Raw genomic sequence first — 219,038 nt, forward strand, 5'->3', positions numbered from 1 at the left:
AAGTGATCTGCCAGAGATGTTGTATCCCCTCTTTACCATCATTCTATAATGGATCTGCCAGAAATGTTGTCTCCCCAGTTTACCATCATTCTATAAATGATCTACCAGAGATGTTGTCTCCCCTGTTTACCATCATTCTATAAATGATCTGCCAGAGATGTTGTCTCCCCTGTTTACCATCATTCTATAAATGATCTGCCAGAGATGTTGTCTCTCCTGTTTACCATCATTCTATAAATGATCTGCCTGAGATGTTGTCTCCCCTGTTTACCATCATTCTATAAATGATCTACCAGATATGTTGTCTCCCCGGTTTACCATCATTCTATAAATGATCTGCCAGAGATGTTGTCTCCCCTGTTTACCATCATTCTATAAATGATCTACCAGAGATGTTGTCTCTCCTGTTTACCATCATTCTATAAATGATCTACCAGAGATGTTGTCTCTCCTGTTTACTATCATTCTATAAATGATCTGCCAGAGATGTTGTCTCCCCTGTTTACCATCATTCTAAAAATGATCTGCCAGAGATGTTGTCTCCCCTGTTTACCATCATTCTATAAATGATCTACCATAGATGTTGTCTCCCCTGTTTACCATCATTCTATAAAATGATCTGCCAGAGATGTGGTCTCCCCTGTTTACTACCATTCTATAAATGATCTACCAGAGATGTCTCTCCTGTTTACTATCATTCTATAAATGATCTGCCAGGAATGTTGTATCCCCTGTTTACCATCATTCTATAAATGATCTGCCAGAGATGTTGTCTCCCCGGTTTACCATCATTCTATAAATGATCTAACAGAGATGTTGTCTTCCCAGTTTACCATCATTCTATAAAGGATCTGCCAGAGCCGTTGTCTCCCCTGTTTACTATGATTCTATAAATGATCTGCCAGAGATGTTGTCTCTCCTGTTTACCATCATTCTATAAGTGATCTGCCAGAGATGTTGTCTCCCCTCTTTACCATCATTCTATAAATGATCTACCAGAAATGTTGTCTCCCCTCTTTACCATCATTCTATAAATAATCTACCAGATATGTTGTCTCTCCAGTTTACCATCATTCTATAAATGATCTACCAGAGATGTTGTCTCCCCTGTTTACCATCATTCTATAAATGATCTGCCAGAGATGTTGTCTCCCCTGTTTACCATCATTCTATAAATGATCTGCCAGAGATGTTGTATCTCCTGTTTACCATCATTCTATAAATGATCTGCCTGAGATGTTGTCTCCCCTGTTTACCATCATTCTATAAATGATCTACCAGAGATGTTGTCTCTCCTGTTTACTATCATTCTATAAATGATCTGCCAGAGATGTTGTCTCCCCTGTTTACCATCATTCTAAAAATGATCTGCCAGAGATGTTGTCTCCCTGTTTACCATCATTCTATAAATGATCTACCAGAGATGTTGTCTCCCCTGTTTACCATCATTCTATAAAATGATCTGCCAGAGATGTGGTCTCCCCTGTTTACTACCATTCTATAAATGATCTACCAGAGATGTTGTCTCTCCTGTTTACTATCATTCTATAAATGATCTGCCAGGAATGTTGTATCCCCTGTTTACCATCATTCTATAAATGATCTGCCAGAGATGTTGTCTCCCCGGTTTACCATCATTCTATAAATGATCTAACAGAGATGTTGTCTTCCCAGTTTACCATCATTCTATAAAGGATCTGCCAGAGACGTTGTCTCCCCTGTTTACTATGATTCTATAAATGATCTGCCAGAGATGTTGTCTCTCCTGTTTACCATCATTCTATAAGTGATCTGCCAGAGATGTTGTATCCCCTCTTTACCATCATTCTATAATGGATCTGCCAGAAATGTTGTCTCCCCAGTTTACCATCATTCTATAAATGATCTACCAGAGATGTTGTCTCCCCTGTTTACCATCATTCTATAAATGATCTGCCAGAGATGTTGTCTCCCCTGTTTACCATCATTCTATAAATGATCTGCCAGAGATGTTGTCTCTCCTGTTTACCATCATTCTATAAATGATCTGCCTGAGATGTTGTCTCCCCTGTTTACCATCATTCTATAAATGATCTACCAGATATGTTGTCTCCCCGGTTTACCATCATTCTATAAATGATCTGCCAGAGATGTTGTCTCCCCTGTTTACCATCATTCTATAAATGATCTACCAGAGATGTTGTCTCTCCTGTTTACCATCATTCTATAAATGATCTGCCAGAGATGTTGTCTCCCCTCTTTACCATCATTCTATAAATGATCTACCAGAGATGTTGTCTCTCCTGTTTACTATCATTCTATAAATGATCTGCCAGAGATGTTGTCTCCCCTGTTTACCATCATTCTATAAATGATCTGCCAGAGATGTTGTCTCCCCGGTTTACCATCATTCTATAAATGATCTACCAGAGATGTTGTCTTCCCAGTTTACCATCATTCTATAAAGGATCTGCCAGAGACGTTGTCTCCCCTGTTTACTATGATTCTATAAATGATCTGCCAGAGATGTTGTCTCTCCTGTTTACCATCATTCTATAAGTGATCTACCAGAGATGTTGTCTCCCCTGTTTACCATCATTCTATAAAAGGTCTGCCAGAGATGTTGTCTCCCCTGTTTACTATCATTCTATAAATGATCTACCAGAGATGTTGTCTCTCCTGTTTACTATCATTCTATAAATGATCTGCCAGAGATGTTGTCTCCCCTGTTTACCATCATTCTATAAATGATCTGCCAGAGATGTTGTCTCCCCTGTTTACTATCATTCTATAAATGATCTGCCAGAGATGTTGTCTCCCCTGTTTACCATCATTCTATAAAAGGTCTGCCAGAGATGTTGTCTCCCCTGTTTACTGCCATTCTATAAATGATCTGCCAGAGATGTTGTCTCCCCTGTTTACCATCATTCTAAAAATGATCTGCCAGATATGTTGCCTACCCTGTTTACCCTCACTCTATAAATGATCTGCCAGAGATGTTGTCTCACTTGTTTACTATCATTCTATAAATGATCTACCATAGATGTTGTCTCCCCTGTTTACTATTATTCTATAAATGATCTACCAGAGATGTTGTCTCCCTTGTTTACTATCATTCTATAAATGATCTGCCAGAGAAGTTGTCTCCCTTGTTTACTATCATTCTATAAATGATCTCCCAGAGATGTTCTCGCCCCTGTTTACTATCATTCTATAAACGATCTGCCAGAGATGTTGTCTCGCCGGTTTACCATCATTCTATAAAAGGTCTGTCAGAGATGTTCTCTCCCCTGTTTACTACCATTCTATAAATGATCTGCCAGAGATGTTGTCTCCCCTGTTTACCATCATTCTATAAATGATCTACCAGAGATGTTGTCCTCCCCTGTTTACCATCATTCTATAAAAGGTCTGTTAGAGATGTTCTCTCCCCTGTTTACTACGATTCTATAAATGATCTGCCAGAGATGTTGTCTCCCCTGTTTATCATCATTCTATAAATGATCTACCAGAGATGTTGTCTCCCCTGTTTACTATCATTCTATAAACGATATGCCAGAGATGTTGTCTCCCCGGTTTACCATCATTCTATAAAAGGTTTGCCATAGATGTTCTCTCCCCTGTTTACTATCATTCTATAAATGATCTGCCAGAGATGTTGTCTCCCCTGTTTACTACCATTTTATAAATGATCTGCCAGAGATGTTGTCCTCCTCTGTTTGCCATCATTCTATAAAAGGTCTGCCAGAGATGTTCTCTTCCCTGTTTAATACCATTCTATAAATGATCTGCCAAAGATGTTGTCTCCCCTGTTTACCATCATTCTATAAATGATCTACCAGAGATGTTCTCGCCCCTGTTTACTATCATTCTATAAAGGATCTGCCAGAGATGTTGTCTCCCCGGTTTACCATCATTCTATAAAAGGTCTGCCAGAGATGTTCTCTCCCCTGTTTACTATCATTCTATAAATCATCTGCCAGAGATGTTGTCTCCCCTCTTTACCATCATTCTATAAATGATCTACCAGAGATGTTGTCTCTCCTGTTTACTATCATTCTATAAATGATCTGCCAGAGATGTTGTCTCCCCTGTTTACCATCATTCTATAAATGATCTGCCAGAGATGTTGTCTCCCCGGTTTACCATCATTCTATAAATGATCTACCAGAGATGTTGTCTTCCCAGTTTACCATCATTCTATAAAGGATCTGCCAGAGACGTTGTCTCCCCTGTTTACTATGATTCTATAAATGATCTGCCAGAGATGTTGTCTCTCCTGTTTACCATCATTCTATAAGTGATCTACCAGAGATGTTGTCTTCCCTGTTTACTATCATTCTATAAATGATCTACCAGAGATGTTGTCTCTCCTGTTTACTATCATTCTATAAATGATCTGCCAGAGATGTTGTCTCCCCTGTTTACCATCATTCTAAAAATGATCTGCCAGATATGTTGTCTACCCTGTTTACCATCACTCTATAAATGATCTGCTAGAGATGTTGTCTCCCCTGTTTACCATCATTCTATAAAAGGTCTGCCAGAGATGTTGTCTCCCCTGTTTACTATCATTCTATAAATGATCTACCAGAGATGTTGTCTCTCCTGTTTACCATCATTCTATAAGTGATCTACCAGAGATGTTGTCTCCCCTGTTTACCATCATTCTATAAATGATCTACCAGAGATGTGGTCTCCCCTGTTTGCCATCATTCTATAAATGATCTGCCAGAGATGTTGCCTCCCCTGTTTACCATCATTCTATAAATGATCTGCCAGAGATTTTGTCTCCCCTGTTTACCATCATTCTATAAATGAACTGCCAAAGATGTTGTCTCCCCTGTTTACTATCATTCTATAAATGATCTACCAGAGATGTTGTCCTCCCCTGTTTACCATCATTCTATAAATGATCTGCCAGAGATGTTGTCCTCCCCTGTTTACCATCATTCTATAAATGATCTGCCAGAGATGTTGTCTCCCATGTTTACCATCATTCTATTAAAACTACCAAAGAAATGTTTACCATCATTCTATAAATGATCTACCAGAGAGATGTTGTCTTCCCTGTTTACCATCATTCTATAAATGATTTGCCAGAGATGTTGTCTTCTCTGTTTACCATCATTCTATGAAAACTACCAAAGAAATGTTCACCATCGTTCTATAAATGATCTGCCAGAGATGTTGTCTTCCCAGTTTACCATCATTTTATAAATGATCTACCAGAGATGTTGTCTCCCCTGTTTACTATCATTCTATAAACGATATGCCAGAGATGTTGTCTCCCCGGTTTACCATCATTCTATAAAAGGTTTGCCATAGATGTTCTCTCCCCTGTTTACTATCATTCTATAAATGATCTGCCAGAGATGTTGTCTCCCCTGTTTACTACCATTTTATAAATGATCTGCCAGAGATGTTGTCCTCCTCTGTTTGCCATCATTCTATAAAAGGTCTGCCAGAGATGTTCTCTCCCCTGTTTAATACCATTTTATAAATGATCTGCCAAAGATGTTGTCTCCCCTGTTTACCATCATTCTATAAATGATCTACCAGAGATGTTCTCGCCCCTGTTTACTATCATTCTATAAATGATCTGCCAGAGATGTTGTCTCCCCGGTTTACCATCATTCTATAAAAGGTCTGCCAGAGATGTTCTCTCCCCTGTTTACTATCATTCTATAAATGGTCTGCCAGAGATGTTGTCTCCCCTGTTTACTACCATTCTATAAATGATCTGCCAGAGATGTTGTCTCTCCTGTTTACCATCATTCTATAAATGATCTGCCATAGATGTTGTCTCCCCTGTTTACTACCATTCTATAAATGATCTGCCAGAGATGTTGTCCTCCCCTGTTTACCATCATTCTATAAATGATCTGCCAGAGATGTTGTCTCCCATGTTTACAATCATTCTATTAAAACTACCAAAGAAATGTTTACCATCATTCTATAAATGATCTGCCAGAGATGTTGTTTCCCCTGTTTACCATCATTCTATAAATGATCTGCCTGAGATGTTGTCTCCCCTGTTTACCATCATTCTATAAATGATCTACCAGAGATGTTCTCGCCCCTATTTACTATCATTCTATAAACGATCTGCCAGAGATGTTGTCTCCCCGGTTTACCATCATTCTATAAAAGGTCTGCCAGAGATGTTCTCTCCCCTGTTTACTATCATTCTATAAATGATCTACCAGAGATGTTGTCTCTCCTGTTTACTATCATTCTATAAATGATCTGCCAGAGATGTTGTCTCCCCTGTTTACCATCATTCTATAAATGATCTGCCAGAGATGTTGTCTCCCCTGTTTACTATCATTCTATAAATGATCTGCCAGAGATGTTGTCTCCCCTGTTTACCATCATTCTATAAAAGGTCTGCCAGAGATGTTGTCTCCCCTGTTTACTGCCATTCTATAAATGATCTGCCAGAGATGTTGTCTCCCCTGTTTACCATCATTCTAAAAATGATCTGCCAGATATGTTGCCTACCCTGTTTACCCTCACTCTATAAATGATCTGCCAGAGATGTTGTCTCACTTGTTTACTATCATTCTATAAATGATCTACCATAGATGTTGTCTCCCCTGTTTACTATTATTCTATAAATGATCTACCAGAGATGTTGTCTCCCTTGTTTACTATCATTCTATAAATGATCTGCCAGAGAAGTTGTCTCCCTTGTTTACTATCATTCTATAAATGATCTCCCAGAGATGTTCTCGCCCCTGTTTACTATCATTCTATAAACGATCTGCCAGAGATGTTGTCTCGCCGGTTTACCATCATTCTATAAAAGGTCTGTCAGAGATGTTCTCTCCCCTGTTTACTACCATTCTATAAATGATCTGCCAGAGATGTTGTCTCCCCTGTTTACCATCATTCTATAAATGATCTACCAGAGATGTTGTCCTCCCCTGTTTACCATCATTCTATAAAAGGTCTGTTAGAGATGTTCTCTCCCCTGTTTACTACGATTCTAAAAATGATCTGCCAGAGATGTTGTCTCCCCTGTTTATCATCATTCTATAAATGATCTACCAGAGATGTTGTCTCCCCTGTTTACTATCATTCTATAAACGATATGCCAGAGATGTTGTCTCCCCGGTTTACCATCATTCTATAAAAGGTTTGCCATAGATGTTCTCTCCCCTGTTTACTATCATTCTATAAATGATCTGCCAGAGATGTTGTCTCCCCTGTTTACTACCATTTTATAAATGATCTGCCAGAGATGTTGTCCTCCTCTGTTTGCCATCATTCTATAAAAGGTCTGCCAGAGATGTTCTCTTCCCTGTTTAATACCATTCTATAAATGATCTGCCAAAGATGTTGTCTCCCCTGTTTACCATCATTCTATAAATGATCTACCAGAGATGTTCTCGCCCCTGTTTACTATCATTCTATAAAGGATCTGCCAGAGATGTTGTCTCCCCGGTTTACCATCATTCTATAAAAGGTCTGCCAGAGATGTTCTCTCCCCTGTTTACTATCATTCTATAAATCATCTGCCAGAGATGTTGTCTCCCCTCTTTACCATCATTCTATAAATGATCTACCAGAGATGTTGTCTCTCCTGTTTACTATCATTCTATAAATGATCTGCCAGAGATGTTGTCTCCCCTGTTTACCATCATTCTATAAATGATCTGCCAGAGATGTTGTCTCCCCGGTTTACCATCATTCTATAAATGATCTACCAGAGATGTTGTCTTCCCAGTTTACCATCATTCTATAAAGGATCTGCCAGAGACGTTGTCTCCCCTGTTTACTATGATTCTATAAATGATCTGCCAGAGATGTTGTCTCCCCTGTTTACCATCATTCTATAAATGATCTGCCAGAGATGTTGTCTCCCCGGTTTACCATCATTCTATAAATGATCTACCAGAGATGTTGTCTTCCCAGTTTACCATCATTCTATAAAGGATCTGCCAGAGACGTTGTCTCCCCTGTTTACTATCATTCTATAAATGATCTGCCAGAGACGTTGTCTCCCCTGTTTACCATCATTCTATAAATGATCTGCCAGAGATGTTGTCTTCCCTGTTTACTATCATTCTATAAATGATCTACCAGAGATGTTGTCTCTCCTGTTTACTATCATTCTATAAATGATCTGCCAGAGATGTTGTCTCCCCTGTTTACCATCATTCTAAAAATGATCTGCCAGATATGTTGTCTACCCTGTTTACCATCACTCTATAAATGATCTGCTAGAGATGTTGTCTCCCCTGTTTACCATCATTCTATAAAAGGTCTGCCAGAGATGTTGTCTCCCCTGTTTACTATCATTCTATAAATGATCTACCAGAGATGTTGTCTCTCCTGTTTACCATCATTCTATAAGTGATCTACCAGAGATGTTGTCTCCCCTGTTTACCATCATTCTATAAATGATCTACCAGAGATGTGGTCTCCCCTGTTTGCCATCATTCTATAAATGATCTGCCAGAGATGTTGCCTCCCCTGTTTACCATCATTCTATAAATGATCTGCCAGAGATGTTGTCTCCCCTGTTTACTATCATTCTATAAATGATCTGCCAGAGATGTTGCCTCCTCTGTTTACTATCATTCTATAAATGATCTACCAGAGATGTTGTCTCCCCTGTTTACTATCATTCTATAAATGATCTGCCAGAGATGTTGTCCTCCCCTGTTTACCATCATTCTATAAATGATCTGCCAGAGATGTTGTCTCCCATGTTTACAATCATTCTATTAAAACTACCAAAGAAATGTTTACCATCATTCTATAAATGATCTACCAGAGAGATGTTGTCTTCCCTGTTTACCATCATTCTATAAATGATTTGCCAGAGATGTTGTCTTCTCTGTTTAACATCATTCTATGAAAACTACCAAAGAAATGTTCACCATCGTTCTATAAATGATCTGCCAGAGATGTTGTCTTCCCAGTTTACCATCATTTTATAAATGATCTACCAGAGATGTTGTCTCCCCTGTTTACTATCATTCTATAAACGATATGCCAGAGATGTTGTCTCCCCGGTTTACCATCATTCTATAAAAGGTTTGCCATAGATGTTCTCTCTCCTGTTTACTATCATTCTATAAATGATCTGCCAGAGATGTTGTCTCCCCTGTTTACTACCATTTTATAAATGATCTGCCAGAGATGTTGTCCTCCTCTGTTTGCCATCATTCTATAAAAGGTCTGCCAGAGATGTTCTCTCCCCTGTTTAATACCATTTTATAAATGATCTGCCAAAGATGTTGTCTCCCCTGTTTACCATCATTCTATAAATGATCTACCAGAGATGTTCTCGCCCCTGTTTACTATCATTCTATAAACGATCTGCCAGAGATGTTGTCTCCCCGGTTTACCATCATTCTATAAAAGGTCTGCCAGAGATGTTCTCTCCCCTGTTTACTATCATTCTATAAATGGTCTGCCAGAGATGTTGTCTCCCCTGTTTACTACCATTCTATAAATGATCTGCCAGAGATGTTGTCTCTCCTGTTTACCATCATTCTATAAATGATCTGCCATAGATGTTGTCTCCCCTGTTTACTACCATTCTATAAATGATCTGCCAGAGATGTTGTCCTCCCCTGTTTACCATCATTCTATAAATGATCTGCCAGAGATGTTGTCTCCCATGTTTACAATCATTCTATTAAAACTACCAAAGAAATGTTTACCATCATTCTATAAATGATCTGCCAGAGATGTTGTTTCCCCTGTTTACCATCATTCTATAAATGATCTGCCTGAGATGTTGTCTCCCCTGTTTACCATCATTCTATAAATGATCTACCAGAGATGTTCTCGCCCCTATTTACTATCATTCTATAAACGATCTGCCAGAGATGTTGTCTCCCCGGTTTACCATCATTCTATAAAAGGTCTGCCAGAGATGTTCTCTCCCCTGTTTACTATCATTCTATAAATGATCTGCCTTAGATGTTGTCTCCCCTGTTTACTACCATTCTATAAATGATCTGCCAGAGATGTTGTCCTCCCCTGTTTACCATCATTCTATAAATGATCTGCCAGAGATGTTGTCTCCCATGTTTACAATCATTCTATTAAAACTACCAAAGAAATGTTTACCATCATTCTATAAATGATCTGCCAGAGATGTTGTCTCCCCTGTTTACCATCATTCTATAAATGATCTGCCTGAGATGTTGTCTCCCCTGTTTACCATCATTCTATAAATGATCTGCCAGAGATGTTGTCTTCCCTGTTTACTATCATTCTATAAATGATCTGCCTGAGATGTTGTCTCCCCTGTTTACTATCATTCTATAAATGATCTGCCAGAGATGTTGTCTCCCCTGTTTACTATCATTCTATAAATGATCTGCCAGAGATGTTGCCTCCTCTGTTTACTATCATTCTATAAATGATCTACCAGAGATGTTGTCTCCCCTGTTTACTATCATTCTATAAATGATCTGCCAGAGATGTTGTCTCCCCTGTTTACTATCATTCTATAAATGATCTACCAGAGATGTTGTCCTCCCCTGTTTACCATCATTCTATAAATGATCTGCCAGAGATGTTGTCCTCCCCTGTTTACCATCATTCTATAAATGATCTGCCAGAGATGTTGTCTCCCATGTTTACCATCATTCTATTAAAACTACCAAAGAAATGTTTACCATCATTCTATAAATGATCTACCAGAGAGATGTTGTCTTCCCTGTTTACCATCATTCTATAAATGATTTGCCAGAGATGTTGTCTTCTCTGTTTACCATCATTCTATGAAAACTACCAAAGAAATGTTCACCATCGTTCTATAAATGATCTGCCAGAGATGTTGTCTTCCCAGTTTACCATCATTTTATAAATGATCTGCCAAAGATGTTGTCTCCCGTTTACCAGTATTCTATAAATAACTACCAATGAAATGTTGTTTCTCCTGTGTACCATCATTCTATAAATAACTTCTAAATAATGTTTTCTGCTTCTATAAAAGACCAAATTTCACAATGAGGTTGTCTACATTATCTGACCAGTTACCAGTTTCACAGACAGCTTGGTTGCCCGTTGTTCAATTATTTCTAAAATTTTCCCTTCCCAGATGTTGTATCATTTGTCTGCCATATTCCTTCAGTTAAAATTACAGTTCTTACTTTCTTTCCTCTAAACAATTTCCAGTTCTTTTAAACAGGAAGATACTATTGTCTGCCTCCTTCATAAAACTGACAGTACGGAAGAGGAATTTTCTCTTGTCTAGAAATTACAGGTTTACAAAAAAAGGATGTCTTCATTATGTCTTTCTCCCAAAAATAGTCAGTCTTCTCTAAGCATGTCACGTCTTTGCCTGTCATCTTTCTGTGCCAGACTAATGTCTAAATAGCTGATCCGAATTGTTTTCAGTTCATCTCAAGGCATTGTTTGCCACCCGTCGAAAAAATACACAGTTCCTTTTTATGACAGTGTCTTCATCGTCTGCTATTCTTCTAAAAAATGATCAATTCACCAAAGAGGATGTTTCTATTGTCTGCCATCCTTCTAAAAATAACCATTTTCATTATGAGCGTGTCTTTATTGTCTGGTTTCCGTCTGTAATATTCCGTCTGTCTCCATTGTCTACTGTCATTCTATACCGGTCAGCGCTTCACAAATTTACGCATGCGTGACCAGTTTCATAAATGATCTCTAAAGTTTCTGTAGACTCATCGATTGGCATTGTCCTCCGAGTTTCTGTCATGATTTTAAATCTGATGCAAGAATATTCTGGTATTATTATTTAAAAAATCAAAACAAAACTTACACAAATAAATAAAGACATATTATTAATATAGATATTTGTCATTGTGACATCAAACTTTGTATGTGATTGTGTATGTGGTTATAAACGTTGTTAAAAAGATGTGGTTATTTGTGGAGAATTAACATCAGTCTTATGTTGGATCATGGAGGTAATAAGAAATTTACCTCCATGGTTGGATATACTTCGGTTTTGCGTGATTCATTCCGAGTGAAAATTGACATCAAGCTCGGCTGCCCGATTCCCCTGTGTATATCAACATCTACCGTTGTGGGATGTAAAACTAACAGGAACGGCAACTGTATACGCGCGGACATCAGGGACATACACTGAAAATCAAGTCTTCATGAAACATTGACGGCATATCATATATGGTCAACAATAACAACGACAAAACAAGGTGCACTGGTAACAAAACATTGGGGGTCGTCACCTGCGCATGCGGCAAACGGCCTAAGCGTGTCGTTGTTTACAAACAAGCGTCTACCCATGAGCCTTTACATTTTTAGCGTCCCACACTTGCGCAGGTGACGACCCTTCCTTTTTAAACTTTGTACTAGTAGAAGTTTGTTGTATTTTAAAGCGGTAGAGTCGTCACCTGCGCACGCGCAAGAGTTGAGTTCCAAGCAATGATAACAACACACGCTAAAAACGCAAAGGCTCATGGGTAGACGTTTGTTTGTAAACAATGACACGCTATGGCCATCTGACACATGCGCAGGTGACGACTCCCCGCTTTAAAATGTCATCGAACAATTATTTTTTGCAGACTATTATATTATCAATGAATCCGTCATTGAAAGTCATTATTTTTCAAACGTTTCTTTGATTTTTTTTTTATATTAAATATTCATAAATTCCAATGACAGTTGAATCTAACCAGTTATTCCATCATCCATTTAGTTCATCAAAAATGTTTTCTTGTGTCCAGTTATTGCCAAGACAATGTGATGTTAACGTGTCATCAGAACAATTCACGTGTGACGTATGTAAGATATATTCAGTGTACACAGCTCCCGCGAGGAAGACATGCATGCTAATTACCTTCGTATGGCTTGTACTATTCAATAGGGTGCGTCTCTGGTTATTCAAAGATACCCATCTAAAAAGTACAGATAACAATGCCGGCGAAATGTTAAATGGGAATGACTTTTATTTAACCCCATGTTTATCTTGTTTTTCATTTGTACACGTTGACCCTTAAAACGTGCGGCTGGCGCCCTTATAACAACGATCTATGTGTTGTAGCCACCTGTTGTATTCTCTTCCCTAATTGATTTTGATTTATTTTTTAAATAAAGTAAACAGCGATTTTTCGTCGCTTTAATCATGCAGTATGTAAATCCCTGGCAATTCAATTTTCTCATGATATGTTTTGTCAAACGAGACGACTCTTCGGAAATGACGTCACTTGTTCGCCACACATGCGTAGATACTGACCTCGAAGGTATGTGCTCCGTGTGTGTGTATATGTGAGGCGCACCCGGCGATAAAACTAGTAAACTAATAAGACCAATGATGGTGGCTGTGGTAGTGAGACATATTTGAATAATGTTGTTTGGGTTCGGTTATCTGGACCTGAATACTCATGAAACTATAGTAACCATGGTAACGGTCAACAAACAAATATTGACATGTCAAGTGCACACACGGACACGAATTACTTTGCACAAAACGCTGCGAATTTTTGCATACACACTTTGACAATTAAAACACCAGACCACACAAGTTGCGATAAAAAGGCTTCATGTGGGCAAGTGAAAAAACCGTAACCAGATATTACGTGGATGTACACTCCATGTTCGTCTTTGTCCTTTGCATGCAAAAACAGAGAATCATGGGACACGCTTGTTTACGTTGTTTAGAATGTTTGATTTATTTTGGTAATGTAAATATAATACTGTAGATAAAATTACTGTGATATTAGGCTTATTGGAGGTGCCCCTATTGAGTGCGTAACGGTCGTCACGTCGCGCGTCGTGTTCGATGTGGGTCCCGTGCGACCTATACAACGAGTGTAAAACAATATTGTTTACATAATACTTTTACGCGCGTTGTGCACGGCGACTGTGTCACTTTGCCGGTATATCTGGATGTTTACGTATCATCTTTAATTATGAGATTATCAAAGATAGTGTTGTTATTGTTATGTCGTTAGGTGGAGCATGTACCGTACGGTAGTCGGTCCTTCTACGTTCCATGGGTGGAGCGTCCTATCAAATAACGCGCAAACAAAATGAGAACAATGTATATTACAGCGATGCGGGCCATAAAGGCGCCGATCAATTGTGAAATCATGTGAATGTCACTTTGAATCATCGCAACTCGATTGTTTTTGACAATATACACATATTATAGCAGAATTGGGCGTGATACGTACAGTTATTTATAAAATAATGATACATAGTTTCTGTTAACATCGCATTCCTAGATTGGTGTACAAACAGGGCAACCTTATTCTCAATATACGATATGTTGAAATAATATATTATAAATAACATAAATAAAGTAACATTAAATTCATCGTAATTCGACTCATAAATATTTCTCTCTTATATTTATCTGTATCGTTGTTATATGCGTTGTTACATATATATTTTTGTATACCCGAGATGAGAGTGGCTGGCTCTTGGTGCAACATAAATAAATTGACGTGAATTTAAGACTACTTCAAAATAACCAATCTAAAAATAGGTTTCTTTGGTTATAGTGACGCCATCGACTCAGCTGATCGCACAACCCGTGGCTGCAAAAGTAAATAGAACACAAAATGCTCACATGATGGAACGATTCGTTTACTTTCTGTCGTCAATTCATGCTAAAATACTATTGTGGTCAGTGATCGGTTCTTTAGTTCACGCAGTTGTGTACGTTTGTGGTCGAACCAAATATTTTATAACGTCACTGCCCCCCCCCCCCTGTGTCGTAATTCAAATAATGTGACTTTGATTGATTCTCTGTTTATATGTGCCTCCTACTTACTACAACATACCGTACATGACATAGCATTTTATTGTAGACACTGTAACATTCAAAGCGTTCGACGTGACTTCATAGTTTGGTAACTAACTGCTTTCCATAATTACTAGCCAGTGTTAAGTAATTGGGGCAGTGCTGACTCATATACATTAAATTTATTTCATTTGAAAAATAATAATTTCGTTTTCTATATCTAACTTTTTCGAACAATTATCTGAGTCGAGAATACAATTTGTTCCCTTAATGATAATGCAGAACGTTACAAAACAATACATTATATTAAATAATGACGTCGTTTTTGTAGTTTACTAAGACGATTATAATAATACATACAACAATTAATTATTACGAAGCGGAAATTGGGATTACAATAAGTTACGGACTATCCACATTGCAAACAGCTCATCTAGGGAGTTGCTAGGCAATGGGTTACTATTTAATTGCGTGAGCGAGGTAAGATGGCACGCTAGAACAAACGCGTAATGTTCGACATCTGGTTTAGGCAGGTGTACTCAGACATTCCAATGTATCGACGAGTTATATACACACGTGGTAAACGTTATATATCGTGTTCACATCTGTTTTGTGTTCCTTCACGCCGACGTTATTTCAACATTTAACATGGTTCAAAAGTGTTAACAATTATAGCTAGATTTAAAAAGTACACAAAATACACATATATATGGTCAACTGAAACATTGTCTATGTATGAGTCAGCGCATGCATTATCCAGTGGTCGCCATACTTACTCCTCTCGAGAAGATTATCAAGCGCAACTTACGCCGACGTAAATTTTTCTAGGGCGAACACGGTTATAGTGATAAAAGAAATATATGCTTCGCAGCCCCCGGTATGTACTGAGAATTTATTGAATAGATAGGATATCGGAAATGACATAATTCCTTATATATGGTCGATACACAAACAAAAACACGTTGAAATACTATATAGGAATAAACACCGGTTTGCAGTTTCAACAGCAGCTGCGTTGCTGTGCTGTGTTTATTTGTGGCAAATCACAAGGAAGTTTATTATCTGGACAAAGAAATTATTTCAACGCCACAGCAGTTATAAATACGCCTGTCAATATTTAAGTTTTTGTGTTTACGTGTTTATTTCTTCGAATCAATCGTCTTCGTGAAAAAAATCACATTAACATTATGCTTATTAGGGTCATGTGAAGCAAACACTGGACCAAATATGGTGACATTTATGTGACACCTAAAATACTGATAATTAAGATGTGTAGGCGAACAGATGACGTCACGGCGATGGAATCGAAATGCTTCTAACACATGTTGTGATAATTATACAGTACTTGAAGCATAATAGTCTAATTTTAGGCTATTACAAAACGGTCATAAGTGTCTGAAAACAATTAAAGCGTAACCAACGCCCCGTAGTATGTCTGAAGTGGTTTCAAAATGAGTCTCCCCACGATGGTATGTAAACCAAGCCCCAAAAAATGTTAAACCTACGCAATTAAAAAAAAATAACGCCTAAAACTAAACCATACCATAACCCAAACCACTACTATTTATATTAAGTAATTAATTAATTAATTAATTAATCATGACCGTTTAATTATGACCGTTTTGTAATTAATTAATTAATTAATTAATTAATTAATTAATTAATTAATTAATTTATTTATTTATTTATTTATTTATTTATTTATTTATTAATTAATTAATTAATTAATTAATTAATTAATTAATTTATTTATTTATTTATTTATTTATTTATTTATTTATTTATTTATTTATTTATTTGTTTGTTTGTTTGTTTATTTGTTTATTAGTTTGATTGGTTGGTTATTTATTTGTTTGTTTGTTTATTTATTTTATTCATTCTGGTTTCCGAACGATCTCAGAAAAATATAAAAGTTACATATTGTGAAAACGTGCCCATGTCAATCATCGTCATTATAAGTAGCGTTTGTTTGTTGTCTTTCCACACATCAGGTTTATTAGTTCTTTACAGGCGGCCTCATCTACAGTGTCGTATTATTGTAGGAGTACAAATGTTGAATCGGTTATTTGATTAAGCAATCAATCACTCGACGCAGTATAAACTGTTCTGAAATAAGTGAAACGGCTATTTTTCTTAAGCTTGAGAAAGATAAACAAAGTATGCGTGTGGTAAACATACCAATTGCCTTTTACGAACCGAATGCACACATTGTGACGAAGCCAGTAGTCTGTGTTCGCAGAAAACATCAGAGGGTCACAATCTTCTTTTGCCACAAGAGTAAGAGCATTGACCAAAATACCGACCGTGACGGCAACAACGTGCTCAAAAATAATCGCTGTCCTTTTCAGGGTTGGAACCTGTCCATACTAAACAGTTCAATGATCGCATAAGCCACGGGGGATAGCGAGTGCGTAAAGTCATCCACACTTAGATCCACTGATCTACCTTTGCTCAGTTTTTCCTCTCGCCCCTCTTTCTTGAGAGTTGGTGAAAATTATGAAAGCGGGTGGCAGACTTTCACGTATTCATTAGTTACGTGAATTGTTAGTAAATAACACTGTAACTTAACGCATCAATTGCGTCTGGGCGGTACGTAATTGTTACCGCATACAATGCAAAACGGTCTGTGGTGAACGTATGTAAAGAAGTCCTTGGAGGCGCTCCTTGTAATCTGCGTAGTATAGATGTGTAATTGGAACGTGAACAGCGAAACTGCCGCTATGTTTAGTTATGAAAACGTATTATATTACAATGTACGATACTTGTATAACAATGTAGACCATGATGGAATATAACTTGCAGACCGTTGTGTATTTCCCTTTATTCATCATTTGAGTAATATCACATCGTGTAATTACGAGTTTCATTTCGGTAATGTTACATGGTGTTACAACTGTCATCTGTAATGATTTCTTTGTTCGTTTTGACATATTATATTATGTAATGACTTCAGCTGTTAGAGATATTACATAAGTATATCCAAATTGTAATAACTATTTTTGCCCGGAGAACTTACCATTATCTTTATTGAATTTGTTTTCCTGTCTGTCTGTCTTTATTTATTCTTGATTATATTGATGTTTATTTTCAGCTTATCGAAAGAAGAAATCAACTATTATAAGTGTTGCGAATAAGCCCAAGAAATTCCCTCATGCAATAAACAAAACAAAAACTCAACTTCATTTTTTTTCTGTGATGCTGGACGCCGTATTCAATGTATGACATATTGGTTAACTCAAGAAGATACGTATGTCCTCTCAAGTATTCCGTCAATTGTGTGGACTTAACACACCCTCATCCAAGTTATAAGTAGTATCTTCTGCGACTAAAAACATCTCGCTGAAAAAAATATACCTCCGCCATTTATATGGAATTTGTTCTTTTAAAAAAAAAAACTTGTAGCTCCAGTGGCTGTAATTAAAACAGGTGATTGTAATACAGATTGTGTTTTATGATGTTGTCCACGCAAAATACGGGCCAAACATTGTCGGAAAAAAGTTATTTATTTATTATTTGTTTCTGTAATGATAAAAACTTTTTGTAAATAGTGCAAAGAAGTTCTTTTATCATTCTTGTTCTCCCGACAAATATTATTTCGTATTAGAAATATTTCGTATTAGATTAAAATAAACAAAAAAATGGTGCCATGTCACAAAATAAATGATTTATGACACTTCTGACACAAAATCTTATTTACAAGATTTTCGCCCTAGCAAAATTGACAAAATTGAGCATTAAATTTACAGAAACTCCTGGATTCACTATTTCACCAAATCTGTACCTACAGGCATCGAGGCATTATTACGCAGTGTAGCATAAATCTTTATATGGCATCCAATAGTGCGTAATTCATTGATCGATGTCAATGTAAAAGTCATTGTAGTTCAGTGAGCGAGTTCACCATGACCCTATGTTGTAATAAACTAAGCGTTTGTGATATAAACACTATTGTATTAATGATGGCGCTTGTTGTTGTTGTTGTTGCTGCTGTTGTCGCCACGTTTATGTTCCTTGTGAACACTTGTGGCTCAAATCTGACGTTCACTACAGTGTGTGTGGCAAATAAAGATTTTTTTCTTTCACTCGTTCTGTTTTTCCTTCTTTCTTCGCTTTTCACACTTTTCGTCGACGTATTCCTCCATTCCTATTTAGAATTTTAGTTAAAAACAGGGGTTTGCAGGTACGCATGACTCCATAGCCGGTGATAGGTTTGTCACGTCGTTTGTATTTGCATTACCGAATTTACGAAGATTACGGATCGGTTCATAGGAGATGGAATCCTGGTTAAAGATGCAAATGATAAGCGAATATCGATTCGGATGCAGGTCAGTCACCGTACAAAACTACATACACTACATCATTGTGTTCAAAACGTATTTGTCGCAGTTGAAAAGTAAAACATTCGTTTTAAGCGGAGTCAAGTTTCAGGCGCAATATTTGCGTTTTGTATTTACCACGCTCTGATTTCAATGTATGCAGCATTCAAAGGGATACTAGAAAAAACCGGTCCGTGGTGACTCAAACTGTTTTTTAACTTCAGAGAAAAAAATGAACATACCATTTTACTTAGAAGGTGATGCAAATTGGGGGAAGGGTTGCACCATTATCACGAAAAGTATTAGAAGTGACAGGAGAATCACGCTCAATTAATACATCCATACTTAATAAATAGAATATGTTTAATATTATTTGTTACTATTTACCCACAAATCCCCGTGTCGCTAAAGTATTCTCTCGCAGCATACGGGACAGTAGATAATTGAATGTTCACTCGACAAGACCGCGAAGAATATGCGCATGTTTGCCAATAACATTATCGATTTATTGATCAGTTAACTTATTTGCGAAACAATGATGTGTGACGTTTTACGGCATTCGGGGTGTTACCAGTGATATGGCATCGCATCAAGGTGACAACCTTGAATAAAAGGTTTCATTTTAAAAAACACCGACACGTATCGAATTTCATAACTCTTTATAGAGTTTTAGTTCCATGGTGATTTTTTTTATTTAAATATATAATCATAAAAAATTTCTCTAACTAGCTATATTATTTTTTTCTTTTTCCTTCCATCATTCATTTTCCCACATTCTGGGAGGTGTGTCAATGCAATTATTAATAGATTTCGTAATTGACTATTCGATTGATTGAACAAACTCAACAAACTACAAGATCCAACGAACAGAAACATTTGTAAAAATGTTCCAAATATATTATATTTACTTGCGCCTGTACTATAACAACCCTTAGAAACATAATATACTTATTTCTAAAGTTAATCCGGCGCTGTTTACTGGAAAATTTGCTTATCAGTACACGTAGCCGCGTTTTTAGTTAGTGTCCATGATGACATGGCCAATGACAGATTAATCGTGGATCGTTTAAATAGAAAATCATTGGCAATTCGTGTGCTACTGTATTTCAGCTTCACTTTGACCACAGTCTCTCTGTGCCTCGGCCTAGTAACTTTAACCATGCACCACTATCGAGAACACTGACACGTAATAACACCTTAGTCGATGTCCAATTTATAAACCCATTAGACATAAATGTGTGATAGCAATGAATGGAATCGATACATTGTTTGATCAAAGACAATAGAAAGGCATATATTGTCTTAAGTTTGTTGACACCATTGAACTGCAGCTCAGCACTAGCACGCGTTGTCGGCGGCTAGTCGTTATCTCTTTGATGACAAATCAAAGTTATACTGCATGCCGGTGGTATTTGGATATATGGCTTGATTTATAATCCTTTTATAGTTAACGTTATCGATGATTATATGGTGGATAAGTCAAATGTGTTCTAACCAAATACATAATGAGTCAAAAAATCACAGAATATTCCTATAATCTGCGACATCTCCGCTAAGATTTGGCACGCAGCCCTGGCAAGAAGGGAAGTACATGTAATAACATATTGTTGAAGTGAAAGTTAAACAACCAATGTTTTTAGAACTTTGTATAACTGTTTTTTTTCATGCTACCTATGCACCAGCACGTTTCAAACAAATGCAAAATAATTTATATATTTAACGCATGTTAGTACTGAAAAGGGAATGTTTTCTTGTTTTCGAGCTAGTGAAAGTTCGTCTTCAACTGATGCATGTCGGGATATAGACACCTTCGGTTTGATTGGATAAATTAAAAAATGACGTCATTCAGTTTCACGACACCCCACAATTAGGGGCAATTCACACATAATAAAAATTAATCGTGAGAAAATGTTTGATGGACACCATACATTCGTGGTCAATAGTAATTTGGGCTGAAATTCTAATATTATTAACTTTTTCTATCAATAATTTATTCGGCGGCTTCGGGGGCCTTGAAACCGTACCATCGACTACTTAGTTCACATGTTGCACAGACTTTAGTTTCGGTAAAGTCATTGATACGTTGAGACCACAGTTGACACGGTTGCAGTTGTTGCTACCTCGATATCCACGCGATTTAGAAACTTTAATGATTGTAGTATACGTATAGGAGACGTTAAGACCAAGCCAAGAAAACGGCTGGATTTCCACATAATTTTGAAGACATATTCGCGGCAAAGCCGTTAACTGTGTTGTTTGAGTTCTATTTCAAACAGTCGACTCCGGATTGCAGTTGTCGATAATATTCATCTGTGCTGTGTTTATATTTGGGATTTAATACATTTCTCGCGGTTGTCGAAAGAAGACAGCCTTGATGCCCTTATCAGAGAAAAAGATGAACTCCCCGACAGGGTTGCTGTTGGATGGAGTTGAAAGGCGGAAGATCAAGTCTGGCAATTTTCATGAGCTGTACACAGTTGGTTGTGAACTCGGCAGGTAAGATAGTCTTCCTCGTTTCACCTTTTAACGATCTCGTTTATACCAATTTCAAAACTGGACACCTCAATGGTATGGTGTAATGTGGCGGCTCACTCAAAGCCACTTTGCCCTTGTAGTATTCGCATAGTTTGGCCGGGAAACACTGGTGACATGCGACGTAAAATGAGTATTGAGTTTGTTGTCAAAACTTTGTGTTGGAATGTGCGTGTGTGTCGATCTGATCCACTGCCATGACTCAGGGTTTCGTTTCTAATTCTCGACATTTCTGCTTTAGTTATTTCACAACGAACAGTTGACTAGGACACTCACTTGTTAACATCCCGGACTTACGAAATTTCAACCAAGAAAATAACGCACGCATTTTAGAGCCACTTTGTTTTCTGTGAGAAGCCATACCCGCGGAGTGCTAAACAAAACTTCTTCTTTTGTGTAAGACCGTGTGTTGGGTGACGATACACAAAAACACCGTTGGTTGGTTTCAAAGGTATCCTCACTCCACCACTGTTTTCACGAACTCGTGTTACGGAGTTCCCAGCTTATTTGATTTCACAATTCAATATCAAATTCCAAATCTTTTGTTTTGCTGCAATATTTTTCCACGGTTCTCAGTACTGATTACCCTCTGACTGCCACTATGAAATTCCCTTTCCCACAACCTTTTGCGTACCGTACTTCAACTTTAAGTATTCTCCCTATCTGTGTTTGGTTACCCCAACCAGATCAAACCAAACACATTTGTATTACAACTTTGTCGAGACAGTTATCTCAAAGTCTCAAAAACGAAGGTACACGCAATAACAAAACACAGAGGCTCTTTTTTTTATCTTATAAAACAGTTATAAAACCCATATTGAATGAACTACAACATTTACTTCCTTCTATTTGAAGACATTATAAGAAAATTACACGATTTTGGTTTGCATAGATGTACTTCCCTTGTATTGTTTAATTCCATTGTATACCTAATTATTCCTGTTTTTTCTCTTTAAATAACCCATCCCTTTCCGTCAGTCTGATTGTTTACCCCGTAAATCGCAAGAATGGGAAGGTATCGTTCCGTGGCGAAACCAGGTGACATCATCTCGCTGCTTTTCCTGCTTCTAAGAATCCTTGCTGTGCGGGGCAAGGTTGGCGTTCTGTGGGACAAACATTGAACCATGGTTACCACTTTTTAGTATACCAGAGTTTTAGGGAACCAAATTATGAAAACATAGTTTTTCAAAAGAAACTGCTCAGGGGGTCTACTGCTCCTAGTAAAACTGTGAATAGCGAAAAGCTTGTGCTATAGTAGGAACCATAATTATGTTGTATTGTAAGTTGTGGACAGCGGCCGCTATCAAATTGCATAGGTACAATGGTGGGGGTGGATAGTGCAGCTACGTTGTTGCTGGCACTTTATGATTTCCAGTCCTGGCACTTGAGGTACTTTCTGTTGCCTAACAAAAAATGTAGCCCTTTCAAGTATATTCAGTAAAACATTTTCTTCTCTCTTTTTTTTGGTGAAAAATGATGCACAGAATTGTCTTTCCTGAAAAAAAGCAACCATTTCTTTAAAAATGGCCCCCATATTTTTTTAACTGACACTGAATACGAAGAAATTAACTGCTAGTTTAGGATATGCTAGCTTAGAAACTAAGTAACAGCATTTTGGTCTGATTTTGTGGCTAAATAATAAAATTTGTTTTGTTTTTAAAAACTAAAAGTTCATTACTTTCAACACACCTCCTTATTTTTTGAGTATTTCAGATGATTCTAACAGGAACCCAGATTTACTTTGTCTTGTTAAAAACTAAACAACCTATGTGGCTGTCAGAAAGAAGTGGTCAAAAAAAAATTATTTTGAACTCTACCACTATTTAGCTCAAGAAAAGACTAATCCTTATTAGTTATTGTTTTATAGATTAATTCATTCCTTTATTTTTATGGCTTGCCACCTATGCCCTCGTTCTGTTTCACATTTCCTTCTACTCCGATAATGTGAATGACAACAGGTTCACAGTGAGCAATTTTGTTTTATTTGTCTAGCTCACAGAGTACAATATATCTAAATCCTACGTAATCTTTGAAATTCTATAAAATCTTCAATTACTGGTGTATATAAATGTCCCAGGAATTCAGAATATTTTATCCAATTACCAGCTGACTTCAGTTTAATTGGTAATGTTAAAACACAACCAAAATATGAGAAGTATGCCTATATTTGTCCTTGTTGTACTTTGTAACTGATACTTGCCCTTATAGTTGTATTCATGTGTTTTTCATAATAGACTAATATAAGGAATAATTAAATGCTAAATTGCCAAGTGCCTGTCGGGTATCGGAGGGCTAATACAGCTGTATTTAATAGTGATTCATAAAATTTGATATTATAATAATAAATGGCCAGCATTTGTGTCACCTATTCAGACAGAGCTTAAAATTGGAATTTGTTCTTTCCATCATAGTGCCTATTTGTGTTATATAGAAAGTAATTACATGGTTAGTTAAGGCCAAGCTGATGAAAGAAGAGGACAAGTCCCACGGGTACACTTTGCCTCATAAGTTGCTAGTATACCAATCTGTCATGGCTATTTAACCTATTTTTTTTTTTTGGGACAGTGAACAATTGAAATATAATACTATAATTATACCATGTTTTCTTTTTATTATTTTATCTACAGGGGCAAATACTCAGTTGTCAAGAAATGCACAGAAAATTTTACAGGAAAAGAATTTGCAGCGAAATTTCTTAAATTGAGGAAGAGAGGGAAGGACTGTCGGAATGAAATCTTACATGAAATTGCCATCTTAGAAATCTCAAAAAACAATCCTCGTCTTATATCGCTACATGAAGTTTATGAAACAAGACACGAACTGATTTTAGTTCTGGAATTGTAAGTATCTGTTTTATCGCATTTATAAACATTGAATGTTTCCTACATACGTGTTCCGCTAAGACTACATTTCCTTCGTACGTGCGCCTCTATCCTTCATGACTTTGTTTCCCACGTACGTGCACCTCTACCCTTCGTGACGTTGTTTCTCACAGTCTTGGGCCTCTATCCTTCGTGATTGTGTACTTTGTTCAATTTCCATCTTTATCAGCTTTGATTTCTTTTTAATCTGGTCAACCTGACCTGATGACTTTTTTTCTATTGGCCTTTTCTTCATTAAAATGGCTTTCAGTACAACTAGAGAATAGACCTCCCCCCCTAACTAGGGCTTTGTTCTTTATGTTTTTATGTCTACCCACAATACTACTAAAGCACTTCTGCTGTCCCTGGGTAAATCCATGGATAATATAATAGTTCTAACAAATGTCTTGTTGTTCATATATCGGGCTACGTGCACATTATTTATCCTGTTCTTTGAATAATGAAATTGCTTGATTAGATGTGTGTGAATTTGCATAAATGTTACGTGCACCCATAGTTATCTTGCTTGACTGGCAAAAAGACAAAATAAAACTTTAACCTCCAAGGCAACTGTCAAAGATTTTTTTTTCTACAGTGAGCACACAATAGATGGATTGGGTTGTTTACCGTATTACAGTAATATTCACCCCAGCAACTACAAGAAACTACTCTGTAATAGACCAACTATGTGGTTGCTTTGTTTACTACTGACTGCATAGTAATTAACATTGTAATTCCATTGGCTAATGCTTCTTAGCGTCTCCATGATGAAACACTGCTGCTATGTAGTTGAACCATGGTGCGCGGCAAGAACTCCTTGCTTAAAGTAAAAATGAAGTTTAAAAGAAATATGAACAATACCGTTGTGTGTGTGTATATGTGTGTGTGTGTGGGACTACAAATAAGTCACTGCTTAGGTATTGTTTGTCATTTCTAAAACCACTGCTGTGAAAGGGCACCTTGTGCGTCAAAGTGTTTGCATGTAAATGGCCTGTCCTCATTCCATCTTTTAATCTGACTGTATTTAAGCTCAAAAACAGAATAGTCTCTTGAACTTACCAAGTAAACAACTCTTAAAACACATTTTCTGTTCTGCATTGGAAGATAAGAAAAAACTTCATCCTGTTGCTAATATAAATAGAACTATGAAATTCAATAAGTCTAAGTAACTATGCTGTCACAAGATAAGGGTCTGTCTTACCAATTGACATTTAAAAGGGTAAATACAAGTTTGGAACATGACATTTTAACAAGATTGTACAGTAGCTCTGTGGGTAAAGGCATTGTGTTCAGTATGAATTCCTGAGAGATGAGGTAATGCAAGCCTTGTTACTACCGAGTCTTTGTTAGAATTCGTAGTCCTAGTGCACATACTTGTATCTATTGTAAGCTTTATTTTTTTCATATCGTTCATCTTTATTCTGTTCCTCAGTCTGACATAAATCATGTTGTATCTGGCTTTTGTTTTTGTTTAAACTGAACTCAACTTCCATTCTATCCATCCATCCATAATTTGTTTTGTTTAGATGAGTACTGCAGCAGTGTATGTTGGTTTTCAAGCTTTTAAAAACAAATCGTATTTGTTTTATATACCCTATGTATACATAAACATGTCTATCATCACTTTGAATAAAGTAATACACCCCATCAAAATGTTTGGTTGTCATGGTGATTATTTTCTGGTTTTTTTTTTTTTATCTGCAGAGCGGCCGGCGGTGAATTACATCGTCACTGTGTTTGTGAAAAAGAAGAAACAAGTTTTACAGAACGTGACGTAGTGCGGTTACTCAAACAAATCCTGGAAGCAGTGCAGTACCTTCATGAAAGAAATGTAGTACATCTAGATATCAAGGTGAGCACCCTCTAAGCCACTTAGCCACCCCCACATTACAAAATGGATGAGTCTCAATCTGGTCTGCAACTGGGGAGTCAACTGTTAAGTGTCATGCAGTGGGGTTTGTGTCTCCAACTGTTTTGTCGACAGTCAAACTAAAATTGGCATATTCGTTAGATAGTGTGGAGACCAGCAAGATATTTGCGTCTTTGCAAAACCAAATTTGGTACATTGGGCATGGTTGAACGCAGTACCTAACCCCATTCCATCATAGAATTTATTCAAATGTAGGTTTATTACTATTGATTTGTAGATGTCAATATAAAAATTATTGAGATGAATAGCTTCTTGAGTTGTGTAACAACCTGTGGGGTCGAGGCCGCTGCCTACATGGTCCAGACATGGCCTGCAGCAAACTAGCCAAACACTAAAATTGACTTTCTTTTCACTGACGAATTGTCTGTTGATGCGTATAACGGATTAAAAATAGTGTTAAGAAATATAATACCTGCTGCTAATTAAGCCTTTGACCTATCTCTCATCCATTGCAATCCATTCACGTCATGTTGTCACAGTTCACACAAATTGTTCACATTTTAATTTTTACATAGAGATCAAAATAGAAATTGCAGAAACAAAATCTGATGTAGTCTCGTATTTCATTCATTTATTTTCATCATATCATAATGAATTTGATATGCAGAATGCAGGTGCATGGTAAAAATGTCGTTAGTGTGTTAGCAGTGAGCTTAAGTAATTAATTTATTGCTCCCTGTGGCCATGTCCATACCCAGGCAACTTCTTCGCTTAGTGTGTGCGCGACAAATTTATTTGTGGCAATACCTTGCCAGGTTTTTTTGTACAAAAGAATTTCTCTTACACAGAAATATTTGTAGTGATATATTGTTTGTAATGTCACACCTGATCGTAGGAATGTCCAGGCCATTTAATGCCTATGCTTCCCTGCAATTCAGATATTCACGACCAACAGTTGGTCTGTGCTCCATCACAATCCTTTGGGTCTTGATGGACAGCAGTGGTCTCCAGGCTTTTCATTAGTATCTGTACAATGTTCAGTGTGCGTTTGTTTGACTACTTTAAAAAAAACAACAACAACAAAAACCACTACACTAAGTCATATTTTCCCCATACAGTAAGAATATGTCTACCTTCTCAAAATATCACTGTAAAAACTCTGATCTGATCAGTCTGATTAATGCTGCCAAACACCCCAGTGACAACTTCAATACAGATTTAAAGTTGATAGCATTGAATTGTCACTTGCTGCCCTAACCCACTTCTATTCTGCAAGTTTGCTGCAAACATAGCTGTACCTAGGGAAAGATGCATTTATCATTTGTGCCGGTTGTGTTGTGTATGTTTACTGATAACATAGACAATACGCCTACAACAACCTTTGTACCTTTTGAGTTGACGTGTGCCGTGGTTTCATAGTGATAGTCAAGAACTCAATGATGTGGTATACGTGTCATCATCAATATGTGGTCAAGTAATTAGAAGAAAAATTTTTTCAATGAATTACATTTTTATAAGTGTGAGTGAAAAAAGTCTGTTACATTTCAATCTTGAGTTATTTCTAAATTCTGATGTGCGCATTTCTTGTTTCGAGAACTCTTGGGAGACGAACAGAATATTGAATAGGATATTTTTGACGTTAATACGGAAGCTGCTGATATTTAATACATAGGGCTGTCATCCAGCAGATGATGCCAGCTACCACATCATGCAGAATAAAGAAGTGATTGAACAGTTCATTTGTTGCGTTCAGGTCATCACATGACATAATGCAGTTGCATCCCTCCCTATGACGTCTGACAAGAAACTATCGTGTGTCTGCGCAGTGGGCAAGCTTCCGGAAACTTGTAGTGATCTATTTTGGGGATATTATTTTGAAGGAATTTTTTAATTTACAACAATTGATTTGACAGAGAAAAAAATGGTGAAATGGATTTCAAAGAATCTGACTTTGTTTTTCTCCTCTACTTTGGCTAGCTCAGGTGGGATCAGTTTGACTAACTCAGTTAAGTGAAGGAGTCAGATGAAACAGAAAGATGATGTAATTGTGTCTGAGAATTTCAGCTTTTATTTTTCTCTTCTCTCCACAATCTTTGCCCACAAATTATGCGCAGTTTCCAGGCAATCTTTTATAGAGGTATTTATTGTATTTGGCGTCTGTTCAGAATTTTCCCCAGTCAGAGGTTAAATATTGCGATTCAAGCAGGTAATGTCACAGGAATGTTTATCATGCACAAGTATTGATTTTGGTTATCTTTATGAATAATAATAGGCTCTTATTTTAAATAGACTGTTTCATATTGTAATTGATTTCTCTGCTACATTTTATGTGAGCCTTTACATTTCTGTGCACACAAGTTGTTTTGAGTAAAAATGCTAATTTATTATGGAATTTATTTTCAATATTTTTGCTTGCGAAAGTAAAGTCAGAAAATAAAATCAACTTGAAAAATACTTTTTGCTAGTTTACCTGGACTTTATTACAAATGAGTGAAATTTCAAAGTTGTGCCCCTTCAACTGTCAAACTGATGTGTGCGATGACTAGCAACCTGAATATTTATCTCAGAGTCGCATAGATCTCATGCTAAATTCGTAATTGCAGAGTAATGAAAAAACTATTTACCATTAAAATGACTTGCCAATTACCATACATACCTACCATAACCAAAATATTACATTCTGCGGGATACTCTGCATGTCTTTGAAGGTTTATCTATAGAAATTCCTCGTCTTTCATTTCGTGTACATTTTTCCTCCACTTCTAAATATGTCCATTTAGTGAGTTAGTAAACTATGTCAAAATGTCAATTCGTTTACAGTTATTATTCATTGCACTGAGTGAGTAAGGAATTAGAGGTGATGACAAGGTGCCATCCCAGTTTATATCTGCCAATAGTTTGTCACTTAGCCAGTCAGTCAGCACCATGCTGTGAGACCTTGCTGCCAGACCTCAATCTGCCAATCACTTTAGAAATACGCCTGAAAGGAGCTAGTGTGCATTTCGTCTTTGCAAGTTTAGGCTTGTAATGGGAATTGCTGTTAACGTACAAGGAGTTTGTGTTACAGAAGTCCTGCTTCTTGCAGCACTCTGGGGGGAAGAAATGAAAGTAGGGAATGACAGAAAAACATAGCTATAGTTTTGTAGTTGGTGGACTGGATGCGGATTAGCTAGCACTTTAAACATTAGTTCAGTAGTGTTCTCATGAAGTAGTTGAAACTGGTTATTTGTGTCGTGAGTCACGCTGCCAAAGTGGACAAATATTGTCCATATAATAGGCGTAATCAAATTTCAACTTGACCAAACACTATATGACTTTGCAAATATCAAGGGAAACAACGTTGTCAAAGACATTGCTTTGTGGCCTTTATGCAGTTGTGCTGGCATGCGTTGCATTTGCTGGATTATATCTCTCACATAATGCTTATAATGTAGACATTTTGCTGTGGTCAGCTGCAAGCTTTTTTTTTTTACTCTTGTTCAAATTCCGCTTTTTTTTTCTTCACAAATATTTTGAGCCATTTCAACATTGCTTTCATAGTGGGAATATCTCAACCATGGAGCAAATGTAAATTTACTCAAGAGTTTCAATTCTCACATAGTTTTGGAGTTAAGGCAACAATGTTTTGTTAATGAAGCAGGAACAGGGACCCTGGATTGTGGGTATACACTTCCACTCTCCAGGTTCTTTTTTGAAATTGAAGCTGGGCTTAAAAAGATCACCTTTATCCTTCAAAAACCTTTATTTCAACTCCTACCCAGTAACTATGTGTTTGGTGCAGGCCAACTAAAATATGTTGTTACAGCACTATGTGAATAATTTGAACCAAAATGTCACAAATTTGAACCAAAATAATACTTCTGGATATATTTTGAGTTGTAATGTACGTAACATTGATTGTAATCTCTTTCAATATAGAGCCTGATAGATATATATAGGAGACATTTTATCTACAACTTAGAGGCAGGCAGTTGTGCTCGTTAATTATTTAATGAGTAATTTATTTAAATCTTGCCAAATATGCAGATATAGCCTTTGGGTCTAAAGGAAATCATTTTGTTCTTGTATGCTTGAGAGTTTTAGTTGAATTTCTGACTTTTACACAACTGCAATTAAATTCAAATTGTTTCTTCACTAAATATAGCGTATGCTCGTCTTTGGCGATAACTTTGAATGTTCAGGATATTGACACCGGTTTTATGATGGCATAAAATTATTCGACTTTGACGGAGACAGCGAGTGAACTCAGAGAGAACACCTACAAGTTTGAATTTACGAGTTTCATCGATTTAAGTTACAAAAATTATTAGGCCATTAAACGAAGAAAAAGCCAACTGTTTTGTTTTCACATATGTGCTGTTGAAGGTCCTTCGATCATGTTAAAAAAAAAATCACTTGTAAATTCTGAAAACTTACAGCGTGGAAAACCTCTCCAATCTGTGAACAGTATTGAGGAAGACATAAAATGGACAGTAAATAAAATGGATAATTGAAGATAGTAACAAATCTTTTTGCATGACAAAACTTGCATAATATGCAAATAAGCATAAAAGCATGCAATGCATGAAAACAAAGAAACCTGGGAGGTTTCTGAAGAATTTTGTTATGGACTTGTTTTCCTAACTCTCTTTTCCAAATTAGCTTTGTTAATGACTTTGTTTTGAAACTAGAAGTATTTGTTGCTGATAGTAAAACAAGATTGTTTTGGATGTTAATTTCTTGTTTACTATAAAAGATCTACAGGGTTGTTGCTAAGCAACTTACATAGACATTGGTGATGAAAGCTGCCACCTTCCTGTTTTCATATTTTGTGGTATTTTATTTAGATCTGTAGTTTTCATGTCTATTGAGCAATTTGAAGCTGTTTTTTTTGACTGGGTCAGAGTCACTTGACAGTATAGGTGAACTTATTTATGTTTTGTTCAACAGGAGCTAGCGTATTTTTAAATTCATAATGGTTTTCACAAATGTCCTCAATAATTCAAAAAAAGAACGAGGAAGTTGATCACACAAAATATGATAGGATCAGAGTCTGGGGGAAGGTTTTCAGTCTTATTTAAGGTTCCGAACAAACACATATCCTACTGTTAGGAATGTTCGTTTTTTTTTCTTTGGCTTGGGGGATGGCTACATATATAGTTTGTATTGGGGTGTTGAGTACGTGGTGTAAGTTGCCTGTCTGCTGGTCATTGCCCCGGAGATGTTTATTGTAACTAAGCATGGGATTTCTAAATGTTCTTATTGTGTTTCTGTTACATCATGGGACAAGGTTGATTTTTAGGCATCATTTAACAAATTCAATTGTATTTTGTTACCATTCTTGCCTTCACTGTGCTAATCTAAAGGACCTTGGCTAAAGTTGAACAAAGCTGGGATGCTGGGTCCTTCTTGTTCCAAACCAAACCCACATTTTATCAATATACAATGCTTTGAAGGTCGGAAATCTAAAAAAAAAAATGAATTCACACTTTCAGGATCTTTCTACTTATAGGAAGTGGATCTGAATACACAATGTATTTAAACAATTTGATCGGATGAGCAATTGTCACTCTAAATAAGCTTGCGTTACCGTATACTTCGTTATTGCAGAGAGCTTTAACAATTACAGTACGTGGCGGTGGCTAAAGGGGTGTACTAACAACGACATAGATTGATGTCCAGCTGTTAGACTGCTCCATGCAGGGTCACATATTATGAACTCAAAATAATCTGCTGTGTCAAGCATGGCTAAGTGAAAACTTGCATGGTCTATACATTGTTTGACTGCAAACTAGAACCACCTGGGCTGGTCACATGACTCTCAGGGTCAGTTGAAAGGTCTAGGTATGAGATGCTATGCTTTGATTTGTTAGTATATAACACTTCAATTAGCTCTATAGCTACCGTATATATCAACTTATTTTAGACAATAACCGCTTTGTTCTCATCTTACCACGAATAAATAACATACGTATAAATCAATTTGTCCTCCACTTAATAGTCTCTCGATAACCGGATAAATTTCCAGTTTTAGATTTACTCTCGGCTGTTTATAAAAAAAGTTATGTTCATATCCTTTAAACACGCACCGACCTAATGAAATTAAATGTGGAAGTTGCGGTTGTTTGTGGCGCAACTATTTCATAGTAATTTGAGTTTCCTCTGTGATACTATCTGGGCTTCTGTTCGTGAAACGGCACACTGCGATGACGACATGGTTTCGTTACACAATGCACTTTAATAGTTCTACACGCAAGACTGTATGCCAGGATCAACAAGTGTTTAGTTACATCCACTGTTGAAATTATTTATTTTAAACCACATTTCAGATTCAAGATAAGAAATTGGAGACAGTGAAATGAAACAAACAATAGGTCTAAAAGTAGATCATCATCATCATCACCATCATCAGTGTACTCCCATGTGCTAAGTTCAATTTCTGAATGTTTTACTACTTGTAGAATTTTTTTTTTTAAATGTATTGTTGCATCGTTTTTAACTTTTTAATCAGAGAGACAAGGGAGTATGAGTGTCTCCTCCCCTGCTGCTTCTTTCCTTTGGGCATTTATCGTTAGCAGGAGAAAAATGTGCTTCGTCATGTTCAGACTTTGAACAATTTATTTGGCTTGAGGTAACTAATAGTGGAGGTAGATCTGATATAATGTTTTAAATAAGAATAAATTCCACACATAGCTGATAACACCTAACCTATGTGAAGTAGATTATTGCATATTCCACTCCACGCAATTTATATCGTGTCCTGAATTCAAGGCACTCTGTACAACAGGTTTTTGACCTCTTTAATAGTTTTACTTTATCAGTATATTCGTGATTTTCTAAACGTTATGTAATGTTCTGTCACTCAGTAACAGCATAACATATGAAATGGAGACATTAGTACCTCTGCCTATTTGGGTAAAAATATCTCTTTACCACAACAACAAGTTTTAGAAATGAAGTTGCTGCAAGACTGTAAAATAACACCGATAAACATACCCGGGATTAGAAAGAGTTGCCATGGTATCATACGTACATCTCCCAAATCCTACTCTTGTTTGCTGACTGTGCTAAAGTTACTGGCGAGTAAATGTGTACAAAATGGTTTCGCCTACGATCAAGAGGATCGTGTCACCGAACACGACACTTACCAAATACTAAGTAGAAATTGAACTTCAGCTAGACTACAACAAAAGGTCTATATGTAAAAAAAAAAAAAATTGACAATTTAATTTCGAGCTTCGGTCAGTTTTGAAAGTAATTTTGTAGCTATTTTACTTGTTTGATATCATTTTATTGATTCATCATGTCCCCCATCTGTAAGTTTAATATACTGGTGAGTAATCACTCAGGCGCTACAACAAAGCTCCTATAGTTCTGGTTGTTATGCACCAAGCAACAAAAACAAACAATTTATTCACCCTAGGTTTGGCTGTTTTGGTATTTTCTACCTCCATTTGTTATAGAACACTATCAGTTTGGAGTCTTTCCTGTTTAAATTGAAATTAAGTCTTATTATGGGTTATTCAAGTTACTGCTTGACAAAGTGCTAAGAGTAAAGCAGGTGTTATCGTCTACTTTTACTTGACGTTTTCAAATCGCAATGACAAGCTTCTTTGTAACCTTCTGTACTCATTACAAGTATTGTAGTTCCAATCGTGTCCTCATTTTCTGTGATCTCATTTTAAGAATCAAATTAAAACTAAGATTGCTGAATAAACTTGAGCAATGATTCCGCCATGCCAACTATTCAAAACTGCTTCATAAAATGTTGTTAATACCACGGCAACTAAATCCTGGTTACTGGGGTGCATGTAACTTGCCAGGAGCTGATGATCAGGCTCGTGAATATATGATTTGAACAACACTGTCTTATTTTGCTCAGTTCCGCCACTACTTGCAGTGAAGTCAGCAACCCTGAGACCTGTCACTTAAAAATTGTGGTTTCATTTAAAGCAGAACTAATTGAATCTTGGCACAAACAGTGTTTTTGTAGCTTTGCTTGGCCAGTTTTCTGCTTGGATATATGCTCTGTGTTCTTTGCGTAGTCATATTTACTCATTTCTGGGGCTAAAAAAGAAAGGCTTGTCCTCTTTCAATCCCTGGTGAATTTCCAAACCACATCCTCTACTTCTTATTATGTGTATGCATGTTCTTTTCACCTTATTTATTCTAAACTTGTGTTTACTCAACGACGGTTGTGTACTAAGTGGTTGCTTGCAGAATGCCACTTCTGTATTGCTTGAAGGGATATTCGTCCTTGCGTGATGCAAAAGAGCATATCCTCAAAGGGATCAGAAATTTGAGAGTTTGGATTTGGCAAAGCAGGTGAAAGCCATTAACTGTAGTTTTTGTCTTCGTCATGGACAAAAAGTTTTTAATGACTGACTCCATATTTCATCTCAACAATGACATTGCTATCATCACTGATTGAAGCATTAGATTACCGACTTACTTTCAATTCATTCTCATTGACCGGATATTATATTAACCAAAGTGCCATGATGGTGGCTAAGATTTCCATCTCCGAATGTCAATTCTCAAAATTCATTTCCAGTTTGAAAAGATATACACATGATTACACAAGTCACATGACATATTAGCACATAACATAAATAACACATGAAGTGGATTCACTGGCTAAATCCTTCAGCTCAATGGTAAATCTACCAAAACAAAGTGATGATACCTATAGTTGCCATGGCGCCCGATGTAAGGTTACCATGTAATGCTCCTGGGATCTCATTCCATGTTGTATTGTGTTTTAACAAATGGCTTGTAGCTTTCAACAAAGTGCACTTTTCATTTGTGGAAAAAGGCACTGTTGACATGGTGCAGAATTATTTTCTTATTTCTGTCACGCATGCAAGCTTACACTAAAGCTACCCAGGGGGTCTCTGCCTCTTGTTTGATTTGTGTGGTCGGTCTTTTGATGTATAATAGAATGTGATGATGTAGCCATGCACTGACTGAAAATAATGACATGTTGCCCTGTTAGTGTTGATTTACACAAAGATGTCTACTACAGAGTTGCATCAATTAGGAATTTTTGTACATGAAATTAAATAATAAACCTACATATTTCAAGTCGATGGGGCATGACCTTATAATTCTGACCTTATTTGGACCTTACAAACAAGTAGCTTTAATGGTTCATCCGTTTTTAAATATGCCAGCTGTGTCAGATAAATTATGTGAATATTAAATTTTGTTTCTTTCTTTCTTGTAGCCTTCAAATATTCTGCTAACACATAGTCAACCAGCGTTTGGAGACGTGAAGCTTGTAGACTTTGGCCTTGCAAGGCTAGTAAATGCCAACGAAGAGATTCGGGAAATTTTAGGCACCCTTGATTATGTTGGTAAGTTGATAATGCAATTCCCAGTTTACTTTGATGCTTTTATATCACAATAAACATCCAATTTCTGTAAAGAGTATAAATTTATCCAAGCCCTGTTTGTGCTTGTAGATCATGTTTTTGCTTGGAATTCAATAAGTTCCCGATCAATTTTTAGCTTTACAATAGTTGTAATTAGATTGACGCTGAGCATGACTTATTGTGTTCTCTTTTAGCACCTGAAATACTAAGTTACGAACCGATCACCCTAGCCACTGATATGTGGAGTATTGGAGTACTCACCTATGTCATGTTGACGGGCATTTCACCATTTGCAGCCGACGACAAACAGGAAACGTTTCTTAACATCTCACAATGTAAAGCAGATTTCTCTAGCGATCTCTGGAAAGACATCTCGCCCCTCGCAGTTGACTTTATCAAGAGGCTACTTGTTGTACAACCGACGTGAGTATTTAAATGTTCTTATAAGTTATTGATAATTAGATTAATTATCTGTTTGTATTAATTAATTAATTAATTAATTAATTTATTAATTTATTTATTTATTTATTTATTTATTTATTTATTTATTTATTTATTTATTTATTTATTTATTTATTTATTTATTTATTTATTTACAGAAAAAGATATAAAATGAAAGACTGTTTGGAACATCCATGGATAAAGTCATCAAACGAAAACAACAATGCACAAGAACTGGGAACGAAATCACCGTGTGGAGTCAGAAGAACGCTATCAACAGGAAGCGACAAGGAGAATGGGGTGTCCGTTATTGATGGTGCTGAGCCGAAAAGGTTTAAAATGGAGGAAGTGCACAACGAAGAAGAATCATGCTGAGAAAAACTTTCCAAAATGTTTCAAACATTAATAAAGTATGTGGAATATTGACATGGTTTTCACGCCAGGAAAGTCTGAGAAACTTTGACGTGGTTTTCACGCTAGGAAAGTACGAGGAACTTTGACAAGGTTTTTTCATCAATTTAGAAACTCAAAAACCGAACGAACTGACAAAGATAGTTGGAATGTTTAAAAGCAACAGATTTTTCACTTGAAGTTAAAGGCCGCTTTTTTTTCTCGCCCGGACTACGTGGTGCCGATACTCAACTAAACAAAGCCGATACAGTGTAACTTATAGTGACATTTCCTGCATGCTGATTTGATTCTTTCAAAGCTGCAGATTATTTTTTTTGTTTTTTGAAAATTTGATTTTCTGACAACTGTGATATATAACAGGCTGATTGGTTGAGCAAATGAAAAAATCAGTGTAAACTAGCCAATCAGAATAGAGAATGTAAAATGTAACCGGTATAACTGCAACAAGTGTCCATTGGTGGGTCATACCATAATCCACACAAGGTAGGGCCATTTGCAGTTACATCGTACATTTTAGTATGAGTCACGACTTTGGCATTCTGTGTGCCTTTGAGCTAATTTATAGTACCCCTAAGTTAGTCTTGTATATAACACCCCCTAGTCTACTAAAATATTGCATCCTTTGCCACCATCTTTAATAGCAGACACGACAACTCTCATTTGAGATGTACTGCATATTATTACCAACTACCAACTGAATGTTTGGTGGCACAAGATTTCTATGTATGTAGATAGCTTTCCAATATACTGTTTAACATCAGTGAGAACTGTCAGTTCTTGTTTACCTCATTTGTGAGTGTAGACGTAGCCCTCTCAGTTACAACACACTGAATGAGGGTGCCGCAACAAAAACAGGTGATTTTCTCACCCCCCAAATACAATCAGCGGTGTGTATTAAGTGTTGGAGATGTACTTGCATCAATTTTATTCTAACCGTTTCATTCAAATTGTCTTATTTCCAGAGCTCATGGATTTGAAAGAAAAGCCAGCTATAGTAACAATGTCATTTAGTGTAGCTATTGAAACGACAATGTCGATTACGCGACTACCATTTTTTCTTTCCAAACCATGGATTCTTGAAGTAAAGACACAGCAACGTTCTTGCCCAGCTGCGTTTGCAATTACACAACTAACCCCCTCTCCCAATCCTATTCAAAATTTAGTAACCCCCTCCTCCCTGGACAAGTTTGTGTGTTTTAATTCAAACTGGTAAAAAAGATGTTACATCATCAAAATTAAATTCCAAAAAGTAACAGAAATCAAAGAGTTTCTGTTTTGACCTTTTTGATGTAAGAAGAGTATTGCTATAACAGTAAATACCGTACAATGGCCGTTCGGCTTGCAAGAGAATCCTCATGAACTTCCTCCTCTAATCGTTGTGTTATTTCAAATTCATAGGGTATGGAATGTTGCTGTTGCTAACAAATAATAAAATATTTAGTTCCCATTATATTATGTGCGGTGGTGTTGGGGGAGGGGTTAGCCTCCTCTGCTCCCCTTAATTGTATTTAACTTCATTTCAAAATGCAAAATGTCATCTGGTTGAAAACATGGCTGGTTAACTGTACTGTATATAGCGTGATATTGTTAGTATAGCTGTACATAAGCAAAATACTACATACAACCCTGTATAATTTTATGCCACAACTCAGGAAAAGAAACACAAACAGCTTTTTTTTTCTCCACTATATTTTGTACACTACTGCTAAAAGTATCAGTAGAAAAGAACAATAGCTTTTAGATTTTCAATGAAAGCCATGTTTTTTGCCAGTATCATATTGCGTTTAATATAATACAATTTTAATATACACGTTTACTTATAATTGTATTTATTACTTACCAACATACCATCTATGCAATGTGTAAGATTGTTTCAATCACTTTATTATTATTTTAGTCATTCAAAAACTTACAAAAGTGTTTACAGAATGATTTGTTAAGTGTTTATTAATTTAGCCAAGTGTTATTATTAATAATTTGATATGCTGCATATGAACCCAGTAAAAATAATAATCATGTCATCAACTCCATTATTAATAATATATATATAAAATATCTAGAAAACATGAACTTGGTGCATTCATTTGTTTTTTGTGCAAGTGTGTATGAATAAATGATTGTGTTTGAAAAATTTCCTGATAAAATATGAAATCATAAAAAGTGGAAAAACAGGCTACCTTTTATACCAAGATTTCTTCCTTCAATGGTTCACAATGAAGTGCTATATGTATATGTACCGCCAAAAAGGGTCCCAAATTCACCATTTCTCTCTGAAAAGGAGTATGTTATTTTACCCTGTCTGTCTGAAAAGGGGTATCTTTTTTCATTATTCCTGCCTAAAAAGGGGTTCATATTTTCCAAAGACTCTCTCTAGAGCTTAAGGTATCCAACAATCAGGAGAATGAAGCCGATTTTTCTTTCATGTAACTTCATTTCGATCGTCAAAGTCCATCTCCGAGAGTTCACCTGCTTTCCCCCCCCCGAGTACCATTTATGCTTACTGTCTGGAAAGGGGTGTCAAATATCCACAGCTTGTCTGGAAAGGGGAAGGCAATTTGAGTTTATTTGTCTGAAAAGGGGTTAGGGGTTTCAAACAACCAGCTACACACTCCATTTTGAAAAATGGATGTACTTTGTTCATTGAAGAGCACCCTCATCAATAAAGTTGTTTGAGAATGGCAATAGCTCAGAGGTTTGAAAAGGGGATGTACTTCGTTCAATGAAGAGCGCCCTCATCAATAAAGTTGTTTGAGAATGGCAATGTTATAATTTAGTCATGGTCTGATAGAATTGAGTACAGTTCTATTGGGCAAATTGTAAGTGGCGCCCTCTATTGATGATTTCAGGTAATAGTTTATGAACACTGAGGGCGGTGTAACTATTTCATTAAGGGCTCATACCACTAATTGAATTTCCATAGACGACAATGTTAACATATGACGAGATTGCTATATGAAAATGACGAAGAAAGTTGAAAATATGGCTCAAAAATGGGAAATCATCATGCCAGTAATCAACCATATGAAAAAAAACTAACATGTTGGCCAGCTCAAACTCTTGCAAATCTCAGGTAAATAAGACACACCTACTGTATTTGGATTGCACCAAGAGAAATCACTGGAAAAACACCAAGATTAGAACATCCATTAACACACAGAATAAACCCACAGGTACACAGCCGCTAAGTAGTAAACAAAAGACCACATGTTGGTCTCACCTCTGACCCAGGTGATTACGCCCTCAAACAGGGAGCACCTGAGAAAAATAATATTTAAAAAATTTCATTGGTTCTTGCTGGGCAGCCATTGGTTAATTAGTGGCATGAGACCTTAATACTGAGAACAAGACCCCGGTACACAATTTTGGGCCTTGTAATTCCAGGTCTGTTCAAATTTTTTAATTTATTAAATACAGCACGTTTCAAAACATGTGCCACAGCTTTGTTTAGGGTTTTGTTCAATTAAAAATCTAAATAAAAGTAAATTTGAAATGAACCATGTGCTCATAACAATTAGACCAGAATTGTCTGATCCTTAGCATAGATAAATAGAGATAAATCTACCATATTGTCCAGATTACTCAGTGTTTATAAGATAAATAGAGATAAATCTACCATATTGTCCAGATTACTCAGTGTTTATAAGATAAATAGAGATAAATCTACCATATTGTCCAGATTACTCAGTGTTTATAAGATAAATAGAAATAAATCTACCATATTGTCCAGATTACTCAGTGTTTATAAGATAAATAGAGATAAATCTACCATATTGTCCAGATTACTCAGTGTTTATAAGATAAATAGAGATAAATCTACCATATTGTCCAGATTACTCAGTGTTTATAAGATAGAGATAAATCTACCATATTGTCCAGATTACTCAGTGTTTATAAGATAGAGATAAATCTACCATATTGTCCAGATTACTCAGTGTTTATAAGATAAATAGAGATAAATCTACCATATTGTCCAGATTACTCAGTGTTTATAAGATAAATAGAGATAAATCTACCATATTGTCCAGATTACTCAGTGTTTATAAGATAAATAGAGATAAGTCTACCATATTGTCCAGATTACTCAGTGTTTATAAGATAAATAGAGATAAATCTACCATATTGTCCAGATTACTCAGTGTTTATAAGATAAATAGAGATAAATCTACCATATTGTCCAGATTACTCAGTGTTTATAAAATAAATAGAGATAAATCTACCATATTGTCCAGATTACTCAGTGTTTATAAGATAAATAGAGATAAATCTACCATATTGTCCAGATTACTCAGTGTTTATAAAATAAATAGAGATAAATCTACCATATTGTCCAGATTACTCAGTGTTTATAAGATAAATAGAGATAAATCTACCATATTGTCCAGATTACTCAGTGTTTATAAAATAGAGATAAATCTACCATATTGTCCAGATTACTCAGTGTTTATAAGAATGGTAAATCCTGGATTGCATATTTCTCATTCAAAGGTTTAAAAGGAGTAGTCCTCTCATTAAGTTTGTAGTTTATTTGTAAGATTTCACAGTGTAACAATGTGATATATCATGATTCATATTTTGGCTTAATGGTGGTTGCCATGACATCTACTGATAAAGGTTAAATGATGAGGCCAGATGACAGGACTGGTTGAGATCAGTCGACAAATTCTCATGAGCTTGCGATTTCAAGCTTATGCGGTGCCTTGGTCGTAGTCCAGAACTCATGATGTATATTAATGTCAACTGTGGAATGTTATTGCAAGACCATTAGCGCCCATAAATATAAACTGACGTTGACTTATGATAGTGATTTTCCTAATATAGTGACGATTAATCAATTGTATTATGATGTGTAAAACTTTCGTGTGATTGGCTGTTTGTTTAGAGGCAACGCCTCAAAGTCTCTTATACTCTATTGTAATTGGCTAATGGTTGACAAGTTAATAAAGTGATTTGAAGCTGTCTCGAGTGGAGAGCACGAGTCAGTGAGAGAATCGAAGGTGACACGAATTGAGCTTCTGTGTGTTTTTTGTGAGTCCAGTGTGGAGAACAATCGAATCCCGGTTACCTAAGTGAAAGGTTTTGAAACATCAAAGAAACCTATCACAGATAAAACGTTTTTCATAAAGCAATACAGTTTTTAACGTACTTCGTACCAAATTTTGTGGATATCTTGTATTTTCCAATCATTGAGAAATGGAAAACGCTACTGCAAATCCAGGGCATGTATGAAATTCAGGTTTTCAAATGTGTATCAGACTGTGCAACAACTCTCCATGAGTTGGCATTGAAACCCAGTCTAGTATTCCCATGGAATTTGGGCGATACATCACCAATTATATTTTTACAAGATAAATGATTTACTTCATTGAATGCTGAACAATGCATATTCCCACTGGGATCAGTCAATTAGTGATTAATCAAGGAGAAACAGTTGAAATATTTTATCAGATTATCTAAACTTTTGGATGATATTTTCACACGAGACATCTGTCGTACATACATCCATACTAAGGGAAGATTCATACAGATGAACTAGGTGACCAAGTTTGCTAAAGTTTGGAATAGAATTAATAAAGTTATTGTGCACACATTAACAATTATTAATGACGATGATGACAAACATTTTTTTCTTGATATACCTTTCCCTTCCATCTTTGATGATATTGGCAAGGTAAAAATCAGTGAAATCAAAATTAAACCAAAACACCTCAAAAATAGTTTTGACAGTATTTCAATATTAAACCCAGTATACAAAAAAAGCAGTTTGGGATTGAGGGGTGTTTCTAATGAAGACGTACTTGTAATAGCACAAATACAGAAATTCTACTTCAATAAAACGCATGTAACAAAGTTTTTACTTCACCTTTTTTACAAAATGACTTATCTCTATGGGCACAATACACTTGTGTTGATATTTGGGTTAAGATTTGCTATTATTGGGATTGTTTTAAGAATGTTTCCATTACTGTTTTGCTCTATTAACATCACATTTTTATAAGTACACATAAACTGTATACTAAAGCATTAATTTATCTTTTTTTGATCACCTGTCATTCACATAAGCACATATGCTACTATCGGTAATCATACAATAAATACAACGGATGTACCGACAGAAAAGAATGATCAACTAGCCATGTTAAATCTGCCCAATTCCTCAATGTCAAAGTGTAATGGAAGTATACAAAAAGTAAACACGTTATTATAATAATATTTTTATTTGTGATTTATTGTGAAATATGCACCGGTAAACATGACACAATGACTCATCTTGAAAATTATACATCAACCAATCAGCATGTGGCATTCTTATTACAAACTATTAAAATGTGCTTTCTACGAACAGCTGATGTCACCACCAGACATTTTGAAATCTTGCGTTTCACATTCTTTGTAATAACCAAATCCTGAAAATTATGTGATTTTATATTGGGTTGTAATATCTTTAGCTATTAAAATGATACTAAAATGAAATAGGTATGATGTCACAACTTTTTTTGCAGCTAGTGTGACATCACAATATACTGAGCAGAAAAAGTGACATCACAATTTACTGAGCATTAAGAGTGACATCACAATTTACTGACAGTGAAAGAGTGACATCACAATTTACTGAGCATTAAGAGTGACATCACAATTTACTGACAGTGAAAGAGTGACATCACAATTTACTGAGCATTAAGAGTGACATCACAATTTATTGAGCAGAAAGAGTGACATCACAATTTACTGAGCAGAAAGAGTGACATTACAATTTACTGAAAGCGAAGGAGTGACATCACAATTTACTGAGAAGCAAGTGTGACATCACAATTTACTGAGAAATAATGATATCACAATTTGTTTGCCAGGAAGAGGCATCAGAACTTGCTGCATAGAACAAGTGAAATTACGATAGTACATGTAGTGACAAAAGTATACACTTAACACACACATATTGAAAACTAATGTTTAAAATGCTTCTCTTCATCAATTTTGTGATTTTTTGCTGACCCAATAATTGATTTATACCAGCAAAGATTTAAAAAGATAATAATTTAAAATTCGAAATGACATTAGTAAATAAATATCACTTAACAAATACTGGTTAATTACCAAAATCTCATCATATAATCTTACACAATACCACCATGTTTAATTATTGTAAACTGTCAAATTTTTCTGTTGAAACAAATTTTTGCGATTTAATGATTTTACGGCATTCGTGAAGACAACATTTCGCGAAAGTCATTGAACTTAAGAGAAATTTTGCAACAAAATTTTGTTACTTTCACAAACTTGCAAAAATTTGTCTCCGGTGAAATTAAAACAGTTTACAGTGCAAGCATTATTATTTATAGTGCATTATAAATTCAATGATTGATAAAAAAGGATGATGCAGAAACTTGAACACAAAAATAGATTTGAGAATATTACATTCTGCAGCAACACAAAATTACCATTCAAGATTTTTAAAAATAAAGGGAGGGGGGGGGGGGTTTACATAAAACTTTCAAACAAATCACTCTGATTTGGTGACAATATCTTTCAGAAGAGACATACTCCTGTATTGTGAAGTGTTCGTTAGCTGATACAAGGCACTATTTAGGACATGTTCTGATAAGTATACAGCCACATCAATGTCCCCAGAATGTAAATCACAAAATGACAGAATGAAAGGAATAGTGTTTGACATTGAGGGACAAGCTACCCTCCTGTTGACAAAAACTATTTACAACAATAAAACAAACAATAATAATAACAAAAGGAAAAAATGTTGGTGCAACTGTATCCATAATAATAGGATTAATAAAAGTCAGATATTCTGAGATTTGTAAGTAAAATTTACATCAATTTATGTAAAGTTAAAAAACTATCTGAACACGCACACATACTTATACATTCATCAGACACTGTTAGACAGACAGACATGTATATAGTTTTTTACTTCATATTAAACTCTAGACACGCAACGTTGATATTTTTTTTTGTCATTCTTAATTTTCAGGTATGAAATGTCAATACACAACATTCAATCTTGAATTACTTGTACAGTCTCACATTTGACAGCCAAAAAATGACAATGTTAATTATTATGTTTGGAAACCAATGAAAACACACAGTACATAATAGCCTTTGAGTTCACATGGTGCATTTAAGTCTTAATGTTATTAACAACAAATAACACCTCCTGTATGAATGGACACGTGCAAGTTACATCAGGATCTGTCATAGCATTGCTATATCATTTATTAACCCCCCAAAAATTAAGATATTCTGAAGTGAAATTTTAAGACTGCAAAAAAAAAAATCGATATATGGCAGTCTAATTCTTCTGCGTACAATTTTGTAAATAATTATGCTAAAAAGTTATTTCTATTAATTAATATGTTATGATAAACTTTAGCGATGATTATGGCTATTCGATTAAAGGGCGGCAGTCGCCGTGCCGCGTCCTGTTCGATATGGGTCTCATAGCGATGTATACAACACATGTAAAATACATTGTTTATTTACATGAAATTAGAACACATGTTGCGCGACGACCACCACGCTTTAAGCAATCAGAACACTGTCCAACATATCTGCAAACAATATCACTAAAAGACACTAAAATGGTATTAAAATATTAGATTTTATAGTTTTATACTAGAACTTACAACTACTAAGTTGTTTTAAAAAATCACGATAGATTGGCAGTGCAAAGAATATAAACTACAAATGAAAAGCTCTTACAGACAGAACAGAATGGTCCAGCCAAATAAGCCTGTATTTGAACATGATTCTACAACAAACTATACTCCTTAGATCAAAATTATTTGTGTATGCTTAAAGTTTAACACCAAGGACAGACATTGAAATATACACAGTAATAATGGCACTTAATGGTCTTGGCTCATATTTCATAGAAAATATACCCCCTACATCGAATGGCATAACCGGGTTACCCAACTAAACAAAGTAATGAGTTCATACCAAATCTAAGTCATGAAAAGGTAAACACAGATTTTGTCTGACGAAATGGTCATTAAAATTAGAATACTGCCCTCATTAGAGGAAAGAATAAAGTGTATTCTGTGCAATATCACAAGCTTTCTCCATACAAGTGAGTGATACAATACCGCCCTCTATAGGAGATAATAGTAAGTTCCATATGATGTACAATACTGCCCTCATTGGGGACATAGAGAACAACATTTTCTATACAACACATAGATCAGGTGTACACATGGTTATGATAGTTAGCCCAATTTCCTTTTCCGCTTTAGAAGCACAGTTGAGCAGAACAGACATTTGCCATCGTATTCAGCAAAGATGAACTCCGGCAATCAAATGCACCCAATACCAGTTATTTCAAAAAAGAGCTCAATTTAAAATCAGATTTTTGGAAAATTTGGCTCACTGCAGTTGTCCTAACACTTCACTGTAGGACTATATATTAAACCAAAGTCATCGCTTGGCAAGTGCTGTATCCGATTGTTATCTAAATAAAATATATCCTCCAATTATCTAATACAACACACACCAGGCAAGATGACTTTGTAGTTCCAATTACTTAAAAAAGTGTTAAAAATATCTTCACATTTATGTTAAAAAACCTCATTACACAATCACCATGACTTAAAAAATATACATAGGATCAAAAGAAGTTACCTAGGTAACAACCTTAGTAAAACTGGCTGTTATTATCTGTTAGCAAAAAAAGTTAATGAATTAGCATGTCTCACTATCCTGATTAAAATTTTAGCTTATATTATTTAATATCTGAGATTATTGATTATCTTAGTTAGCATCACAGATTATCTCAATTAGCCTCTCAGATTATAGTCTCAATTTTAGCATTCAAGATAGTCTCAATTAGTCTCTCAGATTATCGATTATTTTAATTAGCATCCCAGATTATCTCAATTAGCCTCTCAGATTATTGATTATCTTAATTAGCATCACAGATTATCTCAATTAACCTCTCAGATTATAGTCTCAATTTTAGCATCCCAGATTATCTCAATTAGCATCCCAGATCATCTTAATTAGCATCTAAGATAGTCTCAATTAGCATCTAAGATAGTCTCAATTAGCATCTAAGATAGTCTCAATTAGCATCTAAGATAATCTCAATTAGCATCCAAGATAATCTCAATTAGCATCCATGATAATCTCAATTAGCATCCCAGACAATATCAAATAGCATTCCAAATAAGGTCCATAACAGCTAAGCGACAGTCTTCAGAGCTCTGTGGTCATGAGTCTCTTTTTATCATTGTTCTCTTCTGGTGCTGACGTAACATGCCATGGTGACAAAACTGCACTGCCCGTTGACACTGGTCTGTTTGTTCCACCTCCATTGTACTGTCCAGGAAGGCTAGCAGATTTCTCTGATTTGGGCTTTGATTCCAATCTCTGAAGGAAAACAAGATCCCAATTTTAATAGTACAAAATAAAGCATAAAAAAAAACCATTAGCATAATTCATGCACATTCTGCAGTAGAATAGTTAACATTAGTAACACAAGTTGCTTCCTTAAATAAAATACTATATATTCTTAGGAGAAACACAGACGGTTAGTAATCACATGCATTTGTAGCGTCACTTGTATCTTAAGGAGTTTGGTGAAAAGGACAGTTTATGTGCCTTCTCCAGTCAACTCCTCAAAAGTACAACTTTGTAAAATAAAAGGCGGTAGTCATCGCGCCACGCATTCACAAGATATATGGGTCTCATATAAACAAAGATGGCGACTTTGACTGTTGCTCAGATCAACGAGTACGAACTGAGATGTACCAAAGCTTTAATTGAGTATTTTTTAGGTGATTGAAAAGGTAACCGGCGGTAATTAGATCAAGTCGCACGCAGGTCAAAACTCATACTTCAGATTCCCATTAGAAGAGTACATTGGATTGTGGAAAAATCAATGTTTATCAACACAAATGTCACACATGCGCAGCGCGACGACTGCCACATTTTAATTCAAAATGCAAACATGCAAACATTTTGGCATCTAACTTGGCCATGTTAATAAAATATTTGTTATAACACAAAAACGTGGCATATAAATGGATTGTAGTGTTATTGGCTGTTTATTTGTTAACAACATTGATAATCAAGCTAAGAAATAAACAAACACAAATAAAGTTTCAGTGATCTATTCATGTATTATTGCCAACTGCAAGAATATTTACAAACAGTGGCAGTAAAAACCACGCAATATTTCAATATAATTTTCTCCATTTGATCATGAAAACAGAATTTTACGTCGCAAGACTTAATAATCAAAAGAAAACACATTACTTTGAGTGTAATTCATTTATGCGTGAAATGTTACACCAGTTGACAATAATCATATACATGTACAAAGCAAAGAATACCACATGACGCTAGATTCAAACAAACACATTATTGTCATTGATTCAAACAACAAAATAAAACACAGTTGTGAAATTTACATTTTATCTTGTTGCTTTTTAGTTAGTTCATCGACAGCTGATTTCAATCAGTCTCTGTCAGACATTTATCCAGTCGTGGCTTCCAAACTGTGAATTGTAATGGTTTTAAACATTCCACAGTAGTTAAGGTAGAAGCCTACTCATAGTTTTTCAGAAAGTTGGTCATAAATCGCAAGACAATGTTTATTATGTACAATCGTGGAGTTCCATGGTAACATGAAATAACATTCTGTTATGTGTTACAGTTACTAAAAATTCATATAAATATTATTCAAGACTTGTTATTGTTCAGTTCATTTTTCAAAAAGCATATTAAAATGTTAGCAGATTTTAAAACTGTGAATTGTAATGGTTTTAAACATTCCACAGTACTTAAGGTAGAAGCCTACTCATAGTTTTTCAGAAAGTTGGTCATAAATCGCAAGACAATGTTTATTATGTACAATCGTGGAGTTCCATGGTAACATCAAATAACATTCTGTTATGTGTTACAGTTACTAAAAATTCATATAAATATTATTCAAGACTTGTTATTGTTCAGTTCATTTTTCAAAAAGCATATTAAAATGTTAGCAGATTTTAAAACCATAATTTTTTAAACAATTCAAGATCTCAAAAAGTACCCCCATTAGACCTAAAACAGACCTACAATCTGCAATAAAGAATATTCCCACTATAGAAGCCAATGGTAAAAATAGTATAATGGCGTTATTTATAAACCATCATTTTTTTGAAAAATAGACTTTCTGACAGTTGACATTCACATATTGCCTGGAAAGTGAAATTTATAGATAAATTCTTGGTATTTTTTTTATTTATGAGTAGGCTTCCAAATACTAAACTACCATACTATGTATTTATACTATGTTATTTGATGACAGAGAATAATTGAGTGTGGCAGTAGGAAAGGGGCTGCAAGACAACTGCAATAACATGCATTGCAGACATACTTGTAATTTAACATTCGGACTGTGTGGACTATCTGGGCTAGTTGGAGATAACAGGGGCATCTGTAAACATAAACAAACACTGCAACCGTTAGAAATAAACAATGCGGTGATCAATTACTTAGTAACCCCCCAACCACTAACTATACATGTATATGTGGTTTCAGAGAAGAACCCAGACAGACAGAAAGATGGTTGGACGGCAGACAGACATAGCTTTGACATATTCCAGTAACAGAGGATCACATAATTGTGCATTCAGAATATAATTCACTAAAATAATTGTAGCTGTAGACTAGGGTAAGACAATCATGAGCAATGGATGATCCCATTCCTAATGATACTCATAAGAGTACACTTAAGATCTTGTTAATTAGATGCAGTCATGAAAGAGAGTACACCCTAACTCTATGCTAATGAGCATCTATTCCATTAAAATGGACACTCCCCCATACCTACAATTAATACTTTATTATTATTATTATTATTATTATTATTAGAAGTTAAGCCAAAACAGCTAGCATTGTTGCCTGAAGCTACACACCAAAAAGGCGACACTATCGTTGTGTTTCTACTGTGTGTTAATGTCATGCAGTGATGCCAACATGACAGAAGTTATAATTTGCATCCTGGGTAGAGGCTAAGATGCCCACCTGGTTAGGGGTTGGCTATGATTGCCATCCGGCTAGAGGATATTAATTGGCATCCTGGTTAGAGATTGTGATTGTCCTCCTGTACAGGGCTATAAATTGGCATCTCGGGTAGGGGGTTCTACTGTAATTACCCTCCTGGCCAGGGGATATTTTTTGCCATCCTGGCTTGGGGCTGTAATTGCTATCCCTAGGACAAAACTGGATCTGTAAATCATGTAACAAGCAGTTAGTATATAAAGATGACATAGCCATCACAAATATATATACAGTGGTTAGGGTTCAGCCATGCAAGTGTTTTCATACCATCTCCCATGGATCTTGTCTGGAGTTTTCCATTGATTGACGCCTACGACGAACCATCAAAGAGTTACTCTGAAGATGTGAGGAAGAAAAATAAGCACACAAAGAAAAGACCCTGCCAAGCGATAGAGTAATTGTGCACAAGATGATATACAGGGACATATTTTCAAAATTTAATTTATAAATTCTGAATCATTTTGCAGTGTTCATCAAAATAAAATCTCAAAGCTGTTATTGTTTTTCCATACGATCACCTCTATATATATTAATCAAATAAAGCATAGAAAGAACTCCTGTGTGCTGAGAATATTTAGATAATGGTGTCACACAGGAGTCAAAAATAAAATCATTTGTGCACAAACACTAGGAGATAAGATTCACCATATAAAAGATTTGTTTCTGATCAGTGTAAGCATCAGTTTGAATGTGGTGTAAAAGTGAAACAAATCTTTCGGGGGAAAGTGGCTAAGCTAATAACTTGAGAAATGTGCAGCAGCAGCAAAGATTGTAAAGATGGTATAAAGTTTCAAGTTTGGCTTTTAAAGCCAGGAAACTTATAGTTCACATAAATCCGGTGAGAAATAGTATATTTTAAATGTTGAAATGTCACCTGCTCACATGCAGAAATTGAGTTCCAATTGACAATGACAACACACATTTAAAAATGCAAAGGCTCATGGGTAGATGTTTGTTTGTAAACGCATGTGCAGGTGATGACTCCTCCAATATGATGTAATGCAATTCACACATCTAACACATATCGTTACCATTGAGTACCATATAGGGTTTGGTATGAATAATTTGTAATATGCTAATAATCAACATTGTCAAATTTTGTATACATACCTGTAGTTTGGACGTGGGGGATGTGACTAGTATCGGTGATATTGGACCCTCTGTGGCTGCAGCTACTGTACTAGCAGTACCACCTACACCCGGTAGACTACTTGGTTTTGTAGTTACAGTGCCGTTCACCTTCAGCACAGTCTGGTTCGTTCTCACAGTCTTTGATATCGGACTTGTGTGGCTGGGGAGATTCCGCAGGGTAAATTTTGCGGTGGTTTGTGGTTGCGGCGAAGTGTTTGATGTGGAGGAATTCATGGAACCACTGTAACAAAAAACGAGCAATATTTAATATTATTTATTAACAGTTATGAATATAATAGTAAATTGTCCAAATGAACATTGAATACAATGCTAAGCATTCACGCACACTTTGTTAGCCCGTGCTAAGGGTCTGGACCGGGTCTTAAAAACAGGCCAGATTTAATCTGTAGCATTTCCTAGCCTGTGCTTAGTGCTCACCCATGTTTACTTAGCACATGCTAAGGAGCTGTGCATGAACGCTACTAATGATTATTGGTACTTGTGTTTTCATGGACTGGTCCTGTAAAATACTTTATTTTAGCTGGAATGAAATTTCTCTCAGAAGAATTTTTGGTTGATTTGTATGGAATTTATTTTCACTGATTTTTGATGAGTTCAATGTTAAATATAGGGAAAACATATTCGTTGAACTTTATTTTCACTTCAATTCAGTGCAAATAATGTATTTTACAATATTATCATTATTAATTTTAGCATAGAATCTGTTTTCACTATTCAAACTTACACATTCTGCATACTGCTATAGTTCTTCATACTTTTATTAAATGTGAGCTGATCACTGCTTTGAGAAGGCAAAGAGTTGGTACGTCTGCAACAGAATAAAAATTTGCCAATTATACTGCCACATATTGTTTCCACCCAGGTAAATTCTCACAATCAGTGTAACCCTGAAGAAGACCTGGACAACTGATATCCCATTTTTGAATTCAGCACAATCATATTATTACTGGGTGGCATGCTAGCTTACATGCAGTTATAACTGTCAAAATAATCAAACGATCACAAATAACACTAAAAATGCGTTGATTTATAAACGAGTGCTTCAGGGTCAGTAGATTGAGTGTCTATCACACCTAGAGACCACTGCTCTAGGATTTTTCATTGTGATTACAGTGATACAACAATAAAGCACATGCTTAGTAAAGTACAGGTGCCACCATGCAAATGTGCAGTACAGCCACAAATCTAACAACCCCACCCTAATATATCTCCACAGTGGTAAAATCTACATATCCAATACTGCAGAAACTGGGGGATATATTTGGGCGAGTTTACTAATAAAGACACAACGTGGACTATTTTATACTACAATATGCCATTTGAGTCAAATTAGTTGCATTTCTACTGTTATTACTGTAATGTGTCACAATGTGACAGCGCCCTCTAAAGGCAAACTTTTTCTATCAAAGCATATACATCACAACAAAGCACACAGTCAACGACAGCCCACATAATATTAAATAAGCTACAGTTAGAGAAAAACAAGACCACAAGACATAATTTTACTACAATACCATCTAGCATTTAGTTGTACATAGAAATAAAAAGTGAGTTAATGAGCATGCAACAAATACAGGATTTAAGAACAAAGAATAGATGTAACCCTCTCACCCTCATTAGCATATTAATGGTACAACCCATAATTTGAATAATCGGCTCATACCATATATGGTCACAAGGGGTGAAAAGATTAAAAGGAAATGAATGGATCCATTTCTCACTGAGTTTTCATCTTGATATTTCACATATCTAATGTCATTGGCAAAGACATGGACTTATGAGAAGGAATGAAGTTTTCCCAGTATTTGCCAATTCATTGAATTTTGGAATAGTAGTATTGACTGTCCTAATAAAATCTTGTGTTACACCTGCCAGAATACAAAATTTCTTAATTGCACTTCAAATTTTCCAATAGTTGTGACAATACTAAATGAAAGGAAAGGAATGCTATGGCCATCTGTATTGCTACATAATAAATTTTTTTTAGCTGATTGAAATATTGTAACTCTAACTGATTATTATAACCATTGTAAATTAAAATTAACTTAGACTGGGGTAGTTTGGGGGTTATAAATATATTTTTTTTAATGCAAATACTGACAAAAATAACTTATTGGAAACAGTATACCAAAGGTGACATATGTAGTATGACTGGAATGTAATAATAATTCTTGTATTATTCATAATGTCAAGATTGCTAAGTGAAATACATGAAATCCTCAACTAAAAATATTCAGAAAATGTAATTGGTTGTTTCTTTAGTCGCAAGAGTTGGTATACCCGTGCTAGGCAACCCAAGTCTATACTAAGACTGGAGTGTCGTGGAGGTTAGCATTTTGTGATGATAAAAGTGGCAGCAGTGATGCAATAAAGTCTGTAAAAACATTTATAGCGGCTGTGTTGATAGATCAATATTAGAATTGTCGTAACTAATAAATGTCAACATTTTAACTGCAAGTGTTCAGATTGAGAAAATGTTGTACCCTGGAGTCAACAGAACGAGTCACTGCAGCCGTCATTTGCACTGCCATATTTGTGTTTTTGATTTCAATTGCTTGAATAACTAACCAACATGATTAATCATTTGTGATTATCATAATGTTGCTGAATACAGTTTTAAAATTAGCATGCTATTGGGAATGTGTGTGCGTTTTGTGTATAGATTAAACGTAGATGTAGACAGAAGACAAATAGTAAGGCATTTCTCACATGCCTTAACAAGTGGGCTCTATTCTGGTAGACTTGTACATTTTGAAAGGTGACATGTAAGATGGTACACCAAGACACATCAAACAGGCAGTGAGAATGAAACCACACCAAGTTTACACATTGAATTACGAGATTAACATCTATGATATAAGTATACATACCATTGTGTTAGATGTGGTAGCACATTACACACACACACAGGGGTCGAATTAATTTCCAAGAAAAAATGCAACGGCATTTGGAGAAGAAAAAAAAGTGGAACATGATAGAGAAAAATGTATTACTTTATATAGTCGTCATCGAGATGAGTAAAAAATGACATAAAACAATACAGTTTGTTTGATGAGTGGGAAGAATGATAACTAATGGGGCGGGGAGGGGGGGGGGTCTGAACATAGTTAAACTATGGGTGATTTGCCCAATGCCAATGAATGGTTCCAGGGAGTTGGATTTTATATTTATTGCGAAATCAATGAGATCCCAGGAAGGAAATATTTTTTTTCTTTTCACTCTCAATGACCTTGTAGTCATGGTTACACTGCATCAATGTTTAAATCTGTACTGACATGTTAAACCTTGAACACAATGAATATTAGTTTAAACTAATGAAATGCAACAATCAAGACAAGTCAATGTTAAAAACAAAATTAGTTAAATACAGTGACAGCACACAAGTTTAATACTGAGAACGTCAATACCGTCCAGCGATAAAATAACTAAACTGATTATCAGCATATGTACATTTCATATGTGGAAGAAATGTATTACTTACTCCATGCTTTGAAGAATTAATTTAGCAGGTGAAGCGTGAAATTTGAAGTGTCAAGCTTTTGTGGTGCGACTAGAACTATCGCCATAGAGATGTATACAATACAAACATAAACTGACCAAATGATGATTATGACGTAAACACAATCTAACATTTAAACAAATATCTACCCACCAAAACACAATTTATGTGTGAACACATGTTATTATAATTGTTTAATTATTTGATGGGAACTAGAATATTCTAATGAACATGTGTTGTGAAATGTCATGTGTCATATTTTGTTTTTGCTGGAATTTACTTATGTTTACATACTGTATTAGTTCATTGCAAGTACACAATATGAAGAACATTTATAGAAGCCATATATTTTTAATTTTCATTAGAACAATTTAGGTAAATATAAATAAATTCCATCTTCAACAAATGACTGCATGTTATGATGTACTGTTGCTTCATATTTTTCATTGAAAAACACAAAAGTTACAAAATAAAATGTGCAAAGTTTACACTGTGCAACTCACATCAAGGTTGGTGATGTTTCCCCGTCTTCTTGTGGCAGTGAAACTACAAGTTTATCTTTTCTTACTTTGTCAGTGTCATACATGCCCATAGACAAATTCTTTTCCTTATCAACTTTTGCTTTCAAAATGTTACATTTCATGTTGTCGGGTGTGAGCGTGTTTACAGCGCCAGCCAGCTTATCTATGGGCTGCTGGTTGTTGGGTAAAGTGTTTATGTCCTTAGGTGACAGCGTTGTTGTTGTTGTTGATGTTGTTGTTGTTGATGCATGTGTGGTGGGCGATTCAAGACCTTTCAGTTTGGCTGCGGCAGATTCTTCCGGACCTATATATTACAAACAAACAAACAAGAGCAATGACTTGACTTTCGCACAGGCAGCAAGACGTGATGGATGTATGGATGGATAACTTGCTTTGTGTATGTGACATGTTTTCATGTGGATGTAAAGTCAAAAGTGAGGCTTACATGCTGGACCACCGTATGAATGTACGAGCAAAGCAACATCACGACAAAACCGCATGCAACATAGACATGCTGAAAATAAATGGCACTGAGATGCAGTATGAAAAAATAACTTTTTATTCTCATGATCGAGATTCTAAAGCATGAGAAGTTAAAAACATGATTACTTAGGGTATGAATAAAACAAAAAATAAAAATAGATGACTCACTCACTAATTCCAATTATGATATAAAATAGAAATGAAACGCTAAACTAAAGGGGGCTAAAAATACACCATAATAGGACATTCGTTTACAGATTCCATACTCACGGACATGCAGCTTCATAAAGGAAAGAAAACAATACCGAATATTGGGAGAAAGACGACTCTGCTTCGAGCAGGGTTTCGGCATGCATTATAAACACAGCTCAGCTGGAATGTCCACCGTCACAGGGCTATATATATACAGGTACTAGTAGAATTTAAAATGCATTATATACATATAGAACTGATAAAATACCACATACAGGGTAGGAGGGGGAGGGAGGACCTAAAATGTAAGTGTTTGAGTATCTGTTAAAAATAATTATATACACAATCATTTTTTTTTTCTCTAGATTAGATTGCTTGGTTAAACCAGCGTTTTTAGTTGGATCAGTCCTGGGTATCAAAGGAAACCAGAGTACATACTCAGCGTTTTGACATCAGAGTTGATACATGGAATTGTGGATTCAATATTCTCCTTTGACTTGTCTGTTTCTGTAGTTGCCACCGAGCTTGTTTGCTCTGTTTCTGTGGTGGAATTATCATCAATTTCAGAGCTTGTAATATCGTGTGCATCAGGTTGAGGAGATTCACCTTTATTTTGGTCGGTTTCATCATGGATTTCCATCGTGAGGTTATCAATGTCTGTTTCATTGATACCTACTACTCCTGTTGTTGTTATGGAATTTGCAGTGGGAGTGGTAATGGTTGTTGTAATAGCCATAGGTGTTGTATCATTCAATGTCACTAGTGTGTCCACAGCTGGGCTGGAGTTTGCCAATGCTGTTCCATTTGCTGCCGTCACTTCACCATTCGATGTACTACAATATAAGGAAATGCAAGCATAAACATATGTATATATTGTCAAGAGTTTGCATAATTTATACGTAGGATTCTTCAAATCAGAGAAAGGTAAGGATAAATAATTACCTTTGCAGTGATGTGTTTTGTTGAGCATTCAAATACCTCTGTGCTGCTAGCCTTTCTTGCGCTATAAAAATGAAAACATAGAAATTAATATCATAAATGATATCATTAACCTTTTCACTACCAGTTTCCTTTTTTTCATCACAAATTCACAACATAGTCCTATTTATAGTCTACACTTTTCTTCAGATGATTGGGACAGAAACAGAAACATTTTTGAGAAAAAACTGAAAATCGACTCAAACTTTGTCTGTTGGCTCCAAAATTAGGGTTCATTTCAAGAAATATTAACGTAAATAAGAAAAAATGTGCAGAAAAATTTGGGCGACAAAGTCTGATGGAGAAAAGGTTAAAGATGGTGATGGTACATGGTCTCGCTAGATGCAATTGACATGATCGATGTAAATTAATATAGGTTAAGACCAAAAACGAAATAAACAAACAAGTGGTGCGTCGTCATCCTCCCTTTTTTCTTCGTTTCAAATCAAAAACAAATGACATTATCATTCTTCGTTTATAATCTGGCTCTTAAAGTCTAAAAGGTCAAGGGTCAAGCTAGAGCGACACGAGGGAAGTGAGACAAATACTCTACCTTTCATGGCTTCTCTTTTGGCATGTGACGGCCTTCTTGAAAACCTCTGACTTGGCCTTCTTTCGAACTGAATCGATTTTCTGCTTTTATTCTGTTTGGCAGTCTGGTACTCTGTCCTACCACTGGTCAGGAAAAAACAACATTTACATATATTTGCACCATTACTAGTGCACATTCCTTGCCACACACTCATTTGGAACTTTAAACTGATCATCAACGAAGAATAAGTAAAAACGATTCATCACATAAAGTTCTAGTTCATCTCAAGATTTCTTAGTGAGTACAAACAGCAACATTTTAATATTTTTTTCCCTTATTGACATGTGATCAAAATCCAAATGAGGATACATGTTCAATATCGATAATTATTATCAACATTATTCGTGACCGTGCTTACGTTACCAATTCCACAATGTCATCTCGCTACTTTCAATCAAGCATTCGCTTAGTACAATGCATGTAGGGAGAGACATCAGAGTCACTCGCAGACAATCTACACAGTATTGAACAGTATTAACAACAAATAGATTGTAATAAAATCTGTTATGATGGGAGGGGTTACCTGTATCGAAACCTCGACCCCATTCGTAGGAATCCTTGCTTGTCATTAACGCCCTTGACGGGAGCTCTGAGTCGAAAGAAGGTGTGATGTTCTACGGCACATTTCCACAAGTGTTTACACGCTCTCATATTATGCAGCACGAACACAAAAGTGTGTTCTTGTTCGTTACCCTGCAGATAAAACACAAATTGAATCAGACATCATTTAAGTTTATCAATGTGTGTCAGAACTTGCCAAAAAATGGAAGGTAATGTTTTTTAGGATCAGAGGGGTAAGTCATGTACTGGTATGTACGTTGCGAACTCACATTTTTCAATAAACAAGAAACTGCTGTTTTTTGAATGACGTTTTTGTTAAAAACTCAAAGCTCAATATAAACCGGGATTGGGATACGTTCCTAAAGCCTGATCAGATGCATGTAACATTACAAAAAAAGTTGTAATGGCAACATAAACAAGCTTTCGCATTGAGAGACTGTGGGGTATAATAGCGTTGCATGATGCATGATGATGCTAACTTAACAGTAAATGTGGGAAGCTTGATAGTTACTATCATGAAGGACTGTCAGAGGGGAGGCAATTGGTATCAATAATTTACCTGGTCGTCATCCTCCACCACCACCAATGTTAATTTCTTTTTACTGAAATCTAACTTTGTAACTTTTGGCCAGAAAAATAGTCCAATTTTTGTCTCTCCTTCAAACACTAAAATTCCAGTCGGCGTAAGACCCAACTTATATTCATTACCATCTTTCCCCTGGAAAAAAACAAATGTTAAATTATTCACATCTGCTCATTTGCATACAATATATGGTGAAGACATTGGTTAATGTTGATCATGTGATATAGTTCTAGTCATTTGCATATACTTTCTATTACAAAGATCAAAGTGCCATTGGCTAATGCACATCATGTGATATAATTCTCATACAAACACATTTCCTAGCATGAAAAGAAATAGAAAGGGAACTTTAAAATTTAATATTAATATTTTAATATTAATGGACATGTAGACGTTTAAAAACATTCTATACAATATTCTAACCACAATAATAATATCATATTGAGTTTGCATGAGATTAGCCAAGCCTTGGCCAGAAAAATAAGCAAGATCAGAACCGAAACTGACACGTGCTGGCTGGAAGCTATACTGCAACAAACATTCAACACATGTCCATTTCTACTTACCAGTACCATATGCATATCCACACCATACATTTCTAACCACTTAGCTTTATTTAAATAATTCATTTCCGCATCGGCTGGTGTCTGACCTCTGACAAACAAAACACATACATTATTACTGACTGCATATTTTTTATTTTACAACAGTAATCAATGCTTTCAAATGATTGTTAATTTTATTCATTTATTTAAAAAAATGCCACCAGATAAAAACCATGCGAGTCAATGTTAAATTAGTTATTAAATATTAACTAAATAACTTCCTGTGCAAATGGTATCCAAATATTTGCTCATTTGTTTCAATATGTACAAAAGATAAACATATCGAAAGAACTGTTGTTGTTGTGAACACCTACAGTATGATGGCGCCCTCTAGTGGTGGAAAATCCCCCTAATTCAATAACATGATGGCCTCTACTTACTTGTATTCTTTGAATATTTCAGTGATGTCTATTTCCATTTGTTCCGTCTGATTAGGAACAAATCGGAATTCAGACACCACGCCTGGTGTGTGGATTTCTGCATCAAAGTCACCAAGTTCAGCTAGTAATAGAAGAATGGGAATCGTATTAGCCAGGCAAAATATATGTTTTTTATACTGTCAATCAACATTATAGATATTTAATTCTTCTAAGGTACAATGCGACTATTCGTATCAGCGCTGTTCATTTGACTTTCAAACTTGCAGGGATATAACATCTGGTGTTTCACTGCAACACAAAATGTACCAACAATTGCTGGTAAATACTTACGAAAATAATACAGGAATAATAATAATCAGCAATACTGTAAAGTGACTAATTTTCACTGGGTTTAAATTTCACTGATTTACCATTTCAGGCATATTCAGTGGGTTTTAAATTCACGGTTTTATCATTTAGATAACTTGTTCTATGCTCAATTTTACATATTCACTGGGTTTTAATTTAGCGCATTTTTCATTCAGCGAAATAAGCTAAATTAAAACCCAGTGAATAATTAACCCCTTTACAGTAATACAAAATGTTTTGCTGTCAGTTTGGAAACTGAACTCTGAATATGCATGACTTTTATTCCATGTTATTAGTAGTTTGGTCCATGTCTCCTGCATAGATTTTTTCACATAAATCAGTTACGTCAAATGTTAAAAAGTTCCAGAATCACATGTATTTGTATTAGAGATACCGAGAATAAAATATCGAACGAAACTTGAAATGAAACCTTGCGGATGTTGTTTTTTCTATAAAACAGTACCATATTATTAAGTGCAAATAAACCAAAAAATGCATTTTTTTATACTCTGAATCATTAAAATCACTACTTATTTCGTTCTTTGAAACACCTGTACATAAGTGTAATTCGGTATGTGTCAATGTAGAAAGAGTTATAAATAGCATAATACTCATAGATGAGGCTGTGAAATTAAAGTGAAACATTGAATAGTTATGACTCACATTGTAAAACATAAGCTGATAACTCTACGGCCGTTTCATACGGAGGTTCAAGTCTTCCACTTAGTATGTCTTGTTTCAGTTGTAAAAAGAATAAATACCTAATAAATAGAAACAAATTGTATGAAAGTAACTACACAGAATGCAAAATCTTAGTGGTGTGATACATTACAATTATAAGAGAGATGGTATACTTGGGTTGCTGCTCGGTTGAAGTTAAATTCCCCCTCTTTATGATTTGCAAAATCCTCACTCAAAACTCTCACAAAAACTTGCTTTTACCCAGACATCTCATCAGCGGTTCTCGTCGCCTCATTTTGAAAACTATAATGAACATGTTCAACCACTTGTAAGACAGATAATGAGGTACCATGCGGGATAACAAGGAAAGTGCACAACAATTCAATACAAAATGGAACAGATAGATTGTAAACATAAATATTAAATTCTTACCTAGTTATTTCTTCCCTTAAGTTGTTTGGTTCTGAGGAATAAAACTTGACCTTGAGTCTAAGAGTATACGGAGGTCCAACTGCACAAACAAACATACATAAGTTAGAATATACACCAAATACATGTATGACTAAGTTTAAAGAATTCACCCTCGTCAGGAAAAAAGAAATTCCAAGTGACAATAAAGCATTCTACAGTAGTGTAGTACAATTATGATGTCTTTAAACTATCATGGAGTTGTAACCAATAATATACACCCTATAGGTGAAAGGTCAAGCCATGAATTTCCAAAAAATAAGAGCCCAGTAGAAACAGACAACAAGACTTTTCAATTACCGATTTGATAACTATTAAATGTATTTAAAAGTGATTTCAAACTGGGCAGTGTGGTATTAAAAACATGACTAGAGGGGAGAATAATCACGTATGATGAGTTGTCGTAATAAAAGCACCGATTACTGGTAACTTTATATGCTGTTACAATGAATCAGTTTGAACACTGGAATGGAAATGTATATATCCCGCAATGAATTTATGTCTCCATGGCAACACACATGCTATGATAATACACCAAAATATGCATAAATAATACTTGAATGAATATCTATAAGTACTACTATGTGCCACAGCTTTGATAACAATTTGGAATGAGACAAGAAATATTAATTGGCCAATTTAACAAATTTCATAGAATCAGTCTTAAAACTGAATGCTGTTTTTATTGTGCACTGAGAATATCGCGATTTGCATAATTTTATATTTAGTGTATATTTAAAATGACTATAAAATTATTGAAACCAAATGTGCAACAGTTGGATGTGTCAGAACAACTGTGGTGTACATGTAGATTAAACAATTATTAAAATTATATGCAATTATTATAAATTATACAATGTGTCTAATTTATGTATGTTCTTCTTGAGTTTCAGATCTATTAAATATTCAGGATTCAATGGTATCCTGATGTCTATAAATAAGTTACTGTGTCAAAAACTTGTACCATTACACATTTAATATAATGATGAAAAAGTTTTTAATTTTATAGATGTGAGTATTTTCGCATCTGTTCCTGTAAAAGCGCATCTCTGTTAAAAGCGCACATAAATTTGTTATCATAGATCTCAATTGTTTTAGGATCTGTGGTAAATCCTTTAAACATGCATTGTCATAATGTCACATGAATGCAACCGTTGTCCGAGAAGAACACAGCACATGATATGACGCAAAAACACTGTGTACCCCGTATGTATTGATGACATCAAATGTCCACACCTTGATAAAATATGTACATAGTGATTGACGTAATGCTGCATATTACAATAAGTGTGGGATGGATATTATAGAATAATTTCATCATTAAATTATGTATAAAACACAAATGAATATGGAAATTACATATACTGATCTGTGACTGGATTTTTTTACATTTATGAAAAGCACAATTTAAAAATATACATTTAATGCTAGGTGTGCAGATTTAAAGCAAGAAAATAGACAAATTATAGACATTTTCCCCACAAAAAATATTCAAGAATTTATATATCATTTGTATTTTAAAAGCTCAACGGTACAGAAGTTGGATATGTAATATGGATGACACCAACAGCGTGTTGTCATATGTCTATTGGTCTCTCTAATATATCTGATTTATTCAACTTATCAAAAATGGTTATGGGCTGAATCAAAGAGAATATTACAGAATTGACAGCCTGGTGCAGACTGATGTCAGTTAGTTTAATAATCCGGTAATTTTTTTCACCAATATTTCTTCACCTGATACTAACTCAATTGTATTATTCTTCATCTACATTTAATTGTATCTTCTCTGCTCATTAAAAATTCAAATTTGACGTTGCATATTCATCATAAAATATGAATTATTTTTTCTGCTTGAATTTTCCAGAAATAAAAACAAGTTTTCAACAGAAAACTAATTTTTAAAACAATTTACTAGGTGCCCAGATTAGAAAGTTCAATTAGACATCACACACACACACTGCTCGGTAGTACACAATATGACTTGTGATCAAGTGCCTCCATCTTAAATACGAAACAAACACTGATTTATATAACAGTGGGGAAATGTCTATTACCAGCAATAATATGAGTTGTCACATGTATGGTAATAACAGCGGCAATGTTGTAATCTAACAACTTACCAATCGCCACTATCCATGTTAAAACATGGAGAGAGTTACAGCAACAAAGATTGGAAAACAGAAGAAAATAAACATTAAAAATTAAAACTTCTAAATAAGTTTGTAACTTATTATTATAGAAAGTATAAAAGTTTAGGAGGCTTTGAACAATGCTAAAAAGAGATGCAGATAGTACCGTATTTTCACGGTCATGAAAGCTTCCAATAGCAGCATTATATTTTCTGGAATCCATGTCAATTTTAAAGGTAACACACTGGCAGCCAGTGTTACTTCTATATTTGGATGTGTAATTTATTTGCATATACTATTACACCAGTTGTTGTGCATGTACCCTCAAAATAGATGTGTTTGTAAAAATGTCTCTTTTTCAGCATAATACCAATTCATACCACCAATGATACATCTGCCAGTGTAAGTTACAGCATGCCATATTTTTATAAACATCAACACCAGTGATGCAATATTCCAAGATTGCGAATGAGTTTCAAAATAAATTACAGAGAGAAAGTTTTTTGCGCAGTCTAGGGCTTTTTACACCAAGGTGTACGAGTAAGATATATATTTTTACGGTTACCATGAGGATACTGCAAAGCATATGCACACTAGAAGGACGCTTTCGCATCGATCGAAACTCCCAATAGCATATGGTATATACTTTGCAATATCCTCTCATTATACTAACAGCATACTATTACATAGACACACAGAGCATGTACATTACACATTGAAACAATCAAAACAAGTCAGACATGCAGATGTCAAATAAAAATAAAATAACTAATAAGCAATTAATGGACACTTACTTTTTACTTGTTTTTTAATATTTTTCGTGGGGTCCAGCCAATGCTGTAAAAATAAGAATGATATTGTATTTATAGCCTCTTGTGGATTATGTTTACAAAATTTAATGTACTAAAAAATCAAGATTTTTTCTGATGGAATGACAGTACCTCTATCGCCATGGTTACAGTAAAAGCAGACCTGCCAGTAAATACAATGCTGTTCAGGCACAATTTACAACATACAGTTCGGGCTATAATTTGGTGATAATGGCAAATGTTGTTCAATTCATAACCAATCATTATTAACAAGTAGTTTTAATTATCAATACTAATTATTATTATTCATAATTAATAATGCACATAATTACGATGAATTGTAGTGGCTGCGAAACAGATTGCTGTACAGACAGACAGACAGACAGACAGACAGACAGACAGTCGAAAGACAGAAAACAGAACAGATGACAATTACAGTGATTTATGTTAGATGAGGCTGTTGTAGACTGTTAAACACTTTATACCATCTGTTTAATTCCACTGCACACTGTATGGCAGGTGCAATGTCTGGGGTTAAGATCACCGAAATAAATTAAATTCATGTCCAACATTGTTATGTGCTAATTTATAAATCTACGAGGCTACACAAAATAGTGCTGTTGAAACTCAATATATTACTGCATATTGTTTATTTTAACATGTAACTTATTATGGCTACTGTAAATTTCCTTGATTGGTAAATTAGCAAAGATAAAATGTCTTGAGTTGCTCCTATATTTTGCCACTTAACACAAAAGTATGCCAATATCGAGACACAGTAGGACTGCCTAATAGTACAGATGGGTGGGACAACAAAACAGGCAAGAATGGAAAGTTCAACCAAGGTCAAAGTTAATATTTATACTATGGATGGGTATGGTGCCTGGTATCGATAACCTATATAGATTAGGACCTTTGAAGGAAATGATTGTTAGCTGTCTTGAATTGAGCTAACAAAGTCCATTTTAGCAATTTATAAAGCTTCAGGCCAAAAAAAAAAATTGTTTTTTTGCCCTCAGCAACCGACCGTAAAATATGAAACATCGGGTCGCGTGTTTTTTTTTTGTGTTTTTTTTAATAGGGCCCAAATATCAAAAACTGATCACTCAAAACTCATTTTAAGCAGTAAAAAAGTGTTTTTTAATTTTTCGACTTGAGGGCAACATAAGTTTTTTTTTTTCTTGGCCTTATTAAACAGCGCATAAACAATATTTGGCTATAACTGACAAGTTTACTGGTATTTAAAACATTCAATTTTGCAAGAGGCAAATGTTCGCAGATTTCGCATCAATCAAGGAAAAGTTTGTAAACATATTTCCTTTTTAAGAAAGTGAATCACAGCGACTTTCACAAAATGTCGTCCATACCAATGCCCTCAAATTGGCAAATTGAAAATATGGATAGTAGCGAAAAGTTTACTGTTAGTAGTGAGTTGAGATAACTAGTGACATTGAAATGGTGCAGTTAACAAACTGTAGGATTAAGACCTTAGGATTAAAGACATTGTGAAGAATCTAAGAGTCATGACCTCAACTCTCTAACTGGACCATTTATAAGCTCTCAATGAAGTTCTACTTGTTTTGAAGGTGAAATAACAAGTATACAGGGCCATGTCGTGTTCTCGAACCACCTTCTTGTATTTGTATAGATACTAAATAGTGACATTACTAACACAGAATACAATGCACAGACCTCTTTCACAGAAAATGTTTGTACTTATTTATGGCAATGAATAGTTAAATTCAAATTGTGCACTCCTGAGCATGTTACTGCACATATATGCAATGCATTATGGGAGATAACCTCTCATTGTATATAATGGAAAGTGAAACTGGAAATTATAAACGTTATCAATATAATAAATTACTTTTTCATCCCATGTCTCCAGGTAAATTATTTTTTGATGTGATGGAGTCCACAATGAAACCAGTGTATAAACGCCAATTTTGAATATTTTCCCATGACATTTCAACTTTTTTGTTTTGAAAAAAAGTTCATTTTCGGTATCTAGATAGCAAGAAAGTATATGACATAGAAATTTAACTCTAACAACCTTAACTGATTCTCAGTCCAAAATGACAACACTATAAAAACTCAGATCAATTTGATTTCACAAAACCAAGGTTTCTATGTACACATATTATAGGCTGGATTTAAATGACCAATGTTACCAAACCATGCTTGCAACTGAGACTTAAACATCTACGTTGGTGCACGACTGGCTATAGAGATTAAATTAACCACCCTGACCACTGAGACCACTATGACGACTGACCAATGAGCCTTAGCCACTATGACGACTGACCAATGAGCCTTAATAGCCACTATGGCCACTGACCAATGAGCCTTAGCCACTATGACCACTGACCAATGAGCCTTAGCCACTATGGCCACTGACCAATGAGCCTTAGCCACTATGACCAATGAGCTATAGCCACTATGACGACTGACCAATGAGCCTTAGCCACTATGGCCACTGACCAATGAGCCTGAAATACCCTAACCACTATGACGACTGACCAATGAGCCTTAGCCACCATGACGACTGACCAATAAGCTATAGCCACTATGATGACTGACCAATGAGCCCTAGCCACTATGGCCACTGACCAATGAGCCTTAGCCACTATGACCACTGACCAATGAGCCTTAGCCACTATGGCCACTGACCAATGAGCCTGAAATACCCTAACCACTATGACGACTGACCAATGAGCCTTAGCCACCATGACGACTGACCAATAAGCTATAGCCACTATGATGACTGAGCAATGAGCCCTAGCCACTATGGCCACTGACCAATGAGCCTTAGCCACTATGACCACTGACCAATGAGCCTTAGCCACTATAACCAATGACCAATGAGCCTTAGCCACTATGGCCACTGACCAATGAGCCCTAGCCACTATGACTACTGACCAATGAGCCTTAGCCACTATGACCACTGACAAATGAGCCTTAGCCACTATGACCACTGACAAATGAGCCTTAAACACTATGGCCACTGACCAATGAGCCTTGGCCACTATGACCACTGACCCTTAGCCACTATGACCACTGACCAATGCATCCATTCCAACCAACGGACTGACTGACTGACCAACCAATGAGACGAAATCACATTCATTCTTTCCAGATTACATTGCTTTTTACTGAAAACATTCATTTAAAATATTCTCTCTCAGTCTCTGTATTTATATGAAAGTCTACCACACCCAAGATCTGTGCACTTTATAACATATGAACTCTCACTATGGTAACCCAATATATATTTAAAATGAGATAAAGAATGTGACACGCCAACACATTAAACATAATTCAATAGTGCTTCTAACACACATGTGCAGTATTATTCATAAATCAGAGTTTGCCAGTATTATTAGCATATTCCATTTAATTTAATCCTAATTAATTAATTATATTATAAAAATGAACATAAGACAAATTAATTAATCACTGAATAATTTTCATATCTACAGTTGTGGAATTATCATAACTTTCAACAGTTTACTTTTAATACAGCTGTTGTCATAAAAGTGAAATCCTTGGCAAACTAACAAGCCATCGTATCACATTGCACATTCACCCATAAAACATGTATCATTGTAAAGCACTCAGCAGCTAGTTGCAACTGATAAAACATTTTGATGTCACAACTATAGATACAACAAATTTTTTTTTTTTCAGTACTAGAAAAAATAGGTACTTTTGTACTGTTTAATGTTATCTCAAATAAAATAGGCTCCATTTTGTAGTGTCATAATTCTACAAGTGATGATGACTCCAATATTGATGGTATAATATGACAATTAAATGTAATTTTTTAACTTTCGTACTACCAGACTTTCTCACCCAAATTTCTTTGCACTTTTTTCTTATATTCTTTAATATTTCTGGAAATGAACACTAATTTTGGGGCCAACAGTTTTTACTAAAAAAAATTGGCTAATTTTGTCACAATTTTCTGAAAGAAAGTGCAGACTATATGTAGACGAGACCATTTCGTGAATTTGTGATGAAAAGCGGGAACTTGTGGTGAAAAAGTTAAACGAGGAAGGGACAAATTAATAAGTGGGACTTAAGCCAACTTTAAAAATATGATACTCATAGTAAACCCTCTCCTAAACATGCTTTAGGCTGTAAAGAATGCGAAAATTGATATCTTTGAAATCAAAGATGCCACTGGGTATTATTAGTGAAACAATTACTATAGAATTATGTTATTATAGGGGGGTTGGGCAAAATTGCCCAGCCATTGTTTACTAATAGACTCAAGACTAAAAAAATAAATACCAGGTAGCATGTCTCTATATTTCTATGTGTTGAATTAAAATAGTCACTGTACCATGAAATGCTGGTATTATTTACACACAAGTATTGAATGTTCACACCTATAATAAATACACAGATGTATACCATAACAGGCTTTACTAAGAATGTACTGTATTTATAAGTCCACCAGTGATACCTTGCAGGAATTCCACATATAGAAGTTCTTGTTGAATCAAAATAAATTGAATGAAAACCAGATTCATTACACATCTTGAGTGAACAAATAGTATTTTGAAGAGACTTGCCTGTATCTGGTTGGCATCTGTAAAACTAAGACCAAAGTAATCTTTTTCTACGAGGTCAAGGGTATAGAATACTTGATCATAAAGTTCTTGTCCGAGAGCTTTTTTCTGAAATAAATAAAAAAATTAATTAATTATATAGACTTCATTTAACGAGGTCTTAAAATTGTTTTTTTTTTCACATACAAAAAGTGATTGAAATCTTGTCAAAACTAAACGGGTATACTGTAACATACTTTATTTTCGCCTGGAATTAATTTTCGCTATTTTCGCTGAAGGAATGATTCAGTAAAAATAAAATCAAGCGAATATTCTTTTTTTCCTATATTTTACATTTAACTCGTCAAAAATCAGTGAAAATAAAATCCATACAAAACACCCAAAACGTCTTTTCAGCGAAAATTAATTCCAGCTAAAATAAAGTATTTCACAGTATATTCTTACGGAGCTTTGCATATCAAAATGTACTGAGTCAAATCTAAGAATAGAACAAATAGTGAAAAAGAAAAACCCACTGTTGAAGACCATTATCAGCTGTCATTTTAATTTGAAGAAATGTGTTAACCATGTGATTTGAATCAGGGGAACGCGATTGTCACATGATCTTAGTACTGTTCATAATGACCTCTGACACAGAGTATGACGTAAATATGACTTATTTATGAGCTGGTTGGAAAAAAATACATGTGTTTGCCTGGTAAAGCCATCACTTCTTTCAAAACTAATAGTATAAATTTGACTTTTCCTGACATTTTTCAATGTTCAATACAGTTTTTGTACTAAGTCTATCAACACAGGCCTGACCACTTCTGAGAAACAGAGAGCCACATCATTTTATTTTTTTTCCCCCTTGCAGAATATTAAAAACGTTTTAACAATCGTGAAGAACTTGACAAATATAGGGCCAGTCTTAAATTAATTGTTATCGTTGTTTTCACTGAAAACATGGCTATGTACATGTATAACACTGCTCAACACTGGATATTCAGCAAGTTCTATTAAAAGATTTAAAAAAAGAAATGACATATGGAAATAAGCAAAAATGAGTTTGAGTCAGTTGTTGCCTCTTTAAACAATGGTAATGCAAGCTGTAATTCAAAATTATGAACCTACCGGTAATCATAATTGTACATATAATTTTTTTTTTATTCTTTTTAATTTTGTTACTTCCTCAGTTTTTTGACTTTATTGTAATTTTCATTTTTCTGAGTCAATATCCAAATAAGGATACGATTATGCAATAATGATTATTCTTATTATTAGAATACATTTCTGATGAATGATATATTTTAAAATGGACATAACACATTGACCACCACGTTATACACAGCCCATAACATATAGGTAATAATAGTTGTCTCCTTTGAAAATAACAACATTCATCAAAGTTACTATTCCAGTCTTCCATCACACAAACACACCTTCACCAGGGATATTGTCCAAGGCCAAAGCAACATCCAATTATGTGGGGCTAAGATGTCCTGATATTGAAACAAGCATGTATTTACAAGGACGAGAATCAATATTAATTAAGTACAATTTAAATGGTGATTGTCAACGTAGATAACCATGTTCAAATTTAGTGTAAACAAACAATGTATATTTTAGCGTTGAACATGTCGCTATGGGACCCATACCAAACACGGAGAACAGCTGAAGTACTGTTAAACTCAAATTCTTTTACAACAGATCATTACAAACTACAATTCAATAAATAAAACGAGTTGTTTATTCATGACCCTCCTTGGCAACACATTTTACAACCCTACTGTACACTAAAAACACCCTAAGGTCAAAGTTCAGGCACCGCATGCAGAGGTGAAGACCTGCTCAATTTTTTTTCATACATTGCGCACTCATAGACATGTGCAGTACATTACAAACATAGCATTCCTGACCCCATCACATGGATTTCATTTTTGTAATCATACAGCTTAATTATTTGGGTAATATTTGAATTACAGCGCAACATTTCTAACCAATCATAATGTCCTGAGCAACAATCAATCAAAATATGTTAACAGGGTCTTTTTTTATACAAACAGCTATTTTAAGTGTTGCGTATTAAAGTTTCTTTATTCTGTTAAAGTTGTATTGTCTCTTATTTTAATTTGAAGGCCTTTGAAAATGTGTCAATTTGTGACTATAAATCCCATGATGCAATGCTGTTTAGTGTACTGCTTCAGGTGAGTGCGCAGTCACGCGAACCTAGGGAGTACAACATTTTGCTGTCAGCCATTGTATTGTGCATGTCTTGCAGGAAAATATAATCTGATTCGAAGTTCGCGTACAACTGTAATTATGAAGAGAGGCAGACCACCAGTTAATTTTGTTTATACCGGATCATTGAAATATGGCATTTTGATCATAGACACACTCAAGTCAATCTAAGTTACACATGACACATGTAAAACCTTTCTGTAACGTGCCACCGAACACAAAATGATATTACCGTATGTAGAGATTTAATAAGCATATCCATAGAAAAAGCATTGAATACAAGTTAAATGTACATGTATTAATAAACCTGTTTTTAATATTATTACTGGTATTATAAATAATTTAGAGAAAAAATACAAAACAGTTTTGCATCCCTGATTGGGAAGAGAAATGCATGGTAAAAGTAGCTGACCCAGTCTGTATGATTACGTACTTCAAAGTCTGCATAAATTGCAATGGATATAATTTCATGATATACCTGTCCTTGCCTGACAGACTCAAATGACCTCAACTGGTTGGTGAAACCATATCCAATTTTAGATCAGTAAAAGACAAGTCACTCCATGCACACTAACAGCTGTTCTGTCATAACACGACACCATCTATAAACACATAACAATTTCATGGCTATTGAACATGAATATACACATACTTTATAAATAATACACACTGAAAGTTAACACTTTTAAGAAGAAATACTCTAATCCACCAAATTATGCAGCTTTTATTTTCTGTATAGGTTTTTGGGTAAATAATTGTTGGAATCCATAGACATACATGGACATTAATAGTTTTGATCAGAAATATTTGGAGTTTGTGTATAATGTCAGAGGTGCGTGGTATGATTAATTAGACTTCATTTAAAGGTTTATTCCAGCAAAACAGTTTTGTATTGAAAATATTTACATTAATAATAATAAGAAAATCACAAAACAAACTAAAAAATATTTGACTTGAATGTGGGAAAGAATGTATAAAATGGATGGATTGTGAGGTGGGGTTGAAATTACATAATAACAATACTGAGTGATCAGTTTGACACATACTTTAATTAATACTTTTAATCAACCTTGCGACATATTTCTTTGTACACTATTTATCACAGATCAATCAAACCTTTTCATAACATTGGAACGGGCTTCCTGTAGAAATTATACACCACGTTTGCAATCATGCATTCTTACCCTTTCCACCACCAGGCTCTTGCTCAAATTTGCACTTTTTTTCTTATATTCTTCAATATTTTTGGAAATGAATTTTAATTTTGGAGCCAACAGACAAAATTTGAGTCAATTAAACGTTTTTAGTCAAACAAATATTTGTGATGTTTGTCCCAATCAGACTATAAACGGGACTATTTTGTGAATTTGTGATGAAAAGAGATGACTGGTGGTGAAAAGGTTAATAATCTATACAAGAATAGTTTTTCAAACTAGATTTTATATAGATATTACCGTTCTTTAGCTTTAAGTCACAAACATTTTTTTTTCACCATGATATTTTTGTTACCGCCAGTTAGTGTTCTGATAATCACTAGGATGAAGAAAGATTATACAGACATAAATATGGAAAACAGGACAGTCAGAAAAAATTGTACACTAACAATACAACCCAATCACTCATTTTACACAATTATTACACAGTCTTCTATTCCTGTTTATTTTTATCTTGACTTTTTTTTACCACACACTAACACAGCCATTGAAACATTGAGGGCTGATGCATTCACTCAACATAAGATAATAAAATAAAATAGAAACAAGGACACGAGTCTGTCATCATCCCAGAACCACTCAGAAAAAGAATGCCTGAATGATATTCTCATTAGTTATTGTGGGGGCAGTGACCACACTATGATTGAACTGTACCATCTGTGCCCATCTTTTCCAGACTATTCTCACTTTCAAATATGACATGACAACATGTACAGAATGTGCTGTATCTCTGTCATGACATGACCCCAATAGAAGACTCCCTCCTTGCTCACGCTGAGATTAACATGTGTTTTATGTTAGCCATACAACTGTATGAATCATAGTAACTTGATTGAAAAGTTCTTATGCTGAAAGAAACATGTCCCCAATCTATTACATTTTCGTGTCGGAATGAGATTCAGGAGTTACAATATGCAACAGCATACATTACACCCATCTTCAACACCAACTCTGGGTTATCTGAGTTTAAACCAAGATGGCTGTAGCGTAAGAAATGTTCTTTAACAAATTTGAATTACCCTTGGATGTTATTGTTTGTTGGGATTCATACATGTAGATTGAAATTACTTATTGCAGTGCTCTCTTTTGTACTTATTGGATGAAGTTTAAAGTCATTTGGAAATTACATTTATTCTCGCCAGCAATGTCAAAGTGACAGTTGATGTAATTAGTCAAATGGTTTTCAACTGCCATTTTGAGTTTCTAAATGCTATTTAAATATTAACCATAAACCACATTCATGGGTAATTAAAAATGGGTGTATAATTATATATTAAAGCAAATATTTACAAAAATGTAATGATAATAATATGACTCATACCACTCCTAGTCATGTGACCTATTGTTCTAGTTGTGTGGTAATTTCTGTAACTGCAAACTATATGAAAACAGCCAGAGATTTTGTCATATGCAGATTAGTAATACACCATGGTTTGTTTCACATGCATGTTTAGTGATGACCACATCTTCGGTTCATTCACATGTATCGGTAATTTGTACACTTGTTAGTGTCAGGTATTTCTTAACATCGACCTTGGCCAGGTGTCTGTTTAGAATTTTGGAGGTGAATGGTGAGTCCTTTCCAAACTATTGAAATTTATTCTTCTACTGATGACAATGGAAGCAGTTTGGACATTTCTTTCAATAGAAACATAAATAAAACATAAACCATGTTTGTTGCATACTGAACCTTTAAAGAATTACTTACTTTGATCATAGAAATACCTCTGTAGTTTACATAAGCGCATGTGTTACTAATAGAGCAAATACGGTGAGACGTGCGTTTCAAGTTAGATTTCCCTTCAACTAAGTGGTAGTTACAGACAGACAGACAGAAAATGCTTTCTTATATTGAAATAAAATGCAATAAATGATATATCACTTTTTATCAAGACAGACCATATGGAAATGCATTTCCATTTTTTTGTTATCTTTTCCAATTTGTGGCAATGCCAAATATAACCTTTGTTATCTTAGTCTGAAAAAAAAACATGTTATAACTGCATGCAGCAATGGGCGCACTAATTAGTGATTTTATCTCACCATGCAAGTTTATTCTAGTGATATCGTTAATTACATACAGTGTTCAGACAAACTGGGACCCGACAGGATATTATTCTACAAATCATTTATCCTAATATACAAACCCAACACAGTGTTGCTAATTGATTTCCACACAAAAGATAGCAAAGCACAGGAACATAATGACTGGTATCAACTAATAGTGTCTGACCAGCGTTCAGGGTCTGTTACTAAATCTACATACTGTAAATTATAATTTACATTCATAACATAAGATCTAATCAGCTTGTGTATGGCTAAGCTTGAAATTCATAGAAACATCGTAGGCATCAAATGCATTTGCCGCAATGCCCAAAGAGTTTGTCTTGCTATAATTGGCGCCCTTCAATATTACCAAAGAGTTTGTCTTGGCACGCTTCAATATTCCCAATGTTATTCTAATATGCTAAGGCCATATTATAAATTTTGGTTGCACTATCAGCTTCAAAGTTCAAGCCATGGTATGCAATTATTTCACTGTCTCAATGATTAAGCGCATTGCGCATGTGGGCACTGTGCATATGTGACTTCAAAGCATTATGATCAATGTGTCCACTAGCCGTCTTTTTTTGTGATGAACTGTACTTCACATCAAAATAATACAACTTTCAGAATAAGCACATTATTACAATCAAATATGCACAATTCTATATCATTTTTCATTAAATGTACTTTCCCAACATTGTGGAATACAGACGGAATGCCATAACGTCATTTATTTTATATTTTTACCAACCAGAATAGACATTTCTACAGCAAAACATTTTGCATAGATGAACACTAGCTAACAATCTGCTGTGAAAATGTTGCCCATACAATTGTTTTGTTAAGTATATATGTACAAGTATATTTTTTAAAAAAATCAGTAGCGAACAAAGATATTATTTTATTTTTGTGGATGAAATTGCCAACCAGTCACTGTGCACACATGCTCAAAATGTGCCCAAGGCAATTTCAATCATTTACCAATATGCCAAGTAACATTCATGCCATATATGAAACTAAGCCAAAGTTCATCATAAAACACCAACAACCTGAATGTATTTGTATAGTTATAACAAGGAACAGAGAATTTTATTGTCCACTTGAAAGTGAGCTGGCAACAATGACCTCCTGGTCAGTCTATAATAACCCAATTTATCAAGGCAATGTACTAGACTGGTATGCATTCAATTTTTGCCCCACTACACAATACACAAGTGGTACTATCACAGGGGGTCTCGCAATAGGTCACTATAGTAATATTGTAGAAAAACTGATAGATAGAAATACAGCTGAAAGGAGCACCATGTGGAGATGGAGATTATTGAAATGGTCTTTCAATTGTAGTCGTTGTAGAACCAAACTTGAGTGTTCACGATCAATAATGGTCATGATAGACTTCAATGATAAATCCTTTTTTTGTTTGCGCCTAGCGACAACAACTTCTATGTGGTAAAAGTAGGCTCTTGACTTGAAATTGATGATTTTTTCACATAAGGCAAATCAGTGTACATGTGTCTGATAGTAGCCTCTCTGAGTGTTTTGAGCTGATGTCTTAAATTACCTTATTACAGATTATCTCAGGTCTTTAAAACATTTACACCCATATAAAACACAACACAAAGATTTATTTAATATTTAAATACTAGTTACATACTTTTTATAATATTTTTACATGTTATTATTTTAAAACTCATTTTTTTGCTGTACTTATCCTATGTAAATCTTTTTACACGGAGTCAATAAAGTTATTATTATTATTATAAAATGCTCCAACTTTATTTAAACAATAATGAATGACTTGCCAACCCATAACGGACGAAAGCTCACTTTGTGTGACATATGTGCAAGGCGCGAGTCGAGTACATATATGAAGCACAAAGTGTGCTTGAGTTCATTATGGGTTGGTGGGGAGCTCATTGTTGATATCATTTTGTTGTAGTTGTACCAGTAGATTTGCTGCCACTAAAAAGCGGAAAATTTTGAGAAAAATCTACAGTGAATGGAACATCCCACAAGTGTTTTCAAACCCATCTAGGTAGATGTTATTGGCAACTGTCCTGTCTATGTAATAGTTATTTTTAAATTCTACGGGAGACCGGTGATGGAAGCTAAACGAAAATTAGAGGCGTAGGGAGCAACGAAACAAACATGGCTGGAAAGCTAGTGGCCGTTAGCCATCATAGAAGGAAAACCAACCGTGATTTTAATCTTGCTGTATAAATAAAAAAACACACCTGAGAACAGGGATACCAGTACTTTCATTTGTTTATGCAAACTGTGCTCCATTTTGTGACATTTACAGGGAAATCAACGCTGAGAAAATACAAGTCACGTCGTTCTTTCGTCAATCTCGTTTTGCAAATCTAGTACAATACTACTCACTACAAAAACAGAACAAATGTACTCGCACTCTGTAGACATACCCCACTTCACATTTCCTTGGATAAATCACCCCTGGTTAACCTTAGTTCATCGATTGATGAAGCATCAGCATCAGTCACGAAAATTTAGAAACGAGAGTAGTATATGGAACGCTTCGCCCAAGTGCGTTTTAGCAAACAGAGCAGACGACGATGCCCTCACAAAATTGTCTGATTTTGATTTTGAAATTTGCTGTTATTGGCAATCAATTATTTTATTTGATGTCGATTTTAGTATTAAATACTTGTTATCTAACTAATTTCTTTTCTTTTTAAACAGTTTCCCCTTTATTCAGGGACGGGGCCTTTATGCTCAATAATGGGATCCATTATCACGAATAATCTGCTGCAATGACATCATAAAATCCACTGGTATTGATAAAGCTATATTGATAGTGCAATTGATGAACTCAAATTGTAGTTAGAATGAGCTAAGTTTTGTAGGCTGTGATTCAATGTTTTTATTCGAGCAGCTATTCACACTTTTTATGATCTGTTGCAGTGCAAGTTTGTATACGCTAAATCTCGCGAACGGTACATGGCTACGAATTTACGTCTTTTATTTGTTTGAATTACATTATAACAAATAAAAACATTGGATCACAGCCTACAAAAATATCCCCTCTGTACTGTACACGAGATTTACTGTCGTGTGTACCGTACACAAGATTTACCGTATACAAACTTGCACTGCAACAGAAAACAGAGACGTTACGATACTCTTAGGATACCAATTTCACTAGTGTACGTAACATTGTCACCCCCATGGACCGAATGGTATTGTCATATGTAAACGCTAACCACCATTAGTAAACAACATGGAGGACTCGATTCGCCGGAATGCCTGGTGTGGATAGCTGCTCGAATTCACCACTCTGTTTCAAATTTTGAGCATAGACGAATATTATACAGTACAAGGATTGCTGCCGTTGCCCCGTGCGTTAGGTATTTCCCCCGTTTGCCCCTGCATGAGCCCGGACAGTCCCTCGCGTCTAGGACCGGAATAGAAAATACTAATGTTAAAGGAAAACAGTTTTGAACATATTCTTTATTACTGTGGAATACTTTATTTTCGCTGCAATTAATTTTCGCTGAAAAGGCTTTTTGGGCATTCTTTATGGAATTTACTTTCATTAACTTTTGATGAGTTGAATATGAAATATAGGAAAAAAAGTATATTCGCTGGATTTTATTTTCACGGAATCATCCCTTCAGCAAAAATAGCGAAAATAAATTCCAAGTGAAAATAAAGTATTCTACAGTATTTCTATCATATGAACCTTTCAAAGTGGATGTTGACACAAAGGCAGAATACGTTCTCACAAGGGTTAAACTATTAAATCGATAATATCTTTAAAAATGTTGTAACCCACTATTTTTATTTTTAGACAAAGTTGTTATCATATAATAAAACAGACAACAAAAAATATATCTCATTTCACCAGACTAGCCAAAATAAGAGTAATGTGATAGTACTATATGTGCACCAAACCAAACCACTTTTGGCAAATGATGACTGAAAAAAACACACCTAGACATACAAGTACTTGGTGTAATCTTAGCTTTATGGCCATCCTAAATGCATAATAGGTACATGCAACAAGGGACAAGGCAATGCTTCAGTGAAAAAAACGTTTGATACGGTCTAGTGATATTTACTGTAAAGATACCAAAAAAATACTAGTTATCTTTTTAATTTGTGTTAAAACATTAAAATATTCGCTGGCTAGACAGTCTTATCTATCCACCCAGGCTCCACAGCACACAGTAGCAACAAAGTAAAACGGAAATACAAAGTGTTTTTTTTTATTCTACCACAGTTATTGAGGTGAAAAGGTTTTTCTAACAGAGCTCTGTTTTCAATTATAACAAACTGCTACTAAATTTTAACGCACAAATTATCTGGTGTTTTTTGGAAGATGTTTTTACATGTATATTCAACTAATAAAAATTAACCAGAGTTCAAAGGTGAATGGGACGTTGTCCACGCCATTATCTATAGGGGAGGGGCATAAACAAACACCACACATGTTTATGAATTTGAGTTGACCTGTTTGATCACAAATAAAAATTCTATATTTCATTATCTATTTAAAATAACATGTTTTGTATGACGTCTATTTTTGTAAATTTATGTACTAGTATTGTATGACATGTATTTTTTAATTATTTTGAAAACTTATGTATTGTATGGCATATATTTTTTTTTATTTGTATGGTATGTATTTTGTAATTTGTTCAACTACCGCCACATTACATCTATATTATTTTGTTTTAGGTTAACTACCGCCACATATCGTGATTTAAAAAAATAAATGTATTGCTTATTAGCAGCACATGCAATAACGTAAATTCCAGAGGTATTTCTACGATTAAAAGTTAGACTTTAACCCCAGTCAACTTTTCACACCAGTCTGCTTCTCACATGAATTGCTGATAAAAATTGACAAACTTTTTGGTCAAAAACTAAAAACAATATCTGAAACTGTATGTATGTACTAAAATAATGATAAAATTTAGAGACAATTTCACAAAATGTGAAAATATTTGAACTGAATTTTGGCGGGAAAAATATCAATAGGTTAATAATTTCTGGTTTTATACATGCTTGCAATTGGATAAATGCTACTAACCGAATAAATACCATATTTTCTCTATTAGAAGCACAAGCACTTTAACAGGTACATTAAAGATGTGTTTGTATGGGGAAAATAAGTCATATTTTAATAATTCAATCTACAATACATTTAATTTTGTTTTATATACACTTCTATTGGATATGAGCTACTCTATAATAGAGCAAATACAGCATGTGATAACAATTAAAAAACTTTGATATTAAAGTATTATTAAAATCAGAGTGGTGTGTTATCATTCCATGTTATATTTACAGTTGTTATAAGTTTAAATTTTCATAATATGAACTGAAACTGAATAATGTGTTTAATAAATTGTAGGAGAATATCATGACATAGCTATATGTAATTTATTATGTTGAATAGATTTACACATACATTTACAGTTACATGCTGTAACTACCAAATTGATTTGAAAATCGCATATTAGAAATTACACAAGGGGTCGATTCCAGAGCTCAGAATGCCACAGTGTTGGTTGCTTTGCCGTATGGTACAGCAAAACATAGGGTTTTTCAATACAGAGATGAATTAAGTGGACCGTGAATAGATCTAGACAAAATACAATATGCACTACACCTCTATGCATTGGGTGCCATGTTTGCGATTTGCTTTAAAATTAGTCATTGACCAGTCACACTTTACTGAGCAGTTTAATTATGAAACTAATGACAACAAATTATGAGTTGTATTTTTTTAAGTCATAAAAAACCTGTGTATATCAATCAAACAATTTGTGCATGATGCAACACTAAGATGTGTGATCTACGCTTCTACACTAAACAGGAATTAATCACTACAGTCAAACTGTCTTCAGAGATGCCATATGTACCATTTATAGTAAATGCAAAAGATGCAGTGATGAGCTGTTGTCATGGAAACACCCAACATCCGTGAAATATGTCTAAAATGAACAGATGGATACATCAGATATTTTGCTTAATAATATAACACAGTTGGAGAGCGTGTTATTGGATGTATTCTCATTAGTGTTGCTTGAGTCAATGACACCAGGGATGACGATGACGATGACGATGATGTTGATCAATTTCACTAAATGGAAATGAATTATACCACTGCAGATATTGTTGTGAGATTGTTGCAAAAATATGACAAGCATGAAAAAAGAGCTAAAGTACACTTGTACAATTAAATAATCCTGTTGCAATAAGTAATAACCTTATTTAATTATTAAACATAAAAAGGTCACTACTGCTAGGATATACTTGTTAGTTGTATTGAATGGTACATGTGCACTGCATGTAATATGGACATACAAACATTCAAATGCATAGCAGAAATATTATACACACATCTGATTTTTTAAAGTTTCAAAAACAAGAAAATAAATACCAATTTTTGCATGCTTTAGACAATCATATAAATATGTATTCATCTTTTATGTGTTAAACTTGAACTCTGACATCATTTCTAAAGTCTCAGGCTATTATGTGAAATATTTATTGGTAATATATGTAAATTGCTAGAATTTTTTTTTTTTTTGATTCCATAGATTCTCTAGTATTCCTAATCCCTGTGGGAATTTCAAAACAGAAATAAATTCTTGGAAATCAAGTGTTGGAACAATATTTTGAAGTGTTAGCAAATAAAAGTTGTACAAACCAACATCTAGGAAGCCAACATTCAGACATGCGGAAAATAACTGAATATTAAACTTTCCCACAAGTTGCACAAATTCAGACCGTATTTTATTCTACATAATTGTTTAAAGATCACAATGAAATGATTTCAAAGTGAAGAACAAACTGTAGTACTATTACTAAAGTGAATTGACAATTAGAATACTATTTTAGTAATAAGCAGTAATTCCACCTCATTTAATCACAATTAGACCTGACAATTTTAAACAAGAATGGCTCTTTAAAAACAGGTTGTTACGATATTTTGATAAAATAGAATGCATATCCTTGGGTGGAAAATTAACAGCCCAAGAATTCTAACAGACTTCAAATATTTACTTAGTTGGATATTTTGGATATGCATACATAAAAATATAGATACAGTATTAGTAATGTCAACATGTTTTTCCTCGCTTTGTAAAATATTTTTTCAAATAAACATTCACCATGGCCATGTACATTCTTTGAGAATGACGTAAGGAGTAGATTGTAGTATCGGGTTTATTGTATATTATCAATCACTCATTCACTAAATTGCAAGCTAAATGAAAAAATTGGTGTTCAGTGAACTACATACCGGTAAACCCTTATCTTAGTTTATGCATTTTTTTAATTGGCCATGTGTAGTTTTGATGCATGCAATTGGCCAAAACACTCAAAATAATAATACAACTTTAATTAATAAAGAATTAACACAATTTTTATGATAAAATACCAAAATATTTTTTTGTAAGATTTAAAGAGTTTAAACTGATATGGCATGGTGATAACAGGGTGTGGTCAATAACAATCCTTTAAAGGCAAGACATTCCAGTCTAAAACACTCTTCAGGAGTCTTCCTCAATAAAAACTGTTTCTTAAAAAGTTTTTTTTAAAGTTATTTGTGTATGTTTCTTGTTAATTAATTTACATGATCAAATATTTAAATATTATGCTTCAAAAATTTAAAATTCATAGTCATAATTATTAGTTTAGTTATACTAACTAGTAGTTTTTATATATTATCAAATACTACTTATACCAAGATCTCAACTTGGATGCGATTCAAATCAAGTTTTCTTTACTGTACTGATAGAATACATACTAGCTACTTCGTGTACATAACAGTGTACATAACAAGCGGGGCCAAAATAACCTACACAGTGTTACCCCATTATCCTGAACACATAAAAAAAATCAAGGCTTTGTCGCACCATCTATCAGCAACATTGCCTTCACAAAAAATAAACAAAGTCTGGACTATGACAATTAAAAAATAAATTGACAATTTGACAGATAATATTTACTGTGTTGGTGTCAGGCAATGCTTTGCACTGTGTAGACTTTTCAGACTGTGTCTTGACATGACTGTAAGCATCCTACAGTATTATTTGTGTTGTAACACTATATCAGTTACAGTTGCGTAATAAAGTTATTAGTACATTTTGTTTATCTTGCTAAAGGGTTAGCTATTAGAAACTCAGTGGGATTGCGCATTCAAAAGGAAAAAAAATTTTTACAGAAAACATTACAGGGGAAAAAATATTCATTAAAATAAATAAAATACACACTTGAAAGCAAGAACCTAGTCATATACTTGCTTATAGACCTTGGAGAAAATATTACTAACGTCTACGATTTTCTGGACATTGACAATATGGCAGGTTAGCCACATGAAATTAAATTATCATAACACCATTAACTCTTCAATTTATGCTGCTAGTGACTGATTGATAAAGTGGTGTTCGTGAGATATGAATGAATCTGAACTAAAGTCATCACTCTTAGGAAATTTAACAGTTTTCAATGACTTGTGAAAATCACGTACAAATTGTCTCTAGAAATTAAAAGCGATTTATATCAGTACAGTACAGTAACAGGAGACTGAGACCAATTTCCTGTTTCGTTTGATTTGAATCATTAACACCAGAGTTCATCATGGTGGTAAAACAAATTAGATAGATCAGACATCTTGGAAAAACCATACAGCCGTACTTTGTTATCATTGTGCCAAGTTTGAATAAAATCAGCCAGCCAACACACACACACACACACACACACACACATGCATGCAGCACAAACAAATATGTAGCCACACATGCACGAACAGTACCCAATCATTTTAGACTGACTTGGTGTTTCAACTTGAATGTCAAAACGATGAACTTTGGTTTTATTTACACATTGGGTCTAATCTTAACAATCTCAGATAGAAGTGACTCAATACTCTGAGGATAGAATAAGGTCATGTCTTTTTGTTTTCACACTATGTACATACTTTCATGAGCTCTCAATGAAATTGTTTTGTTAAAAAGAATGTTGTGTAACAATATAGTATGGTGATAGACAAATGTCAATTAACTGCTACTCACTTATTTTCCATCAATTGACTCACAACATTGGTGGTTTAAAAAAGGTATTTACCACAAAGTAACAGAAAGGGAAAGACCAAGGTCATGAGGGAGACTAGTTGCCATATTGATGCGACTTTGATCAGCCTCTTTACCAATGTGGTTGTCAGATGACTACCAAATCATGCAGCTATTTTCTTTCATAGCTCCATGACCAGACCATCGCAATCAGACAAATGAATGGTGTATGATTTCCAATGACAAAAAGGTGTCAAACTGTATTTGGCACTGAGAACATGATATATTTTCATCCACATATCTATTAAGAAACAACCCACTATGTGAAAATTTTATTGAATTGCAAACTAAGCCAATTATACTCCGTACTAAACTCTAGAACACAATAATTTATTGTTGTACTCCATGTGTGGTATACAATTTTCATATTTTATCCGAATTAAAAATGAAAGTCATACTTAATTTATAATAATTATGCTGATAATGTTATGTTTTTTTTACAGTGCTCTCTAGGTAGAAATTCAATCGACCAATTTACATGTGAACATACTTGTTGAATTTACAGTTTTCCACTATACATTTAGAAACACCGCGGTAAATTTATTACAACAAAAAAATTACACTAAAACTCGCCAACGAGCAACAGGAATCGAGTAAACGTCATAGCAATTGCATTATTATGGAAAGTCTCCTGCTGGTCGGGTCGCGCTTATACTATCTGTACACTCAGCGGGAAAGGCACATTTGACACCGAACACAGAACAGTACTGATACAGAACAAACCGAGTTACTGTGCCATAGTGTAACGCAGAAGTAGGGACGTTTATCAAGTACAAAACACAGTGAAAAGTCTGGCGTCTGTCATGTTTTCCAGCCCAGTTTCTACTGAATAAACAACCCAACTTCTCAAATTGTTAATCGGGAAAAGAAGAAGATAAAGGCGGAACTTACGTGTATTTCAAACGTTTGGTCTGTTTCGTCTAAAAGTATAACTCGGCATATCAAATGATTCTTTTTTGGCTTGATGGGGGGAACCCGAACTTCGCTCGTCCCTTGTTCTGCTTTCCTGCGGTTGCGGGACGGCCGTCTTCGAAAAGAATTCCTCAGAAAACGCAACATCTCCAGCGATCGGCGACTGTAATTATCACATTAAGACAAATATTAACACTCGTGGATAAGTGCAGTATTGTCTATTTACAGCCGATGTCTGAAAAATCGACCGAAAATTGGGTAGATTTCAAGAGAGAATGAATGATTCCAACAAACACCGCCACCCTCCAACACTACTCTAACGCATGCGCCGAAGAGAAGCCCTACAAATGTATGACGTCATAGGGTGACCCTCAGTGTTTTCAAAGATGGATGGCCGGTGCACTGATACCCTTTGAAACACGTTACTATAACACAAAACTCACTATTCAAAGCTTGGTGCAGGTAACTGTTGTTTTAAAGTATTTCTACGCGTCGAAAGTATAAATAGGGAATGTAACACTGTCCTACATCAACATCTGTTGTGCTGGCACAGACCTGTGATGCTTGTCACGTGTTCTGTCTGTCAGGTCATTTTCCTCCATGGCCAGGTTTCGAGTACATTACAGACAGTACTTGAATCATCATGTATTGATGCCTGACATTATACAGGAATTGTGCAGGTCACTCGTCTGCATGTTTTCCTTCGTCCTGATGGACATAACGTGATTTGATAATAACAGTATATCCGACTGCGTTCTCGACAGCAAATCAATGGTTTGATAACATTGATAGCAGAAATTCAGGAAGCGGCTTCTGTGCAGGAATTCAATTCACACCATTATATTTACCATATACAGTTAAATCTTATCATACGAGCAGCTGTTGAAAACAAAATACCAGAAATGTCGAACGTATAAAACTAGTGCAATGTATGACTGGGTATATTTCATTTTTGTGTATGCATACAAGTTATATTGTCCATTGTAACAATGTTGGAATCCTTAATCTGTGAACAAAAAAGCAGCCCAGCTAGCAGCATTGCAATGTAGCTCACAATTTACAAACAAAATAGCAGTATTGATATTTGAAATGTAATAGTTTTTAATGTTATAAAGCTGTTATCAATATTGCTACAGTGAGCTATATTATACAATGCAACTGGTTGGTTTGCTTTTTTCTTCACAGTAATATTTGAAGTAAATTTAGTTTTGAACTTAATTCAGTGGTGTTCATGAGTCATTCAAGCTGAATCCCAATTCCTAGTGTCGCTCAGTGACAGAATCATTTTAATCTGGAACTACTCTAGGAAGTAGTGTGATGTTTGTGTGTTCAATCTTAGACACATTAGCAACAAGAGTTAAAGAGTCATCCAATAAATTCAGAAGGTAGGAATCTATTAAATGGGTGTACAGGAAACAAACCAAAAATCTGGTGTGCCTCTTAATGGATATAATTGCTTTAAGTTGAATTGATTTTGTGATTGGTTCATCAATCAGAGGATTCCACATGCAATTTGATGATTGCCCCAAGTTGTTTGAAAACTTAATCACTAAAGAATCTTTGATCAGCGAGAAATCTTGAAAAGATGCTTCTGATCTGGAAAACTGTTTGCTATATATACACAGCTACTATATTTTTTTTTTTGACAGACAGGCAACATTTTATTTTAATTTTTCTTTCATTTTTAGAGACTTTTGGCAAATCAAGCCCAGAATCAAGCTTTTAACATATTTTTGACAAGCACTTATCATTTCTGACTAATGCCCTGTATATCAGTATGCATTTACCGGCATATGAATGACTTAGGTGTTTCCTGTAAACATTCTGTCTCTAATATCTAATTCAGTTATAAATTATATTAATTATACCATTATTGGTTATGTTACCCTTTTGTTTATTTCTGTAGCTCCATACGTTGTCTTCATGCCATTTTTGAAGTAGCCAGTTTATTTTCTTCATATGTTAGTTATAATAGTAACACGACTCTTTTTTCCCTCGTGCTAAAAACACCACAAGGTAGCATAGGTTTCCAGATGTAAACCTTGAGTTTTGGTCTGAATCAACTAAATTGCACGAGGACAGTGTTATTTAAATGATGACCATTAGTGAGGTAGTTACACTGAAACTCTACAACTACCAACAGGTGTTTTATTCCCCACACACAGACACTCGCATAATTGTAGTCGTGTGTTCTAGCCTCCCCATGAAATGTTTGTTTTCCAGTGTTTAACATAGAATTTCTTTCACAGTGAATACATTGGGATTTAAGAACTTACTGGAACAGTATCTTTTACAACATGTTACGATCAAGAAATGCACGTCATATTCTAGTGGGTTTAGCGGCCGGTGGAATGTGTTTTTTCAATGGAATACCGCTAATATTCCCGCAGCAAACTGTAAAGCGAGTATATCAAAGCTACAAAGATGGGGAAGAGAGACAATTATCGATGAAATCTGGACATGAATTTGATCAAGTGTGCTATGATCTGAGCATCAAGGACAGAGAAAAATATCACTTATTTGCGTCTTACGGCACCAATATCTGTACATCTGGGACAAGATGGCTACCAAATGGATTGTATATTGGAATCCCAGACGTATTTAGCATGCAACGACCAAGCGAAGTGGTTGCAAGTAACATGCAAATTGGCAGGGAAAGAATTGATTGGGAGTCGGAGTGTGGAAAATCACTCGCAGATTCGTTGATTCTGAGCGAAAATGCCAGAAAATTTTACATTGCTAGAGAACTAATAGAAGCTAACAGTATTCAAAATCTTATTCCTACTTTTGTTGCCCCAGTGTTTATTGTTGCGTCGTACGTCGTTGGTGAAGCTATGAAATACTTAGTACATTTCATACCAGGATTCGCAACGGTAGGATGCGCATGTGTTGGACTTGTATGTTATTTCGGCATTTCAGGAGTTGTACAAAACAGAACAAAGACACTAAGCGACAGAAAAGTTGCAATGCTCGGCCCTGAATATAAGGAAGGTGGATTAGAGTTCTACCAAAACCTTCTAACTCGAAATAAAAACTTGAGGTCAATTCTTGGCAAAAAAGGCATTAAAAGGTACTCGTATTATGGAAATGAACATCTAAGTGTTTTCAATTTTTCTCCAGTTTTAACAGAAAGACTGAAGACTATCTCGCAAGTTAAAGTTAACCAGCAAATACAATCTGAAGACGTTTGATTTAGTTCCAACACACATAATCAAGATTATCGTATCTTTACTGCAGAACACCAATTAACGAACACAAATACATGTTTTGTTTGTATCAAAACATACTCATTAAATAACAAGGTCGTTAAAATGTGTAAGCTGCCACATCCTTACCAAATAAGTAGTGTTGAGATTGTAGATTGGTATTGAGCAATTCAGCTGCAGAATATGAAGGGTGGCGGCAGTCGTCACATGTATGACATTTGTGTTGGTAACATCGATTTTCCCACAATCCTATGGTCGTTAGCCGCATACGCAGATGAAGACTCCCCCGCTTTAAGACTTGTATCGTTGAAAGACTCACCCATCCAGTATTCAAATAAATGAACAATGTATTTTACATTCATTGTACATTTCACATGGGATTCATGTGACGTGGTGTGAAGACTGGTATTTTATTGGATCTGATCTGTAACCTTATTCTGAGTAGAAGAAATAAATACGATACCCGTTTGTTGGTTTTATTGAAAAAGAAATTGGCTTTTATTTTTGAGAAGCATTTTTTATACAGATTGACAGACTAAAAGTCTTCAGATACAAACACCAAGTATTAAAAATAGTATCCATTTGGGTTTGAACAGGAGTATAAATACAATGTAACATGGCAGTTAATTGGTGCACTGTCAGAGCTGATTATTCATTTCACCAATCATAACACTTTTATACATCCAATCAAATTTGATCTTTCAAAATAATTGTGATCACTGTGCAGTAAACCAGCCGTCTATCCTATTGTAGTTGGTGACAACATAAAGATGAGGAAAATTAATATCTCCCTTGTAAGTCGTTAGAACATGGAGACATGATTAACGCACACAAAAATCAGCACCGACAGACGATTGGCAAATTAATAACAAATTTGTTACGAAACAAATTATTAAATACAAAAATACGCCTGATGGGAGATTTTACAGTGAGAATGAAAGATAAAACAAGTCACTAATCAGTTTAATTTATTAAATATCTCTGAATCAATTTTAAACTAGCAACCAATTCCTAAATACATAAATTACCTATATACAAACATAAACGTAAATTTTTTTTTTATACATTCAACATACTTTTTTTATATATCAATTTGATAAGATACACGTTTACACTATTAATGTGTAGCTTTGTTCTTATGTCTGTCCAAGTTATTTCTTGATGAAAGTGCAATTTATAAAATGAGGGGATTGCAAGTGATATGCGGAGTAGATTACAAAATCATACATTTTCATAAATTCTAATGTAAATAAACTGAAAGAACTGATTAGTGTGTTCATCTTGGACTTTTTTTGATAGTATCCTCAACGTTTTTTTTTTGTTTTTTTTAAATACACTTATTTTTGTATATGCAATCAAACTTTTTGAAGCGCCTACTGCATTCAATTATGCTAATGCATTCAAATGATGCATCTGTGGAGTGGGATCTTCATCACTCACAAAGCAGAAGAGTTTGTTTCACCCAAATATTCAATATACTAGTATGTCGCAGTACATGGTTACAAAAGTTGTATACTCTTGTCTTATAAATCTTGTTGGTGTTCAGAAATAAAATGTAGGCAATGCATCAAAAGGTCTGTCTGAGTGATTGGTCTACTAGGGTAAAAAGGTTGGTATCTAGAAATGATAGTCAAAGTGATGCTATCTTGGGATGGGCCCTTGTGAATGAAAGGGTTACTATTTTAGGATTGGGCCTGAGCTGTATGTCCATAGTAATCAAAGAAATTTTGAGTGCAGAAATCTGAAATTTTTTCAGGCAAAGTATCAACATGAATTTACACAAATGCGCATCTGACATTTTCAAAATTATGTTATATTGAACAGGACTATGAATTCATGCAATGATAACTGCAACGTAAGAAACTGAAACATGAAGTAAGTTTACAGTTATAACACTAGATACCGGTAAATAAATGGCAGTGATCATCTACTTTGATTATAAAACTATTGCATGAATTTATTAAAACATATCTTGGTGGGAATGCGGCAGATGTCACTAGATTACCCCCTCCCTCCCTCCCTCCCTCCCCCTCCCCATCTTTCATTCTTTAAATCAAACATTCTGTACAAAACAGCATATTATTTTATAAGCTTTGTAACATTTGAATAAAAGCTTTCAGCATGTTCTGATAAAAAAAAAATGTAATAAATGCTATACACTTCTCAACAATGTTTAAAAACTATAAACAGCACAAAAAAAAACTTAAATGAATTTCAAAGAAATTGTTTGACTTATTTTAAAAAATTAAAGTATATAAATATGTCTTATTTTTCATAAATTCAATATAGTGCAAGAAAAGTATACGTATCATAGCAAATAAGCACATAAAAATCAAAATTGCCACAAGACTATAATAACAATTAAATTTTATTTTAAGGTAGAAGCCTACTCACAACTTTTTGAGAAAGTTGGTCATAAATTTCATAACAATGTTCATTACTTCATTTTGTTAAATTGTGGAGCTATTGTCTTATGGCACCATGAAATAGCATTAATTTGTGTGTTACAGTGATGTTTTTTAAGAAACTCGTCTTGCTATTTTTAGAACAATTCTATAGAACACAATGTTAAAAAAAAAATGCATTTTTAAACCAAGATTTTTGAAATAATTCAGAACAACAAACAGTACCCTTTCATCAACAATATATGATTTTTTTTTCAGCCTATGTCACCAGCCTACAATTTGAGATACATGTATATCATAATATTTCTATAAAAGCGTAATAATACTGACAAAATGGTCTCTATCCACTAAAATACAACCATCAATTTTCTCGAAAATAAGGCTGGTGACCTCAAACTCAAAGTCAATATCCTTGGAGTACAATTTATCGCAAAATGAATAAATTCTGGGTATTTGCATTTATGAGTAGGTTTCTACCTTAATACAACAGCCAGGGCCATGTTTGTTATTATTGACACTGTCAGGCATACAGCCTAAACCAGAGTGTGTTTCATACGACATGACAAACGTGATGTGTAGCAAGGTGATCCCTAGTAGGTCAGTGTAATAGAAAAGTAACCAAACAAACAAACATGAATAATTACCAATTATACAAACATATTTTGGATATTTCAGTTCATTTTGATATCGAAATAATTTACAGTACATGAAGATTTATCACAACTTGCACCACTTCATTCAAGATTTACCTTTGCACTCCTTTCAGTTTGACTCGCAGCGGATAGTTGCGCATTGCAGCAACTGCCGTTCCACGAACAAAGCAGCGTGAATGCAAATACTGACATTGAGGCTACACTGCTTTCATGAATAGAGAATGAACAGAAATAGATCAGCATCCCATAATATGAGTTTAGTAATGTATCTCCTCTATTTTTAGATGATGCAACTTCTCGAAATAATTTAAGGTGACATTAATATAGTTTGGGTCAGTGCTTAAACTCATCCAGTGGTCTGATGATTCCATCTGAAAAAAATCAAAAAAAAAGAAACAATGATTCTGTTACTGTTGCATTGTTCACCTCTGCATTCGTTTTTTTAGCTCCGCTGTCGACTTTGTCGAGCGGAGCTTATCATATGAGTGATTGTTCGTCGTCGTCGTCCGTGTCAATGTTTTACTTTTTCGACTTCTTCTTGAAAACTACAAGCCTGAATGCTTTGATACTTGGTGTATATGTACCTTGGGTAGACCTCTCTTAGGTTTGTTCATTTCATGTTGATAACTTCAATTCTCTAATTTTGGTGAATATTTTTGTCATTTTTGGTAAAAAGTGATATTTTCGACTTCCTGTTAAAAACCGCAAGTCCGATTGCTTTGATATTACATATATAGGTACTACACGTGGACCTTTCTCAGATTTGTTCATTTTGTGATGATATCTTCAATTCTCTAATTAATTTATTTTGGTGAATATTTTTGTAATTTTTGGTAAAAAGTGATATTTTCGACTTCTTGTTAAAAACTGTAAGTCCGATTGCTTTGATACTATTCATATTGTTCATTTTCTAATGATGTCTTCAGTTCTTTAATTGAAATGTGCATTGCTAACAGCGGAGCTATCTCAGCCGATAGGCTGCTTGTTTAGCATATTTCAATAATTTGTTCTAAAATATGATTCTAACAAGTATTTCGAAATGTATAGTCTCTGTACATAATGTTAAAGGGTGGTGGTCGTCTTGCTGCACAAATGCATCATTTGTGTTGATAAACATTGATTTTCCCACAATTCAAAGTGAGTTTTGTACCGTTGATGTCTACTTCGATACAATTACCTAGCTTGCTAATGTCTCAGTTTGTACTCGTTGGTCTGCGCAACAGTCAAAATCGCCATCTTTTTTTGTATGAAGTTTTGATGTCAGAATACCCAATTTTAGTGTTTTTTTTAACAACTAAAAATGTCAACAGTTGGTCATCTTGATCAAATGACAAATTTATTGGACGTTTAATGATGTACTGTTCATGTATAAAATTTGAAATGAGTTGCTCAAAGCATGTAGAATATACATGCCTAAAAAATAGAATTCGTCAAAAACAAAATGGCTGACTGTCGGCCATTTTGGGTCAAATTTACAAATCAAAGTGACATGCATCAATTACCAATAATGGTTAATCATTCCACCAAATTTGAAGTATATGGGCCACCACATACCAAAGATCTGATTCAGAACATGTCAAAATACTTGATTTGAATGTATTTTTACAACAAATATGGTTACCAGTTAAACATCTTTGACCGAATCACTAAATCACCACATGTGAATATGTATCAAATAAGATATTGAAGTTTGAAGAAACTTTGTCCAGAAGTGACCGAGATACAGCTTTGATTGCACGGACAGATGCATGCACGGCAACTAAACTACAAATCCCTGTTTCTGACTTTGTCCGAACAGAACTAATTAAAATATTCAGCATGTGATAATGTATATCATTCTACAAACACTAACCTTCATATACCCTCACAATGGCTTCACATACAAACTTATACTGTGCTGGTGTCTGTATTAACATGGCTCTTTGTTCACGCATTGATCGTACAATATCTAAAGGATAAACTGGTTCATTGCTTTCTATAAGACACATAGCTGTTTCCATGGTGATTAAAACACCAGTCCTACCAATGCCAGCACTAGAGGGAGAAAAAACAAGCAAACAGACATTAGACGAGAAATCAATCAAATTTGAATATTAAATTTTGAGCAATCTATAGCATAACCTGCCTCATTGTCATTTGAGATAATAAAATACTAATATTGACCATGACTGAAGTCATATCAAGAATGACTATTATTGGTTTATGGTAAGTCCAATGGTTGGATAGCGTTGACAACATGGTAAATTCTTTTCTAATCTTATCCTCACCTACAATGAACAAGAGTTGGCATCGTCATTCCCTCACGACTTTTACGAACTCTTGTCACAAATTCTAAGAAGTCTGTTGAATCATCTGGCACTCCGTGATCTGGCCATGCTATGTATTGCATTTGTAAAACTTGTCTTGTCTCTCGAGTCTAAAAAAAATAAACACAATTAGAAATATAGCTGCATAGCAGCGATGACGGGTTTCGAGCCTGCATGGCTCATGACAAATTGCACTTGCTCGATGTGATTATTTGACGAACGTTTCATGTCTAGAATGCAAGATAGCAGACAAACTACACAACATATGGATTTGATTTCACAGAAATATGATAAACTTAAACAAGGACAAATAGTTCATGAGTTATAGAACTTTTTCTCTTTTACTAAATCCAAGATGGCTGCCAAAGGAAGCCATTTTTAAAAATCTACTTCAGTAACTTTGTAGAGCTATCAACAGAGATACTATATGCTAAATTGCTTTTCAAACAAGCAAGCAGTTTTTAACAAGATATTTCTTTGAGGTTTTTTGAATTTTTGTGATAAATTCAACATGGCCGCCAAAACCACTTGAATCATGGGAAATATTTCCATGAACACATAATCATCTCATTGAGCGGATGTTGTATGCCAAGTTTTGTTTAAATCTGGCAAATCGTGCATAAGTTATAGCGTGCTTTCACTTTTTACTTAATCCAAGATGGCTGCCAAAGGAAGCCATTTTTCGAAAATCTGCTTTAGTAACTTTGTAGAGCTATCGACAGAGATACTATATTCTGAATTGCTTTTCAAACAAGGAAGTAGTTTTTAACAAGATAATTTTTTGAGGTTTTTTGAATTTTTGTGATAAATTCAACATGGCCGCCAAAACCACTTGAATCATGGGAAATATTTCCATGAACACATAATCATCTCATTGAGCGGATGTTGTATGCCAAGGTTTGTTTAAATCTGGCAAATCGTTCATAAGTTATACTGTACTTTCACTTTTTACTAAATCCAAGATGGCTGCCAAAAGAAGCCATTTTTCGAAAATCTGCTACAGGAACTTTGTAGAGCTATCAACAGAGATACTATATGCTAAATTGATTGTCAAACAAACAAGCAGTTTTTAAGAAGATAATTTTTTGAGGTTTTTTGCAATTTTTTGATAAATTCAATATGGCCGCCAAAACCACTTGAATCATGGGAAATATTTTTATGAACACATAATCATCTTATTGAAGGGATGTTGTATGCCAACTTTGGTTTAAATCTGGCAAATTGTTCATGAGTTATAGCGTACTTTCACTTTTGACTAAATCCAAGATGGCTGCCAAAGGAAGCCATTTTTCAAAAATCTGCTTCAGTCACTTTGTGAAGCTATCAACAGAGATACTATATGCCGAATTGTTTTTCAAACAAGCAAGCAGTTTTTAAGAAGATAATTTTTTGAGTTTTTTGGCATTTTTGTGATAAATTCAACATGGCCGCCAAAACCACTTGAATCATGGGAAATATTTTCATGAACACATAATCATCTTATTGAACGGATGTTGTATGCCAAGTTTTGTTTAAATCTGGCAAATTGTACATAAGTTATAGCATAATTTCACTTTTCACTAAATCCAAGATGGCTGCCAAAGAAAGCCATTTTTCAAAAATCTGCTTCAGTAACTTTGTAGAGCTATCAACAGAGATACTATATGCTAAATTGATTGTCAAACAAACAAGCAGTTTTTAAGAAGATAATTTTTTGAGGTTTTTTGCAATTTTTTGATAAATTCAATATGGCCGCCAAAACCACTTGAATCATGGGAAATATTTTTATGAACACATAATCATCTTATTGAAGGGATGTTGTATGCCAACTTTGGTTTAAATCTGGCAAATTGTTCATGAGTTATAGCGTACTTTCACTTTTTATTAAATCCAAGATGGCTGCCAAAGGAAGCCATTTTTCAAAAATCTGCTTCAGTCACTTTGTAGAGCTATGACCATAGGTGCTGCAAAGCAAATGTATAATCACATGAATGAGCCATTTTTGAGAAGAAGATTTTAAAAGTTTTTTGTCAATTTTCGGAAAATCCAATATGGCGGCCAAGGTCACATGACCGCTAATGATTTTATTGCTGATATTTGCTAGACATGAGCTAATGATGCCACACAAAAAAACCGGAAGTTCCTAGACCCTCAGAAAGTGGTGCAATTGAGCACTTCCGGTTTGTGTTCTACCCAAGATGGCGGCCAGGTCTTGTGACCTACATAGCTGGTTTTGGGGTATGAACCACAACTCATGGCCCTTTATCAGCATGCAAAATAGCAAATCAATCGCAGCATTATTTTTCAAGTTACAGTGGTTACAAAAAACGGCGGAAAAATAATAATAAGCAAAGCAATTACAATAGGGTTTCGACCCATAGGGCTCGAAACCCTAATGAGTATTTGAAACAACAGTGGTTCACAAGGGTTGTAAAAGCTACCCCAATCAAAGAAACAATGTAACCTTTTCACCACGAGTTTCCTCTTTTCATCACAAATTTACAAAATAGTCCTGTTTATAGTCTGTAGTTCACTTTTAGAAGACTGGAACAAAATAGCCAAAAAATTTTGAGTAAAAACTGAAAATTGACTCAAATTATTTCTGTTGGCTCCAAAATTATTTCCAAAAATATTAAAGAATATGAGAAAAAAAAATGTTGAAATATGGTTGAGAAAGTCTGGTGGTGAAAAGGTTAATGATGAAGCAGAAGGTGTGTGGGCTAATTTGAACTTTTGTTGGTGTTGATGTATTCTATATAACTTACTGGTAGTAGTCAAAGTTAAAATGACTTATAAGATTGCGCCTGATTGGATACATAACCTTAACACCTAACAATAAAGCCAATCAGAAAGCAGCTTGTTTCTTGATAGGTTCTTTCAACAAATCAAATCATGTCTTGTATAAATGCTTTGTCTCAACTGAATGAGTATGCAGACCAGTGCAGTAATAAATGCAAATCATGCTGAAATGGTTAAATTATCAAAATAATATTAAAATCATAAAACATCATCTGTTTATTTTCCAATTTGATTGTATATATGCCTAATTGTATTGGCCTATAGAGTTTTTAAGAATTTGAAACAATTGGGAGTAATGGAGATACATTACAAAATTGTCTATATTGCTCCAACGCTCACCACCATGTATTTCAATGGACTCTGTGAAGCTGCTATGGAATTCTGGTCAAAGACGTGGTGGTGAAAAACAACTACTGTAAAATACTTTATTCTAGCTGGAATAAATTTTTGTTGAAAAGAAATTTTGGAGGTTCTATATAGAATTTATTTTCACTGATTTTTGACGAGTTGAATGTAAAATATAGGAAAAAAGGTATATTCGCTGGATTTTATTTTCACTGAAACATTCCTTCAGCGAAAATAGTGAAAATAAAGTATTTTAGAGTAATACTTAATATGCATGGACAACTTTGAGGTAATCCTGAACAAACAAATTTATATATTTTGGCAACCATCACTGGTTTATATACATGCAGAAGTAGTCATGTTACTCTTCAGGAGAGTTTCAACAGTCATCCCAAAGTACAGTTTCCGAGGGTTTTCGGTCTTCACCAGTGATGGTTGTCAAGTGGTGAATCTGCCTGGATGTTTGCCCCCAAGAATAGTGTATATGCTATGAATGATAAGCATATTGCGTAAACCTCACACTACCATTATTATGATATTTAATTACATTTTTTCTTGATACTTACATGTGTGTTGGTAATGGTAAATTCTCGGTTTGCAAAGATGTCCGTTTCTTCACAGAGATTACATGTAACATTTAAATTATTCCCAAATAAAATTTGATTGCCAAAATCAGGCCAGTACTGATGACATTTCACCTGTATGGACAAACAAAGCACACATTTACAAGACATATTTTTGATTGTACATGTCATAACACTGAAGTTAAGAACAACAAGCCATGCATGGCACAGCCCCCGTTAGTTATCAAATTTAAGATATATAGTTTTGTTTATAGTAATATAGCTGGAATATAACCATGTCAGGAACATGATTTTTTAACATTAAAATGAGTGACATTTGTATCTGATCGTCAAACAAGTACTTGTCCATATTGAGAGATATTGCTCTGGAACAGCATTCAAAACCAGCCATTTTGAATACATGTATATATATAACATGATGTATAACGAATATATAAAATTAAAATTTGAATATAATCAGTCAAAGCATTTAAGAGATATGGCTCTAGAAGCCCAATCATTAAAACAAAATGGCCGCCAGTCAGCCATTTTAAATCCAATCTGCAAAATAAAATGACGTGCATTAGGAACCTGTAATGTCTAATGTATGTATCAAGTTTGAACGAAATCCATCCATAAATGCCAGAAATGCTTGATATTTGATGATTTTTTAGCACAATAATGACCACCATTCGACCATTTTGAATAGGATCGTCAAACCAATATATCTGTTTATCTATGACATGATGTATAATGAATCTTTAAAATTTGAATATAATCAGTCAAAACAAGTCGGACATATATCTCTAGAAGCCCAATCATTAAAACAAAATGGTCGCCAGTCAGCCATTTTAAATCCATTCTGAAAAATAAATCATGTGCATCAGGAACCTGTAATGTCTAATATATGTACCAAGTTTGAACGAAATCCATCTGTAAACAGCTGAGAAATGCTTGATATTTGATGATTTCTTAGCACAAAAATGGCCACTATTTGGCCATTTTGAATAGGATCGTCAAACCAATATATCTGTTTATCTATGACATGATGTATAATTAATATTTAAAATTTGAACATAATCAGTGAAAGCAAGTCAGAGATATGGCACGAGAACCACATTCATTAAAATAAAATGGCCACCAGTCAGCCATTTTGAATCTTATCTGAAAAACAATACCCCAGACCATTCGTCCCGGTGTTATCGCTATCGCCACACGAGACTCCAGCTTGTCTCCTATACAATTTGACTGCGCACATCCAGAAAGTAGATGTAGCTGTGATTGGTGGAATACTAATGAGTTGAGTGTCAATCAAACGCCCACGCTATCTTTAGTAAACAAAGTCACGTGACACGCGCCATTTTAGTTTTGGCAGGCGATTTCAAGGCAGCACGCTTAACCCTTTCGTTCACAGGTTGGGAGATATTAGAATGACTGACAATTTCACGCCACTGTTTTACATTATTGGCGGATTTTTCTGCGCTATCAATCTTTCTCTTACAAACTAGACATAGATGAGACGACAGAGTCGCTCCTTTCACAACGTCACACTGGATCAAATTGGAAAGACGATTTCCATAAGTTATCCCTCCTGCTTTTCCTGGCTTGAATAAATTCACACACGACTTTAACTGTCCACAAACTCGAAGACTACACGAACACAGTCTACAATAGTCGTCCGCAACAATATGTATGTATTTCTTCGGTGTACTGATGAACGAATGCACCGTGACACGATGTTTCTCGGGTGTCGCCATCGCTGAGAATGCCGCCGGCGCAATTTTTCACCCAACTCGCGATTCTGTTTTGCAACATTTTATCAATATTCCCTTTGACAAAATCGCCGACAAAAGCACCGCTTTGCTGATCTTTTGTTCTATAATTCTTAATGCAAACACCGACCCTAGTAGTAATTAGTAACGTCGCCTAGTACATATGAACGGTCGTCATTGCAAATCGAACATCCTTTTGAAATTTGGACGTCGGGCAGGCGATTTCAAGGCACCGCACTTAAATATTAGCAACATATTTTTCTGAGCGGTTGTTTATTCTCTTTCAAACGAGACATAAATGTGACGACATAGTCGATCCCTTATCCACCGCTAAGAATGCCGCAATGTTTCGTTCGTTTTGCAACATGCCACAAATCGTCGAAAAAAACACCACTACGACGGAAGCTTGCGTAATAAGGGGGTTAAAACAAGAAAACAAATGCCATGTTTAATACATATCGACCTGTTTTACTTGCGAAAGATAACGGAACATGAACTCGTTTCGTGCAACTTCGGAACCCGAAGGAACACACCAACAACGTTGAATTTACCCGCTATCTTCCAAATATGGTATATTAATTTATTCAGTTGTTTATTTAGAGTGACGTCCGTGGTCGAATGCGATTGGCTATCGATGTCAGTGCAAAGGTCATATGAATATTAAAATTAAGTGGGCGGAAGGAAAATTGTATAGGAGACAAGCTGGAGTCTCATGTGGCGATAGCGATAACACCGGGACGAATGGTCTGGGGTAGAAAAACAAAATTATTTGCATCAAGGTCCCATAATGTTTAATGTATATACCAAGTTTGAACAAAATCCATCTGTAAACAGCCGAGAAATGCTTGATTTTTAAGATTGTTTAGCACAAAAATGACCGCCATTCGGCCATCTTGAATCAGATCGTAAAACAAAATGATATGCATCAAGGTCGTATAATGTTTAATGTATATACCGAGTTTGAATAAAATCCATCTGTAAACAGCCGAGAAATGCTTGATTTTGGTGATTTTTAGCACAAAAATGGCCGCCATTCGGCCATCTTGAATCAGATCGTGAAACAAATTGACGTGCATATGTATAATATCATGTATGATGTATATGTGAAGTTTGATTGTGATTGGTCCAGGCATTTCTAAGATACAGGTCCGGATGCATGCACAGACACACGCACGCACAGACGCATGCACGGACACACAGAGATCAAAACATAAGTCCCCGTGTTCGGACTACGTCCGAACGGGGACTAAAAAGTTAAAGGGCGTCTTCTATTGAAAACATTTACAAAAAGAAAATGCTAAGAAAAGGGAAAAAAATAACATAAAAATAAAAGAAAAACAAAACAAGTTTTCTATGATTTGATCACTTGATCTTCCACTTGCAAAGGAAAGGTTAACAACTATACTGTAAAGTTTCCCAATATAAACATATAAACATAAAAAACATACATAGGCCTACTATACCTACAGATTAACCAATAAATAAGTTTGATAGCGATCAACTGAATACTATTTGAGTATCTGCACCCACAAGAATAGTTTACGACGACGACGACAATGGCCGACAGACCACTACTAAGACCTTCCCTTCACTTCATCACTTCAAAACTGCATGAATTGTATACAAAAATGTACTTGAGCATTCAAATATTACCTATTTTTACCATGCTATTGCTAATCTAAAATTATATAAGATTTCAATAAGACAGGAGTAGAGAATAGAACATTTTTTCAAGAGCAAGTTTAATCCAGCCACATAAATCTGGGTTCAAGTAATGCTCTGGAGAGAGCCCTGAGAAAAACCAAGACAATTCTACAGAGACATGTAAGATTTTCTTACCCTGCCCCTCTCAACGTTTGTTGTTAACATAACAACTAATGAGCACTGTTCCTGCCATATCATCCTCCAGAAATCGTCACATGTCGTAGGTAAAGGTCCCTGTGCTGCTATGTACCTATTAAGAATGCCCGATTTATGAATTTCCATCTGAAATAAACAAGCCACAAGAAATTGACATTAGCAATAAGAAGCATACATTCTGTGTTGTTGATGACTCCATCCTGAATCATGAATAATTTATTGGTACAAAATGAAAACTTACATTTACAATATTGGCATTTATGTAATCCCCGGCGTCTCCTTGTAAAAGAACTCGTGTTGAGTCGTCTGGAAAACAAAAATACGATACAAACAAGTCAGCATCACATTTAAGTTGTTAAAGTTTACTTTATATTGTAGCGAGACAGTGTTAAATATGTGTTCTTTGTTACGGATACAAAAGTGCAAAAATTCAAATGTGCACACCGCAAGAATGACTGATACTTCAAACATATTGAATAAACTGGAGTACAAAGCAGTACGAGTATCGTATTTCAGGACCACAACTTTTCAGATTTAAAAACAAATAAATAAAGTGCTAATATTTACTTACAAGGAGACACATCTCTATATCGATTTTTTCCAATATTTTCCGGTTTCCGACACGCATGCATCGTCATGCCAGGCTTTTTCCTAAATAATTGCTGTGAAGAAAAGAACCAAAGTCACCATGATGAGTAAGAGTAACTGACCACTTGATGGCGCTCTTCATATTCAAGTCAACTATTAGCCATTAAAATAAATATCAGAATGTGACAATCTCAATACATACATTGGTAAAGCAAAAATAATATTGCTCCCTAATCAAAACTATCCCGTGAAGTGGTGGCATTCATCTGTTTCCACTAACATGCAAATGAAAGAGGTTGTAAGACCGAAAATATCATGTTTTTTTTAGTAAAAATGTTCAATTAGTTTTGTTCTACGCAATACAGGATTCTATTTTTGTCTAAAAGAAATATTTAGAAAACAGGGTGCTAACGACAACGACAATGTCCCATTTGAGCAAAACAGCTTGTGGAGGACAAACTAAATTCCCGCTTACCCATCAAAAATACATTATAAAATTTTACAACCATCAATTGGACTTATACATGTATTATTTATTTACTTTAACTGATTTGTTATGAAAGTTATTTTTTTTTTTAAAAACTTTAACCTTTGACAGCGTTAGAACTAAATAATATTTACATCAAACTGTGCTAAAGCTGCTCCACTACAAAGACATTCTTTTAATAAGAGTATGGACTCCCTGAGTAGATCCGATTCAGGCACTCTATCAGTTATAGTTGGTGTATCTGGGATATACTGGAATGCGGGCTCCTCCTCTTCATCACCGACATAAACTAACAACAAAACACAAGATAGGGAGTCAAACATGTCACCAAGCAATCCAACCCCTTAACTCTTTCACAAGCAGACAAATTTTCTTGCACTTTTCAATATTTTTTAATATTTCTGAAAATGAATCCTAATTTGGGAACCAAAAGACAAAATTTGAGTCAATTTTCAGTTTTTACTCTGATAATTTGGCTATTGTTGTCCCAATCTTCTGAAGGACAGTGCAGAATATAAACAGGACAATTTAATGAATTTGTGATGAAAAGTAGGAACTGGTGGTGAAATAGTTAAGGTGGTTGTCGCTAGAGGGTCTTGCACATCTTGGAGTAGAGCAAGTCGAACACCCAAGTAAGAACTACTGGATGTTGTTCAACCTTCTTCTGAGAAAGACTTTATATTTATAGCACACAAACAAAGCTGAATCCGACAATATATTTACTAAGTCAAGACTTACCATTTGGTCTAACCGTAAGCACCAATTCGCCTGTCATAGCTTCTCTCATGGATCGGATGTAATTGACGACTTGTTCATGTGTAAATTGAGAAATATCACGACCGTTTAATAATAGCACCTGATCTCCTTCATTTAGCCTCGGTATGCATAAATCTGCCTGATAACACATAAATAAAACATTCTTACAAATTAATTTCTTCTGGAATACATAATTAAAGACATATACATTGTAAAATCAGTTCTTATTCTATTATTTATGAATACATACTGGTGTATTAGGAGCAACTCTAGAAACAATAACTGGCATCTTTTGATCCGCGCCGCCTTTCACGTTGAAACCAAACCGACCATGCTCATCTGGTTTCATTCGTATTAGAACAAGGTTGTCTGTCGGTGACGATACACCATTTGGCTGATTAAAAAAAATATAGGAAAACTAAATTACTAAAGTACATGCAAATATTGATTTTGATTAATGTCACAATCTCAAACAACATTTTTGACAGTTTAGCACCGTATATGTAAAACCACAGATAATTAAAAATTAAAAAAAAAACTGGAAAAACAGTGATCTTTAATAATCTGATGAAAATTTTCTCTTTATATTGCAACTTGGTCACCTCCTAAAATAATTCACAACAATTGAATTCTGCTAGATTCTGTTGACAGTGTTTTTTTGGTCCAACAGAAAAAGACAAAAACATATGTAAATGTTTCACACCTGTAATTAAAGCTGTATCCTTACGCGTCTACAAATTTCGGACCAAATTTTCTTTGCGAAATTTATTTCTGAGAGAGCAATGACTTATATTTTTTCTTTGTGGGCCAAAATAAATAGAGGGAATAACCAAAGTTAAAATTTTCGAAGCAACAATGAGTTGTAACATGGTAGTTTTTTTAGGCCTAGTGTTTTTGGATTCACTTGTTTTGGGTAAAATTGACATCTCTGATCGTCATTCTGTTGGGTCACTAAAATGCTAAAATCTCTCAAAAAACCAGTTTCATTTTTAGCATTTATTTCTTGCAATTTAAATGCTCTTCAATGGGAGGTATTAATCTTTTCACCACACTTTCCCTCTTTCATCACAAATTCACAAAATAGACCTGCTTGTATAGTCTGCACTCTCTTTCAGAAGAATGAGACAAAAATAGCCAAATTCTTTAAGTAAAAACTGAAAATTGTCTCAAATTTTGTCTGTTGGCTCCAAAACTTGGGTTCATTTCCAGAAATATTGAAGAATATAAGGAAAAAGTAAAGAAAGATTTGGGCGAGAAAGTCTGGTGGTGAAAAGGTTCATACAGAAATGTGACCTTAGGCATTGCATCAACATTATGGCAGGAAAACTGATGACATTTAAGGGATTAAAAATTCACACATTCAACTTACAAGGGTATCATATGCTGGTAATTCATACGACTTTTCGGTAAAACTATAACTGCTGCCACCTTCATCCATGTATAAAATTTTGGCAGGGACGGCCGGTGTAAATACTTCATCACCATTTTTAGGAAACCCATTCTCCCTGCAATGCAAAACACATCTGAATCAAATGTCTGTGTGTCCCCAAGTTTTGAATAGGCGTCACAAATCTGCCTTTATTCAAAGTAGTTTCTAAGTTTAACAAGATTCGCACATCAAATCATCAGTCAATTTCAGTTATCAAGCTCAAAACCAAAGTACCGTATTTGCTTTTTTAGAAGCATATCTCCAATGAAGTGCACATAAAACCAAAATTGCACTTTTGTATTCTGGATCTTATTTTAATAATATGTACGTCATTTATCGAGCGCATACATTACAAATAGAGCAAATAAAGTAGTATGGTTAAGAATTGACAATGAAATGAACGCTTATAAAATTGCTTTTCACAAAATATCAAATTTTTAAAAAACAGACCCCATCAGAAATCAACTTTTGTACACAGGCTGAATTGTGACATTTTACAGCATATTCGGAACACACTTGATGCTGGGAAATAATTATTCAAGTACTAGAAAGACGAAGACATTTACTGGAGCTAGCATTTTCAATGAACTCTCATGAATTCTAGAATTCAACCAAAAGTAATCAATTTGAAAACGAAAAAAATGATAACTTGGATTTTGGAGTACAACTTATTGCTGTATGTTTTCTGAATCAAGTCAAATTCTAAACAGGTAGAATGGCCAAAGATAAACAAATACAGCAATAAGTACCGGTATTTCAAAAAATGACTCATATTCATAAAAGTCAAAGATGAGCAAAATATGAACGTAGTGTTCTTAATGACTGAAGTCCTAGTGGCCAGTGTTGAGAACTAGATTTTATAGCATCATGATATCATGGGAAAAAATGGCAAATATGACGCGATTTGGAATCTCTTTTCGGTAGCATAATACTAGAATGTTGCAATAACTGAGTGTGTGTCAAGTAATCACAAACACATTGGTGCAATTCATTTTGATTGAACTACAGGCAAGTAGTGTGATGCGTGTGATAAGTGTTATTTAGAACGACAGACAACATGCTGCTAGCTGTGTATAATACTAGTGTATTGATATAAAAGATGGGAAAGGAAGTGACAAGTACAGCAAGGAGTAGTTTTACAATAGTCTGAGAAGGGTGTAAAAAGTCCTTGATCATAAAAAGTATGGCATGCAAGCAAATGCAAACTGTCATGCTTTGAAAAAAGCAAAAAAAACATCAGCGGATGCGAACATCAACAATTGCGAGGACAGATCAATATGAACACAGAGACTCACGATGCTCTAGTACGTGTCTCTTGTACATACCTGCAAGCGGCCGTTTTGTTTAAACCAAGACAAAGTTGACTGCATTAGTAATGACCAACGAAATGAACAAGATGGTTAAAAAAAAAAAACGAGTTAAAAAAAAAGGATGTTACTAATGATATAAAATGGTTAATTTACATGAATAATAAACTTCCTATCAAACCTTGTATCTCGTCCATTTCAAATTCTGTTGTAAACACTTAGTGTGACGCCATGTAACAATAGTATACAAACATTCAAAAATATTTTTTTTTTTATAAAAAAATAAACTTTCTGAAATGAAACTGAAATGTATGATTGGGAAGGCATTCTTAGTTTTATTAATGCTGCAACAATGACATGTCAAATCAAGCTTTTTTGGCAAATAATAATAATTGCAGCCAGTGTTTACAAACAAGGCATTATAAATCGCAATATGATACATGACGCAACAATACAACACTAGTTATACTCACTCGTCAGATCGGTGACCATCTGACCTGAAAAGTGAAAACAGAAACATATGTGAGAGATGAACTCCTTATATAGAGTATATAACAATCTAAGTACTATTTACTGTGTTTAAAAGAACCAACCATCTTCACATGTAAAGTAAACAGCATTACATCTACGAGATACATTAAATTTTGTTTTGTTTTGGTGATAAATTCGCTGGGGTTCCGACAACGAATGCTGTAATTCAGCAAAATGCAACAATTTCTAGCAAAAAAAATTAAATGGTTAACAATAAATTAGCCTCTTCGCTAGCCAAGGTCTAAGTTTATTCGTCAAAGCCTCTAAACATACGTTGGCAGAACGACCATCAAATATGAGTATTCTAACAGCGCCCCCAGTAGTCAGTTGTGGCTAATCATTGTCCAATCAGTTTGCGTGTTACAAATCCCTCTTTGGTGTTTCATTTTAAACAAAATGGCCGCGCCCATGAATTGTGATATTTGTGATGATGAAATTGGGAAAGTTTTTGGTGTTGGTGCCCCCAAGCCTCATCAGGTACAGGCAATCAACGCAGTTTTGTGTGGGAAGGATGTCTTCATAACGACAAAAACAGTAAATGGAATTTTGTTTTATAATTTGGTACGTCCAAGCTGATTGGGCGCCTTGTTTCGAGGCACGCCCAATCAGATCTCACTGCAATCATTTGGTTTCACACATTTCTTTACTGTATATTTTAACTGGAATTAATTTTCACTGAAAAGACTTTTTGGGTGTTTTGTATGGAGTTTATTTTCCCTGATTTTTGATGAGTTGAATGTGAAATATAAGAACAAAGGTATATTCACTAGATTCTATTTTCAGTGATCCATTCCTCTCAGCAAAAATAATAAGACAGCGAAAAGAAGTATTTTACAGGATTTTAATTGATTCATCATGAAGTTCAAAGAAACGGTAGGAAATGAAGAATATTCACTGAATATCACTGAAAGCAGAAATCAATTCAAAGAAGAAATAATTAAACAGTATAACTAATTTAGTTCTTTCAGCAGCCAACAAAATAGTGCATAATTAAACTGCTTTATTAGAAGCACACCTCTAATAGAAGCGCAAATAAACCAAAAATTGTATTGCATGTATACTGAATCATTAAAGTACTCTGATAAAAGAAACAGCTCTGTAATTTACCTATTAAGCCCGTGTGATACTAATAGAGCAGTATGTATAATAAAATTTATCTTACCATGCTCGTTTGGGTGACGTTGCCGATGGAATCCTACCATCAAAACTGCTGTACATGCTTTTACTAGAAAATAAAACACAATACATTACGACATGTTTTGCAGCACACTGTGAATTCAGTGGACTTCATTAATAAAGCACTTAAGGGAGCGACAGGGGGTAAAACATTTGTTAAAAATTGAACTGTGATTCAGACATTCAGGCATGCTACTATAACAACCTATATATTATCTGAAAGCTTAGATATACCGGTAGGTGAATTTGATAGTGCATACGTTGTACCAATGTTTGTTTATGGAATAACTTGATGGCCAATTATGCTTTTTTTTTACTGTTAATTAACTCTTAATGAAAACATTGTTTTTAATACTTTTAGTTAAACAAATGACCTGAAAATTGCACAGAACGTTTGTAACGCAGTAGACTAGATAATCATGTCCCAATATTTTTTTATTTGTCAAATTATGATCAAATAACTACTGTTACTGTTGGCAATGGATTGTCGACATCCTGTTTTTTAAAGTAGTGTAGAAATCTTACTGGTTTTGTAAAGGTTTTAGATATGATGTTCGGAAGGCTTGTCCATTATTTTCTTCCCGGGGAATGTCATGGACTGATGCTATCGTACGCCGAGCAAACCGTTTGCTCGGTGACCTAGAAAAATCTCTATCCCTATTGGCTAGTCTTCGTTTGCTTTCTTCCACTGTCTGGAATTCAGTTCTACCGCTAAAATGTAATTAGAATAAAGGTCAATACAGTGACGGTGATAGGTAGAGAAGTGCAACACGGCATTAAGCAATACACCACACAGCAAATACACCACACATAATGTAATTCCTTATAGTGCATATAATATACACCCTCATTACCTCACACAGCACAAGATGTAGTATTTCATAATTATACTATATACAATATACACTACCTCATTACAGTGCACATAATATATTACGTAACTATACTGTATACACTACCTTATTGATTAATAAATAAAGTATATTTCATTACTTAACAACATGTAACTCATTCCAGGAAATACATGTAGAAGTTAATACACTACACTGTTCAGAATATTATTCCCAGTTTATATAATGAAATACAGCACATATATCACAGTATCTTTGGTATTAAAATAACATTCACAATGATGTAAAATAATGCTTGCCGAATTTTCAGACATACACATTGCATACAATACAATATATATTCAAATACACTCTAGACAAGAAAACCATATTTGTTTTACATCACATGTATACACCACAGTATTTGATACACTCCATTATGGTAACTATGAGTAAATGAATAGATGAAGCCTAAATTTTACCAAATTTGACATAAGCTTGCAATAGGAACCACTATGCATCTCAATCGTGCATGCAATCACACAAAACCAACCTCTATAGCGGCGCAGCACGTCAAATGTTTCTTGGCATGATTAGCTTTGTTCAGCCGATATAAAGCCCACTCTTTACTGCTAACATGCCAACAGTCAACCTACCTATACCTAAATTTAGATCCTAACTGAAAGAGCATTCTTCGTTTGTTTGTTGGTTTGGGTTCCGTCATCCGAAAGAACGTGTGATGTTCGACGCAAGATTTCCAAAGGTTTTTACACGATCTGTAACTTGCCATGTTGAAACCAATGACATGTTCTCTTGTATCAGTCTGCTGGTAATGGATATGGTGATAGTTAAGCACTGCTGGTATATTGGACAGTTACAAAGTATAGATTGAGTTGTATTACACTGATGTACATATATAGTACTACACTATAAGGACAGAGTGTTGTATTTATAATCAAAGGCTCATACTGTGGTATATAAAGCCAAATAATCACATAAAATCATTCAACTCTAAAACGTACATCACAGATTTTGTACATTGTTTCACATACTGTAAAATGACTAAATTTCACTGGGTTTAAATCTCACTGATTTACCATTTCAGGCATATTCAGTTGGTTTTTAAATTCATGTTTTTATCATTTAGATAATTTGTTCTATGCTAAATTTTAAAAATTCACTGGGTTTCAATTTAGCGCATTTTTCAGTCAGCGAAATAAGCAAAATTAGTGAAACCCAGTGAATAATTAACCCCTTTACAGTAATTTGTGACTACTAACCAATAATGTCATGTCTCAGCACTGTGAAAGTCAACTTATCATAAATCAACAAATGGGATCAATTCAGCCTTGTGACACTTATAAACTCCTGACTATTGCTGTCAGTAATACATTAACCTGCATCGTGTTAACTTGTACATCATAGTTTGCAAGTTTCCCAACATATCATGCATCTTACAACCTTTGTATCGTATAATACTGCGGAATCAGATTTCTGTTTACCACAAACAAGTCTTGAGGGGCAAAAATAAATGTGAAAAATTTGGTACATGCCAGTGGTTAATTTGTTGCTTTGATTTGCATTTTGCATAAACTCTGTGGTAACCAAGCATGCAGATGGAAGTACACTGACCGAACCCTTCCAGTGTCATGCATTGCTTCAATGAACAGCTGTTTTTTTTTTCTGGTTTCAAAACAAACCCACTCATTAATAAAACTGCTCATAATTTTTGAAATTTCACGATACTTGTAGCAGTAATATTAAACATAGTGCATCCGATAACAGCTAAATGTATTAAAACACACCTGAAGCATTTCCTGCATCTGAGAGAAGAAACCACAGACCACCATGCAGTGTTGTCATGGTGACCCAGCACCATTGGATGCAGAGATGAAGAGGCAACAGTGGTGAGAAGTGATGAGAAGTTGCACATGATGTGTAGTGATTTGAAATTTGGATTTTACGTAAATACACATGAAAGATAAAAAAAAAGCAGAGAAAGAACAAGATCAAATTGTGCATTGTTAATGTCCATGCTTCATTTAAAATGCTTTCACTGTCATGCAAGTTAGAATGCGGTTAGTCAGCAAGAATTATCTACAGACTTTATCCATTACATGTTTTTAATTATTGCTGCAGACACACACATATAGAAAGTATTTTATTTTATGATTTTTTTAAATGTTTTTTTTTTTTTTTGCAGTTTCACAACAGAAAATATTAACACATAAAAATATTAACACTGTACTGCTATGTAACTAGTTTTAATACTATGTTAATATTACTATGATTCTCTGTGATTTGAATCAGGGCAACCCGCAATAATTCAGAAGAGAAGTGAACCTTCGTAAATTTTCAAAATGGTGGGCACACGAGACTCACTGGCTCATGGGTAAAAGGGTTCACATTATCATGGAGACTTCAATTGCAGTGTCTATCTCTAGTATCCATGACATAAAGTACTTATGGTCAATTACGAACAGTATTAGTCAATACTACACTATAAGCCAGGAAACATAATGGGATAAGTTAAATAATTCACAGCACACAAATACATGTATAACTTTCTTGAGTGATGAATTGAATCATGTTTAATTTAAAACAAGTTTTATTCGTTATTAAAGCTGTATTGTGGCCTAGAGGAATAAGCGACATATAATAAATACAAACATTATAGTATTTGGAAGATATCTGGGTCAGAAGTTTTTTGCCAATGGTCGAAAATTCCCAAGCGTTTTCATAAATGCCCTTGTGACTAAGGCATGTGTACTTTAAAAGATAAGCATATCTAAATATATTAGATGTGAAACATTTCCTATTCAGACTGGTCTTTAATGGACATTAGACATTTTATTTGTTTTCTGTATAACCCTTCTCAATTTATAGGAATGACACACTTGCATCTATCTGGCCACTGCATCTGAATATTGTAAATTACGTATTTCTTGAGTTATGTTTGGCGAGCATTCGAAACAGCAATGGTAATTGATGCCAGGATTTATTGTAGCGAAGACATAAAATTTCATAAAATTATGAAATACATTCTGAACAAACAAAAAACAAGGATTTTTTTTTTTAAATAAATAGACCAGCTGAGGTGTATACGCAAAAAACAAAATGGCACTTACCAATTCCCGCCGAAGTTGAATAAAAAACTGTCTCCTCTTGAATGAAATCTTAACTATCTTTGCCCATGAGAAGGTGTTGATTTTCATACTGTTCTGAAAGACGACGAGACCCGCCGACGTAACACCAAGCTGAATCTCAATGTTGCTTTGGTCCTAAATTGTCGCAATTCAAATGAGACAAGACGTTATTATATTATATACAGTAGCCTGATGAATGTAATATGAAATATATGATGGAATGTAATCAGTATGATGTATTTTTATGGTAGTGTATATGATTTACATTATAGATCATGGTGTTCATAGTATGATGTATTGGTATCAGTGTGTATGGAAAAATACATACATTAATTTACATCATAATTACACAGGGTGTAATCAGTAATGATGTATTGGTACATGTACAAATGTGTATGGGAGAGTATATGATTTACCGATACACTATAATTACAAAGGATGTAATTAGTAGGATGTATCAGTATGAATGTATGTGAAAGAGTATATTATTAATACCAAAACTACACATCCTGTGGCATCAGTATGATGTATTGGTATGAATGTGTATAAGAGTGTATATGAGTTACACCACAACTGCACATTATAGTATAATCAGTAGGATGTATTAGTATGAATGTGTATAAGAGTGTATATGAGTTACACCACAACTGCACATTATAGTATAATTAGTATGATGTATTGGTATGAATGTGTATAAGAGTGTATATTAGTTACACCACAACAGCACATCATAGTATAATCAGTATGATGTATTGGTATGAATGTGTATAAGAGTGTATATGAGTTACATCACAACTGCACATCATAGTATAATCAGTATGATGTATTGGTATGAATGCGTATAAGAGTGTATATGAGTTATACCACAACAGCACATTATAGTATAATCAGTATGATGTATTGGTATGAATGTGTAATAGAGTGTATATGAGTTATACCACAACAGCACATCATAGTATAATCAGTATGATGTATTGGTATGAATGTGTATAAGAGTGTATATGAGTTACATCACAACTGCACATCATAGTATAATCAGTATGATGTATTGGTATGAATGTGTATAATAGTGTATATGAGTTACACCACAACTGCACATCATAGTATAATCAGTATGATGTATTGGTATGAATGTGTATAAGAGTGTATATGAGTTACACCACAACAGCACATCATAGTATAATCAGTAGGATGTATTGGTATGAATGTGTATAAGAGTGTATATGAGTTACACCACAACAGCACATCATAGTATAATCAGTAGGATGTATTGGTATGAATGTGTATAAGAGTGTAAATGAGTTACACCATAACTGCACATTATAGTATAATCAGTATGATGTATTGGTATGAATGTGTATAATAGTGTATATGAGTTACACCACAACAGCACATCATAGTATAATCAGTAGGATGTATTGGTATGAATGTGTATAAGAGTGTATATGAGTTACACCACAACTGCACATTATAGTATAATCAGTATGATGTATTGGTATGAATGTATACAAAAGTGTATATTTTATTAATACCACAACTACAAATACTGTTGCAATCAATCAGTATGATGTAGTATGAATGTATCACACATGGGCTAATCAGTTTCTCAGTCTGGTATAAACCTTGTCACTACCAGACTTTCTCGTCCAAATTATTCTGCACTTTTTTCTTGTATTCTTCAATATTTCTGGAAATGAACCATAATTTTGAAGCCAACAAACAAAATTTTAATAAATTTCCAGTTTTACTCGAAAAATTTGGCTATTTTTGTCCCAATCTTCTGAAGGAATCTGCAGACTATAAACAGGATTATTTTGAGAATTTGTGACGAAAAGAGGCAACAGGTGGTGAAAAGGTTAAACTGAACCAACTGAATTGTACTGTTCAATGGAGTACTGTCAATATGACGTGTGGAGGTGTTCTTTTACATGCCTGAATAGTTTATGATACACTATATAAACATATTGATGTATTAAGTGCAGAATGTATAAGGTTTAAAACTTAAGTATACACATAGTGTAATCAGTATATGATGTATAAATGACAGAATTATAAATGATTGTACATAGTTACATCACAGTGAAATACCATGTATCAGCCCACATTTTCAATGGCTGACAATGCTACATGTCATCTTGAGTCAAAAGCACAAGTACAAATGTAATTTTGTTTGTTTTTCAAAATTAACTTCGCTTCATAATTCTTCCGTGTTCTTCACAAAGTATTGTCTGTCCAGCTCTTTTTTTATCCAAGAAAAAAAAGCAGCGTGTATTCAGTACTAGTTAATAGTAATGTAATGGCATTGTGTCAATGTATGCTGCGTAGTTTGCAATAGAGTGGAATTATTTGTCTCTCAATAGCGCGACATGATTTTAGCAAGGCTATGTGGGCTGATACACTATATTTCATAAGGCATGTTGTTAACGATAGAATACGATGTTTTTAATCACAAAAATTATAACATTTATTAAGATAATATCATCTGCATCTATTTGCATAATTTTAACAAATCTTACTAAGTTACAGAACCTCACTACAATCAATGAAACTCTATGATGGCAGAAATCATTCTGAGTTTGACCCTTTGACCTATGAACACCAAAATTCAACTTTTGTCATCTTCCACAAAATAAACCTAAATAATTTGGTTTGTATTTTTTTTCTAAACACAGACAATGGAAAATAATGTCTATTTGGTTCAAAATTAATAAAGATACTACAAAAAATAATTTAAAATGTGCAAACTACTGTTGGAAAAAAATATGATGTTCAAAAAGCAAAGGATTCACCCTCATGAATAAAACTAAATAAATATATGCAAATAAGAACAGGTGAGATATATGAAGATAACTCATTGAGTCTGAATGAATGAACAAAGTGATTAATAAAACAAAAACAAAAATCTTATATATTTGGTCTGAAAAACCCTCTTTTTAGGTGTATAAAGACTGAATTCAGTTCAATTTTCTGACGTGAAATGACAGGTAATTGCAATTTGAGAAATGATTTGATGACAATAGCAATGTGAGAAATGATTTTATGATAATTGCAATTTGAGAAATGATTTTATAAAAATACTAATGTGAGAAATGATCTGATGAGTGATAGCGAAGTGAGAAATGATTTTATGACAAGTAATAGTGATTTGTGAAATGATTTGATGACAAGTAATAGTGAGGTGAGAAATGATTTTAAGACTAGTGATTTGAGAAATGATTCGATGACAAGTAATAACAATGTGAGAAATGATCTGATGATGAGTAATAGCGATGTGAGAAATGATCTGATGAGAGATAGCGACTTTGAGGAATGATCTGATGATGAATAATAGCGATGTGAAAAATGATGAGAAATGATTCATTAATGAGAGATGGTGATGTGAAAAACAAAGTTTTTGGTGATAATGTGTAAAGCAGCCATAAAATATAGAAGAATTAAAAAAAATATCCCGGACTGTTCAGACCATAAATCATTTTTTCATGTTTTTTTTTGGTGTTTAATAATTTGTGAAACACAGTAAAATCAACAAAGAAAGGACAAGACAGGACAATCAGACATGAAATCAAGAGACACTGCAAGCCAACACAAGAGGGCGGCATTCTGCATTCAAACATGAGATGAAATGACACTGCTGACACTGAGGGCAGCATTCAAACATCACACCACTGACACTGAGGGCAGCATTCAAGTTACTCAACATAAACTGAGAAACAATCACTGAGATTTGTTCCCAGTAACTGTTGATATATATATTAACCCATCATGCATTGGGTTTAGGCCCATATATAATCTAAAGTGCTTTGCTGAAAACGCGGAAATTGGGTTAGAAAAGGGAAAAATCAGGACTATTGTCACACGTGCATCAAAGATACCTCAATTAAAGCAGTTCCATTGCTAATGTTTAGATTATGCAAATTATATCTAAAGTTGAACACTTTTCAGATGCTTATCAACTAGATATTATTAATATAAACATGCTTGTTATAACTAACCCCCATGCCAAGTTCACTGCTAACTAAGGTCAACCATTGTATCCTCAACAAACAAAAAATTAATTTATTTTTATAAGCAGTAAATTAAAATGCATACTTAAAATTCAAACTAAAACAAGCGAAAGCAGCCAAAAAAAAAAAACATAAAGAAACAGAAGAAAAACATTGAATAATACAAATTTTAATCACTGTAAAAATGTGGCATTTTTACAGCAAATAATCCAAAATAAAAAATAACTAAAAATAACTAAATAAATATAAAAATAAAATAAGATTAAATTAAAATAAAATAGCAATAACATTATCTAAAATATTTAATTAATTTATAATAAGTTATCAACAACCACTATTAACTGGAAATAATCAGCTTTAACTAGCACTAACTGACCCAACTAACTAACCCTAACTAGGATAATTTACAAAAATAAGGAAGGTTAGTGGAAGCGTTACGTTACCAGCAGTGCACGGCTACTTAGGCCTAGGATATCTAGCAGCTCATCCATTTCACTGCTTAGTCTTACCCTTGCGTAATGTAAGTCAACACCGTACATCTCAAGGCGTTTCGCTTTGTCTAAGTAATTGTACTCGGCATCTGCTGGCGTTTGACCACTAGAAAGAGAAGAAAACAACAACTGAGCAGTGCTTATATAACATGATACTATGACAGAATTTATTTTCAAATATATTACAAGAGGGTCTGCAAACGGCTTTACAAAAATACATTGCCAAGCATGTGAGCGCCCTCTAGAGAGAATTTTAGGATAGGCTTACAAGCTAAACCACAAAGTACAATTATTATTCGTACATTTAAAGGTTATAGAATGAATGTTTTAAAGATTTACGTCAAAGTTATGTATATTGTATAGGGCACTTGTACGGCAACCGAGGTGGCTCACGACATGGCGTTTTATAAAACCATTTTTACAATTCATTTACATTTTGAAAACTCATTTATATTTTATAATCCTTTTTTAAACAGCATTTTCGGTTCTGGAATCGATTTTTAAACCCACTTTCGTTTCTGGGTTCTGTTTTTATTTTAAAAACCAATTGTTTAAATTCATTTTCATTTTTGAAACCAGTTTTCATTTTTAAAATTCATTTTAGTTTTTAAAATCTGTTTTTTATTTTTAAAATCTATTTTCGTTTTCATATTGCATTTTCATTTTTAAAATTCGTTTTCATTTTTAAAATTTATTTTTGTTTTAAAATTCCATATTCTTTCTTAAAATCCATTTTTGTTTTATAATCTGTTTTCATTTTTAAAATGCATTTTTGTTTTCAAATTCCATTTTCATTTTAAAAATCCATTTTCATTTTAAAAATCCATTTCCGTTTTCAAGATCCATTTTCATTTTCACTTTTGACCTGTGACCTCGTCCTCTGACCTTATACCACATGACTAGGAATTGTAACTCTGATTCTGGCAGTTTTTTATTTCCACCAGTGACGTTTTCATGATAAGGCTTATTTACGTAATTTCTTCTTCAGACTATAACCTATTTGGCCATGGTTCTACGGCGATTTTGTATGCATAGAGGGTTCTTAGCTTCATCTGGCTGCTTACGCTGTGGCGTGGAATGCCTGTACATACACAGATGGTGCTGCCTTGTATACCTGCAGTACCTTATCCGGTACAATAACACAGCAGACCCACAGCTATAACTTGTTCTAATCTAAGTATCAACGTTACAGCTGATAAAATGAGAGCTCCAAGATTGATTAGAATAAGTTATAGCCAAGGTTTTGCTGCGTTTTGGTACCGGGTAGGGTATTATTGGTAAACAAGGCAACGTTGTCGGTGGACAAGCCTGACCACAAATGCATTTGATGCCAAAGTGTAAGCCGATCGAATTAGCCAAGAACACTTTATGGACCAAAATTGCTGTGGAACCACGGCTAAAGTGATAGCCTGAAGAATAACTTACGTAAAGAAGTCTTACCATGGAAACATCACTGGTGAAAATAAAAAAAAAAACTATCAGGTCAAGTTGAAATGATATACAAAACCGGGATACAAAACACAAATCGAAAATCGAATCGAAATGAGAATCTTTGTAAAAACAATTACCGTAAAAACGGTTAAAGTAATGCGATAGGCGGGAAACAACAGCGATTTTTATGTAAATTCTTATGGAAAATTTGCTTCAACGTGAAAAATACGTATACTTCAAATGTCAACAAAAATGTGAAAATAGATTTTAAAAACAAAAAAGGATAAAAGAAAATGGATTTTAAAAGCAATAATGGATTTTGAAATCAAAAATTGATTTTGAAAATGAGAACTGATTTAAAAAAAAATGATTTTGAAAACGAAAATGGATTTAAAAAAACAAAAATGGATTTTGAAAATGAAAACGGATTTTGAAAATGAAAACGGATTTTAAAAAAGAAAATGGATTTTAAAAATGAAAATGAATTTTAAAAATGAAAACAAATTTTAAAAATGGATTTAAAAAACCAAAATGGATTTAAACAATTGTTTTTTTAAATGAAAACAAATATCAGAAACAAAAATCGATTTCACAACCGAAAATGGTTATTAAAAATGAATTATAAAATAAAAATGAATTGTAAAAATGGTTTTATAAAATGCCATGTTGTGAGCCACCTCGGTTGCCGTACACTTGTCATTTTATAACTTCTGTTATGTTTTTTTTCAAGAAATGCTTGTCAATATTATGTGTAATTCTCTATTGACTAGGCCACTATTATTTTCATTAACAGTGAAGCTGATTCTGATAGTGGAATTAACATATAAACAACACTACTTCGCTACAAATAAAATAATGGAATACAGTTCATGCATGCAAATGTCCGATCCAAAAATTCTGATCTGTACGTTGTTAAGCATAAGCATCCTATAATCTAATTGGTGTAAATGGTGTAAACATCTCAAAATAAGTCTCATTATGAAATGAATAAAGAATGATATTTCACACATTGGCAAAAAATCGCCTATTATAACACTAGAATTACAAATTCCATAAAAAAAAAAACAATCATTTTGGTCAAATCCTACGATGTACAAAAAACATAAACTACATCACATATCTTAAACACGTCTTGATGACCTTTAACCCTTTCACCACCGGTTCCCTCATTTCATCACAAATTCATATTCATAAAATAGTCCCGTTTATAGTCTGCACTTTCCTTCAGAAGATTGTGACAAAAATAGCCAAATTTTTTTGAGTAAAAACTAAAAATATTGTCTGTTGGCTCCAAAATTAAGGTTCATTTCTAGACTGAGATAAAAAAAGTGTGAAACAAAAATTGGGATTCTGGTAACAATACAATCACTGCATAGAAGAAAATAAATCATACTGTGGAATACTTTATTTTCACTGGAATTAATTTTCGCTGAAAAGGCTTTTTGGGCGTTCTTTATGGAATTTATTTTCACTGATTTTTGATGAGTTTAATGGGAAATATAGGGAAAAAAGTATATTCGCTGGATTTTATTTTCACGGAATCATCCCTTCAGCGAAAATAGCGAAAATAAATTCCAAGCGTAAATAAAGTATTCTACAGTAATTTACAACATTGGTGGATTGACCAAAGCTAATATTGCATAGTATTAAATAATTATGGGCTAATTCGCATGAAATTCTTATTCTGCAGAATTAATTTTATTTGGTAAGCAAGCCAACAATGGAAGGTTTTGCATAAATAATGTTTTCAATCTGGACGGTAACAGATGTGAAAAACATTTACATTCTCTACAATTATAGTAGAGACTACGGGGAGTTCAACATATCTGCCAATATCACGTTAAATTAAGTTTTATAATTAGACAGGATTAGATATTTATGTTTGTTGCTGACATTGTAAAGGTTGAAATAAGTCAGAGAATATCTTAACTCTCATGACTTTATTAGACATGGAAGTAATGTTTACCGAAGGCAAATACTTACACATGTGTTTTATGAAGTTCTTCTACTTCTTTGTCAAAGTCATTATTCTGATTAGGAATGAATCGTAATTCATTGAGATATCCTTGTTTATGTTCAGCGGGGTCATAGTCACCCATTTCAGCTATAAAACAATAAACAGTAAATTATACACCAGAAGTGATATCACAAAATAATGTGTAATAATTTTCAGCTAGAAAAACAGCCACAAATGTATTGATATGTAATTAAGAGGAATCACAGATAATTGTACTAACCACTTGTAAACTTACACCTTGGTTAACCTGAGACTGCCAAGCTTTAGTCAAAGTGCAACGTTGGGTTGGTTTGAATCCACAACAACAAACAAACACAGTGGGTAAAAACTGACTGAGCTATTGTGAATTCTGATTTATGTTCTCGAGAAATAGATGCATTAGAATGGTCATTTCAATGTCATGTAGTATGCACTGAGTTATCCACAAACAAATGACAAGCTGCTCAGTGCTGTGCATGGGAGCAATGCAGCTGCTTGTTGAATCTTTCAATTTTATGGTTTTTCACTGAGCAAGTCCAAAAAAATAGCACCTAATAATGAGTACGAGGAGGTTTACAAACATATGGTTTTTTGTTAAATTCCTGAGAGCTGGGAGGAATTACCCAATACTATATGCTTATGTCCATAAATATCAACAATGAGGTTTGTTGTACCACGAATTTGAGTTTTTAGGATTTTACAATGAACTACGAATTTACTACGAATTATGATTGCTCTCCATAGGCAGATGATGTCATAGGCTTAGAAGAACGTGACACACCTGATACATGCATTTATTACGTAATGGGTCACATGGCTTATCTGAAGAAACTAAGTCCCCCCCCCCCCCCTCTACTAGAAAAATTATCTCAAGTGAGGATGAAGTTGTACTCTCACTTTCATCGCAGGTGAATGACCTCAGCCAGGAACTGTCTGATTTGCTTGTAAACCTGGACAGATTTCCAACAAATAAACTGGCCGATTCTCAGGAAAAGTATCGGGTACCAGAAAAGGAAAGCCTTGTTAGACAACAGAGATGAGGCAAAGAGTGGTATTACTCGTACATTCACTGACCAAAACCATGGGTTTATAACTGTCAACTTAGACTCTTGTGGTGTTTTCAATGCATGTTGCTTACCTTGTACGGAGTATGAAGCTAATAATGCACCAGTATGATATGAACAGATTAACCTGAAAATAAATAAATAGGTCATTGTCAATGATGTCAAACATTTAATGTCTATGTCTAATGCATCATGTTGAGTAGAAGGAAGGGTCACCACTGTACTATGTTGAGTACATTGAGGGGTTCTTATTCAGTGGAGGAAAAAAGGTCTATGTTGAGTACATTGAGGGATTCATATTCAGTAGAGGAAGGGTCTACGTTGAGTACATTGAGGGGTTCATATTGAGTAGAGGTAGGGTCTATGTCGAGTACATTGAGGGGGTTCATATTCAGTAGAGGAAGGTTCTACGTTGAGTACATTGAGGGGTTCATATTTAGTAGAGGTAGGGTCTATGTCAAGTACATTGAGGGGGGTTCATATTCAGAAGAGGAAGGTTCTACGTTGAGTACATTGAGGGGTTCATATTTAGTAGAGGTAGGGTCTATGTCGAGTACATTGAGGAGGTTCATATTCAGTAGAGGAAGGTTCTACGTTGAGTACATTGAGGGGTTCATATTTAGTAGAGGTAGGGTCTATGTCGAGTACATTGAGGGGGTTCATATTCAGTAGAGGAATGGGTGTATGTTGAGTTCAATTGGAAGGGTTCATATTTAATAGAAGGTCTTCACATAGTGTGCATTAAAAAACAAACTATGTGTTTTACATGCATTGTAAACGTGGTTTGGGACCTACCAAATCAAATACTTTACAGCCTGACGACTGTGGCATTTCAAACATTAGGTAACGAAAAGGTTTGAGTTATCATACAAGATTACTTCATACCTTCCTTCCAAGATATCTTTCTTTAGCTGTAAAACATACTGATACCTCGTGTATTCTTCTTGGAGTTTACTTGGATCAGACACAAAAAATTTGACATGGAAATAAAAATAATAAGGTGCATCTGTACAGAAGAAGAAATGAAACATGGCTTACAAAGTTGAAATCATAAAACACATTATTATTTAGCATGAGTGTATTAAGTGAATCATTACGACAGTTGGAGTTGAATTTAAATTTTGTACAACTGAGTATGTGTACTGCACATACAATAAATGCAATGCATTATGGGAGAAAACTTTCCATTGTAAATAATAAGAAACTATTATAACTGACTGACTTAAATTCTAAAAGTTCTAACAATATTAGGATTCATATCAATAATAAAATTGGACTTTTTCATCCCATGTGATCGATCCAAATTTTAAGATAGGAATAAATAATTTATGTAACCATAGAAACCAGTGAAAAAATGCAAAATTTGACCATCTTTGTTTATTATTTCTCAAAATATGGCATCAACCTATCTTCAGTTCGGCCAAAACTTTCATTAAGAATGTTCGTTACAGTTTCACTATTGCAATGTGCACAGAATTCCAAAATTTTCAATCATAGGGTTGTAGAAAAAGTGAGCACAATGTCCAATATGGAAAAACTCTAATAATATATGACAAACATGTTTTAATTTGGGGGATTTATTTTCCTATCATATACATAGAGTGCAACTTGATGAATCGCTCGCAATAATACAAATTCGGATAAATCATTTGCTGATGTGTTTCCTCACAATTTGAGCACATGTCAACATACATGTGACACAATAGTCCCAAAACACCAACAAATCTAAAAGGTATCAAATCAGAGTGCAACTCTTAACACGTTGACCTGCTGGAAGTCTCTAAGGGTAGATGGGATAAAAAAAAATGCATAAGCAGGTGACGTGCTAACGGGAAATTTCAATTGACCCTAATAATCTATATGCATGAAGCACTCTATTCAGCTGTGATTGCTTCAAAGTTTGTTGAACTCAATTCAACTCTGTTTATAAAATATGTATAACAACGGATATATATACAGAACAACATCTGACTACTGTCAAGCATCTACTGGAAAACATAAATAATATTTTACATGAACGGACAATGATATATTTATTTTTCACTAACAATTCACCAATTTTTTTTCCAATATTATTGCTTGACTCTGTGTGCTGATAAAATTTTTTTGTGTATGTGTGATTTGATTTACTGTAAAACCATTTATTTTTACTGACATTTAATTTCACTGTTTTGATGTTTTGAGCAAATTCACTAGGTTTTAATTTCCCGAACTTGGAAAGGAAATAGTCCTAATGCAATACTCCAAGTTCACATGGGTTCTAATTTTAAATAGCAAATTTCCCTTTAAATAGCGAAATTAAAAAAAAACAGCCAACAATTAATGCATTCACGGTAATGACATTCGTGATAACAGAATTTTGTTGTAGTCGTTTTTTGAATCCAAGTGAAATTTTCCCTGTTATAAAATTATATAATTTTCACTAATTTGTAAAAATTTGTGATAATTTGTCGTTCAAGAAATCAAAGTGGTGTAATAAAGCTCTCTTTGAAATCAATAAAAATCAATTCATCAGGACTTACTTTTAACTTGTTTCCGAACAGACTTCAGAGGATCTAGCCACCTCAAATTATCAGGGTCTGTGTCATTTTCGACAAATTTCAAACCAAAATAATCTCTTTCGAGCAAATCAAGAAACTTGTAGACTTCGTCAAGAAGTACTTCTCCCTTGGCTCGCCGCTGTCATTAAAAGTGAAAAAAAAAGGTAAAACTGTAAATTGGGTTATTATCGTAGTTTCTGATATTCAGAATAATTCATGAATTAAACACATTTAACAAATTTTACAATACAAAGTTCAATGTGAAGACTATTTTTTGCTGTAACACACTGGTCAAAATCCCTGTACGTTCCCAGGGGATGGAACAAGTCACAATGACCACAGGCAGAGAGGAATGCAAAAAGGTTATTATAAAGGTGACAAATTGGAATAAGCAGAGGCTTTGTATTCGGCTACATTATCCCGAATTAAAACCGCATTGCGCCATGAATTCTGAGCAACCTTTATGATGGCATTCCTATGACAGCTTGACATACACATGTACGTATTTATTCTAAGCATAGTCCCAGGGTTTATCAGGCCAGGGTACTTGGTTGTACATATCTAAATTTCTAGCGTATATTTTACCAGTGAAAAGATACTCTGCAATGGGCATCTTTCATGGATAGCGATACTGTATTCACAAAAATTTTTCGTTTTTATTCTATTGACTTTGACTAAACTGGCTTGGTAATTCCAACCACAGCATTTCGGCTCATTTTTAATAAATCCAAAATCACCCTGGATAATTTACTTTGCATGTGTACTATATTTTCATTTGATGTTTTGATAATTATAATAGGTGAACTATAAATTAGTACATATGTGTGCACAAATATACCCATAAAATATTTAAAAAATGTATTATGTAATGTAATCTTGACAAGAGAACACAGAATTTTCCCTTGCTATTACTATGCATTTTTTTTATCTCTGTCACTTTATGTGGGAATCCTAATAAATCCTGGCATTTTTACAATATTAGAGGTTGTCCATGGGAACTGCAGGATTTTTTTTACAAATACTGTATTCACTGACATTAATTTTGTATTCACATTTTTATGTACACCATCTTTCTCTTACTGACTTGACTACAATGTTTTTTGTTTTAAATTCCCCTATATGACTTTTGTACAATGATACCGGTACTGTGTTCTCAAGCATAAATGACAGATTCTTTGAAAGCAGAAGATTGCAAGATTTATGCTGTATATTCTAGGCCTACACGCACCTGTGATTCTCAAGTCTAGGCCATTTACCTACTTGTCAGTGTCTGACTGGTATAAACAAAATGCAACCAAGAAAATGTCAGATTTGTTTTTAAGAAAAGAAAACAAAAATTTGAGCCAAGAAAGCCACAGAACCACAATAACCGGCCGTCGCCATCCACAACAGCTACAGTATATGATTTCGCACACAGAAATTTACATTGAAATGAACACTAAATACAGCTATCCCGGCCAGCAATCGAATTATCGATCTTCACGAGTTATATAATTGGTGTTTCCATCTATTTGCTTCAATTCTCACTGTCCCCAAACGATCAAATGAATTTTTTCGTATTTGTGAATGTGTGAATTTACATACAGTGACCTAAATTCTACAATAAAAAAACATGCTGAACAGGAGGTCCAATCTGGGCTAGTACCATTGTTTAAATTTTGAAGAAATTATTTATACAGGCGACATTCCAATAAGAAACTTTTCGATTAGCATATCAACATTTTTTATGGAACAGAACATGTTCTACATGTAAATTCACCAAAAACAATGCTTCAAGACACTCAACAAACTTGAAACCAAAGAAATCATTGGATCCAAGCGACCTGCATCGTTGAAATCAAGTTAGTTATTAGAGACGCCTGTGAACCAAAATTAAGGATGTGAATAACTCCAGCATGAAAAACCAGCGGTAATGACCAAATAATAACTACAATTACTTGTCTACACATTACGAAACGATATCAACATCTCTTCCCATAAATATTACATAACAGACTTTAGGTCATATCGAAGAGTAATCGTAAAAGCTGGGAGCGCTGCTACATGTACACCAGGTATGTAAAACTACACCATTAACTGAGTTCTGATACCACTTTTACAGAGTTGATATATCAAATTTCAATCAATACAAGATGTCTGTGGATGCAAAGTGGCATCTCGTGAAAGGGTTCGCGCCATTATATTGACACTAAGCGTTTATCTCATTTTGATTTGGGATTCAACGTTTTTCATTTGGGAATCAGAAAATTATTTGAATCACTCTAATTATCAATTGCCAACCATATTTTTGTTTTTTTACTTCACTTAGTGTGGTCAAGTACAAACCATTTTTTTTCCATACCTAATGTATGTGGTTTTTGCACAAGTTTTCTTCAAAATATTCTCTCTGCAGATTTTTTTATTAAATCTACCCCCCCCCCCTCCCAAGTTGTTAATGGTCAATCCCTTATACAGTTGTACGAACTGGATTACTATCCTGTAATAGTTAAAATACAGCTGTTTGAAATCCCCATGTATCAAAGCGTAGATAAATACATGCAACTGACACTAATGAAATGAATGTTGTTGAAAATAAGGCATTTTATGGATGCAAACCAAACATAGAATAAATCATTCGTAGCTTATAAGATTCCAGGTGTGAAACATACAATAAATCATTCGTATTTTTTTTTTGTGTGTGTTTGTTGTCAGAAACTACTATAGTCAGATTATTGACATATTCCCTGTTGCATATTTCGCAAAATGACATCCATGTAGAAACTTCAAAAAACAAATATATAGCCAATATATATTCAATCAGATCACTACATGAAATTATATTTTTATTATTCAAATGGGTCAAAACATTTTTTTGGTTCTGGTTATCTTCAAAAATATGATTTATTATCCAAAAAATAGCCCTGGGTGATCTTTCAGATAAATACTGTTATACAATAGTTAGGACATTGGAAGGGATACATGTATATTGCAGTTTCTTAAAGAGAACACTGTTCCATAAATATAGATGAAGTTAGCGGGACATTCTTTGACAGAGTTTCTTAAAGGGAACAATGCTCTATAAATATACATGAAGTTAGCAGGACATATTTGACAGGGATTCTTAAAGGAAACAAAAAAATATGCTTTGCATTGTGGGTAAATTGTGGGTAGGTGTTCAAAAATACGCAAATTTTACTGATCCAGAAATAATAACAGGATAAATACACTATAAAGCAGGGGTTATGTCATGGACCAGTTTGAACCATGACTATGGATTTTAGTCAAGGCAAAATAAATGCAAGAATATGGGAATAAGGTCCCGTCTTAGTTGTACTTTGTATTCAATACACGCTACTGTAAGCAGACATTCAATGACAAGAGTCTCTATTACGAGAACACTGCTCTATATAAATAGAAATGTACATGTAGTCGGGTTTGTCACGTGGGATAATTTGATGATTTAAAGACAGATGATTGATCATTTAATTTAAAAAATACAGGAAAAAAAAGAAAGAATGTTACAATGCAGCACATTGTACGAGTATGTCATGTATACAGCATATTTGAAATAGCCATTGTAGTTATTGACAGTATTTAAACACACTGTATTGTCCTTGCAAACAGTTGAAATATTAATTGTCATTTCGGGTCACATGAAAGGAATGGAAAACATGTTTATCAGCATTCAATTCTTGACTAAAAGGTTATCTTTCTATAATAAAACTGAAACTGAAATTAATAAGTAATTGCAATTACTGCCCTTCAACATAATTTTGTTCACACAAGGAAATGCTGACAACTTTTTTTGGAACGCTAGTTGAATGAAGACCTTTCACTCAGACAGATGCCTGAATTAATATTTCTGATATCTTGCAATCTTTGTCATGACTACTGTATTTGCGCTTTAATGGTTTGAAATAATGATCATACAAAAATGTGCTAAAGAATTGCCGTGAGCAATGTTTTTGAGCCAGTATGTATGAAATGTAAAAAAAGATGGGTAAGCCAACCATTCATGATGGGTTGCATAGACCTTTGAAGGTTCTGTCAAGAAGGACAGGTAAGCCAACCACTTATGATGGGTTGTATAGACCTTTGAAGGTTCTGTCAAGAAGGACAGGTAAGCCAACCATTCATGATGGGTTGTATAAACCATTGAAGGTTCTGTCAAGAAGGACAGGAAAGCCAACCATTCATGATGGATTATACATGTATACACCTTTGAAGGCTCTGTCAAGAAGGACAAGGAAGCCAATCACTTATGATGGATTGTATAGACCTTTGAAGGTTCTGTCAAGAAAGACAGGGAAGCCAACCACTTATGATGGGTTGTATAGACCTTTGAAGGTTATGTCAAGAAGGACAGGTAAGCCAACTATTCATGATGGGTTGTATAGACCTTTGAAGGTTATGTCAAGAAGGACAGGTAAGCCAACCATTCATGATGGGTTGTATAAACCATTGAAGGTTATGTCAAGAAGGACAGGTAAGCCAACTATTCATGATGGGTTGTATAAACCATTGAAGGTTCTGTCAAGAAGGACAGGTAAGCCAACCATTCATGATGGGTTGTATAAACCATTGAAGGTTCTGTCAAGAAGGACAGGTAAGCCAACCATTCATGATGGGTTGTATAGACCTTTGAAGGTTCTGTCAAGAAGGACAGGTAAGCCAACCATTCATGATGGGTTGTATAAACCATTGAAGGTTCTGTCAAGAAGGACAGGTAAGCCAACTATTCATGATGGGTTGTATAGACCTTTGAAGGTTCTGTCAAGAAGGACAGGTAAGCCAACTATTCATGATGGGTTGTATAGACCTTTGAAGGTTATGTCAAGAAGGACAGGTAAGCCAACCATTCATGATGGGTTGTATAAACCATTGAAGGTTATGTCAAGAAGGACAGGTAAGCCAACTATTCATGATGGGTTGTATAAACCATTGAAGGTTCTGTCAAGAAGGACAGGTAAGCCAACCATTCATGATGGGTTGTATAAACCATTGAAGGTTCTGTCAAGAAGGACAGGTAAGCCAACCATTCATGATGGGTTGTATAGACCTTTGAAGGTTCTGTCAAGAAGGACAGGTAAGCCAACCATTCATGATGGGTTGTATAAACCTTTGAAGGTTCTGTCAAGAAGGACAGGAAAGCCAACCATTCATGATGGGTTGTATAAACCATTGAAGGTTCTGTCAAGAAGGACAGGTAAGCCAACCATTCATGATGGGTTGTATAGACCTTTGAAGGTTCTGTCAAGAAGGACAGGTAAGCCAACTATTCATGATGGGTTGTATAAACCTTTGAAGGTTCTGTCAAGAAGGACAGGTAAGCCAACCATTCATGATGGGTTGTATAAACCATTGAAGGTTCTGTCAAGAAGGACAGATAAGCCAACCATTCATGATGGGTTGTATAAACCATTGAAGGTTCTGTCAAGAAGGACAGGTAAGCCAACCATTCATGATGGGTTGTATAAACCATTGAAGGTTCTGTCAAGAAGGACAGGTAAGCCAACCATTCATGATGGGTTGTATAGACCTTTGAAGGTTCTGTGAAGAAAGTCAGATAAGCCAACCATTCATGATGGGTCGCAGAGACCTTTAAAGGTTCTGCCAAGCAAGATACAATGTAGGTGAGCCAACCATTCATGACAGGATTGCAGACACTATTAAGTGACAAGGGTAGGCTAAATGCTCATAATGAGATGCAAAGATGAGATGCTAAACATTGATTTTTTTTGTGGCAGGCAGAGGACCATCCTGCGATAATATATTTTGTAAAAACTTGGCTCTCAACTACAAATGGCACTATTGAGAGGAGGATTACAAAGGTAAGTAGTTTAACAGCTTTCATCGGTGAGTGAACCACTTCAGTATTTTGCCTTTAGCAAACAAATTTCAAGTTGTTACCAACATGTGGTTTAAACATGTTATCAACTGTGATATTTGACATTGCATTGGAATTCCAGCCCAGGTCAACAAGCACTAACAGGAAATGACCCTAAACAAATCTACTCAGAGCAGACTAAATAAATCAGACTGTATAGTTAGAAGTAAGAAAGGAGAATCAGCTAATATTAAAAGTGTTAGAAACCAAAATATCTAATGAAATCTACACATGACACACCCACCTACTCTGCAAGCAAGACATCAATCAAGACATTCTTGGCTTAAAATACATGCATGTGTAGTTAGCAACGAATATAATAAATCAGAAAATTTCTTTGACGATATGGAAAAATTTATAAAAAAATTGCGTGGTTAAATATGGTGATCCTATGTACCTCAAATAATTCGGATCTTATAGAAAGGTCAATCAGCAGCAGAATCATCTGTATTTTACCTCACAGCACACCATAGATCATGAAACCACATATCATATACATTACTACATGACGAGTCCCAAAGTGGCAAGTCAAAATACAAAGATCACAAGTAAAATGGCTTGATATCATGGAGTTTAATAACTTCTATATAATATGTTTTTTTTTCACAAACTGTGGTGTCCTGTCGGTGAAATACAGATTATTTTGCAGCAGATTATGTTATATCTTCTGGAGCTTGATGTCCCGTTTCATGCGTGTACTGTCCTATGTATGACACGTAAACATGTGGCTCTTGTTCAAAGCTTGTGGAACACGCCATTGTTGATAGGGTTTATATCGCTATATTGCATATGCTCAATTTAAAACTGATCATGCAACTTTTGTTGATCATGACTACTTGTGACATTCAGTAAATTATTTTTGTTATGATTTTAGAAAAAGTTTAATTGTCAGAAATGAACTAACCCCGTCAATTGCAGCTTGGATATACCTGTGTGATTGATGAATCGATAGAGTGAAAGTGGATACAAAATTGTAACATTACATTGTGATGCGGTAGTTTGAACTGTTCAATTTCTGAAGTCTGTTGTTCGATTACCCACTCTCAGTCACCTGTGGAACCCCAGCCAGAACATGACACAAAATATACAGTTTTCGATCAGTAGTCGTAAACAGTTGTTACACTGAAATACGCTGTGGTTAAATTGTTAACATATATCTAATAATTACAAATAAACAGTTCAAGCCACACAGTAAAAATATTTTGCGTATTCAACGAGTCGTCAAATTTGGAATAAAATTTTACTGTAGTAACAAAGAGATCACATATTCCATACATGTATAAGATAATATTAAATAAGCTTTTCTCTAAAAATAATATTTTATACTAGGTTAAAAAAAAACATCAAATGTTGATGATTGAGTGTCATAATGAAAAATTACTTTTTAAACAAAATGTCTTTGGAGGAGCTTTACGTTGAACAAATTTGTTTGTAAACAAACATGTTTTAGTGATTTCTACAATTTCCTAGTATTAGCCCAACATGTTATTGGATTAAATAAAAAATAACATACATGTATTTTTAATAATCAGGTACAAATGCCTCATAAATGAATAAATACTTTTCATAGAAGTGCTTATTCATTTTGCCATGGAAGCTTGATATTTTTTACAATCAGAAACAAAATGTTATGAAATTTCATGAAATCAACACTTCATAATGATGATAAGCTTATGTGTGCAGGTTACGGCACCCAAAAAATATACTTGAATTGAAAAGTAAAGCCCTTCTATGACTTGAATAGAATTGCCTGTTGTCGCTATGGTTTTTGTCGTGCATTTATGAAAATAATGTGTTCAGATGTACTGTTGTATCTTCAGAACACAAAACAAATATGGCTATATGACACATCACAGCAACATACAGAGGTGAAGTAGTTATTCATCTTTTTATAAATTGTGCAAAAGATTGAATTCAAAATGTGAATAAGGTAGTTCTCACATTTGTCAGCAGGAGAAGTTTGTTTTTAAACAAGTGAAATGACAACAACAAATTACCGATTGAATTACTGAATTGGGCCACCTGTTATATTCCCATATTATGAAGGTCTATAACCGCCATTAGCATTTTGAATATTTCACAGAAAATAGTATTCTACAATATATGAACATACATTAATTTGGATATTGCTGTCTCGTTCTTTAACCTTTTTGCCACCAAACTTTCTCACCCAAATTTTACTTATATTCATTAATATTTCTAGAAATTAAGTCTAATTTTGGAGTCGGCAGACAAAATTTGAGTTAATTTTTAGTTTTTACTCAAAATATTTGGCTATTTTTATCCCAATCTTCTGAAGGAAAGTGCAGACAATAAACAGGACTATTTTGTGAATTTGTGATGAAAAGAGGGAACTTGTGGTGAAAAGGTTAACGGTTAAAGATCTCTGTCTACAATCACCATTATTAGCGTTCACTATTTCGTAAGGTATAGTAATACTCAATACATGAACTCTGTTCATACAAACATGATTTATATTAGAACCTCTCCATATATATATATAATTACAACTATTGTTTCCAAAAAGATGAACAAATTAGATAGTGGCAAATATTTCCTGAAAAATCTCCCTTCCATGATACTGGAAATTAGGGAATTGCTGAGTAAACAAATATATATGGGCAAAGAAACATGCGCACCCTTCTACAGCGGCACAGAAACAGGCCCACCCATCTACAGCGGCACAGAAACAGGCCCACCCATCTACAGCGGCACAGAAACAGACCCACCCATCTACAGCGGCACAGAAACAGGTCCACCAATTTACATCGGCAAAGAAACAGGCCCACTCATCTACAGCGGCACAGAAACAGGTCCACCCATCTACAGCGGCACAGAAATGGGCCCACCCATCTACAGCGGCACAGAAACAGGTCCACCAATTTACATCGGCACAGAAACAGGCCAACCCATCTACAATGGCACAGAAACAGGCCCACCCATCTACAATGGCACAGAAACAGGTCCACCCATGTACATGTACAGTGGCATAGAAACATGCCCACACATTGCAAAGGCACGGAAACAAGCCCACCCATCTACAGCGGCACGGAAACAAGCCCACCCATCTACAGCGGCACAGAAACAGGCCCACCCATCTACAGCGGCACAGAAACAGGCCCACTCATCTACAGCGGCACAGGAACAGGCCCACCCATCTAAAGCGGCACAGAAACAGGCCCACCCATCTACAGCGGCACAGAAACAGGCCCACCCATTTACAGCGACACAGGAGCAGGCCCACCCATCTACAGCGGCACAGAAACAGGCCCACCAATTTACAGCGGCACAGAAACAGGCCCACCAATTTACATCAGCACAGAAACAGGCCCACCAATTTACATAGGCACAGAAACAGGCCCACCCTTATACAGCGACACAGGAGCAGGCCCACCAATTTACAGCGGCACAGAAACAGGCCCACACATTGCAAAGGCACGCAAACAAGCCCACCCATCTACAGTGGCAAGGAAAACCTGCCCACTCATCTACAGTGACCCGAAAACACATGTCCACCCATCTACAACTAAATAAGAAAGAAAGAAACCATGCTGAAAATAATTCATCGTGATGACATGCATCAATAGAGAAGCCAGAAAAACTCCTGACAAATGATGCATCTTCCATCAATGCTTCATATGCACAAGGTAACAGTGTTAACAAAAGACTGATGTCTACTCAGACAACCTCTATGTCATGACCTCAATGTCAGGGGACCTACACATCTACTACTATAAACGGCAAGTCAGAATGCAAGAAGAGGAAGCTAATATACCCAAGCCAGACATTTATTTTGGAAACAAACGATCATATTACTGTAAAATAGTTTATTTTTGATGAATGGGTGATTCAGTAAAGAAAAATCCAGTGAATATACCTTTTTTTCCAATATTTTACTTATAATAATATAATAATATAGTCAGTAAAAATAAATTCCATACAAAACACTAAAAAATTACGTATTTTATAGAAATTGGTGATGATTTTTCATCATGTCTAATTAACAGTAAATCACAAATTTTGTTTAAATCTGCCAACTTGCTAGAATGAAATAATAATGACGACAAATTGAAATAGACAAGCACAGGTAAAAAAAAAACTCAAATGGACAAAGTCATCTTGAGTTTTGAGACTTCTACATGTATGTGAAATATTTACTGATCTGAATATATGTTGATACAACTGGACTTGCTCGTGTTGGAAAAAACATTGTTAGCAATTGACGATAAAACTATCAAATTATGTTCAGACAGGCTGAAAATCAAAACATTTGAATATTTCGAAAAATTACATAAATTTCCCACTATTGACATAAATTCAAATCAGTAAACATTTAACAAGCCACAATACAGCTTTAGAAAAGATGTCAAAGTGAGACCATTAAATATTTCACATAATAGTACAAAGACCCCAATACAGATTGCATAAATATATAGTGGGATGGACATTCACAGTAATTTGCAGTATATATGGCCTTCATACTTCAATTAATAAGAAGGGATAACTTCCAACATGGCATACATACCCTTCTTTAAAATAACAACTACCGGAAATCATACTGTTTTAAAAAAACACAACATGAGAGTATTTACTGTGATTGACAGGATGGGATAACAAAATAAACATTATGACCAGCTTATAGAAAAAATCAACAATGATTTAAATATATTTAAGCATACTTTCAACATTTCAATTGTATTATAGTTTTATTCTAGTAAAGTGATCTCTCATTGGGAAGTACAGCCGTAATTGTATGATTAATCTGGAATTGCATACATCTACAATGTACAATATCAGTTATTAACACATGGTACAAATCATCTCGTTTGAAATTGTTTTTCAAATTTTACAGATTTGTTTCAAATTATATTATTAAAAATGTGCTATGTACAAATAAAAATTCATATGAATGTGATGATTCAATTGAATAAAATAACAAGTCATAATCGGACTACATCAACACAGATTAACGTAAATACAATGTATACAATGATACATCTATATTCAACATGCGGTATGCATTATAAATCACAGCTACGTAACATGAAAGCATTATTAACGGGACAACTTAGCAACTCAAATTAGGGCGCATAATTAAAATGGGAAAACAGCTATTACAAGAAATGAACAATCTGTGATGTGAATGAAATCTTACCTCAATTTCAAAAGTCTGCTCAGAGTCGTCTAAAAAAATAACCTGACATCGGATTTTTTTCTCTTGCTTGTCCCGCGCCAGTTCAGTAGCACGAACATTATACGTCCCACTAGAAGCCCGAAAACGACGTGACATGACGACGGCAGTATCAGTCCTGCAAAATAAATATAAATAAAAACAATATCACAATTTAGTTCACAAAAAAAAAAAAGTTCAGAAATTTCAAGTCAGCTGCGTAAGAGAGAAAACGGATGATGAAACTCACTCATTCTCCGAAGAATATACCTCATCTTCAGACCCAGCAGCCATTTTAGTTGAAGACGTTACACACAAAATGAGCAATTTACCACAGTCAACCGAACGGGAACATGAAACTAACGACCGTCTTTTGTACAATAAACAACGATAAATATTTTCACAAAGAATCGCCAAACACAGCTTCCTTAGAATAAAGCACATCTGATATATGTATATTATTCACGGGATCAGACATTCTAATTGAGACAGTCATAATTTCACTCTGACATCATGATTTCCTGGTGAAAACCTCCTAGATTCCTAAGCATGTTGACAGTATCACATAGAACCGAATTAAGAATTAGTTAATGGCTCATGTACACCAGTGGGTCAGAGTAGCTGCCAATAACCAACACAAGTAGGTGGCTTTAAATACCCAACCCTGCCTGAAAGTTATACATCTTCTCTCCCACTTAACATATTCTAACCCATTGGGATCATCCACTATTGGCAGGGGGTAGACAGGTCACAATTGAGGGAACACATACTAATGATATGTGCTAATGATGCATCAGCGATGGAATTGGTTAACACTTAACGACAATGCAGGACTCCCCATGACAATAATCTAATTTACCCAGACTGATTAAAGTGAGCATAAATAATTAACAATTTACAAAATAATGAAACCATTCCTTAGTACATGTACATACTGAAACTACAGAGGGCATAGTTACACAAAGTACATCACAAACAAATTTCATATAGGTTTCACACCATGAATTTTTTGTACAGTGTCATGGCGTCTAATTCTTGAAATGTCTATCAATATACATAATCAACAGCTGATTATAATTACTGATGTCACGGTGATGATTTTCACAAGAATGTCAATAATGGATATACATAATTTTATTTACTATTTTGCTACCTGCAAGTACCTGTGAGAATGATGAGGCCTTGCCTTTGAAAATGGATAAAGAGTAAAATACAGCTCACCTAAGCGCACTGAGGCAAGTTATGAAAGTGATTTAAATGTATTGGGAAATAAAACTGAAAGGAAAAAATGTTTTTCACTCCCCTGTTTGCTAAAGGTCTGAGTGATAATTTGCTAAAGGTCTGACTGATACTGTTGCTATCAACAGGCACTTGATGAAGGACATACATGTATGTCCATTCTTGTTACTATTTTATGACCAGAAAACAATGATTTCTCATACCAGTGTACAAGGTTATGCACAATTACTGTCTCAATGTGTTGTCTCAATGTGCTGTCTGAATGTGCTGTCTCAATGTGGACTCAATGTGGACTCAATGTGTGGACTCAATGTGTTGACTCAATGTGTTGACTCAATGTGTTGACTCAATGTGTTGACTTAATGTGTTGACGCAATGTGTTGATGCAATGTGTTGACGCAATGTGTTGACTCAATGTGTTGACTCAATGTGTTGACGCAATGTGTTGACGCAATGTGTTGACGCAATGTGTTGATGCAATGTGTTGACGCAATGTGTTGACTCAATGTGTTGACTCAATGTGTTGACTCAATGTGTTGACTCAATGTGTTGACTCAATAAAATAAACTTGAGCTCTTAATAACTTTTTACTACACTCATTTCGAAACTACTCACTTAAAGCGAACCTAAATGCGGCCTTAATTTATAGTTGTGTATATTCTAAACTGTATTCAAAATAATATTGCAGTGGTTTAATGGATAGGCATTTGAAGTGCTTGCCATGGAGGCCATTCATGGAGGGGAATAATTAACGAACATATTTAACATCCGGGTACTTTTCAAAGCTATGACGTTTTAGTATCTGATCGCATTCGTATACGTATACGCCATTGTACATAGCCGTTCATGCTGCCAAGCACTGTGTACTATTAGTATAAACTCAACTTTTATGTGCACAATGTGCTTTTTAAAACTTGGGTTAGAGCCTTATGCGTTTGAATCACAGTATTCTGAGAGTGAAAGCCCAATTGCGTTAAAGTACCGTGCTTCCCCGATCGTAAGCCCCTCCCGAGTATGAAGCCCATCCCTATGTTTTTACTTGGTATTTATCGAGTTGAGGGCATTCACGATTATAAGCCCAGAGTGTTTTTACTGGGCGTCGACGATATTCTTTAAAATATGCGTGTAAAAGGTGTGTTTCATTTCATAATAATCGTGATTGGCATGTTAGTTTGGTTCATGCTTTTAGTTTTATGAGAAAACTCGCATTAATTTCAAGTTCAGAGTTCATGGCGAACGTACACAACGTGATTCGCATCGTTTCTATTCTGTCATTTACAAAGGATGAACATCGATGTTGCAATTCTGGAGTAATCCATATTTCTTTGAGTAGTAGCCTTCGAAAAGCCAAAAATGTGATCGTCAAGGCGTGTACCTGGCTATTGGGCATGGTTTGCTTTGAGACTATCATGAAAGGCCTCGGGTTTGAACGATGAGACATGTTGGCGGCTAAAAAAGGTGTTTAAATTCTTCCTCCACACGGTTACTATTAACCGTCGTTTATATTTCGGAAATTGCGAATCGCCTGTTTTTAGGGGAAAAAAAACATCGTTTTTTCGTTGCAATCAGTGCTATAGATCGCATTTTAACATTGCGGTAATTCACTTCCGCATTGTGCTAAAAAATCATCGTCAATAATCGGAAAATTTCATCATTACGACACATCATTTTGATTGGTTAATGAAAGACATGATCTGTTATGTCAAAGGAAGTTGTTCCAGGTCAAATCGTGCTGAAAAACCTCATGGTGGAAAATTGTTTTGCGTCGAGAGTTTGCGTACGATCGAAAACATACCAAAACGAAGATAATGATAAATGCCTTCGTCCACTGTTTCCTCACAGACCCTACCCATTATTTCACCGTAAATTCAGACGGTATGTATATCGTATTGTAATAAAATGTGTGTGTTTTTTATGAACATGTTTGTTTCTTCATTGTAAGTATCGTTCAAATCAATGACGCATTTTTTTTTTCAAAAATAAGTATTATTTTCCCGAGCCCGGCGTGGTGAACGAATATTTTTTTTGGATAATTTTTCGTTGTTTGCAAGATGGTTACAGTGTTTAACCCCAAAACAAAATCATTTTTTCTGAGTTGGTCCTCGAGTACAAGCTCATCCCTTACTTTTCCTTTACGTGTTCATGCCTCCGGGCTTATGATCAGGGAAGTACGGTATACTGTGACGATTCAGATCAATCCAGTGTGAGTAATGAGAGTATATCGTCAACGATGCCCCTTGTTCGGATGAAAGTTTTATTTCAAATTACACGGAAGTCTGTGAACAATCTGCTTGGTGTTCCTGTGACACTTGTCCCATGATTTGCCAGTGCAGCCCCGTGAATACATGGACGAAAATGTTTCCACCACCACCCTATGAACTCAAGATTGCATACTCCAGCATCCATACTTTGAATAATTTGCATACCGCACAGTGCAGTACTGGAAACAACATTTATTAGACAGTTAGACAAAAAACAAAACAAAATGCCTGTCTCAATCAATCGCACATCCATAATGTTTGTATGTTGATATGCTTGTAAAAGTCGAAACAACCTAGACTAGAAGTCAATTCACCAGTCCAGCCAGCTATGGCTCCCTAAGTTGCTTATATTTAATCAGATACTATTTCGTCATCATGCTTTGTTACCTTACCTGTTTATACCTCATGAGGGTGTTTTTTTATGGCAAGATGGCGCAAACGGAAGTCCTTCGCAGGTTTATGGTTTCTCATATTTAAATCATCATAACTCTGAAGATAATCATTTTTTTTTTTTTTTTTTTCAAATTTATAATCAATATACATAACTTGATAAATACAAACACCAAAATAGGCTCTATTTAGTTCCCCTTTAACACTTAATCTTTTCACCACCAGACTTTCTCACCCAAATTTGTCTGCACTTTTTTTCTAATGTTCTTCAATATTTCTCGAAATGAACCGTAATTCTGGAGCCAACAGTAAAAATTTGAGTTAATTACATTGGCTATTTTTGACTCAATCTTCTGAAGGAAAGTGCAGACTATAAATAGGACTACATACATGTATGTATTTTGCGAATTTGTGATAAAAACAGATGACTGGAGGTGAAAAGGTTTTAAGTAAAAGGTGTATTATACATTGTGTACATGTAAGAATAATGCCAGAAAACAAACATGAAAGTGCTTTTGTTTGTGTAATTATGTCTAAATTAGATTTCACGCAACATACATGTATCATTTCCTTCTGTGTATGTACAAATGTAGTACGTTATAGATAGGGTATATATATATACCGTAATTTTCTACAATTTGTACAGATACCATAGCACTAAGTTTCTGTCATGTGCTGACTTTATTGAAAAAATTGAAAACAAGGATATGACATACAATCTCACAAGGGAGATGTACTATAATATCATATCACCAAGCATGACTTCCTGAATATCATTAATATTTTCAATAATAAATTAACCCCTAAAATAGATAAATATGATCAGGAGTGCACCTGCATGATCATGAAGATAGGAGACCACCTGTCAAATAAATAATTCATTTTGAACTTTTGTGAGTATTCATCTTAATCATATGCACAGGAAACTGCTAGGTTTATATTCTAATTGTACTGTAGTGTGAAGTTTACAGCCAAGGTCAGAATTTGATGTGCAGCCCAGGCCACAGTTTGATGGGCAGCCCAGGCCACAGTTTGATGTGCAGCCCAGCCCGCAGTTTGATGTGCAGCCCAGCCCACAGTTTAATGTGCAGCCCAGCCCACAGTTTGATCTGTAGCCCAAGTCACAGTTTGATGTGCAGCCCAGGTCACAGTTTGATGTGCAGCCCAGGCCACAGTTTGATGTGCAGCCCAGCCCACAGTTTGATCTGTAGCCCAGGTCACAGTTTGATGTGCAGCCCAGGTCACAGTTTGATGTGCAACCCAGGCCACAGTTTGATGTGCAGCCAAGCCCACAGTTTGATGTGCAGCCCAGCCCACAGTTTGATCTGTAGCCCAGGTCACAGTTTGATGTTCAGCCCAGGTCACAGTTTGATGTGCAGCCCAGCCCACAGTTTGATCTGTAGCCCAGGTCACAGTTTGATGTTCAGCTCAGGCCACAGTTTGATGTGCAGCCCAGGCCACAGTTGATGTGCAGCCAAGGCTACAGTTTGATGTGCAGCTCAGGCCACAGTTTGATGTGCAGCTCAGGCCACAGTTTGATGTGCAGCCCAGGCCACAGTTTGATGTACAGCCCAGCCCACAGTTTGATGTGCAGCCCAGCCCACAGTTTGATGTGCAGCCCATCCCACAGTTTGATGTGCAGCCCAGGCCACAGTTTGATGTGCAGCCAAGGCCACAGTTTGATGTGCAGCCCAGGCCACAGTTTGATGTGCAGCCCAGGCCACAGTTTGATGTGCAGCCCAGATCACAGTTTGATGTGCAGCCCAGGCCACAGTTTGATGTGCAGCTCAGGCCACAGTTTGATGTGCAGCCCAGGTCACAGTTTGATGTGCAGCCCAGATCACAGTTTGATGTGCAGCCCAGGCCACAGTTTGATGTGCAGCCCAGGTCACAGTTTGATGTGCAGCCCAGATCACAGTTTGATGTGCAGCTCAGGCCACAGTTTGATGTGCAGCCCAGGTCACAGTTTGATGTGCAGCCCAGGCCACAGTTTGATGTGCAGCTCAGGCCACAGTTTGATGTGCAGCCCAGGTCACAGTTTGATGTGCAGCCCAGATCACAGTTTGATGTGCAGCCCAGATCACAGTTTGATGTGCAGCCCAGGCCACAGTTTGATCTGTAGCCCAAGTCACAGTTTGATGTGCAGCCCAGGCCACAGTTTGATGTGCAGCCCAGGCCACAGTTTGATGTGCAGCCAAGGCCACAGTTTGATGTGCAGCTCAGGCCACAGTTTGATGTGCAGCCCAGGCCACAGTTCGATGTGCAGCCCAGGCCACAGTTTGATGTGCAGCCAAGGTCACAGTTTGATGTGCAGCCCAGGCCACAGTTTGATGTGCAGCCAAGGCCACAGTTTGATGTGCAGCCCAGGCCACAGTTGATGTGCAGCTAAGGCCACAGTTTGATGTGCAGCCTAGGCCACAGTTTGATGTGCAGCCTAGGCCACAGTTTGATGTACAGCCCAGCCCACAGTTTGATGTGCAGATCAGGCCACAGTTTGATGTGCAGCTCAGGCCACAGTTTGATGTGCAGCCCAGGCCACAGTTTGATGTGCAGCCCATCCCACAGTTTCATGTGCAGCCACCCCACAGTTTCATGTGCAGCCCAGGCCACAGTTGATGTGCAGCTAAGGCCACAGTTGATGTGCAGCTAAGGCCACAGTTTGATGTGCAGCCTAGACCACAGTTTGATGTGCAGCCTAGGCCACAGTTTGATGTGCAGCCCAGCCCACAGTTCGATGTGCAGCCCAGCCCACAGTTTGATGTGCAGCCCAGGTTAGAGTTTGATGTGCAGCCCAGGTCACAGTTCGATGTGCAGCCCAGGTCACAGTTTGATGTGCAGCTCAGGCCACAGTTTGATGTGCAGCTCAGGCCACAGTTGATGTACAGCCCAGGCCACAGTTTGATGTGCAGCTTAGGCCACAGTTTGATGTGCAGCTCAGGCCACAGTTTGATGTGCAGCTCAGGCCACAGTTTGGTGTGCAGCTCAGGCCAGTTTGATGTGCAGCCCAGGCCATAGTTGATGTGCAGCCCAGGCCACAGTTTGATGTGCAGCTCAGGCCACAGTTGATGTGCAGCCCAGCCCACATTTTGATGTGCAGCTCAGGCCACAGTTTGATGTGCAGCTCAGGCCACAGTTTGGTGTGCAGCTCAGGCCACAGTTTGATGTGCAGTCCAGGTCAGAGTTTGATGTGCAGCCCAGGCCACAGTGGATGTGCAGCCAAGGCCACAGTTTGATGTGCAGCTCAGGCCACAGTTTGATGTGCAGCCCAGGTCACAGTTTGATGTGCAGCCCAGGCCACAGTTTGATGTGCAGCCCAGACCACAGTTTAATGTGCAGCTCAGGCCACAGTTTGATGTGCAGCTCAGGCCACAGTTTGATGTGCAGCTCAGGCCACAGTTTGATGTGCAGCCCAGGCCACAGTTTGGTGTGCAGCCCAGGTCACAGTTTGATATGTCCCTCGCCTTTTGTCACCTCCTAACTTCCACTATATAGGTCCCTGCTTGTCACATGTCACTACTCAAAACAGTGTCCTCTGTATAGGTTACTGCAGCTTCCTACAATATCTTATTTCTTTTAGGTAAATTTATTATATAATGTTTACCCATTTTTAAAGAATTCTAAAACATGGTTGGGTATTAGGACAAAGATAGCAGTAACACAACCCCTCCAAGCCCCCTGCTTCATCAGATGAAAGTTGGGCAGAGGCAAACTAGATCACAGAGGACAACCTAATGATTCCAGACAACGTAAATTATAGGCAGCATCTGTCACATTTATAATCCTTCATAATTATTCATATGCGGGTATAAGCAGCTAAACAGTGGGGTATTAAGATTATATTATTATTATAATACACAATATTGAAATGAACAGACGTGAAACCAATGATACCGCAATGATACATGTATAAACATATTCCTAGAATAATTTATATGTAATGTATACAAACTGTAAAATACTTTATTTTCGCTGGAATTAATTTTTGCTGAAAAAGTTGTTTTGTGTGGAATTTATTTTCACTGATTTTTGATGAGTTGAATGTAAAATACAGGAAAAAGAATTTTTGGATTTTATTTTCACTGAATCATTCCTTCAGCGAAAATGGCAAAAATTAATTCCAAGCAAAAATAAAGTATTTCACAGTAATTGCCATCCACAAATACATCCACAAACAAAACGTACCCCAGCATTTAGGCACACTAAACCAATCTGCATAGTATGATACATATGAAAAGCATTTATTTACAGATATAACGTATACTGTAAACTGTTTTCTTCACTGCTACCAATGTTTTGAAGATTTAATGGCCTTTGTAAGGACAAAATTTCATAAAAGTGACCCTGTGTTTTTAAATTAAAGTATTCAACAATTTTCCCTCACAAAATTAACATTACTATTTAACAGCGATAAGTGAACAGAATAATTGTTTGAAATGAAGTTTTGACCTTTGCCCCAGTTCACCCTGCCCACAAAGGGAAATAAGGGAGGCCACATGTTTACCCAAATTTTAGGCTTGTCTAAATTTTGTGTGTGAACATGAAGATAAACATTTACTACAGTCGAAATAAGTAACATATCGGAAGGGGTGCCAAGGCCAGTCCTAATTTAATTCCTAGTTAAGCCTGCCTAACTACAGCACGAATAAGCGTCAGATAGTTGATAACAATCGTAGTGGCCAAAAGAGAAAATTTTCAGTTTTGTTTCTATTTCCCTGAAATTATCGTACAATTCTAGTGTCAAGTCTCGTTGATATTGCCTAGTTTCAAAACAAAACATATTTCAAATCAAATTGAACTGTTTGGTTATGCCCACTCTCCACTCTCGCCATCTACGACTCAAAATTGGGAGAACTCCAAGATGATTAAGACGCCATTCTGATGATGCCAATTACATCTTGTTATGTAAATACAGAAAAACCCTGAGAAAAAACACTACGGTGAGGTCCGCCATGTTGAACACTTTTGACGTAACAAATCTAGATTCCAATGAGAAGAGGGCGCTTTAGGCCGGCATAAAGAATGAAATTTTGACTGTATGAAAGCGAACAAAAAATTAGGGCTGGCCTAAAGAAAGTTAAATGTAAAACAGGCTAAAGTCTTTCTTTTTTGAGATCTACGCAGTCTTCTCATCAACACAAAACACACACTATTGAACCCCTGTATCCCAGGTAATCAATCACTTAGATTGCTGCTAGTACGTTTGATTGATGACAATGATAACACAAAGATAGCATACAAGTTCAACATTAAAATGGTACTGTACCACATTTAAAGTCAAAGGTTTCAGTGTACTGTAAAATACTTTATTTTAGCTAGATTTAATTTTTCTTAAAAAGACATTTTGCCTGTTTTATATGGAGTTTATTTTCACTTATTTTTGATGAGTTGAATGTAAAATACAGAAAAACAAGCAGCCTTTTGGCTGAGATAGCTCCACTGTTAGCAATGCACATTTCAATTGAGAATTGAAGATATCATCACAAAATGAACAAATCTGAGAGAGATCCACCTGTAGTACAAATGTACCTATATGTATAATATCAAAGCAATTGGACTTGCGGTTTTAACAAGAAGTTGAAAATATCACTTTTTACCAAAAATGACAAATATTCATCAAAATTAGAGAATTAAATATATCACCATGAAATGAACAAAACTGAGAGATCTCCCCATGCTACATATACAATGTACTTGTACACCAAGTATTATAGCAATCTGACTTGTAGTTTTCAAGAAGCAGTTGAAAAAGTTGAAAGTTGACGATGACAGATAATCTGTAAATATAATACTGTAAGCTTCGCTCGACTACGGTAAGCAGAGCTAAAAAGTATATTCACTGGATTTTATTTTCATTGAAACATTTCATCAGCAAAAAATAGCGAAAATAATCTTCAACTAATAATTTCAACTGAATATTATATAAACCATAATTTTCACTGCTGGAAATATTTATGCCTTTAGGACTTTATACCATAGCACATCAGAGAAATTTTCACTGAATCGCAAAATTCTTTTGTGAAATCCTAATTTAATCTCAAAGTTGTACATGTAGAAACATAAATGCCATGCCTATGTGTTTATGTATTAGTATGCTCCTGTTAAACAAAAAAAAAAAAAAAAACCTTACAACAAACCAGATGATGTGACAGGTTATTCACAACATATCAAAATCTGCGACTCAACTACACTTTTTCACTTTCATAGTGTGTAGCAAAAACATAAACAACAATCAGTCACGGATCTTGACAAAGTGTTGAGTGAGTAAAGGCAGATAGTTTGAAAATAAGTGGAAAAGTCTTTGTAAGCCCTCAAGAAGGTCCTATGATAGAACACTCAACAGCAAAGATTCCTAAGCCTGGATTCTATTCATAGAAACATAACATACATTGTGCTGTATTCAAAATTGTAATTCCTTACACGTACTGGTCCTTCAGTAACCTAGTTACAAAGCACCAAAGTAAATTTACTTTAGAACAAATTAACATTAAAACTATTTCAATAAACCAACAGCTTTTCTTTGATTGTGTATTGAACATAATTTATCAATCAAAATACACAATATATTGCAATGGTTTTAAAATATGCATATTGTGCTTATGGTTAAGTCTATTACATTACAATTGTGATTGTTACCATGGAGATAAAGAAAAGACTAATTTTATTTTGCTTCATTTAACTTTCACCTTGAAATTAATGAAAAATCAAGTTGTCTGCTTCTGGAGACCCACTCATCTGGTAACCTGAGTTAACAACCACAAATGTGAGACGACAAATAACAAATTGATGATACACTCAAGTCCTGGCTTTCTGAACATTACAAAAGCATCTACTCTGTTATGGAAGATGCAAGACCCTATATAAATATTTATAATAAGGCACAACATATCCAAAGTTTTTTTCAAGCTTGGTGTAAATATCCAATTCTCAATACCTTGAATACAGAGCAGTCTGTTTGATTTGACATGCGACTTTCGAACTTCCGGGGTTGACATAGTTTCAACATTTTGCGCAGAATGGCAAAAAAAAAATGCAATGAACCGTCAGTTCAGCCAACATAGAAGTGGAGTCATTTCATTCATTCACTCAATATGTCATATTACCGGTATACAAATGCAGTTTTCAACGTCTTTTTGATGTTAAAATTTGTCATCTTTATTGAAATTTATGTTGTCTATTTTTTTTACTTTACTAGAACACATCAATTTATTTATCGTATATTGGTTGATCAATATATGAAACCTCAAAACATACCAGTGATGTTAGAAATACAATTCTTATTACCCTTATTCAACCAAGAATCTTAAATGGGAATAATTTGCTAATATAAGGAACAGTTCCTTTTTTTAATGTCAGTATGGGACTAAGTTCAAATTATGCCCATTTATTTTTCTGTCCACTTGCAACCCACATACATAATATGTAATTCATTGATACTGCAATGAGCTTATTTTTGTTTCATGTTTTTTTATCGGTAAAATAATAATAATATAATAAGATTAACATGTGCACATACTCAAGTTTGATACCTGATAAAACACACCCAGAAAGTCAATCAATCTTCGATTGAGTCATGTAAAGGTCTACGATCAGATGTCGACCTTTTCCCATGATGCAATGCATGAAACACAGTGAAAGCGTTCCAGAAAACGCACAAGATACTATATTCAAGGTACTGTTCAAGCAAAGTCGCCAGCAAATGTTTTCACAATACCCTGCCCAACCATCAACATAAACACTCTTCATACCAGTAATTGTAGTAAATTTATTATTTTTTTTTTTAAATTTACTAAAAATCTGAAGACGATTTGGTAATATATGGACAATGTTCAGCATTTCTTGTTTTTCTGATGTATCAAAAATATGGTCTTAAAATTGAAGGAAAAATATTGATACCCGATAGTAATTAATTTATGGTAATACCTTGCATGAATATTCATTAGCTCTAGTAATATAAAGCAAATGTTTCTCGAGATACATGTACGTCTTTTTTTTAGAGACAATATGAATTTCATGGTAATACATCATATTTGTATTGATTGATGACAGTGACTTTTAACATTTGATATGAATATATTTTTAATATTGTTTAATGAGGATTGGATGTGCACATAATATGCGGATAATACATGTTCCCGATACAATTGAAATTCAATACCATAAACTAGAAAACACATTTTTACAACTTTTAATGCAATAAATAAATTTCTTTGATTTTTTCAGCAAAAAATATTTATGTTTCATCATTCACATGTGACTGACTCCATACTCAACAACAAGCAGCCTATCCGCTGAGATAGCACCGCTGTTAGCAATGCACATTAAAGAATTGAAGAAAATATCACTTTTACCAAAAATAACAAAAAATACATCAAAATTATAAAATCGTCATGAAATAAACAAATCTGAGTTATCTATATGTACATGTATATATGTATTATCAAAGCAATTGCACTTGCGGTTTTTAACAAGAAGTCGAAAATACCACTTTTTACCAAAAATGACAAAAATATTCACAAAAATTAGAGAATTAAAGATATCATCACAAAATGAACAAATCTGAGAGAGGTCTACCCAATATACATCATATACATCAAGTATCAAAGCATTCAGGCTTGTAGTTTTCAAGAAGAAGTCGAAAAAGTAAAATATTGACATGGACGACGATGGCGGCGGACAATCACTCATATGATAAGCTCCGCTCGACAAAGTCGACAGCGAAGCTAAAAACTGATTTTTGGATAGCTTCGCGCCAAATGTATCTCCTCCTACAAATTTAGGATAAAAAACTTCAGACATAGCTCATTCTACTCAGCTTGAGTGTGGGCACAAAGTTCCTATTTGAATTTTTGATATCTTTTTTCATTACCGAGAAATTTAACCCCAAAGTTGGGGTAACTTTTCACCAGCAACGGCTTTTAACTTCTCTGTGATTTTTTCGGCTCAGCTGATTTTGTTCATACTTCACAGGTAGGTCATACAGTCACTAATTGGAAAAAAATCCTGGCCCACCACTGCCATTGCAACATCTCAAAACTGATTTTTGAATACTTTCGCCCCAAATGTATTACCTCCTACCAGTTTTGTAATAGCAGTGTTCAAATTACCATGCTTTTTATTTTGGCTAGGTTGCGAACTGGTAAGATATCACCGGCGCTGAAATTGTTACACTGTATCAACGTAATCCCAACGCAACTTTGAACTTTGAATGAACTGTGAATGCTGACTTCATTCTAGAAAATAATATCGCAAAACGGTTGGAAATAATAAATGTAATAGCAGAATACGTTCTAGTAATAGACTAAGTGACTTCTAAAGACTGAATGGTTTTTACGAACTTCGTATACGGGCCCATTTAGTTATAAACCGTCTTTAGCTTCACGTTTATGTCACACCCAGGGAAACAGCCAAAAACATATACATTGGTAGCTTGTTTTTGAGCGAATCGCCAACCAGCCTACCGGCTTGTATTGATGTATATCATTAATATGTTGCCAGGGGAACATATTTGCATCAATATTTATGATATGAAATCAATATACTGTAATGGGATTTCAGAAAAAGGAAATGGATATTTACAATTTAAATTGAGTACAAGTACTTGTTTTGAATAGCTGTAAGCCAGAAATGTTTTAAATTTAATAATTTTATGACATTCATGGGGCCTAAACCCGTCATGAAAGATACTCTGTGATTTCTTGTAAAGGAAACCCAATTCATACTACTACAACATGTCATGAAAGTTACTCTGTATGCTGCTACATTTTTGTCACAGAAACCAAGCACTCCCAAAAATATGCAAATTAGATCAATGCAGTTATTTGCTGCTATCTCTACCACCACCGTGTCGATTTTATTCATATTTGATATGCTAACACCTTGGCACAAGTAGATGTGCTTTTGGCAATAATGACCACACCCTCCCAAAAATATGCAAATTTTTGTGACTGGCTGGCTAAACTTGAAAAACCTAAAATAGTATTTTAGTTATCAACATGAAATATGTATATTTTTATCCATTTTTTTCATATAGGGAAACCGCAATAATATTATTTCCATGGAAACAAGTGTGGGCAGCCCCCATCCCCAATTGTTCATTTGCTTTTTTTATTTATTAGAACCTTTCCTTCACCAAATATCATTGAAAAAATTCCACATTTTTTCACTAGTAACCCATATTTTTAAAGCGGTATACAGCATCGATGTGATAAAGGAAGGAATGTAATGAATTTATTTCATTGGTCAGTTTTCACATTAAGCTTCAGTGCCAATTTTAGTGTAGCCTCCCCAACTACGAAATGTATGAAACTATCGAAATAGTGTTCATCGCAAACCATTCAAAGTGAAAACTAGGACATGTGGAGTTTGCAGAGGTGACCAGGTCAGTGCATGCAGCCAGCCACAAAGGGACACTAGAGATGTCTACCCATCTACATCTATACACTGTTAACAATTGGACATATGGTGTGGGAAAGATGACCAGGTGAGTGCATGCAATTAAGCCACAAAGAGACACGAGTGTAGTCTACCCATCTATACACTGTTGACAATCACACATGTGGAGTTGCAGTGGCAACCAGGTAAAGCATGCAGCCACAAAAGAGCATGAGTGATGTCCACCAATCCATACACTGTTGACATAATAATGACTTCTTGTACAATTGTAAACACTTCCTACTTTGTTACGCAGATAAACCTACTTTTAAACTGCTAATAGATGGGACCTTGTAAACTGGACACTGTCTATTTTTAGCAAAGGTGTGCTCTGCTTGAAATTCGGACAGGCTCCAGCGGGAGAAGGATTTTTAATTAAAATAACATCCTTTCATCAAAAACATGAATAACCCTAACACAGTGCAAGAGGTATTGTATAGCTCCAGACAGCGCTGTCACGCAGATCAATTATACCCATAATGCATCAGTCGCTGAACAAGCAGGTCAGGTCAGGTTATTACCGCATGGATAATGCAAAGACTATTCCCAATCTTCTTATTTTTAGTCTAAGCATGAATGCCCATTTACCTACATTCACATAACGACAACGCTCCAAATCTGTGGCCATTAGTGAATGTGAAAATAACTAAGGAAATCATTTAAATTTGAATGAGCTGACTTTATTCATACAAAATATGCTGAACTGACTTCTTGCTAAATGAATATTATTAATTAGTATAATTTGTCCCTGTGCTCTGGATCTATACATGTTATAAACTCCAATCATCATTTCAGGCAACTAAATTTGTGAAATTCAGCTTACAATGTACACTTTGCGTATGCAAAACCTTTCAAACAACACTTGCACAATTGCGATCAGTTGTCACCGTAAATCAGTTGACTGAAAAAATGTAATCATCATAAACAGTGTCACATTGTTTAGAGAGCTTCCAACATGCATCATTTAAACTAGCCAATGAATGGAAAGTATTGTGCTTTCTTTTGAATAAATTTGCATGGTTGATAACTGATCCTCGTTCCTAGACATTATTTGAGAGGTTTTGCAGAGCTGGAAAGCATAAAGCTTCAAGACTGAAACCACCTTGTAACTACCTTCTATAATTTCTCTCTTGCATTTCGTCATGGCCAATCTTTGAAGAAATTGGCACATAAAATCACCAGAGCGAGGATGGCAGAGAGAGAATTAGCATCTCAAGCTGGTGACATATTTGATTTTTCGACCAAGGCCCTGGTAAGTTGTCATCCTGGACGCCATCTTTTTTCACTTGCAAGTGATTTAATGTACAATGTTGGTATAAACTATATGCTTTCCCTGATTGTCAGTACAAACTGGCACTAATGACATAAGTAATGTTTTATTAAAAATAAAAATCATGGAAAAAAAGATTAATAGTCAACAAAAATTTTATATCTGACATATGGCCCATTCATTCTATATCTATAATCAATACATTCTGGGGCTGACAATATCAAGTTACCAGAGGGTACATGTACACATGGCAGGCATAGCTGAGGTGTAAATAGAATAGAAAAGTAACCCGATTCCAATTAGCCATATGTCACAACAAGCCAATGAACTAAGCAGCTGGAAACCCACAACTAAAACATCTGACCCAGTCTGATATAATAAATCACTGAACCGTAAGTAATTTGAGCCATTACTGGAATTCGGTAATTGCTAAGAAATGAATTATTACCAAACGATTTAATTCAAATACATGTGTATAACCATTGCTAATATCTAGACATTTATGGATTCCTACATCTTTGCCTCAAGCAATGCACTGAATCATTTATTTCAGATGACTGATGTAATATCACGAGTTTGGCAAGATTACAAAATTGTTAAGCATTTCTCTGGGCTTCTTTAATCCATTAAAGTTGACTTTTGTCGCCTTCCACGAAATAAACATTCATATTTTTATTTTTATTTTAAATATTTTGATCAAGGCTTTTGACCAATGAAAGATTCTGTCTATTTAGTCCAAAATTAACAAAGAAATGATAAAAAAAATTACAAAATGAGTAAAATTCATATGAGAAAAAAATACCGTATCGCTTGTGAACACAAAATCAACAATTACAAGGTTTATAATATATGTACACAGCAGAGGTTTTGACAGACAGGGGAACAGGGGCGCAGCGCCCTCATACCCTGGGCTTGCGCCCTCTTATCAAACCTGGAACAGTCAATAGATTATGATCAGTTCATTACTGCCCGCCCATAAGCCCGGCACGGGTAACTAATCAGTCGGGCTGACGAAAATTTCAAGTTACTAGCCCTGTGGTCGGGTCGATTTTTTTTGAGAAAATAATATTACTCATCACAAAATGTCTACAGATGTATGATTGTTGTCAAATTTATGTACGCGGTATGTACCTAGGGGTCTGATATGGCCGTTTTGACACATGGAACATGTAAAACACGTATGAACAACAATCCACGTACAATGCGTGATTTAGAAAACACTCACACTATGCCTGATTTCAGTGAACTCTCACACTATGTGTTATTTCAGTGAACTCTCACACTATGCGTGATTTCAGTGAACTCTCACAATATGTGAGAGTTCAAAGTTGATTATGAATCAGATTTTTCTTACTTGAATTAAAGTCACTGCAGTGACACTGATTGAATGAAATATAGTAAAACGATTGAAAGTAAAATAAAATATTGAAAACGTAAACAGGGCTAGTAAATTTTTAGTAGGGCTGGCAAGATTTTAAAGTCACCTGTCCTGTTGTCTGGTAAACCATTTTGACAAATTTTAAACACTGATCAGTTTTAACAAATACAGAGTATCACCAATGGTAACAAAAAGTTTTTTTTCTATACAAACCCCGGCATAGTGTTCAGAAAAAAATGCTGACTTCAATGAAGAACCAATAATGAAACATGAAATAGGATTTTTATAAAAAATAAAGAAATCAGCAGTGACCGGTGCTTGATATCTAAGGCTAAGAGAGAGAACTGTACGTGTGGAATGGAAGGAATTCACAGCTAGTTACATGTGAATGTCTAATATTTTATGAATGTGTTGATTTCATTAAAGTCAATCGTTTGTCTCTTCTCATTACATGCTTTTAAAAATGTTATAACACAGACTGTATAGTCTGTGGTTGTATGAACTATTTGTATCATACAGCAAATGCAAGTAATTGTATTTCTTAAATATCTATGTCAGAATTCTCTTGCAAATAATTGAAATTTATTGAGTATTTCCACAGATATGTTTGCAATTGTTCACGTGAAAAGTTCTGAGGCATGATGTGTTACGACAATAGAGTTGAGAAGCCATATTTTGACGAAGAATTGTTCAGTGTGATATATTGTAATGTGATATCAATAAATCAATCAATCAATCAAAAATACTTATAGCAGTATCAGTAACACCATGACACTCAAAGATGCAGTTATCTATGTCGATATGTGACGAAGTTAAGTTGTAGAGCCATCTGTGGAGGAGAGATTGTTTTCATATGTAGCAACATGACGTGTTGAAAGTACCACAATGTTGAGAAGAGATTTTACTATGTTGAGATACTGACATGATGATGTTGAGGTATCATTTGTTGAGGACATTTGTATGACATGTTTAGATCATTTACTGATTGTAAATAAACTGTTTTGAAAACACAATAAAGGTCATTCTCTGATAGAAATGATAAATGGAATAAACACCTGATTGACAGATGAGCTTAAGTCTGTAGGGATTGTAACACCCTCAACTACAAGTAGGTAAATAAAATATAAAACCACCAAAACATTCACTGTAAAATACTTTATTTTCGCTTGGAATTAATTTTTGTTATTTTCGCTGAAGGAATGATTCAGCGAATATATCTTTTTTTCTATATTTTAGATTCAACTCATCAAAAATCAGTGAAAATAAAATCCATACAAAGCACCCAAAAAGACTTTTCAGCAAAAATTAATTTCAGCTAAAATAAAGTATTTTACAGTACACACATATTTTTACCATTTATTATCTTTTAACTTTTAAGCGCCAAATTTAGTTCCCACTTAATTTTGGGTACAGGGGATAGTAAATTTAATCCTAATTTTGGACTAAATAAATGAAACTATTTTGTGATGGTGCCTGAAGTTGACTTCCACCCTCAAGAGTTAACAAACCATATGATACATGACCTCCAAAAGGTCACACATTCTGGTACATGTATTTTTGGGAGTGAAAATTCACCATTAAATATGCCCTATTAGTAGCACCATGCATTGATATACATTTAAAAAGACAAAGGTTTGTGAAAGGTCAAAATAAATTATATTTTTAATAATGATCCAGTATACACAATACATGCAGCTACAGATAAGTTTCTTATAGATATGTGCTTCTATTTGGAGATGCACTTCTAATGAAGTAAATATGGTACATGTATATATAAATTTCTATTACAGATAAGCTTCAATTGGAAATGAACTTCTAATACAGATGCACTCCTGCAGTATAGAACAAGTACGGTATCAATGAGAATTTCATAATTATTTTCTTTTATCATGGAGTCCCGAAACAGTTAAGGTCAAAAATAACTTATAATATTGGAAATTATTGCCAATATAGGATAACAATACCCTCAGAAAGTACCAGGATGTGTGACCTTTAGGGGTCACATGTAAGGCGTATTAAAATACAATTGTACTTTGTTAGTTGCACAGAACGACAGTAGTCACTTTGTCCAAATGTACATGATATAGTAATAAATAGGAAATGAGACATTACTTCAATGTACAGTACTGGTATAAGGACAAGTTAAAGTATCGGTATGAACTATCATTTGTTCTTATCACGACTCTTATAATGCCGCAGTCGTTTTATTTCACGCATCCATTACGATATGCAGCTACTTGGTATCACAAAGCATTAGATCAAATGAACCAAACCACGTTGCTATGCCAACAAACTGCACACATGTTCTGACAGACGTAACTAATTCAAATACATTTACAATTAATTGTATTTATTTGTTTTACTCCTAGCAAGAAAACTCTGCATTATTGACTGAATGCTCAGTCTGTGGACTCCGTTGACAGTCAAGTCAACCATGACGACTTAATTCATCAAGACGCATTACAATATCATTACTCTGATAACGCCTGAGCAGTTAAAATTACCCATAAATAGAAACCGTTTCTCAGTGTCTAACCTCCGCCTACTTGGATGTAAAGATTAATACCAGATGGTCCTTCAGCCTACTTTAATCACTTGTCCACCATCACTTCATTTTTGCTGGAATTTATTTTGTTGTAAACCACAAATTAGTTTGACACATGAAATTTATTTTTACCGGTTTGTCACAAGTGAACCACAGAGAAAAAAAGTATTTCCACAAGATTTATTATATTACATTTACATATTCATTTTTATGAATAATTTTATAGTTCAACTTGTCAGACTTTTGTTGAGATTTATTTTCAGCCAACACAGCACTGTATTTGTTTTATTAGAAACACATCTCCAATACATACACATACACATGTAAATCAACAGTTGCATCACTTGCATGGAATTATATTCAGGATCTTTAAAAATACAACATCAATATATAGTTTTGTAAAAAATAAAGTTTTTTTTAATTTTAGTAAAATGGTAGTGTCGGCATTCTGCTTTCATCAAAACCAAAGTTAATGGCGAATTATATTGAGCAAGATTGATAACCAGCTGCCCAAATACTTTTGAGACTTGTTAACCGCTTAATTTTCGCTACTAGAAATTTTTGCATTTTGATAATATTATGGTTTTCGTGACGACAAAATTTCGCGAATGTCACCGACACCCAAGGAAATTTTCACTGATTCACAAACTATTAGCAGTTTGCAGTACGAATACATGTACAGCGTCATCATTGTCAACTAGTTGAATTGTTAAATCTATAGTTGTCATGGTAACTGCTAAAATTGTAAAATAATCATAATAGCATAAAAGTGCAAACAAACTAGAAAGGCCTGGAAAGCTGAATTACTGATAACTTAAAAATAACCAGTATGATATTATATATAGTACATGTATATTTAACTGGTTGACTCGCACCAAATCAGATCAATTTACCAAGCTGTACTGTAATATTTAGGACTTTAATAATAACATATTCAGGGACGACTGCTGGAAAGTTGTATTCAATATATCTGACATCGTACATGCCCAAAGAAAATCTTCCATGGAAGTTAAGTCTGCTAAGAAACACTTTCCAGCAATAAATTGAACACATAATCAAAATATTATAATATTATAATATTATTTGAAATAAATGATAGGCCAACGGAGGACTGTATATTGTTTTGTTTCAATACTCTTATTATTTTTCATTTTTTATTTTAAAGAAATGCAGCCATATTTGATTTAACAAGAATTTTCAAAGAACCAATAGGATGCTGCAGGAGCTTTATAATAATATAAATATATTATTCAAAAGTTGTGATATAAGTAGCCAAGAATGCTGGTAGACAGTATATTGACTTCTATATAGGAAGACAGTCATGCAATGTTACACTCTTTGCTACTACAAGTAGACAAGCAGACACATGAAACCACTGTTGTAGTTTCAAATGTAAGAGCAATTATTTTTCAAATGTATACAACCCCCCCAAGGAAATATTTGTTGTCAGCGATGAGACAAGATATGCCGTAATTGATTGTATCCACTGGCACTGATGATTTAATATGAACTCTAAGCCTTCTTTCAGTGATTAGTTATTGTATTAAAAATTGCAATTTTTTTTCAAAATTTACTAAATTTCTCAAAGAAGAATTAATAAAAATTATTATGAGAAATGTTTGTTATTTATTGTTTTATGTTCTTAATTATCACTTTTATTAACACTTAAAAAAAATGAACATCCAGATGGTGTAAATGTAATTACCGGTAATCTCAATTACTCTCAACACCATGGATACTGTATAAATATGAATTTTCATTTTCGCCAATTTTTTGTTCAATCATAATCTATTTTAATTTTCAATAAATTTTTCTACAAAACAGTAAGTCATATTGTAATTTTACATGTTCACATTGTGGATTTAATTTATTGGATTTTACTGATTAGTAAATAATACCCAGTGAATATTTAATGAGGCGACAGTAATGTTTTAGTACACATGTTTTCAACAGATTACTTTGGATTTGTTTTTTAATTAGATATGTGTATATTAGAAATTAAAAGATTTATCAATCCTTATTTTAAAGACAAATATTTTGAAGTAAACATGAATTTATTTTTAGATCAATGACAATAAAATCTGTTGAATAATTAATGAGGCGACAGTAATGATAGTACACATGTGCATGCATATGCAGGGTTTGCTTTGGACAGATTATCGGTATTTCTGTGTGATTTTTGTTTTTAGGTATTTTGAAACGAACATGAACTCATTTTCAGATCATTAGAACTGCGAATCTGTATCTGTAAAATCTGTATCTTCTATTAAAATAGTACAATGCAACAGAGGGGATGCGGTTTCTAGAGCAACCACACATACATTGATGACAAATTGTGTTTTTTTGTTTCTCAATTTTTCAAAACGAATGAGTGCAGCTTTTAATACATATTTTACAGTACTTTATAGATCTACGCCTCAACAATGTGTGTACAAGTAATGATGATTTATATCAATAGATCAATCAGCAAGACGGAATTGTATCACAGATGAATTACAATAATCCAAACCCTAACATTGAGTTAAAAATTGCTTGGATAATTGACAGGCCGGAAATTGATTCCATAACATTTGGTGGAATTCCTGAACATAACCATTTTTTAAGAACAGGAAAAGTAATTTGGATAATCAAAAATTAAGGTTTGACTGTAGTAGTTAATTTTTGGGGAGAAATCAAATATATCACAGCGGAAGGAAAGCTGTATAATAAATTTCCTGGTTGGACAAGTGCATTAATGAGTAGTAGCCCCGAACAAATAGTTACAGTACCGTTCCACTGGCGACATGTTGCTAACAAGGCTTTCTCAACGCTTTGCGCGCCAAAGTCAACTTCAGACTACATGTATATCCGGAAAATAGTTTCATTTATAGTCTGCTCTTTTCTACATAAAATATTTTGAAAATTTCAATTTTTTTGATCAAAAGCTGGAAGTAATGTCTCATTTTGCCTGTTTGGTTCAAAATTAGGATTGAACTCAGTGAAAAAAACAAAAACTGAACAAATTTATGCAAATTTGAATGGGAAACCAAATTTGGCGCTCAAAGAGTGAAAATGTTGTGATTAATTAACTAACAAATTGTATGGACTTTAGTCATGATATAACTTTCAACAACAACAACAACAACAAAATAATAATACAGTATTGCAAAAAAACTTTAATTTTGACAGCCAGGAAGAATAGTGATTTTACCGAGATGTGAAATTATTAAACTTATGGAAACAACTCTCAAGTGATTGAATCGTAAAAATGGTCAGTTTTGCCAATTTTACAGCATTACAAGCAGTTACAGCCCAAACAACTAAATACTTGAGGGTTTATGTCGTCGCAAACCAGATTTTATATTAAACAGAAAGTAGCTACACATTGTCAAATGATTACTTTTGTGTTAATCTTACAGATTTATGTTGGACTTTGTTTGGCATGTTACATACACATATGTCAGATTTTCATGACAGAGACATTTGTGTATTTCACAAAGGTGACAGATCGTGGTTTCTAAAAATAGAAAAATCTGTAATAGGAGGAGAAGCAACTCGGGAGGTCAAAGTTCTTTTGGATTTTGTGTAAATTACACCGTATGCCTGCCAAAAAAACAAATACCGAAAAGCAACATGAAAAGGTACATTAAGGTCATACATTCTGGTAGTTTACGAATTCTAATAATATTCCTTTTTATTCGAGGAAAGACTAAAAGAATGGCAACTTAATTTGCATATTACATATAGAAATTCACCAAGATACCGGGTCTGTGTAGAGCTAAAAATTGTACAGTAGCATGGAATGGACGTTGTATTCTGGTACGTATCATGCTATAATTAGAAACTGACACTATTACATGCTGTCATATTTACACAAATACAACACAAGTTTCAAAATAGGAACATCTGGGATATTTTGCTTTGAAGATTGCACGAACCATTATATTTCCACGGTGTTTTGATTTAAGAGTGTAAACATAGACAAAGTTGTATTCATTTTATGTCTTGAGGATTCCAGTGAAATGTTCACTGCGATGAAACTGCACAGTTTTTCCTACCTCATGAAATTTAAAAAAATTTATCTTTCATCAAATTTGTAAGAGCTGCATCCACCCACCCTCTTTGTATTTTGCTTTGTCGCCACACCTGTTAGCAATAAGCACTCACACTTTGCCACTTTCAGTTATCAACAACTGCTACCACTTTTATATACCAGATTTTGGGAGGTACCGGTAGTTGATGTGTTTTGCCATGCACTAATTAATTAAGAGAAGTACAAGGGAATCATCAAAATAACTTGGAAATATTCTACTGCAAAACTTAGTAAAACTTGAAAATACAGATTTCTGACATGATATTACAAATACAGTAGAACCTCACACAATCTGTGGTGTAAAAACAGAACCCCGGAAAATCGGCACCTCTCGTCAGCTTTGCATCACTGCATCACTCAGTAAATAACCCACCCACTTGTAAATATTCATGCATTCTTTTGATGAGCAAAAAACAAATAAATGATCAATTGTTATGCTAATTATAGACAAGTTTTACCACCGATACAAAATTTCTAGAGAACATTGACTATTTAACTGGTAATTTAAACTTCTTTATTAATTTTAATATATATATTTATAGTGATTAATAATTTTAAAATGTTGAAATAACCCTTAAATTCATTTTCTAAATATGGAACAAATAGATTTAAAATGCGATAAAAAAAAATGAAAAAAAAAAACGATGAAAAGCCAACAAGACACTACTGTAAAAGCTGTATGTGGATCAGTCGTAACAATGATGAATGTTTAAGCCAACTGACATTCAGTTTTATCAATTTTCATATCAACAATAATTTTCTAAAACTCAATTAGACAGAATACAAAACGTACATACACACACATGTACTCAGTAAGTAAAATGAAATTATCAAAATTAAACAAAATCCTGTCATGTTTTTGTTATTATTTGATATACATGTACTACATTCATGTACTGAGAGCGACATCACAATATTAACATAACAATAGGATGGTATCACATAAAACAGAAATATTTTAGAAAAGTCACTCACTGCTAGAGTGAGAATACAACCAGGAGATGATATAACAACTGAAATAAACAATGAACTTTTCAAGAGTTACAGCATGGGAACTACATGGATATATCAGGGTGTTTCAGTAACACCATTATGATATATTCATGTACTGATGATGTAGCCAAAAAGTCAAAGGATATCACTCAACCCAATTAAATTTGGAGACGAGTGAAGTACGTCATCAACCCACACACTCACCTGTTTCTATACACCCCCCCCCCCCCCGCCGCCGCCGCCATAGAACAATGACGTAACTATCCTAATTTCGTGTTCTCTAAACTTATTCTGTGTCTATGCTATGCGTACAGAATTTGATATCCATTGGGCGGCCTTCGGAGCATAATTCACCAACAAGCCCTTGAACGTTCACCGCTGACAGAAGTGATTACCAACTGTTTAAGGTTACGTGAACTGACAACCGTGAATAAATTGTAGTATTTTCACAGCCCATTCATGACGTTTCCAGAGTGGTAGGGCATGTCTGGAAATGGGACAACAGACAGCATCGTGCTATACATTAATCACGTTAAATAGTAAATGAATTGGGTACGATTCCTATTATATGTGGTATAACAGTTCATGATCGATCATATTAAAAATTGAGGTTTAGAACAATAACAACATGCAGTTTAAAGGGGGAGACGTAAACAAGAGGAGCAATACACTGCAGAAAACGACCGACCATCTGAAACAGGGTAACCCAAATAAAGGACTCACATTCCGTTTTCACCGAAACGATCATTTGCACTGGTTTACTAACACAACAGTGAGCCGTTGAGTGGAAGAGAGAGAGAGTGGTGGTGGTCTTCAAACGGGGAGCGACGTCAGGAACGTCGTTCATTCAAAACGGCTAATCATATGAAAATTATCTACTTACACGATATGTCGACGTTCTTCAATGGGTGTGCCAAGTCCCCATCAAGGCCAGCGGCCAGTGATCGCGACAATGGCGAAGAAAACCGATGATTATCACAACCTACTATATCCAACGTGATAGCTGCTTCCCAACTCAATATGGCGACCTTCCTAAACACAATGGTCACGTGACGTGGGCAAGAAATGACTTCATCGTTGTCCCCGCACGCTGATACCGGAACTCCTTGTGACACTGACCAACCATGATTTATACGTTCTCAGACTATTACTAGTCTCAGATAAGTTATTGACAAAGTGACGCACTCGAATGAAACGTAAGAAGGAAAAATAAAAGAATAAGTAAAACGATAATAAAGCACATAATTCATAGTAATTTTCATATGTGATTATTTATTGATATGTATTATTGATATTATATGTAACTAAATCTTTGTTATGCGATGTATTTTTTTATATTATTATTATTATTCGAAATTTGAAAATGCAATAATTAAGAAAGATGCACCGACAAATAGTAAAAATTAGATTGGTATAAGCCATTAGTATTCGATGTGGGAATTGTGTATATCGATACATAATTTATTATTACTAGTAAATCACCAATTACTATATGAGCACGGTACATTAAATACTACAAATACTACGTGATTTAAGGTTGTTTACTCCGTGTACGATCACTCACGGTAGCGCCGGAATATCAAGTTGCGCGTTCTGTTGCCAGTTCCATATATGATCTTTCTAAGGTCACAACAAATATTCATGCCTTTTAGGATTTGACATGTGTGACATGATTGAAATTAGTTGAACTTTTCGCGTACACAGCAACACACAAAATAAATAAAAAATAATAAAAAAAAACGTGTGTGTTGAGAGTGCATGACCCCGTAATATGACCTCCACTCCCAAAGTCGCTTCACAAGAAATTGAATGAATCGAACAGAGTAGTTTTGTTAGTGAGCAGTGAAGTGAATAACTTTGGAGAACGTCCAACAAAAGCTACGTAAGTGCAGAAATTACGCGAGTTGCAGTGCGTTACGATTGTAAACACATAGTGTACCGCAACCATCGCGATACATTAGTAAATGTTACTGTTTGTTTTACTGCAGATCGGAAGTACACACCTTCGTCATAAATTAATTAACACGTGACTGCATACTCATTTACAATTAATAATAAACACTCTTACATCACTTTGAACACTTTGAGGAAGCCGCTATATTGCACATTTATTTATTCGCCAAAATGGGGTCGATAATTATTGCTGTTCAGAATTTAACAGATAATTGTCAATTTTTTAGATCGATATAAGATAGGTTGGGCCACAGTCAATATTTGTGAGGTTGGGAATTCTCTAATAATTCTCTGATAATTATCAATATTAGATCGATATTAGTCAGGTCGGGCCATAGTCCAGATTACTGAAATTGGAATTCTCTGATAATCACCCGATAGTGAATATATATATATATATAATCCCGCCTTCATGCCCACTTTGTCCGATTAGTTAGTGTATTGTGATGGTGGGAACTACCCCTCCATTTGGGAGAATTGTGTAATATTTATGTAAGTATTTTCTCTCAGTTCGTGACACAAAGTGCATTCAAGAGAAACTTAATACTCGCCTTCTGTTGCATACATATTGAATAACGGACATATTGCATTTACATGTGACTATCAGTTTAATTCATTAGTCTGTGTACAGATACTAGAGATACTAGATTCTAGAGTCAAAGAAACACTCTAAACCTACGCAATGTAACTTGAATGGTTGTAAAGTCAATATAAAGAAGGAAATCCAATGCATAAGAAACTTTTGTATTTAAAATTGTACAGAAATTACCCGTAGGTGGGGTCTTAGATATACGTAACAAATAAAAAACACCAGTACGCGTGTTCACGGACTGCTATCATCTGTTGTCGATGTTATATACGTGTTACTAGTATTTTAATTACGCAATCACCTATTTTGATGTCACTGTGCAGCCAGTCCCTCTATCACCTGTCTAGAAACACCAATTAATTGTATCAATCAGTTCAATTTTGCGGGCATGGCTTCATAAACGTGTTCCCGTTAAGAGTTAATTAATTGCATATAAATGAATTAAATAAGATGGAACTAGTATTCACCGGAGACTAGACTCGGATTCAGTCAGGGTGATTAGTTTGTTTAACTATAATTAAGTAAAACATTCTTTTTAAAAAAAAATCGATGACTTGATTACGATATTGCGAAATCCACCACCACTATGTAATTACATCATCAATCATCTTAGAACTTAATTCATCGTAAAATAAATACGAAATTTCGACTTGAGCCGGTTTACATATTCATTAAAAAGTAGATATACCAATATAATCCCGAAATGTTGTGTTGTGTCATGAAACAAATGATTATTATGAGTCAGTAAAATCATGGAACTATAAACTTTATAGTTCCATGGTAAAATGTAGCGATAATAAAGTTCTTGGGAAAACCAAGTCCCGGAACCAAGTGAAGACGGATTTCTCTGAATGATCGTCATAGGCTGTTTTCGTTATCTTTCGTTTCAGTCCTGCACTTGAATCCATTTTACGTTCTAGTCGATTTATAATTGACAACTTTGCGTCCAAATCAAGCACACAGCGTTTGCATTTCACTGGGGGTAGCCACGCCAACGCTAGATAAAAGACGCTGATAAAGTAAACAGGTGAAAGGTCGCTTCGTATTCGCTGTGTATAGATCGGCTAGCGGCTCGATGTTACCAGATTGCTCTGGGATTTTCGAATGGTAAACTGCTACAAGATGTCCCGATTTTATTGGATTCAGCAAAGTTTTTAACACCTAGAACGATTGACATAATAAATTGTTGTAAAAATCCAGGTTGGCTACTGTGATCATCGGACGTAAACACTTCGACGCTGTGAACCATCAAACGGCCCGCCGACTGTGGTCATTGGTTGCCGTTGTCTGCTGATAAACCATCAAAGAGGCACACCAAGGGGTTGTCGTTTCGCCTCTCTTTTTCACTGCACTATTAAACTGGCGTCGCTTCTGTGGCAAGACATCCCAGAAGTTATTTTCTTTCTTTTTTTATTCCGAAGAGGATGTGACTTCTCATACTGGACATTAAAATTAAAAATCGGAAAAAAACATGGGATCGGCTCATGGCCGCGTTTCTTTGACGGCAGTGGAACACCGTACAATTTTCCCGGGAAACGTATCCGAACTGCGGTGACTTACAACTTGGTAAAGTTAAGGATCTGACTGTAAACAGTGGAGAAGACATTTGATGAAGTTTGTGTTTTTAGGACATTTTTTTATTTACAGTGGAACACTGGTGTGGCGTAATAGGCTTGTCTGAATCACAATGAGTTGTGGGGTTAAGGTATATTTGGGTATCTGCTGTTTCGTTATATTCGGTGAAATATCTTTGTTTACATTTCTATTTTATTTTTATATTGTCAGACGAGAACGTGCAGCTGTTGAAGCCATACAAGCTCTTAACAACCATGCCTCGTAAGAAGAACAGTTTTCGGAGGCCCAAGAGTTACTACAAGCAATTTGAAAAAAAAGTCCAGTGAATGTGATGACTTTTCACAATCGCATGTTACCATTGCTAATGATGCTACAATGCAACAGATAAGAATTAAATGTGGAAGTTATTATATTCTCAAAGTGCTGGAAATGCTATGTGTCTTAGTAAACAAACGGTTGATGAATTGAAAATGACCGGTGAGTTGAGTCGCACTTATTTTTATTTTATGTGAAATTGTTATTCACTGTAAAGTTTTCCAGAAATTGGTAATATGCTAGTAATTTAAAATTTATCTTACGAGTTATTTTTGTTTTGTTTTTCCCAGTGCATTCTTTTGTAGAAGTATCTAAATACCTACTAAACCATGGAGTGGATTTTATATTGAGTGAGAGGTTCCGTCAAGACCCACTACAAGCCCACTTCAGTAAGCATCGGCACAGAGGAGGAGGAGCAAATAACCACCCAACAGTTATGGCTTTTGGGTATCAAGAGAATGTCATCAGACTTCAAAAATCTTATCACATGCAGTGCATCACAGGCAATACAGGGAGACACAAGAGAAGGCCCTTACAGCATATAGTAGATGATACTCCTCCTCTTCTCTTCCCAAACAGAAGTGTTAGTATTTCTGTTTTTGAAAACAATGTAAAATAGTAAAAAAACAAGATATACTAATATATTGCTGTTTTTTGTATTTATTGTTAGATGTAAATAAGTTATAAATAAATAAATACAAATTTTAATTAATTTTGCTTTTGTGCTTTCATTGCCATTTTCTTTAAGTTGTAGGGAATGTAATCAGCAAAATATCTGAGTGCCTGCTCTTCCTCAATACTTAGTTCACTTGTGCTTGCTGCTTCAACTGTTTCAGACTGGTAGTCCATGGTGTCCGTTCGGGTTCTTGCCAACACTGCAAAGTTAAAAATGCATGTTCTGAACAGTTGATCTATATCTGTGTCACTGGGCCGAAAATCCATAAATACATTAATTATGTCATCTGTGGTTTTTCTGTCTATCCACATATTAAAAAAAGCATGCCAAACCATCTTGTGGTGTAAGGCCTTTGCAACAACAATTTGTTATACACTGCTGGGTCTGGTAAAACCTGAAACGGAAAAACTTAATTATTGCACATGGTAATTGCATTTTTTAAATTACTATATTTTTATTTTAGGATATTACAATGCTCTTCCTTCATGGATACTAGATGGCTAGTAATAATTCATATTCAGTACATTTGAGTTGAAAAAAATACTTATTAAGCTTATCTAAAAAAAATAATCAGGCCCACAAAAAAATTCTTTGAGCCTATCTTAAAAAAAATTATAACGTGGCTCTATGGAGATTAAACCTGTAATAAAAAAATGTCTACCTGATCTGCTGTGTTCTTCACTGGACCTTCTTTTCACAGATTGAATATTGCCAGTTTGCTAGTGTTCAGGAACTGAAAACAATGTAATATAACCATGAAGTATACAGATTACCATAGATAGAAACTAAAACTTATAAATAAATATATTCATAATAAATCATTCATATTTTCATATTCGTCAAGACATCGTGAGGATTTTCGGTCAACAATACTCATTCACACTTTCACAAGAGGCAAGTTGGTAGTGATGTCGACTTCTTGTTATCGTATCTGCCCAGTTTGATTCATACACGGCGAGTCTGCCGACCCAAATAAAAAGCAATAGGCTCTTTTTCGTATAATTATTGTACTCAAATTTATTGCCTCCTCCTTGCCCAAGATATTGTCACGGGAGCGCCGTGAAACGGAAGTACATGCAATCTCAGACAACTAATAATCGTTGGAGATGCAACCAGCTGCCTGATGCAACTGTGCTAAAAATATGAAAAAAAATTCGAACAACATTTAGACCAAACATTTACTAATTCTCCTCGATCATACAGCAATAGTAACGGACATACCTTTGACGTTTGTATCATGAACATTTTTCATGTGCCCCTTGAAGCCACTTAAACTTTTGTACTGCTTGTCGCAAGTCGGGCAGACGTAGACGAAATTTCTCCGTTTAGCAGATTCGCGTACATGTACCTTCATATCGTCTGGAACATCGGCAGCATTAGAGGGGAAAAAGTCTTCCTGTCCCATCACAAAATCCCATTCGATATCTTCGTCCTCGAAGCCAACAAAATCATTTCCGTACTTCCACGACATGCTGCTCAAAAATCGACTTCCAATGTTTTGATTCTGGTTCTGAAAACTTCTGCGCAACCGCACAATTTTTTTTCGCAAAGCATGTCGGGTAAATCATGATATGCGGGTCAACTTGAAGATGACCCCTGACAAGTTGCGTCAACTGCGGATTACGTATAGGTGTCAATGGTTTATTTACCCGCTACGCGCAATAGGACAATAGGACAGCGGCCGTTTCGAGACCGGTGGTAGAGGGACTGTGTCTGAATTTAGGAAATTATTGGATACTGTAATTCGTTTCATTGTTTGCGCAGACACTGTAAACAATGAACGTACACGTGAAAGACGTCAGATTACATGTTGATAACAGCTTTATTGAAAGTGTTGCACCAGGAAATCACACAAGGCGACTGTAGTATTTATTGTTCACAGTTGACTTTTGTATTACTATACGGAACACAGCCAGACCTGCATACAAACTTTGGGGGACACACAGTAGGTTCGGATAACCGAACATTTCGGATAATCGACGTTCGGATAATCGATGTTCTACTGTACTAGTGTAACGTGCAGATAGACACACATAGAGACACGCATGTATGTCATTCACTGCGTTCTTTTATTCCAAGTTCATACTATGGTTAAGATAACATAAAACAAAAACAAAACAAACAAAAAAAAGAAACCCTGACTAGAACAACTTTAAATTGAGTGAGATACAGTGCTCTCCTCAGCTTCAGGTTGCCATTCACACAGCTCGAGCTCAGAAAATCAAGAAATGGTTTTCAAACTTCTAGAGACTGATAAAGATTGAAACTGGGTGAAATTGCAGACAGCAAACGAAAAGTGTTTGCAAACAGAAGTTTACAAGATGGAGTCTGTCATGTCACATGACCTCGGCAAAAGAAGTGTTTTCTCAAAATTACAAAATACATTGAAATAATACATTACATATCCTCTACAGAAATTAATAATAAAAATAAAGAATTTACAATACATCTCAAAGGTAGAAATATGAATATTTAAAGAAAATATAAATAACACTCAAGGATGAACAGCGCCCTCACACACTCAAGAAGGGTAAACAGCACTCTCACACACTTCCCTGCTTGAAGGTTGGTGCCCTCAACAACCAAACAATGAATAGAAATTACAGAACAGAAGTTTTGTAATAATCAAAAAGATTCATGATGACATCATGACCAGTTAACAACTAAACCAACATGAACTGGATCCACAAAGACGCGCTAAGAATACGACGCGCATCAAATAGAACAAATACAGTGGCTCCAAATGCAGGTTGCGTTACGCTGTTGTGAAAGGGTCATTATCATATTAACACTTAAACGTGTTCATTGAACACAAAGAAGAAATTACAAAGTACAAAGTTCAAATAGCAAATAACCCAATACAAATTACATTTGCGTTACATTACTGTGAAAGTTAAACATGGTTTATCCCAGATAACATCTGCATCATCAGCATATTGGACTGGGCCAAATTAGCATGGCTTTGAACCATATTTGCTAACATTTTAGGATCATATTTTATACACACAGAAGTTTCTTCGATGACTGATTTTGGTAAATTATGTGGGTTGGAATGTTGTCCAGCTGTAACACGAGTTGATCTTCGAGGTTCACTTATTACGTTTTCTGAACTAGTCAACTTTTCCGCTGATCTATCATGAGGAGTTTTATTAGCAATGGTTTCTGTTTTAAGGCAAATACTTGGTTGCTCAACCACTTTATCAGGAGGTATCAGAGGCTTTGTAGGTATGCTTGGATTAGACCTTTCATTGTTATCCACATTAACTTCAGCAGAAGGAGGAATAGTACGCAATTCACACCTGGTCTCACTATCAATACGAAAGTCACACTCTTCATCTTCAGAGTCACTGTCAGATATTTTTTCAGACTTAACATCTTCTTCTGTGGCACTGCCAACTTCCATGTCTTTGACAAGACTTCTGGAATCTAGCAGCTCAGTTCGATGTACAGTCTTGCGCGGTAGCCCACCAGTGACAGGTTCCACTACATAAGTATTTCCACCAGTGTCAAGTCTTTCAATGACCATATATGGTTCAGGATTCCATTTATCTTGGATCTTATTGCGCCCTATCACTCTATTCTTTAAGAACACACGAGCACCAAGCTCCAAATCAGTTTTGTCAGCTTTACTATCATTCCTGACTCTTCTTCTTAGAGCTTCTTTCTCAGTCTTCCGTGAGGCCATTTCAAATGCATTTGTTAATCTTCTGTGATGATCGGCTATCCATCCATCTACCGAGCAATCATCCTTGCACACATCAATGCCAAGTAGATGATCGACAGGAAGTACAGGTTCTCTGCCAAAAAACAAATAGTGAGGAGAGTAGCCAGTAGATGAGTGTAGAGTACAGTTGTATGCATACACTAGCTCGGGTAAGTGCTCAGACCACTTTGACTTCTTCTTCGGAGGGAGTGTGCGCAAACGATCATGGAGAGTGCGATTAAATCGCTCACACTGTCCGTTGCCCTCTGGATGGTATGGAGTTGTGCGACTCTTTGTGATATTGTAGATGTTACAAAGTTCTCGAATAATTTTGCTTTCAAAATTACGGCCTTGATCGCTATGAATTCTACGAGGTACTCCAAATCGAACAAACCAGTCACGAACTAAGATACGAGCTACTGTTGTCGCTTTCTGATCTCTGGTTGGTATTGCTTGAGTGAACTTGGTGAACACATCTGTGAGCACAAGAACATTCTCAACACCATTCGAGCTGGGTTCTAGTACAGTGTAGTCCATAGCAAGTATCTCCAATGGCTTTGAAGCAGTCAGGGATCCCATGGTGGGATGGAGCCTCTTCCCTGCTTTGGCCAAAGTACAACGTTGACATCTATTACAGTACTCAGCAATCTCTCCAACCATTCCTGGCCAGTAACATCTTTCTCTCACCAATGCTGTTGTCTTCTCAGCTGCCTGATGCCCAACCTGATCATGCACTGCATTCAACACTTGGTTCTTGATCTGTTCTGGGAGCACTAGTTGTTTCACTTCTCTACCAGTGTCATGGACAATTCGATACAGCACACCTTCATCTTCCATGATCCGTTTCCAACACCGGAGCAACTTACGTGCTTGTTTGGTTTCCCTCATTAGCTGACGCTTAGTAGGAGGGTGCCTAGTTTTCCAGTAGAACCAAAGTCTGCTGATATTTTCATCTAGCATCTGCATACGTGATAAGTCAGTCTTAGAGATAGACGGCAAAGTAGAAATTGTCTTTGGCTCTGTGTTTTGAGTTCTAACGCGAACTTCTCTAAGCAACACTTCAGTAGACATCCTTTCAGAACATGCACGAATGGAGTCTTCAAGAACAGTGGAAACAGGAGTATCAAGAGCGTTTTCAGCAAAATGTTCACTTCTGATTTCCTCCAATGTAACAGATAAACAATCATCCCCATGACTAGTTTTTCTACTAAGAGCATCTGCATTTCCATTGCTCTTGCCGGACCTATATTTTACTGTGAAATTGAACTGTGCAAGGTCAGCTGCCCATCTAGTTTCGGTGGCACCTAGTTTCGCTGTTGTCAGGAAATAGCTTAATGGATTGTTATCAGTATAGACTACAAATTCAGCTCCAATAAGAAGATCTCTGTATTTTTCAGTGATTGCCCACTTTAATGCAAGCAACTCTAATTTCATACTGGAGTAGTTCTGCATATTGCGTTCATTAGGTTTTAAACTTCTACTAGAATACCCAAGTACAACAGTTTTATCACCTTGTTTCTGTGACAAAACAGCGCCCAACCCTAAAAAACTAGCATCAGTTTCTAAGATAAAGGGCTGTTTGAAATTAGGATAGCCCAAGACTGGAGGGGATGTCAGTGCATTTTTCAGTGCCATAAATGATTCTTCACAAGACTGGTTCCAACATTCATTGACATCACATGACCACCCCTTATTGGTAGTAACTCTTTTCTTCCTCCCTTTCTTTGACTTCCCTATGACATCATCAGGCTTCTTTAGTAAGCTGTGGAGTGGGGCAGCCACTTTAGCATATTCTGGAATAAACCTCCTGTAATACCCAGACAATCCAAGAAACCCACGTAGTTCACGTTCTGATTTTGGCCGAGGCCACTCTTGAACTGCACGCACTTTCTCCGGATCTGGGGAAACACCATTACCAGACACCACATGACCCAGATAGCGTACTTTAGTGTGAAATAAATGACACTTTTCAGGCTTTACCTTGAGATTGAGCTTAGTCAAACGAGAAAGTACTATATCGAGTCTCGATAGAGTTTCTTCAAAAGTAGAACCAAAAACTAAAATGTCATCAAGATACACAAGAAGAGTCTGAAAATTGATATCACCAAATACTTTGTCCATCAACCTCATAAAGGTGGCAGGAGCATTACATAGACCAAATGGCATTTTGGTATACTCAAAAAGACCTCCTGTACCTGTACGGAATGCAGTCTTCTCAATGTCCTCCTCAGCAACCGGAAGTTGATTAAAACCATGTGCCAAATCCAGGCTACAGAAATATTTGGCGCCTCCAAGTACTTCTAAAGCTTCCTCTATCCTAGGTAAAGGATACGCATCTTTGTGAGTCTTCATATTCAAGGAGCGATAATCCACGCATAACCTCAGCTTACCATCCTTCTTTTTTACTAAAACTATTGGTGATGCATAAGGGCTAGACGACTCTCTAATAACATCTCTCTCTAAAGATTTCTGTAAGTACTCCCTCACCTCATCCCAGTGATGTGGTGGGACTCTACGATGTGGTACTTTAACAAGCTTATCATCAGTGGTAATTATTCGATGCTGTACTAAATCACAAAATCCAATATCATCCTCATCCTTACTAAATGTGTTCTGATATTTATCAATCAGCATATTTAACTTGTTCTTCTGGACTTGACTAACATCACCAACATTCATTCTTGAGATAAGGTCTTGTACTTCAGGAGCTGTGACATCACTGCTTGGTGCTTCTGTCACTTGTACTTCATTTACATTCACAGCATGAAACCTAATAGTTGGCTCTAAAGAAACAGACTTAGCCACTCCCACTGGGGTGCGAGGGGTTAAATAAACATCACGATCACTGAAATTTGCAATTTGCATAGGCACCCTACCAGTATCAGTCACAGTCACATATGTTGCACCAATGGCCACTCCACTCTGCAACTCTGCAACATGAACTTCATTTCGCTCCAACAACACATTGTATGTCTGTCCAATGGGAGCAGGTCTGAGAGATCCATCAATTACACGTATAGAACGAGCAGGAATCAATACAGGTTTCTTCCCAGCAATTCTCACAGGTCTGTTCTCCACTGAAATTGCAAACACTTCTTCATTGTTTACAAACGTTGGCTTGTAAGCTTCTAGTATATAAAGAAAGTTAATCTCATTCACACTAAGCCCAGTTTGTATTTTCTCTCTAAAGTTATCACCATACTGCCCTACCAATTCATTTCTTATATCCCTAAAAACATTGGACCCTATAACACCAGGTACTCTTTTCTTTCGTGACTCAACAGGAGTATTGGTTGGGTCACGCACAACTAAGAAACCCAAATTATTAAATGTATGATTACAAATAGTAATAGACAGCTCCACATAACCAAGGTAGGGTATATCAAGGCCCTGAGAACCAGTTAACTTAATAAATGATGCAACATCTATTAACTCTGCTTTAACAAGATATTCTCTAAAAAACTGCTCCGTTACTGTTGAGACCTGGGCACCGGTGTCAAGTACACACACACCATCTGTACCTCCCAACTTTAGAACAGCTTCTGGACAATCTCCCACCACGCTATGTATAAATGAGCCTCCATCAATCCTAGTCTCACCTACCACACGGCTCTCTGCAGCAGGCTGGTTTAGTTTAAATCTTGGGGTTTAGGCTTTGGTTTGGACTTTCTCTTAGGGCAGTCTCGGTTTAGATGATCTGGTGAGTTACATGTCCAACATCGAGGTTTATTGTCAGTTGACACAGGTGAACGATTCTCAGGTTTCACAAATTTCTGTACCATTGATGTGAGGGTATCAACTTGTTTTGAAAGCATAGACACCTGTTGAGCCAGTGCTGCAACTTCTCCATCACTTTTAGATTGGTCGCTTAATACCTCACGAACAGCAGCTTCACGTTTTGCTTTCAAAGATTTGCCCCTTTGACCCATCAATTTGATAACCTGGTCACGAGCATCGAAAAAACTAAGTTCTGGCTGATCTGCATTCAGTCTTCGTAACTCCATTCGCAAACTGTCATCTCGAACAGCTTCAGCTAAACGACTTTTTAACTGACTTTCTCTACCTGGTTTGAATGACGAATCTAGTTGTACGATTCTGTCATACAAACAAACTAACTGCAAGGAACATGAAATGATGTCTTCTCCATCAGACTGTGTATATGCAAAGAACTGTTGCTGTAGCTGGGGTAAACTATCACCGTCACCAAACACTCTTATAAGTATTGCAAATATCTTACTTGGATCACTTTTGACGGCATCTCCACGACCAAGTATCTCACGTCTGGCCTTACCAACAAGATGTTCAATGAGAAATGCAGCCTGTTCACTCACATCTAGTCTTCTGGAGGATATAACTGCTTGGGCATCTTCAATCCAGTCCTCTACTGACAGATCACTGGCTTTTTCAGGCTTGTCATGAAACCTGTCAAGTTTCCTACTCGGAGACATGTACACCACCTTTCCCATACCAGTACTAGAGTCTGCACTGACCTTAGATGTCTCTCGTTCCAAAGCAATCAGACGCTTTACCTCCATACTAGATGCTTCAGCATCTGCCCATGCTGCAGCCACTTCCTCATCTTTTTGTGTAACAGCCAACTCCAATGCTTTAATTCTCTGCAACATCCCTTGGACATCAGCCTCAGTAGCAGCTTGCTCTGTATCAGACATGATAGTAGGATATACAGCAAAAAGAAATTGTGAACCAGCAGTACACAAATAGCATTAAACTAAAATAATCTACACTCAAGTACTAAATACATACAGTGTGACCTTAATAACAGATTATCACACAGTAAGGGATCCTATACTACTACATTCACACAATAACAGCTTCAAGTAAAATTTTACAGTGCACCACGTGTAAAAACATACACTGCAGCGATCTACTAAAAACAAACACTGTGAAAATTCTGTGAAATACACAAGTACAAAATAAACATTCAAACAATTATTGTCAAACAAACTTCAATAAAAGAGTCTATTTGAAAGAGTTCACACAAACTTGTCTTTTCATCCTTGATGATGTGTCATCCGCCCAGGTTGAACATCAGTGTCTTCTATGAGAACACAGTAGCACAGTTCAGGTGAAATGTAGCACACCACCCAGGAAACACACTTTCAACTTGGCCTTAATTCTCTCTTCAAGTCAGGGTTTAAACCATGTAGAAGTCGCACTTGGATCCTGCCGACTACGCCAAAATGTAACGTGCAGATAGACACACATAGAGACACGCATGTATGTCATTCACTGCGTTCTTTTATTCCAAGTTCATACTATGGTTAAGATAACATAAAACAAAAACAAAACAAACAAAAAAAAGAAACCCTGACTAGAACAACTTTAAATTGAGTGAGATACAGTGCTCTCCTCAGCTTCAGGTTGCCATTCACACAGCTCGAGCTCAGAAAATCATGAAATGGTTTTCAAACTTCTAGAGACTGATAAAGATTGAAACTGGGTGAAATTGCAGACAGCAAACGAAAAGTGTTTGCAAACAGAAGTTTACAAGATGGAGTCTGTCATGTCACATGACCTCGGCAAAAGAAGTGTTTTCTCAAAATTACAAAATACATTGAAATAATACATTACATATCCTCTACAGAAATTAATAATAAAAATAAAGAATTTACAATACATCTCAAAGGTAGAAATATGAATATTTAAAGAAAATATAAATAACACTCAAGGATGAACAGCGCCCTCACACACTCAAGAAGGGTAAACAGCACTCTCACACTAGTATACGCTGCGCATTTGTTTTATCCTTCTATCGTTGATGGCGCTATGTCTTATACATTGAACAAAAAATAAAATACCTGTGTCGATAACTTGAAGTGAATGACCCACTATATATGTTTTTTAATCAATGTTAAGCATCGTGTCAAATCGAATCCTAAATAACTTCATAGTGCGTCAAAACTTATTCCAATTCAAAATATTTTTTTTTCATTACACAGGTTCCGCCATAATTACTTGTATTTATATATTTTTGAGTGTGTTTTTATTTATTAATACATCTCGAGATCTTTCGTGATAGCCGAACACGTTACAAGTGGTCGATAGGTGGCGCACTTTACAGAATCTTATAAATAGAATGCAGAATACACCTATTACAAAACAATAAATTGAAATGTACAGCGGTTTGATATCACTAAAGTTTACTTCTGCCAAGCCTACTATATATATTCTCTATATACTGTTTGAAACCCTTGACAAACGCATATGTCGATATGCTAATAGCCAAAACCCCAAACAACGCTGAGCATTTCCGCCGTCATGGTTGCGGTGGAGTTTTTTGCCATCTTAGAGCGTCGTCGAGTCATCATTTCTTTGTCTCTTAGCGGAAAATAGGGCCAACATCTCTCATCCTCCATGCTTTTCTGTCTTGAGCCGCTACTTCTGCCCAAGTCTTGTGTCCCAATTGATTTCTTTCCTTTTCCGAGTATTAACTGAATCTAAATTATACGCGGGAACTCCGACGATCGAATTGAGCAGATCTCAAAATCAAAATTAAATTTGAAACATTTGATTTGTATCATCTACCAGACCAATTTGTTCAAAAATATTTACATTTATTCTATACATAAAGCCTAGCGTGACGATCTTTACAATAACGGTTTGCTAATTTGCATATGTGCGTTAACATATACTGTGTAAAATGCTTAATTTTCGCTTGGAATTTAATTTCGCTATTGTCGCTAAAGGGGTAATTCAGTACTGATACATGTACAGTTTTGTAACAGTCACAGTTTTACTAGATTATCCAATCTAACTGAGTAAGTACTTCAACAATGAACCCTCTGTTACTGGACTTTTTGCATGTCGATCACAACCCCGGGACCACGCCACGGGTTTCTATCAAAATGTGTGTTATCAGCGATACCAAGCTCCAACTGACTTGTACTTCGAAATAAGAACAAACAAATTAATGGAATATACCCGTGATATGCCTCATCCAAGCTGACCTATTTACACACTGACGTGGTGGAAACTTGAAAACAGTTTCCAACACTGACTTTGATTTGTAGGCCGATAAAATGTTTAATCTTTCGTCCATAGTGAAATGGGCAAATAGAAGTATGTTGACGGGGATTACCCTGCCATGTGTGCAGTGATAAATTGTTTTTATCCTATTTCTAATTTGAGTACTCGTATTTTTTAGTTATTAATTGTGTAATTTATAAATGCTTATTGACAGTGATTTAAACATGTTGTATTAACTTTTAAAAATTTTATATTCATTATATTTTAATGCCTCTAATTTATTTGAAGTGTGGAATTTTAGTAATATCAGAGGTACATTACTTGGGGTTTGCAACTACGGTGACATGATACCAAGATCCCGTTCCAATCTCGCTCTCGCATAAGCGTTCCAACTTAGAAAAATTCGAATGCGCATGCCCGAGGTAACTAGGTTACTGGGATGTCCAGGTGGATCAAAATAGCTGCTCACGATATGACGGATTACGATAACTATATTTTCTGTACATTTTTTATGTATTACATTTTTTCACTATGAATGTGGTAACACATGTGGTATATTGTTTTATTACAAACCGTCTTTGTCATGTCAGAAGGTCGTAGCATCAGTCTCGCTATCTACGAGATGAGACTTGAATGGGATCTTGACATGATGTCACCATACAGTACTATGCGCGTTGCAAACCCCAAGTAATGTACCTCTGGTAATACAGTATATATATTAATGTTAGTATTTCTTTTGTTATCTTATCTTCGTTAATATTATTATTATTACTACTATTTTCCTCCAGGTTTCTATATTGTATTGAATTTAGTTTAAACTTCTTTTTATGTTTTTTCTTCTTTACTATGCATATGTATGTATTATTTTTTTACTTCCATCCTTCGTATGCATTAAACTCGTAAAGGGACTTATGCAAGTGTGGCTTTTGTTTTTATTTGGCAAGTCGGGTCATAACCTTACAACTGTCCATCCTACGATTGGCAGAGAAAACTCAAATCGGCTCGCCTCAATGCTCACTTTTCGTCGGGTTCCTGTCTTATTACCCACAAATAAAGTTCTTGTCAAACGTCGCCACCACAAACCGTTCCTGACGATGACTTCGTTTTCTCACGCACACGTTGCGCAGTTTCCTATTGCGCATCCATTATGGCGGGTTATTTGGATGATTATTTTGTATGAACTTCTCCACCGAGCATTCGCGATCTTGTGACATTGTACAACTATGGAAGACGAAACTAATCGCTGGGAACAAACAAAGAAAGCATTGGGCGTTTTAGAGAGCACACTTGAATGCCCTTTATGGTATGTTATCGGAGTGAAACTGTTGTCATAGCGGGAATGCAGTTTTATTTACAATTACACACACATTCTGATCTAGCCCTGAGTACAGAGGGAGGAGGCTAACCTATAGGTCTGTACGCGGGGCTAATTCTATTAGTTGGTTCTGATCAACACAGTGCTGTACGACGAGTGTGAAGACAGCGTTCGGTTCTGATCAACACAGTGCTTTACGACGAGTGTGAAGACAGCGTTTGGTTCGATTCCCGTACGATTGATGTACGATTTGCGTTTGATTGACGTGCACATTGAAATATCTATAATTTACACAAAAGTTTATATATATCATATTTTGAATCGAACGTGAATCATTCTTCCATGGATAATTAAGTTTTTCAAGTTGTTTTGCTAATTTGCATTCAAATTTATGCACCAGTCCATGGCCTTCACAAATCCCTGATGAACAGTCTCCCTTCTCTTTCTCTTACATGTATATGCCAGTCAATTCAAACCGCCACCGCCCCCACCTCTGAATATTAGAGAACAAGGACAATTTCGATATTCTTCCTGTTCCTGAAACATCCGCGAACATCCGCGAGTCGAGGCGCTGTCCTGACTTGTTTCCTTGTTTCTTTAACGGAATTATTCTGATTCTCTGGGACTGCTGTGAGTATCATTGTCCCAAGATTGGTCCTTACGCTATACTTGCCTCAGGGAGGGAGAAGCTCAGTTTTATATTGACTGGTGCATTATTTACTTTGTACATACACAGACCCTAGGGTACATGTATGTGATACATTGAATAACTAATTTGTATATCAATGCCATGATGTTTGCTTTAAGATCTATAATTTAATTTCACGATCAGATTTATCAGTCGTAAACCTCAAAGTCTGATGTCTGGTCTCATTTTTTGAAAATATTGGACATGGACAATTTCATCAGATAAATCTGGCTCTGTAAACACCTATTTTGTCATCTGATTAATCAGAGGCAGTTTTGAAAACCGACCTTCACACATTCACATTCCATTGTGTTCTTTTGCGGCATTTGAATAAAATGATAACACTGTGTTTGATTTTATCCAAATAGATATTTATTGTCCACGATTATGTGAAAATAATGATATATTCAATATCTTCTTGACTTGACATCTTTAGTGTATACCATTTTGCATTCACTCATGGTGAGGAACATCGTCTCCAACAAACCAATCAATAGAGTTTATCAGGATTCAATTATTTTAGTTAATTCATTTTCATGTTTATTTTCTTCAGCCATAGTATTTTAAAAGATCCGTCGACTCTTGGGAACTGTGATCATTCATTCTGCAGGTGAGACATCAATGCTTTCACGTAGCTGTATATAGTAGTTTCAATTGCATCTGATCACAATGATATCTAATGATTTCAACTGTTTGGCTGTCTATCTAATGATTTCAATTGTGTCTGATCATGATCATATCTAATGATTTTGATTTTCTGATCAAGACATCTAGTGATTTCAATCGTGTGATCATGACATCTTGTGATTTCAATTGTGTCTGATCATGACATCTGGTGATTTCAATTGTGTCTCATTACATCTAGTGACTTAAATTGTCTGATCATTACATCATCTTTCTAAATTGTCTCCGATTATTCTTATCGTTTGGTGCATGCTTCAGGGATTGGTTGTTTAGCTATAGCACGATGTAAAACATCAGTTATGAAAGCCGGTAAAAATGTTATAGGAATCAGTAGGAAATTAGCATCAAATCCAACAATATACCGAGTACGTGGCCACCATGATGTGAGCGCGTGTTCAAACGCATTGATGACCTTATCAGTCCGTGGTGACACCAATCTTGTAACGGTATCCTTTGTTGATGATCTAACTGAAACGAAAATAGAAAATGATGTAAATTGACGCATGATTTGAGCTGACTTGGAATGGAGTTAACAAACAGAATTAAACACAGCAATACAGTGGTCAAGAAGGATTGCTTTGAAAACAACTTATAATGCTAATATTAAATATTAATAAACGAAAACTTTTATTTTTAATTACTTACATTCTTCCACATAATTGTCTCCATACTCTTTCTTGATTTCCTTGGGTAATTTATTCCATATACGAGTGATATGTCCAAGTAATTTATCTTCATCGAGTATATTTGTAGCAAAGAACCCAGGCTCTATGATGTGGACACGTACACCAAATGGATGAAGCATTATTCTATAAGACATATACATGTATTAGCATTCTTAGGCTAAAATTACTGACTTTAGTACTCATGCTTGACTAAGTGCCCACCCCCACACTTTGGGGGTATTTCTATTTTTGTGGGAACATTTGGCTAAAATCAAGCCAGTTTTTCGCTGAAGTCAATTGCAACAGATAGTACCGGTACTTTTAGTACAGATAGCCCATAATTCACTTCTGCATTGTGTTACCAGAATGCCTGCCGTAATTTCCAGAAAATCACCTTTGTAAAGCACAGTATTCTGAATGGTCAATAACAGACTTGCCTTATGATATCATGCAAGAATAAATCATGGTATAAATTTCTTTGCATTAAGAGTTCGCACATGATTGAACACATTCGATATTGAAGATAATGATGACAATTTTGATTTTGACTGTGTTCCCACAGACCCTAATAATTTTAACATCGTAAATTCTGGTCATACAATGTACGTGAATTAATATATATAATAAAATTTGTTGTAACCACTCCTGTTTGATTTGATGAAGAAATTTTGCAATTTAATTTTCCCCAAACAGATGCAATAAATTATATTCCCCTTGAGAATTAAAATTGTCATTTGCATTTTTCAAGGGAGGTACTCGGCTCACCGACCTGAAACATATAATTTTTGGAGCTGAGAACCCTGGCTGATAAGTTGGACAAGTATGCTGTCCTGCTGAGCTGATGACTGTGTTCACTAAGATTTACCTATGATGCCAAATTATTTAACTATTATTGTACTTTACAACTACTGCTTCTTTTTTTTTTTCAACAGTTTAATTTAGGTTCAGAACAACTCAGTACCATAGTTATAGAATACGGTACTCACAGATCCAAAACACTTTGATAATATATGTCATGGCTTTAACCTTTTATGTTTTTATATTACCAGTAATGAGAATAATTTTCTTGAACATTTTTAAGTAATAGTCATGGGCAGGGTGTTATCCAGCCACCAGTCCACTCGTCAAACGGACTGGCAACTTTTTCCCATTTTTCTGTTTTTTCCTATTGTTCTTTGATAATTTTACCAAAATATATCCAAAACCATCTACATTCTCATGAAGTTTAATTGTTTTGGACTGGCAGTTGCAAATTCCTGGCTAATAATAGCCTGGTCATGGGAAACCAAAACCTTTGTGTTGAACATACCAGACTGTTTTGAAGTCTCAAAATTCATTTAGGACATTTTGTCCATATTTCACTATTGCATCATGGAACATTTCTAATTATTTACCATATTTTGGGTGGAAAACATTGAATTTTAATGGGAAATAATTTTTGCCTGAAAATGAGTGAACAAAATTAGGACATTTTGAAAAAAACAAAAACAAGCAAATTGCTGATGTTTGGTAAATATCTGAATCAGTGTAATAAGGCAAACGGGTTTATCGTACATTCAAAAACATAAAATTTTATTGGGGATACCAACCTTAGTCCATCACAGAAGGCTTCAGCACCAAATTTCGAGATAGAGTAGCAACCGCCTGGCACAACATATCTACCACAGGAACTAGTGATATTGACAATTCTCCCTTTGGTTTTCTTGACTAATGGTAGAAATATTGTCGTGACATCTATCATGCCAAGTAAATTCACATTGATCACTTGTTGGTAGTCTTCTTTCTGTAGCCATTCATATGGACAGGATATCCCTGAGATACCAGCATTGTTAACAAGCCCCCATAATCCTACAAAAAAAAGAATTTTTTAGTGATTTGCTCCTTTTTGACTCCCGTGTGCGAAGCACAAAAGGGAGTCTTTGCAGTTACCCTGTCTGTATGTATGTATGTATGTATGTATGTCACTTTTTTTGTTCCACTGTTATCTCAAGAACCACTAATCAAATTTTGGTGAAACTTGGTACATAGATACTCTGGGATAATGCGCAGAGTTGATTAGGTTTTGGTAAAAATCTATGAATATTAATTACCTAATTTGCATGATAATTAGCTGATTTTTAGCTGTTCCATGACTGTTCCACTGATATCTGAAGAACCACTCATTGGGTTTTGATGAAACTTGGCACATGGATGCTCTGAACTAGTGTGCAGATTTGATTAGTTTTAGGTAAAAATCTATGAATATTAATTACCTAATTTGAATGATAATTAACTGATTTCAAGCTGTTCCATGACTGTTCCACTGATTTTTGAAGAACCACTTATTGGATTTCAATGAAACTTGGCACATGGATGCTCTGAACTAATGCGCAGATTTGATTAGTTTTGGGTAAAAATCTGTGCAATATTAATTATCTAATTTACATAATGATTATTCAATTTTCTGCTTTTCCACTGATATCTCAAGTACTAATTATAACATTTCAATAAAACTTGGTACATAGATGTCATATGACACTGCACAGACCTGATAGTTTTTAGGGTAATATCAGTTATTAATTACCTAATTTGCATAATTAATTATTTTTTAGCTTTTGATATTTCGAGTAGTAATGATCACGTTTCAATGAAACTTGGTACATAGTTACTTGAGGACTGTGCAGACCCCTGATTAGTTTTTGGGTAAATATGTGTGCATATTAATTACCTTATTAGCATAATTAGTTAATTTTCAGCTTTTCACCTGATATCCCAAGTACTAATCATCACATTTCAATGAGACTTGCGACATAGATATTCTAGGACTATGCAGAGACCTGATTAATTTTGGGATAAATAATTGTGCCTACATGTATTAATTACCTAATTTGCATAATTAGTTAATTTTTTGCTGTTCTATGGCTATTGCACTGATGTCTAAAAACCACTCATTGGATTTCAATGAAACTTTTAAAGAGTACCCATCACATTTCAATGAACCTAAGACTATGCACCATATTAGTTTTTGGTAAATATTTATGCTTCTTACATGTAATCATCTAATTAACATAATTAATTAATACTGATATCTCAAGTATTGATCATCACATTTGAATAAAACTTGGTACATACATGTAAATGCTTTAGGACAATAGACAGCCTTATTAATTTTGGGTTAAAATCTGTTCATATTAATTCTCTAATTAGTATAATAATTAATATTTTTTTGGTTCTAATCACATTTCAATGAAACTTGGTACATTGTGCAGACCTTATTAGTTTTACACCTAAATCTGTTCATATTAGTTACCTTATTTGCATAATTAGTTTTCAGCTATTCCATCAATATCTCAAGTATAAGTAATTTTGAATTAATTTTTAATGTGTCTCCAAAACTCTCAGCACACGGGAGTTCTTTCTAAGCTTTCTTTGATTTTTTTTTTTTTTTTTGATGAAATTTTTGTAAAATGTAAATATTTAGTTAAGTTTGCTTCCAAAGTGCACAGCTCCAAAACTATGCAAATCTTTAAAACCATCTTCTCAATGAAATTACTTTACAGTCCGACAATACACAACTAGAACTTTGTTTGAAAACATGACGTTGACACCTGATGTTAACACAGGGCTGTATGGAAAATATACACCCCCCTCTCCAGCACCCTCCGTGGTTCAGTTGTCAACACATAATTCTTTGAAAAATCCAATATGGTTGAAACACATTTCTATACACAGGTTTGACAGGTTAGAATTTGTGTTATGTGTTGCTGTTACTCTAACACTAACTCACATCTGTGTTCATGAAATTAGCATGTTTAACATGGTGTCAATCAACATGCATGCATATTAAAATTGTTAATTGTAATGAAACAAACATGATTGATTTTTTTAAATTGTAAAGGTGATCCAGATTGTGATTTCAGCTTCGGCCGGTGAGTTTAACCTCACTAAAAGATAGTTTGGGTGCATTGGCATGAATGCAGCTACATCTGTGCCATTGCAAACTGTGACATTTACACAGACCAAATTGATAAAGACACATCTCTTTGGATGTTTGCATGCATGTTAAAACCACTGCGTTCTCTTTAAAGTGGGTCACATGAGTTTGTTATAAAATAGCACAAACCCATTTCTTGGGATTTTATCACGTCTAGTTATAAAATAGACATGCTCGTGAGTATACCACATGAAAATATTAAAAGCATATGCTCCTCTAATTTATTTAAACATTTGCCTATTGCCTTTTGTTGTACATGTACAACGGTCTTGTAAATTCAAATCCATTCTGTTGGGTGTTGTTTTAGGACGCAAAAGTGGATTGCACAAATGGTAGATGTTTCCACAAATAAATAGTGATCTAAGTAGAGACCCCAAACCTTCAAACTTGATTGTCCAAATTATAAAAAATTTTTTTTTAACCCTGGTTATCTATTCCAGTCTCAAAATTAAATGTCGGTTAAGCATGGAAAGTACATACCTTTATTTGGTGGTATTAGTTTGCTAACACGTTCGTACGCTTGTCTGATACTCTGTGTATTTGTAACATCCATTTGCAGTGTAGTTACACGACTTGATGTAGATTGCTTCAATGATCGGCATCCATCCTGGGTGAGACAAGCAGCGTACACATGAAATCCCGTCTTGTCAAGTCGTTTTGTTAACATGTTGCCAAAGCCAGTATCACAACCGGTGATAAAAACATACTTGTCAGGGATGCCTGAGATCGTGGGTTTTCTCACAACCCATTGTAATATTTGGTAGAATACTACAAAAGCTATAAAGTAAAGAACGTACAGCAACATTTTTAGTGACCTTGTGAATTGACTGCAACCATGATTTTGTCTGAATAGGGTCAAAAGTGCAGGTTAACAAACTTTTGAGGGTGAGTGCCCTCTGTGTTAAACTTTAGGAATACTTTTGTTTCCACTTGAATCTGGTTTGTGAACTCGTAGAAAACTGATTGACAGATTGATAAACAGTGTCAGTATCCACTGATGACGCCATTAGTTCTGCTGTCATCATGGATGACAGAACAGGACTGTTCATTCAGGGCTCATACCACTAATTGAATTTCCATAGACGACAATGTTAACATATGACGAGATTGCTATATGAAAATGACGAAGAAAGTTGAAAATATGGCTCAAAAATGGGAAATCAACATGCCAGTAATCAACCATATGAAAAAAACTAACATGTTGGCCAGCTCAAACTCTTGCAAATCTCAGGTAAACAAGACACACCTACTGTATTTGGATTGCACCAAGAGAAATCACTGGAAAAACACCAAGATTAGAACATCCATTAACACACAGAATAAACCCACAGGTACACAGCCGCTAAGTAGTAAACAAAAGACCACATGTTGGTCTCACCTCTGACCCAGGTGATTACGCCCTCAAACAGGGAGCACCTGAGAAAAATAATATTTAAAAAATTTCATTGGTTCTTGCTGGGCATTTAAATTGAGGGCTACGAGCAGCCATTGGTTAATTAGTGGCATGAGACCTTCAGAGAAATAAGAAGGTTTAATAAAGTTCTTGTTGATCTTATATATGATGGAATATCATTAGACGAGTAATTTCCCATGCAAAAAAAATCCCCAAAATTTAAACCCTGGGAGTTATTTATCAAAATCTACCACTTGGTGGCGCCCTATACCCAGACAATTAGTTGTAGAAAGTGGCAACATACACACTCAGCATAACACCAAAATAGATGGTAGGCAATGAATATAAGCCTGATTATTAGATGCAGTACTGTAAAATATAATGTTCTCATTCACCACAAACAAGTACAGACCAACGTTTGGCATGATTAGTAATTTTAATTAATTTCTAGAAATAATACATAGAATAATGACAATTAAAAGTAGTTTATCACTATAATTTAAAAAAAAAAAAAAATTCTACTGAATCAAAAGTCTCAATTCATTAGCTCATTATTTCTCCAATTAATTAAAAACAAAAAAACAATTCCACGGTATCTGCATTTAGGCCGGAGACCTGTGACGGGCAACCTTGGATATACCAAAACACAACAGTGGTTTGATTTACCATGGCCACACATAGAATTTGCTCAACATAAAATACTTAATCAAATCTTATGTGAAAAAAAGTAGTTCAACGAAACAATTTTATGATTTAAAAAGAAATAAAAATAAAAATATACAAACAAGAAAAGGATCTAAATATAAAATACTTGTATTACACATCCCTGATCAAATTAAATTCAAATCAACAGGATTTCTGATTAATTGGGGGGGGGGGTACATGCACTGTTCAATAATAAACTCAAGATGGGATTAATTAGCTAACTATTCACAAAAATTCTGAGAAAAGAGCAATAATTGTGAAATTGAAAGAGTTGTACTACTTGGCTAATATACTGACAGTATGCAAATATCTTGTCAGTGACAAGATACACAACACAATTTTGAGAATTTATTTAAATATTTGGGATTTTGACCTCATTAAACTTTGAATACGGTACATTAGAAATGACCACACTACAAATTGTTAAGTTTGTCTGCCATAATATGAAAATAAGACAAAAAACCCATAAAATGGGGTTAAGCATTTTTCTCAGAATTCCTAGAGCCATTGAAATTAGTGGTGACATGAATAATTCATTGATGAATGAATAAAATTTTTGGACCAGTTTAATAAAAACATTTATATTTACAGACCACAGCCCAACCACAGCCAATTAATAAGATTAGGGCAAAAAATATACCGAATTACAAATTTTCAAAATCTTCAACCAAGATATAAGAGATTGACAGAAATGGGTGAAACGCATAGCAAAATATAACATTTCTGGATAAAAAATTACTCCATTGTGTCTAAATAGTTGAATACAAAGCAAGAAAAGTGGTAAAATAAAAATAAAAAAGATTCCCAGTTACTTTGCACTATACCTGCCAAATCAATGGAGCTGATCTCATGAAATGTGTGCTTGAACACACAACCTCATAATTATCAGATCTATGCAAGGTCAGGAGAGGTCAAAAATTATAATAATTAGGTCAAAGTAAACTTTGGTTATGTAAGATGAGATCTGCCAAAAATGACTAAATTCCAGTGAATAGAGCCATAATTATGGTTAAAACAACAACCTCAGGTGGTCCTAGGCAAACTGTTACTTCAGGGCTCATACCACTAATTGAATTTCCATAGACGACAATGTTAACATATGACGAGATTGCTATATGAAAATGACGAAGAAAGTTGAAAATATGGCTCAAAAATGGGAAATCAACATGCCAGTAATCAACCATATGAAAAAAACTAACATGTTGGCCAGCTCAAACTCTTGCAAATCTCAGGTAAACAAGACACACCTACTGTATTTGGATTGCACCAAGAGAAATCACTGGAAAAACACCAAGATTAGAACATCCATTAACACACAGAATAAACCCACAGGTACACAGCCGCTAAGTAGTAAACAAAAGACCACATGTTGGTCTCACCTCTGACCCAGGTGATTACGCCCTCAAACAGGGAGCACCTGAGAAAAATAATATTTAAAAAATTTCATTGGTTCTTGCTGGGCATTTAAATTGAGGGCTACGAGCAGCCATTGGTTAATTAGTGGCATGAGACCTTCAGATGATGTCCATCTGTTGTCCTTCAACAATTACATTTTCATTTTCTTGAAAACTACTAGCTCAATTACTTTGATACTTGGTATGTAGGTACCTCTGTCAGATTTGTTCATTTTGTGAAGATACATGCATCTTCAATTCTCTGTTTTTAGCAAATTTTTTTTTCAATGGACCTCTATGAGAATTGTAACAAGACCATAACAATTGTAATTGCCATGGTAACAACAATGGTTTGTCTTTCAATCTGATTAATTAGTTCCTGTTCGAACAAAGTTTGCAATAGGGGCTTATAATTCTGGCTCCATCCATCCGTCCGTCCATCCGTCCGTCCGTCCGTCTGTCTTTCTGTCTGGAGTCATATTTCAGAATCCCCTTGATTTATAAACTGTTCATTCTTTGCATATTCCTAAGTACTTTATGTCATGTTTGACTTATCCTTCGTTCTCAATAAATTGTAAAATGCTTTAATTTCCTGTCATGAAAACATTAAAAAGAAAGTCTTCGAGTAACACCATAATAAATAAGCTGGCACGCGCTAACAATACTGGAGACGGGCATTTTATTTTGGATAAAAAGAATACATAAATATGAGTAATTGCAAATACAAATATTAAGTTTATGACCATATATTAGATGTATATGTAAATTTAGAAGTCATTTAATGAATCTGATTATTGTTGATACTAGATCACCGGTACTCTCAATTCACTCTCAATAACTGACCATACACTACAAATTCATTCAGAAACAATTTACCTGGTCACATGACCAATGATTTGCATTATTCAATATGATGTATTCTGCAACAGACTTGCAGCCATCTTGGTTTTTGGCCATATTACATTATCTATCATGAATAACCTTATTCTTAATTGAGTAGTTGTACTTGACATCTTTTCCAATTTTGTCTTCTCAAGTGTCAGTTTCATAAAATATAAAAGTACTAAGACTGTGTCGTTAACTGACTTTTTGATTGAAATTTTAGATCCTGTGTTGGCAGCCATCTTGGCAATAGTTGCCCTGTGTGCAGCGCCCCCGCATGGGTTAAAGACTTGCAGACAAACAGACAACTTACAAATGTTGTACACCTTTGTATGAAACTACAGAAGATTGTGAAAGGAAATTATATCAAAAAAAAAGGTAAGTAATCTATTATTAAATAGTTAAAAAATTGGAACTCCATGTTAAGAAATTAAACTAGAACTCCATGTTGAGAAATTAAACTGGAACTCTTATGTTGCGAAATTAAACTGGAACTCCATGTTGAGAAATTAAACTGGAACTCTTATGTTGAGAAATTAAACTGGAACTCCATGTTGAGAAATTAAACTGGAACTCCATGTTGAGAAATTAAACTGGAACTCTTATGTTGAGAAATTAAACTGGAACTCCATGTTGAGAAATTAAACTGGAACTCTTATGTTGAGAAATTAAACTGGAACTCCATGTCAAGAAATTAAACTGGAACTCCATGTTGAGAAATTAAACTGGAACTCTTATGTTGAGAAATTAAACTGGAACTCCATGTTGAGAAATTAAACTGGAACTCCATGTTGAGAAATTAAACTGGAACTCCATGTTGAGAAGTTAAACTAGAACTCCATGTTGAGAAATTAAACTAGAACTCCATGTTGAGAAATTAAACTGGAACTCCATGTCAAGAAATTAAATGGAACTCCATGTCAAGAAATTAAACTGGAACTCCATGTTGAGAAATTAAACTGGAACTCCATGTTAAGAAATTAAACTAGAACTCCATGTTGAGAAATTAAACTGGAACTCTTATGTTGAGAAATTAAACTGGAACTCCATGTTGAGAAATTAAACTGGAACTCCATGTTGAGAAGTGAAACTGGAACTCCATGTTGAGAAATTAAACTGGAACTCCATGTTGAGAAATTAAACTGGAACTCCATGTTAAGAAATTAAACTGGAACTCCATGTTGAGAAGTTAAACTGGAACTCCATGTCAAGAAATTAAACTGGAACTCCATGTTGAGAAATTAAACTGGAACTCCATGTTAAGAAATTAAACTGGAACTCCATGTTGAGAAATTAAACTGAAACTCCATGTTAAGAAATTAAACTGGAACTGCATGTTGAGAAGTTAAACTGGAACTCCATGTCAAGAAATTAAACTGGAACTCCATGTTGAGAAATTAAACTGGAACTCCATGTTGAGAAATTAAACTGGAACTCCATGTTAAGAAATTAAACTGGAACTCCATGTTGAGAAATTAAATTGAAACTCCATGTTAAGAAATTAAACTGGAACTCCATGTTGAGAAATTAAAATGGAACTCCATGTTGAGAAATAAACATTATACTCCATGTTGAGCAATCAAACTAGTATTCCATCAGGTTGCTTGTCTTTAAAAGTCTGTATGATATTTATACCATTGCAGAAGAGAGATCTGATGAAGATCATGTTTCCGTGGAAACTTGTGATGATGCAGATCTGAATGAACACATTGAAAACGAGAACACATCTGATAAAACTGTAAGAAACACTTCAAATAATGACTTGAAAGATAACACTGAAAGTGATTCTGATGTTCACGATGACAGTTGCCATAGTGATGATACAGAGGATGAGTTAGAAGAGGAATATTCTCCAGATAATGATGATAAAGATGATGAAGATTTTGAACCTGCATCAAACAGGAGGAGAAAACGGAACGTTGCTAAGAAACTAGATATAAAGGAAAAGAACTCACTGGTTCTGAGCCAAAAGAGCAAAACAATGATTGAGACCAAGTTTTCTTCTAAACACAGTATTATGAGATATACGGTTAATCTGAGAGCAAGAGAAAGTAAGGTACCTGAAGTACAAAATGTGAAAAACAATCTACCGAGAAAAAAAGTTGTTGATGCAAACAATAGTGATGTATTTGACTTCATAGCATCTCCAACTAAACCTAAGCCTCTAGTTGGTCGAATAGCCAGAGCAGTTAAAAAGCAAACTATAGAATCCTATAATAAACAATGGAGTCTAAGAAACAGAAATTGTACAAGGCGTACTGCTGATAAAGATGGTGACGCTGGTGAAAATGAAAAAAGAGTATCCTTCAGGGAAGTGGATGAAAGTGTATCCAGGCAACAAGATGATAAGTATGATGGCAGTCTTCAGGTTGAAAAAGAGAATACAGAGAATAAGGAAGAATTAGGTGCATCTGATCAATCAGTGAGAAGGAACGTCTCTGGTGAAAACATCAATAAGCAGCATATACTTAGAAAGAGGTTGAGTGAAGAAAATGCTGATGATATAACCGCAGAGAAGTTATTAAAACCAGGTGTAGAGATCACAGGTCATTCAAAAAGACCCCAAAGGAAAGGGAGAAGAAGCCACGAGAATACCCCTGCAACTGGAACACGTAAATCAGTATCTCCAAAATCTAGTTTATCATCACCAGTTGGTAGGGATATTAACACTCCTGTGAGAAGAACACGTAGATCAACTTCCCCTGGTTCCAGTCTGTCTTCACCACCAGGTATATGCAGTAAATCCCCTGGTAATAAAATAAAGAGAAATGCTAAGGGGGAAACAGCTTTACATATTGCCTCAATTAAGGTAGGTAACTTTTATTATAACTTTACATATCTTTGTTACGAGACCTAAAAACTTTTATAAAGCATGAAAGATTGTCGTGAGCTAAATTACCTTCAACGACTAATAGCATGTACAGATTGGATGTGTAATACATGTAATCATGACTGCTTACATTCTGTAGGGTGACGCGAAAACAGTGAAAGAATTATTGGAATCTGGTTTTGAGCCTAATCTTAAAGACAATGCTGGTTGGACACCTTTGGTAAGAAAAACAAAACAATGACGGGTGTTTTATGTTCTGACATGATTTGCATCCTTGCATTAACAAATCCTAGACACATATATTTCTAGTTGTTAATTTAATTAGTACATTGTGTTGAGTAACTGGGCCATGTGTTCTTGTGTAAAAAAGAGTCATGTAAAATGCCATATGCCATTGAGTGATCTGGATTTACTGGTAACTGTCAAACCATGGAGGCTAAATTGGCTGTGGCTTTATATCTCAAACTCAATGTTGAAGAAAAATATTCCGGTAATCTATTTTGACTAACACTAGAAACATTACTACTTTCACTCCAAATTCTGAAGACATTTTCAAAACACCATCTTTTCCTCTTTGATGCAGCATGAAGCTTGTAACCATGGTTACATAGAGATTGTGACTTCGCTCCTGGATCATGGGGCCTTCATCAACACTCCAGGTTATGAGAATGATTCGCCATTACACGACGCTTTGTACAACAGACAGCTCGATATTGTCAAGTTATTGGTTCAGCGGGGAGCATCTTTGGATGTCAGGTAGCGTATATTGAATAAGAGTATCTCTTGAAGTTAAGAAAGATTTTATTATATTATATAGAAGCATTTCTATATGTTCTATAGGATTTCTATATATATATATATATAGGAGTATTTCTATATGTTCTATAGGATTTCTATATATATATAGGAGTATTTCTATATGTTCTATAGGATTTCTATATATATATAGGAGTAGTTCTATATGTTCTATAGGATTTCTATATATATATAGGAATATTTTTATATGTTCTATAGGATTTCTATATATATATATAGGAGTATTTCTATATGTTCTATAGGATTTCTATATATATATATAGGAGTATTTCTATATGTTCTATAGGATTTCTATATATATATATATAGGCGTATTTCTATATGTTCCATAGTGTATATTCCACTAATACTTGTTACTGATACATAGGAAAAATTAACGATAATAATCTTTGTTTATTTATTTTTAGAAATATTCATGGATTGACACCCTGGGACGTTGCCAAAAATGATGATTTGAGAAAAGCACTGAACACTGTGCCTGTGTCTATCACACCACAGATGTCCTCGCCAAAGGTAAAATAAGCTCACACTAATCTGAGATGAATGGCACTGTGACTGGTAGCAATTTTTAAATTATTTGTTTAATCAGTGGCCATTTTGGAATCAGTTGTTATAATTGTGAACACTTTGGAATCACTTGTTCAATTGATGGACATTTGCCAAAGAGTAGTAGAGAAAATGGTGATGTCTACGATAGTTAACCCAATTATTTTTATTTCAGTTTGAAACCATGTGTCGATCTAAAATGGTAGATATTGTCATAGTTGGTACTGGTCTAAAGAGAGAGCAGAAAGCAAAGTTGGATCACTGTGCTAAATTACTGAAGGGCAAGGTGTTGGATGAGTTTGATGACTCAGTCAGTCACGTTGTAACTAGTTGTAATGAAGATGGGCAGTGTCCCAGAACTATGAAATATTTACAGGCAATCCTTCATGGAAAATGGATTGTTAGTTTTGATTGTAAGTAAAGACCAACATCATACTGGTAGCAAATATGTGCATTGGGTGAAATTATGTTAAATGCAATTCCTCTTTTTTACTATTGAATAAACATAATTAATATTTTAATTTAAATACACATAGTGCCTATTTGCATCTTGTAGAAGTAATTTGCATATACATAGTGTTCATTTGCATACAATTGCTCGTAATTTGCATACACATTTGCATATAGTTGGTATTACTTTGCATATACATAGTAATATACCTGCACATTGAGCAAAATTATCTGATCATTTTCATCAAAATTATCGGTAGCTGTCAATTACAATGTGTCAATGCTCACTAGGGGTTACAACCTGTCTAAAGAAGCAACAACTGGTGGAAGAACAGTACTTTGAAGTGACCGGCACCGTAACTCATCCTTTTAGTCTCGGACCACGTAAAGCAAGATTGAACCATGAACAACAGGTGAGTCTCTTTCTTGATCGTTTAAATTGTCTCGTTCTAAAGTACTGTAAATTCCTAACAATTTGTTTGTAGCTCTTACTCTTCAAGCTTCTAGCAGAGACAGGAAAAACTGCTCTGAGTTGTCTCAGATGTGACGTCACATATGCAATGTAACTGTTGATACATAACCTATAACAGTAGCTAGGGGAGACAACACAAACCTATTCCAGGTGTGCCTAACTTTCAAAATGTTCTTTGCCCATATTGGTTTGAAGAAAAAATAGAAATGCTCAGCATAAAACACCGGACCCAATGGACTTGACATTTGGTTTGTTAATATCGATGGACCAAGTGCATTTTTAGAATTGGTCACAAGGTTTGGCTGCCATTTTGAATTGAACTGTTTTCCCATTTACTTCAGATCAACTTAGAGATACAGAAATTCATTATCAAAAATCATCTAGGATAGATTGAGCTACCGTAAAAACTCTAAAATTTCGACCCCTCTAAAAATTTGTTCGGGTGATTATTTGGCAGTTTTGGTATTTTATTGGCCTCCAAATTTTTGCCTTCACTTAAAATTGCCGCCTTATTCTTATTCGAAAATTTCAACCAGTTTTAGTTTTTCGCCTAACGAAAAAAAAATCTAGCATCCAAACAGGACTTTCCCCGAAGGTTTGTATTTTGACCTACTGTCAAACCACGTTATTACGAATAACATCGACCCAAGTCAATCAGTGTGTTCCAACCATTTGCCACAAGAGGGTGCTATCATACTGTCAATCAAAAATTGTTCCCCATCATTGACCCCCCCCCTCCCAATACGCACACTGAATTATTACTAAATAAACGCTAAAATATATAGTGTAAAAAAAAACATATTGCAGTGAGTAAATAATTGACATGAGAGAGATTGAAATGACTAAACAAGACACATAATGGGTGTTGAAAAACTGCAAAGGATAAAATAGACATTACAAATTATCATTAATAAATGTACAATCATACTGAGTAGTATTCAAATTGCACACATTCTGCTCATGTTAGTTCATAATTTTATTTATTTATTGAATATTACGGTATCCCTATTTCACACTTTTTACTTGTAAATAATGACAATAAAAACCTAGGAATAATCATGCACTTAAGTTTGGCTAGACATTCTGAACTCAGTAAACAATTCCCACTGAGTGGTGTGAACGGTTTTTATTTTACCCTGTCGTGTTCGAATCTGCCCTTGGTGGGGAAACTGGCCCAGCCATGGCAATTTTATATATTTTCTTTCGTGGCCCGATGCGAAATTACCACGACTGGTCGATTCTGCAGCATATCCATTGCTGTTACTTATTCATGATATGCAGTGACGTTATGGAACCCGGGAGTAGAACACTTCCAAAAGAGGAAAGTTGGCGTGCACTCGGACAAAGGATTCTATGCGTCAGGCCACATGTGCGATATACTTGTTTAGAACGGATCAAACCAAAAGCAGCTTTTCTCATTGGTTGGCAGCTTACAAGTGATGCTACTCATTAGCATATTTGTCACCACAAAAACGTCGTGACAACTATAGAGGGCAGAATAGACGTTGTGGTAATTTTGCATCAATGCGGAAGATTCTATAAACTTGTTAATTATCATATAAAACAATAAAATTGACACGACTGGGCCAGTCTATTCTGAGCGGAACCAAGGCAGTTGCGACTGGTGGTTTATTTTATGACATGCCAGCTATGGTGGTGGTTGACGTATAAGCTGAATATACATTGTTCACCTCTGAAAAGCTGTTTGTTCAAACAAGCTTTAAACAATTTTCTTGAAAACGCTTTTTTTGCTATTTACCGTAAGTGTCATTTTTAGATTTATGAAAATAATGTAAAAAAAAGTGTGTATTTCGCTTATGAAATTATCAGATTAGCATATAATCTGGCTTGTAATGCTCTAATGCTCTAGATGTTTATTTTCCAGTATCCTGGACTTTTCAACGGCTGTCATTTCTACTTCCATGGCAAATTTAATTCACCTACGCCAGTGAAAGAAGACTTGAACCAGTTAGTAAAGTCTGGAGATGGTAAAATATTACTACGTGAACCAAAGATGGATGACTGTAACAGCAGCCAGGAAGTACCGTACCATGCTACACCAAACTCTGATCTATCGGAGTGCACACACTATATTATACATGATCATGATGTGCAAAAGCCACCAAGCAAAATACGGTCAAAAAAGTTACGATCAGCATCAGTAAAGTGGCTGATGGATTCTATCTCTCAGTTTACATTGCTGGATATCACAGACTAGGTACATAAATGTATCAAGCATCATTCATACTGGATTGGTCCATTATATAAACTCATCCTGGATTGGTGCATTATATATACTCATCCTGGATTGGTTCATTGTATATACTCATCCTGGATTGGTTCATTGTATATACTCATCCTGGATTGGTGCATTATATAAACTCATCCTGGATTGGTGCATTATATAAACTCATCCTGGATTGGTCCATTATATAAACTCATCCTGGATTGGTCCATTATATAAACTCATCCTGGATTGGTCCATTATATAAACTCATCCTGGATTGGTCCATTATATAAACTCATCCTGGATTGGTCCATTATATAAACTCATCCTGGATTGGTCCATTATATGAACTAATCCTGGATTGGTCCATTATATAAACTCATCCTGGATTGGTCCATTATATAAACTCATCCTGGATTGGTCCATTATACTAACTCATCCTGGATTGGTCCATTATATAAACTCATGCTGGATTGGTTAATTATATAAACTCATCCTCGATTGGTCCATTATAAAAACTCATCCTGGATCGGTCCATTATATAAACTCATCCTGGATTGGTGCATTATATATACTCATCCTGGATTGGTTCATTGTATATACTCATCCTGGATTGGTTCATTGTATATACTCATCCTGGATTGGTTCATTGTATATACTCATCCTGGATTGGTTCATTGTATATACTCATCCTGGATTGGTGCATTATATAAACTCATCCTGGATTGGTCCATTATATAAACTCATCCTGGATTGGTCCATTATATAAACTCATCCTGGATTGGTCCATTATATAAACTCATCCTGAATTGGTCCATTATATAAACTCATCCTGGATTGGTCCATTATATAAACTCATCCTGGATTGGTCCATTATATAAACTCATCCTGGATTGGTCCATTATATGAACTAATCCTGGATTGGTCCATTATATAAACTCATCCTGGATTGGTCCATTATATAAACTCATCCTGGATTGGTCCATTATACTAACTCATCCTCGATTGGTCCATTATATAAACTCATGCTGGATTGGTTAATTATATAAACTCATCCTCGATTGGTCCATTATAAAAACTCATCCTGGATCGGTCCATTATATAAACTCATCCTGGATTAGTCCATTATATTAACTCATGCTGGATTGGTTAATTATATAACTCATTCTGGATTGGTCCATTATATACATTTAAACTCATCCTTGATTGGTCAATTATATAGACACAACCTGGATTGATCCATTATATCGATTATAAATGTATTTCTGTATTTTTGTTATAATTTTAATTTGAAAATTCTTATTTAATCACATTCATAATGCACAAGTGGAAGAAGATTCCTAATATAATAATGTATGTTGTAAAATCTATTTTTTGACATGTTGATTTCAATATACTTTTACAGGATGTAAATTAGCAACTTTTTGCAACAAAGAAATTTTTTTTGATATGTGAATTACATTCTCAAAGCATTTCATCACCATGACAATCGCAGACTTATTGTCTAGTGCATAGACAAATTAGGATGTGTGTGCATTTTCTTGCCATATATACACCATGGACATTATGTTGTCATGGTTACTGGTGTATAAGTCTAACGAAAAATCAATGCTATTCAGACGTATTTGTGTTTATTCAAACATTCTTGTACATAAAGCAACTGATGTATTTACTTTTGATTGTGTTATTTATTGCATTTTGTTCAATTTCCAAGTGTTATGAGCATCGAGTTTACAAAGTCATCGAGTTACAAAAGTGATCAAACCCATATTTTAGAAACCACACCCATGCACTTTTGCAAGACCTCTTCCAATTGCAACTTGATGTTCATTTAACAGTTAATAGAACTTTACCCAAGGCGCTGGAGGTTGTAATGTTCCGCCTGCCCGGTAGGATAATGCTACACAAACAACACTCCAGTCTGACTGCTATCGAAACTGAGTGCGCCATTCATAAAATAGATGTAGCGCTGATTGGGTGACGTGAGTGTCGATCAAACGCCCTCTCTATTTATAGCAAATGTCTTAAACAAAATCACCTGACTGGTGCCATTTTCCGTTGTCGGTGTCAGTGTGCGTCTCGGCTTAGACTGTGTGTAACTGTTCATAAAATTTTGCCATGGTTGCTAAGGAAAAGCTGAAATTAGCCTTAAAGACTATTTTAGAAGACATTTTGTGTGTTTCATCAAGATTATCACAAGAGCAAATTAATAAATATAGAAGCAAAATAATATCTAATGCATGCGATTAATTACGCTGGTCCATAAAATAACTCCAGTCTGATACGAGAAACTTCCAACAAGTTTGTCGATGAACTAAATCCAGATCGTGGTAGAAAACCGTACAATGTGAGCTCCGACAAAAATAACTCTCAAATGAACTCAAGCACTTACGATTGACGACAGTGCTGGAGAAACTGGGATAAAAACATCAACGTTGATTTCACCCGCCATCTCCCATATATGGTTAGTTAATATATTCAGTTGTTTATTAACAGCTACGTCAAGAGTCTTGTATGATTGGCAAAGGTCGCATGCATTTAGTTAGTGAGTGGGTGGGTGGAACTCAGTTCCTATAGCAGTCAGACTGGAGTGATGTTTGTGTCGGGCGAAACATTACAACCTCCAGCACCTGGGGTAATAGAACTTTGAATTACAGGCAACATGTTATATACATTGCCCGTAAATTTGGTTAACTGTTAATTAATGTTTGAGTTACTAAATGTAGTCGTCAACAGTTACCAATTTATGTTGCTTGTAACTTGAAGTTTAGTTAACTGTTAATTGAACATTGAGTTACAATTTTGACTTGGTTTTTCTAAATATGGGTGTGGTCATTTTTGTAACTCAATGTCTGTAACTCGAACAAATCAGCATCTTGGGTATGTACGACTTGACTTGTATGTGTGTTTGTTTTCTTAATACAATGTACACTAAGCTGATTAGAAGAGAGCTGATAACATGGAATTGAATAATCACAATATACTCCTTAGTTTATGCAAATCACACCAACATTCCACAGATGTGTGCATTTTGGATGAACTTCACAAACATATATATACAAAATTGCAGCTGATATTTCAAAATTAATCCACAAACAGTTTTTATTTTAAAATAAAATGCAAAACGTACATTATCTCAACTTTCCACTAAATACAACTATCAGGATATAGTATACTATTAAATAAACTCTTAAGATTAAAGCTATTAACACATGTAGATGCATTCATTACAAGAACTTACTAACGACATCAAGCACCTCCCCTACTACCACCTCCATCACAGACCTTCTCACTGCAACCTGCACCAACTACCACTGTCAGTTCCATCAATAACCTTCCCACCATCACTGCCAGCTCCATCAATAACCTCCCCACCATCACTGCCACCTGCACAAAGAACCTCCCAACTACCACTGTCAGTTCCATCAATGACCTTCCCACCACCAGTCAGTTCCATCAATAACCTTCCCACCACCAGTTAGTTCCATCAATAACCTCCCCACCATCACCGTCAGTTCCATTAATAACCTTCCCACCACCAGTCAGTTTCATTAATAACCTTCCCACCACCAGTCAGTTTCATCAATAACCTCCCTACCATCACCGTCAGCTCCATCAATAACCTCCCCACCACCAGTCAGTTCCATCAATAACCTTCCCACCACCAGTCAGTTCCATCAATAACCTTCCCACCACCAGTCAGTTCCATCAATAACCTTCCCACCACCAGTCAGTTTCATCAATAACCTCCCCACCATCACCGTAAGCTCCATCAGTAACCTTCCCACCACCAGTCAGTTCCATCAATAACCTTCCCACCACCAGTCAGTTCCATCAATAACCTTCCCACCACCAGTCAGTTCCATCAATAACCTTCCCACCACCAGTCAGTTTCATCAATAACCTCCCCACCATCACCGTCAGCTCCATCAATAACCTTCCCACCACCAGTCAGTTCCATCAATAACCTTCCCACCATCAGTCAGTTCCATCAATAACCTTCCCACCACCAGTCAGTTCCATTAATAACCTCCCCACCATCACTGTCAGCTCCATCAATAACCTCCCCACCACCAGTCAGTTCCATCAATAACCTCCCACCACCAGTCAGTTTCATCAATAACCTTCCCACCATCAGTCAGTTCCATCAATAACCTTCCCACCACCAGTCAGTTCCATCAATAACCTTCCCACCACCAGTCAGTTCCATCAATAACCTTCCCACCACCAGTCAGTTCCATCAATAACCTTCCCACCATCAGTCAGTTCCATCAATAACCTTCCCACCACCAGTCAGTTCCATCAATAACCTTCCCACCATCAGTCAGTTCCATCAATAACCTTCCCACCACCAGTCAGTTCCATCAATAACCTTCCCACCACCAGTCAGTTTCATCAATAACCTCCCCACCATCACCGTCAGCTCCATCAATAACCTTCCCACCATCAGTCAGTTCCATCAATAACCTTCCCACCACCAGTCAGTTCCATCAATAACCTTCCCACCATCACTGTCAGCTCCATCAATAACCTTCCCACCACCAGTCAGCTCCATCAATAACCTTCCCACCACCAGTCAGTTCCATCAATAACCTTCCCACCATCAGTCAGTTCCATCAATAACCTTCCCACCACCAGTCAGTTCCATTAATAACCTCCCCACCATCACTGTCAGCTCCATCAATAACCTTCCCACCACCAGTCAGTTCCATCAATAACCTTCCCACCATCAGTCAGTTCCATCAATAACCTTCCCACCATCACTGTCAGCTCCATCAATAACCTTCCCACCACCAGTCAGTTCCATCAATAACCTCCCCACCATCACTCAGCTCCATCAATAACCTCCCCACCATCACTGTCAGCTCCATCAATAACCTTCCCACCACCAGTCAGTTCCATCAATAACCTTCCCACCATCACTCAGCTCCATCAATAACCTCCCCACCATCACTGTCAGCTCCATCAATAACCTCCCCACCATCACTGTCAGCTCCATCAATAACCTTCCCACCACCAGTCAGTTCCATCAATAACCTTCCCACCATCAGTCAGTTCCATCAATAACCTTCCCACCACCAGTCAGTTCCATCAATAACCTCCCCACCATCACTCAGCTCCATCAATAACCTCCCCACCATCACTGTCAGCTCCATCAATAACCTTCCCACCACCAGTCAGTTCCATCAATAACCTTCCCACCATCACTCAGCTCCATCAATAACCTCCCCACCATCACTCAGCTCCATCAATAACCTCCCCACCATCACTGTCAGCTATATCAATATCCTCCCACCATCACTGCCAGCTCCATCAATAACCTCCCACCATCACTGCCAGCTCCATCAATAACCTCCCCACCATCACTGCCACCTGCACAAAGAACCTCCCAACTACCACTGTCAGTTCCATCAATGACCTTCCCACCACCAGTCAGTTCCATCAATAACCTTCCCACCACCAGTTAGTTCCATCAATAACCTCCCCACCATCACCGTCAGCTCCATCAATAACCTTCCCACCACCAGTCAGTTCCATTAATAACCTTCCCACCACCAGTCAGTTTCATCAATAACCTCCCTACCATCACCGTCAGCTCCATCAATAACCTCCCCACCACCAGTCAGTTCCATCAATAACCTTCCCACCATCAGTCAGTTCCATCAATAACCTTCCCACCACCAGTCAGTTCCATTAATAACCTCCCCACCATCACTGTCAGCTCCATCAATAACCTCCCCACCATCACTGTCAGCTCCATCAATAACCTTCCCACCACCAGTCAGTTCCATCAATAACCTTCCCACCATCAGTCAGTTCCATCAATAACCTTCCCACCATCACTGTCAGCTCCATCAATAACCTTCCCACCACCAGTCAGTTCCATCAATAACCTCCCCACCATCACTCAGCTCCATCAATAACCTCCCCACCATCACTGTCAGCTCCATCAATAACCTTCCCACCACCAGTCAGTTCCATCAATAACCTTCCCACCATCACTGTCAGCTCCATCAATAACCTTCCCACCACCAGTCAGTTCCATCAATAACCTCCCCACCATCACTCAGCTCCATCAATAACCTCCCCACCATCACTGTCAGCTCCATCAATAACCTTCCCACCACCAGTCAGTTCCATCAATAACCTTCCCACCATCACTCAGCTCCATCAATAACCTCCCCACCATCACTGTCAGCTCCATCAATAACCTCCCCACCATCACTGTCAGCTCCATCAATAACCTTCCCACCACCAGTCAGTTCCATCAATAACCTTCCCACCATCACTGTCAGCTCCATCAATAACCTTCCCACCACCAGTCAGTTCCATCAATAACCTCCCCACCATCACTCAGCTCCATCAATAACCTCCCCACCATCACCGTCAGCTCCATCAATAACCTTCCCACCACCAGTCAGTTCCATTAATAACCTTCCCACCACCAGTCAGTTTCATCAATAACCTCCCTACCATCACCGTCAGCTCCATCAATAACCTCCCCACCACCAGTCAGTTCCATCAATAACCTTCCCACCACCAGTCAGTTCCATCAATAACCTCCCCACCATCACTCAGCTCCATCAATAACCTCCCCACCATCACTGTCAGCTCCATCAATAACCTTCCCACCACCAGTCAGTTCCATTAATAACCTCCCCACCATCACTGTCAGCTCCATCAATAACCTTCCCACCACCAGTCAGTTCCATCAATAACCTTCCCACCATCAGTCAGTTCCATCAATAACCTTCCCACCATCACTGTCAGCTCCATCAATAACCTTCCCACCACCAGTCAGTTCCATCAATAACCTCCCCACCATCACTCAGCTCCATCAATAACCTCCCCACCATCACTGTCAGCTCCATCAATAACCTTCCCACCACCAGTCAGTTCCATCAATAACCTTCCCACCATCACTCAGCTCCATCAATAACCTCCCACCATCACTGTCAGCTCCATCAATAACCTCCCCACCATCACTGTCAGCTCCATCAATAACCTTCCCACCACCAGTCAGTTCCATCAATAACCTTCCCACCATCAGTCAGTTCCATCAATAACCTTCCCACCACCAGTCAGTTCCATCAATAACCTCCCCACCATCACTCAGCTCCATCAATAACCTCCCCACCATCACTGTCAGCTCCATCAATAACCTTCCCACCACCAGTCAGTTCCATCAATAACCTTCCCACCACCAGTCAGTTCCATCAATAACCTTCCCACCATCACTCAGCTCCATCAATAACCTCCCCACCATCACTCAGCTCCATCAATAACCTCCCACCATCACTGTCAGCTATATCAATATCCTCCCACCATCACTGCCAGCTCCATCAATAACCTCCCCACCACTACTGTCAGCTCCATCAATAACCTCCCCACCACCACTGTCAGCTTCATCAATAACCTCCCCACCATCACTGTCGGCTCCATCAATATTCTCCCCACCATCACTGTCGGCTCCATCAATATTCTCCCCACCATCACTGCCAGCTCCATCAATAACCTTCCCACCACCATTAAGCTACCACATAAATACATTGGTTCTACTTCTTAAATAGCAGGTTAAACAATACAGTCACTTGAGAAAAAAAAAGATCAATAATGGAACAATGAAATTATCAACACATTAAACAAAAAAAATTACCAAGAATACGTGTTCATGTTGTCTTGTGATTGAGATCATGTAAAATTAACTCGCAAAATTTTATAATTTGTGTCAAATGTCATTCGGTAATAGATCTAGTTTAACAGAGAATGAGGTGAACTGTAATTGTCCATGCCCTTTTATTTAATCAGCACATGTTTATGGATTTAACGCCTAGCAGCACTTCTTCACACAAGTAATGTAACACAGCTTGCATTGTACACTGATTTCATCACAGTTTTCACTCTCCAGTAATAGTGTACCAAATCATAGACACACATATAATAATACTCCAAACCGTCGGCACCATATTGCTTACTTGGTATATAAAGCATACAGTTACATACAGTACCGAAAGAGCCGATGTACGCTTCATAGTCATCAGGTCCTTGTATCCTTGGCAACCACTGATCCTCCGATGGATGGTACACATGTATGCTACCTGCATCGTGAAAGATGTAGATGAATTTGTCAAAAACTACAGCCTGTGAATTTACCGGAAAGCCTTCTGGGATATCGCCTGCTCGTTGCCACTGGTTGGTGTTTGGGTCATAGCAATGAATTGCTGATATGTGATCAATTTCTTCGGATGCTTCATCAAATGCATATATTTTTCCATGATAGGCTACAACACACGAAAACTGCACTCCGCTCCATTCCATTTGTGCCACAGGTAATTCACAGTGGTTGATAAGATCGTAGCATATGAATCCACCATCCGTACCAGACTTGTCTAGCCCGCCAATAAAATAGACCTTATTATCTAATGCCAGCATCTTTGACATTTTACACTGGGGTCTACGCACTGCGACTTGGTTATGTAGGTCTGACCACTCTCTGGTTTCTAAATTGAACATCCTCATAACTCTGTTTTGGTGAGTGATAATAATATTACCATAGACCACAGCACTTTCAATCTGATAATCTTTCGGTATCTGCGTAAGAGTTTTCCAAGTATTTCCAACTGGGTTGTAATAGTGGACTTTCTGATTGTGTTTACTGTTCGGTCTCAAGCCTCCTATGATGCCGACTACTTGATATCGCCTGCTGCATGGATTATCGCTTTGCATATTGTCTGCAAACCGTTTCAGGAGGTCTCTGGATACTGCGTCATTGATGCGTACTAGCTGACTCTTCAACCTGTTTATCAGAATAGCGGACGTTATTGCTTGTATGTTCACTGTCATCAAAACGTCACCAAAATCTGCCATGCGTTCTGCTCGAGCATGAAGAAGCCATGATAGCACAGCGTAGCCAATGGTATTCTCACTCTCTACGCTGAGAAACTCATCAGATAAGAGTTTAATCAAAGATTCCTTGGATAGCTCAATGAAATTTGACTCCTTACACACCAGCCTGAAGTTTCCCAATGCGTACTTCTTTGCCTTGTTACTGGCATCTGTCAAATCAAGAGACTCCATTTTCTGCCACACACCAAGACAAGTTGAAACATCTATGTGATCCAATGTGAACTGAACACACCAATCCGCAAGGTGCCCAATTCGAAATAATATGGCTGCTTCCAACAAACTATCCACATTGCTTGTTGCTATGGTAACTGAACCAGTATAAATATAATTCAATATTAACTCCATTATACTTGAGCTGACATCGTTGATTTCAACTACACTTGTATTGTTTCCTTGATGTCTGGAACTGTTCAACAGTTCCATGAAGTATGAGCTACTTATCATCAATTCGTTTCTATGACAACTAAACATTTTCCCGTCAACGTAGAGGTCTATATTTGTAGCAGATATTCGTCTTCTCTTGCTGATTGATTGTAAGTCATTTAAACTCAAACAGAATGTAGAAGTCTCGCATGAAATGTGCTTTTGTTTCTTGCTCTTCTTGCTCTTGTCTGGGGAAGCCATAGTGTGTGCTGGGCTGCAAGAAAACAAGTAGATGGCATAGTCCCTGGCAATATAAAATCGAAGAAAGCTTAGAAACAACTCCCGTGTGCTGATAGTATTGTAGACACATTAAAAATAATTCAAAATTACTTGAACTTGAACTTGAGATATTGACGGAAAAGCTTATGCAAATAAGGTAACTAATATGAACAGACTTAAGTGTAAAACTAAGGACTGCACTGAAATGTGATTAGAACCAACAAATTATTATGCTGATTAGAGAATTAATATGACCAGATTTTAACCCCAAATTAATCAGGCTGTCTATTGTACTAGAGCATTTATGTATAAAATTTTATTTAAATGGGATGATACCAGTATTAATTAATTATGTTAATTAGGTGATTAAAAAGCATAAATAATTACCAAAAACTAATAGGGTGTATAGTCCTAGGCTCATTGAAATGTGATGATGAGTACTCTTTAAAAGGGTCATTAAAATTCAATGAGTGGTTCTATAGACCTCAGTGCAACAGCCATGGAACAGCAAAAAATTAACTAATTATGCAAATTAGGTAATTAATATGCACAATTATTTACCCCAAAGTCCTAGGAGGTCTATGTTGCAAATCTAATTGAAATGTGATGATTAGTACTTGAGATATCAGGTGAAAAGCTGAAAATTAACTAATTATGTTAATAAGGTGATTAATATGCACAAATATTTACCCAAAACTAATTAGGTCTCTGTACTAACTAACTATGTACCAGGTTTAATTAAAATGTGATCATTACTACTTGAAATACCAAAAGCTGAAAATTATTTAATTATGCAAATTAGGTAATTAATATGTACTGATATTGCCCTAAAAACTATCAGGTCTGTGAAGTGTCATATGACATCTATGTACTATGTTTTATTGAAATGTTATGATTAGTGCTTGAGATATAAGTGGAAAAGCCAACAATTTATTAATCATTATGCAAATTAGGTAATTAATATGTACGGACATTACCCTAAAAACTATCAGGTCTGTGAAGTGTCATATGACATCTATGTACTACGTTTTATTGAAATGTTATGATTAGTGCTTGAGATATAAGTGGAAAAGCCAACAATTTATTAATCATTATGCAAATTAGGTAATTAATATTCATGGATTTTTACTTAAAACTAATCAAATCTGCGCATTTAGTTCAGAGCATCCATGTGCCAATTTTCATCAAAATCAAATGAGTAGTTCTTCAGATATCAGTGGAACAGTATTGGAACACTTCAATTCAGTTGAATTAAATTATATTCATTTTAATTGAGGTCTAATTATTAAACTTAAATTCATTGAAGTAGAAATAACATCAAACAAACAACCTCACTTTAATTTGATAATCTTGCATGTATTTTACATACACTACTCTAACTAAAAACCTTTATCAAATATTTGTCTACATGTACAAAATTTCAATTCATTTGAGTTGAATTATATACAAATAATGTGAGATATACAATTGTTCTAAAACAAATTTATTATGCAAATTAGCTGCACCTATAAAATACAACACATGCTGAAAGTAGTTAATTAGTATGCAAATTAGCTGATTAATATGGACACATTAATTATGATCACAGGTTTCACATTTAACTCAACTCATCGTATGCAGATATTCTATGCTCCAAACTAGAAATTTTGTTATAATACAGGATAAACAAGCAGAAAACATTTAATTAGTATGCTAATTACACAATGAGATTCTACAACTTAGCAATTATTATGTAAATTACCTAATTAACATGCACGAATTTGTATCAAAATCTATTCAGATGGTATGCTCCGTGAGTAAACCTTGAACAGAAATTAATAGTATATTGAGACAAGGGATAAACGGAGAAAAAGATTTGCTTGGCGGAGGGCTTTACTAATTTCATCCCACCTTCCATATTTTGGAAGATTGAAAGCTAGCCGTGGTTTCGCGGCGTTACAAAATACCTTCCCGGACCCAAAACGCCGCGAAACCACGGCTAATTGAAAGCTAAATCAGATTTATGGAGGGGAACAGATGTTGCCTGATTACCACAGTCGCCTATAAAAAATGTATATCAAAAAACCGGTCTCGTTTGCATCATTGAAATAAACAACTAATACTGACGGACCGGTAGGTTTAATAAGCGTAATAATGTGTGTGTACAGTTTTCTACGCACATTCTTCAGCGAATGAATGTGGAAACTGGCTCTGTCAGTTTTCAAAGCCCCCTCAACAAACGACTGTGTTCGTAATTGAAGAATGTTTAAACACTTACTCAACACGTATCACAAACAATCCGGTTCACCGCTTATGGTGTTAAAATGCTGTACGTCTGATGAAAACTCAGAAGTTGACAGTTACAGTCCCGGATTACAGTTCAGTTTCTCTATGACTCAAGTTTGCCGTGAGGAAGAAAAATGATCATGTGATCACGCCTATTGGCTACAAATGTATCATTTTGACAATTACCGGATATACATTTGTTCAACATATTCATTTTGAAATCGAAACGCATGCGTTCTCAGTTAAGCAACGAAGTGCGTTGCTTTTGTTTAATCAAAATGAGCCAAACTTCTTTGTAGCTAGCAACTTTGTATCTACCAGCAGTCATGGTTATTAATAGATAGCCCGTGGGGGGGGGGAGGCGCGCTACTTCCACATTACACCCCTTTCACCTACATTTTAATTTTGTTGTTGTTGACCTGTCAATCACGCCTTTGATAATTACCGGGTTGTTGCCAACATTTTGAACAGATGAAGTAAATTTCAAAACAAACTGCCTGACCAATTGCAACGACTGACAGCAGTTCTTTGTGTAATCAAGGGGTGAAAGGGGTGTAAGTGGGTAAGGGTGTGAAGCCCACCTCTCGAAAACCATACTCACTTCTAAACCATTTTTGTTTCTATTTATATACCCACTTCTAAACACAAGTGTTTTCAGCGAAAAAAAAACACCCAGCTCACAACTTTCGCAACCAGTGAGCGCTTCCGGGCAATGCATTTTATTCAGCTATTTCCAGTATTTGGTTTTGGATATAAAGATCTGTGAAAAAGTAAATAAATGCTACACATTTCTAAACCAAACCATTGATAAATGACTACCCACTCCTAAACAGAATAACGTGAAATGTCACCCTAGTCGGGTGGCACATACCCGTATTGCACTTCTATGGAAGTAGCCCCCCGAAATGTATTCCATATGCACCCACCTATTACCGATTACATAAGAATATTAAAAAAAAATTGCTATATTCTCTATATTTATGTCTTGAATTATGACTGAAATAAGCTGAATGAAATTACAAACTATGAGCTGTGTTCAATAACTCATGTATGAACAATAACTTTAATAAATATGTATAATACTGTATTTTTTCTGCATAAAAACAAAATAATTTTACAATGGTGAAAGTTACATCGTTATTTCGACATTTTTCGAACATGACCGAGGCGATTAAGATCAAACTTGGCACGATGATCACCTATAATACTAGTATTGCGTCATCGGGTACCGTGCAGAACTTTTTTTTTTCTTTTTGTGATTGAACACAATTTGGCCGACTGGTGGCCATTTTCTTGTTATTGCTTTCATATAGTATGTCTTAATATACAATTAAACTGTAGCCTCGTTATAACGAACACTTTGGGGACATACAATTAGTTTGTTATAATTATAGTGAAATGTTCACTATAATGAAGCACATAATCTATTGGGTTTGTTGTGAGCGGGAGACATGATATGTGTTCATTATATCAGGAAATTTATTATAAAGGTGTTCATTATATTGAGGTTACAGTGTATATGCATTGCAGCTTGATTGAAGGTCTAACTCAGTTTACAACTGTTTTCAGTAGGTCCCAACTGTTTCTCTGAGATAGGCTGCATGGTTTCGTTCAAACTCAGTATAACGATTTTTTTGTGTGTTTCTGTAGCATTTCTTCTACAGCTATAAATATACTTTTTGAACAGTAAAATGACGTGGTTCAAAATTAGATTGTCGACATTTAAAATACCTAAAATTATATTTACTTTATTACATTCTATTTGTTGAATAATACTTATACTACACCCTGTCTGTAGTACTAGTATGCAACTTTAAGTTATGCATACCCACTAAGTCATCCGCATTCAGGGGGGGGGGCGATTTTGACGTCATCAGCATCACTGGATTAATATAGAATGTCGCCGCCACTGAGCTCTGAAATCAACCTAGAAGGAGAGAGTGATGACTTGATAGGTCAAATACCCTTCATTCAATATATCTGACAAATTTCTCTTTTGATTGTAAAAAGGCGTCTGTGTGCTCGCTTTTACGGCACATTTTCGTGGTCTTAAAATAAGTGGTTGTTCACCAAACAGTATAACGGAATGAATACACAATTAAAAAAAATGAATATAACATGATTGCCACCGATAGTCAACATTTGTGTACAAAACAGTGTGAAAATATCATGTTTCATCTATGTTAAGACATCTTAGCATCAATTTCTATGGGACGGATATACTAGTATCTTACTGTCTCACGATGTGGTGACGCATGGTGAAAAAATGTATACAAAGTATAGTATTTGTTCAGGTATAAAAGTATTAAACAATCGGTGTTTTATTGACGAAATATGTTTTCACTCGTGTCTATGGATGCTAGCATTTTGTTGTTTTAGCATATTATTTGACAGTTCACACTTTAAAACTAGATCATTGAAATAATAAAAAAATCTAGTAACTTTTACTACAACAAGCTGCTAAAACTGAATTTGTTAATTGCAATTGCACTGCATCAGCATATGCAAATTTGCAAACAATATGCAAATTTGACAGTTTGCATATATAAATCGGTTTTGACACAAGGTTTTTGAAAAGTTGCCTTGTATAAGGGATGCGTATTTTGACCAATTTTCAATTTTTCTTATTTGCTCTACAAATATTTCGTTCAACAAAAGATCAAAATGTGTGTCAACACCAATTAATTTCCGCCTTTTTGGTAATTAGTAGCTTTCGTAACAATTAAATCCCAGCGGTGGTTATGGTCAGTAAATTTGCTGGAATAGGACGCCACCAAGCGTCGTGTACTTTCAAATCTTAGGCAAAGATGGCCGCCAGCTAGAAAAAGGAGAATTGTGAAGTTCGCGAAGCGATCGCTAAATTTATCATTTATTGGTGTTACAAAGCTTGTGGGATCCATGTGAAAATTGGAGCTTCTTTGGCTTAGTTTTGCCATTCGGGTTTCTTTAGCTTGGTTGTATATTTTTCCGGCTCTGTTTTCTTTTCGCGTTGGCGGAGCTCTGTGTTTACCTAGCTGTTTCTTTCTGTCTTCGTGTATTTCTTCGCACGTACCAATCGTTTATACCTAGTCGGGTGATTGGACCCATGTCCCGTGTATCGTGATGGCAGTACGTGACACCCTTGTACATTTACTAGTGAAGCTCGGTGCCAACGATACCGTAGTAGATCCACCAGTCTCATCAGACGTCGGTATTGACGCCACTGATCCTGATACGGTACGTATGTCATTACATATTTCTGTAAACAAGATCCAAGGTTGGTTGTCGTGTTTTTGAAGCAAGCACATGACCTATTTTAAATTAAATTATTTTTCTTGACAACAGTAGTTGAGTTGAGGTTCGCAGATCTCGGATACTCCAAACCTTATTTCTAAATCTCATTTTGGATTTTGATTTTTAAAATAATTTTTCCTGAAATTCTAATTTAAAAAAAAAATGAAAATAGCATCGAATGTATTTTCCTAATTCTTGTAAATGCGTCATTAAAAAATCACTGCTTTTAAATTACCGTTACAAGTTGCTAGGCAACCACAAATCAGATTAAATTCAGTGATTTGTTTTAGAGATTGTGTGTTGCACTGGGAGATAAGAATGATATAAATAGATTATAAAAAAGATAGTGAGTGCAGTAACCCTTTGATTTGTTATTCATATTTGTATTGAGTAAAATCAGATCAAAATTTGTTATGATGAATGTCAGAATCCATGGTTTTAGCGTGATTTAGCGAGTTTTTTTTTTTAATTTATTGTTTTTTTTTGCTCCATGGTTGAATGTTCTGAATTGGTGACTGATTATAAAAACAATACAATCAGAATTTGTTATGAATAATTTCTGTCATCCATTCAAGGTCAAAACTACTATAACAAAATAATTGATTGATTTATAAATTTGAATAAAAAATTCAAACATGTAACTTACAAATGTAATTCATATTATATTTTACATCATAATTTATAATATTTACCCAACATTTCCGCAAGCAATTATTTACCTTTGTGCTCAGACCTTTTGAGTTATCCAGACTTAATCACAAAACAACATTTACAGAAAAGCTGTTTAAAAAATTTACAGGTCTCAAATATAAAAATTTGGAAACTTACATTGACCAATGAGAAAGAATGCTGCAACATCACTGCAGATGAATAAACGTCGCTGAAAGGGATAACCAAGTCAGCGTGTGCAGCAGGAACCATCATTCCCCTTATGGGTATCGACCTGAATCAATCTGATTGGCCTCATGGCATATCGGCGAACATCGTACACATTTTTATAGCCAATAGAGTTGTCTAAATTGGATTTGAATGAAACATATGATAAGTGTGTTATAAACTACTAGTACTTATTAATTTTTGAAACTGATTTTCTAAAACCACTGTATCATCTAACATACAACGCAATTATTTTGTCAGTCAGGCACTAAACACAGCTTTATAGTGTTAAAAATACCCTATTGTTTCATCAGGTGAAATTTAAATGTTTCTCAAAATCCGATGCCACATTTGTCATTAGAAGCACTTTTAGTTGCCATTATTGTATAATGGAAAACTGGTTTATTATAATAGTAGCGTTGACGCACAGTTCCTTAGCACGGGCTAAGAGGTCAAATACCTTAGCCCATGCTTAGAAAGCGTGCATGAACGCTTAGCACAGACTAAGAAATGCTAAGTATGGATTAAATCTGTCCTGTTTTTAAGATCCGGTCCAGACCCTTAGCACGGGCTAACAAAGTGTGTGTGAACGCTTAGCTCGGGTTAAGCACAAAAAAGGCCATTGTATTCAATGTTCATTGGGACGATTTATTATTATATTCATAACTATTGATTTTGACATGTAGGACTTTCATGAACCGGCCTGGGATATATGGCAAATATGGAGGAGGCATGATTAGATGGCCCAGATCAGAAGTGTAGGTACATGTGCAACCTGAGGGGGGGCGGGGGTAAAGACAAACAAAGTAAGAACATGCAGGTTAACTAGGAATGCTACTACCTGTATAAACTACTAATGAGCAGTTTCTTCTGCTATTTTTCTTACAGACTACAAATGTGATATCTCAAATCACACCACGTGCAATTGCCGGCATCATCTTGGCCATAGCACTCATTGTAATTGGATTTGCAGTGTTGGTGAGGGCGCTCTACCAGAAAGTAACTGCTAACAAGTACACAAGGGAAGATATCAGATATTCTGAGATACTCATAACAGATGATGCAGATGATGATGACGAGTGACCTTTGACACGTCCCATGCTCTTCATGGGAGAACTGCCATGCATCAGTACTCGATTCAGTCGACCAAGAAAATAATACTCAAGTTATCAACTCGGTTAATGTGACTGCTCATCTCACGGTCTGACCATGTACATTTATGGAAAGAAATTTTACAAACTTCAAGTATGAGTTGCATTCATCCATGCATCCAGCAAAGTAAAATTCACTTTGAAGAAATTTTTTCAAAGTTTTGTCCCAACTGATTTTTCTTTTGTCATTCAGACAAAAAAAGTGTAAATAGGATTTAACCGCTATAATGTTAGGATATATTAATTGTAACTTGAATACTGTTACTTTTATCACAAATGTCAAATCAGGAATACGTTTCAACTTTTTATGTACATACTGTATTGTATGAATAGCAATAGTAGGAAGAATTAAACAAACATTAATACGGTAGTGATTTGACCTGTGTTATAGGGGATAGCACTGCCTAGTGATATTCAGGTGTATTTGATACTAGCTACATCTAGTTGCCAAAACAAATACTTTAGACCTATTCATTGTATATCAGTTTTCCAAGTACTGTGAATCACCATTACATTTAGATATGCTGATACAGAGTTTTAAATTACAAATACTGTAATATTATCGATAGTTATGTGATATATGGATATACTGGTGATATATGGATATACTAGTTATATATTTACATGTATTTACATATAGTTATGTGATATATGGATATACTAGTAATATATGGATATACTAGTTATCTATTTACATATATTTACATATAGTTATGTGATATATGGATATACTAGTAATATATGGATATACTAATTATCTATTTACATATATTTACATATAGTTATGTGATATATGGATATACTAGTACCGGTAATATATGGATATACAAGTTATCTATTTACATATATTTACATATAGTTATGTGATATATGGATATACTTGTTATCTATTTACATCTATTTACATATAGTTATGTGATACATGGATATACTTGTTATCTATTTACATATAGTTATGTGATATATGGATATACTAGTTATCTATTTACATATATTTATGTGAAATATGGGTATACTAGTAATATATGGATATACTAGTTATCTATTTGCATATATTTACATATAATTATGTGATATATGGATATACTGGTGATATGTGGATATACTAGTTATCTATTTACATATATTTACGTGATACATGAATATACTAGTAATATATGGATTTACTAGTTATCTATTTACATATAGTTATGTGATATATGGATTTACTAGTTATCTATTTACATATATTTACATATAGTTATGTGATATATGAATTTACTAGTTATCTATTTACATATAGTTATGTGATATATGGATATACTAGTGATGTATGGATATACTAGTGATATATGGTTATACTAGTGATATATGGATATACTATGGTAGTCATCTATTTACTTATGATAGATGTTATATTCTAGTAATATATTACATGTAATATTATTCTTTATGGACTGGATACGGCTTTTGCGACCCAAGGTCATGTGGCAGAGGGCTGCAAAAGCTGTTTCCAGTTCATAAAGGTTTTATCATATACATTATAGGTGTAATTACAATTTGACCATGGCATGACCTCTAACACACGACGTAATTTAGAATGACATGTTCTGTTGTGAATGACGAAAGCCCGGTCGCTGGGCCAGGCGTGATATGGGAAATTATTGCGAGGACGCACTCCCCATAGCATTACAAGGCCGGGCAATACGAGGTATATGATAAGTGGATATACTCGTATATAATGTGATGAATTGATATACTATTTAAAATATTTATGCAATAAATGTAGTGACAAAACAATTGTTTGAATTATATTACAAATATAAAACTTATTCTGAGGTTTTTTCATTGTCAAACCAGTTATTGATGTCAATATTAGTCATATTTTGTTGTAAACATTTATGAAAATCTCAATCTTTTATGCAGTGTATTTATTTATTTTTGTTTTGCAAAAGAGGAATTATTTTTTTATAGTCTTTGCGTTTTTAGCGTGTGTTGTTATCGTTGCTTTGGATACAATTCCCACGCGTGCGCAGGTGACAACGCTCCCGCTTCCAGCTTCAGTTGTTTATTGTAAACATTTCTACTTAAGAAACTGTTCAGTCATTTATCGTAAAAGTTGCACATGTTTTTAGCAGAGATGTATCAGAACATGAAAGCCAGGGTTAAATATGCCTGCGATCTATGACCTTGTTCTAAAAACAAATGCTGACCGTTCATTTGCATTCATGATTTTTATGAATATTAAAATCATAATTCTTAAGTAAGTCTTCACTCAGAAAAGAAATCAACTATTCCCATGATTGTTTTCAAAATTTTGTCATTACCCGATAAATTGGAAAAATGAGATTTGCTTCCTTTCTCAATTTTAACTATTTAAAAAAATTAATGTTGGACATTGTGTTATTTTACCCAATAATTGTCTATACCCGGTATAAAATGTCCCCCTCCCCTCAGGTACTTAATAAAATATTCAGTTTACTATATTATCATTGCTTGTACTTTACCATGTGATCACTTACAGTCTTTTTGTAACAACTGATGAAGGCGCTCTTTAGTTAGAAAGTAGAAATGCTTTTTTTTTGGGGGGGGGCATGGTTCAATTCATGACAAAAATATGTCAACATTAGCTTTGTCAATATTTTTAGTAGTGAAGCAGTGAAACAGATGGACAAAGCAGAAGGAGTCAACATATATGTCACTGGACAGTTTAAAATCAAAATGACAGAATGAAATGTTATTTACCTCCTTCAAATCAGTATTATATTAATAATGATGATTTATTGTCTTTTAAAGGGAACCTCAATCCAAACAACATAATGACCCCTAAAGAAAAAGCTCCACAAATGTAGGAGAATGCAATTTACAGTTTTGTTGTATCACTTTTCATTCTCTAGATATTCCACTTTTCATCAGTATTACGTAGTCAGCCATCTTGATTTTCAAGCAAAGGATTATGGGTAAAGTATGACATCATAGAATCTGTTGTCAGAAATTGAGAAAATGATTTCATCTATAACTTCAAAAGTTCAACTTCAAATTGGCTGAAAGTTTAGAAATTGGTAGCATACATGTACTGGTGCCATCCATGCTTATAAAATAGTTGTCATGGAAACAGAACTGAAAATATTTATTTTTATGTTTTTCTACCAAATGTTAAAATTTCCTTATATTGTATACAATTTACCAACGTGAGTAGGTTATATAGGTGATATATCACATGTTGAGTGCAAAAAGGGGACAAAAAAGTGACATTCTATATTTCACAACTAAAATATTGATTTTTATTTTTTTAACGTTTTCAACAATATCTTCACTTTATGTGTATTTGTAAAATTCCCATTTCCATTACTATAATTATATACATGAGTAATATGTACAACGAAAATTTGAACTAATTCGCATCAGTATTTCTCATGTTATAGATGAAATAATTTTCTCAATTTCTGACAACAGATTCTATGATGTCATACTTTACCCATAATCCTTTGCTTGAGAATCAAGATGGCTGACTACATAATACTGATAAAATGTTGAATATCTAGAGAATGAAAACTGTTATAAAAAAAAGTGTAAATTGCATTCTCCTACATTTGTGGAGCTTTTTCTTTAGGGGTCATTATGTTGTTTGGATTGAGGTTCCCTTTAAGGTCTCCAACTCTTGTACAAAATAGACCTTCTACTTGAAAATGTCATTTGCTGCTCTTCTGATGTTAGTATATATAAATCCAATAATTCCAATGCTTGTAATTCTGCGTAGACAAAAAAAAATAATTTTTATCTGACCCACTCGAACCAGTCGAGATTTTTTCTGTATTTCATTTGCCTATATTGTGTTGTAACATGTAATGTATATGTTTTAGAAATGTTTTTTTTTTTCAGCAGAAGACATTCCAGATTTTTTTCCTCTCGTGAGACTCGGAGGATGCAGCCTGTTTTATGGTGACAGTCATGCAGAATTCATTCTTGGTGCCAGGTACACTGGGAAAATTTAGACGAGACAGTATGTGAATTAATAGACTTTAGAGGAGATTTCCCAGTACTTCTGTTGTCTAGCTGTGCCTACAGATTGTCCTGTACTTCTGTCGTCTAGCTGTGCCTACAGATTGTCTTGTACTTCTGTCGTCTAGCTGTGCCTACAGATTGCCCTGTACTTCTGTCTCTAGCTGTGCCTACAGATTGCCCTGTACTTCTGTCTCTAGCTTTGCCTACAGATTTCCCTGTACTTGTGTCTCTAGCTGTGCCTACAGATTGCCCTGTACTTCTGTCTCTAGCTGTGCCTACAGATTTCCCTGTACTTCTGTCTCTAGCTGTGCCTACAGATTGCCCTTTACTTCTGTCTCCTAGCTGTCCCCACAGATTGCCCTGTACTTCTGTCTCTAGCTGTGCCTACAGATTGCCCTGTACTTCTGTCTCTAGCTGTGCCTACAGATTTCCCTGTACTTCTGTCTCTAGCTGTCCCCACAGATTGCCCTTTACTTCTGTCTCTAGCTGTCCCCACAGATTGCCCAGTACTTCTGTCGTCTAGCTGTGCCCACAGATTGCCCTGTACTTCTGTCTCTAGCTGTGCCCACAGATTGCCCTGTACTTCTGTCTCTAGCTGTCCCCACAGATTGCCCTGTACTTCTGTCTCTAGCTGTGCCTACAGATTGCCCTGTACTTGTGTCTCTAGCTGTGCCTACAGATTCCCTGTACTTCTGTCTCTAGCTGTCCCCACAGATTGCCCTGTACTTCTGACTCTAGCTGTGCCTACATATTGCCCTGTACTTCTGTCTCTAGCTGTGCCTACAGATTGCCCTGTACTTGTGTCTCCAGCTGTGCCTACAGATTCCCTGTACTTGTGTCTCTAGCTGTGCCTACAGATTGCCCTGTACTTGTGTCTCTAGCTGTGCCTACAGATTGCCCAGTACTTCTGTCTCTAGCTGTGCCTACAGATTCCCTGTACTTCTGTCTCTAGCTGTCCCCACAGATTGCCCTGTACGTGTGTCTCTAGCTGTGCCTACAGATTCCCTGTACTTCTGTCTCTAGCTGTGCCCACAGATTGCCCTGTACTTCTGTCTCTAGCTGTCCCCACAGATTGCCCTGTACTTCTGTCTCTAGCTGTGCCTACAGATTGCCCTGTACTTCTGTCTCTAGCTGTGCCTACAGATTGCCCAGTACTTCTGTCTCTAGCTGTGCCCACAGATTGCCCTGTACTTCTGTCTCTAGCTGTGCCCACAGATTGCCCTGTACTTCTGTCTCTAGCTGTGCCCACAGATTGCCCTGTACTTCTGTCTCTAGCTGTGCCCACAGATTGCCCTGTACTTCTGTCTCTAGCTGTCCCCACAGATTGCCCTGTACTTCTGTCTCTAGCTGTGCCCACAGATTGCCCTGTACTTCTGTCTCTAGCTGTCCCCACAGATTACCCTGTACTTCTGTCTCTAGCTGTGCCTACAGATTTCCCTGTACTTCTGTCTCTAGCTGTGCCTACAGATTGTCCTGTACTTCTGTCTCTAGCTGTGCCTACAGATTTCCCTGTACTTCTGTCGTCTAGCTGTGCCTACAGATTGCCCTGTACTTCTGTCGTCTAGCTGTACCCGCAAATTGCCCCGTACTTCTGTCTCTAGCTGTGCCTACAGATTGCCCTGTACTTCTGTCGTCTAGCTGTGCCCACAGATTGCCTGTACTTCTGTCGTCTAGCTGTGCCCACAAATTGCCCTGTACTTGTGTCTCTAGCTGTGCCTACTGATTGCCCTGTACTTGTGTCTCTAGCTGTGCCTACAGATTGCCCTGTACTTGTGTCTCTAGCTGTGCCTACAGATTGCCCTGTACTTGTGTCTCTAGCTGTGCCTACAGATTGCCCTGTACTTGTGTCTCTAGCTGTGCCTACAGATTGCCTGTACTTCTGTCGTCTAGCTGTGCCTACAGATTGCCCTGTACTTCTGTTGTCTAGCTGTGCCCACATATTTCCCAGTACTTCTGTCGTCTAGCTGTGCCTACAGATTGCCCTGTACTTCTGTCTCTAGCTGTGCCTACAGATTGCCCTGTACTTCTGTCTCTAGCTGTGCCTACAGATTTCCCTGTACTTCTGTCTCTAGCTGTCCCTACAGATTGCCTGTACTTCTGTCGTCTAGCTGTGCCCACAGATTGTCCTGTACTTCTGTCTCCAGCTGTGCCTACAGATTTCCCAGTACTTCTGTCTCTAGCTGTCCCTACAGATTGCCTGTACTTCTGTCTCTAGCTGTGCCCACAGATTGCCCTGTACTTCTGTCTCTAGCTGTGCCTACAGATTTCCCAGTACTTCTGTCTCTAGCTGTCCCTACAGATTGCCTGTACTTCTGTCTCTAGCTGTGCCCACAGATTGCCCTGTACTTCTGTCTCTAGCTGTCCCTACAGATTGCCTGTACTTCTGTCTCTAGCTGTGCCCACAGATTGCCCTGTACTTCTGTCTCTAGCTGTGCCTACAGATTTCCCTGTACTTCTGTCTCTAGCTGTGCCTACAGATTGTCCTGTACTTCTGTCGTCTAGCTGTGCCTACAGATTGCCCAGTACTTCTGTCTCTAGCTGTGCCTACAGATTTCCCTGTACTTCTGTCTCTAGCTGTGCCTACAGATTGCCCTGTACTTCTGTCTCTAGCTGTGCCTACAGATTACCCTGTACTTCTGTCTCTAGCTGTGCCCACAGATTGCCCAGTACTTCTGTCTCTAGCTGTGCCTACAGATTTCCCAGTACTTCTGTCTCTAGATGTGCCTACAGATTGCCCTGCACTTCTCTAGATGTGCCTACAGAATGCCCTGTACTTCTGTCTCTAGCTGTGCCCACAGACGTCATAACTGTAGTCGAGTGAACATTAAATATGCTGCCAGGCTTACAATATTATTATCATTTTGTATTTAAAATGTGGAGTTATTTTAAACTGATTTAATAGCCGTAACATATTTTTTGTTATTTGATGGAAAGGAAAGGTATATTAAGGGAAAGATTTTGTCTGGCGTTGTTGTTGTTGTTGTCGTCGTCATCGTCGTCGTTAATAATTTTTATTGTGTGCATAATAACTTTACTAATTCTATTCCAAACTTCATCAAACTTGGTCACCTTATTTATCAGTATAATGTCTTCCCTGAGTTTGAACAACAGATGTCCTGTATGAAAATATCATGCAAAAATTGAGAAAATCTGATAAAATATTTTGACTGTTTCTACTTGACTGGTGATACACATCAAAGGTCACTGATCTCAGTGGAAATATGCATTGTTGTATGTGTTCAATGAAGCAAATGATTTATCTTGTAATAATATCCTTGGTAATGTATCCCAGAATCTTATACTGGGTTTCAAAACCAACTCATGGAGAGATTGCACAGTCTGATACACATTTGCAAACCTACCAATAAAATCTTTACAGAAAACAAGATGTCAGAAAATCAATATAAGCACTCCTATGAACTGGGTGCCAAACTTTGATCAAGATCTGAAGCTAATAGAAAATATGTTTAGTTCAAAGTTATCAAATCAAAAACAATACATAAAAAATACATAAAAAGCAAAACATTTCATCCACATTTTAAAAAGAAAATTGTTCTAAAATATATGTATTCTGTATTCGACACAGTTCATTCGACAAATGAAAACTCGCAGGAATATGTTTCAGCTATTAGAACTGAATGATAGAGTTTTCATAATACTAGTTTAAAAATGCACTTCGAAGATTGCAGTGTTTGAAGGTGTAGATTCTCAGGAGGCAACAGTACTGTTGACTCCCTCCACTGGACACCAACTAACTATTTAAGTTGATTTGCATACAAAGCAGAGCTTGCAACATGATAGCTATTCATAAAGGGTGTTTTTTTTTTTTTTACTTTTCATATAATACAGTAGTCACACAATGAGGCAGTTCATATTTGTCTCGGTGAACATTAATTTTTGACAGACACCTGTACAAAATACTTGGGCAAAAGCCAGCTAAGATTTTTTGTTATCTTGCATGTTTTATGAATCTATTCACGTCTAAATGCAGAACTTTTTTTTGCGATGAGGCATTTATTTTTATACTAAAATATCTGAATTACTTTGAATAAAACTGGAAATTATGTCCCTTAAAATAATTAAACAAATAAGGCACCAATGTTTTTGTAAGATATTTACATCTTTTAAGGACATTCGGTAGACTGATTCCCCACTGTTGGTTCAACCCCAAAACTTGTTTGTATTCCAAATTAATTATGACAATGCATATTTATATTGAAACAAACTGTGATAAAGGGAATTATATTATATAACAAAGGGCAAGGTCACCAGAGTTCAACTATGTTATGATAAAGCTGTCATATTTTATTGATACAGTGTGTTATGATAAATATACGATGAGAGAAAACTAAATGCTGCTGTATTTTGTGGTTTCTTGTATGCTTAGTCTCTCTTACTTTTGATATAGTGCAAAGGTTTTATAAGACTGCCTGTTAAATGCCCACTTGTAAAAACAAATTGAATGATAAATTATCTTCGAGTAAAAGTTGTAGCCACACCCCTTCCTGTCGTATTCGCCTGTTGCTCCCGGAAGTGAAACTGCTCCGAAAAACTTCAGACAGGGGCATGCAAGTTTCATGCACTGAATACCATAGCAACTCGTATTTGAAAAGTTAAATAGTGTCTGAATTACTAGTATACTAATGACAATTACTTTACTAATAATAGAGCGTAATATCTGTCGTCCAAAAATAGTTTATTTAAAAAAAAGGTTTATTTAAAAGTCAATTGACAATAAATTGGAACCTGAAGCTTCTCCGGAACAGTGTCACAGTCTCATTATGAAATGCAATAAATGACTGGTAGTAAACTATGAAACTCAATTTTTTTTTATTACAATATTTGTGCTTTTAAGCGCGGTGGTCGTCGCGCGGCGCCTGTTTGAATTTCATGTAAACAACCAATGTATTTTACACGCGTTGTATACGTCGCTATGAGTCCCGTATCGAACAGGACGCGGCACGACGACTGTCGCCCGGCCCTTTAATAGATATTCATATACCAAAAAGTGATTTTGGATATTGTAGTAGCAAGAGTTTCACAGGATGAGTTAGGGTTCTTACTTTCAAATGATATTCTGATGATCTCCAGTCATTCAGTGCATACTGGTATCACTCTTTTGATGCTTGGCAACAGCAGCTATACAATAAAGATTTAGTGTTGCTTGTGGAATTAGCGCCCTCTGTGAGAGTATCACAATATTTTTCTTTGGCATGCACAGTACTCGTTACAAACAATGTGTAGACAGTACGCCCTCTTACTGACATTGGCAATGCAGTCGACTGGCACAACACGGAGGGACTGGTCAAACAGTTTGAACCATTGTGTAGATTTCAAACTGGCGCCCGATCACGGAAAACAAAACTTTTTTGGCCTGGAGTGTATACATATATAAACAAAATATTTTGAATCACGGACTATAATCTGAAAAACCTGTCTGTAAATGTAGTTAACACATTGTGTGTACATGGAACAACGAACCTTTCTTCATTTTACGGTTTCGGACACTATGTTGTCGCCCTCAGTGTCCAATTTTGTTTTTCTACACGTTTACAACTTTCCATGTGTTGTAATTCACCTCCCCATCTTTGCCCCCCCCCCCCCCCGGGTCGAGAGACGGTCGTAATAAAAATGCATTAAAATGTAAGATACAGTCAACACTAATTATATTTGAATGAACGTAACGTGTGTTTTGTGAACAAAGAAAAAACACACCTCTCAAACATACCAGAGCCAGGAATTCTAAAAATGAGGGTGGAGATCGGATAATATATACATTGGGGGATAGCTGATACAGGTTACAAGAAATAAAAACGGCATTTTACGTTTTAACAGGAAATAAAATGAAGGTTCCATTTACAGTAAAAAATAAGCCAATTCCTAATTACATTTTACATTTTTATAATATTTTTGATACTTTGAGTTTATGAATTAAAATTGGAAATTGCGTGCGGATTACGACATTTAATTTGGAAAATGCTTTGTACGCTTACAAAAAATAATATCTTTGTACAGATTATGGGCGAATAAAATAGCAATTTCGAATAAAATACGAATTTACGGTTTTTATTTAATTAAATTACAGTATTAAAAATTTTTTTAAAAAATGACTACAGCTTACGGAAATACCCTTTGCATATGCATATGCTTGTTATCTGTTCATTATGAAAGTGAATTTACAGGTAGGTGTCCCACCCACACCATTGGTCAATTGTAGCATTCATAATTGTAGCC

At 35.5% G+C, this 219,038-nt stretch overlaps 9 protein-coding genes and 1 long non-coding RNA gene across 24 annotated transcripts; 4 read left to right on the forward strand and 6 right to left on the reverse strand.

Annotated features, from left to right (window-relative positions):
* The first annotated feature begins 21,082 nt into the window (after positions 1 to 21,082).
* LOC100367948 (serine/threonine-protein kinase 17A-like) lies at positions 21,083 to 36,459 on the forward strand. The gene is made up of 6 exons (XM_002741396.4): positions 21,083 to 21,507; positions 24,171 to 24,383; positions 26,109 to 26,256; positions 35,480 to 35,609; positions 35,822 to 36,050; positions 36,227 to 36,459. Exons 1-6 carry the CDS (start codon positions 21,386 to 21,388, stop codon positions 36,441 to 36,443), a joined length of 1,059 nt encoding a protein of 352 aa, XP_002741442.1. The 5' UTR covers positions 21,083 to 21,385; the 3' UTR covers positions 36,444 to 36,459.
* A 6,216-nt stretch (positions 36,460 to 42,675) lies between these two features.
* Positions 42,676 to 83,841, reverse strand: LOC100367792 (uncharacterized). 5 transcript variants are annotated; one of them, XM_085501408.1, is made up of 17 exons: positions 83,569 to 83,841; positions 68,097 to 68,201; positions 63,505 to 63,547; positions 60,543 to 60,621; positions 60,093 to 60,190; positions 59,082 to 59,202; positions 58,663 to 58,750; positions 58,073 to 58,231; positions 57,476 to 57,645; positions 56,914 to 57,035; positions 56,325 to 56,385; positions 55,989 to 56,215; positions 54,690 to 55,011; positions 51,412 to 51,495; positions 50,646 to 50,907; positions 48,850 to 48,909; positions 42,676 to 46,856 (listed from the first exon to the last, which is right to left on the reverse strand). In XM_085501408.1, exons 1-17 carry the CDS (start codon positions 83,734 to 83,736, stop codon positions 46,683 to 46,685), a joined length of 2,343 nt encoding a protein of 780 aa, XP_085357534.1. In that variant the 5' UTR covers positions 83,737 to 83,841; the 3' UTR covers positions 42,676 to 46,682. The 5 variants fall into 5 exon arrangements, with proteins under 5 accessions (XP_085357534.1, XP_085357532.1, XP_085357531.1 ...); XM_085501406.1 differs by having other exon boundaries at positions 51,412 to 51,465; positions 55,821 to 56,215; XM_085501405.1 differs by having other exon boundaries at positions 51,412 to 51,468; positions 55,821 to 56,215.
* A 79-nt stretch (positions 83,842 to 83,920) lies between these two features.
* LOC100367643 (transmembrane protein 177-like) lies at positions 83,921 to 87,286 on the forward strand. Of its 2 annotated transcripts, none has more exons than XM_002741394.3 (2): positions 83,921 to 84,051; positions 85,839 to 87,286. In XM_002741394.3, exon 2 carries the CDS (start codon positions 85,887 to 85,889, stop codon positions 86,778 to 86,780), a length of 894 nt encoding a protein of 297 aa, XP_002741440.2. In that variant the 5' UTR covers positions 83,921 to 84,051; positions 85,839 to 85,886; the 3' UTR covers positions 86,781 to 87,286. The 2 variants fall into 2 exon arrangements, with proteins under 2 accessions (XP_002741440.2, XP_085357535.1); XM_085501409.1 differs by lacking the exon at positions 83,921 to 84,051 and adding an exon at positions 84,403 to 84,518.
* Positions 87,287 to 88,726: 1,440 nt separating this feature from the next.
* Positions 88,727 to 157,909, reverse strand: LOC100367488 (tyrosine-protein phosphatase non-receptor type 4-like). Of its 9 annotated transcripts, none has more exons than XM_085501401.1 (25): positions 157,752 to 157,909; positions 132,275 to 132,428; positions 121,236 to 121,392; positions 119,599 to 119,719; positions 118,788 to 118,840; positions 117,637 to 117,757; positions 114,175 to 114,328; positions 109,710 to 109,862; positions 108,387 to 108,404; positions 107,238 to 107,407; positions 106,277 to 106,462; positions 105,738 to 105,800; positions 104,518 to 104,541; positions 104,063 to 104,101; positions 102,678 to 102,813; positions 101,559 to 101,702; positions 101,291 to 101,447; positions 100,687 to 100,841; positions 100,049 to 100,139; positions 99,719 to 99,783; positions 99,457 to 99,603; positions 95,849 to 95,980; positions 92,121 to 92,269; positions 91,706 to 91,887; positions 88,727 to 90,224 (listed from the first exon to the last, which is right to left on the reverse strand). In XM_085501401.1, exons 2-25 carry the CDS (start codon positions 132,407 to 132,409, stop codon positions 90,187 to 90,189), a joined length of 2,790 nt encoding a protein of 929 aa, XP_085357527.1. In that variant the 5' UTR covers positions 132,410 to 132,428; positions 157,752 to 157,909; the 3' UTR covers positions 88,727 to 90,186. The 9 variants fall into 9 exon arrangements, with proteins under 9 accessions (XP_085357527.1, XP_085357528.1, XP_085357522.1 ...); XM_085501402.1 differs by lacking the exon at positions 157,752 to 157,909 and adding an exon at positions 132,540 to 132,616 and having other exon boundaries at positions 114,241 to 114,328; XM_085501396.1 differs by lacking the exon at positions 157,752 to 157,909 and adding an exon at positions 132,540 to 132,616 and having other exon boundaries at positions 107,238 to 107,404.
* Positions 157,910 to 161,944: 4,035 nt separating this feature from the next.
* LOC146740889 (uncharacterized) lies at positions 161,945 to 163,510 on the reverse strand. 2 transcript variants are annotated; one of them, XR_014929916.1, is made up of 3 exons: positions 163,198 to 163,510; positions 162,638 to 162,709; positions 161,945 to 162,175 (listed from the first exon to the last, which is right to left on the reverse strand). It is a non-coding gene; the product is annotated as an uncharacterized LOC146740889 (long non-coding RNA). The 2 variants fall into 2 exon arrangements; XR_014929917.1 differs by lacking the exon at positions 161,945 to 162,175 and adding an exon at positions 162,202 to 162,370.
* A 5,661-nt stretch (positions 163,511 to 169,171) lies between these two features.
* Positions 169,172 to 170,349, reverse strand: LOC146740890 (uncharacterized). Its single transcript, XM_085501885.1, has one exon. The coding sequence runs from the start codon at positions 170,347 to 170,349 to the stop codon at positions 169,309 to 169,311; it is 1,041 nt and encodes a 346-aa protein (XP_085358011.1). The 3' UTR covers positions 169,172 to 169,308.
* Positions 170,350 to 173,677: 3,328 nt separating this feature from the next.
* Positions 173,678 to 191,697, forward strand: LOC102809673 (BRCA1-associated RING domain protein 1-like). Its single transcript, XM_006824861.3, has 10 exons — positions 173,678 to 173,969; positions 175,223 to 175,279; positions 184,589 to 184,743; positions 186,009 to 187,174; positions 187,335 to 187,415; positions 187,779 to 187,951; positions 188,419 to 188,524; positions 188,733 to 188,970; positions 189,299 to 189,420; positions 191,365 to 191,697. The coding sequence occupies exons 1-10, from the start codon at positions 173,890 to 173,892 to the stop codon at positions 191,695 to 191,697; spliced, it is 2,511 nt and encodes an 836-aa protein (XP_006824924.1). The 5' UTR covers positions 173,678 to 173,889.
* On the reverse strand, positions 175,386 to 180,796 carry LOC144342864 (retinol dehydrogenase 7-like). Its single transcript, XM_078005726.2, has 4 exons — positions 180,472 to 180,796; positions 177,608 to 177,866; positions 175,999 to 176,162; positions 175,386 to 175,821 (listed from the first exon to the last, which is right to left on the reverse strand). The coding sequence occupies exons 1-4, from the start codon at positions 180,794 to 180,796 to the stop codon at positions 175,589 to 175,591; spliced, it is 981 nt and encodes a 326-aa protein (XP_077861852.1). The 3' UTR covers positions 175,386 to 175,588.
* Positions 191,698 to 199,012: 7,315 nt separating the features above from the next.
* On the reverse strand, positions 199,013 to 201,237 carry LOC146740891 (kelch-like protein 24). The gene is made up of 2 exons (XM_085501886.1): positions 199,711 to 201,237; positions 199,013 to 199,240 (listed from the first exon to the last, which is right to left on the reverse strand). The coding sequence occupies exons 1-2, from the start codon at positions 201,235 to 201,237 to the stop codon at positions 199,013 to 199,015; spliced, it is 1,755 nt and encodes a 584-aa protein (XP_085358012.1).
* Positions 201,238 to 206,341: 5,104 nt separating this feature from the next.
* Positions 206,342 to 208,953, forward strand: LOC102808826 (uncharacterized). Its single transcript, XM_006824857.2, has 2 exons — positions 206,342 to 206,736; positions 208,558 to 208,953. The coding sequence occupies exons 1-2, from the start codon at positions 206,623 to 206,625 to the stop codon at positions 208,750 to 208,752; spliced, it is 309 nt and encodes a 102-aa protein (XP_006824920.1). The 5' UTR covers positions 206,342 to 206,622; the 3' UTR covers positions 208,753 to 208,953.
* The last annotated feature ends 10,085 nt before the right edge of the window (positions 208,954 to 219,038 follow it).

The sequence above is a fragment of the Saccoglossus kowalevskii genome, chromosome 7 (genome assembly GCF_978046115.1).
Source record: "Saccoglossus kowalevskii chromosome 7, keSacKowa6.1, whole genome shotgun sequence".
NCBI classification, from domain to species: domain Eukaryota; kingdom Metazoa; phylum Hemichordata; class Enteropneusta; family Harrimaniidae; genus Saccoglossus; species Saccoglossus kowalevskii.

What these genes read in the sequence shown, in the direction of transcription:
- LOC100367948 (XM_002741396.4), top strand. Translation starts at nt 21,386, where the DNA reads ATGCCCTTATCAGAGAAAAAGATGAACTCCCCGACAGGGTTGCTGTTG. An exon ending in TAGTACATCTAGATATCAAG is followed by an intron (nt 26,257 to 35,479) that starts GTGAGCACCCTC and finishes TCTTTCTTGTAG; the next exon opens with CCTTCAAATATTCTGCTAAC. An exon ending in CTACTTGTTGTACAACCGAC is followed by an intron (nt 36,051 to 36,226) that starts GTGAGTATTTAA and finishes ATTTATTTACAG; the next exon opens with AAAAAGATATAAAATGAAAG.
- LOC100367792 (XM_085501404.1), bottom strand. Translation starts at nt 83,736, where the DNA reads ATGTTGCGTTTTCTGAGGAATTCTTTTCGAAGACGGCCGTCCCGCAAC. An exon ending in ACCAAACGTTTGAAATACAC is followed by an intron (nt 68,202 to 83,568) that starts GTAAGTTCCGCC and finishes TATTTATTTCAG; the next exon opens with AAAAAAGCTCTCGGACAAGA. An exon ending in CAAAACACATCACTGCAAAG is followed by an intron (nt 56,216 to 56,324) that starts GTAATTATTTAT and finishes CTTATATTGTAG; the next exon opens with TACATCGAATGGTGAAGTGA.
- LOC100367643 (XM_002741394.3), top strand. Translation starts at nt 85,887, where the DNA reads ATGTTACGATCAAGAAATGCACGTCATATTCTAGTGGGTTTAGCGGCC.
- LOC100367488 (XM_085501395.1), bottom strand. Translation starts at nt 132,583, where the DNA reads ATGGCTGCTGGGTCTGAAGATGAGGTATATTCTTCGGAGAATGA. An exon ending in AAAGATATCTTGGAAGGAAG is followed by an intron (nt 118,841 to 119,598) that starts GTATGAAGTAAT and finishes ATTTATTTTCAG; the next exon opens with GTTAATCTGTTCATATCATA. An exon ending in TAAATGCCAATATTGTAAAT is followed by an intron (nt 99,604 to 99,718) that starts GTAAGTTTTCAT and finishes TGTTTATTTCAG; the next exon opens with ATGGAAATTCATAAATCGGG.
- LOC146740890 (XM_085501885.1), bottom strand. Translation starts at nt 170,349, where the DNA reads ATGTCTGATACAGAGCAAGCTGCTACTGAGGCTGATGTCCAAGGGATG.
- LOC102809673 (XM_006824861.3), top strand. Translation starts at nt 173,890, where the DNA reads ATGGAAGACGAAACTAATCGCTGGGAACAAACAAAGAAAGCATTGGGC. An exon ending in AAATTATATCAAAAAAAAAG is followed by an intron (nt 184,744 to 186,008) that starts GTAAGTAATCTA and finishes ATACCATTGCAG; the next exon opens with AAGAGAGATCTGATGAAGAT. An exon ending in TACATATTGCCTCAATTAAG is followed by an intron (nt 187,175 to 187,334) that starts GTAGGTAACTTT and finishes TACATTCTGTAG; the next exon opens with GGTGACGCGAAAACAGTGAA.
- LOC144342864 (XM_078005726.2), bottom strand. Translation starts at nt 180,796, where the DNA reads ATGTTGCTGTACGTTCTTTACTTTATAGCTTTTGTAGTATTCTACCAA. An exon ending in ACTAATACCACCAAATAAAG is followed by an intron (nt 177,867 to 180,471) that starts GTATGTACTTTC and finishes TTTTTTTTGTAG; the next exon opens with GATTATGGGGGCTTGTTAAC. An exon ending in AGACAATTATGTGGAAGAAT is followed by an intron (nt 175,822 to 175,998) that starts GTAAGTAATTAA and finishes TTTTCGTTTCAG; the next exon opens with TTAGATCATCAACAAAGGAT.
- LOC146740891 (XM_085501886.1), bottom strand. Translation starts at nt 201,237, where the DNA reads ATGGCTTCCCCAGACAAGAGCAAGAAGAGCAAGAAACAAAAGCACATT. An exon ending in ACATCGGCTCTTTCGGTACT is followed by an intron (nt 199,241 to 199,710) that starts GTATGTAACTGT and finishes TTTATGTGGTAG; the next exon opens with CTTAATGGTGGTGGGAAGGT.
- LOC102808826 (XM_006824857.2), top strand. Translation starts at nt 206,623, where the DNA reads ATGGCAGTACGTGACACCCTTGTACATTTACTAGTGAAGCTCGGTGCC. An exon ending in ACGCCACTGATCCTGATACG is followed by an intron (nt 206,737 to 208,557) that starts GTACGTATGTCA and finishes TTTTTCTTACAG; the next exon opens with ACTACAAATGTGATATCTCA.